This window comes from Aquarana catesbeiana, linkage group LG02 (assembly GCF_042186555.1).
Source record: "Aquarana catesbeiana isolate 2022-GZ linkage group LG02, ASM4218655v1, whole genome shotgun sequence".
NCBI lineage: Eukaryota > Metazoa > Chordata > Amphibia > Anura > Ranidae > Aquarana > Aquarana catesbeiana.
The window spans coordinates 130322140-130610497 of record NC_133325.1 but is presented as its reverse complement, the minus strand read 5'-3'; the positions used below and the strand labels follow the sequence as shown (position 1 = coordinate 130610497).

Here is a 288358-nt window from a genome sequence, read left to right as displayed (position 1 = left end):
CTGTTCATTTTGCATAGGGTTTATAGAACTCCAGTACAACTACACCACTGGGGAAGTAGAAACATGACCACATGCCCTAAGTGTCAGATACATCAAGGAGACCTTATACATATGCTGTGGAAATGTCCCAAACTTGTAAGGTATTGGAACAAGGTTATAACAATTATCAATGTAATTTATCAGGTTCAGCTGACTGTGGATCCACTGGTGTGCTTGTTGGGGTGCTTGGAGGAGGAATTATACTCACCTCCGGTACACATTGCTCTCATTAGACTGCTTTATTTAGCAAGAAAGCTCATTGCTAGGTATTGGTTGTCGAATAGAATTCCGAGTAAACAGTGAATCCAGGAGGTTAATAATATTCTTATAAGGGAAAAAAACACCTATTACCATAGGAAATCACCACAAAAGTTTGAAAAAATATGGCAATGTTGGCTGGGTGCCCCGGAAGTAGTTCCTCCAAGATTAATCCTCAATAGACTGCTACAATGCTGACAGTTCAAAGAAGGGGAGCAGGTAGATTACTGATGCAAACCAAAATGGCACACTGGGCAGGGAGACACAACAAATCAAAGATTTTTAGTGATAACAGGCACATACCTAAAAATAAAAAGTCATGTATTGGGGAAAAGGTAAAATTGCTTTTAATGGTTGAAAAGTTATACACTTAAGTTTTGTTTGTTTCCTTGGTTTTATTATAGTTGATCTACAAAGCTGTAATGAAGCTGAAAAGACATTCATAAAAGTTGCATTACAAAGAAAGTACACAATTCTATGTTAAAATATGAATATGTATCTCCTATAAATGGCAAGCATACATGCATACTTGTATTGAATGCAACTTTTACTTTTTGACACAATAAAAAATTCCGAAATACCTCACTTAGGCAGACGCCTTCTCCAACGCTCCTCTCTTGACCAACAGAAGACTCAAAAGTACATTTTCCATGACACTGTAACCTACTGCCAACCAGTAATCATCCTTCTCCTTTATGCCACATATTCTTGGGTCCTTTCGCAGGCTTTGAAGCATGAGGTTGCCCATGCGCCTCAAATTTGCCGAGGCTTGAGAAGCAGACTCCTCGGGGTCACTCAGGATGACAGCACCTGGAAATTCCTCCTTCCAGCCACGTACTACTCCCAAGGGTCCTGGGGTTGGAAAGCCATTGCTTACAGATTAACATAGGGCTCAAAATTTCAAGTCCTGAGCTAATAGCCAGGCCTCAAGGGTTACTCGCCACCAGTTGCCCTGCCCAACCCCTACATGCCCCGCCCCTAAACACGCCCTCTTAAATTATCTCATGAAATGACACCTAAATATTTTATGCAGAATTAAGTTATAAAAATAAATATTAACAACAACTTTATCAGTGCCCAAAAATGCAGCCTGCCCATGTCCACCAATGCAGCCTGCCTGTGTCCACCAGTGCAGCCTGTGTCCCCAATGCAGCTATGTGTCCCCATTGCAGCCTGTGTCCCCATTGCAGCCATGTGTCCCCAATGCAGCCATGTGTCCCCACTGCAGCTATGTGTCCCCATTGCAGCTATTAAGATGCTCATCTATTATATCATTATTTATTTAAGGTACCCACATAGTGCTGCCAATTTACGCAGCACTCCACACATACATTGCTCCCTACCCTCAAGGAGCCCACAATCCAAGGTCCCAAACTCACATTCTTATTCTATGGCCAATTTTGGACAGAAGCCAATTAACCTACCAGCATGTCTTTGGAGTGTGGGAGGAAACCGGAGTACCCGGAGGAAACCCATGCAGGCACAGAGAGAACATGCAAACTCCAGGCAGGTAGTGTCATGGTTGGGATACGAACCAGCGACCCTTTTTACTGCTAGGCGAGAGTGCTACCCACTACACCATTGTGCCGCCCTGAGCTATGTGTCCCCAATGCAGCCTACCTGTATAAGGGAAGAGAGAGGAGAGCCGCTACCTGGTTGATCAGAGGGCGGGGAACATAACAGCTTTCATTTCAATAGCTGTGTGTTTCCCGCCACGCGCCATCATATACAGCCCCTCCCCCTTTTCTGGGCACATTGATAGACAGATCACCCGTCCAATCCTGGGATGGTGATCTGTCTATCAAAGTTCCCTGGGCAAGGGGGAGGGGCTGTATATGACGGTGTGCAGCGGGAAACACACAGCTATTGAAATGAAAGCTGTTATGTTCCCGGTGCTCTTCTTCGAAGCCTATGAAAGTGCCAGAATCCTCTTCCTCATCCTCCTCCCCTCTCTCCTTCTGTTCTCCTCCTGTATGTTCTGTGACATAGGAATGATGGTGTCTGGATAAAGTGGGCCTTGAGAGGAAATTAAGTCCTCCTCTTCCTCCTGCTGCTCTGCCTCCAGTTCCCTGTCCATGATGCCATGCGGAGTCTGCTCCAGCAGGAACGCAACAGGGATTGTGTCACTGATGCATGCACTGTCACGGCTCACCATCCTTGTGGCCTCCTTAAATGGTGACAATACAGTGCATGCATCCTTAATGATCAGCCATTGGAGATGGCTTGGACAAATCGACCATTGTCAATAATTGGCATGGGGAAAAAAAGCCGAGGCGGCTTGAGCCTGTCGTAGTGTCCTGCTCACATAGGTACTCGTTGATGGCCCTCTGCTGCAAGTATAGCCGCTGCAGCATTGCCAAAATTGAGTTCCACCTGGTGGGCATGTCACAAATCAGGCGGTTTACGGGCAGGTGGAATTCCCGCTGAATTTCAGCCAACCGAGCACTGGGTATGTTTGACCACCTGAAATGGCTACAGACTCTTCTTGCCAGCTTTAGCACATCTTGCAACCCTGGGTATGTATTTAGGAAACGCTGCACCACCAAATTGAGGACATGTGCCAGGCATGGCACATGTGTCAATTTTCCCTGTCTAAGGGCGGACAGGAGGTTTGGGCCATTATCGCACACCACCATTTCTGGCTCCAGCTGGCATGGTGTGGGCCTGTCCCTGCAGAGCTGCAAGAATCTCTGCTCCGGTGTGTGGTTCCTGTCCCCAAAACACACCAGCTGAAGCACTGCATGGCACCTTTTAGCCTGACTCATGGAATAGCCCTTTGAAGGCTTAGGGGGTACCTGATGTTTATAGGACAATTCTGCAGAGGAGGGCATGGAGGTGGCGGAGGAGGAGGGGGTAGAGCTCACAGGTCTGGCATCATCACCACCAGCTGTATAGAGACGTGGGGGCACAACAAGCTGCAGCACCGAGCCCTGTCCTACATCCTTTCAAGTTGCAAGCAGCGTTACCCAGTGTGCTATGAACTAAGTATATCCTCCCTGCCCATGCTTGCTGGACCACGTATCAGCAGTAAGGTGGATTTTACGGCTGACTGCCTTGCCCAACGATGCCAGAACGTTCCCTTCCACGTGATGGTAGAGAGATGGAACGGCCTTACGTGAAAAGTAGTAGCGACTGGGAACCTGCCATTGTGGTACAGCACATTGTGCGAATTCACGGAAGGGGGCAGAATTTACCAGGCTGAAAGGCAGAAGTTGGAGAGCCAACATCTTTGACAAGCTTGCATTTAGACACTGGGCATGTAGGTGTCAGGGACTGTATTTTTTTTCCGCTGCAACAGATGGGGCAGAGAAATTTGCCGGCTAGTCTACAGCTGGTGGTGTGCTGCTGGCAGATGTGCTGCTAGGACCTGGGACACCCTGTGCTATACCATCATCCCTGTCAGTGGAGGTTGCTGAGGGGTAATGACTTGGTATAGCAGGGGCAGACTGAAGTGGGTAAGAAGGAGGAGGAGGGACAGATTTGTGCCCCTTTTTTGTCCCTTTTAGATGATCTTGCCAACCGGCTGAGTGGTTGGACATTAAATGCCTTGTTAAGCACGTGGTACCCAAATGGCTGGTGTTTTTGTCACGTTTGATGTGCCTGAGACACAGTTTGCAGATAGCAACAGTGCGATTTGCTGCAGATGTGCTGAAAAAGGCCCAGACAGCTGAGCTTTGGGGAGTGGGTCGAGAGATAACAGCTGCAGAATGTGATGGAATAGGGTGGCTGCTCTCTACTCTTTCTTGATGTCGGCCTCCTTGGGGTTGTGCCGCCTTACCTTCAGTTTCCTCCTCTGCTCTATCTGGCATCAGTGACCTCATCATCATCATGATTACTACTGGAGACAACTTGGCAATACTCTGCGGCTGGGGGAACATGAATGCCAATTTGTCTACCAGTGTTCTCCCCTCTCTCTAGACTCATGTTCCTGTCATCCTCAACCTCAGAACCAACATCTGAATCCAGTAATGGCTGGGAATCATCAAGGAGCAAGTGGCTGACACTGTGTTCAAATAACTCAGCTGACTCCTCCATGGCTGATGTTGGGGCTATGGCAGGAAGGAATAGATGTAGACAAGGAGGCAGGTTTTCCAATCTGGCAACTGCAGGGGACTGCACACTTGTCTCTGCTTGCATGACAGAGGATGAGGAGGATGAGGAAGGTTTAGTAAGCCAGTCCACCACCTTCTCTGCATGCTGTAGCTGGATAGCACGGGCAAACTCACTAAACAGAGGAAATAATGCCCTGCCTGAGGACTGAGCACCACATCCACCTTTGCCTGTGGACACATTTGTTGCTGGTCCCCTTACAGTGCCAAGGGAACATCTACCTCTCCTTGTTGTCCTCCCAGACATTATTGGGAGGGAGGGGGCGGTGCTTATAAGCAAATGTAAAGAAGAAGTGGAAATCTGTACGTAGAAGCAATGTAAAGTGGTGTTTGGTGCACTTTAATTTGAGTACTCACACTACACAGACACACTCCATGGATACACTATAATATACTGCAGTATAATGCACCAAACGTACAGTGACGCACTATATGGCATTAAACTTGCAGTAACGCATACAGAAGTAAATGGCGTTAAACTTGCAGTAACGCACAAAACTATATGGCGTTAAACTGGCAGTAACGCACACACAGAAGTAAAGTTTAACGCCATATAGTTTTGTGCATTACTGCCAGTTTAACGCCATATAGTTTTGTGTACGTTACTGCCAGTTTAACACCATATAGTTTTGTGCATTACTGCAACTTTAACGGCATTTACTTCTGTGTGAGTTACTGCCAGTTTAACGCCATTTACTTCTGTGTGCGTTACTGCAAGTTTAACGCCATATAGTTTTGTGCGTTACTGCCAGTTTAACACCATATAGTTTTTTGTGCGTTACTGTCAGTTTAACTCCATATAGTTCTGTGTGTGTTACTGCCAGTTTAACGCCATATAGTTTTTTGTGCGTTACAGCCAGTTTAACGCCATATAGTTCTGTGTGCGTTACTGCCAGTTTAACGCCATATATCTTTTGTGTGCGTTACTGCCACTTTAACGCCATATAGTTTTGTGGGTTACTGCAAGTTTAACACCATTTACTTCTGTGTGCGTTACTGTCAGTTTAACGCCATATAGTTTTGTGCGTTACTGCGACAGTAACGCACATGGAACTATATGTCGTTAAACTGGAAGTAACACACACAGAACTATATGGCGTTAAACTGAAAGTAACGCACACAGAACTATATGGCGTTAAAAACTGGCAGTAATGCACACAAAACTATATGGCGTTAAACTGGCAGTAACGCACACAGAACATATAGTTTTGTGCATTACTGTCAGTTTAACGCCATATAGTTTTTTATGCGTTACTGTCAGTTTAACTCCATATAGTTCTGTGTGTGTTACTGCCAGTTTAACGCCATATAGTTTTTTGTGCATTACAGCCAGTTTAACGCCATATAGTTCTGTGTGCGTTACTGCCAGTTTAACGCCATATATCTTTTGTGTGCGTTACTGCCACTTTAACGCCATATAGTTTTGTGGGTTACTGCAAGTTTAACACCATTTACTTCTGTGTGCGTTACTGTCAGTTTAACGCCATATAGTTTTGTGCGTTACTGCGACAGTAACGCACATGGAACTATATGTCGTTAAACTGGAAGTAATACACACAGAACTATATGGCGTTAAACTGAAAGTAACGCACACAGAACTATATGGCGTTAAAAACTGGCAGTAATGCACACAAAACTATATGGCGTTAAACTGGCAGTAACGCACACAGAACATATAGTTTTGTGCATTACTGTCAGTTTAACGCCATATAGTTGTGTGCATTACTGCAAGTTTAACACCATTTAATTCTGTGTGCGTTACTGCCAGTTTAATGCCATTTCCTTCTGTGTGCGTTACTGTTAGTTTATGCCTTATAGTTTTGTGAGTTACTGTGACAGTAACGCACACAGAAGTAAATGGCGTTAAACTGGCAGTAACACACACAGAAGTAAATGGCGTTAAACTTGCAGTAACGCACAAAACTATATGGTGTTAAACTGGCAGTAACACACAAAACTATATGGAGTTAAACTGGCAGTAACGCACACAGAACTATATGGCGTTAAACTGGCAGTAACACACACAGAACTATATTGCGTTAAACTGGCAGTAACACACACAGAACTATATGGCGTTAAACTGGCAGTAATGCACAAAAAACTATATGGTGTTAAACTGGCAGTAACGCACAGAACTATATGGCGTTAAACTTGCAGTAACACATACAGAAGTAAATGGCGTTAAACTGGCAGTAACTCACACAGAAGTAAATGGCGTTAAAGTTGCAGTAACGCTCAAAACTATATGGCGTTAAACTGGCAGTAACATACACAAAACTATATGGCGTTAAACTGGCAGTAACGTACAAAAAACTATATGGCGTTAAACTGGCAGTAACGCACACAGAACTATATGGCGTTAAACTGGCAGTATTGCACACAAAACTATATGGCGTTAAACTGGCAGTAACGCACACAGAACTATATGGCATTAAACTGGCAGTAACGCACACAGAACTATATGGCGTTAAACTGGCAATAACGCACACAAAACGTTATGGCGTTAAACTAGCAGTAACGCACGGTCTCACTACACTACACTGAAACTATCTGAGCTGTCCCTACTCTACACTAATGTATGTATGAATTAAACAGTCTCACTACACTACAGTAAAACTATCTGAGCTGTCCCTACTCTAGCTGCACGTTATGCAAAGCTGAATGATGGTCCTCCTCACTACACTCACACTATCCCTAGACTGACACTAAACTAATATTCTACACTGACAATTGAAGCAAAATAGCACAGTATAGCACACTAACTAACTAATAGCACTGAACAGAGCCCTGTTCTACCGCTCTCTACACCAAAATCACACTGCAAATGGCTGCCATTGAAAGAATACCTTTATACTGTGGGGCGGGAATGAGCCATGATTGAATAAAGTCATGATGACAGTGTCCAATCATGACTCTTACAGTGCTCTGTGCCCTGATTGGCTGAAGCTTTCACTGCTTCAGCCAATCAGGGCTTGCAATGCACTGTTCAGTGCCACAATGCATTGTGGTCGGTTCGGGGGGCCGAATAAGCGGTCGAACAGTCAAACAACCTGTTTGTTCAGATGTTGGCCAAACGTCCGAACAACGAAAGTTTGACCCAAACTTATGCTTGGGCCGAACCGTTCGCCCATGCCTACCACTGAGAGCCTGAGACGGCCACTCCCCGCCCCGCCACGCCACGCCACAGCTCAGCGCTCCAGTGGGCACGGGGGGGAAGGGCGGAGAACTGCTGACTGACAGTCAGCAGCTCTCTGCTAGGGGAGCTGAGAGAACCAAGCCATCTGCGATGTTCCATCGCTCGGTTCTAAGTGCAGAGGCGCCGAGGGACAGATGCAGCATCGAACCAATGCTGCATCCACCTAGGTAAGTATGAATATGAAAAAAATAAAAACCATACTTCTCTTTTAAAACTCCATTTCCAGGCTTGACTCCAATCCAGGAGGCGCCAGTCTCTGCTTCAGCCCTGGAACTGATGAGAGCCTCTTCTGAGGCAGTTCTATTTGCCTAGTTCCACTTTAGACCTCTGCTATTCAATACCTTTTGGAGCAAAGGATTGCCGGAGGAGTACCATCTTCTAATCGACAAGAGAGAAAAAGTCTTGCGAGCCACAATAACCCTATGCCCTACTGCAGAAATAAATCAAATATAAAAAATACCCAGCTGCAAACGCAGGTCACGTATTCATAGCCGTGCGTTAAGTGTAAATAAAAGGAATGCGCTGCGCTCAGGTATGAATCTATATATGCATTCACCTTATCAGCATAAAGGTGCCCAATGCCTGTGCTTCGAATCCCAAACCAATCCGTATAACCAGAAAATAGTGCTACTATATACCACATCCAAGAGCACACTGTGCCGAATATTAAATAGTTCTGTATAATTAAATACACTGTGTTACTGGATATCACACTTCAAATGTATTGTGCTTAGTGGTAAGTGATCTTATTCATACACAAAAAATAAATAAATTGTTCACATACAAAAAATAAATAAATTGTTCACATACTAATCAAAAAAATAAGAAACTAATAAATGTGCCTAAAAATTGTATCAAAGTGCCATGCATGTATTCAATCCAAAGTGCAGTGTGCAAATAAAACCTTCTTATAAACAATAATAGTAAGTGAAAAAACATGCACTATAAATATGCACTACAAATATAGTAACTATTACATACAGACTGCAATAAATCATACAGGTGATGAGCGGTAAAAAAGCATATATAAATAATATGTAATCCTTAAGGTAATAATAGTCCTTTAAACGTGAAAAAAATCTTCCAAAACCGTATCACACAGCGATGTGTAGTGGAGAAAGATTCCAAAGGTGAACTACAGTGCATAGAGGTGCTTCACATGAAAACCAAATCGTAGAACCACAGTGCCCAGATGTGCCTTGGTGACCAACAAAGTAGTTGCGCTCACCTCAGAGCGTGTGACACAGGGTTTAGCTGTGTCCAAACACGCTTTGGAGCCACCCCTGGGCTCAATATTAGGACACCAGATGATCTCCCACCAGGCTCTTTAAGACTCCATAGGCATCAAACCAAAAAAGAGAAGGGACTGCATAGTGTAATATCACCAAAACTTTTAATCATAACTATGTATAAAACAATCCCCACACTGGGGTACTCACATTGCATAGGTGCTTAATGTGCACCAAACAGTATAAGCAGGATATAAACCGAGTGATACTATCCGACGTGCTGTGGGGTGTTAGAGGTTCCCAGCCCAGCTCAGTGCTACTCGCTCCGTCCTGGCCCCTCCCCCCCCTGATCTTCTAATCAACACTTTGGATCCCCAGGGGATCTGATTTTCCCAAATCTCTGCATCCTGTTTCCCTCAATAAATGACAAAAGAAAACTGAAAATTTGTACTTGCTGTAAAATCCATTACTCGGGGCTTATTAAGAAACAAAGGTCCTGCCCCTCTGTCTCTATGATTTTGCTTCTAGTATTGCTATTCTTCAAAACTGAGGCATGCTGAGACTGGGGATATAACACAATTATCTGAATCCCGTGTCGCTATATGAAGAAACCAATTGTACAAAAATCTGATTTTTGTAACACTTTCTTTACACTGCATTACACATTGCATCAGCAGTAACTGTCTAGTTGTCAAAGAAGATTGCTGCAGGAGTCAGAAGCATTATCAGAGATGAAAGAGGACGAAGAGGTGACAGGATCATGGACCTGTCGTTGCTGTAGGACAGCACAGTGGGAGGTATCTGCACCATATTGTGCATTCTTGCACTTTATGGCAGGAGCTCTCCCACACCAATAAGGCTGGCTTCACACTGAAGCAGTTTGCAGGCATTTTAGCTCTAGAAATGGCCTCTAAATAACGCCTGAAAACCGCCTCCCATTCATTTCAGTGTGACTTTTCACACTGGGGTGGTGCGCTTGTGGGATGTTCTTAAAATTGCTGCAGGCAGCATCTTTGGGGCGGTTTGGGAGCGCTGTATACAATGCTCCCAAAATGCCCTGCCCATTGAAATGAATGGGCAGCGCTTCCAAAGCGCCTGAAGAGCGATTAAGAAGAGCCGCAACACGGGCAGTTTTAACCCCTTCTTCGGCCACTAGCTGAAACGAGCGGCGCTTTAGCGCTGACGCTCGGCGGCCCCAGTGTGAAAGTAGCCTAAGAGTTTACTATTACTATATATAAAAAAAAAAAAATACTTCTTCATGGCTTTGTTAACCACTTCCCGCCCGGCCCATAGCAGATGACGGCCGGGCGGTGGTTGTGTTATCCTGACTGGGCGTCATATGACGTCCAGCAGGATAACCCCCTAGAGCGCGCCCGCAGGGGCACGCAGCGCAGCGATCGGGGATGGTATGTGTCCCTCGGACACAGCGCTTCCCCGATCACGGTAAACAGCCAGTGATTTTGGCCGTTTACCACGTGATCGGCTGTATCAATGTCACAGCCGATCACATGTCATAACAAACTCGGCGGCGCGCACTGTGTGCGCCGCCGGAGGAGTGCAGGGCAGGGATTGAGGAAGGCGGGTGTCCCTTGGACACAGCGCTTTCCTGATCAAGGTAAACAGCCAATGAAATTGGCTGTTTACCATGTGACCGGCTGTGTCCAATCACAGCCGGTCACAAATGTAAACAGAGGAGCAGTTACCATCTGATCTCTGCTCTCTCCTCACACACCGATCGTGTGAGGAGAGAGCAGGGATCAGTAAGTGAGATATCAGTGTAGTGTTCTGTCTATATATATACTGTATACTGTGCACAACACGACCCCCTCAATAAAGAGGACCTGTCACACAGCCCAGCCCATCTGTCAATCAGCCCATCTGTCAGTCAGCCCATCTGTCAATCAGCCCATCTGTCAGTCAGCCCATCTGTCAATCAGCCCATCTGATCAATCAGTCCAGCCAATCAGCCCATTTGTCAGTCACCCAATCAATCAGCCCATCTGTCAATCATCTGTCACAGGCCCACTGCTATCAGTACCGCCATTGGTACCGCCACACAGGCTACCAGTACCGGCATCGGTACCACAGCCAGTCCTGCCATCAGGCCCACTATCGGTACCGCCATCAGGCCCACCGCCATCAGTACCGCCACACAGGCTACCAGTACCGCCATCGGTACCACCGCCAGTTCCGCCATCAGGCCCACCATCTATACCACCACACAGGCCCGCTACACAGGCCTGCTACCAGTACTGCCACCCGTACCGCCATCGGTACCACCACCACCACATGTACCGCTACCTGTACCACGATCGGTACCACCACCACCCGTACCGCCACCTGTACCGCAATCGGTACCGCCACACAGGCCCGCCACTAATACCACATCGGTACCACCACTACCGCCAGCAGTACCATTACATAGGCTGGCCAAAAAGCACTACCAATAGAGGGTTTGCAGAGGGTTTACACACCTGAGGAGGCATATGCCCTTCTTACCATGTTGGATGATGAGAGCAGCGGGGAGCTCACATCATCCGATTCTGGTTCAGAATACGAGCCAGTGGAGGATAGTGGATCAGAGTCCGAGTCCTCGGAGGAAACCGTCCCTCCCAAAAGAATGAGATCAGGACCGAGATCAGGACCAAGATCAGGACCAAGATCAGGAGATCTGCCCACCACCAGCAGCGCCAGACCCCAGGAAGAGGAGCCCAGTACAAGCACTGGAATCACACACCCAACCCGAAGAACCCAGTCCCAGTCCTACCTTCCCGATGCCCTGGCAAATCCCTTATGGTTGCTTGCCAACTCAGGATCCGCTATCATCCCTCCTTTCACTGCACAGCCAGGTGTGCAGCCCGACACTACAAATTTTTCTTTATTTTTCCCACAAGATTTGCTGCAGAATATGGTGGATCAAACTAACCTGTATGCATCCCAAATTATTGCTGCCAACCCCAATTCTTCCTATGCCCGCATGTTCCAGTGGCGACGTCTAACACTGGACGAATTTAAATTATTTTTGGGCCTTACGTTCAATATGGGGCTTACAAAAAAGAACGAAGTCCATGCATATTGGTCCACCAACCCCATCCAACACATGCCCATATATTCCGCTGTCATGTCCAGGACAAGATACGACATGATTATGCGTTTTCTCCACTTCAATGACAATTCACAGTGCCCTCCCCGAGATCATCCCAACCACGACAAATTGTACAAGATACGCCCCCTAATCAATTCCTTTTCCCAGCGATTTAGAGATGTTTTTATCCCAGACCAAAAAATTTGTGTGGACGAGTCCCTCATACATTTCACTGGCCGACTGCACCTCAAGCAATATATACCAAGCAAGAGATCCAGGTATGGGAAGAAATTAAATAAATTATGTGATCGAGCCACTGGATATGTCTTCACATTCCGGATCTACGAAGGCAAAGACTCCCAGCTCCAGCCCCATGATTGCCCCACATATATTGGAACCAGTGGTAAAATTGTCTGGGAGCTGGCATACCCCCTGTTCGACAAAGGATACCATTTATATGTCGACAACTATTATATCAGCCTGCCCCTTTTTCGTCACCTTTATAGTAAAAAAAAACCCCGGCCTGTGGTACTTTAAAAAAAAACGGAAGGGATTCCCACAAAATTTGTTGACCAAAAAATTGCAAAACGGAGAATCGGCATTCATGAGGAACGAGGAGGTATTGGCCATGAAGTGGAGGGACAAGAAAGATGTCCACATCCTCTCTACCATCCACAATGACACCATGGTGGAGACCCAAAGAAGAGGCGGCCCCATTGTAAAGCCCGAATGTGTCCACGATTATAATATGTACATGGGGCGGGGGGTTTAAACGATCAGATGCTGCAGCCCTATTTATCAACCAGAAAGTCCCATTACTGGTATAAGAAAGTTGCGTTTCACCTGTTTCACATGGCCCTTTTTAATTTGTCTGCTACCAAAAAGCAACTCAAAACTAACAAATCACCTACCTCAAGTATATTGAAGATATCGTCACTGCCCTCATTTACCAACAAAGTCCCACCCCAGTAAGCATTCCTTCTGATAGCGTGAGTCGACTTCACGAGCAACACTTTCCCTATCACATTCCCCCCACAGAATCTGGAAGAAGACGCCAAAAGAAATGCTGTGTATGCAGCAGAGGAGGAGTAAGAAGAGATACCAGCTATTATTGTCCCCAATGTCCCTCCCAACCTGGCCTGTGCATCGGAGATTGCTTCAAAAATTATCATACATCCATCCAATATTAGTTCCCCTTATTATTAACAGACTGCCATTTCCCCATTTGCCTGCTACCATGTTAATTAACTGACCCTGGACTGTTTACCAACGATGTCTTTGCTTGCCGAATTAAACCACGTTTCTGACTTCCACGTGCGCCAACCTCATCCTGTTTACCGACGATGCCTCTGCCTGCCGATTTAAACCATGTTTATGACTTCCACGTGCACCGACCTTGGCATGTTAATCGACCATGTTTTTGCCTGCCACTTGGAGTGATCTTTTGGCCATCTACTTCAGTACACAGGGGTCTCACATATGTGAGGGGCTTCAGAATAGCGTTCTGAGTAGAGAAAAACAGTTTTCTGTGCTCCCAGAACAGGGTCTGGTTGCCCGGAGGCTTCAAAGCGATTTGGGTGGGAGAAGCCTCTACCCCTGTCCCTAAGCTTGATGGTCCTTCCTACTGCCTGGACCAATACTTTGGCTGTGCTGACCATATTGCTGCCTGTAATGACCCATGACATTATGGACCATGTTTCTTCCTGCTGCTTGGACCAATACTTTGGCTGTGTTGACCATATATCTGCCTGCTGCCTCTACTGACTTTGGACAGTATTTCTGCCAGGTCACCTCTGCCTGCTACCTGGACCTGTACTTTGGCTGTGCTTTGGCTGTGCTCTGGCTGTGCTGACAGTATCTACTGAACTATGGACAGTATTCCTGCCTGCTGCCTGGATGATTGCTTTTGCTGTCGCTGACCTCCTTCCTGCCTGCTGCCTGGACCGATGCTCTCCTCTGTGGACTGCTGCACTTCTAAAACCACAGGTAATCTTTTGTTATTTGGTATGTACCTGCTATGTGTTAGAAATATGAAGGGCCTTCAAAAATGTGATCGGTAGTCAGAAAATTATATGTGTAATTAATGCTGCTAGAATGCCTGGAGGTGCTACTTCACTGTTGGGCCTCTGTATGTGGCCAGGCTGTGTAAAAGTCTCAAACATGTGGTATTGCCATACTCAGAAGGAGTAGCAGAATGTATTTTGGGGTGTCATTTTTGCTATGTACATGCTATGTGTTAGAAATATCTTATAAAGTGACAACTTTGTGTAAAAAAAATGCATTTTCATTTTTTTTACACATTTTCCAAAAACTTCTGGAAAAAAATGAACCATTCAAAAGATTCATTATGCCTCATAGATTATACGTTGGGGTGTTTGCTTTCCAAAATGGGGTCATTTTGTGGACAATTCCATTGTCCTGGTACTCCAGGGCCTTCAAAAGTGTAATAGGTGGTTGAGAAAAGATATGTGCAATTTATGCTTGTAGAACGCCTGAAAGTGCTACTTCAATGTTGGACCTTTGTATATGGCCAGGCTGTGTAAAAGTCTCACACATGTGGTATATCGTCATACTCAGGAGGAGTAGCGGAATGCATTTTGGGGTGTCATTTTTGCTATGTACATGCTATGTGTTAGAAATATCTTATAAATGGACAACTTTGTGTAAAAAAAATGCATTTTCATTTTTTTTCCACATTTTCCAAAAACTTCTGGAAAAAAATGAAAAGTTCAAAAGACTCATTATGCTTCATAGATTATACGTTGGGGTGTTTGCTTTCCAAAATGGGGTCATTTTGTGGACAATTCCATTGTCCTGGTGCTCCAGGGCCTTCAAAAGTGTAATAGGTGGTTGAGAAAGGATATGTGCAATTTATGCTTGTAGAACGCCTGAAAGTGCTACTTCACTGTTGGGTCTTTGTATGTGGCCAGGCTGTGTAAAAGTCTCACACATATGGTATCACCATACTCAGGAGGAGTAGCGGAATGCATTTTGGGGTGTCATTTTTGCTATGTACATGCTATGTGTTAGAAATATCTTATAAATGGACAACTTTGTGTAAAAAAAATGCATTTTCATTTTTTTCCACATTTTTCAAAACCTTCTGGAAAAAAATGAACCGTTCAAAAGACTCATTATGCCTCATAGATTATACGTTGGTGTGTGTGCTTTCCAAAATGGGGTTATTTTGTGGACAATTCCATTGCCCTGGTGCTCCAGGGCCTTCAGAAGTGTAATAGGTGGTTGAGAAAGGATATGTGCAATTTACGTTTGTAGAACGCCTGAAAGTACTACTTCAATGTTGGGCCTTTGTATATGGCCAGGCTGTGTAAAAGTCTCACACATGTGGTATCGCCATACTCGGGAGGAGTAGCAGAATGTATTTTGGGGTGCAGTTGCAATTATGCATATGCTGTGTGAGAGAAATAACCTGTTAATATGACCAGTTTGTGCAAAAAAAAAAAAAAAAATCTTAATTTTCCCAAGAATTGTGTGAAAAAATTACAACTTCAAAAAACTCACCATGCCTCTTAGTAAATACCTTGGACTGTCTACTTTCCAAAAAGGGGTAATTTGGGGGGTATTTGTACTTTCCTGGCTTCTTAGTGTCTCAAGAAATGAGGTAGGCCTTCAGTACATCAGGTGTGATCAGATGTGATCAATTTTCAGTGATTGGCACCATAGTTTGTAGACTCTATAACTTTCACAAAGACCAAATAATATACATAAATTTTGCCACAAATTTATTAAGAAAAATAGAAACTAAAAAAAAGTGTGTTTTTTTCAAAATTTTTGCTTTTTTTTCGCTTATATCGCAAAAAATAAAAAACCCAGCGGTGATTAAATACCACCAAAAGAAAGCTCTATTTGTGGGAAGAAAATGATAAAAATTTTGTTTGGATACAGTTTAGTATGACTGAGTAATTGTCATTCAAAGTGTGAGAGCGCTGAAAGCTAAAAATTGGTCTGGGCGGGAAGGTGCATAAGAGCCTGGTATTGAAGTGGTTAATAGATATGTGCTTTTTTGGGGGGAAATAGAACTTTCTTCCAGTGTGTTTAACAGTGCAGCAGCAGTGTTCAAGATCAATTCTGCTTGAATGTCGTTCCATGCCAAATTCAGATAGTACATATTTCTTCCTCATGATTTTTACAGTTGTAAGAAAATGGGTTTTGGCACCATCATTGCAATTTTGAGGGAGACCCAGAAATTTAAGCACGTTTCTGTATTTTCTCCTTGCAAGACAAGTTAGGTAATTTGCCTATCCAAATAAATACCGTTCTCAGAATTGTTTATAGGCTTACAAATGAACAAAAAAAAGTTTACTGATTAGATTACCTGTGCAAAAGGATGATTATAAAGCGGGTAGCTGCTATTAATAAGCCATTTATAGCGTACATACACAGTATAAAATCAGTGTACCAAATAGAAGGGCTGCGCTTACCCTATATGCGTGAATGATAATACTAATAAATGCTTATGACTGTTATTTAGAGCAGACATTTTCCTTGTCAAAAGAAGTTTATTGAGTATACAATGTTATAAAGATACATAAAGTAAGTTTACAAGGATCTATAAAGTAAGCTCATTGTTTTACAGTAGGGTTTATATAGGTAAATATCATGAAATTTCAAATATTAAACATTGGGTTCACGTAAACCTAAATTAAAGATATATATCATTTCCTTAGTTACTTTTGTAGGTATTTAAATGATTTATACCTACTATACATATTGTTTACAAGTAGAGTGTATATAGGTCAAATAAATTCTGATAATGAGCTTTAATCGTAAGGTGGAGAAAAGGAAAGAGAAAGAAGAAAAAGGGTTGAAAGGTAGAGGTATCGTCCACAAGGTTGTCCCGCTCGTCAGTTTATTATTCTTTTTAGTTCTCTTTGAAGCCTTAGAATGGGTGTCTCTGTAAGTCATTTAATCTGTTACCATGGCAACAGGACAGAGTCATTGAAGTTTGACAGGAACTGTTGTTTTATCCAAGTATGCCAAAGTTTTTCAAATTTTGGAATTTGATTTTGATCGATGGCTACCATCTTAGCATGGGACATTGTATTATTCATTCTGTGAATTGTTTCTGCTAGTACCAATGTAGGAGATTTCCATGCCTTGGCCACTGTTTGTTTTGCAGCCGTTATTAGTTGGATCATAAGTTTGAATTGAGAGAGTGTTAACTATTCCGGTTTTAGATTAAGTAAAGTTAAATATGGATCTGGTTGTATTATTTTTTAAAATATTTTAGATGCAATCACGAAGACTTCCTTCCAGAAGGTTTGGATTACTGGGCACGTCCACCATATGTGTAAATATGTGCCTATTTCTGGGCATCCTCAAAAACAAAGAGCTGAGGTATTAGGTGAATATTTTGCCACTCTAGCGGGTACAAGGTACCAGCGAGTTAGGACTTTATAATTTGTCTCCAGTGCTAAGATGTTGGGTGAAGATGACTTAGATGTGAGCCATATGTTAGACCAGTCCGTGTCTTCTAAAGTTCGTCCCAGGTCCTCCTCCCACCTCTGAACGTAAGAGGGTCTATTAAGATTTGCTACTCCATATAGTTGATTATAAAGTGATGAAATTGTACCTTTAGCAAATGGATCTTTTGTACAGATTGATTCAAAAATGGATAATTGGGATAATGGTGTATCCCCCTTTAGGAATGGTGTATAGAAATTTTTGATTTGGAGAGCAGACATTTTCAACCATGGTGTCTTGAGGTTTCTTTAGGGGTGCCTTGACAAAATGCCCAAAAATTGTATACAAAGCAGCATGTGGATGAAGCCTGCCTTTTAGTTACACAGTCACAGGTTTTTTATTGTGCACCACTACAACCTTTTAATTGCCAGAATCCAAACAATCATTGGCATAATCAATTGATAAGGAGGATGTCAGTTGTCTGCATAGCACCCTTGTTTGACCCCTCCCTGCCCCTCTCCATCAGCGTTAGGGGTCACATTAGCTGAGTGATGGAAAAAGACTGAGGAAGAAGAGAAACATTGGAATACTAGTCAGTACCAGTTTGCAAAAGTGTATTTGCTTTGGAAGATTATTATTGCTAATCGCTTCTCGGCCTTTTGGCTAAGATCAAGTGTAGTATCTGTTCTTATCAGTTTCCAGGAGGTGGCGCTTGCTTCCGTCCCTGATCTATGGCGAAATAGAGACGGGATTGCGGTTGCTATGCAAAGCCTGCTGGAGTGAAGGTGACCTGGAGCGGTTTGTAGCCGAAAGGGAAGCCTTCTGATGGGGATGGAGAACCACGGGGTCTGAACCGGAGGGTCGGGACCCTGGCCTTCTGGCCTGGATTGGGGCAGATCTAGCTCCGGACAGTTATTCGGGAGAGAACGCTTACTTCCCTCTTACAGGGGGAGGGGAGTGGTTAGTACTTCCCGAATGTAATTAGGAGGGAGTGATGGGAGCGACGGTAGAGCCTGATAAAGGACTCTTTCTGGCTTCCTGATCTCCATATCCTTTCTGCCTGTGGTGGGCTCTGCTGTGGTCTGGGCTGGGGGGTTGGGGCTTTTTCGAAAAGCCAGTGGTGAATGTGCCCCTGAAGTGGCAGTTCAGGGGTTTCGTATAGTCACGGTGTGAAAGCACTTGATTTTATGGCACCATGGTCACTTCACCACAACACACGTTTTTCGCACCTGCCTCTTGGGCCGGGCCTTTTGGCCAGGACCAGGGGAAATTTTTATGCCTGGCCGGAGGGCCGGCCATTGTATAGCACAATGGCCACTTTCACTCTCCCATCTCACTATCTTCCCCACTCTTTCTTTTACCCCTGTTTGTCACCTTTTTGTCTTTTTTTGGTTGTCTTTGTATACACGTTTTGTCACTGTGTGGCGAGTAGGGTGTGGGTCCTCGGGCCTACTCTGAAAGTCTTGGGAGGGGGTGGACATAGGCCTTTTGGCTTGGTTCGCCCTCTCCTTTGAGGGGTCTCTCTTCGGGAGAGCCCCACTGTACTTGGGTTGGTCTGCTTCGGCAGTCCTTCCAGTTGTGGGGGTCCGCCTGGTTTCGGCCGGATGGACCCTTTGTCTAAATACCTCAGTCCCTGTCTGGAGCCTAACGCCCCGGGGGATCAGGGTAAGGTCCTTCCCTAGTGGAGGACTCTGTACACCCGTTGCACGTTTTTGTGTTTCACTCTCTATGTGTGGGCACTTTTTTTTGGCACCGGGTGGAAGTTTTTGAGGTGTGTTTTGCACGCCACTGGCTTTTCGAGTAAAAAAAAAAAAAAATTTGCTTTGGAAGAATAAATCCCCTGTAATGTTGGGCATCCTATGTATGTGGATGTGGCTGCATTATGTAAAACTATTAGAATAGTTTTTACATTTTAGAATGGACAAGACAGTCCATAATTTTTAAGGGGGGCCTTCACTGAAAAAAGGTTGAGAAACACTGGTTTAGAATATAATATAAACCAAATACATGTAAACCAATATATACAGCCAAATTAAAGTGCCCAGTGTTTATCAATAAAAAGTGCAAAGTTGATGCAAAAAGTGCTTCAGTAAACAGCAATTGATCTTCAGAATCAGAGTGACTGTGCTGTGTAGGAAAGAGGAAAGCAAACTCCATGGGAATGTCCCCACAATGCTCCCTCCAATCACTGCCAGTGTCCTCACCTGGGATTGTACTCCGCAGAATATGTTGACCACCTAAGCCTATACTCAGGGAGGTCCCGTGAGCCTTTCCAATAATCAGCGTTATCTTCTCCGTAAACCCATATGCTCCGTGAAAAAGTATTTGACCCCTTCCTGATTTTATTATTTTTATTTTTCACATTTGTTAAATTTAAATGATTCAGGCCATCAAACAAAATTTTATATTACACAAAAATAATCAAAGTAAATACAAAATGCTATTTTTAAATTATGATTTCATTAAGGGGAAAAAGCTGTCCAAACCTGCCTGGCCATATATGAAAAAGTAAGTACCCCCTTGCTAAATCATGAATGTACCTTTCACATTTTTTTGAAAGCAGAGTTTAATGTCACTTGCCACACCCAGGTCTGATTACTGCCAAGACCCGTTGAATCAAGAATTCAGTTAAATAGAAGCTATCTGACAAAGTGAAGTATGCTAAAAGATCTCAAAAAGCAATCATGCCGTGATCTAAAGAAATTCAAGAACAGATGAGAAACAGTAATTGACATGTATCAGTCTGGATAGGGTTACAAAGCCATTTATAAGGCTTTGGGATCCCAGCAAACCATGGTGAGAGCCATGAACCTTCCCCAAGATTGGCCAGCCTACCAGAATTACTCCAAGAGCACAATGACAAGTAATCCAGGAGGTCATAAAAGAACCCAGAATAACATCTAATGGACTGCAGGCCTTACTTGCCTCAGTTAAAGGTTAAGTTCACCTTTTTTTTTCTTTTCTAAATTCTAGCTCCCCTATGTACCAATATAGCATTTGTGTACTTGTTTTGCAAAAATATCAAAGTATGGCCATGTTTATACACCTAAAATTACTAGTTGCCCTTTCAGTGCCATTATTTGTTAATGGCACACCAAACACAGAAGCAAACACACATTTTGCCATGTGAAAAAACGAGTGGCAAATGCTGCAAAAGTAAAAAACACACAACCCACAAAACGCCAACATGTCCCATAAGCCACATATAACAGCCCATTTAAATCAACAGGTTTCCCTATGCGTGTCACAGGAAAAACGAGCCGCAAAACATGCGCTCCCACTATGCTAGATGTGAATGGGGCCTGAAAGTGAAATTGGTGCGATAACACAACAACAATGAGGCTCCATTCACCTCTGTGCGTTTCTTTGCATTTTGCATTTGCTGTGTATAGGGCAACACATTCAGGTGTATGGCCCCCCCCTCGCTAAAAAAAAGAAAAACGCTTTTGGGAATGCGAGTTCCCGCTATGCAGAGATGTGAACAGGGCTTGACAGCTGAGTGTTTCTGTCCGATCCCTTCTATGTACTTGTTTAAAGATGACCATACACTAATCAATCTGATTGTTTATTTAGTGAGAAGGGTGATGTGATCACTGACTGATTGCATTGCATTTAAAAAACATGCACCTGGGAGTGGGAGGGTTGATGATGCAGGGTGTGTGCTAATGAGGTCAGCTGGTCAACTCCTTCCTGTGTCATAACCCATAGTCTGTAAGGAAGTTAGACCGAAGCAATAGATACGTTTGGAAACATGGATGGAGGACAGTAAGGTACGTGTCTGTAGATTTTATGGAAAGCTTTGATATTTTTGTAAAAAAATGTACATGAATGCTATATTGGTACATAGGGGAGCTGGAATTTAGAAAACAAAAGGTGAACTTATCCTTTAAGGTCAGTGTTCATGATTCAACAATAAGAAAGAGACTGGGCAAAGACTGACTTTTGGGCAAATATTCTGTGGACTGGTGAGACAAAAGTTGAACTTTTTGGAAGGTGTGCGTCCAATTACATCTGGCGTAAAACTCACACAGCATTTCATAAAAAGAATATCATACCAACAGTCAAAGTTGGTGGTGGTAGTGTGATGGTCTGGGGCTGCTTGCCATAATTTTGCCATAATTTATGAAACCATGAATTCTGTGCTCTACCAGAAAATCCTGAGGGAGAATGACCGGCAATCAGCTATTTTAACTCCATCACCACATCTAACCCCTTGTTCTTGGAAGCTCTATTAGCCCATGTGATGGTCTTGCCTAAACCGGGGAAAGACCCCCCAGAGCTGTGCCAATGTCAGGAAAGGGTCCGTCCGCTGGTAAAATATATCATTTGGCATGCAGTACTGGGGTCTACCAGCAGGTGTCTCCTGGCAGTTTGGAACTGTCAGGGGAATCTTTCCCTGCTGGTGTTATTTCATCTTTTGGCCGCAGTACTGACGTCCACCAGCGGATGGATCCTGGCAGTATGGAGCAGACAACACTCCCTGCACTCAGGTGTTACATGAAGACAATTATTGTCAGTCCCATAAATACCCGGCAAGCCCTCACATGCTTGCCTTGGTATCTATCTCCTTGAGCCCTGACCCTGTTACCTGATCCTGAGCCTGCATCTGACCCTGTTCCGTGCTTATCCTGACCCGGTCCCTCCTGTGTTCCTGTACCCTTTCCTTACTCTTCAGCCCGATCCATCCACTCCCTGTCCTGTTGGTTCCCAGTCCCTCATCTACTGATCTCCCGTGTATGACCTTGGCCTGGCTAAATGTTTATGTTTCTGGAACATTCCTTGTCTTTCTGTTGATCTGCTGTGTACGACCATGGCCTGGCTGACATCTGTGATTTTGGTACTGCCCCTTGCTGTATATACTGTTGTTGTTGGTGGGTTTGTTGGGTTGGTTGTGTACTGTTTGTATGTTCTTAATTATCACCTATCTTAAATAAATATCATTACTATTCACTTTTCATGCGTTTTTGGTTATCTCTGTGCATTCCACAGTCTGGTCTACTAACTCTCCTGACAGCCAACTACCGACCCATTTCCCTTTTAATCTCCAATACCAAGCTTTTGGCCAAAATCCTGGCTCTTTGCCTCCAAGAGCATATCGTGTCCATAGTCCATCCTGATCAAATGGGTTTTATGAAGGGACGCGAGGCCAGGGACAACACAATACAGGCCTAACTGTGGAAGGAGGGGACTGACTGGGGGAGGTGAGCGATCAGTGTTCCTTTGTACTGGTAACACACAATCGGTCTCCTCTCCCCTGAGAGGACGTGGATCTGTGTGTGTTTACACACACAGATCCACATTCCTTCTCTGTGACCAGCAATCGCGGGTGCCTGGCGGACATCGCGGCCGCCAGGCACACGCATCGGCCCCTGAGTGCCCCCTAGTGGCCGGGAAGCCGAGGAAGTCATATGACGGCCGCCCAGAATGAGAGAGCCACCTTGCAGCCGTCATTTGACTATACGCGGGATGGGAAGAGGTTAAAGAGAATGTGGGATTAAAATAGTTTTTCAGCCATGCCATAGCTCCTCTCTCTTTCCCTACCATGGCAGGGGCACCATCTGGGGTGACTGAGACCACTTTTTTCAGATCTATCATCCTCTTTCTCAGAATCTCCTTAATGGCCTCACATACAGTATCTCACAAAAGTGAGTACACCCCTCACATTTTTGTAAATATTTTATTATATCTTTTCATGTGACACTAAGAAATTACTCTGCTACAATGTAAAGTTGTGAGTGTACAGCTTGTATAACAGTGTAAATTTGCTCTCCGCATAAAATAACTCAACACACACACAGCCATTAATGTCTAAACTGCTGGACACAAAAGTGAGTACAACAATAAGTGAAAATGTCCAAATTGGGCCCAATTAGCCATTTTCCCTCCCCGGTGTCATGTGACTTGTTAGTGTGAATGGGGAGCAGGAGTGTTAAATTTTGTGTTATTCCTCTCACTCTCTCATACTGGTCACTGGAAGTTCAACATGGCACCTCATGGCAAAAAAAAACTCTCTGAGGACCCTGAAACAAAAACAATTGTTGCTCCACATAAAGATGGCCTAGGCTATAAGAAGATTGCCAAGACCCTGAAACTGAGCTGCAGCATGGTGGCCAAGACCATACTGCAGTTTACCAGGACAGGTTCCACTCAGAACAGGCCTCACCATGTTAAACCAAAGAAGTTGAGTGCACATGCTTAGCGTCATATCCAGAGGTGTCTTTGGGAAATAGAGCTATAAGTGCTGCCAGCAATGCTGCAGAGGTTGAAGGGGTGGGGGATCAGCCTGTCAGTGCTCAGACCATACGCAGCACACTGCATCAAATTGGTCTGCATGGCTGTCGTCCCAGAAGGAAGCCTCTTCTAAAGATGATGCACAAGAAAGCCCGCAGTTTGTTGAGCACAAGTAGACTTGGATGGATGGATTACTGGAACCATGTCCTGTGGTCTGATGAGACCAAGATAAACTTATTTAGTTCAGATGGTGTCAAGCGTGTGTGGTGGCAACCAGGGGAGAAGTACAAAGACAAGTGTGTCTTGCCTACAATCAAGCATGGTGGTGGGAGTGTCATGGTCTGGGGCTGCATGAGTGCTGCGGGCACTGGGGAGCTACAGTTCATTGAGGGAATAATGAATGCCAACATGTACTGTGACATACTGAAGTAGAGCATTATACCCTCCCTTCAAAGACTGGGCCACAGGGCAGTATTCCAACATGATAATGACCCCAAACACACTTCCAAGACGACCACTGCCTTGCTAAAAAAGCTGAGGGTAATGGTGGTGGACTGGCCAAGCATTTCTCCAGACCTAAACCCTATTGAGCATCTGTGGGGCATCCTCAAACGGAAGGTGGAGGAGCACAAGGTCTCTAACATCCACCAGCTCCGTGATGTTGTCATGGAGGAAAGGAAGAGGACTCCAGTGGCAACCTGTGAAGCTCTGGTGAACTTTATGCCCAAGAGGGTTAGGGCAGTGCTGGAAAATAATGGTGGGCACACAAAATATTGACAAATTGGGCCCATTTTGGACATTTTCACTTAGGGGTGTACTCACTTTTGTTGCCAGCGGTTTACACATTAATGGCTGTGTGTTGAGTTATTTTGAGGGGACAGCACATTTACACTGTTATACAAGCTGTACACTCACTTCTTTACATTGTAGCAAAGTGTAATTTCTTCAGTGTTATCACATGAAAAGATATAATAAAATATTTACAAAAACGTGAGGGGTGTACTCACTTTTATGAGATACTGTATGTCTTGTCCTCATATATGTGTCTCAAGTGGTGTTACACTGAACAGGTCCTCACAGAGTTCTTCTGTTTCTTTGTGAAAAAAATCTTACATACATCAAAAGCTGAGCAATATCAGTTATAGCTGTTGATTCTTCTTTTTTTTTTTAAATCATAAAAGGTTTTATTGCTCATAAGAAAGAACATACATTACAGTTATATATGCACCATAATCAACATTTCTTTTTCCCAAATAGTAGTATAGCCATCAAGAAGGTGTTATAATTTGCATCTTAGAACTGTCAACATTCGGACTATATGTCCCATCTAATTAAACCGGTACCATATTCTCCATTGTCCACACACCTTCCTCCTCCATCCTCCAATACACACTCTCGGCATCCACCTGTCATATCTTTAAACACTTCTTAGCAGCCTCATCTGTACCAATTCCATGGGGCTTATTCCAGGCACATCCAACCAAGGGTCCCACAATCTGTCAAATTTTCCAGGGCTGCCCCTGTGCTGGTAAATATATTTTTCCATTATGAGCATTTTTCCCATATTTAGTATCCATGTTTTGCTATTAGGTGGCGTAGAAGACTTCCATCCCATCAATATTACCTTTCTAGCCTGGAACAGCGCACGTGCAAAAGCAACTCTCGTCACCTCCTCCGCGATCACCCCCTCCAGAACTCCCAGTGAGCAACACATTGGATCTAGTGGGACATTGACCTGGAACACCAGATTTAGCGTAGCCAGGACCTCTGTCCAATACCTATGGAGTTTGGGGCAACGCCAGAGGAGGTGAATCAAGTCCCCAGACGCCACCCTGCATCTGCCACACAATGAGTCAGGAGCCTTGCCCATATAGCTTTACAGGGGTATAATGTACTCTCAGCAAAATATAAAGTTGGGATACCTTCTGTGCCATGTTTAGTGAGCAGGTGTTAACTGCTTGCAGAGCTTCGTCCCATACCTCCCCAGACAAGGGGCCCAAATCCGCCTCCCACTGAGCAGCCGCCCTTGTGGGGTACCCCTCTAACAATGACGCTAATAACATGTTATAGCATTGTGAAATTATACCCTTAGTCTCCGACGCCTCCTGCATTATATGAAAAACCGGTGTGGGGGATTGGGACCAATCTGTTGCATCCCCTTGTGCTTTAATTGCATGCTTCAATTGTAGATAGTAAAACAGCATACTGGTAGGCAAGGAATATTTATCTTGTAAATCCTTAAACGATAACAATGTTCCATTACTGAAAATCTGGTACATGTGTGTGATACCCCTGCATCGCCATCTTTGCCCCTGTTGGAGCTTAGGAAGCTCACCATATGTTTTATTTTCCCACATCGGGCTATACTTAGTAAAGCCCAAAACGTTTTGTAGTTGTTTAGCTTTGTTCCATACCTTCTGCAAAAGTGTATATGTGGGCATTTGTTTATTGGGTCTTTGGAAAAGGTGAGCCTCCAATCCCTCGGGTATTGACTCCGCCCCTGTGCCCACCAGCATAAGCTTAGCCGACGAGCCCAGTGGCAGAGGGGCCATGGCACCTATCAGATGCTGCAGTTGCACCGCTAGATAGTATATCCAAGGGTTGGGTAGGGCAAGGCCCCCCCCCTCCTTTGAGCGCTGCAGCTGTTCTAACTTAATTCTGGGGGGTTTGGTATGCCACAGCAACAGCCGGAATAAGGAGCTAACCACTCTGAATATCTTCAGCGTAATAACTACCGGCGTGTTATGTAGCATGTATAGAAATTGTGGCATCAGAATCATTTTTATGAGATTCACTTTTCCTGCCAGGGACATCTTAAGTTTATTCCAAACATTTATTCTATCTCTAAACCGCGACATCAGAGGGTAGACATTTAGGCTACAAAAGTCCATAAGTTTAGGTGAGATGTGGATACCTAAATATTTAAAGGTAGAAACTACAGGTATCTGAGTCGGAGGTTTCACATTGGTCATCGGGGAACCGTCTATAAACATTAAGGCAGATTTAGTCCAGTTGATAGTGAGGCCTGAAAAGTGTCCAAATTCGGTTATAAGTGACATTGCCTGTTCCAGGGATCCCTCTGCGTCTTCTAAAAACAAAAGCATATCATCAGCGTAGAGCATGATTTTTTCATGCAATTCACCATATCGGAAACCTCGAATCTGTGGGCAACCTCTCACCCGCGCCGCCAGGGGCTCTATAGCCAGTGCGAAGAGCAGGGGGGACAGAGGGCACCCCTGTCTGGTCCCCCTGCTCAACCCAAAGGCATGAGACATTCAATCCGCCACACGTATAGCCGCCCGTGGTGTGTCATACAGCAGCCTAACCCACGCGATGAACCTGGGCCCAAACCCAAACTTGGCCAGAACCGCCCACAGATATCTCCAGCATACGCTGTCAAATGCCTTATTGGCATCAAGAGACAGCAAGGCTCTACGGCCCACCGATTCCGAGGGGGTCTGCATGTTTAGGTATAGATGTCTAAGGTTGGTCGCCGTAGATGTTTGAGGCATAAATCCTGCTTGATCTGAGTGAACTATTGTTCTAACAATCCTATTAACCCGCATGGCCAGTACTTTCGCTAGTAATTTAATGTCGCTCTGAAGGAGCGATATAGGCCTATAGGAGCCCGGATCTAAGGGGTCTTTACCCATTTTCAACAATAATATAATGTTAGCTTTAGTCATAGTGGTTGGTAGCCTTCCCAATTTAAAGGATGCATTTAATACTTCAAGCAGTTTAGGTAGGATTATTTCACCATATTGGGTGTAGACCTCCATGGGAAGCCCGTCGTCCCTGGGGGCCTTACATGTAGGAAAAGAGGCAGCCGCCTCCCTCAGTTCGTCTAGCGAAAATTGGCGCCTCCAGCTCCCCCCTCGCCTGGTGGGTCAGAGCTGGAAGCGTTATAGTACCCATGTATGTCTGCAGCTCCTCGTCTGTATAACTGTCACACGGCTTATATAACTCTGCGTAAAAAGAGGCTAGCTCCTCTATAATTTTCTCCGGATCATTCACCAGGCGTCCCGAGGAGCTACGTATCGCTCCTATAGCAGGGGACGACTGTTGAGATCTGGCAATTCTAGCCAACAATCTACCAGTTTTTTCACCCTCTTCGTAAAACGCTTGTTTAGTAAAGAACCTTTTGCGTTCCGCGGCGGAGGCCCTCAAAAGGTCCAGGGACTCCTGAGCCGATATCCATGCCTCCCTCGCGGACTCTGATGGGTCTAAAATAAAAGCAAGCTCCAATTGCTTCACCCGGTCTTCCACCTGTATCAGTACGGCTGCGGAATTGTGTTTTACGTCAGCAATTTCAGCTATAAATGTACCTCTTAGGCAAGCCTTAAAGGCATCCCATCTTAATAATAAATCAGTTTGTCTCCGGTTGTCAAAAAAGTATTGTTCTATCTGTTTCGCTACTCTATCGTGAGAGGTGAAAAGCTTTAGCCAAAAAGCATTCAGTTTCCACGGTGCTCTCGGCAGTGTGGTCGCCGGTCTAGTGATAAGATAAGCAACCAGAGGGGAGTGATCCGAAACCCCCCGGGGTAAATATTCTACCTTGTGCATAACACTCAAGAGTTGAGGGGACCCCACACACAGGTCAATCCGGGAGAGTGACCCATGGGTTTTGGAGAAGCAGGAAAATTGTTTGGTATTAGGGTATTTAGCTCTCCACAAGTCTATCCAACCCACCTCTATCAGTAGTCTGCTCAGAATAGTGCCCCTGTTTCCCGAGGGTGGCTGTGTCGGGGGATGCCTGTCTAGTCTGGGATCTAAGTAACCATTAAAGTTACCCATGATCATTATTGGGACATCAGGTTTGTCAACCAGGTAAGTCAAGAGGAGCTGCAGGATTTCCCTGGAGAACGGAGGAGGTATGTACACAAACACCAATATCAACGTCAATGTATACAACCTGCAGTGTAAAAACACAAATTTACCCATGGAATCAATAACAGCGTCTAATTCCTGGTAGGCCAAGGACTTATGTACCAGAACACTCACCCCGCGAGAGTACGCAGTGTGAGTGGAATGATAGGCCCTGCCCACCCAGGAATACTGCAGAAAACTGACTGTATCTTTTGTTAGATGAGTCTCCTGGAGGCCCACTATTGCTGGGTGAAATTTTCTCAGACATGTGCTTATCATGGTACGTTTCAAGGGATCATGGACACCTCGGACGTTCCATGTCACAACTGGGGTGTTTGCCATAATTGGTACTGTAAAGTGACAAGTCCTGGGTGAACCTTTTTCTTCGCCTCGTCTTCTGGCCGTAAAGTATCAGTGCCTGTCCCGATGACCCAGACTGTCCCGGTATAGCATTCAGCATTGTTTTGCAATGACGACCCAAGGCATCTGTGGACGAATGTGCGTGGTGTCTCCATATTCAGAAGTGTCCTTCCTAACTGAAACAGTGTGCTCCGTAGTTTAGAATCTGTTCCTTGGATATGAGCAGCTTTCCCACAGTGGTCAGGGGGGGATTCCCCCGTTCCGTCTATGCACCTTAAGTTGTGCTTTAAACTGGTGCCAACCGGGCACATTGTAACCAGCCCCTTCAACTGGGCCAAAACTTGAGTGTTCAAAAAAGTTCCTGTGGGTACAACTATCCCACCTTGGTGTTTGACGTTTCTTGATATATCTCTTGTGAACAAAGCTCTTGTCGCGCGTTAACTTTGTAAAATAGTAACATTGTCCCGCAAAATGTGTTGTAGACTATAAAACGTCTAGTAATGACTGACCGACTTCCCAGCTCCGCTTAGTGTTGTTCACTCTCCCATATCAGCCTCTCTCCTCCTCCTTAGATCTTGCTCATTGCGGTCCAACCAGGCGGACGCTTCGGCAGCAGACTCAAAGAATGTGGACTGACCTCTTGCCGTAATGCGTAATTTAGCCGGGTATAACATGGCATACGTGACTTGGATCTTCTGCAATCTTTTCTTTACCTCTGCAAACTTGGCCCTTTTGCGCTGTACCTCGGCCGAGAAGTCAGGATAAAAGGAAATTTTTGTTCCGTTATAGTGCACTGCACCCTTTTCCCTGGCCAATCGAAGTATTATTTCTCTGTCCTTGTAGTTCAGGAGTCTGGCCAGCATTGATCTAGTTGGATTGCCTGGGGGGAGGGGTCTCAGTGGTGTACGGTGTGCTCGCTCCACTGCAAAAAGCGCGGTAAAAGCATCTTTGCCGAATATGTCCTGCAACCACATTTCTGTAAATGCTGTGGGGTCTCTTCCCTCCACCTTCTCTGGGAGCCCCACTATGCGTACATTATTCCTCCTGAGACGGTTCTCGATGTCGTCATTTTTGGCGTTGGCCTGAGCTGCTTGCTGTAATGCACTACTAGTATCCCAAGTGAGGGGGGGTAGTATATCCTCCACCTCACTGATCCTTCCCTCCACCGCTGTGGTTCTCTCCCTGATCTTCTGAATGTCATGACGCAGGAGAGATACAGTCTCAGTGAGGCTCCCAAATTGCACTTTCAGTCCATTTACAGACGTGCAACTCTGTACCGCCCGCAGAATGTCACTTAGTGTAGGCTGCTGTATCTCTTCCTGCATGGGGTCAGAACCATCTGCATTAAGGACCAGGGAGCCTTCTAATGGCAGCGTGTCATCTAGTGTCATGGCGCCTTCTTGTCCCTCAGTGTCCTTTGCCAGTGCCTGCTGATTCAGGGGGGAGGTATCGCTCTGTCCCTGCATCTTTTGGGCATAGTATACCATGTCCCTGGGCTGCTCTTTCCCCCATTGTTTGCCAGATTTCGCTGCCTTACCGCTCGGTTCCTGTGCCTTGTCTGTGCTGCGAGCCGCACGCTGTGGTGAAGGAGAACCGGCGCCATCTTGGCCATCCATGGCCGCCGCTACTGCTGCTCCCTTCTCCCCCTTTCTGGTCATTCTGGGCCTCCGGAACCGTTCGGCGGTGTTGTGAGGTGTCCTGTGGGGTTGCGGTATGCTGGTGGGTCGGTTTTGGGTTCGGATCGGTGGCGGGTTCAGGATGTTAGAAGGATCAGTGGCGGGAGCTCCGTGTAATGCGTCCGCTCACATGCCTGTCCAGGCCACGCCCCCCAGCTGTTGATTCTTCAATGACTAAAGAGATGCATACTGCACTCTGAATAGCTGCATCAAGTTGTGCCAATACATCCTCTGTTAATATTTCAGCCTTTTTTTTATTGTTGTTGACACCGACAGTGGGATTTGGTTGATTTTGTTCACACAGCTCAACTTTTTGTTTACCCTCAAGTAAAGTTTCAGCAACAGCATTTGAGCACTCCTTTACAAATAATGTACCATCGTTTAAATGCTACCTTGAGTGAACATTCATCTGCACGCTACTGGGCTGTAAATGAATGTGGGAGGACTTTAGTGGATCTGTCGTACTGGGCTCTCAGTTCAGTCATTTTATGTGCCCTCACCTGGGAATGCTGTGGATGTTTGCTCAAACCATGTTTTGTTTCGTAGTGTCGCTTCACATTGCTACTTTTTATTGTCACCAGTTTCGCAACAAAACTGGTTTTAAACTTCCTATAGGAAGAATGAACACACAGTGCCTTGAAAAAGTTTTCATACCCCTTGGAATGTTCCACATCTTGTTATGTTACAACCAAAAACGGAAATGTATTTTATTGGGATTTTATGTGATAGACCAACACAAAGTGGCACATAATTGTGAAGTGAAAGGAAAACGATAAAAGGTTTTCAACATTTTTTACAAATAAATATCTGAAAAGTGTGGCATGCATTTGTATTCAGCCCCAGTCAATACTTTGTAGAACCACCTTTTGCTGCAATTACACCTGCAAGTCGTTTTGGGCAAGTCTCTACCAGCTTTGCACATCTTGAGTGACATTTTTGCCCTTTCTTCTTTGCAAAATAGCTCAAGTTCTATCAGATTGGACGGAGAGCATTTGTGAACAGCAATTTTCAAGTCTTGCCACAGATTCTCAATTGGATTTAGGTCTGGACTTTGACTGGGCCATTCTAACACATGAATATGCTTTGGTCTAAACCATTTCATTGTAGCTCTGGCTGTATGTTTAAGGTCATCCTGCTGGAAGGTGAACCTCCACACCAGTCTCAAGTCTTTTGCAGACTCTAATGCCGCGTACACACGGTCGGACTTTCTGGGAAGCTAGGTCCGACGTACTTGCCGCCAGACTTCCAGCGGACTACCGCTGGACTTTCTGAAGGGACGGACTTGCCTACACACGACCGGACTTTCCGGAATTCGGTCTTCCCGACGGACTTTCAGAATGAACGGACTTTCCCACACACGGACAAGTCCGTTCATTTTGAACGTGACTCGGGTATGACGGGACTAGAAAAGGAAGTCAATCTTCTATCGGCGAGATTGAAACCTTGCGAGCCCCGTCGCGGGCATCCCAGGCCCTTAGGTCTGGTATGGAACTGTAAGGGGAACCCGATATGCCGAAAAAACCGCCTCCCCACCACAAAGCACCTTGTCCCCATGTTGATGAGGACAAGGGCCTCTTCCCGACAACCCTGGCCATTAGTTGTCGGGGTCTGCGGGCGGGGGGCTTATCGGAATCCGGGAGCCCCCTTTAATAAGAGGGCCCCCAGATCCCGGCCCCCCACCCTATGTGAATGAATATGGGGTACATGGTACCCCTACCCATTCACCTAGGGAAAAAGTGTCAATAACAAAACACACTACACAGGTTTTTAAAGTAATTTATTAGACAGCTGCGGGGGGTCTTCTTCCAGCTTTATGGGTCCCTCTGGTTCCTCTTCTCCCGGCGTCCGGTTGGTTCTTCTCCGCTCTCTCCGGCCTCTGTTCCCGGTGTCCCAGTTCTTCTGCTGGCTCCTCCGCTGTCTTCATGCTGCTCTTTTTGCCAGCGGAGGCCCGGACTTCTGGCTTCTTCTCTTCTTCCAATGTTGACACGACGGTCTCTCCGGTTGGAATGCTTCTCTGGGCGCTCCGCTCTGACTTATATAGGCGGAGACCCCGCCCCCTTATGCCGTCACAGTCTTTGGGCATGCTGGGACTGTGACGTTTTAGGGGGCGTGGTCACTGGGTGAAGTTGACCATGCCCCTAAAACGTCACAAAACGTTTGCCAGCGGACCTCCGCTGGCAAAAGAGCGGCATGAAGACAGCGGAGGAGCCGGCAGAAGAACTGGGACACCGGGAACAGAGGCCAGAGAGAGTGGAGAAGAACCAACCGGACGCCGGGAGAAGAGGAACCGGAGGGACACCCGAAGTCGGAAGACCCCCGAAGCCGGAAGAAGACCCCCCGGAGCTGTCTAATAAATTACTTTAAAAACCTGTGTAGTGTGTTTTTTTATTGACACATAGGGTAGGGGCCGGTATCTGGGGGGCCCTCTTATTCCGATAAGTCCCCCGCCCACAGACCCCGACAACCAATGGCCAGGGTTGTCAGGAAGAGGCCCTTGTCCTCATCAACATGGGGACAAGGTGCTTTGTGGTGGGGGGGCCCCGCAGGTTGCCCACTCCCTCAAAGCACCCCCCCATGTTGAGGGCATGCGGCCTGGTACTGTTCAGGAGGGGGGCGCTTGCTCGTCCCCACCCCCTTTCCTGACCAGCCGGGCTGCGTGCTTGGATCGGGGTCTGGTATGGATTTTGGGGGGACCCCCACGCCGGTTTTTCGGCGTAGGGGGTTCCCCTTACAGTTCCATACCAGACCTAAGGGTCTGGGATGCCCCCCCGCGCTCGCCGCAATAGGAAAATTTGTTTTTCCTATTGCAGCGAGCGCAAGATGCAGTACCCTGATCCTCTGTCGTATCTGATCCGTCGGACCAGGATACAGACGAACAGGCTTTCTGTCAGGAACTGAGTCCGGCGGAGTTACGACGTAAAGATTTGAAGCAAGTTTCAAATCTAAAGTACGTTGGATTTCCGACCGAAACGGTCCGTCGGAAGTCCGATGGAGACCACACACGGTCGGATTGCCAAATCCGGCGGCATCCGACGGACTTTTGTAGCCGAAAAGTCTGACCGTGTGTACACGGCATAACAGGTTTTCTTCTAAGATTGCCCTGTATTTGGCTCCATCCATCTTCCCATCAACCCTGATCAGCTTCCCTGTCCCTTCTGAAGAAAAGCATGCCTACAACAGCTGCTGCCACCATCATGTTTCATGGTAGGGATGGTGTGTTCAGGGTGACGTGCAGCATTAGTTTTCCACCACACATAGCATTTTGCTTTTAGGCCAAAAAGTTCAATTTTGGTCTCATCTGACCAGAGCACCTTCTTCCACGTTTGCTGTGTCCCCCACTTGGCTTCTCGCAAACTGCAAATGGGACTTCTTATGGCTTTCTTTCAACAATGGCTTTCTTCTTCCAACTCTTCCATAAAGGCCAGATTTGTGGAGTGCACGACTAATAGTTGTCCTGTGGACAGATTCTCCTACCTGAGCTGTGGATCTCTGCAGATACTCCAGAGTTACCATGGCTGCTTCTCATGGCAGGCTCTTCTTGCCCGGCCTGTCAGTTTAGGTGGATGGCTGTGTTATGGTAGGTTTGCAGTTATGCCATACTCTTTCAATTTTTGGATAATGGATTGAACAGTGCCCTGTGAGATGTTCAAAGCTTTGGATATTTTTTTCTTTTATAACCTAACCCTGCTTTAAACTTTTCCACAACTTTATCCCTGAACTGTCTGGTTTGTTCCTTGGACTCTATTTACTAATTAGGTGACTTCTAAAGGCAATTAGTTCCACTAGAGTTTAGTTAGGGGTATCACAGTAAAGGGGGCTGAATACAAATGCACGCCTCACTTTTCAAAGATTTGTAAAAAAATTTTGAAAACCATTTATCATTTTCCTTCCACTTCACGCTGGTTTATCACATAAAATACATTTACGTTTTTAGTTGTAACATGCCAAAATGTGGAAAATTTCAACGGGAATAATAATGTTTCCAGGCACTATAGATCGGTGTGTCCATTTGTCGTTAAAAGGGTCGGTTTTCAGCATCCTTCCTTTTCTTGGCACAAGCTATGCTCTCTGGTGCTTTTGTTATGGTTTCCTCCAAACACTGGTAAAAGTCTGTAAATGTAAATGTCCCCATTAGTGTTCCCCCTTACAGCAGGTGCCACTATCAGAGTAATTCATTACATTGGGTGCCCCTATCATTCTACCCCAATAAATCAGATGTCCCCTTCAGAGGGTCCCTTAACATAAAATGTACCCATCAGCGTTCCCCTTAGCATAAAATGTGCCCATCTGCGTGACCCTTAAAACAGAAGTATGGGATTTTTTTAAATCCCATATTCATACTTACCTAGGTGGATGCAGCATTGCTGCATCTGTCCCCTGCCGACTCTTCACTGAGAACCGAGCCACCAAACACTGCCGATGCCTCGATTCTCTCACCTCCCTGAGCTGAGAGCTACTGTCTGTCAGTCAGCATCTTTCCTGCTCCACCATGCTCATAGGAGCGCTGAGCTGTGTAGGGGCAGGGAGCAGCCATCTCAGCGGCTCACTAAAACTGCCATCAGTCCAGGCACCTGGCGGATCCAGACTTCCGAAGTCGAGTTGACGCAGTGCCTGGACTGATCCCGGTGACGTCTGCAGAGAGCGGACTTCAGACCGCTCTCTGCTGAAAATGGGTCACAGGAGCGCAAAACGAATTGCACTCCTGTGACCCATAGGAGAAGCCCAGCCCTATGAGCACAGGCTGGACTTCTTCTTTAACATTAGTGGAATGCTGATGGACACATTTTATGTTAAGGGGGAATCTGATGAGCACAACAAAATGTGCCCATCACAGTGCTCCCTACCATCAGGTGCCCCCATCACAGTGCCACCTTTCATCAGGCATACCCACCAGAGCGCACTCTTATATATTATGTTAAAATATGCCCATCAGCATGACCCTTATGTTATCTGCTGTAAGGAGCCACTCTGACAGGAATGCCTGATGAAAGGTGGCATTGTGATGGGGACACCCAATGTAAAGGAGCTCTGTGATGGGCACATTTTATGTTAAGGGGTACTCTGATGCCCAAAACAAAACGTGCCCATCAGTGTATCCCTTAGCATAAAAAAGGGGCATGCTAATGGGCACATTTTTTGTTAGGGGGCACTCTCATGGGCACATTTTGTTTTGCCCATCAGAATGGCCCTTAGCATAAAATATGCCCATCAGCATGGCCCTTAACATAAAATAAGGGGCATGTTGAGGGGAACAACAAAATTTCCCTATCCCAGTGTCACCTTACATCAGATGTCCCGATCAGTGTGCCCCTTAACATAAATTGTGCCCATCAGTGTCCCTTAACATAAAATGTTCCCATCAGCATGTCCCTTAACATAAAATATATAAGGTTGTCACGCTGATGGGCACAATTTATGTTAAGGGGGCACACTGATGTAGGGAGCACTGACAGGAATGCCTGATGTAAACATTTTATTTTGCCCATCAGCATGCCCTTAACAAAATGTGCCCATCAGTATTCCCCTTAACATAAAATAAGCTGCGAGCAGTGTGTGTGTGTGTGGGGGGCAGGGCGTACATGTGACATCACACCTAAACTCGAGGCCCAGCAGGAAGTGTGAGAGCCGGGAGCTTCAGTCAGCTGGTTGCTGGGACGCCTGCAGTCCCAGCAACCAATTTCCTCAGAGCTGTGGCACTGCACTGGTGGCCTGGACAGGAGCTTCGCTGTGTCCGTGTTCGGATCGCGGGGCCGTCGTTTAATGATACAATTTTCGGTCATTTGTTATTTATAGTGCAAAAAATAAAAAACCCAGTGGTGATTAAATACCACCAAAAGAAAGCTATATTTGTTTGAAAAAAGGACAACATTTTTATATGGGTACAGCGTTGCATGACTGAGTAATTGTCATTCAAAGTGTGAGAGCGCCGAAAGCTGAAAAACGGCATGGGCAGGAAGGGGGTGTAAGTGCCCTGTAGGCAAGTGGTGAATAAAATAGTTTTTTAGTGGTTTGCGGGCTGTACTATCTTGCCTTTGGATTGGCCCTGGATGCAAGTTGTCTTTATACTAAAAAGCAAGTTTGACCTTCTGTTAGTGAGGGCCATCAAACCAGATGAGAGAATACCCAGAAAGAAGCTTTGGTGATGGGCACATTGGTGCAATTTTCATTGGGGGATAGTGTCAATTCCTTATGCACATGGAAGAACGTTGTTGCACTTTCTGAAGATTGTCATCAGATTAAGATTGCCAAGTGTACAGCACAGGTGTAAAACTGGTGGCCCTTCAGCTGTTGCGGAAACAACAGAGGCATGGTGGGACTTATAGTTCCACAACAGCTAAAGGGCCACCAGTATGAGACCCCTGGTGTACAGGAATGTTATCTTTTTGGGCACTGTGCATGCTTTTTTTCCTTTGGGATATACACTTACTGGCCACTTTATTAGGTACACCTTGCTAGTACCGAGTTGGACCCTCCTTTTGCCTTCAGAACTGCCTTAATTCTTTGTGGCATAGATTTAACACGGTGTTGGAAACATTCCTCAGATTTTGGTCCATATTGACATGGTAGCATCACACAGTTGCTGCAAATTTGTCCGCTGCACATACATGAGAATCTCCCGTTTCACCACATCTCAAAGGTGTTCTATTGGATTGAGATCTGGGGAATGTGGAGGCTATTTAAGTACAGTGACCTCATTGTCATGTTCCCGAAACCAGTCTGAGATGATCTGAGCTTTGTGACAGGGTGCATTATCCTGCTGGAAGTAGCCATCAGAAGATGGGTACACTGTAGTCAAAGTGATGAACATGGTCAGCAACAATACTCAGGTAGGTCGTGGCATTTAACCAATGCTCAGTTGCTACTAAGGGGCCCAAAGCGTGCAAAGAAAATATCCCCCACACCACCACCAGCCCAAACCAATGATAAAAAAAAAGCAGGATAGATCCATGCTTTCATGTTATTTATGCCAAATTGTGACCCTACCATGTGAATGTCGCAGCTGAAATTGAGACTCATCAGACCAGGCAAAGTTTTTCCAATCTTATATTGTTCAATTTTGGTGAGCCTGTGTTGAAGCCCCAGTTTCCTATTCTTAACTGACAGGATTGACACCGCGTGTGGTCTTCTGCTGCTGTAGCCCATCTGCTTTGAGGTTAGAGGTATCGCGCTTTCAGAGATAGTATTCTGCATACCTTGGTTGTAACGAGTGGTTGAGTTACTGTTGCCTTTCTATCATCTATAACGAGTGTGCCCATTCTCCTCTGACAACAAGGCATTTTCGTCCACCCAACTTCTGCTCACTGGGTATTTTCCTTCAGACCACTCTCTGCAAACCCTAGAGATGGTTGCGCATGAAAAACCCAGTAGAGCAGCAGTTTCTGAAATACTCAGACCAGCCCGTCTGCACCAACAACCATGCCACATTCAAAGTCACTTAAATACCCTTTCTTCCCTGATCTGATGCTCGGTTTGAACTTCAGCAAGTCATCTTCACCAAGCCTTAATGCATTGAGTTGCAGCCATGTGATTGGCTGATTAGCAATTTGTGTTACCAAGCAATTTAACCGGTGTACCTAAAAAAGTGGCCAGGTGAGTGTATATTTCAAGGACTATACAGTATATGCTATATTATACTGATTCACATTTGTTTATTTTCTGATATTTTTGTTGTATTACACAATTTTTGAAGATTGAATTTTTAAGCTACACATCGTTTTGCCTAGATTGTATAATTTAGGGAGAAGATTTAATTACATTTCACTTATTATAGGCATATGCCTGTCACAGTGGGCATACCCTTGAAAAGTTCTTCAGGGTCTGGGCGCCATAGGAATAGACCATAGCTCAGTACCAGTATAGCACCCTGCCACTAATTCACTCGTACCGCATATCAAGGCGAGTGCCAAAAACAGGATCCATTACAGGATTACATGACGACCGTGTTGATTGGTCGATACAGTTCCTAAGTTGTAATTGATCCAGTAAATCGCTGGTGGGCCATAAGGCGAAAAGTCACATTTTGATAGACTTGCAATTTAGATTAGGAAGAGAAAAGCAATGAAAAACATTCGCACAGGAGAAGAGGTCAATCACCTAAGGACACTTACAGAAAACTGGAGCTTCATGGAGTGAGTGGGGTTATGTGGATACACTAAAGGGTCATACACATGGCCTAATTTCAGGTGATATCGGCCAGTTCAACAGAAACCGTCCAGTTTGTACGGCAGACTGGACGGCTTCTGTCAGATTGGCATGACAGAAAAAGGTCTGCCCATCGGCATCTGATCAAGGCACTCAGCCAATGCCCGATAGCCAATCTGAGACTTTTCATATACAGTGGATATAAAAAGTCTACGCACCCCTGTTAAAATGTCAGGCTTCTGTGATTTAAAACAATGGGACAAAGAAATAAATTAGAACTTTATCCACCTTTAACCACTTCAGCCCCGGAAGGATTTACCCCCTTCCTGACCAGAGCGTTTTTTGCGATTCGGCACTGCGTCGCTTTAACTGACAATTGCGCGGTCATGCGACATGGCTCCCAAACAACATTGACGTCCTTTTTTTCCCACAAATAGAGCTTTCTTTTGGTGGTATTTGATCGCCTCTGCGATTTTTATTTTTTGCGCTATAAACAAAATAAGAGCGACAATTTTGAAAAAAATGCATTATTTTTTACATTTTGCTATAATAAATATCCCCCAAAAATATATAAAAAAAACATTTTTTTTCTTCAGTTTAGGCCGATCGTATTCTTCTACATATTTTTGGTAAAAGAAATCGCAATAAGCGTTTATTAATTGGTTTGCGCAAACGTTATAGTGTTTACTAAATAGGGGATAGTTTTATGGCATTTTTATTAATAAATTTTTTTTTACTAGTAATGGCGGCGATCAGCGATTTTTATTGTGACTGCGACGTTATGGCGGACATTTCTGACACATTTTTGGGACCATTGTCATTTATACAGCGATCAGTGCGATTAAAAATGCACTGATTACTGTGTAAATGACACTGGCAGTGAAGGGGTTAACCACTAGGGGGCGGGGAGGGGTTAAGTGTGTCCTAGGGAGTGATTACTAACTGTAGGGGGATGGGCTGTGTGGGTGACGTCACTGATCTCTGCTCCGATGACAGGGAGCAGAGATCGAGTGACACTTGTCACAGGGCAGAACGGGGAGATGCTGTTTACAACGGCATCTCCCCGTTCATTCGCTCCGTGAGGCGATCGCGGGTATCCCCGCGGCGATCGAGTCCGCGGGACCCGTGACCCGATTGACTGAGCTCCCGGCCGGCGCGCACGCACGGGCACGGCTGGAAATTCAAATGGACGTACAGGTACGCCCATTTGCCCAGCCGTGCCGCTCTGCCGACGTACATCGGCGTGCGCCGGTCGGCAAGCGGTTAATGTGGCCTATAAACTGTACAACTCAGTTGAACAACAAACTGAAATATTTTAGGGGAGGAAAGTAAAAATACAAAACTGAAATAATGTGGTTGCATAAGTGTGCACACCCTCTTATAACTGGGGATGTAGCCATGTTCAGAATTAAGCAAGCACATTCAAACTCGTGTTAAATAGGAATCAGTACACACCTGCCATCATTTAAAGTGCCTCTGATTAACCCCAAATAAAGTTCAGCTGTTCTAGTAGGTCTTTCCTGACATTTTCTTAGTCACATCCTACAGCAAAAGCCATGGTCCACAGAGAGCTTCCAAAGCATCAGAGGAATCTCATTGTTAAATGGCATCAGTCAGGAGAAGGGTACAAAAGAATTTCCAAGGCATTAGAGATACCATGAAACACAGTGAAGACAGTCATCATCAAGTGGAGAAAATATGGCACAACAGTGACATTACCAAGAACTGGATGCCCCTCCAAAATTGATGAAAAGACAAGAAGAAAACTGGTCAGGGAGGCTGCCAAGAGGCCTACAGCAACATTAAATGAGCTGCAGGAATATCTTACAAATATGGGCTGTGTGGTACACATGACAACAATCTCCCGTATTCTTCATATGTCTGAGCTATGGGGTAAAGTGTCAAGACGGAAGTCTTTCTTACGAAAGAAAACATCCAAGCTAAATTTTGCAAAAACACATCTGAAGTTTCCCAAAAGCATGTGGGAAAATGTGTTCTGGTCTGATGAAACCAAGGTTGAAATTTTTGGCCATAATTCCAAAATGTGTCTGTGCAAAAAAACACTGCACATCACCAAAAGAACACCATACCCACAGTGAAGCATGGTGGTGGCAGGATCATGCTTTTAGGCTGTTTATCTTTAACAGGAACAGGGGCCTTAGTCAAGGTAGAGGGAATTATGAACAGTACCAAATACCAGTCAATATTGGCACAAAACCTTCAGGCTTCTGCTAGAAAGCTGAACACGTAGAGGAACTTCTTTCAGCATGACAATAACCCAAAGCATACATCTAAAATCAACAAAGGAATGACTTCACCAGAAGAAGACTAAAGTTTTGGAATAGCCCAGACCTGAATCTTATTGAAATTCTGTGGGGTGATCTGAAGAGGGCCGTGCACAGGAGATGCCCTCGCAATCTGACAGATTTGGAGTGTTTTTGCAAAGAGTGGGCAAATATTGCCAAGTCATGCTCATACCCAAAAAGACTGAGTGCTATAATGAAATCTAAAACCATATTTTATTTTTTTTAGTTTTACTTCCCTCCACCTAAAAGGTTTCAGTTTGTTGTTCAACTGAGTTGTACAGTTTATAGGTCGCATTAAAAGGTGGAAAAAGTTCTTAAATTATTTATCTTTGTCTCATTTTTTTACATCACAGAAACCTGACATTTTAAACGGGGTGTGTATCGTTTTTACACATAGGAGTCAGTACACACCAGCCATCATTTAAAGCGGACCTTCAGTCATTTTTTTCATCTTTCCCTTTATTAAATCTCCTGCCCTTGTTTTAACTTTGGATAGTAAAACATTTTTTTTCTTTTTTTCAAATTCTTTATTTGTGAAATACAAGTTATAATGAAAATCATACAAATATAGTCATGCTAATGTAATAAGCCAGAGGACACAACATTGTATTAGTTCCAACCTGGAACATCTCAGTTTGTCTGAACATTTCCCTCCAACCTTGAAAGCATTTATTGACAATGTAACCCAACCAACTTTGCTTGTAAAGACAATTTCAAGGTTAGGGAGCTCTCTGATTCCCATGTGTAAATAGGCTCCTATATGTATGAAACCGATAAACTATAAGGTGTGACCATAGGGTCATTATTTTTATTATAGATAACAAGAACCTAGCGGTTCTATAAGTAATTGGAAAATTAAAGAAGATACAACAGACGAGAATAAAAAAGAAACAGAAGGAATGAAAGTGTAATAGTAACTGGAAATTCAGTAAAATAAGGAGGGACGGGGGGGAGGGGAAAGGACATGAGGGAGATTGAGGAAGGGGGATGGAAAGCGTAAGGGACCGACAAGATCTCTCACCTTGTCCCTCAGCCCACCCACATTGTCCAGAAAGAGAGCCATGTTGACCCTTTTTACCCCCTGATATCATTACCTCTAGTGTTTTCTCCGTGTTTAAGCTAACAGTCTTGCATGCTCCTCTGAGTAGAAAAATTCACGCCAATAGTACCATTTAAGGAATTTTTCACTGTTCCCTTTTTCTGTTGCTATTAAGTCCTCCATTTTGTAAATGTCGGCTATTTTCTTTAGCCACAACGCCACAGCCGGGGTTTCCGTTTGCTTCCAGAGCAGAGGGATACAGCTTTTCGCTGCTGTGCTCAACAGGGGGAGGATCGACTTCCTGTACGCTCTACTCTGGATTTCATGGTGATGCAATAAAAAGAATTCTGGACTCTTGGGTAGCTCCCTGTCTGTGAACTTTTGTGTAATTCTATGGACCTCAGACCAAAAGGGAGACAGATGCTTACATGACCAAAAGATATGGAGCAGGGTGCCCGCCTCCTCTCCACATCTCTAACAAAGATCTGAGCTTTGATGAAACATCTGGTGCAACCTAGCTGGGGTGTAATACCATTGAGACAGTATTTTAAAATCCTGCTTCCTGTTGGGTGGCGCAAATTGAGGTTTTGAAAGTGAAGAGAATTACTCTTTTCACTTGTTTCTCGGTAAGCTGTATGCCCAGGTCTCGTTCCCATTTACTTATATATGGGGGTTTATAGCCTTTAGGGGACGCGAGCAGAAGTTGGTATGTTAATGAGATGGTGTGTCGCATAGGTTCTTGCTCCAGGCTTAGTTGCTCGAATGGTGTCAGGGATCTTAAATATGGTGTCAGTGAAGTTTGTGCTTTAATAAAGTGAGCTAATTGTAGTTTTTGCCAGAAGGAAAGGCATTCCAACAGTGGGTCATTCATGATAGCGTTCCTGGACATCCACTGTCCATTTAGTATGAAGTGTCGAAGTTGACTCCTTTCACTGCCCTTCAACTCCTGAAAACTAGTGTCTTGCCACCCCGGCCTAAAATCTGGGTTCCCAATTACTGGTGTGAGTGGGGAAGGTGCCGGTGCGATCGAGTATTCTTTATTGATTTTTTGTGTTATTCGCCAAGTCTCTCCTATCGTTGGGTGTTTTACTATGTTAGCTGGTAGGTTCTTCTGACACCAGGGAATTCCCTTTAACTGTAATCCCGAAAGAAGTTGCTCTATTTGGATCCATTGCTTTAGCTTTTCATGTTTACACCAATCTATAATTCTTGTCAAGTGGCACGCGGCGTGGTACAGACTTACATCTGGAAGGCCAATGCCTCCCGACGTTTTAGGTAGTCTTAAAATGGCCTGTGCCAACCTCGGTTTCTGGGCCCAGATGAACCTGCCTATAGTACGGTTTGTAGCCCGCAAAAAGGCCTTCGGAACCTTGACGGGGAGGGTTTGGAGGTAGTATAGTAGACGGGGCATGATGTTCATTTTTATAATACTGCACCGTCCGAACCAAGAGAACTTGCCCGATTGCCATTTTAGTAGGTCCTTTTTGATGTCTGAAAGAAGGGGGGGGGAAATTAATTGAGAAGATATCCTCCACCCTGCCCGGTAGGCGGATGCCCAAGTATGTAATATACGACTCCGACCATTTAAAGGGAAAGTCTAGTTTTAGAAGGTTAAGCATGGAGTCTGACATGGATATATTTAACGCTTCTGATTTTTGGAAGTTTACTTTGAAAGCAGATAGGGTGCCATAGGTCCGCAGTTCTGACTTTAAATTAGGTATAGAGACTAAGGGGTTTGTTATGAAAAAGAGTAAGTCGTCCGCGAATGCTGCCGTTTTAGGAGCAAGTGACTCACTGAGTTGAATTCCCGTTATGTTGGGGTTGTCTCTTACTGTGCGAAGGAAGGGTTCTAGGGATAATATAAATATAAGGGGGGACAGGGGGCAACACTGCCTAGTCCCATTGGAGATACCAAAGGGGGAGGAGAGCTGGCCATTAACTTTTACTCTTGCTGTGGGCTTGGAATAAATGGCATGTATCCGTGTTCCAAAACCTATTTGGTGTAATGTCTCGATTAGAAAGGGCCAGCTCACTCTATCGAACGCCTTTTCGGCGTCGGTAGAGAGAAGTAGCAGCGGGGTTTGTCGTAATCTGGCTGCGTGAATAAGATTAATTGCCTTTATGGCGTTATCCCTCGCCTCTCTGGAAGGTACGAAGCCTACCTGGTCTAAATGGACCAGCAAGGGAATTGATTCTGACAGCCTCATGGAAAAGTACCTTAGTAAAGATCTTCAGGTCAATGTTGAGGAGCGAAATTGGTCTGTAGTTTTGACATAATAAAGGGTCCTTGCCCTCCTTGGGGATTACTGAGATGAAAGCACGTAGGGAATCCTCTGGGGGTAGTGCCCCCTCTCCGGCATCGTTGAAGGCCGCTAAGAAATGTGGTGTCAGAATGTTGCTAAACGTCTTAAAATACGTCAGCGTGTAGCCATCGGGGCCTGGTGCTTTGCCCGTATGCATACGTGCAATGGCCATCAATACCTCTTCTCCCGACAACGGCTCTTCCAAGGTCTTTATGACCTCTTCAGGTAACCGGGGAAGGCCCGATTTCTGAATGTAAGCCCTTATCACTTCCTGTTCGCGGGATTGCTCGAATCCCGAGTACGGACGTTTAATATTGTATAGTGCAGTGTAGTATTTGCGGAACTGGTCCAGTATTCCCTCTGTAGTATGTACTTTAGAGCCAACTTCTCCCTTTAATTCGGGAATAAACGCTTGTGCCCTCTGGGCTTTCAAGGCCCTAGCTAACAGCCTGCCACACTTGTTACTGTGTTCATAAAAATTCAAGTTAGACTTACCGGTAACTTGTTTTCCAAGAGTCTTTCAGGACAGCACATGAGAGAGAGGCTCCACCCACTAGGAAACAGGAAACACAAACTCCACCACATTTTAAAAGGAGGCTCCTCTCCACAGCTCGTCAGTTGTAGTAGAGTACCTCCGGCCCAAGCTGGAACACATAAGCATAATACGGTTAATTCACAGCATATATATATACACACACACTTCCATATACGTATAAATATGTATATATAAACATGAAGGGCGGGTAGTTTGCTGTCCTGAAAGACTCTTGGAAAACAAGTTACCGGTAAGTCTAACTTGAATTTTCCCTTATCGTCTTTCAGGACAGCACATGAGAGGATAATCGAGACTTACCAACTAGGGAGGGACAACAGCCTGCAGGACCTTTCTGCCAAATGCCTGATCATCAGCTGACAGAAGATCCAATCTGTAGTGACGGACAAACGTAAGATAACTTGACCACGTAGCCGCCTTACAAATTTGGTATGGGGTGGCACCAGCTTTTTCTGCCCATGTAGTGGCTAGAGCTCTGGTAGAATGTGCTCGTACTCCCTGAGGAGGAGACAACCCCGACTGGACATAAGCTTCTGAAATGGCCATTCTTAACCATCTGGCAATTGATCCCTTTGAAGCTTGCCTTCCTTTTCTGTTGCCAGAAAACAAAACAAATAAAGAGTCCGAAGACCTGAAGTCCCTTGTTTTCTCTAAGTAATGTAATAAAGTTCTTCTTACATCTAACTTATGAAATAATTCTTCCTTACTTCCTGAAGGATCTGAACAAAAAGTTGGCAGGATGATTTCCTGCGACCTATTATGGACTGATGCCACTTTTGGTAAAAACGCAGGATCTGTTCTGAGCACAACCCTGTCTGGGTAAATTGACATAAAGGGCTCTTTAACTGAAAGAGCATGAAGTTCTCCAATTCTTCTCGCAGTCGTAACTGCCACTAAGAATATCGTCTTTAGAGTTAAATTCTTTAACGAGATTGACTGTAATGGTTCAAAAGGATCTTTTGTGAGAACTTGTAAGACCACTGTCAAGTCCCATTTTGGAAAGTGTCTATTGGGAACTGGTCTGGATCTAGTAAGTGACCTAAAGAACCTCTTGACCAACGGAACTGAGGAAATAGGTTGATCCAGGTATACTCCTAGGGCAGCCACTTGCACTTTAAGAGTGCTAATTGCCAGCCCTTTGTCCACCCCCGTCTGCAGAAATTCCAGAACCGACACAATGTCTTCTGAATTTTGGTTTGCCGAGCGACACCAGGAGTTGTAGACTTTCCAAACCTTCGCGTAGATATCTCTAGTCACCTTCTTCCTACTAGCTAGTAAAGTAGATACTAGAGGCTCTGACAAACCCTTGTTTTTTTAACAGCTGTTCCTCAGATACCAAGCTGTGAGACTTAGTCTTGCTATATCCGGATGATACACTGGACCTTGAAGTAATAAGTCCTGTCTGAGGGGAAGCTGCCAGAATGGTTTGACTGACATTAGTAGAATGGAGGAAAACCAGGCCCTTTTTGGCCAGTACGGGGTGATCAAGATTACCGACACCTTCTCCTTCTGCATCTTCCTCAATACTAAAGGAATCAGCTGAAAAGGGGGGAAGGCATAACCCAGCTGGAAATTCCAAGGATGTGCCAGGGCATCTATCCCTATCGATCCGTTGTCTCGGTGCAGGGAGAAGAACTGAGGGAGCTGAGCATTTTCTCTTGATGCGAATAGATCCACCTGCGGGCATCCCCACTTCTGGGTTATTAGAGTGAATATTTCTGGATTCAAACTCCACTCTGCCTCCTGAATCCCTTGTCTGCTCAAGAAGTCTGCTACTCCATTCAGCGTGCCCTTGAGATGTACTGCTGACAGGGAAAGTAGATGACTCTCTGCCCATCCTAGGATCTCTGAAGATAGCAATAGAAGAGTCCCGCTCCTTGTGCCCCCTTGTTTGTTCAGGTATGCCACTGTGGTGGCGTTGTCTGACAATATCTGCACATGGGACCCCTGAAGGCTTGGAGAGAAGGCAACCAAGGCTAAGGCGACTGCCTTTAACTCCCTCCAATTTGATGACCTTTCTGCTTCCACTGGGGACCAAACTCCCTGAGCTATGTCTTGACCCAAGTGTGCTCCCCATCCCCAACTGCTGGCGTCTGTGGTCATCCTTCTCTCTGTTGGGAAGGACCAGAGTAAACCCCTTGACAGCACTGCCTGATTTCTCCACCACCAAAGGGTCTTTTTTACCCTGGTGGGAAGCTTTACCTTTGAGTCTAAAGCTTCTGGACTGTGATCCCAGATCTTTAAGAGAAAACTCTGAAGGGGTCTGAAATGGAGTCTGGCCCATCGAATGGCCGGCATGGTTGAGGTCAAGGTTCCCAGTACTGACATAATCCTTCTGACTGATACCTCCAGGTTCGTCTGAAGGCTGGATACTGCCTGCAATACCTTCACTTTCTTCTCTACTGGAAGAAAGATCTTTTGATCCACTGAGTCTATCAGATACCCCAGAAATTGGACTCTTTGTGCTGGATTGAAATTTGATTTTTGGATGTTTATAATCCAACCTAAGGTCTCCAGATGACTGCGAGCCTTGATCAGATCCTCCTGTAATCTTTCCCTGGAAGGGGCAAAGAAAAGGAGGTCGTCCAGGTAAGGGATAACCGCAATCCCTTGTAGCCGGAGGGGAGCTAGGGCTTCCGCCATAATTTTGGTAAATATCCGAGGGGCGGAAGATAGACCAAACGGGAGGGCCCTGAATTGAAGGTGCAGAACCTCCCTCCCCATATTCACTGCCAGCCTCAGATATCTCTGGGACTGAACAGCTATAGGTACATGCAGGTACGCATCCCTTAAGTCGATTGATGCCATAAAGCATCCTCTGACTAAGAGATTTCTTATCGAAAAGATGGAGTCCATGCGGAATCGCTTGTATTGGACTGACCTGTTTAACGGTTTTAAATTGAGGATGAGCCGAAAGCTTCCTGATGATTTCTTTATCAGAAAGATATGGGAGTAGAACCCTTGGCAATCTTCCTCCGGAGGCACCGGAACCACAACACCCTGTTTTATCAGATCCCCTAACAGGTTCTTCATGGCTAGGGCTTTTGTTGTGTCCTTTGGCAGGTTTGTTATGCAGTACCTCTCTGGAGGAAGGTTCAACAGCTCTATCCTGTAACCCTGGGCTATTAAATCCAAAACAAAAGGGTTTCTTGTTATGTTTGCCCAGAGAGGAAGGAATTTTTGAAGCCTTCCTCCCACAGGCACCACCAAGTCATTGTGTTTTATTGGCCTGCGTAGGAGGATTGAAAAGGACATTCCCTTTGCCTTTTCCTCTCTGCGCCGCCCAATTCCTTCTTTTTTCTTGGGGCCTGTTACTCTTTTCCTGATTTTTTTGAGGTCGAAAAAACCGCCTAACTGGCTGCTTTTTCTTTTTAACAGGAAAGGATTTCTTCTTATCAGCTGTTCTATCCAAAATAGATTCTAGATCGGGACCAAAAAGCTGATCTCCCAAAAATGGCACTCCGCATAACTTATTTTTGGAAGCTGCGTCCCCAGGCCATGTCTTCAACCATAACGCTCTCCTGGCTGCAATGGTCAGGGCCCCTGACCTAGCTGACATTCTTATAGAATCTGCAGAGGCATCAGAGATATATGCTACAGCTGCTATAAGGGTTGGGAAGGAATCTAGAATCTCCTGTTTGGGTGAATCAGCTATAATATGTGCTTTTAGCTGATTCAGCCAGAACTCCATATTTCTGGAGACACAGGTCATAGCCATAGCAGGCTTGAGATTCCCTACAATGGACTGCCAGGCTTTCTTAAGCTGTTGGTCCGCCTTCTTATCCATAGGATCCTTCAAAGTACCCATGTCCTCGAATGCCAGATCCGTTGATCTAGATACTTGGGAAAAAGCTGCATCCAACTTCGGGACTTTATTCCAAAGTGACTCAGGATTATCATTAAATGGGAAACGCCTCTTGTGAGCTCTTGGGAAAAAGGGTTTTCTCTCTGGGTCAGCCCATTCTTTCTTAATGGTCTCCGAGATTACCGAATGTACAGGGAAAGTGCGACCTGTTGCTTCACCAAGCCCTTCATACATTCTATCGTGCAGCGATAATTCTCTTTTTTCTTCCTCCATTCCCAATGTTGCATAAATTGCTTTCAACAGACTGTCTACTTGTTCCAAGGACAGTTTGTATCTAGAAGGTGCATCTGCCTCTTCCTCTTCCTCCTCCTCCTCTTCCCCAGAGTATGAGGGGGAATGCCCCTTTTGGGTAGTCGGGCCAGCCTCAGCCTCTACCGTTGGGGTTAAGCGTGAGTCCTGAGAGGGGTCTGAGGTAGTTGCCTGACTTAATGCTGGTGTTACAAGAGAAGAGCGAAAAGCCTGTATAGTAGCATCTAGCTCTTTCTTAACTGATGCGATTATGTCGCTGCACGCAGAAGAAGCCTCTTCCTTGACTAAGGAGTCAATGCAAATTTGGCATAAAGTCTTCTTCCAACCCTCCAGTAACTTTGCTTTACATGAGGGGCATCTCTTTTTAATGGCTGGTTCAGAGCTCTTAGCCTGCCAGAAAAAAATGACAAAAGAGAAAAAAACACCAGCATTCATTAAGCCAAGGCTTCCTCCTAACGGACTCACCACAGGTGCACAGGAGGAACAACAGTTAACCCCATGTGCCCAGACAGGCCCCAGCCACCAAGGGGGAAAAAAACATTTGTGAGAGGGGCACCAAAGTAATCAGGATATTCACTATAGCCTCTTACCTGGGCCTTGCTGGTGCCTGTGCCTGTCCCACATGCAGCTGCCACAGAATCCATAGTGGTGCTGCACCGATCGGTGGCTCTTACGAACGTCGGTTCCGGAGTCAAAAAACGCCGTTGCGCCCGACCGGAACCGGAATATAGGCACCAGGACCGCTCCTCCCTTCTTCCTCTGCGCCACTTCCGATCGGAAATGATGCGCCCGTTCCTAGTGCCTTCCCCTCGTCGGATACCTCACTTCCGACCGGTCGAGTCTGTACTCTTCCAATATGGCGGCGGCCAGTAACGCCGACATGCGGTTTAAAAAAAAGGCCCGCGAACGGCTGCCGCCGCCTAAGGAGCGGCTCCAGGAACGGTTCAGCTCATCATGAGCAAAGAAAGAGAAAAAAGGAGCCCACTTACCAGCAACCCTGTGGCGCGGTGTGGGAGGATCGGACTCTCTTGGAGGAAAAAATAGGTATGGTGGGGTAGGCAGCCTGGCCTCTCAGGATAGCACCATAAGAGACCCTGGCCCCTACTAGGTGTTCCCTTGCCGGAGGAAACACAAAAACTGACGAGCTGTGGAGAGGAGCCTCCTTTTAAAATGTGGTGGAGTTTGTGTTTCCTGTTTCCTAGTGGGTGGAGCCTCTCTCTCATGTGCTGTCCTGAAAGACGATAAGGGAAAAGTGTGTTTGCACTTAGCTATGACTGCCTTAGCCCTATCCAATGCCAGGGATTTCAATTGACCCCTAAGGGTCGTAAGCTCCCGCAGTGTTTGAATGGCTCTTGTTTGTTTATGGGTAGATTCCAGGTCTCTGATTTTCCCTAGGAGGTCAAGAGTTTGCTGAGCTCTTTCCTTCTTAAGTCGTGTACCGATTTTTATCAAGATCCCCCTAATGGTGCATTTGTGGGCCTCCCACACCAGCAAGGGAGCGCATTCACCTTCTGCGTTTGATGAGAAGAAATTCCTCAACTCTCTCGCCACCTCCTCAATCACCTCTGGAGACTGGATCAGTGAGTCATTGAGCTTCCATTGCCATTGTTTGGGTCTATGGGGTAGTATATCTATGTCTACAAACACCGGGGCATGGTCCGAAAAGGTGATAGAACCTATTGATGCGGACCGAACTCTAGACAGGAGAGATTGGGGCACCAGAAACATATAGATTCTGGTATATGAGTCATGTGGATGTGAATAAAAGGTAAAATCCTTCTGGGTCGGATGCATTATCCTCCAGACGTCTACTAGATGGAAGGCATAAAAGTTCTTTTTTAGGCGTTTGAGTGCCGCATAGGAGAGTTGTGAGGATTGCCTGGAGGTATCTAAGGCGGGGTCCATGGCAAAATTGAGATCTCCTCCCAAAATCACCTCACCTTCAGCGAAGTCAACTAGATTGGTCAGAATGGGTTCCAAGAACCCAATCTGACCAGTTTTGGGGAGATACAGGTTCACCAAGGTTACCAGGGAGCCACCCAATACCCCTTTCACAAATAGAGCCCGTCCTTCCTTATCATTCCAAGTGTCGCGAAGCGTCCACGGTGTCGTGGATCGTATCAGTATGCTGACTCCCCTGGACTTAGAATCAACGGAACACCCGTGATAGACAGTTGGGAAATATCGGTCTTTTAATCTCGGGATACTATTGGCACGAAAATGAGTCTCCTGGAGGAAGCATATGTGGGCTTTCGCATGTCTTATGTTGGATAGTACCACGGATCTTTTTTCAGGGGTGTTAAGCCCCTTCGTGTTAATGGACATCAACCTGATAGACTCCATTGAGCTCACGGATCTAACTGGACTGGGGTAAGGAAAGGGTGAGCTAGAGGGGCGAGGAAAGGGGAAAAAAGGGAAAAGAAAAAAAAAAAAAAGGGGGGGGGGGGGGTGGTAAGCGGGAAAGTAGCAGAGAAGGAGAAAAGGTGCAGATATAAGAGGAAGAAAGGCGAAAAAGCAGAAAAAAGAAAAAAGAAAGGACGAGCTACGTAGATATCAGTAGACTCGAATATCTAATGCGCTCACGAGACGGAGTCTCAATACACCCGTGGAGCTACCACTGGGAGCTCCAGAGGGGTGATAACCTACGTGGGGTTGTGACTGCACACGTCGGAATTGAGAGCTCCCTCTTCCGACCCACCACTAAAATAGTGTACTTCATAAAAATATTAAACAAAGGCAGCATATAAAATAAAAAAAAATAATAGTCAACACGTCTTAATCTACAAAACTCAACTGCATGTAAGAGGGGTATACTCCTATCAGGATCTACCACCCCTATCAAACATCCCACCCACTGCATGGATGGACACAGCCCCGTGGGTCTCTTATAACGACCCTAATCGTTGTCAAAGGGGCGGGTGTGCATCGTCAGAGGCCTTACATACATAGAACAACAAAATACCAAACCTATCTCTAAACCATTGGCTTAACAGATCGTGTGGTTTGGCGCCCGGAACTCAGAATCTTATCAGTGTCACCTTAATCCCTCCCGAACATACCTCCTCTCCGCAGGCAGGGTGCCACCTCCCTGAGCGTCAGTGGGGGCCACGGTCCCAACCCAGAACTGTTTGGGCCGTACGTGACCCTCCCCCTGCTACTCAGGTGGCAAAAAAAAAAAAAAAAAAGCCGAGATAGACCGCTACTCTTCCAGATTCCTATGTGCCACCCCCCAAAAACATGGTCCACCTCCTCTATAGCTCCCACCCTCCTCCTCCCCGCCATCCCTCCCCTTAAAACGTTAGGCCCTAGTGTGTTCTGTAAACCAGATCTTGTAGCAATAACCGGTCTGTATCTACTCGTGTAACCAAGAGAGAAACCTAGAAACACAGTTAAGTAAAAAAGAAAAAAAAAAAGTACATAATGTAAAGGGATTGAGGTTGTTTGATTGGAGATCTCGGGTAGTTCACCCAAACTATGCATTATTAGACTCCTTATATTTCTTTGTATAAGAACAGTTACTGCACCTCTATCCCTTGGAAGTGGTAGGTTAGTCTCTCCTGAAAATAATTCCTCAGCATTTTGGCAGTAAATGTAAGCCCCAGTGTGTCCTCCCGCTCAAGTGCACAAAACAACTATACATTAGTGTCCGGGAGCGCAGGTAGATACACATGGGTTCTGCAAAATAATGGCTAAGCACCGGGAGGGAGGCGAGGGGGAAGAGCAGACAAACAAAAGGGACCATCCGGAGGGCGGCCAGTAGTACTCAACAAACAGAAAAAAAAAAGGGGGCTGGGGGGGGGGGTGGCTCCTTAATTAGATCCATAGCCATCCGACTGGTTTAGCATAAAATCAGTTTCCTGATGCCGAGAGATCAATCATCCTGTCACTTACTTGAGTAGTGTGGGGTCTTATGGTTCCGGATCTCCCCCTCCCAGGGGAGTGGGTTCTCTCTGGCGACGCCTTGCTGACCGACGGGGGAGCCCCACCTGGGCGATCTGGGAGGTAGGCCGAGGATCACTTTTTGGCAGGGGCCCCAGCCAATTCCTCAGCGGGAACGGCTCCATGTGTAAAAAAGCAAAGAGGTCAGGGAGCTCTGCATGGCGCCTGAGGGTAAAATAATCCGCGCCTTTACAAATAGTCAGTTGCACTGGGAAACCCCACCGATATGTTAGATCCGCTCTGTTTAATCGCTCCAGCAGGGGTTTTAGCATAGATCTTCTCCACAAAGTGGCCCTGGATATATCTGGGAAAATTGCTATTTGTGCCCCATCGAAATCCACGGAGCCTTTGAGACGTGCTGCCCGCATGATCTGCTCCTTGTGACTGTAGCGGTGTAGACGGCACAGCACATCGCGTGGTCTGTCTGCATCCGCCATTCTGGGACCGAGCGCCCTATGTACTCTATCAAATTCCAGGGACGCTGGTATGTCCCCGTCCAGTATCGTGTGAATAATAGCTCTCACCGTTGCTGACAGGTTCTCCTGGCCGGTTGCTTCTGGAATCCCTCGGAACCTCAGGTTCTGCCTGCGGCTTCGGTTCTCCAAGTCTTCGGCATACAGTTGCACTTCTGCCAGTTGTTCTTGGCGTTTCTGCTGGGCTCTCTCCAGCTGTGTAACGCGGAGCTCCAGAGATCCCATCGAGGCCTCCTCTCTAGTCAGTCTGTCATCGATCTCTTGTACCTCCGTACGGATCTCCTGTAGGTCTCTGCGGTGCTGTTCCTCCACTCTCCCTACCAAAGCTGACATGGAGGCGCTGGTATTGAGGGCCTCCATGTCTGCTTTGGTCGGGAGAGCCTTCAACAGGGCTCGTATGTCTGCGTCATCCCCTGGGAACCCTGAAGCTGGGCTGGTTCCTGGCTGACTGCACATAGAGAGGTTTAATAAAGCTGGGATCCCCGTCAGGGTCTGTTGTATCGACTGCTGTGAGGCTGCCATACCGCCCGCGGAGGAAGCCGGTCGGGTCGCGCCACGTGTTGAGTCCGTGTAGGCCTCCGGTCTTTCTTTGAGCTTTTCTCTGAGAAAGCGATCTGTGAGGCCGGATTTGTCCTAGCAGATCCCCTGTGCTTGCCTCTTTTCCGGAAGCTCATGGCCGAGAAAAAACGTGTTGAAATGATAGCATAACTGCCGTGTTAGTGGGTCTGGAGCTCAAGCACACAGCGACCTCACTCTGCCATGCCCAGGCCACGCCCCCCATTTTTTTTTCTATACAGCCCACTTCCTGTTTGTCTGGTCATTAGCCTAGGCTTGTGACATCATGCACAGCTCCCACTCTCAAGAGTTTCCAGGAAGGGAGGGGGGATGAGTTATAAGAGAGCCAATGAGAGCTGAAGGGCTATAGAGCTGGAGGTGTGCCTCAGTGTATCTGTGTAAATCCAGAAAGTGAACAGGTAGCAGCTTCAGCTGCCCACAGTTAAAATGGATGCAGCCAGACATAGTGGAGGGAGATTTCTGCAGCATATTTGGCAAGTACAGAATCACAGTATACAGTGGGGACGGAAAGTATTCAGACCCCCTTAAATTTTTCACTCTTTGTTAAATGATTTTAGCAAATGGCTGCAATATAAGTTCATTTTTTTCCTCATTAATGTACACACAGCACCCCATATTGACAGAAAAACACAGAATTGTTGATATTTTTGCAGATTTATTAAAAAAGAAAAACTGAAATATCACATGGTCCTAAGTATTCAGACCCTTTGCTCAGTATTTAGTTGAAGTACCCTTTTGATCTAATACAGCCATGAGTCTTTTTGGGAAAGATGCAACAAGTTTTTCCACACCTGGATTTGGGCATCCTCTGCCATTCCTCCTTGCAGATCCTCTCCAGTTCTGTCAGGTTGGATGGTAAACGTTGGTGGACAGCCATTTTTAGGTCTCTCCAGAGATGCTCAACTGGGTTTAAGTCAGGGCTCTGGCTGGGCCATTCAAGAACAGTCATGGAGTTGTTGTGAAGCCACTCCTTCGTTATTTTAGCTGTGTGCTTAGGGTCATTGTCTTGTTGGAAGGTAAACTTTCGCCCCCTTCTGAGGTCCTGAGCACTCTGGAGATAGTTTTCGTCCAGGATATCCCTGTACTTGTCCGCATTCATCTTTCCCTTAATTGCAACCAGTCGTCCTGTCCCTGCAGCTAAAAAACACCCCCACAGCGTGATGCTGCCACCACTATGAGTCACTGTTGGGACTGTATTGGACAGGTGATGAGTAGTGCCTGGTTTTCTTCACACATACCGCTTAGAATTAAGGCCAAAAAGTTCTATCTTGGTCTCATCAGACTGGAGAATCTTATTTCTCACGATCTTGGAGTCCTTCAGGTGTTTTTTTTTTTTTTAGCAAACTCCATGCGGGCTTTCATGCGTCTTGCAGAGGAGAGGAGAGGCTTCCGTCGGGCCAATCTGCCATAAAGCCCCGACTGGTGGAGGGCTACAGTGATGGTTGACTTTCTACAACTTTCTCCCATCTCCTGCCTGCAGCTCTGGAGCTCAGCCACAGTGATCTTTGGGTTCTTCTTTACCTCTCTCACCAAGGCTCTTCTCCCCCGATAGCTCAGTTTGGCCGGACGGCCAGCTCTAGGAAGGGTTCTGGTCGTCCCAAGCGCCTTCCATTTAAGGATTATGGAGGCCACTGTGCTCTTAGGAACCTTAAGTGCAGCAGAATTTTTTTTATACCTTGGCCAGATCTGTGCCTTGCCACAATTCTGTCTCTGAGCTCTTCAGGCAGTTCCTTTGACCTCATGCTTCTCATTTTCTCTGACATGCACTGTAAGGCCTTATATAGACAGGGGTGTGGCTTTCCTAATCAAGTCCAATCAGTATAATCAAACACACCTGGACTCAAATGAAGGTGTAGAACCATCTCAAGGATGATCAGAAGAAATTGATAGCACCTGAATTAAATATATGAGAGTCACAGCAAAGGGTCTGAATACTTAGGACCATGTGATATTTCAGTTTTTCTTTTTTAATAAATCTACAAAAAATGGCAACAATTTTGTGTTTTTCTGTCAATATGGGGTGCTGTGTGTACATTAATGAGGAAAAAAAAATGAACTTAAACAACTTTAGCAAATGGCTGCAATATAAGAGTGAAAAATTTAAGGAGGTCTTAATACTTTCCATCCCCACTGTATATAAAATATGCAAAGTGGTTGGAGGGAAGCTTCAGAATGGCAAAGATGTTTTTATTACAAATTATGTGAGCAGACTGCGGTTCCTCTCTAAAGTGCCTCTGATTAACCCCAAATAAAAGTTCAGCTGTTCTAGTAGGTCTTTCCTGACATTTTCTAAGTCGCATAAGCCATGGCCCACAGAGTGCTTCCAAAGCAGCAGAGGGATCCTTATTGTTAAAGGTATCAGTCAGAAAAAGGGTACAAAAGAGTTTCCAAGGCATTAGATATATCATGGAACACAGTAAAGACAGTCATGAAGTAGAGAAAACATGGCACATCTGACAGAAAAGACAAGAAACCTGGTCAGGGAGGCTGCCAAGAGGCCTACAGCAACATATAAGGAGCTGCAGGAATATCTGGCAAGTACTGGCTGTGTGGTACATGTGACAACAATCTCCTGTATTCATATGTCTGGGCTATGGGGTAGAGTGGCAAGACAGAAGCCTTTTCTTACGAAGAAAAACATCCAAGCCCGGCTAAATTTTGCAAAAACACATCTGAAGTAATGTGTTATGGTCTGATATGGCTGAACTTCTTGGCCATAATTCCAAAGATATGTTTGGTGCAAAAACAACACTGCACATCACCATACCCACAGTGAAGCATGGAGGTGGACAGCATCATGCTTTGGGGCTGTTTTTCTTCAGCTGGAACAGGGGCCTTAGTCAAGGTAGAGGGAATTTGGAGCAGTTCCAAATACCAGTCAATATTGGCACAAAACCTTCAGGCTTCTGCTAGAAAGCTTAACATGAAGAGCAACTTCATCTTTCAGCATGACGACACAAAGCATACATTCAAATCAGCAAAGGAATGGCTTCACCAACAGAAGTTTAAAGTGGATGTAAACCCAATCTCATCATAGTGCTCGTCTCTAAAGGATGCCTCCTGCATGTATCCTTACCTGTCAAATATCTCCCTCTTCTGTTATTAGCCCTGCAAAACTCTGGTTTGGTGGGCAGTTCTGTTGTCTGGAGCTCGGTGGGCGGAGTCGTGATGTAAGTAGACTCCCCACCCACCTCTACACTCCCCTTGGCAACATATTTTCTCCTGTGTATTTTACACTGAACTTCTGCTATGATCACTAACATCCAATCAAAACCTAGGAGTCACGTGACTTCAGAATGCTGGAGAAGGAGGGGGGGATGTGAGGTACACAGAATGCCTCTCTCACACTCCCTGCATGAGATGAAGAAATCACCTGTCTTGTCACAGCAAGGGGGAAGAACCAACTCCTATTTCTCTGTGTGTCAGTTTTTATCTCACTGAAAAAAGATAAGAGGATTGCTTAAAGCTGGATTAACTCTTCGTGGCAAGACTGGGCACAGATGACATGAAATCCTATAGTCTACAAGGTACAAGCCCTGACTAAAAATTTTTTTCCGGGTTTACATCCACTTCAAAGAATGGCCCAGACCTGATCCGATTTAAAATAGGTGGGGTGATCTGAAGATTTCCTCGCAATCTAAACGATCTGGAGTGTTTTTGCAAAGAATGGGCAAATATTGTTAAGTCAAGATGTGCAATGCTGATAGACTCATACCCAAAAAGACTGAGTGGTGTAATAAAATGAAAAGATGCTTCAACAAAGTATTAGTGTAAGGGTGTGCACACTTATGCAACCATATTTTTTAATTTTTACTTCCCTCCACCTAAAAGATTTCAGTTTATTCAATTGAGGTTTACAGTTTATAGATCACATTAACAGCCCTTTCACACTGGGGTGCAGGCCGCGTTAGCAATAAAGCGCCACTAGTTTTAGCGGTGCTTTTCGGCCGCTAGCTGGGCGCTATTAACCCCCCTCTGCCGAAGTGCTTTGCAGGTGCTTCGGCATCACTGCCCATTGATTTCAATGCTGCTTTCAGGACTTTTTTTTTTTTTTTCGGTCCTGCAAGCACACCGCTCCAGTGTGAAAGCATTCGGGCTTTCACACTGGTGAGGCTTGAAAGGCGCTTTCAGGTGCTATTTTAGCGCTAAAATGCCTGAAAAGCACCTTCAGTGTGAAAGGGGTCTAAAAGGTGGAAATTTATCCGTCTCATTTTTTTACATCACAGAAACTTGACATTTTAACAGGGGTGTGTAGACTTTTTATATCCACTGTATGGAACCTTGGAAACTGCTAAACAATGATGCTTTTATGTCACATTGACCTATTTGCATTGATGAACATTTATACTTAACGGGCATTGCAGTTTTCTTCAACCTTCAATGCTTTCAGATTTGCTTAACCCAACAACTGACATCACTACAGATTATGCTAGACTTTACAGGCAGAGGCCAGTAGCCATGTTAAAGCCAGGGGTAAATGAACCAGCTAGGAACTCTCAGGTTGAGAAAGTATGACACTCAGAAGTTCTAGAGATTTAAGAAAACTGCAGTGTCCAGGAGCCAGGAAATTCGGGAACTTCAGTAAATGCCAATTTCAAACATTTTTATGTTTTGCCAACAAAGTGTAAATTTAGATTTGCAGCGTAAGAATGGGATTCCTGGAATCAGTGCCAGTGGAGGGTTTCATCCCAATAAATTGGTAGATAGTAGGATTTTAATGACCCCTCCAGTGGACATAAATACTTCACATAATATTAAAAGTCAATACAAATCTTTATTTCATACAAAAGACTCAGATAAAAACCATCTGTGAAGAACATTCATACTACCAATCACCACCCATTGAAGGGATGGAGATTATTTAATTGGAGGGGTAGTTAAAAGCATACGATTTATTTGTTTACTATTTACAAAGTGTAAAGTGGTAGCAAACAAAACAAAAAAACTCAAACTCACTTTAAACTCACAAATGGTACCACCTTGGAAATCTAAAGCCCGTTCAAATACAAATTCCGAATATATATATATATATTTATATATATATCCCAATACATAAATTTATAATATTCCCAATATATGTCTAGACATGCTAAGTTTTTAAGAACTTACATTTGTCCACCTACCAGGTTTAACGAGATCTGTTCATTGGGAACATCCAAAAAAGCTTTGATGTTAGATTCATATAAACTCAGCAAAGCACATCTTAACCACATTTGGGAACTTAACCCCAAACTTCTCCTTTATGCACTGTTGAGAGTCGGCCTGGGGCAGGGTTAATGGAAGAGGGCAGGTACTTCCCCTTCAGACCTGCTTATTGCCAGCTGAGTTGAAAATGTCAGAGAAGTGTGTTTGGAGAGAGATGTCTGTTGAGCTATCAAAGCTGAGGGGAGCTTGAAGCTGGAGCCCTATTACCTATGACTTGATCCTGCTGGGTGAGCTTGCCTGAACTGGGACTTTGCTATTTTATATGCTGTGGCTGGGATGCTGAGCATTATTCAAAAGGACCGTCTTATACTGCTAAGAAGAGTTTTTGTGTTGTTTGAACTGCCTATAAAAGACAAAGCTTGTCTGAATAAAGCCTTTTAAGTTGACTGAACTGTCTGAGCCGGCTTGTCACCCCCTGATCCTTTACAAATTGGTGGAGCTATGCATTGGGCAGTTTGAGGGGTACAGGCCAATCCCATGTCCTGGGTGAAAGCTGCACAGGCTGTGAAGTCTTCAGAACAAGCCATGGAGGAGCTAATTAAACAATTAGCAATGGCTAATGCCCAGGCAGTCGCTGTGCAACAGGAAACAAACCGCTTACTGGTTGAACAGCTAGCAGGACTGCAAAAGGCGGTGACCTAGCAGGCTGAAATAATGAAAGGTGACCTCGCTGTAAAGAGTGACCCCCGGAAGGCAGTGCAGCGGACTATGCAAAAGATGACAGCCACAGATAACATGGAAGCTTATATGGCAATGTTTGAAAGGATTGCAACAAGGGAAGGTCTCCCTGAGAAAGACTGGGCGGATGTGCTGGCTCCTTTCCTGACTGCAGATCCTCAACAGGCCTATTGTAATTTGGCATCTGAATAAGCACGGAACTATAAACTGCTTAAGGCAGAAATCCTAGCCAGGCTGGGAGTGACTGTGGCTCTAAGGGCAAACCACGTTCATGAATGGCGCTTTGACAGAGTTAAGCCTGCCCCTGCGCAACTGTATCATCTACTGCACCTGTGCCAGGATTGGCTGAAACCAGAGGAGAAGCCCACCACTCAGATTGTAGAGTGAGTTGCACTGGATCGCCTTTTGCCTGGTCTTCCTAAGGAGCTGCACCGATGGGTGGATGAGATGGCTGCTGCTGTCGAGCTTTACAGTTGTGCAGAAAGTGTCCAGGAGAGTCCCTCTATTACCAGAGAGCTGGCCCGTTCTAAGGAAGTGCGTTCCAGAGCAAAGATGGCACCGGTTGAATGCATGGTGTCTGCTCGAGTGCCCAACACTCCCGCTAGGAGCACCCAAACGTCAAACCCTCCTGATAGTCGGCAGGGAGAAGGGAAACCTGTGAGGTTCACTGTTGGTCCTGCCAACAACTGGGTCATATGACGGCCCAGTGTCCAAGGCGGGAGGGGCCAATGGAATGTGACATGGCTCTATGTTTGCTTTTACCACTGGTCCCATGAACAATCTAAGCCCACTTGAGAGTGTGGTGCGGGTTAATGGGCAGGAGGTTGTAGCACTTCTTGACTCTAGGAGTGGGGTTACCCCAGGCACTGATCTAGCCGCTACACGCCAGAGTGCTACACCTCGTTTATCCGTTGTGGGACAGCTGGATATTGATCCCTTGGTTACTCAGCTAATACTTCAGGCTCCAGTAACTGTTTGTCCCTCATACCCTGATGTGAACTACATTGGCATATATCACAGGATGGATATTGCGGATATTATGCACCTAAAGAATTTGCCCAATATTTACAGTCTGAGAGTTATGTAACATTAGTACAGACCTTTCCGTCCTCAGTGCCTGTCTATACATGGAATCACACTGGAATCAATATGTATGTAAAAAAACTTTTTGAACCCTCGGCCCCTGTGGAAGGTATTTGAACACTTCATACCGGAAACGTGTCGGGCATCTGTATTGTATGATGTTCATGTGTACAGTATTTGTTCTATTTTCCATGTAATACAGTGTGTGCATTTTTGTCATATGTAGATTTTATGTTTTTTATTCCATATTATTAAAGATGATATTTTATCTATTTCTGAGTGGGTGGTCTGTCAAAGTCCCATTTGAGGGGGGTTACCTTCTTTGTTCCTATTGATAGGGATGGGACCACCATGCTCTATGTGATATGATGGGAGCCTCTCTTTTTTCTTTTCCCTGCTCCGATCGGACAGGTTTCAGGGAAATCTGATACCCAGGAAAAAGATTGGAGTGGTCTCTGTACATGGGGTTTTAAAGGACTATCCAATGGCCCATGTAACCCTGTCCACAACCGCAGGGACTGCTAGAATTGGGATGATCCCGGGGTTACCCCATGATTTGCTAATTGGGCAAGACTGTCCCCTATTTTAGGACTTGTGTGAACAAAAGTTCAAAGGTTCAGGGGCCTCCCATAAAAAGGAGAAACCATGTGAAGTGTTAAATACTGTGTTGCAGGAGGTAAACAGTAAAGAAATCCGTCAGATGTGTGAACCTACAGGAGCGGACCTAGATCCTCTGGAGGTGTTCGTAGGATTCGAGGCAGAGTTCTCCCTCTGGCCTGACTTGTCATATCTTGGGGGTTTCCAAAGTGATTTGTTTGATGCTCAGAGGAAGGCCTCCCCTTTGATCCCTGCCAGGGAACAGGTCACATCGTTGTGGTGAGCCACAATATCCTGCAGAAGATATGCGCTCTCCCCAAGTTGCTGTGCATCATAACTCTATTCTACATGGTAGCCAAAAATCGCAAAGTGCTTAAACATGGGCATAAACCATTAGCGAGGACCCGGAGGGGGGTTGCCAATCGGTCTGCCAGGGTCAGAGTCTAAACCTGGGTATCAAGTGCTAGTGGTTGAGCCTACTGTGGAGAGGAGGTGTCTTACGGAGGGACAGGACCCATCTGAGATAGTAGAAAAGGTTGGCGCTGCTCTCGCGAAGGTAGAACCTGTGCTGGTGACTTTTACACCCGATACTACCAGACTACCACATTGAGGAACTGCCTGGCTGAATTTGAAAACATAGCATAGTTTAAAAGGTGGCCCAGAAGCCGCTGGGCTGAATTGGTGCAACCTCTCCTCACAGAGAAGTACCAAATTGTCCAGCCCTGGGCCTGGACCGGGGGGGGGGGGGATTAGATATGTGGAGTCAGCCTAGGGCAGGGTTAAGAAGGGGATAATTGAAGAGGGCAGGTACTTCCCCTTCAGACCTGTTTATTGCCAGCCAAGTTGAAAATGTCAGAGAGGAGAAATGTGTTTGGAAAGAGAAGGCTGTTGAGCTATCAAAGCTGAGAGGAGCTCGAAGCTGGAAGGAGATCTGTTACCTATGACTTGATCCTGCTGGGTGAGCTTGCTTGAACTGGGACTTTGCTGTTATATGCTGTGGCTGGGATGCTGAGCATTATTTATTTAAAAGGACTGTCTTATACTGCCAAGAAGAGTTTTTGTGTTTGAACTGCCTATAAAGATAAAGCTTGTCAATTTTCTGTTGCTTTTTGCTGAATAAAGTCTTTTAAGTTGACTGAACCGGCTTGTTTCACCCTCAAAATACTTAGAGTTCTCACTTAATCCAGTGATGTGCCTGTCTGCAGCGGCTCTCGCCTGTCTCTCACAGGATTGAGGCAGCAGCAGAAGCCATTGGCTCCTGCTGCTGTCAATCGAATCCTGCGAGCAGAGGAACCGGGGCCAAGGCACACTGTCTATGTATTCACAGAGTCTAGGAGCGAGCCTGCATATGCTTCCCCATAGGAAGCGGCTTCCTATGGTGGTGCATGACGAGAAGGAGCCAACTGTTCCTGCAGGGAACCCCAGAGGAGGAACAGGGACCCCAGAGAGGGAGGATCAATACCATTGCACAGAGCAAGTATAAATTATTAATAATATAAAAAAACAAAAACACACACCCCCCTTTAACTTTTGCTTCCTATTGGGTGCTAAAGGGCCTATATTATTGTTTGAAGGATCCACACACAAAAAAAAAAAATGGAAAAATATTTATTAAAGAGCTGTGTGTTATATACAATTTTATTACTGGCATATCAACACATTGAGAGAAAAAAATCAAGGTAGTGTCATCTTTCTTCCGCAGTAGGTTCCATCTAGGAGAGAAAAGAAAATTTACAATTCCACAATAGATTTTTTTTTTTTGCCGGTTTAAAATCAAATACCAATTATCTGATTTCTGGCAGCAAATGGTAACTATGCTTACTATCTGACTGAAGCAAAAGGGAAAAAGGTTAAAAAAGGAAAAAAAAAAAAAAAAAAACAAAAGAAGAAAAAAAAAGGAGTCTACAGGCTTGGAAATATCAGTTTGTAAATGGATAGAAAACTGGTTAAAAGACAGAATTTAGAGAGTAGTGGTTAATGATTCTTACTCTGAATGGTCTAAGGTTATCAGTGGTGTACCCCAAGGTTCAGTGCTGGGACCCTTACTTTTTAATACCTTTATAAATGATATCGGGTCTGGGATTAAAAGTAACATTTCTGTCTTTGCAGATGACACCAAGCTATGCAGTGGAATAACATCCTTACAGGATGTCTCCAATTTACAAGCCAACCTCAATGCACTGTCTAATTGGACGACTATGTGGCAGATGAGGTTTAATGTTGATAAATGTAAAGTTATGCACTTGGGGGCTAAGAATATGCATGCATCACACATACTAGGGGGAGCACAACTGGGGGGATCCATAGTGGAGAAGGATCTGGGGGTTTTGGTATATCATAAGCTCAATAATAGCATGTAATGCCAAGCTGCGGTTTCCAAAGCGAACAAAGTCCTTTCTTGTATTAAAAGAGGTATGGACTCCAGAGAGAGAGAGAGATATAATTTTGAAAGATTAGAGGAACTGAATTTGTTCACTCTTGAGAAGAGGAGATTAAGGGGGGATATGATCAACATGTATAAATACATGTATAAATATATAAGGGGTCCATATAGTGAACTTTGTGTTGTTATTCACTTTACGGTCAACACTGAGGAAAAGGGGGCACTCTTTACGTCTAGATGAAAAGAGATTTCATCTCCAAATACGGAAAGGTTTCTTCACAGTAAGAACTGTGAAAATGTGCAATAGACTTCCTCCAGCCTGGATTCTTTCCTAAATGTACATAATATAACTGGGTACTAAAATTTATAGGTAAAGTTGATCCAGGGAAAATCCGATTGCCTCTCTGGGATCAGGAAGGAATTTTTTCCCCTGCTATAGCAAATTGGATCCGGCTATTCTGGGGGTTTTTTCACCTTTCTCTGGATCAACTGTGGGTATAGGATTAGGTATATGGGAGTGTGATATTTTTTATGTAGTTATTTTTTTAATGGTTGAACTAGATGGACTTGTGTCTTTTTTTCAACTTAACTATGTAACTATGAAGAGGATATACCTGCAAACTTATCTCTGCTTAAGTGGCTGTATAAATCTAGATGATGCCTTAAAATTACTGGATCAGCGCTGGTAAGAAGCAATGAGTATAATCCAATAATACCTGCAACAATAAAGACATAGGTATGCATCAATATGGCTTTAAACATGTTATTTACTCTTTTCTGTTTACAGTAAAACAAAATTACACTGCTCATATACAAGGTGAGAACATAGAAACTTAAATTGAGACAGATCTGGTACACATGAATAGTGAAAGCTATGGTGGACAATATAAGGTCTTGCATGAAGGTTGGTAAAGCAAGTTAGAAATAATAAAATATTTATCAAGCAGCAGAAAAAAAGGTGTTGCATGTAGGGATGAGAGCTCCAATGTACTCAATTCTGCAAACCCTGTAGTGGTACAGAGGTAAAATTGTTTAAAGACTGTCAAATTGAGTTTAAAGTAGAAGTCCACCTTTGGGCCCATTACATATTCCGTTTTTAGGGTGTAACATGATCCCAATGCTGTAGCCAATGCCCGATCCCCACACTCCCTGTGACAGTAGTACAGTGAGAAGTCCCCCGTACTAGCTGTCAGCTGTGGAGTGTCGTGGTAGTTCACTGATTCTTCCTTTTAGATTGTATCTGCTTGCCCATACAGAATGTATGGTACACAGATACTCTGACAGATCAGGAGACCTGCATGGTACTAGCGATCTGCTGATCGCTGGTGCGAAGCTTTACAGGTGCCAGAAAAATAAAGGCACATTTTTTTTAACTGCAAAAAATATTTTATTATTTTTTTCTAAAACTTGAACTTATCCTTTTAAGTGTACAAGAAGTGGAAAAAAGGGAAAGGGAGAGGATAATGAAAAACTGAAAACACAATGCATCACCTCCAAAACACCTATAATGTCCCACAATATCGTCCAGAGAATGTGGGCACACCCTCCGCTATAGTTGTCTTGTGCGTCAGGTAGAGAAGAGGACTATCTGGTATTCTGATCCGGGGGCATGGGGGACCCAGAGGGTGTGGAAGGGAGAGCTAACAACTGATAATGATGGGGAATGAAAGAGCAAAATGGATAAAGATGTTCAGAAAATAGGAGTCACAGACATTGTGTTTCCTTTCAAAATTAATCAACCCAAGTTTAATTCAGTCCTTTGATGACTTTATAGGTTTCAGAGGATTGGAAGTCTGTCATTGCCCGCCATGTGTTATTGAGTTAGTCTGTTTAGTTTGTAGTACATTATGGATTTCATGTCATGAATATGGTCTACATGTTCTACCCACTCCTTCAAAAAAGGAACTGTGGGAGATCTCCAAGTCTAGGGATCAAAACTCATACTGCATTTAAGTCAAATATGACTTGCCTAATCAGTGAATGGATTTTTACCCAGATGTTTTGTAGTTGCACTCACCTAAATCACATACAACAGATACAGCTTCTGACTATACCCTACTCTTGTTTCAAGCAGATAAACAGGCCAAAAATAAGGCCCTCCCCAAATCACCACCAAAATGTTTGGCTACACATACAGTGGGGAAAGTTGTTTGATCCCTCGCAGATTTTGTAAATTTGCCCACTTATACCTATGATAACAATTATAGACCCTTCATTTCTTTGTATTTTTAAAAGACAGATTATCAACCAAAAATCCATGATACAAATGATATAAATCGAGTTGCAGTTCAGGGAGTAAAATAAGTATTTAATCCCCAAGCAAAACATGACTTCGAACTTGGAGAAACCCTTGTTGGCAAGCACAGAGCTAAGACGTTTCTTGTAGATGGTTACCAGAGCTGCACACATCTCAGGAGGGAATTTGGTCCACTTTTCTTTACAGATATTCTCTAAATCTGTAAGGTTTCTTGGCTGTCACTTGGCAACTAGAAGTTTCAGCTTCCACCATAAATTTTCTATAGGATTAAGGGCTAGAGACTGGCTAGGCAACTCCATGACCTTAAAGTGCTTCTTCTTGAGCCACTTCTATGTTGCCTTGGTGATATGTTTTGGGTCATTGTTATGCTGGAAGACCCATCTTCAGTGTTCTGGCTGAGGGAAGATGGTTCTCATCCAAGATTTTACAATACATGACCCCATCCATTGGCCCCCTCAATGCGGCAAAGTCAGCCTATACATTTATCAGAGCAAAAGCCCCAAAACATGTTTCCACCTCTGTGCTTGACTGTTGGGATGGTGTTCTTAGAGTCAGTCAGCATTTTTCTTCCTCCAAAACACAGCAGGTCTAGTTAATGCCAAAGAGGTCAATTTTGGTCTCATCTGACCACAGCACTTTCTCCCAATCCTTCTCAGAATCATTTAGATACTCATTGGCAAACTTCAGATGGGGCTTCCGAAAGAGGGGGACCTTGCAGGCGCTGCAAGATTTCAATTCATGGCAGCATATTGTGTTATAAATGGTTTGTTTGGTGACTGTGGTCCTAACTGCCTTGAGATCATTCACAAGCTCCTCCCGTGTAGTTCTGGGCTGATCCCTCACTTTTCTCATGATCATCCTTACCCCATGAGGCGAAATCTTGCATGAAGCTGCAGACCAAGGGCGATTGATGGTTATTTTGTATTTCTTCCATTTGCAAAAAATCTCAGTTGTCTCCTCACCAAGCTTGTTGCTGATGGTCTTGTAACCCATTCCAGCCTTTTGCAGGTCTACAACCTTGTCCCTGATGTCCTTTAACAGCTCTTAGGTCTTGCCCATGATAGTGGGTTTGAATAGAAGAAAGATTCTGTGGACAAGTGTCTTTTAGACACATAACGAGTTGTCGTAAGGAGCACCTTCTTAAATTGACATTACTAATCAGTGGACAACATAAGCACATACTGTAGCCAGTCTGTGGGAGCCAGAATAATTGTTGGTTGTAGGGGATCAAATACTTTTTTTACTCACTGAACTGCAATTCAATTCATAACATTTGTATTAGGTGTTTTTTCAGAATTTTAGTTGATATTCTGTCGGTCTATCGTTTAACATACACCTAAGATTAAATGGGATTTTTGTACTCAACGTAAAATCCATTTCTCCGTTTTCAATGGACACAGCACCTCCTTAATTTTGACCATTGCGTTATATTGCCTCTGCAGGGAGTAGGACTAGACAGAACATAAAACTTGGCTACGCCCCATGGGCCATCCTCAGTCAGTATATAACCTCCTCCCTTCTCTAGGTATTCAGTTCAGTAGCAAGCAGTAATAGAAATATCAAACTCCATAGAGGGGTGGGTGCTGTGTCCATCGAACTCGGAGAAATGGATTTTACGTTGAGTACGAAAATCCCATTTTCTCTTTAGTTCGACGGACACAGCGCCTCCTTAATCTTGACCATTGGGATGTCCAAAAGCAGTGCCAAAAAAATGAGGGGTGTGGAAAATAACCCAAGGCTAAACACAAGAGCCCTGAGCAGGACACAGGAGCCCCATCTGAAAAATAAAAATAGTTGAAGAAAAACAACCCTCAAGAGGGAACCCCTATCAAACAGCAGCCTGCAAAATCTTGTGGCCAAAAGATGGACCTTCAGATGCGAAAATGTCTACTTTATAGAATTTGGTGAAAGTATGCACTGACGACCAAGTGGCCGTCTTGCACACCTGTTATATTGACGCTTGAGGACGGAAGGCCCAAGAAGTACTAAGTGCCCGAGTAGAATGCGCCATGACAGGGAAAGGAGGAACCCAACTTAATAGAATAAGCCCGAGTCAGTCTGTCTGATCTATTGATCTATCTGGAGATGGTAGCCGAAGAAGCAGCCAGCCCTTTCCTTGGTCCTTGTGTAACCAAAAAGCGAGTCTGACCTCCTAAATGACTCCCTGGCTGCCAGATACACCCGAATCACACAAACCACATCCAAGGCACGCAAAGCAAATTCCTTGAGATGAGCCGGCTTGGGACACAAGGAAGGCAACACGATATCCTCATTTAAATGGAAGTCCTAGACCACTTTAGGTAGGAACGATGGGCAGGGACGAAGAACCACCTTATTCTTTGTGGATCACCAAATAAGGAGTGCGACAGGATAATGCCGCCAACTCCGACACCCTATGGGCCGATTTAATAGCCCTCAAGAATAGGTAAGGGAGTCTCCCAAATATTCGACTGGAGATTACTGAAGAACTGAGGGTACTAAGTTCAAATCCCATGGCGGCAAAATAGACTGTACAGGCGAAGCCATTTGCCAGACTCCTTGAATGAAGGTACGAACTAAAGACTGAATGGCTAGGGGTCGCTGAAAGAAGATTGCTAAGGCAGACACCTGGCCCTTGATGGTACTCAAGGCCAACCCCTGCTCAACATCCAATTGAAGGAAGGACAAGATTCGAGCTATAGAAAAGGAGTGAGGCTGAGCGCCAATCGACTCACACCAAGAAATGTACGCTTTCCAAGTTCGATGGTATATCTTGCTAGAAGTCGACTTGTTCGCCTTCAACATAGTAGGGATCACTGATCCAGACTAACTTGTGTCCCTCAGTACCTGGCTTTCAAAAGCCAAGCTATCAAAACCAGCAACTGTAAAGCTTGGTACAGGTTTTGCTCAAGAATATCCCTGCATTTAGCACCATCCATCTTTCCCTCAGCTCTGACCAGCTTCCCAGTCCCGACTGCTGATAAACATCTCCCACAGCATGATGCTGCCACCACCATGTCCCACTGTGGGGATGGTGTTCTTTGGGTGATGTGATGGGTTTGCGCCAGACATAGCGTTTTCTTTGATGGTCAAAAAGTTCAATTTTAGTCTCATCAGACCAGAGCACTTTCCTCCATATATTTTGGGAGTCTCCCACATGCCTTTTCGCAAACTCAAAACATGCCATTTTGTTTTTTGCTGAAAGTAATGGCTTTCTTCTGGCCACTCTGCCATAAAGCCCAACTCTATGGAGCGTATGGCTTATTGTCATCCTATGTACAGATACTCCAGTCTCTGCTGTGGAACTGTGCAGCTCCTCCAGGGTTACCTTAGGTCTCTGTGCTGCCTCTCTGATTAATGCCCTTCTTGCCCGGTCTGTGAGTATTGGTGTGCGGCCGTCTCTTGGCATGTTTGCCGTGTTGCCATGTTATTTTTATTTGGTTATGATAGATTTGTTGGTGCTCCTACGGATCAAAGATTTTGATTTTTTTTTTATAACCTAACCCTGACTTGTACTTCTCAACAACATTGTCCATTACTTGTTTGGAGAGTTCCTTCATCTTCATGGCAGTGTTTGGTTAGTGGTGCCTCTTGCTTAGCTGTTGCAGCCTCTGGGGCCTTTCAAAAAGGTGTGTATATGTAATGACAGATCATGTGACACTTAGATTGCACACAGGTGGACATCATGTCACTATTTATGTGACTTCTGAAGGTAATCGGTTGCACCAGAGCTTTTTATGGGCTTCATAACCAAGGGGGTGAATACATACGCACATGCCAATGATCAGTTTTTTATTTCTGAAAAATAGTTTTATGTATATATTTTTCTAATTTTACTTCACCAACTTAGACTATTGTGTTCTGATCCATCACATATAATTCAGATTAAAAAAACCATTGAAGTAAAGGCTGTAATGTAACAAAATAGGTAAAAAGCAAAGGGGGGCAATACTTTTGCAAGGCACTGTATCAAGTGTTCAATGATGTGAAAAACAAAAAAAGTATATATGAATAGTGAACACATAAGTGATTGGGTAATACAAATAATGACAGTCCGTGACACACTGTTCACCTGCATTATCCAGTTCCCGAACGCCCACTGCGGCAGGGCAGCTTGGCTGCGCGAAACAACTTACTTGTATTGTCCGCGCTCCCTGGTTTGAGGCGCACGCCACTGGTGACCTACTCCCGCTGTGATTGGACACAGCAGGAGCCAGTCAGCGGGGCCGCCGGCCACCCGCGATTGTTCTCGGGAATGACAGAATGGCGATCTATGTAAACAAGGCAGACTGTCATTCTGTCAAACAGAGATCTGTGATTCCTTCCTAATCAGGAACACAGATCTCTCTCTGTCTAGTGTCAGCATCCCCCAACACAGTTAGAAAGCACTCCCAGGGAACACATTTAACCCTTTGATTGCCCCTGATAATCCCTTCCCTGCCAGTGTCATTTATACTGTGACAGTGCATTTTTTTTTTTTAGCACGGATCACTGTATTGGTGTCATCGGTCAAAAAGTGTCACTCAGTGTTCAATTTGTCCACCGCAATGTCATAGTCCAGCTAAAAATCACTGATCGCCATTACCAGTAAAAAAAAAAAAAGTCCCTAAATCTATCCCATAGTTTGTAGATGCAATAACTTTTGCGCAAACCAATCAATATACGCTTATTGGGATCTTTTACCAAAAATATGTATTATACAAAATTGGCTTAAACTGATGAAGGAATTTGTTTTTTTACATATTTTTATTGGATTTTTGAAAATTGCTGTGTTTTTTTCCCAAAATTGTTGCTCTTTTTTTGTTTATAGCTGCAGAGGTGATCAAATACCACCAAAGAAAGCCATCTGTGGGGAAAAAAAAAAAAAAGGATGAATTTTGTTTGGGTACAATGTTGCACAACTGCGCAATTGTCAGTTAAAATAACGCAGTGCCGTATCGCAAAAAATGGCCTGGTCATATAAAGGGGTAAAATCCTTCCAGGGCTGATTTTCATGGCACCAACTTTACAAATAATGTTCCTGTTTACTCTGTTTAGTCCATTGCATCCAAACATTTCTAGATTCTAAAATGTGTATTTCTTAAGGGAATCTGGTTTTGAGAGTGCAACATATCTGCTAGGTTTAGCTTAACTAAACTTATTCAAAAATGTTAATTTCGCTTTGATCTTGGAACTTAGTGTGATGAAGAAAATGAATTTTTCCTTACCTGAAGTAGACCTTGTGCAGCTTCATATGGTAATTCTAGTATCATACCACCATGTCTGCTTGCCATGTCTGAAAATATAAACAAAAATTATATAGTTTCAGCCATTTCAAAATTACAAAGTCTGAGAGAGATTCATGGAAGGCTTTAGAAGTACTTAAACTAGGATTGAAGGGGGAGGAGAATTAGAATATAATGGAGCAAACAAGTTGGTCAGGGGCCAGACACTTAATAAAAGGGTTGAATAAGGGAAGATGGTCAATGGCAGATAAGTAATTTCCTATGTTACAAGCAACCATTGGCAATTACAGTATTGTTTCAACTACTAAAAACAATATGCAAACACAAGTGCAAAATGCAACAATGAATTAAAGTGTTTGTTCACCGATGCCAGTAGTTAGCCAAGCAAAATAGAGTTGAAAGCTTTGGGGCAAGAAGAGAACTATGATTTAATTGGTATTGCTGAATCTTGGCTTTATTCTTCACGACTGAGCTAATATTCCCGGTTATGCTGTTCGCTACTCTTTTGTTTCACCCTGTCTCTCCGATGTGTCTCTTTGTAAGACGTGATCTCAAAGAGTGCGAAAGAAGACCTAGTTGATGGAGAGAGTGATGGAACTGAAGCATTATGGGTGGAGCTGCATAGAGTTGTGCGTACTTCAAAGTTAATCATTGGAATTTGTTAAAGGTCACCCAACGTTCACAAAGAGGTGTGGATTCAGCTCCTTGCACAGATAAAAGGGCTGCAGGGCCTGGGATAGTGATAGGGGTTTTTAACGTCCCTGAAATTATCTGGAGTAATAGCACTACAGGAACAGTTACAGGGTTAACATTTATAAACCTATAAAAAGACAATGTTATGGTATGGCTTATAGAAGACCCAACTAGAAATGATGCTTTGCTGGACATTGCACAGCTTCTTGCTAATGTTCATATAAAACATCTAGAAAGGACCATAACATTTCATTTCATTTTAGTGGTAAACAAGCACATCCTGAAAAGATAAACACTTGAGAGCTAATTTTCCCAGGCTGAAGGCTGCTTGCCAAGATTTAGACTGGAAGGGAATGTGGTCATTGACAGAACAGGACATGTAAAACACACTGCAAAATATAATCCCATGGGCAATAAGTTTATATGACTAAAAACAGTGGGTATAAGAAAAAAATTGCCCCCATTAAAATAATCACATTTTGTTTCTTTGTAGCCTGAAATGAAGACAGACACAGTTTTGTTTCATCCAGCTGTATTTACTCAGTGCAACTTATAACATCCAAGTGAAAGATATAACACCAACATGTCAGAATTAAAAAAATCCTAAAACAGAATCACCGAGTTGGAAAAAGGATCACCCCCTTATGCCAGTATTTTGTTGAACAACCTTTTGTTTTAATTACAGCCTTTAGTCTGCCGGGATGGGTCTCTACTAACTTAGCAATATTTGCCCACTCTTCTTTGCAGAACTGCTCAAGTTCATTTAAATTTGATGGTGACCGTTTGTGGACTGCAGTCATTCCACAGATTTTTAATGGGGTTTAAATCTGGGCTCTGACTAGGCCATGAAAAATAAATTCACCTCTCCAACTACTCTGTGTTTATTTTTGTTACATGCTTTGGGTCATTGTCATGTTGGAAGGTAAACCACCTTCCCACATTCTGGCAGAGGGAAACAGATTTTTTTCTCAACAATTTGACGGTATTTTGCCCCATCCATTTTTCCTTCTATCCTGACAAGTGCTCCAGTCCCTATAGCGCAGAAACACCCCCATAACAGGATATTACCACCTCCATTCTTTACTATGGGAATGGTGTTATTTGGACGGTGAGCTGTATTTTATTTCTGCCAGACATACCGTTTGGTGTTGAGGCCAAATAATTCAACTTAAGTGTCATCTGATCAGAACACCTTTTTCCATGTGGCCTCAGATTCTTATAGGTGCATTTTGGCAAAGCTCAATCACGACTGCATGTGGCCTTTCTTGAGGAGTGGCTTTTTTCTTGCAACCCTCCCATACAAGCCACATTTGTGGGGAATTTATTATATTGTCACAAGCACATAATGACCACTCTGTCATAAATACCTGCAACTGCTTCAGAGTTGCTGTAGGCCTCTTGGTAGCCTCTCTCACTAGTTTCCTCCTGACACCTTCATCCAGTTTGTAGCGTCGCCTGATCCGAGAGGGTCTGAGCTGTACCACATACCTTCCACTTCTTAATAATAGACTTCACTGTGCTTGTAAGCATTGATAAAGCCTTTTTTTTTGTATCAATCTCCTGACTTGTGCCTGTCCCCAACGTTATCCCAGAGATCTTATGACAGTGCCTTGCCACCCATTTCAGGCTGCAAAGCAACAAAATGTAATTTTAACCATTTGCCCACCAGGCCAATTCTGACATTTCTCTCCTACATGTAAAAATCATCATTTTTTTGCTAGAAGATTACATAAAACCCCCAAACATTATATATGTTTTTTTTAGCAGAGACCCTAGAGAATACAATGGCAGCCATTGCATCTTTTTATCTCGCACAGTATTTGCACAGCAATTTTTCAAACGCTTTTTTTTTTTTGGAAAAAAAAAAAAAAAAAAAAAATGTTTCATGCTTTAAAAAAAAAAAAAAAAAAAAAACAGTAAAGTTAGCCCAATTTTTTTGCATAATGTGAAAGATGAAGTTGCGCTGAGTAAATAGATACTTAACATGTCACGCTTCAAAATTGCACATGCTCGTGGAATGGTAGAGGGAAATGACTGGTCTGCCTAGGTTAAAAAGGAAAGGGGGCCGTGCCACATCCAAAAAACTTATATAGGAAAAGGAAAGGGTTCCCCTGAGTGGATTTTTCCGGCACTTGCAAAAGTAATATATGTAAAATAGGAAAATACGCGTATATATGTATATTAGATAAAATGCTCGTGGAATGGCGCCAAACTTCGGTACTTCAAAATCCCCATAGGCGCCGCTTTAACATTTTTTACTGGTTACATGTTTTGAGTTACAGACTAGGTCTAGGGCTGGAATTATTGCTCTTGCTCTAACGTTCGCAGGGACACCTCACATGTGTGGTTTCAACACCGTTTTCATATGTGGGCAGGAATTACGTATGCATTCGCTTCTGTGTGCGAGCACACGGGGACAGAGGCACTTTAAAAATTAGTTTTTTTTTTTATTGTTAATTTTACTTAAAATTTTCTAATGTGATACTTTAAAAAAAAATGTTTTCATCACTTTTATTCCTATTACAAGGAATTACATCTCTTGTAATAGGAATATGGCATGACAGGACTTCCTTACAGTGAGATATGGGGTCAATAAGACTCCACATCTCACCTCTAGGCTGGGAAGCCTAAAATAATAATAAAAAAACACAAAAAAACCCCCAAAAAACAACGATCACGGCTTCCCAGCCGAGGTAGCGTAGTCTTTTGAAATGCAGAGGCTGGGCGTCATAACATCGCCCCGGACTCAGACAATCATAGAGACTCCGGCGACCATCTGGTCTGCCGGATATCTCTATGGTGGACATCCGGGGCCGGCGGATCCGTTCTCCGACTCACCGATCGCAGAGCTGAGTCGGTAGAAACGGATGGCGATGGGGGACACACGCCCCCGTAAGAACAATTTGGTGGCTATCTAGCCGCTATGATCGTTCTTATGGTGTAGGAAATCGCCAGCATCATTCAAATATACCCACCCAAAGCCCAGGACGTCCATGGATGCCCAGCAGTTGGCAGGTGGTTAAAGGGGATGATTCTTTTTTATACCCATTGTATAAAACCCATGTAGTTCCTACCCAAAGTTAAAATAGCTATACATATTAAGAAAGCATTCATAATATAAAAAAAAAAGAAAGAACACGCATTTAAAACTTACAAAGAACATGACAATGCAAAAAGAAAAACAGATTCACAGAAATTCAAAATGAACATGTTGCAAAAGAGTAGGACACACCACAAAAAAATTCTTCAGATATATTAATAATGTCAGGTCTGAGCATGTAGTCTGAGCATTTAGGTCTTTTACAATATAATTTTTAGTTGACTAGTAACAAAGTAAACACACAGTTTCCGGTTCTCTGACGGGAGAACAGACAGATCGTCTGTGCATACAGAGCATGCACAGACAATCTGTTATGTTCCCTGCACAGTCCCACCCCCCCCTTCAGTTAGAACACAAACTGACACACTTAACCCCTTCACAGCCCTAGTGTTAACCCCTTCACCGCCAGTGACATTTTAACAGTAATCAATGCATTTTTAATCGCACTGATCGCTGTATTAATGCCAATGGTCCCAAAAATGTGTCAAAAATGTGTCAAAATTGTCTGACGCGTCCGCTATGTCGCAGTCACGATAAAAATCGCAGATCGCCACCATTACTAGTAAAAAGAAAATTAAAAATGCTATCTTTTGCGCAAACCAATCAATATACGCTTGTTGCGATTTTTTTTTTACCAAAAATATGTAGAAGAATACACATCGGCCTAAACTGAAGAAAAAAATAATGTGTTTTTTTCAAAATTACTGCTTTTTTTGTTTTTAGCGCAAAAAATAAAAAACCGCAGTGGTGATCAAATACCACCAAAAGAAAGCTATATTTATGGGGAAGAAAAAGGACGCCAATTTTGTTTGGGTGCAACGTCGCACAACCGCGCAAATGTCAGTTAAAACGACAGTTCCAAATTGCAGAAAGTACTCTGGTCAGGAAGGACAGTTAGAAGTGGTAGGGCAGTTAGGGTTAGCCCCCTTTAGGTCTAGGGTATCCCCCTACCCCCCCCAATAAAGTTTTAACCCCTTGATCACCCCCTGTCGCCAGTGTCACTAAGCGATCGTTTTTCCTGATCGCTGTATTAGTGACACAGGTGACGCTAGTTAGGGAGGTAAGTATATAGGTTCGCTGTCAGCGTTTTATGGCGGCAGGGACCCCCATATACTACCTAATAAAGGTTTTAACTCCCTGATTGCCCCCTAGTTAACCCTTTCACCAGTGATCACCGTATAACTGTTACGGGTGACGCTGGTTAGTTAATTATAGTTTATCATAGTTTCAGGGCACCCGCCGTTTATTATATTATAAAGGTTTAACCTCCTAATCGCCCGGTGGTGATATAAGTTAAGTTTTTAGGGTCAGATAAGGTCTGCGTTAGGTTAGTGCCAGTACCGCTAACACCCACGCACGCAGCATACACCTCCCTTAGTGGTATAGTATCTTAACGGATCGATATCTGATCCGATCTATACTAGCGACCCCAGCAGTTTAGGGTTCCCAAAAACGCAGTGTTAGCGGGATCAGCCCAGATACCTGCTAGCACCTGCGTTTTGCCCCTCGGCCCAGCCCACCCAAGTGCAGTATCGATCGATCACTGACACTTACAAAACACTAAACACACATAACTGCAGCGTTCGCAGAGTCAGGCCTGATCCCTGCAATCGCTAACAGTTTTGATACAGTCGCTAACAGTCAGGAGCTTTTTTGCCTGTGAGTCTCACTAGTATACCACTAAATTTAGAGCCCAAAATGGCAAATCAAAGGTACACTAGTGAAGAGGCCTACACGTTTCTGAGCATGACAGATAGTGAAGAGGAAGGCCCTCATCTGTCAGATTCAGGCTCAGAATACGATCCTGTAGACGACAGCGGCTCCATGACAGATATCTCTGACGACGGAGTTGTGGTCCCTGCCAAAGTCAGGTGTACCAGCCCCCGAACTACTTCTTCTGTCCTTGAAGTGCAAGAATCGCAGGGTCCTGATATGGAGCAGAGAAGTACTAGCGCCGCTATTCCTTCTGGTGAACTGGCAACACCCTGGTTGTATATCCAGCACTGCAGTAACACTTGGTGACGTGGCGAGTCCCACAAGTGCAGTTCAAGCTGGCGAGGTGGCAAGCACAAGTAGTGTCCCACTGCCACCAAGAAGACGGACACAGGCCCGTCGCGCCCATAGTGCCCTTCCTGCTGCATTCGCCAATCCGAATTGGGAACCCACCACTTCTGCAGCACCCGTACTTCCCCCATTCACTGGCCCACCCGGCATTCAGGTGGAAACAGTTGATTTTACGTCACTGGATTTTTATTCGCCGTTTTTCACCGAAGATCTCTATAGATCTATTGTGGACCAAAGCAATTTGTACGCTGGTCAACACATCGCCACTATTCCCCAGTCCTCCCTTACCAGAGATTGGAAACCAATTACGGTTTCCGAATTTAAGCTCTTTCTGGGCCTTTCCCTCAACATGGGCATAAATAAAAAGAGTGAGTTGCGGTCATATTGGTCCACTGACCCAATTTACCATATGCCCGTGTTCTCTGCCTCCATGGCCAGGGCACGATACGAGCAGATTTTGCGGTTCATGCACTTTAACAACAATGAACTCTGTCGTCCTCGTGGAGACCCTGAATACGATCGGCTCTACAAAATTCGGCCCCTCGTAAACCACTTCAACCAACATTTTGCAGACTTGTTTACTCCCCCATCAAGTTGTCTGTGTTGATGAGTCCCTGATTAAGTTTTCTGGCCACTTGTCATTCAAACAGTACCTTCCCAGCAAGCGTGCCAGATACGGGGTCAAGATGTATAAGCTCTGTGACAGGGCCACAGGCCATACATGTAGTTTTATGGTTTACGAGGGCAAAGATAGTCACGTAGAGCCGACAAACTGCCCTGACTACACAGGAAGCGCTGGCAAGATTGTGTGGGACTTGGTGTCACCCTTATTCGGAAAGGGATACTACTTGTACGTGGACAATTATTACACGAGCGTGCCACTTTTTAGTCACCTTTTTGATCATCAGATTGGAGCATGTGGCACCGTGCGACCTAATCACCGGGGCTTTCCCCAGCGGCTTGTAGATTCCAGTCTTAGGCTGGGGGAGAGAGCCTGCTTGCAGTGTAATAATTTGCTCGCTATGAAGTGGAGGGATAATAAGAATGTTTTCGTTCTTACCTCCCTTCATGCAGACACAACAGTCCAAATTGCTACTGCGACTGGTGTTGTGGAGAAACCCCTCTGTCCACGAATATAACCAAAATATGGGAGGGGTGGACCTCAACGACCAGTTGTTGGCGCCGTACCTAGTTGCCCGTAAGGCCAGACGCTGGTACAAAAAAGTGTCTATTTCAATTGGCTTTGCTGAACGCTTATGTGCTATACAGAGCTTCAGGACGGACTGGATCCTTCCTTAAATTCCAGGAAGAGATCGTCAGAGCCCTTCTGTTTCCAGACGGTGCTCCACCTCACCTTTTCCAACCAAATGCAGTAAGCCGGCTGCATGAGAGGCATTTTCTTTATGTCCTCCCGAGTACCCCTACCCAACGAGCCCCCCCAAAAAAATGTTGCGTCTGCAGAAAGCGCGGATATAGGCGTGACACGCGGTATTATTGTCCCTCCTGTCCTGACAATCCTGGTCTTTGCATTGGTGAATGTTTTGAATGCTACCATACACTAGTTGAGTATTAGCGTAGGGTACAGCACTGCACAGACTAGAGCACACTTTCACAGGGTCTCCCAAGATGCCATTGCATTTTGAGAGACCCAAACCTGGTACCAGTTACAAAAGTTAAAGTTACCAAAAAAAAATTATTGTCGTTTTACTGTTCTCTCTATTGTTCTGCTCTTTTTTACTGTATTCTATTCTGCAATGTTTTATTGTTATGTTTTTATCATGTTTGCTTTATAAGTATGCAATTTTTTTTTATACTTTACTGTTTACTGTGTTTTATTGGTAACCATTTTTTTGTTTTCAGGTACACCATTCAGCTGCAGAGCGGATTTATTTATCTTGACAGCAACAGCATTTGCTCCCACGATACATAAAACCGTGACTCCAGCGCTGTTGGAGGTGATTTCACCACCACAGTTACATACTTCAGCATATATGCCGAAGCATGGGGGCAGCAGTGGGTGGAGGAGCGATTTGCTCCTGCCTTTTGCGGGAGGATGCCCCCATGCTTCGGCATATATATATTTTAGGCACAGGTTGCGTTTAAATGTTTTATTTTTTACTATTTTTTTTTTTTTTTGTATTTGCTTTGCAGGTATGGTAAGTCTTACTGTTATACTGTAATGTTACTTTGTTTTTTTGTTAACCATCATTTGCTTAGCAGGTACGCCATTCAGTTGCAGTGCGTATTTATTTATCTTGACAGCAACAGAGTTTGCTCCCACGATACATAAAGCCGTGACTCCAGCGCTGTCGGAGGAGATATCACCACCACAGTTACATACTTCAGCATATATGCCGAAGCGTGGGGGCAGCAGTGCGTGGAGGAGCGATTTTCTCCTACCTTTTGCGAGAGGATGCCCCCATGCTTCGGCATATATATACGGTGCATGCATGCCCATCATTAGAAGTGGGTGGATAAAGGGAGGTATTCTAATGGTGGGCATACCCACCGATCAATATCTTTATTTTGTTCAGCCCACAGGCCGCATGAAAAAAAAGTTTACAATATATGCCCAACAAGGACCAGCAACGTACTGGTATGTTGCTGGACTTTGAGTGGTTATACCAGAATGATGCCTGCAGATTTAGGTATCATTCCTTTCAGCCAGCGGTCAGCTTTCATGTAAAAGCAATCCTAGCGGCTAATTAGCCTCTAGACTGCTTTTACAAGCAGTGGGAGGGAATGCCCCCCCCACCGTCTTCCATGATTTTCTCTGGCTCTCCTGTCCCAACAGGGAACCCGAGAATGCAGCCGGTGATTCGGCCAGCTGACCATAGAGCTGATCAGAGACCAGAATGGCTCCAATAATCTCTATGGCCTAAGAAACTGGAAGCTACGAGCATTTCATGACTTCGCTGGATGTAAACAGCGCCATTGGGAAATTGGGAAAGCATTTTATCACACCGATCTTGGTGTGGTCAGATGCTTTGAGGGCAGAGAAGAGATCTGGGTTCTAATAGACCCCAATTTAAAAAAAAAAAAATAAATAAATTACCTGTCACTACCTATTGCCATCATAGGGGATATTTACATTCCCTGAGATAATAAAAATGATTAAAATCAGTAGCAGTAGACCTCCTCTGTAAATCTAAAGTGGTAACCTGTAAAGGCTTTTAAAAATGTATTTATTTTGTCGCCACTGCACGTTTGTGCGCAATTTTAAAGCACGTCATGTTTGGTATCCATGTACTCGGCCTAAGATCATCTTTTTTATTTCATCAAACATTTGGGCAATATAGTGTGTTTTAGTGCATTAAAATTTTAAAAAGTGTGTTTTTTTCCCCAAAAAATCGCTGCGCAAATACTGCAAATAAAGCATTTGCTTTAAAAAAATATATATAATGTTTGGGGGTTCAAAGTAATTTTCTTGCAAAAATTTTTTTTTTTCATGTAAACAAAAAGTGTCAGAAAGGGCTTTGTCTTCAAGTGGTTAGAAGAGTGGGTGATGTGTGACATAAGCTTCTAAATGTTGTGCATAAAATGCCAGGACAGTCAAACCCCCCCCCCAAATTACCCCATTTTGGAAAGTAGACTCCCCAAGCTATTTGCTGAGAGGCATGTTGAGTCCATGGAATATTTTATATTGTGCACAAAGCTGTCACTAAATGATATATTGCTCAAACATGCCATGGGAATATGTGAAATTACACCCCAAAATACATTCTGTTGCTTCTCCTGAGTACGGGGATACCACATGTGTGAGACTTTTTGGGAGCCTAGCCGCGTACGGGACCCCGAAAACCAAGCACTGCCTTCAGGCTTGCTAAGGGCATACATTTTTGATTTCACTCTTCACTGCCTATCATAGTTTCGGAGGCCATGGAATGCCCAGGTGGCACAACCCCCCCCCCCAAATGACCCTATTTTGGAAAGTAGACACCCCAAGCTATTTGCTGAGAGGTATAGTGAGTATTTTGCAGACCTCACTTTTTTTCACAAAGTTTTGAAAAAAAAAATGTTTTTCTTCTTGTCTTTCTTCATTTTCAAAAACAAATGAGAGCTGCATAATACTCACCATGCCTCTCAGCAAATAGCTTGGGGTGTCCACTTTCCAAAATGGGGTCATTTGGGGGGTTTCGTGCCATCTGGGCATTTTATGGCCTTCAAAACTGTGATAGGTAGTGAGGAGTGAAATCAAAACTTTACGCCCTTAGAAATCTTGAAGGCGGTGCTTGGATTTCGGTGCCCCGTACGCAGTTAGGCTCCCAAAAAGTCCCACACGTCTTTTTCCGTTTATAGCGCAAAAAATAAAAACTGCAGAGGTGATCAAATACCATCAAAAGAAAGCTATTTGTGGGAACAAAAGGATGCAAATTTTGTTTGGGTACAGCATTGCATGAACGCGCAATTAGCAGTTAAAGCGACGCAGTGCCAAATTGTAAAAAGTGCTCTGGTCAGGAAGGGGGTAAATCCTTCTGGGGCTGAAGTGGTTAATTCAGCTAAAAAAAAATTGCATTGATTACAGTAAAAATGTCACTGGCAGTGCAGGGGTTAACCCCTAGGTGGCGTTGTAAGGGTTGAATCCTAGGGAGTGATTCTAAATGTGGGGGGGGGGGAGTGGCTGTGTTTGACACTACACTGATCACCTCTCCCGATTACAGGGAGCGGTGATCAGTGACAATATGTAGGCAGAATGGGGAGATACTTGTTTACATTAGCATCTCACTGTGAGACGATTGCGGGTATCCCCGTGGACATCGGGCCCGCGATCACGGAGATCGCAGCAGCTGCGCGAGCCGCCTCTTAAAGGGCAACTTACAGGTACGTTTTATCTGCCTGTACGTGCCCTTCTGCGCATTTGCGTGAGGCGGTGGGGAAGCGGTTAATAACGACATGCAAGCCCAACCTGCAGTTTCTGAAGCTAGCAAAATACTTTCTAGTATCATAAGAGGTATAGACTCCACTCCCTCCTCTACCCAGCATGCCTAAAATTTGCAGCAACCAGTACCGAGAGCTTAAACAGAGCTGGTGGACCTAGAGCCCCACAATGGATATGACAACTGTTCATCCGTGACCACTTCTATGTTTATCTTCCTTTTTCCCACAGGAAAAGGCCGGCCATAACCGTTAATGGGCAGGCTGAATGTACCAAGTTGACTGATCAGCTTGGGTACAACCAACATGCCAGATTCTCTTGCGATTGCTATCAGCTGAGATGGGCGCTAGCTATAATCACCGTCTTCTCCCGGTGGAGATGGCTTCCCCCGCCCGCCCCAACCGGGAGAAGACAATTGCCGATTGCCTTGTCAGCACGGTCTGTGCTGATGTGGGAATTGTGCGAATTTCTCCTGCAACCCAAAATTTGCATTGTGTATGGCCTGCCTTTTTGGGCATTCATGGTTATTGTTACTGGCAGAATAGTGCCATAAATAGTGGAAATGAGACCTTTAATAGATAATGGCCTAAGCCAGCATCTCATCCAGCAGGGCTGTGTGATACTGCACAGGGTAGGTCTTAAGCCTAGTACACATTTTTTTTTTTTTTTTGTTCAACCCAGCGGGCTAAACGGAAAACAAAAAACTGACAGCTCAGTAGGAGCTGCTGTACTAATGCGATGTCCGTACAGTGATCTCTCCCGCTAAGTTATTGTGTTCTGACAAGGGGAACGGCCAATAGCTGAGAGCGCTGATCAGATGCAGATGGGCAGACTTTTGGTCATGCCCATTTGACAGAAGCATAACAGCCAGCTTCTGTCGGACCAACGGCTGCACACACGGGCCGAATGTCGGCCGGTTTCTACTGAACCAGCTGATGGCACCCGATATTTAGCCCGCATGTGAAGCCCTTTAGCCTGTGCTGATTCATGCCTGATCTGAAGGGCACTGATAAAACCTTTAGCGTGGTAGTTTAAATTCCTTCCTTAGAAAAATCTAACTTTTTCAGAGGGGTCTCGGAATACAGTATATTTGAGGTACATACTGAACACCCTGGGATTTCCACAAATCTTTCAATCCAGGCAGATTATGGTTATCCCAGAAGGAAGTGTGAATGGTGAATCCCTTGTACTTTAGCTGGGTTCTTAGCTATAACCATAATTTACAGTGGGGATGGAAAGTATTCAGACCCCCTTAAATTTTTCACTCTGTTATATTGCAGCCATTTGCTAAAATCATTTAAGTTCATTTTTTTTCTTCATTAATGTACACAGAGCACCCCATATTGACAGAAAAACACAGAACTGACAAAATTTTTGCAGATTTACTAAAAAATAAAAACTGAAATATCACATGGTCCTAAGTAGGGTCGTCCCGATACCACTTTTTTTAGGACCGAGTACAAGTACCGATACTTTTTTTCCCAAGTACTCGCCGATACCGATTACCGATACTTTTTTTTTTAATGTCACGTGACAGTGTTTTTTTTTTTTTTTTTTTTAACAGTGCTTTTTTTGGGGGGTGAATGTTGTGTGTGTGTGTGTGTGTTTTTTTTTATTTACAACTTTTCTTTTTTACAATCTTTTTTTTTATTCTTTATTGCAATATGTGTTTTTTTTTAATCAGCCCTGTTGGGGGGCTTTGGTGAGATATCAGGGGTCTTAACAGACCTCTGATATCTCCCCCTTGAGACAGAGAAAGAGACAGAGGATAGAGATTCCCCAGTCCCTTTCTCTGCAGCCTCAGCTGCACTGAGAATGAATGGAGAGAAGACAGCGGCTCCTCTCCATTCATAAACTGACACATCGTAATCACAGGAGATTACAATGTTTCAGTTATGTGAATAGACAGAGTCAGCTGACTCTGTCTATTCACAAAAGAAGGAGGAGGGGGACGGTGGAACGGAGGGGGAGAGAGAAGGAGAGGGGAACGGAGGGGACAATGGAGGGGACAGCGGAGAGGCACAGCAGAAAGGAGGGGACAGCGGAGGGGGACAGAAAAGGAGAGAGGAACGGAGGGGGACAGCGGAGAGGCACAGATAATGAAAGAGGAACGGAGGGGACAGCGGAGAGGTACAGAGAATGAAAGAGGAACGGAGGGGACAGCGAGGAGACACAGGGAAGGAGAGGGGAACGGAGGGGACAGCGGAGAGACACAGGGAAGGAGAGGGGAACGGAGGGGACAGCGGAGGGACACAGAGAATGAAAGAGGAACGGAGGGGACAGCGGAGGGGGACAGAAGAGGAGAGAGAAACGGAGGGGGCACAGAGGAGGATGCAGTGACATACAGCGGTGAGCTATTACCGCTGTATGTCACTGAAGCAGCTGAAAGCCGCTGGGGGAGAATCTTGTAACTCCCCCACGCGCCGATCACAGCTGTCTTCCAGGTATCGGGGGAAGCATCGGGAGCATTTGTCCGAGTACAAGTACTTGGGCAAATGCTCGGTATCGGTGCCGATACCGATACTAGTATCGGTATCGGGACAACCCTAGTCCTAAGTATTCAGACCCTTTGCTGTGACACTCATATTTAACTTAATTTAATAAGGTGCTGTCCATTTCTTTTGATCATCCATGAGATGGTTCTACACCTTGAGTCCAGCTGTGTTTGATTATACTGACTGGACCTGATTAGGAAAGCCACACACCTGTCTATATAAGACCTTACAGCTCACAGTGTATGCCAGAGCAAATGAGAATCATGAGGTCAAAGGAACTGCCTGAAGAGCTCAGAGACAGAATTGTGGCAAGGCACAAGACGTCCATTTAAGATGTCCGAAACGTCTTAAAATGGAAGACGTTTGGGACGACCAGAACCCTTCCTAGAGCTGGCCGTCAGGCCAAACTGAGCTATCGGGGGGAGAAGAGCCTTGGTGAGAGAGGTAAAGAACAACCCAAAGATCACTGTGGCTGAGCTCCAGAGATTCAGTCGGGAGATGGGAGAAATTTGTAGAGAGTCAACCATCACTGTAGCCCTCCACCATTCGGGGCTTTATTGCAGAGTGGCCGGACGGAAGCCTCTCCTCAGTGTAAGACACATGAAAGCCCGCATGGAGTTTGTTAAACAACACCTGAAGGACTCCAAGATGGTGAGAAATAAGATTCTCTGGTCTGATGAGACCAAGATAGAACTTTTTGGCCCTAATTCTAAGCGGTATGTGTGGAGAAAACCAGGCACTGCTCATCACTTGTCCAATACAGTCCCAACAGTGAAGCATGGTGGTGGCAGCATCATGCTGTGGGGGTGTTTTTCAGCTGCAGGGACAGGACGACTGGTTGCAATCAAGGGAAAGATGAATGCGGCCAAGTACAGGGATATCCTGGATGAAAACCTTCTCCAAAGTGCTCAGGACCTCAGACTGGGCCGAAGGTTATCCTTCCAACAAGACAATGACCCTAAGCACACAGCTAAAATAACGAAGGAGTGGCTTCACAACAACTCCGTGACTATTCTTGAATGGCCCAGCCAGAGCCCTGACTTAAACCCAATTGAGCTTCTCTGGAGAGACCTAAAAATGGCTGTCCACCAACGTTTACCATCCAACCTGACAGAACTGGAGAGAATCTGCAAGGAGGAATCCAGGTGTGAAAAACTTGTTGCATCTTTCCCAAAAAGACTCATGGCTGTATTAGATCAAAAGGGTGCTCCTACTAAATATCGAGCAAAGGGTCTGAATGACCCATGTGATATTTCAGTTTTTCTTTTTTAATAAATCTGCAAAAATGTCATCAATTCTGTGTTTTTCTGTCAATATGGGATGCTGTGTGTACAATAATGAGGAAAAAAAATGAACTTAAATGATTTTAGCAAATGGCTGTAATATAAAAAAAGAGTGAAAATTTTAAGGGGATCTGAATACTTTCTGTCCCCACTGTACATACAAAAAGCAGAAGAGCTGTGATCAAAGGCTAAGGAACCCACTTCCACATCTCCAAAAGGGGAGTTATGCTTGGAGCCCATAACAAGCATAGCAGGATTGGGTTTAGCTAGCAAGGATGAGGCACAGCCCAACAGGTGCTGGAGTTGAGGTCTGGAAATAGGCCTTGGAGACTGCCAGTTCAACATCTTTAGGGAGATGTAGCGTTCCAAATAAAACATGGCAGGCCCTTTTACCAAAGCAGGTCTCAGGAAAAGTGCATCAATCTTTTTGACCCAAACGTCTAGTACCCAAACTGTGGATTTGTGTATGATAGAAAATTTGGGGCATTCATATTTTAATTGGATTACACTGCCCTACCACTGTAAAAGGAAAGTGACACCAAGTCTTTCAATTCTGCTGGAAGTGCATCCAAAGTGGTGCAAGATTAAGGTCTAAGAAACAGTTAGGGTCTGTCATCTGAATACCCAAGCATTTAAATTGGTGCAGTACTTTTATGTCCCAAGTTCTCTCCGACACTGGCTGAGTCAGTGAGGCCCAAAAAGGAGCCAAACTTTTCAGTTAAAGATATGAGGGTAGACAGAGTTTTGAGTAGGTCTCAAAAAACAGGTTGGCATTATCAGCACACAATGCTATTTTGTCCTCTGTCTCCCTTTTTGAACCAAAGTGAATCTATGGGTTTTCTGACTACAGCTGCTAAAGGTCCAATGGCAAGAGCAAAGAGCAGTGGTAATTATTCTGAAGACTCAATTAACACAAATACACGCAGAGAAAGATGCATTAGCAGTTGCATTCATTTTAAAAATTGGCACCCACACCATATGCATTTAGGACCCTCCAGAGATAGGTCCCTCTCGACCCTGTTAAAGTGGTTGTAAACCCTTACACACCACTTTTACCTACAGGTAAGCCTATAATAAGGTTTACCTATAGGTACTGGAAATACCTCCTAAACCTGCACGGAATAGGAGATATTTGCCATATACGCTTGCGCTGACATCATTGGCGCATGCGCACTGAAGAAAGGGCATGATCGTGCCATTTCTTAAGGGCCCGTGCCGTCGGCTCCCGCGCACATGTGTGGGAAAGACGTCACGCTGCTCTGGCCAGTCACAGAGCCCGAGTCCACGACCCCGGAAAAAAGAGTTAAGATGGACGAGGCCACCAGCGGGGACATCACGGGCTTTGTTTGCAGGTAAGTGGCACATAAGGGGCTAGTATGCTTTTACTTTGCAGGGAACAATAGAGGAAGTAAAACCCATCAAGGTTTTACTTCCTCTTTAAAAGCCTAAACAGTATCAAGAGAAAGGATTGCCCCCCTCTCACCTCTATTTGTTGGGACCAATATACTGATATAGGTACTTGTGGATCTATTGGATATGAATCCTGATTGGTCTGAGTAGAAAATTCTGGTAATCAGATTATAATGTGGTCAACCAGTACACGAGTGAGCAGTTTAATGTCTGAACACAGTAGGCAAATTGGCTTATATGGATGGGGCAGGTTGGGATCCCTGCCTTCTTTAGGGATAACAATCATCATTGTGGACCTCGTGCATAGAGGGTGGTAGTGCGCCTGCCTCAAAGGCTATCTCCAGTACCCATAGCAGCTGAGAAGCCACCAATACTAGCCTTACGGTTAGAGAAGCAGGAAACTGCTGCATTTCTTCAGCAATTACTCTAGTTTGATGGGGGCATTTAGGAGGGCTTTATCCTGAGGCATAAAACTCAGAAGGGTGGTTGAGGAACAAAAATGTGATCATTATAGTATAAAGGACTTTGACAATTTAGAACTATACAAATCTTCATATGACGATGACTTAAAACTAGTTCAGTAGCTTGGGGGGGTTCGTAACTGTTCTCCTGTTCAGTGTGTAAATGGAAGCAATACATTAGGCTTTCTAAATGCAAGAAGTAAATGAAATTGTGGGACCCAGCACCTAAACCAAGTATGCTCCAAGATTACTAGATTAATAAAAAGGGGTGGGGTGGACTGGCACAGTATTGCTATGAATGAACCACTGAAGCAGGTAGGTTGTGCTCATTAAGCAACTGGGTTTTTCTGGAAGCAGACACAAGCTCTGCCCATAGCAGTCTGATTTAAAAAGGTCACTGAAATCAATGAGCTGGAAGACTTGGCCACGGAGAGGGGCCTTCGGGAAAAATACCTCAAAAAGTGGTTCTACTGGCACGAATTGTGCACTCTGAGGAGTACAAGGTCTTGCTGTGCTAAACCGTCTAAATTGGAGGTCGTCCAAGTAGTTCTGGTCCTGGAGGGATTGCGGCGTGATTGGAACCCTTCTCTTTACCTCCCACATTCCTTTATTATCTCTAGTCTTCCTGCAGCTGATTATTTTCCCCATTACAGATTTACTATGCCTTGTTCTACACTGTGTGGGGGTGGCCATCTTGCCTTCTCATGTCAGAGCCTCTAGGCTAGCAGCACAGTAGTAACATTACCAAACCTCACTCAAAATCTGAGACTAGCAGTAAGAGGCAGCAGTGCTTTAGATCTCACATTGAAAATGTGTACCCACTATTGATGAAAAAGGAGTGTCTAGGCAGCCTCACATACCATGATCTTTTATTTTCAGGAAGAATTCTGGGCAAAATGTACATTTTACAGGTTACTTGCTTAGGCATAATTAAAATTTCTAGATGCTCCTCATAACACAACAAACCATTTAAATCACTTTTAATCTAAGTAAAATTAAAAGTTTTTCCTTGTTTAAAGCTAGGCTAAAAACACAAAAATATGGTTTTGTTACAAAGCAGAGCAAAAAAATAAAAAATACATACAGAAAAATGTGTGTCAGAAAGGTAAAGGATTCATTATGAAGTTAATGTTAACTAGGTGTTAATCAGTGGTTAATACTGAAGTTAACTTAAATACCTGAAAGATCACAAGCCCTTATTCATACAATTTTCTCAGCCACCATCAATTCCTTTGCGACTATCCTGAAAGCAGAAAATTTAAAAGTAATTATATTCAAGATGAACACATAGAACCACAGAAAAACCAAAATGTATGACAAATAAAACTAAATTATTCACACAGATGCCTAGATAAGGTATATACAGTTGTGCTCATAAGTTTACATACCCTGGCAGAATTTAGGATTTCTTAATTTTTTAGAGAATATGAATGAGAACACAAACTTTTCTTTCACTCATGGTTAGTGTTTGACTGAAGCCATTTATTATCAATCAACTGTGTTTACGCTTTCAAAATCATAACAGAAACTACCCAAATGACCCTGATCAAAAGTTCACATACCCTGGTGATTTTGGCCTGATAGCATACACACAAATTGACACAAAGGGGTTTGAATGGCTATTAAAAACGTAACCAACCTCACCTGTGATCTGTTTGCTTGTAATTAGTGTGTGTGTGTATAAAAGGTCAATGAGTTTCTGGACTCCTGACAGACCCTTGCATTATTCATCCAGTGCTGCACTGACGTTTCTGGATTCTGAGTCATGGGGAAAGCAAAAGAATTGTCAAAGGATCTGCGGGAAAAGGTAGTTGAACTGTATAAAACAGGAAAGGGATAAAAAAGGATATCCAAGGAATTGAGAAAGTCAATCAGCAGTGTTCAAACTCTAATCAAGAAGTGGAAAATGAGGGGTTCTGTTGAAACCAAAGTACAGTCAGGTAGACCAACTAAAATTTCAGCCACAACTGCCAGGAAAATTGTTCGGGATGCAAAGAAAAACCCACAAATAACTTCAGTTGAAATACAGAACTCACTGAAAACGTGTGGTGTGGCTGTCTCAAGATGCACAATAAGGAGGCACTTAAAGCAAGATGGGCTGCATGGTCGGGTTGCCAGAAGAAAGCCATTACTACGCAAATGCCACAAAGTATCACACTTACAATATGCCAAACAGCAGAGACACAAGCCTCAAACCTTATGGCACAAAGTAATTTGGAGTTTTAAGACCAAAATTTAGCTTTTTGGCCACAAACATAAATGCTACATTTGGAGAGAAGTCAACAAGGCCTAGGATGAAACGTACACCATTTCTACTGTGAAACACGGAGGTGGATCGCTAATGTTGTGAGGATGTGTGAGCTACAAAGGCACAGAAAATTTGGTCAAAATTGATGGCAAGATGAATGCAGTATGTTATCAAAAAATACTGGAGGAACATTTGCATTCATCAGTCAGGATGCTGCGCATGGGACGTACTTGGACATTCCAACATGACAATGATCCAAAGCACAAGGCCAAGTCGACCTGTCATTGGCTACAGCAGAATAAAGTGAAGGTTCTGGAGCAGCCCGCTCAGTTTCCTGACCTCAATATAATTGAGCCACTTCTGGGGAGATCTCAAATATGCAGTTCATGCAAGACAGCCCAAGAAAAAATTTACAGGAACTGGAGGATTTTTTCCAAGAGGAATGGGCAGCTTTACCATCTGAGAAGATAAAGAGCCTCATCCACAAATACCACAAAAGACTTCAAGCGGTCATTGATGTTAAAGGGGACAATATATGGTATTAAGAACTGGGGTATGTAAACTTTTGATCATGGTCATTTGGGTAATTTCTGTTGTCATTACGATAAAAAAAAAAAAAAAAAAAAGAGAGTAAAAACAGTTGATTGATAATAAATGGCTTCAGTCAAACACTAACCATGATAGAAAGAAAAGTTTTCGTGTTTTCATATTCTCTGTAAAATGGCCAAGAAATCAAATTCTACCAGGGTATGTAAACGTATGAGCACAAAAGGTACATATAAGCAATAATATTTTAGACACATGGCACTTACAATTTAAAGACATTAACCAGCAACACCATTTTCCAGTAAACTTTAAATACAAATACTTAATATGAGTTGGTGTAATACTGAGGAATTGCCCTGTATAAAAACTCTTTAAAAATTATCCATTACCAATTTGTTTTTACAAGTATTAATAATTCCTAAATTTTAAATCACTGATCTAACAAATAATTCAAGTACCGCTTCTACCAAAAAAAAAAAAAACCCCACTATGATATGGGTATTCTGACTGGCAAAATCAGACGTTTTACCCGTTAATATTTTTTATAAACACAACAGAATGCTAAAATGATGAGCATCAGTAGCCTGCAAGCGGTAGAAGAAAACAGATCTTGAGGTGCCTTTCACAAAACCTAGGTGGATATTAAAGTGTTACTAAACCAAGGTCCCTGCATTCACTATATCTGGTCTCCCACAGTACACATATGGAAATGAAATTATTTTAGTAAATATAAACTGCTAAATACCTTTTCTCAGCAGTGTATAACAGTCTTGTGACTTCTAACAGTGTCGGGTTGAAGCTTGGAGGAGTTTTCATTCTCCCATGAATGTCCTATAACAGGGATATGCAATTGGCGGACCTCCAGCTGTTGCAAAACTACAAGTCCCATCATGCCTCTGGGTGTCATGCTTGTGGTTGTCAAAATCTTGCTTTGCCTCATGGGACTTGTAGTTCTGCAACAGCTGGAGGTCCGCTAATTGCATATCCCTGTCCTATAAGGATGCAGGACCCCTAATCCTCTGTCTGGACAGTGCCAATTAACCCTGTGCTGATTTCACTCTCCCAAGAAAAAAAAACCCACTAGTAACACATCAAGCTGAGCATGTGCAGACTGACGCCACTAACTGTCTTATCCAGAGATGTTTTGGAGACAATGCAAGAAGGAGAGGATCAGAGAAGACAAGATCAAATAGCCTTTTTACACAATGCAGAGGATTAACCCCCCTTAGGTTCCACATTGAGTATAACAGCATGCTCTACTGCATATACACACCGATTTTACTCTTGTGGGTTTAGTAACACTTTAACAGATTGAAAAAAACTCAGTAGGCTCATCTTAATCTTATATATGCTTTTATAGCAAGATATGACTGTGTAGGAAAAAGAAACTATTAGGGGCCTTCCCGTAGTTTACAGACTTTGCACACAACAAAGCAATGGAAAAGAGAAGAGATGTATTTTACGAGACAGATTTACGCAAGATCACAGCAAGATTCATAAAACCCTCAAACAAGTCTTCTACTGGCCAGATAACGTTCCACTTCAGTAGAATACATGTCCCTAGACACTTAAAAGTTTATCTAATAAAAAACAAACAAAAAAATGCCTAATGACTTTATGCAGTACTGATGTTTGTAGAACTCTTAAGTTGAATATACAGGATTTGCAGATACAAGGGATGCAAACGCAAAGGTACAAGTGCATATCCCTAAATACCTGGGTACGGCTTTGCTTTTAATCTTGTATTTTTATCTTCAAGGTTTCTGGTGTTGTATGCTCCAAATGTTAAAATAGATTTGAAATGAAGTTGAATTTTTTAAAATTTGAAAGGAAGTGGATATTGGATAGGCGTCTGATTCTGTGTTCTTGCTTGGTAAATTCTCTCCTTTATCTCTTCTTCCTAACTACATTGCAATATATCTTCTAGATTACAAGACTACGCCTTTAAAGATAAACTATATATCAGTTTACTGTAAAGTTTTTTTGTTTTGTTTATAAGTTGACAGAGAAACCATCAAAAATCCTGTACACTTACACAAATCAGTGCCTGAGCAACCAATCATCAGACATTAGGACTGTCATGTAGGAAGGCAAAGGTGATTGTAGCCATGTTATTGTGCTTGTTACAAAAACTACTGAGTACTGTCTGATACTTTATTTGCACCAACATCCAAATTTTCAGGAAAAGCTTTCCCCCTTCAAGGTCCAAGTATTACCAAGGAGGCAGACAAATCCTTAGAAATAGACCTTTGGATAGTTCTCAATATCATGGGGCTTTTGAGGGGCTGATGAATCAGAAAAGTCATGAAGGTAAAGACACAGACCTTATGGCACTACACTCCTACTTTGAAATGTTCCTCCTGAAAACATTTTACTATAAGGCTGGATCGCAACCAAAATATCAAATTCTTAGATTATGGTGTTACAGCATAGCTCTTAATGATCAATACACAAGTCAATTTATTAACATCAAAATGGTATTCTAGAACTTTTGATTACTGAAAACAGCAAACTATAAAAGTTGGAAGGTTATCTATGCTTAAAGAAGTTAATACTCCAAAGACCTGCTTTTTGTTTGCACACAGCAATCAACAAATTCAAAACTATTACAAATGTGAAATAGATGAATATCTCAGACAGATGTTCAATACATGACAGCAATTCTTTGATGGTATACCACCGAGCCCCAACATAAGCCCATGAATATAGCCTATCCAACTGCCTCTACCACAAAGATATTTATAATCTAATAGAATGCCTATCCAATTATAATGTTACTCTCATTTGCAGTTTGCAACTGACATTAGAATGACAGGAAGTAAAGAATTGGAGAGAAAATTACCAGAATAACGTCAGTATAAACATTCATGGAATGGAAAGTTGTTCATTACGTTTAAAATTCCAAGGTTTTTACATATAAATATATATAAGTATATGTATAAATATATACATGCAATTTATGATCTGCTTATTTCATGTTGTAGTTAACAATTGACAGAAAAGGGAATCGGTTAATGAAAAAGATCTACAAACATCATTAACTAGTTGACGCCCGCCCACCGTCACATGGGGGGTGGTGCAACTCTCGTTCTGGGACAACATCATATGACGGCGTCCCAGAACGGGCACTCTCGCGGGGGCACGCAGTGCTGCGATCGTGGCCACGCAGTGTTGCTAGGACACGGCACAACCCAGATCTCTGTAAAGCCGCATCCACGGCTCTTTAACCATGTGATCGGCTGTGTCGAATCACAGCCGGTCACATGTAAACAGATGCTGGTAAGACGACGATCAGCGGCATCTCCACGCAGGGGGCCATCTAGGCATGTAATCAGGGCACTGATCATCAGTGCCCTGATTACAATATAGATCCAACAGTGTCACCAATCAGTGCCCACCATTGCCAGCAATCAGTGCCCACCAGTGCTAGTCAGTACTGGCTATCAGTGCCGCCTATCAATGCTGCCCATCAATGCTGTCGATCTATGCCCATCAGTGCCCACCAGTGCGGCATATTGGTGCCTCCTCAGTACCACCTAATCAGTTCCCATAAATGCCACCTCAATGCCCACCAGTTCACCCTATCAGTGCCGCCTCATCAGCGCACATCAGTGGAGAAAAATTACATAGTTTGTCAGTAAATTTTGTAACTAAGTAAAACATTTTTTTTATTTGTGTGAAGAAAATAAAACATTTGTTTGGGTACAGTGTAGCATGACCGCGCAATTGTCAAAGTGCAACAGTGCTGAAAGCTGAAAAATGGTTTGGGCAGGAAGGGGGTGTAAGTGCCCTGTAGTCAAGTGGTTAAAGAAGCCCTATTCAGAGAGGCATATGATCCAAATATTAGGTTTTAATAGAGATACACATGATCTAAATATTAACTATAGATATTGTACAAAATGTTGGAGAATGGAGCAGCATTAGCAATGCAAGTTAATGATGAGTAACGAGTAGGCATTATTCTAGCATTAACATGGAGGTTACAGTGTCACAAATAAGACATTCTAAATCTGTTACAGCATATTTTTATAATGGAGTTAACAAAATGAATTGAAAGAGGAAACATGATAGAAATCACAAGCCTTACAGAACAATTCTGCTATTTAAAAAACTATTTAAAACTGTTCTAAACATTACTGGTAACCAATTACATTAGAGAAAAGCTAACAGACATGGAAAGGGTGGTATAAAAAGTTAATCCTTATCAACCAAGTATTTTTTAGTAATAAAAAAACGATAAAGTGCTGTAAAAGTTTCTAATGAAGGCACCCGGTGGGGTTGATTTACCAAAATTGGAGAATACAAAATATGGTGCACATCTGCATATAAACCAATCAGCTTCCAGTTTTTTTTGTCAAAGCTTAATTATACAAGCTGACGTTAAAAGTGGACTGGCTACCATGCAAAGCTACACCAGATTTTGCACTCTCCAGTTTTATTATCAGAAGTCTTTGAGCTTTATCATTTTTATCATTATCCATGCTATTAAGATGAGTTTAACATGCAACCTGTGCAGATTTTAGCCATCACCAGCAGAAACACTGGAAAAAGTGAAAAATACAGCTCTATAAAGTGATAGTCTAAAGGTTGCCCAGACCAAATCTTAGTATTCTCTATTGTTTATGACAGACAATTAGATTCTCCCCTTCATTTTAAAAGCAAGAGGAGCGATAAATAAAAAAAATAAACTGACCACTTGATATGGGCAACAAGATAGACCAGGTTCATTGTGAAAACAAATACATTACATGTAGCATGCCATTCCTACTTAACCCCTTCACGCTGACCATACTAAACTTTGCGTTCATGGCATTAAGGGGTTATATCGGAGTGATGCCTGCAAGTGTAGGCATCACCCTGGTGCTGTTACCGGTACTCATTAGTGATAACGACCGATGTGGCTAAAAGCCGCTCGGCTGTTATCCTAAAGCAGGGGGAGGTGAGCCCCCCCTCCCGCCGCTCTGACTGGGCCTCCTGTCCCACTGTGAGACCCGAGCCACCAGCCAGAATCGGCTTCGATTGGGTCTCTGAAGTAAAATCCTGGAAGCGACGTCATTTCCTGTTTACACGGCTGCCAACGGCACCGACTTTAAAAACTTTGGCAATCTGAATACTTTTAAGTGCAAAGGAGGGATCGGGGGTCTTTTAGACCCCTAATCCCTCCATAAAGAGTACCTGTCACCACCTTACTGTCACAAGGAATGTTTACATTCCTTGTGACAGCAATAAAAGTGATCAGTTTTTATTTTTATTTTTTTTTAAAAAAGGACAATATAAAAAAAAAACAAAAAAGAAAAAAAAAAAAACCAAACAATTTTTTTTAAAAGCGTCCCCGCGCAACAAAGAAAACGCATACATAAGTCACGTCTGCAAATGTAAACGGTTTTCAAATCACTCATGTGAGGTATTGCCGCAATCAATAGAGCGAGAGCAATAATTCTAACACCAAACCTCCTCTAACTCTAAACAGGTAAGCGTTAAATTTTTTTAAAAGACGTCGCCTATGGCGATTTTTAGGTACCGTAGTTTGTCCCCATTCCACGAGCGTGCCCAATTTTAAAGCATGACATGTTAGGTATCAATTTACTCAGCATAACATCTTTCACATTATAAAATTGGGCTAACTTTACGGTTTACGTTTTTAAGCCAAGAAAGTATTTTTTCCCCCCAAAAAAAATGTGTTTGAAAGACTGCTGCGCAAATACCGTGTGACAACAAATTGCTCATAAACTCACAGATGTGTGATGTTCAGTAGTTTAATGTCACTAAAACACTGGGTTATAATTCGAGTTATTCTCATCAAGGTTCAGGTTTACTTCATATGCAATATTGAGGCCACTCAGATAAAGCAAATTTGTCGCAGGTATTGCTTTAAAATACAATGACCATGCTACTAGGTCTAGATATTTATTTCATCAACCATCAAAGTGCCAAGAAATATTTTCATATTTAACTTGTTGTATAGGATAGTGAATTTTGATATATATCTTACCTTTTCTTTGCATGCCACATCTGCTTTGAAAAACATTAGATGTTGCTCACTGCAAGCTTTCATACTTCTGTCCAGCCCACAGTCCTAGTCACTGACTTGGATCAATAAACAGCCCTGTTAGTTGCAATGCATATCACATTTCACAACTAGAAACCAGAGGCAAGTAATTCTGTTATAGAACACAGGTGATCTAAAAAATACCTCATCATATATGCTATTAAAGACATAATCCCTTCTACACATGTGAATGGAGGATTATGGTGTAGACATGGAAGGGCTTCGTGTCTGACTACATTGTTCATTTTTCAGTAAGGTATATTTGTTACAGTAGGTTAAAGAGATGCTATAATTGCTGTGTTAAATGGAACCTACAGAATAAAATAAATATATATATATTTTTTTTGTACACAACTGACAGACATTTACATGACAAAGCATTCCCAGAGCACTATAGTACAAAAACTCCCTGCATTTTGGCTTGCTTTGACGGAAATTTAGGATGGAGCCATCCGGTCAGGGACAAATCCCTGCAATTGTGTATAAATTTCAGCACAGGTTTTAAGAAAAATGTTTTTGCAAGTCTTGACCAAAAGGGAAACGCATACAAAACTATAAGTTCTCTAACATATAAATACATGATGAAAAGTGAACATTTATACTTTCACCTGTAAAGATAATCAGCTCTAGTCTTAAAAAATGTATGTAAACCCTAAAAAATAACTTAATTTGACCCCTTTTGGTCTGTATAAATCTAGTATTGGAAGTATGTTATGTGTGTTTGATATGCGCAAAGTTGATAAAGTTGTTCCTGTCAAAAATTCTAAGCTTTCCTGGGTCTTTTGCACGCTTTAGGTTTTCAAATTGTCTATTCAGCCCTCAATTCTCATCTTGGACTAGAACGATTAACCTTTATGTTGGAGAGATCTGAGAGGTAGAGTGGTTGAGTAGTTTAGCAAAAGACGTGGGTAGGGCTAACAAACACGGGGTGTGTGGAGACATGTATGTTTTTTAGTCAGTTATGGTGAACTGCAATTGTACACAAGTGTTAATGGGCCCTCAATGTGTCATTTGAACACAAAAGGTAATATAGGGAAGCTTTCCAGCCATTAGCTTTTGGTTTTCGTGCTTTTTTCTCCTTTTTAACATGACAACTCTGGTTTAAAGCGGAGTTCCACTTAAAAAAACAAAACACAAAAAACAAAATTAAAAGTCAGCAGCTACAAACACTGCAGCTGCTGACTTTATAAATCGGACACTTACCTGAACCAGGGTCCAACGATGCAGGGGAACGAAGCCCCGCTTGTCTTCCCCTCCTCTCTGCGGTGCCGGCATTGTCACTGTGGGCGCTCGGCTGTGGCTTCACAGCTGGGAACACACTGCGCAAGCATGGGCTGCGCCGTGACTGGCCAAGCAATCTGTGACGTGTCCCAGATGATTGACAAGAGGGAGGGGGAGCTGGAACCCTCTAAAAAAAGAGGGTATCCACCCCCCCCCCTCCAAAAAAAAGCCAAATGTGGCATGTCAGGGGGTCACCTTCACTTAAAGCGGAAGTTCCATTTTTGGATGGAACTCCGCTTTATTATACCTGGGTGGCTAAACTCACTTCTCCACGGTGTCTAAGGAGCCAATGCTGACATCTGGCTTCCCTGATTCGAACAAACTGGTCTTCCTCTAACCATCTCCATTACATGGAGTTCAGAAAATAGTTTACAGACGAAAGCATGGAAGACTAATAAAAATTTTGCTTTCAGTTTTGCTTACAGGGACATCGTATTTCTGGCAAATGCAGCAGGTATTTTTTGGACTTGCTGAAAACATCTGAAGCCTGAAAAATGAAAATTAATGCAGGCATCACATCCATAGGTTAGTAAGCTGCAACATATTTTTGTTCTTATGTTTATACAGTGCCTTGAAAAAGTATTCATACCCCTCTAAATTTTCCACACTGTCATGTTACAACCAAAAAAGGTAAATGTATTTTATTGGGATTTATGTGATAGACCAACACAAAGTGGCACAAAATTCTTTAGTGGAAGGAAAATGATAAATGGTTTTTAATTTTTTTTTACAAATAAATATCGGAAAAGTGTGGCGTGCATTTGTATTCAGCCCCCCGAGTCAATACTTTGTAGAACCACCTATCATAATTACAGCTGCAAGTCTTTTTGGGTATGTCTCTACCAGCTTTGCACATCTAGGAGAGTGACATTTTTGCCCATTCTTCTTTGCAAAAAATCTCAAGCTCTGTCAGATTGGATGGAAAGCGTCTGAAAAGCAATTTTCAAGTCTTGCCACAGATTCTCAATTGGATTTAGGTCTGGACTTTGACTGGGCCATTCTAACACATGAATATGCTTTGATCTAAAACATTCCATTGTAGCTCTGGCTGAATGTTTAGGGTCGTTGTCCTGCTGGAAGGTGAACCCCCGCCCCAGTCTCAAGTCTTTTGCAAATTCTAACAGGTTTTCTTCTAAGATTGCTCTGTGTTTGGCTCCATCCATCTTCCCATCAAATCTGACCAGTATCCCTCCCTGCTGAAGAAAGGCATTCTCGCAACATGATGCTGCCACCATGTTTCACTGCAGGAATGGTGTGTTCAGGGTGATGTGCAGCGTTCGTTTTCCGCCACACATAGCGTTTTGCTTTTGGACCAAAAAGTTCAATTTTGGTCTTATCTGACCAGAGCACCTTTTTCCACATGTTTGCTGTGTCCCCCACATGGCTTCTCACAAACTGCAAATGGGACTTCTGATGGCTTTCTTTCAACAATGGCTTTCTTCTTGCCACTCTTCCATAAAGGCCAGATTTATGGAGTGCACGACTAATCGTTATCCTGTGAACAGATTCTTACACCTGATCTGTGGATCTCCACAGCTCCTCCAGAGATACCATGGGCCTCTTGGATGCTTCTCTGATTAATGCTTTCCTTGACTGGCCTGTCAGTTTAGGTGGACGGCCATGTCTTGGTAGGTTTGCAGTTGTGCCATACTTTTTCTATTTTCAGATGATGGATTAAACAGTACTCCGAGAGATGTTCAAAACTTGGGATATTTTCTTATAACCTAACCCTGCTTTAAACTGCTCCACAACTTTATCCCTGACCTGTCTGGTGTGTTCCTTGGCCTTTGATGCGGTTTGTTCACTAAGGTTCTCTAACAAACCTCTGAGGGCTTCACAGAACAGCTGTATTTATACAGAGGTTAAATTACACACAGGTGGACTCTATTTACCAATTAGGTGACTTCTCAAGGCAATTGGTTCCACTAGATCTTAGTTAGGGCTGAATACAAATGCACGTTACACTTTCAGATATTTATTTTGAAAAAAAAAAATGTGAAAACCATTATTTTGCTTTTTACTTCATAATTATGTGCCACTTTGTGTTGGTATCACATTAAATACCAATAAAATACATTTACGCTTTTGGTTGTAACATGACAAAATCTGGAAAATTTCAAGGGGTGTGAATATTTTTTCACGGCACTGTGTATCCTTTAAGATATGCATTTCTTTTTGAAAGGTTATCAGATATCTAAAGTGTTGTATACCAACTTCAAGTCAGCGATGCAAGGTTCAAATTTGAAAATATAAAATTAAAAAACATTTAAAAACAATTAAAATACATTATGGGGAAAATTGGACACTGTATATTAGGTTCTAATCACATCAAATCATTCATACACAAGTTATGAATAAAGAGGGAATTTAACCACTTGCTGACTGTCTTCCGTACCTTGGTCCGTGCATGAGATAGTGTGGGCACTCGCTGCATGCTGGGGAAGCGCACGCGGGGTCTGGTGGACTCTGTCCGCTGGCCACCCCCGATCACGGTACATAGGCAGAACGGGGATCTGCCTTTGTAAACAAGGCAGATCCCCATTCTGACAGGGGGCAACTCCGTACCTTGGTCCGTGCATGAGATAGTGTGGGCACTCCCTGCATGCTGGGGAAGCGCACGCGGGGTCTGGTGGACTCTGTCCGCTGGCCACCCCCGATCACGGTACATAGGCAGAACGCGGATCTGCCTTTGTAAACAAGGCGGATCCCCGTTCTGACAGGAGACAACTCAGATGGGCTGTTCCTAGTAATCAGGAACAGCGATCTTTGTTGCCCCAGTGAACCTATCCCCCCCCCCACACAGAACACACTTAACCCTTTGATCACCCGTGTTAACACCTTCCCTGCTAGTGTCATTTATACATTGATCAGTGCATTTTTATAGCACTGATCACTGTATTGGTGTCACTGGTCCCCAAAAAGTGTCACTTAGGGTCAAATTTGTCAGCCACAAGCCTACTAAAAATCACAGATCGCCACCATTACCAGTAAAAACAATAAAAAAAAAGTTAAAGTCCCCAAATCTATCCCCTATTTTGTAGACGCTATAACTTTTGCGCAAACCAGTCGATATACGCATACTGGGATTTTTTTTACCAAAAATATGTATCAGAATACATATTGGCCTCCTACACTGATGAATAAATTTGATATTTTTACTTTTTTTGAATGTGTATTATAGCAGAAAGTAAAAAAATGTATTTTTTTTCAAAAAAATTGTCGCTTTGTTTATAGCGCAAAAAAAACAACAAAAAACGCAGAGGAAATCAAATACCACCAAAAGAAAGCTCTATTTGTGGGAAAAAGGACATCAATTTTATTTGGGTGTAACGTCGCATGCCCACGCAATTGTCAGTTAAAGCGATGCAGTACTGTATCGCAAAAAACAACCTGGTCATTAAGGGGGTAAATTCTACCGGGGCTGAATTAGTTAAGGAAATGTTACCGAACTGTACAAGTTAACATTTATCATAAATAGAAAATATTGTTTCCTAGGCCAAGTATGATTTGCTAAACTATAAATGGATGTTGGACGCAAAAAAACAAATGGCCATTATCTAATATATAGAGAAGCTACAACATATCCAAACAGTATGTACTTCAGTGCACGGGTTTCTGTCGTACTACAATAGTCAAGTGCTGGAAGAAACATTTGGACCGGAGCTGAAGAACCTTATATGAGCGGCTAGGCTAGATAGGAGGAAGGATAATTCTGCATATTTTAGTTACAAGTTTTAGGTTAGGATTCAGATATCTAAAAGATTTGACAGACTGTAGATCCCCAAGTACCTACAATGTTACAATGTATGAAATAATATAATTGTCACCCATTTAAACATTTCAAAATGTTACACTTAAAAGATATTAAACAAATTGCGCTTACTTTTTTTTTTGTAGAAAAAAGTGTTTTGCAAGACTTACATATGTGGATTTATTCCTTTTGAGAAGCGTTTAAATTAAAACCAATCGTCTCACGTACACCAGTATGCCTTTCATATGTCAGAGTAAAACAAAGAAATTATGAAGAGAGACAAATCATTGCTTACTTGGCAGAGATATTTTAAAATGATCCGATTTGTTGGTACTCCTAGAAAAGACAAGGAATTGGATCTTAGTAATATTTCAAAGTAACTGTTCTCTGTAATTAGGATTAAGGTTGCATTTGCAAATGCACCAGTACCTAAAACCGATACTTTCAGCCTGTCGGCAGGATTCCCCCACTGACCGCTAAAACAAAATAAAAGCTGGCAATTATCGGTTGTTAAGAAGCAGGGCCACCGCGTCCTTAAATTGCAACTAAACCCACAACAGTAAAATCAGTCTGTATATGCAGCATAGCATGCTGGTTATACTCACTGTGGAACTTAAAGGGTTAACCCTCTGCATTGTGTAAAAAGGCTGTTTTATCCTGTATGTACAGATCCTTCCCTTCTGCGCCGTCTATCTGGGGAAGGCCAGCTAACACAGGCAGAGTAGCTGACCTGCACATGCTCAGTTGTGTCTTTTATGCGGGAGAGAATTACTTGTTCTCAGAGATAGCCAGGTCACTTAAAGTGGATGTAAACCCAATATCATCCTTTCTAAACTTCTGCCATAGGGGTTATCTATAAGGATATACATGCCTCCTGCATGTATCTTTACCTGTCAAAATGTCTCCCCTCTGTCTGTTATGAGAGCTGAAAAACTGCAGATTCTGTGGGTGGGTCTGTTGTCTGGAGCACGGTGGGTGGAGTCGCGATGTCAGTAGACTCCCCGCCCACCTCTACACTCCCCTTGTCAATATGCATTTTCTTCTGTGTATTTCTAACTGAACTTCTGCTATGATCTCTAACATCCAGTGAAAACACAGGAAAGTAACCACATGACTTCAGCATGCCAAATCATGCTGAGGGGTGGAACAGCCAATCCTTGCAGAGCTGCTGAAGAAAGGAGTAGGGGAGGTAATTAAAAAATAATGCCTGTGTCTTAGGCTGTCACTCACAGCAAAGGGGAGTATTTGACAAAGTTTTTGTCAGTTTGTCAAGGATTTCTCTCACTGAACAATAAAAGGGGATTGCTCAGATATGGATTAACTCTGCGTGGCAAGACTGGGCTCAAATGATAGGAAATCTTATACTCTACAGTATGATATATATATAAAAAAAAAAAATTTGGGGTTTACATCCACTTTAATATTGACATCACACATGTGGGCGTGTGTACAGGCTGTACTGGTAATCTCCTCCTACCTGATCTCTCAGCACTGGAGAAACGGTGCAGTTTATCATGTAATTGTGGTATACAGATCCAAAAAGATATATAGTGGCAGTATTTTAATGTAAAAAGAGAATTATAAGCTGTGGGCACTGTGTCCTATTCTCATAATACTGGGATCAGTAACAATAACAACCGATGACTCGTTCGGCTGTCAGTGTGGTTCTCCGGTTGACAGCTAAAGTGTTAAAGAAGTCCAGCAATTGGAGCTGTCAAAAAAAACAGCTGGGCAATGTTTATCAACAACACTGCTCAGTCACTGAAACAGAGAAAAAAAAACAAAAAAAAAAAACACGTTTTTTTTTTTGATCTGTTTCTTCATCGACAGATCAAAGGGATGAACTTGGATCTGCAGATGAAGTCAGTTTAAAGCAACCTGTCAAGTAAAAAAATAAGTGTTTTCTGATAAAGGTTCCTTTGTTTAACCCCTTATTAGCCTTAATTAACTCCCTATTCCGCTCCATTTATTTTACTGATTTTATTTTTGTTCAATTATATTATATAAACTACTAAGTAAAACATTTGCTTTGTTTGTTAAATCTTTTTTTTACATCTTTACACGTTTCACATTGAAAAAAAGCGCAAAATATTTACAAATGAAAGTAAAAAAAATTTGTTTACAACTTTTCAAAGTTTTGTATTATTACGGACAGCTGAAGTGTAAACAAAACAGTTGCGATAGGTATCGGTAATTGGTATCAGCAAGTACTAAAAAAAGAAGAAGTATCGGTGCTCGTATTTGTAGTAACAAAAATAATATCAGTGCATACCTAATTAAAATCACACATCTTCAGTCTATGCAAATAAAGTAGTCTCTGCTTTTTCCTATCATCGTGTGCACCACACTAATAATGAATCAGACAAAGAAAGATTCTTGGCTAAGGAGATGAGAAAGAATATAATAGACCAGCATATCAAAAGGTAAAGGGCATAAGACCATCTCTAGTCAGAAGTTTTTGTGACTATGGCTGAAAAAATTATGGTCCACAAGAGTCCATGGAAGACCTCCATGGAAGTGGCCACAAAAGAGTTAAATCAATCCCAGATTGAACATTAGAATAGTGCCAATAGTAGACAAAAAGTGAAGGAAAATGTCCAACACAATACTAGCTGAACTTCAGGGTCACTACATCAGTGTCTGATTGTAACATCCCTTTGTTTTGTTTTTTTTAGCCACAGTAGATTCAAAAGGAAGAAGAACCAGGACGACACCACTGTTGAAAGACAAATAAGAAAAACGCCAGACCAAAAGTTGCTATATAGCATATTGACAAGCAACAGTTGTTTCGGGGCTGCTTGGCACATGGTGCCTTGAGGCTGTGCAGGGCACAATTCTCAAGACCATTTCATTTTCGAGAAAAACAAACATACAGCCCAGTGTTAGAAAGCAGTTTCAGTTGCAGGTCATGAGTTCTCTAATGAGATTATGACCCAAGACACAGTTATAAGCACCCAAGAATGGCCAAGTAAAAAACACTGCATTTGTCTGAAATGGCATATGAGCCCTAATCTGAATCCTATGAAACAATTGAAAATCCTATGGAAAGGACAGAAACATGCAGTCTGGAGAAGGCAGCCTCCAAACCTGAGACAGCTGTAGCAGTTTTCGTAAGAGGGGACCAGACTAATTTTTGGCATTGAGAGCTACAGAAAATGCTTGTTTGCAGTGATTGCCTCCAAAAGGTTGAGCAACAAAATATTAGGTTAAGAGTACAATTTTTTTCCTTGCCATTTTCATTTGATTTTAAATATTGTTATACCAAAATTTGTAATCGTGTACAAACAACGATGGCTACCAACTATTTCAGATTATTAAAGGATAACTCAAGCTTTAGCAACATGTTACACCGGTATTTAGGATGTAGCACGTGGCTAAGCACTGTAGGTGCAATACTTCGTAGGCTCCTGTGAAAAAAACAAATGCACATTTTCCTGCAGTGAACTTGGCCTTTAAAACAAAATTGTGGATTAATTTTCATAGAAAGGTACCAACAAATTTGTCCATGGCTGTAAAAGGATATAGGAAACCCACTGCAAGTGAATGTTTGTAACTAAAGTCTCAAAAAGGAAATCTTCAAGCAGGCAAGCTCTTTACTGCATAAGAGAGATACAATGGGATTTACTAAAAGTGCATGGTGCAAAATCTGGTGCAGCTCTGCATAGAAACCAGTTAACTTCCAGGTTTTATTATCAAAGCTCAGCTGAACAAGCTGAAGTTAGAAGCTGGCTACCATGCACAGCTGCACCAGATTCTGAGAAAACCACTTTTAGTAAATGTCCACCAATGTCTCTGCTGCAATAAAATAAACCTTCCTATTGGAAGTTACCTGTAGAATGTACACTGAGCTGCACATGCATGGGAGTTATGTCATTCCACACCAGCCAATCAGGACAGCCGAAAACTGCCACCAGGAAGACAATAAAATTCCCCAAGAACGACCTAGACCATTGCAGCAAAAGTATTGCGGACTTTAGTTCCACTTTAATTAATTCAAATACACTTCTCATCTGGAATGTATGCAATTAGGCTTTACAAAATTCAACATAGGTTCAGGAATGCCCATATCTTGATAGACCTATAAACTCTGGACCACTCATACCTATAGTAACAAACGAGATTATGTTACATAAAAGCAGCACTGGGAACACACAAACCCCACTGCCGACTGTAATAGTTAAGGCTTTGGGAAGAGGAGAGCCTATAGTGAACATATGTTACAACACCATTCTTTCCTCATAAAAAAAAGTTTGAGTTAAGCACCAAATACAGTTTACAGTGACAACAAAGTTTACACAAAAATGTATAAACTTTTTTTGTGGTGTTTCTTCACATCGAGTAGGGGCTGGTTCCTATTTGGAGACAAGCAAATGGGAATCTGTCAGATGCCCAATACCTGTATCAGCCAAGTTTCCTCCTATCCAGTACAGCTACAGCCAGACTTGCAGAATATTTCTGCTTCGTACATAATGTGGCATACCTACCCCAAAAGCAGTACAGCTCCTAGTAGACAGATTGAACCTGCTGTCTAGGGGGCTTCAGATGAGTAAGTTAAAAAGTGATTTGGGAGGTTCTCTAATTATGTAATCACGCTCAACTGTGTTTGTGGTCTTCTAGAACTCTATGGGAAAAATTCTGAAATGGGTGGACAAAATAAAAACACTGCATGAACAAATTCCAAAATCACCCAGATAAATTATATAATGTTCCTGGTAAATTGTAATTTTGCACTGTTTACAGAATTATAAACTTTTAAGGTTACTGATGCTATTCATCGTAAAAAATCTTGATTTTACAAAACCAAGGGGAGAGGTAGAAATGTTTATTACCTGTAAGTTCTTGGCGTACAGGACCTCAGTCTTAGACCAAGGGTAAAGCAGCTGCTTAGAGAATCAAACACTGGCAACGCAAAGCTGTAAGGACACAGCTTTATAATCCCTCCTACTTCCAAGCAAAGCCTCAGTTTTCTATCAAGCAAGAATGAGGTTGATCAAACTACACAGATGGGAGTAACTTCTGTCCTGTAACAAATGCTCGTTAAATGGATTTTACAGTTAAAAAAAAAAACAAAAAAAAAAACATTTTCCCTATTGTACAATACAGGGGGTCCCCGGGTTACGAACAGGATAGGGACTGTAGGTTTGTTCTTAAGTCGAATTTGTTTGTAAGTCAGAACAGTACCTTTTTTAAGTGCAAATCTAGTCTCAGAGACAGGATGTAAACCCAAATCAACAGAGAAAGGCAACCGGATGGCAGGGGCGACATGGTTAGTTCAAATATGTTTTGTTTCTTTTATTTTTTTACTTTTTAATCACTTTTTTTATTTGTATTTATTTGTAGCTTGTCGTTTACTTTTTATTTTTGTATAATTCTTATTTTTAATATTATTTTTCTTATTCTTTACCTTTTTTTTATTTTATTAATTTAATTATTACTGTATTTCTTATTTTTATATCAATTTTTTTTTCACTTAACTTTATTGCTATCACACAGGAGGAAACAATTCCCTGTGTGATAGCAATTGGAGGTGACAGGTTCTCTTTATTGACCCTGTCACCTCCAAAACAGGAGTCCAGGAGGGCAGCTGAGCACAGCTCTCCCCTCTCACTATTTTCATGACGGCAGCGACAGGAGACAGCAGAGAGAGGTACACTGTATGGCACAGCAGGGAGATGGATGGTGAAAGCAGCCAACAGAGGCCAGGTAGGCCGGCCGGCCGCGGTGCACCCTCGCGGGGCAGCGGCGTAGGAAAGACCGGGGATTCTGGAGGCTTCGTAGGCCGCACAAGGCCTCGGCCACGACGGGCAGTTTTAGCGGCCTGGCAGGCCACCGGACCATACCAGGCCTGTGGATAGGCAGGCAGGAGGACGAAGGGGACCCGCAGCCAAGCCAGGAATGGAGGAAAGGCTCAGGAGAGGAAGATTCGGCCAGCAGTGACGTCATTCGGGCCCCGTTCGTAAGTAGGGGTTGTTCGCAACTCGGATGTTCGTAAGTCGGGGACCCCCTGTAGAAGGTATGATCAAACCAGTCCAACAGAAGGGTGGGCAACAAATGCTAACTGGTCCATAAAACAAACAAGTCAAAAGAAGGGCTAAATAAAATTCAGGGTAGCTTACAGCAACTTACTACTGGAAAAGGGCATCAGATGAGGCCTGAACAACCACCAATTATACCTTAAATGTGTGAACACAAGACCAGGTGGCAGCCCTGCTGGGAAGATGCTAATGCCAAAAAGCCCATGAAGCATTAACAGATCTGGATGAGTGTGCTTTTACAGGGTAGGGTGAAACCTTGTTCTTTAGATTATAGGCTTGAATTATTTGTCTAATGCACCTGGAAATAGTGGAATGGGAGGCAGGGTGTCCCCTGCGAGACCCTCAGGAATGGCAAAGTATCTGACTTTGTAAAACAAGCCGTAGCTGAGGTGTAAACTCAGCACAGCACATATCAATTGAGAGAAATATCCTGAAATGTTTTGGAGCAGGACCCTGAGAGGGAAGAACATCCTGATTAAGGTGGAGTAGAACAATGGTTCTCAACCTTGGTCCTCAAGTACCCCCCCCCCCCCAACAGGCCATGTTTTGGGAATTTATCTTCGATAAAAATAGCTGTCCAAAATACCAAGCCATTGACTGATTTAAAGAACCTGTGCAAGATAAAGGGAAATATGAAAACATGGCCCGTTGGGGGTAATGAGACTGAGGACTGAGTTTGTGAACCACTGGAGTAGAAAACAACCTTGGGAAGAAAAGGGTATTGAGCCGCAAGACAAAAAAAAAAAAAAAAAAAAAAAAAACTTACAACAAGAGAGAATCCAGGCTACAGGCTGGCATCAATCGTGAGAACCTTCCTGGTCACAGGGAAAAAATATTTTCCACTTTCTGGTGCCAAATTTGAAATCCATTATACGAGTTTTGCTTGTCAGGCACATGGGGTGATCTAAAGGCTGATTCTGCTTATCCCATGCTGCCAGAATGTTGCGCTGCAATGGTCAAAAAATATGCATACGGTACTGTTTCAAAGGAGGCTACCATTGGTTCCTAGAACCCATATGCAGAAGCGAATGGTTGGATGGCTCTTGGACCATAGGGTCTAAACATGGGTGTGGAGAATCAGGAGTATAAGAGAAAAGACAACCCAGAAATGGGCTGTATGAAAGCCCAGGCCCAAATACTCCAAGCAATTACTTTAAGCTATCGCCAAATCCTGGAGATTTAGGATCCATCCGAATCACTGCAAGGTTCCCACTGTCTATTAGACATTGGCAAATAATGTCTTTACTGGCTGTTTATTGAGACAGTATCCTATGATGTAGATTTCATAAGGGCCAAGCAGAGCTAGAACAGATGTTAGCACCTTGTTGAAGACCCAAGGTGCTGTGAACAGGCCCAAAAGGAATTACAAATTGGCATGGCAGGAAAATGGGTAGGAGGAAGTAGGCATGGGATGCATTAAGGTGAAAAAACACAAAGGTTTACAACCCCTTTAAGGGAGGGCCTATATTTGAGAATGATATTATCAACATCCACGTAGGTTTCTCTGTTCTTTTCTTCACTCCTGGTATTTGTATTGTATGAACCATATGAAGCCTGTGAGAATAACCAGAAAAAAAACAAATTGACAATACCAAAGAATGTCACAGGAAATTAAATACAATAAACACAGCAGCATAGACCAGTTTGGCAACAGGTTACTTGTTGAAATGGCAGTTGCATAATACACAGAACCTAAAAAGATTACAGGACAATAAGCATGTTTATCAATGTTGAAAAGTCCACACTGCTACAGATTTGCAGAAACTCTTAAGATTATGTACCCAAGACAATTGTTCGGATCCTTGCAGAATGACTGGTTTGATTAAAAAAAAAAAAAAAAAAAAAAAGTTATAATCCATGTATGCACAATTTTATGCAGTCTGAGCATTAAAACTGGAACAGCAAAAACATTTATGTAGCACTATTACACTGTATAAATACATAGCAAATAAATACGAATATGTAACATTTTTTAGCATTTACCAAATATCTTTTCACATTAACAGATTTCCAACGTGAAACACAAAAGAGCACAAAGTAATAAAAAGAGTGGAGGTTGATACATTTGGTGCTATTAACGAAAAAGTTTTAAATGCTTTTTATGAGCTTTGTATTTATCGATGCCCATGATATCTGCCCTTTTCTGGATTCAGTCTCTGCTATCCTCCAAATGAAATAGTTGCTGCAAAGGGCAGCTCGAAAGTATAACTGCCAGCACTAAATACCATTACAAAATGGCAATGGACTAATAGAACCTGCATAGCACTGAGCTAACTGTACACCTGTGATGCAGGTACAACATGAAGGGAGTTATACATTGGTATAACTTCACTGTCCTTTGCAAAGAATTTCACCATAAAAGCAGATATTTATAGGTTACCAATTACAAAAAAAAGATGGACAAAAGCCTTACAAATCCCAAAGCAAGCAGAAAGCTTCCAGGTTACAATAGCAGGATAGTTCAAATGGACAGTTTTATTTTATCATTTTACCCATTGGGCTGATGCATAACTTCAACCAGCAGCATATTTTGTAGGTTTTAAAATAGTATGATTCCTTATATATATATATATATATATATATATATATATATATATATATATATATATATATATATATATATATATTTAAAAAAAAAAAAAAAAAAAAAAAATCTACTCTGTCATATTAACACAAACTTACTACTACTTCCATTAGATGTCTATTTTCAGCAAGCAGAAGCAGGCCAGAAACTTCAGCAAGCTTATATTGAGCAATGTATATTTATTTATATATTTTAGCTTTTCAAAACTATACTGTTTTAACATGGTAACGAAAATAAATGATACGTCTTTAGTAATGTAGCAAAATCAGGAAAAAAAGTGGCCATTTCCCTATATATATATATATATATATATTTTTAAGCAATTTGCCATTAAACTCCAAAATGGTTTTAATCATACAAATGTGCCCAAAACTCAATCATAAAAAAGAGCAATGCAATTACTAGTTTTATGGATGCAAAATAGTTTATATATAGTATGCAGCCTAACAATTTGTTATTATTCCAGGTATGTAGTTGAATAAATATGAATTTGCATGCATTATAAAGAACGTGGTGTCCTGGAGGACACATCATAATAAATAAATAATAATAAATAAGGTACACATAGTTTCAGCAAGAAGCATCCATCATATATTCTAGCAAGGGTCATGGATTTAAGAACACATACGAGCAAATAACACTGAAAATGTTTTTATGTAAATATGCATAAGGTAAAAGGAATACTTCCTGTTCAAAAGCATTTTGTTTTGTTAGGACTACCAAAACACCAAATTATAATTACTTACCTGGACATATAAAGCTTAATAAATCTAATGTGATTCTTTAACCACATTAATCGTCCAAAAATATAAGACTTCACTGCTAAGAGGATTTTCTTCTCAGGTAGCCTGGAAAGTAAAATGCAATTCAAAATGTAATGAGACAAAAATTGAATACAGTTGGATAAAGACCACCACGAGTAGTATAGTGCATTATGTGAACAATCAACTATCCATTTTAAAAAACACAAATGGCTAAAAAAAACAAAAAAAAAAAAAAAAAACAGAAAAAAGTTAAAAACACAAAATGCCTTCCTGTTAGTTTGTAGCAGTTATCAATAACTAGTAAAGGGGTGGAAAACTGAATGCAAAATCAGGCTACAGTTGTTTCCAACCTCTCCTTGCCAATACACTGCATTAAAAGGAGAAGCACAGTCAAAGCTCATTTAACTGTACTTCTCCTGTGGATCGCAAGAGTGCAGTTCATTCTGCGCTCCTGTGACCAGCCTTCAGCAGACAGCGGGCTGAAGCCCGCTGCCTTCACACAGCTGGTCTAGGCTCGGGCAAGATTGCGACAATTAAGTCGGGATCTGCCCACATGCCTAGACTGGCACCCAGCTCCCTCAGCATGCCACAGAGCCTGAGCCAGTCGCTCCCAACCCCTCCACAGCCCAGCGCGGGAGGCAGAGCGCTCTGCCCACGAAGCCCTGAGAACAAAGCGAACAAGGAGTTACATTTTTTCCAGAATTATACTTGCCTTGGTTGGGACAGCATTGGTCTGATGCTGCATCCACCTAGGTAAGTATGATTCTGGAAAAAAAAAAAAAAAAAAAAAACCTCCATACTTCTTTTAAGGGCCTGTGGAGGAAAAAAGGTTAATATACTTAAACCTTACCCCTGTCTTCTCCCCACAGTGTCTAGGTGAGACAGTTAACATCTCTTTTTGGAGACTTTATGGAATGCATTGTACCCCAAATCTCACCAATACATTCTTGCAATGTGCAGGAATGTCTTCCTGTGAAACATGTGGTACTCAGCAATGCCCAGATTTCAACGGAAAGTAGAATGTTTTCCCCTACATACCATGCTTTGTACTGCAAGGTCCACTTTAAACACTTAATACTCTGCTGTGGAGAGAGTACATATTCCAAGCACAAATAATACCTGGAATGTAATGATGCTTATGCCGCATACACACGACCAGACTTTGCGGCATACTTTGCCCGGCGGACTTTCCGAATGAACGGACTTGCCTACACACGATTAACCAAAGTCCGACGGATTCGTATGTGATGACGTACGACCGGACTAAAACAAGGAAGTTCATAGCCAGTAGCCAACAGCTGCCCTAGCGTCGGTTTTTGTCCATCTGACTAGCATACAGACGAGTGGACTTTTCGACCAGACTCGAGTCAGTCGGATAAATTTGAAACATGTTTCAAATCTAAGTCCGTCAAACTTTTGAGAAAAAAAAAATCTGCTGGAGCCCACACACGATCGAATTGTCCGACGAAATCCGGTATGCCGGACCAAGTATGCCGTAAAGTCCGATCGTGTGTACGCGGCAATACACACACTTGCTCTTTCAGCACACTGAAAAGTAGGATTAAAAAGGTCCATCTTATTGTGCATTTCATGTCCAAGTCAATCAATGCTTTCAAACTACAGTGCAATGTACAACAGGTTTCAGAGTCTTTATTTACCGTTCAAGGCACAATAAAATATTAACATGCCACAGTTTATTTATACAGCCTGCATAGGCTACAGAAAAGTATTAACGAGTAACAAGAGCATGGTAAACATTATATCAGAGTCCTGAGTTTAAAGTGTATAGTCTGACTTAATCCTGCAGCCTCAAATAAATCTGAATTATATTGATTTTTTAGGTCATAACTGAGTTGGTAAAGAAGAGGGCAGAATTAGACAGATTGACTGCCAATGTAGGAGATAGAGGGTTCTTTAAGTTGAGCAGGATCAACTTTTTAGCATATGTTACTTCACAAGGTCTTGGCATGTTTGGAGAGAAGTAAACCGTCCAAGATGGAGAAGACAGATTATATACAGTACTAGTAATGGAAATGCAGTACCTGCTTTCTGGTGTGGTAGACAAAGCGCAGCCAACAAGATTCTAGGGGTTCCTCCTTGCTATTGAAATGAGTAATCGTATATACCCTTGAACTTTTTAAAGGGGTACATTTTAGAGGGTGCAATAGGCCGGACATATTAAAGCCATTGGCTATGCCAATCAGGTCCTGAGGCAAGGTCTTCCTGTTATGGTCTGAAGTTCACTCATGACAGGGTAGGATGATTATATAGTTCCGAAAAGTAATTGGATCATCACACACACACAGGCACTAAAGAAAGTCAACTACCTGTAAATGAGAAGCCGCATGGACATGCTGAGTCATGCCCTCATCCAGGGAAAAGTACAGATTTGTTACAGTTGACTGAGAAATCCGAGCAGGTGCCACATTCCCTCACTACGTTAAGCAAACTGATGGCGAAACATTGGAGTCTGCAAAGTACACCAAAGTGTTGTCCGTGTACATAAAGAAACGTTTCTCCGAGTTAATTTGGGAGCCTCAGATGAAGGTAGAGGAGCGAAGCAGGGCTACCAATGGGCTCAAAAGTCAAACACTAACACTAGCTTGCATTCCTTGCTCACTTTTCTTACATTTTAACACATCTAAGATATTAAAGCAGAAGCTTACCAATAACAATGTTCTTTAGCAAGGAACACACATACCACAATAATAATGCTACCAAAATAAGTGTATTCCATAAATTGCCTCCAGCATTGCTCCCGTTTCTTCTTGCTGAAGGCTGCCAATTTGCTGAAGCTCAGAGCCCAAGCAGCAGTAAATCTTTAGGCTGTCAGCAGATCAGCCTCTATGGGCTCTGAATTTCAGCAGTGTTATTAAAAAAAAATAAAAAAAAAAAAAAAAGTGGGGGGGGAGCAACTGAACATGTGCAGAGCATGATGAGACAATGCATTACTGGATTTTAAACAGTAATAGGCAATTAATGTGAATGTTTTATATATAGCTATACCTGCAAAAGTGGCCAGCCTGAAGTGATCTAGCAGGACTTATTTTCAGATTGAAATTCCACTTTAAGATGTCTATACCTGAGGACCAGCAAAATAGCACTTTTCAGGTGACCGCACTTTATTTTGTTGCATGATTTTCGTAGTTTTATGGTTGCATGGTATTTGAGGACGAGTTTCCTGAAATTAAACAAGAAGCCATGCCTGTTGCACTGATACAGCCACTTGTAGCCTCCAACAGGTGTGTGAGACAGGTAACCTCACAGGGGAACAGGGAGACAGTGTCTTCACTCTAACAAGACATGCCTGAAAAAACATCTTCAAGGCAGCATTACAAGATATTGTAATGACAACTTAATATTTTTAAAAATATTGAAATTACATTCATTGCTTACATCACTATAGCTTATATGAGATTTTAGCTATTGAATTTATCTACACTTACCGTTAAAGGGAAAAAAAATGGTGCAATGCTGAAATGCAAGGATAACCTACAGAATATGTTACAAACTGCTCTAGAATAGCTCTCATAACATAACCCACAATATTACATTGTATATTCTATGACATCAGAGGAAAACAAAGATTTAAAATCACTCCAATACAAAAAATAGGATTTTTCCTTACTTTAAATCGCTCTTGAAGTCCATTGAGGGACACAAATTCTAAAACATTCAGGTTATATTGTGCCTACAGGAAGTTTTTGGGCACTGGAAAACAAAAACAATTAAACAAACCCTGTAAAACCTTGCCTCAAACTATCAAGGCTTAGTTTTATGAGCCAGCAGTAAATACGGTTAACACACCCCTGTGTCCCCAAATGGAATCCAAGAAAGAGAAACGTATTTTCTTCATCATCCATTCAGGTACACTGGGATTCTGAAACAAGACATCAAAAAGCAGTCCAATTGAGGGATGAGTAACAGCCACTGGTATATTTAAGAGAAGCAGACAATCAGAAAGACCAAAGCTTGAATCCGCACCAGAAAAGAAGAAATACTCTGCTGGACAGTGGAACAGCTAACAACCCAGGAAAGATCGAGATGATCAACCTGATGCTGAGTCCAGGATAAAAAAAAAAAAAAAAAAAATCACTGCCAAATGGAAAGACTACCTCAAAAAGACACCAATTGTGCAACAGCAGAAGCTGTAAATCCCTGTACACACGATCCGAAAATCGTACGAAAAATGCTGCATTCAAATCGATCGTATGATAATCGGATCGTTAGTACAGAGCTTTCGAGAGCCGATCAGGACAGTTCATCCGATATTATTCGATCGGACATGCACGGAAATTTTCGATTCATCCGTACACCTATCGTTCGAAAATGCAATACAAATGCATTACAACACATGACATCACTTCCAAATTTTTATGCTGTCGTACGGGAATTTTCGTGACTTTAGTAAACTCATCAGATTCGACGTGAGATCAGCATGCAAAAAACCCCAAAAAACGGACGATCATTCGTCCGATAATCGGATTGTGTGTACCGGGCATAAGGCATAGCATCCAACAGTAGAAGCTACTACCTAAGAGATAACAAGAATTGTCACAAAAATTGGAAAAACTAAGGGTTCTGAAACTGAAGACAGATCCCCAAGGAAAAAAAAAATGGACAAAAGGTCCACTAGGTAAGACCAGCCAGTCTGAGGAAGACAAAGGCCCAAGCCTTAAACTTACAACCCCAGGTTTTAAGAGATAGAGAACATATATAACACCCCAAATAGAATCATGGACCTTGGGATTTGGAGACAAAACCCAAGGAAATTACAGTTTGTCAGAGATGGAGAAAGGAGAAATGGGTGCAAGTCCCACCTCAAAAAAAAAAAAAAAAAATTATATTATAATATATATATATATATATATATATACACATATATATATATATATATATACACACACACACACACACACACACACACACACACATTCTAGGAAATACAGCAATGTATGTACATCCCCAAGACCTAACAAGGAAAACCCCCTACTACAGGGCATGCCTATCTGATTCAGGATATGGGATTACAAAGCCCCTGACCCCCCCCCAATCCAGAGTTCACAGCCGCTCCCCGGCTGCTCAAATAACACTAGCCTGTATACACCATCAGCACTGCCTCCTATTGCAGTGTCCCCCTCTGCGTTTGATTTATATAAAAAAAAAAAAATTGCTGCAAATACCCAATTTCACCGTCGAGATTGTGATCACATGACTGGCCAGCTTTCTCCTTTCCTCCGAGAGATGCAATGGGCAGGGCTGAGATTCCCCTGCTGTCAGTCTGGAGGGGAGGAGGAGAGAGCTGGCCATGTGATCGCAATCTGGCTTTTAAATGAGGTATTTGCAAAATTTATATTTATAAATCATTCACAGAGGGGGACACTGCAATAGGAGGCAGTGCTGATGGTGTATACAGGTTAGTGTTATTTGAGCAGCCGGGGAGCGGCACACACACACACACACACACACACACACACACACACACACACACACACAGAGGGGAGGACACAGGAGCAGAGAGGAGAGCAGATAGGCTGTTGATGACAGAGGCACGTGAACTGACCACAGTGTCAGGGTTTAGCAGTCATGATACGCCGTGATCAGTTTACAGGGGGGTGGGGAGAAATGGACAGGATAAGCCAAGTTTTTTTTAGGTGTTACAGGGGGCCAAATGACACAGGGCGAGAAATGTGTCATATAAAATGCTTTAATGGAGCAGGATCCATTCTTATTCTTGTGGGTTAACAAACGCTTTAACACTTTTAGAAACCTTGTTTAAAATAAGAAAGGACAAAAACGGTGCAAATTTTTTTTCATGCAAAGGGTAATAAAATTAAGACAATAATGACACAAAAATTAAGTGTGAAAATACCCCAGGTCCTGGTTCTGTATGCTCAACAGGGTCCACTCAAACATAAGATGGATCAGTGGCTCTCATAGATCATAGCTGATGTTCCTGTTTTGATGGTAAAAGGAGAGCTCCACACTGCTGACGCAGTCTCTATTTTTAGCTCCATGAGGAGGGTGTGGACAGAAATGATTTGTCCAATCAAGAGGTCTGAGGATGGGATGTCACAAGTTTATAACCATGTAGATGCCCTTCCATAGATAGTTTCCTATAGGTATCAATATCTTGACATACCTACAGGTTACAGTCTGGTGAATTCTTTTGCATGAAATTAACTTTGGCATAAACGGAGGGCCCACGTCCGGGCACTTCCACAACCAGTGATTAACGAGCTATTGCCACCCTTATCGCTTTTCCTAATTTTTTTAGACGGAATCCCCTCTCCATCATTGGCATTTCAGTCAGGGCTCTGGGCCTAACGGACGCGCTGCTGTTACATTCTACCTCCTCCTGCGAGGCATCTCACAGTAGGCCCTTTGCACTACCTTTCTACTACAAGAACCGCTAGGCACCATGATGGACTAGGGGGTCCGTGGTCCAGCTCCTAGCCTGGCCGCCTTGTCCTCCCCTCTTCTTTTTTTTTGTTTCTGCACTTTTGGGGAATCCGGGTTCCACAATCTCCTCTGTCCTTTAGTTGAGATGTACTGTTTACCCCCCCCCCCTTTTTGTTTTGAACATTTTGTTTTGCACATTTTTTTTCCACCCTGTTTATGTGTCGGAATGGACTGGACGGAAGGATGGGCCAATCGTCTCCTTGGTGGTCTCCCACGTACCCCACCTAGGCCTCACCTTACTAGGTGACAGTCCCTTGTGGGACTCCGAGTCTTCACCCGGGTGGTTTTTGGGTTGATACCCCCCTCCCGGGCGAGCTCTGTAGACTATTGTTGTTTTGTTTTCTTTTCCTTATCCCTATCCCCGTCCCGCCTTTTTCCTCCCTATCCCTTCCACTTCCCCTCCTAACCCTCTCCAAGCCCCCCTTCCTCCCACCTCCCATCCTTCCCTAGCCTCTCCCTCCCCCCCTCCCCACTTCCCCCTTGATATTATTTTGTGTCTTAGATCACTTTCTAAAGCTAACCATTTATTGCTTTGATCTGTAGGTTGCCTTTTGGCCGACTGAGCCATGCATGGGGGACCTAGAGGAGGTGTGAACGATCAGCTATCATCCACGTCAGGTGCGCCGTCACTAAAGGTACTGTCCTACAATGTCAGGGGGCTCTGCTCTCCACATAAGCGCAACAGGCTATGGCTGGAACTTAAGAGACTGGGGGCCCAGGTGGTTTTCCTGCAGGAGACTCACTTCAGGGAGCAGTCCCTTCCAAAGATACCCACACACCTATACACCCAATGGTTTTTTAGCAACTCCCCGGTAGCCAAATCACGAGGTACAGCCATCGCATTCCATAAGTCATGCCCATTCCAACTTTCAGAGACTCAGGTCGACTCACAGGGCAGATACGTCTTTGTGAAGGGGGTCTTGGCCAACACAAAATTTACATTTGCGACTCTACGCACCCAATGCCCAACAACTCTCCTTTATTGATTCTGTGCTAGATAAATTGAATGAATTCAGGGAGGGTCACCTAATTCTTGGAGGGGATTTTAACGTGAGCCCGGACCCGCTCGTTGACACATCCCATGGCCGCCCCACGCACTCCCAAGCCTTCCTCAAGCATTTTCGCAAGTCTCTGCAGAATAGCCTCCTTATAGATACGTGGAGAGCTCTTCATGCATCAGAAAGGGACTACAGCTACTACTCGGGGGTACATGACGTTTATACACGCATAGACCTTATGTGTGTGGACCATGGCACCCTTGAATTGCTGCAGTCAGCTAAAATAGGCAACATCACTCTTTCAGATCATGCTCCAGTATAGGCCTTGTTACGGGTTCCAGACGAAACACAGAGGGCCTGGTCCTGGAGGCTCAACGAAAACCTCCTGGACGACGCCTCAGTGGTAGCTAAGGTCTCTGAGACCATCGCACACTATTTTGCGGAGAATGTGTCCGAGGAAATGGCAGACGGAGTGGTATGGGAGAGCCATAAGGCGGTACTCAGGGGTGAATTGATCTCCCTGGGTTCCAAACTCAAAAAGGGAAAGACAGATAGACTTCAAGAGGGTGCTGACAGCTTTGCAGGAAGAGGAACTTAAACACAAACGTCAGGGGGATGCTAACGCCCGCGAACGGCTGACTGAACTGAGGGAGCTGTTTTCCCGCCTCGACCGTCACGTGCGCAGACAACTACGCCACCTTTCACATAAATACTACGAACAGGGAAACAAATGTGGCAGAATGCTAGCTAGAGCGCTTCGGAAGAGAAGAATGACAGCCCACGTACACTCGCTCCGGTCCCCTGACGGTACAGCTACATTACACTCCTCTGGGATCGCCTCAATCTTTAGAGATTATTATGCAGAATTATATCACCTAGATAAGGATATCTCACACACAGGACAGTCAGCAAAACTAAAAGCGATTGGCGAATACCTCGCCACAGCTGGACTCCCCTCCCTGAGGCCAGAGCAGCAGTTAGACCTTGATTCCCCCATTTCCCCTCAAGAGATTATTTCAACAGTGAAGGCCCTACCTAATGGGAAGAGCCCTGGCCCGGATGGATACTCCAAAGCGTATTATGCAAAGTTTCTCCCCCTGCTACAAAATCATATGTGCAGGTATTTTAACTCTTTGGCCACAAACCACCAGATTCCCCCTGAGGCTTTACTGGCCCACATCACAGTGCTGCCGAAAGAGGGCAAGGACCCCACTCTCCCACAAAGCTATCGACCAATATCGCTACTTAACGTCGATATAAAAATTTTTGCTAAAATTATGGCAAATCGACTTAAACACGTCCTGCCCTCCTTTATTCACCCCGATCAAACGGGATTTATTTCAGGTAGAGAAGCTAGGGACAATTCCATCCGGGCCATACAGCTCATACAATGGGCATGTTCCCATAAGAATTCCACCCCCTACCTTATTCTGTCCACAGATGCCGAAAAGGCTTTTGACAGGATTGATTGGTCATACCTTAAGGCGGTTCTGGAGGCCTGGGGACTGGGCCCTCATATGCTGAGATGGATCATGGCGCTTTACTCGACCCCCAGTGCGAAGGTCAAAGTGAACGGCCATCTATCCTTGGGATTCCCCATACGGAATGGCACGAGGCAGGGGTGTCCCCTCTCCCCCCTACTGTTCGCTCTGGCTTTGGAGCCTCTGCTTCGAACAATACGGGCAAACACTGATATTAGAGGGGTAACAGTAGGGTCTACGGAACACAAACTATCGGCCTATGCCGACGACGTGCTCTTTCATTTGACCCAGCCCTTAGTGTCACTGCCAAACCTTATGAGGGAACTAAAAATTTTCGGTCATGTGTCAAACTTTAAAATAAACTTTTCAAAATCCGAAATTCTGCCCATTACCATCCCTATAAAAATGGCTACTGACTTGCAACAAGCTTTCCCATTTAGTTGGGCTAAAACGTCAATTAAGTACTTGGGTATCCAACTTACAAATCGATTTGACACTATTTACTCGGCTAATTTTCCCACCCACCCTTTTGAGCATGGTGCGTAGAGACTTACAGAACTGGACCAAGACCTCCTTCACATGGCTAGGCAAAACTTAGCATACTCAAGATGAACATCCTTCCCTAGGGTGCTCTTTTTATTTACAGATGCTGCCAGTTACCCCATCCCAGGAGCTTCTTTGCTCAGCTGCAAAGCCTAATGATTAATTTCATTTGGCATGGTAAAAAACCAAGACTGGCGGTGTCTTTACTACAGAAGGCCAAAGAAATGGGTGGCTTGGGCCTCCCGGATATACGACGATACTATAGAGCCATTGCGATCCAACATATCCTTAACTGGCGTCATCACGGGGGTTCAAAAATGTGGGTCTCCTTGGAGAAGAGCTTAGCAGGCCGGGACTTGTCTTACGCACCCTGGCTGCCCCGTGAACACAGAGGACTCTCACAGACGGACCTCACCGCTAACCATTCACATCCTGCGGGTCTGGGACCGCCACAAATGCCCTGTGTGCTTTGGTGCCCCCGGGCTCTCCATTGGCACCTCTGGGGGGATATAAGTGGTTCCCTCCTGGGGAGCATAGAACCTTTTTCGAGTACGTGGGTGTCAGACGGTAATTATAGTTACAGTAAATTTTGTGGATAAGGGCAAGTTGATACCCCTAGACGCCTTTGCGAATAGCCACGGCAGATTCCCTATGGACTGGTGGAGGCACCAGCAACTCCAACACTTTATTTGCAACAGAGGGGACCCCGATGAGAGGGGCTAGACACCATCACCACACTAGAAAGTCTTTTCATAGAAGAAGAGCCAACTCCCCATTTGATTTCTGAGCTATACAGGCTACTGGGCTCGGTTTCCCACCGCTGGTAAGCCCAGCTTTCATAAGGGAATGGGAACGAGACCTAGGGGTGGAGTTCACGCCAGAACAACGTCTACACATGTATAAACTAGCACACTCTAGCTCTATAGAGTCTAGAACGCAGGAAACTAACTACAAGCTTCTAACTCGCTGGTACCGAGTACCAGCTGTCATAGCACGTATCTACCCCTTGGTTTCTGACCGATGCTGGCGAGGTTGCGGTCAGAAAGGTACTCTTCTTCATGTATGGTGGGAATGCCCTAGTAATTAGGTCTTTCTGGATGGAAGTACAGACTACCATTAAAAATGCCCTGCAGATTGAGATCCCGTTCTCCCCTGAGCATTTCCTCTTGCACCTTCCCACCCTCCCTCTAAGCCACTACAAAAAAAGCGCCCTTCCTCACCTAAATGCCGCTAAAAGGCTTGTACCTCTCTATTGGAGGCGTCCACAGGTCCCTACCTTAAGAGAATGGCTACAGAAGGTGGATGATATCAAAGAGGCGGAGGAGTGGGTGGCGAGGTGCAAAGATAGGAGTGAGCGCTTTGATGGTATCTGGGCTCAAGTGGCGGAGATTCACCATCGACACCTAATCCGGTGTCCTCTAGCCTGGATGTCGCGCTGTTGGAGTTAGCGGAGCCCTCCTTGAAGCTAAGGAGGCCTGTTCGTGGTGACGTGCGTACCTGAGTGGAATGTTTCAGCGCCCTATTGATTGCACAGGGTGTTGACCTTTTCTTTCCTAATGCATGGTTCACAAGGTATATAGCTGAAGGCTCATATGAGACACTATGCGTCGCCAGTGACTACAGACAAGTTTTGTATCTCCTTTAATAAATATTAGAGTTGTTACTTGTTTAGATGTATTGTCAGGGGCTCTGCCTGGTAACAGACACCTTTGTGTCCCGCAATGGCCCAATGGATGCCCAGGGGGCGCTCCCCTTAGGCGAAGGTTAGTTGGAGGCCTACGGCCCCCCTTCCGGGGAATCCGCCCAGTGGGCATCCTAGGGCATTGAATAAAAAAAAAAAAAAAGAGGCCCCTCCCTCCTGTACTAAAATGGAGGGCTAAGGGGGATGGGTCCGGCCAAGGTGATACGGCGGGACCCCCTCTTAGGACTCAATAGGACTGTTTAGCAGTGTAATAAAATTCGGAGATGATTTAATCCCTCTCCCCCTTCTCCTTCCCTCCCTTACCCCTACGTATTACAATTTGTTATACATCTTGTTTTTGTATCAACATATTAGTCTGCACTGGAAAAAATGCAATGTTCTGTGGTAAGAATGACCATAGACTAAATGTATGTATGTTCTTTTTCTTATTATATAAAATAAAAATAAAGATTACAAAAAAAAAAAAAAATTAACTTTGGCATGAATACAAATATGATGGGTTTTGGATGGCTATTTCACTTAGAAGAGGTAACGTGTCCCATTTGCCCTCCATTACCTGCTAATATAGTGGTGTTTGGGCTTAAAATGCTGCTTATTAATGGATACAGATAAATATGCCTATGTTCTGGTTATACTAGTATCAGTGTAGGATATATGAAATACCTGGACATTTGGCTTCTTTGCCAATAAAAAAACAGCTGGAAATGTGTATTTGGAGGTTTTACCAGATGAGCTATTTATGACAGGTAATAAATCTGATATTACTAGCAAAGAGATAGGTCTGCTAAGCTTCTAGTTACTCAAGCCAGAAAGCTTTAAAAAGTTATGATGGCCACGAGACTGAGGTGTGTATTGTGTTAGATTCTTATAATCCTATCAAAGTACTGATAAGGGTGTTTGGAATGCAGCTGAGAGTTTAATTGTACAAGATACCTTTCTGGGATTACGTAAAGGTAATCATTGCCACGTGTCTCCTAAGGTTACAAAATGGTATGTCTCCTCCCCAGAATGTCATGACTGACTGAGGCATTTTGAACAACATGGCCTTCTGTGTGGTTTTAAACAGGTTTTGGTGTGCTTCGTATGCATTATCAAATTTCCTAAACTACAGAAGTGAATGAGGGTGTGTTTTAATATGCATTTACTGGTTGCTCATTATAAATACTTACTGTAGTCTAAGCAAAGATTCACTAACAATTTAGTCTTCACAGAGACGACGGCAAAAACAACTGGTAATGTACAGTACTGTGCAAACGTACATAGATATATAGGTATGAAGAAATGCTGTAGAGTAATAATGCTTTCAAAAATATATTTATTTTTTATCAATTTAAATGAGCAGACGAAAAATTCAATGAAAATGAATATTTGGTATGACAACCCTTCGGCTTCAAACCAGCATCAGTTCTTACACTTGCAGATTCAGGGATTTTATAGGATTACAAGTTAGGTGTATGATTACTCAAATATAACAAACAGGTGGGAATGATCAAATTTTATATGTAGGTTAACAGTCATTAACTAAAACAAACAGCTGCGCAGGAGGCCTAAAACTGGGTGAAGAACAGCCAAACTCTGCTACTAAGGCAAGGTTGTTGAAGACCGTTTAATGTCACAGGTCATAAACCAAGGCAAGACTGAACACAGCAACAACACAGATATACTGCATCAGCAAGGTCTCTCCCAGCAAAAGATTTCAAAGCACACTGGGAGTTTCAAGATGAGCTGTTCAAGCTCTTTTGAAACACAAAGAAACAGGCAATGTTGAGGATCGCAGACACAGTGGTTGGCCAAGGAAACCTAACCACCTCAACTTCTGAAAGTTTTACTCCTTTCATGACCAGTGCATTTTTTTTTTGCTATTCTGCACTGCGCTACTTTACCTGGCAGTCATGCAATACTGTACCACAAATGAAATTAAAATTTCACACAAATAGAGCTTTCCTTTGGTGGCATTTGATCAACACTGGGTGTTTTTTTTTTGCGATAAACTAAAAAAGACCAAAAATTTGATATGTAAATGCTAGGACAGTACAAATGACCCCTTTTTGGAAAGTAGACAGTCTAATGCCCCGTACACACGATCCAAAAATCAGATGGCAGATAGTCTTTTTTTGCATGCTAGTCGCATATCGAACATGAACTAAAGTTACGAAAATTCTCGTATGACAGAATAAAAAAAAAAGTCGGAAGTGATGTCATGTGTTGTAGTGTATTTTCGGATGACAACTGTACTGTTTAAACTAAAATTGTACGATCTGGTAAGGTACGAGAATAATTTTCATGCTTGTCCGATCAGATAATATTGGATGAACTGTCGTGATTGGCTCTCGAAAGCTCTGTATCAATGATCTGATCATAGGATCACTTCGAAAGCGGTATCTTTCATAAGATTTTTGGATCGCGTGTACAGGCCTTAAAGAGGAAGTAAACCCTGATAAGTTTTACCTGCGCTTCATTCCTCTGCAAAGTAAAAGCATAATGGGCTAGTATGCATCGTATACTAGCCCATTATGTGGCACTTACCTGCAAATGAAGCCTGCGATATCCCCGCTGATGGAAGCATCCATTTTCACCCCGCTTCCTTCCAGGGCCACGGACTCCGGCTCTGTGACTGGCCAGAGCCATGTGACGTCACACGCTGGGAAAGAAACGGCACAGAGGGCCATTTCTTAACTGCACATGCACCGATGACCTCTAAATCTCTCCTAAACGGCGCACGTTTTCAGTACATATAGGTAAGCCCGATTATAGGCTTACCTATATGTAAAAATGTCTCGGGGGTTTACAACCACTTTAAGGCATTTAGTAAGAGGCATGGCAAGTTTTTTGCAGTTGTAATTTTTTAGCACAATTATTTTATGAAGGAATTGAAAGGTTTTTTTACACATTCTGTCACCAGTTCAATAAAACGTCATATGACTGATGTGGCGGTGATCAGGGACACTGGTAACAATGTACAAGTAAAAAGAAACTACATTTATTCAATTTTTTCAACTTGATTTTTACATACTTTCTTTTACACCGAAGATCATTGTAACAGCAAATTTTTCAACTGTCATGAATGGGTTACATTCATGACAGCTGTGATCACTAGTGATCTGTGATTGTCTACAGCTAATCAGATGGTACAGGGTGCAGTGATTTGCCCAGGTACCATGTGCTAGCTGTGGGCCAATCACAGCATAGGAAGAACTGTTATGAATGAACAGCTTTGTTGACATTGTGATCATGTGACCGCATAGCGATCACATGATCACCAGGCCCCAAGCTCTGCAATCTGCTTTGTCCGGAACATGCCCCTAAACCAGAGTGGGTAAATGACGTTGATGCACGTGCAGAGTTTCTTCAAAAACAGTGTCCAGTTGTACCTAGAAGAATTAATGCAGTTTTAAAAGCAAAGGGCGGTTACGCCAAACATTGATCTGATTTGGATTTTTCTTCTGTTCATTTACTTTCCATTTTGTTAACTGATAACACTTCTGAAAGCATTCCTAATTTACAGCAGTTTTTACACATACCTAAAACTTTTGCACAGTAGTGGAATAATTTAAGTGTGAGCTCTGATTTTGCGCCGAACAGTTACTGTGATGTCTTCTGTGTCTCAGTTTTTAAAAAATGCCATCTCCTGTCATATACAGCAACACTAATATGTGCTTAGGATTCTTTGTCTTCTGTATCCCCTGAAAGTGTATAGCATGTATTTGTAAATTTAAGCTTTTTTGTCAATATATTAAACCAAGCAAACTGAATTTATACCTGTGAAGAAATGTTTCCCATAGAAAATCGTTCTATTTTACTTCTACTGTAACCACTTACGGACCCACCCACGTTGATATAAGTCACTACTCTGACGTTAAATATCATTGTTATGGCAGCACAGAGCTGCCATAACCCTGGTATTTTTTTCAACAGCGGGTGGTCTGCTTTGGGATAAAAGTGGTCCCTGCGGCGAATCACTTAAAAATCAGCGACAGGAGAGGTGCCCCCCCTCCCGCCGCATCCTGGTTGTCTCCGCTGCTTACCGGAGCCGTCGGTAGCGGCGGAGAAGATCCGATCCTTTCCCCTGATGGACAGGAAGTCGAGTGAAGGAATGATGGCCCCCACTCCACTCTGTGCCATTGGATGACGGGAGCAACGTCAAACGTCACTTCCGTCTAATGACTTTAAAAGGGACTTTATTATTATTGCTTTTAAGTGTAAAAGATCTGAGGTCTTTTTGACCCCAGATCTCACTTTAACCCCTTCCCGCCGACCGAACGCATATATGCGTACTCGGCTTTCCGAGGTTATACCGGGATGAAGCCCGCAGCTGCAGGCATCATCCCGGTACCGTTGTTTTCAGCGGGCGATCGGCTACCCGAGTATAACAACCGATGCGGCTAAAAGCCGCTCGGTTGTTATACCGGAGGAGCGGGAGGGGACATCCCCCCCTCCCGCCGCTGTTACCGGGCCTCCCGTGCGATCGGGAGGCCCGGTGTCCGTTCGGCTGCCTTCGGCGGCTGGGGGCGGACTGGAACGAAGCTGCGAGCGGCTTCGTTCCAGCCTTCTTCTTGTAAATTCGGAAGCGACGTCATGACGTCACTTCCCGTTTACTCGGCTGCCAATAGCGCCGAATTTAAAAAAGTACACAGTATTCAGAATCGCCGTTTTCGGCGATCTGAATACTTTGAAGTATAAAGGAGGGATGGGGGGTCTTTTAGACCCCCCATCCCTCCATAAAGAGTACCTGTCACCACATATTACTGTCACAAGGGATGTTTACATTGCTTGTGACAGCAATAAAAGTAAAAAAAAAAAAAAAAAAATTTTAAACACAATTTATAAAGTACAAAAATAAATAAATTAAATAAAAAAAAAAAAAATTTTAAAGTGCCCCTGTCCCCGCGAGCTCGCGCAGCGAAGAAAACGCATATGGCAGTCGCGCCCGCATATGTAAACGGTGTTCAAACCACACATGTGAGGTATCGCCGCGATCGTCAGAGCGAGAGCAATAATTCTAGCCCTAGACCTCCTCTGTAGCTCAAACCTGGTAACCGTAAAAAAATTTTAAATCGTTGCCTATGGAAATTCAAAGGTACCGTAGTTCGTCGCCATTCCACGAGTGCGTGCAATTATAAAGGGTGACATGTTTGGTATCTATTTACTCGGCGTAACATCATCTTTCACATTATACAAAAAAATTGGGGTAACTTTACGGTTTGGATTTTTTAAAATACATGAAAGTGTCACTTTTCCAAAAATTTGCGTTTAAAACACCGCTGCACAAATACCGTGTGATAAAAAATATTGCAACAATCACCATTTTATTCTCTAGATTCTCTGCTAAAAAAATATATATAATGTTTGGGGGTTCTAAGTCATTTTCTAGCAAAAAATACGGATTTTAACTTGTAAACACCAAATTTCAAAAAGAGGCTTAGTCATGAAAGGGTTAAAAAGGTCCTGTCATGCTTTTTTTCTATTATAAGGGATGTTTACATTTCTTGCAATAGGAATAAAAGTAATCCAAAAAGATTTTTTTTTTTTTTTTTTAAAAAGGAGTGTAAAAATAACAAGTAAAAATAACAAGTAAAAATAAATAAAAAATGTTTTAAAGTGCCCCATCCCTCTGTGCAGAAGCGAACGCATGTGCAAGTCGCGCCCGCATATGTAAACTGTGTTCAAACCACACATGCGAGGTATCGCCGCAATCATTAGAGCGAGAGCAATAATTCTAGCAAAAGACCTGCTCAAACTCAAAACTGGTAACCTGTAAAAATATTTAAACGTTGCCTATGGAGTTTTTAAGGGTCAAAGTTTGTTGCGATTCCAAATAGCAGGTGCAATTTTCCTTACCTTGGGAAAAAAAACAAAAAAACACAATTCTGCATTGTGGTTTTAAATGACTGCATTCTTTTTGCAGTCAAAAGAATTTCAGGGGAAAGTGGGATGCAAGTGAAAGACATTTGCAGTTCTGTTTTACATAAGGACTACTTTATGGGATTGTTGGCATGATCTCCCATTACTAAAGCAACTGCACTTCCCACAATGGGAGAATAAACTTCAGTTAGGAGCTTTAGAGAGCATACAGGGTCAAAGGTCTCAATGACGGTCAGTTGTTGGAAAGTTCAATAAAAACCAGGACAAAATTCAAATTTTTCTATGTTGCAGTAGCAACACATGCTAGCCATGTAAAGCTCCATTTTCACTTTCCCGCCCTTGGATTGAGAGAGAACATGACGAAGCAGGCCATTTCTCTCAAGTATGATCATCCAAAGCTGGAGATGGTGAGTAACTAAAATGAATATTAGCTGCAGAATAAAAGTGAAATAATTTTATCTTATTTTGAAACTAAACTCCCAGCAGGAAACTACTTTTTAGTACAGTTGTGTATTGCTTTACAAATTAATGAATTCAATACAAATTAGCAACACTGGGAGCTAATCAGGACATGCTGTATGCACCTGTGAAGGATGAGAAAGCACTGAGCAAATTCATTTGTTGATGGCTCCTTGATCATACAATTAGGGCCCATTCACATTTGAGTATTGTGGGAGCATGACTTTTTTTGCAAATTAGCTCCTGTACCCTTTTTTTAAAGCAGACTTTGGCATTTTTTTGGATAGCATATTTCTTGCAAATTTTGGGGGCATTTTGTAAGGCAAAGTTTCCTTAGCGCATTTGAGGTGCCATTAACAATGAATGGCACCAAAATGTGCAAAAAAAAAAAAAAAAAAAAAAAGGATGGGAGGAGGGCCCAGTAGCATGTCAAAGCTGTTTGACCAGTTCTCAACTGCAGAAATGCAGAGCTCTCCGATTTAAGCAAAGAAAACATTGAGAAGCACAAGGCTCCACATAGTGACCTGCACTATTCGTGGGGGAAAATTTGTGCTTCAGTGTCCAACACTGTGGCGTACAACAGAGGGGGCCAACGATAACCACTGTTATATTAAGCCCAAAAGTGTGACCCTAAAATCAAAACCTGCTCACCAACTTAAGTGGTATTAAACCTAAAAAAGCGGGGGGGGGGGGGGGGGGGGGAGTAATATATTGTAGCTTACTACCAATCCTTAAAATGTGATGGCTGCATTTTTTTTTTTTCCCTTGGGCTATTTTCACCTGGTGATCTGCCCAGTAACAAACCTCCTATCTTAGGGCGTCTCCACTCTGGATGGAGGAGCACTGGAGACACCTATGGACAGCAACACTGTCTGTGGAGAGGGTAGTGTTAGATGCACTAGCAAATTTAGATGGACTTGAACAACAAATTAAGAAACTACAACTGACGCTTTTTAAGAAGTTACAGCAACGGTTTTCCTTTTGGGATCAAGGTTTTACATAACTGAATAAAAGATGACCCTTGTAAGCACCCATGTCTGTGTTAAATTGTATTAACACTCTACGGCCTGTTTCACACAAGCTTCAGCTTGTATAAGAGCAGTGTGAACAGCAAACTTTGACAAAGCATTTGCAGAGCTTTCAGCACACTTTCTTAAAGCTTTTAAAAAAGGTACCATTCAATTTAGTTCAGTTTGTTAATGCTGAACACATCCAAACGGGAGTGCCGATGGCCACTATAAACAAGCTACTACTAGCAGGCTTTCAAAAAGCTTGCTAGAAGCTTTCTTAAAGTGACAACCAACACTTCCATAAGAACCTGTGTTCAACATTTACACACTGGTGTTGATTGCTACTTTAAAAGCTTCGACAAAGCTTGCTGAAATCCCTGCAAATGCTTTGTCAAAGCTTGCTGTTCACACTGCTCTTATACAATCTGAAGCCTGTGTGAGACAGGCCTAACTGACACTTTTTCTGGACAGTTTTTGGTCTGATAGTGCGATAGGCTTCCTGCATGAAATTCAGTATTTACCTTGAGTCGTCGTGCTTTTCCTCCATAAAATTTATTCTAGGAGAAAATATTACACAGAAAACCTGCAAGGAGGGGCTTTGATTTCACCAATAATCATAAAACATTAAGGAAATGATACAATAGGTATCTTAAGGGATTGTTTAAGAGTAGCATCTCATGTATATGTTGACTTTTGAACTTGAAGGTCACACAAGCTGGCAACGATTTACCAAGCCTGCTGACATGCATCCTTTTGGCTTCAGGTATCACAAGACTTGGAATAAGAAGAAAAATCTCTCTGAAGTCTCCACACAAATAATGAAGCTCCAGAACACAGTCCTAGAGAAAGAATGCATACAAAAAATGGCATAAAACTGTGGTACGATTTTACATTTAAATAAACAAAATCAGAAAAAAAGTAAATTTAGACAAAAGTCAAACACTGTGGCTGTTGACAGAAAAAGCTCCAAGTTGAAACCTAGCTATCAACTTTCGGGATCCATGCAGACTTCTGCAGCGCGATACAACATTACTTCAATGCACAATTTAGGGTGCCATTAATTTAGAACTGCACCTAAAATTACAACTAAAGTAGTGCAACACACCTTAAACGCACTTAACCTGCACGTTGTAGTTCATGGTGTTAGGAAAAAAGTCATATTGGTGTTATTCTGGTTTTAAAGGTGTGCTACTACCCCAGTCAATGAATGTGCTTCCTTAATGTAGCATGACTTAATGTGTATTAAAGTAGAACTAAATACTTTTTTTTTTTTTTTTAAATTCTGGATAGCGTAAGGGAGGTTTAAAAAAATAAACAGTCTTTATTCCTACTGTGTCCCACTGGAGATATTTCCATTCACTTCCTGTCCCAAAACAGGAAGTGATAAGAAATTCCTCCAAAGTAAGGGAATCCCGGGTGGCACCAGAACAAAAGTATCCCCATCAAAAGTTTTCCCCCTCTAGTGTTCTGGTGTCAACCCACAATTTGGGATTTTCTCATACTTTCACAGGGGCACAGACAATAAAAACTGACAGGTGTTCTAATCCCTCTCTACTCTAACCAAAACAAAAGTTTTACCTTTAGTTATACTTTTAACACCACATATTGTGAACAGGTCCTTAGACATTATACTTCAAGGAAAAAAAAAAATACAAATCAAGAAAATCAGAAATATATGCAGGTTGCCGGTAATCCAATAATGCCAGTTTCCTGCCTGTTAAACTGATTCAATGGGTTCAGTATTTGCCTAGTCACTGACCAGAAACAAGCATAAGGATCAGAAGTTATGACTTTACTTTCAGTTCTTTTCTTTAATGCTTGTTCAGGGTCTGCAACTTGGCACCAGATACAGCCAAGCAACTAGCATTTTAAGAATGAGGTCAGCAGATTAAACGTTTCTCTCAGTTCACGTGTCCTTTACAAGGCTCAAGGTACTTTTCCATCATGGAAAAAGGGATTAAAGCCTCACTCCAGGCATAATCCATATTTTGCTCGGTTGTTAGGCAGATATATACCACGTAATGGTGGCTCAGTTTACCTCTTCGCAGCAGCATACTCTAATATTCCACAAAAGTCATCCTTCAGAGGCTCTCCCTCAAAAGATTTCTTGTACAGTGGGCCAGACATTTTTTGCCTGATATACAAGCAGCCCCTCAACACCCCCCTGTAGTATTTCCTTGTGTCTGATGTAAATATGAACCCAAGCTTTGGTCAGGTTTATTAAAAGGAGTCCTGCTTCTGTCTGCCCAGTCACACCCACCTGACCTGGTCTACTTTCTATAGCTTTGCTTCACTGCTTCAACACACTCTCAGCTACGCCTCCCTCCAGTGCTGAGCATCCTTCGTGCTTCATGTTGCAGAGCAGCAAAGCACACTGGCAGGTGTAATCAGGGTATCAGATTCCTACTTACTGTACACATTTGCCTGACTCGCAGTTCTTGTGTACAGAATATGTTGCACTCACTGTGCTATTACCCACTAGACATGAATAAGCAGCTGCTGAATAGTTTCCTGCAGATACTAGTTTCTGTTTAGTGGAGAACAGCGCAACACGGTTTATATTGCTTAGTGGGTAATGCACAGTGGCTGGTTGAGAGCACAGGCAGAGAGAGGCAATACATAAACAGAATGGCAGTTATACCAGCAACAGAACATTCAAACAGTGAAAGTGGTGGCGGTATTTTACAGGGGCGGTAACAGAGTACAGGATTAGTCCTGTCACCAACAGACCTCACCCAAGTAATGGCCAACCAGGTACATTCCAATGCATGATGGAATATTTAATACTGATGATCAAGGAGATTTGAGGGAAGGAACGCATGTCACTACTGTGTGTGCATCCACATTGCATGGAAAGATAAAGAAGAGAAAAAGCAAAGTGATGACAACACAGGTAACCATATTTTACTTTTTTTGGTTTCATGTGAGGCTTAGTTACAAAGCAAATGATCGTTGCTAGAATGAGGGGTGTAATAGGATAAATTGGTAGTTTTGTTACAAGTAATCCCGGAGTGAGGCTTTAAATGAAAAAAAAAAAAAAAAATGACAACATTTATGATAAAGTTCATACAGAATAAACAGTGCATAAAATATCTGTATTTACAACATAAAGTTCAACCAAGAAATTACTTCAAGTATAGAAACCTACTCCATAGAAATCATCAATTATGTACACGTACTGTAGAAACATGTTTCAGGCTGTATGGTAGTTAAACTTCCTAAAATATTTAATAAAAACATGCTAAAATGGAGATGTATAAAAACACAAGAAATCATTACACTTAAGAGTTTTCTTATTTTGCCTAATCGAAACAATCAAGAAACTCAGGTACTCTTATAAACATCAAATACAGGTAAAAATGTAGAATCAAGGCGTAATACAGAATTTATCAATATTCTTAATGGAAACTGGTCACTATAGGTATACACGGGAGCAGTTATTGTCGACTTGTTTTTGAAGGTACAAGCACTGGAGCAGTTACATGTGTTCTTGTGTCATTACATTCTTACCTCCAAATATGGTTAACCCAAACCTTCATGAGCTATTGTCTCTCAAATAATGAACATGGGGTAAACAAGCTTGCTTGTTGGATAGGAAGCCTTCTACAGACATCTCAAACAGCAGCCTTTTCTGGGTAAAAACGAGACACTCTTCCCATTGAGGCAAATGTATCCAGATCAGATAGGTGGATTAATCATGCAGTCAGTGAGATTTCAGGACACCTGAACCAGCATTCCAATTTCAGGCCAGGGAATCACTATGAGAGGCAAGGCTAAGAATAGCAAGCTGGGTGCACACTTGATAAAGCATGAATTTGGCTTGAGAAACGGCATACATACAACTTTATCATAACAAAAAAATTCAGGTGCTGTATACATTTCATCTTTGGTTATATTTTCTTTGTACACTCAGTTGTAACTGTATACTCTGAAAAGCCTTTGCACTTTCTAAGCCACCTTTGTAAAACTCGATTCTTTAAAAAGCCAGCATTTAAAAAGGCATACATTAAAATTCTAGGTAAAAAACAGCACATGACCCATTTACCAAAAGAAATGTGATTCAGTATAAGTGGAATTTCAGTTTTAAAATCTAAAAGTTAAAGCTAATCTATGGTCATTTTAATAATGTATTAATTTTTCCCCATTGTATGTATGGCAATTATTTCTAGTCTATTACTAATCTGAAGGACCTTGAAGTTTGCAAACCCACTTTGTAATGATCTCCCATGTTTACTTCCTTGAATAATGTGACATTCACTATGACCTGTGAATAGGCACTTCTGTGTCATGGAATTCACACCTGCTTGCCTTCTGAACTACAGAGGTGTTGAGAGGGAGTTTCAGAAGGCAAAGTGAAGGCTGGTACATCGGCGGGTTCCACAGAAACTGCCCAAAATACAGCCAGTGTGTACAGCAGTTAGCCTGGCTTCTGCTGAACAGCCATGCTGGAAACCCAGCAGCAGACCGGCCTCCCATAAGTGCTCGCAGCCAATGGCTGAAAGTGCTGATTGTTGTCTCCTGGCAGGGACCGTCAGAACACAATAGCACAGTGGGGGAGATCACTTTGCTAATACAAGCGATGTTAGTACAGCAATCTGTTTTTTTTTTTTTTTTTGCTGGGCAGAACAAAAAAAACAAAAAAACTCTAATAATTTGTACCCTGCATAAAAATCCCTGCTTGCAGGCAATAAGGAACAATGGGATATATAATCATTAGACACTGAAAGCAAATAGCAGTCGAGAAGTTGCGAACCATGAAGTAAGGGGATCCAGGAAGTTGTGGAAAGAGGGCAAGCAAACAGGCAGCACTCAACAGAGGTTCATTTTTTCAAGTTTATATTGAATTGTCAAAAAGAACTATTGTTTGTATTATTACAATGCTGATATTATAAAATGAAAGCGTATGCTGTGACCATAGAATCAGTTATCTTGTTTTATTAATGCTGATCATAGTTTTTGCACCTTAGATTTAAGTTTTGGATAGAATAGTCAGAAAGCCCTATAAGGTTGTTATTGCTGTGCAACTGCTGTGAAAATTCACACTGTCCTGGAGGGCATTTTCTATTACCTTGGAGGGATTTCTACTCGCTTCCTTTTTTCTCCCCAAAATTGTGGTGAACTCTCTCTAAAGGGACAACCAACTCAGCCTAAATAACCCAAGTATTCGAAAAATAATTTTTTTAATCAAACATAAGTGTGACAGGTGAAATGGAGTTGACTTTTTATTAACTGTCTTATAGATGTGTTTTTCCCAAGCACATTTAAATCTGCTTACTGTTGACAATCCCTACTTCCGCTGGCGATCTATTAAAGCAGTAACTGTTCTTTAGGTAAACTACCATCTAAGTTTAGATTTGAACTTTCCAACTGCTAGTTTGGAGGTCAAATCTCCTTGTTATTGATCTTAAAATGGTTGTAAAGGCAGAAGATTTTTTTTATCTTAATGCATTCTATCTGGGACTCTCCCTCCTGATTGGCTGAGACAGCAGCAACACCATGGACTCCCGCTGCTGTCAAAGTCAGGTAGCCAAACAGGAGAGAGAGGGGGTGTCGAACCACTGAATGGACACACGGAGCTACAGCTCTTGCAGCTTCTTGCTGGGGGGGGCATGCGACAGGAGGGAGGGGGCAGGAGCAGCGAAGAGGGACCTGAGTAGAAGAGGATCTGGGCTGCTCTGTACAAATCCACTGCACAGAGCAGGTAAGTATAACTTTTTTTTTTTTTTTTTTTTTTTTTTTTTTAAGTGAACATGAGACTTTACAAATCACTTTAACTCCATATTGAAAATGCTGCCCTCAGTTACATAGTAGGTAAGGTTGAAGGCAATAGTCCATCCAGTTCAACATGTGTAGGCGCACATGTGTCATTGTCTAATTATTTGCCATATCCCTGTATATAGTGCTCTTTAAGATGCACATCCAAGAGCCTCTTAAAAATATCCATACTGCCCGCTGCCATCACAAATTGTGGAAGAGTTCCACATCCTTATTGCCCTGACAGTGAAAAACCCCCATGCGCAGTTTAAGATTAAACCGCTTCTCCTCCAATCTCATTGTGTCCCCCCGTGTCCTATAACACTAATTGAGACTGAATAGTTTTTCTCCTATGCTGGGACTAGGATAGCCATTGAGGTATTTCTAAATCGCGATTATATCCCCTCTCAAGCATCGTTTCTCCAGCGAGAATAGATTTCGTGTTTGCAGCCGTTCAAGGTCCTCCAGTTCCCTTATTAGTTTTGTTGCCCTTCTTTGGACTCTCTCCAGTTCCAACACATCCCTTCTGAGGACTGGTGACCAGAACTGGACAGAATACTCCAAATGTGGCCCAACCAGAGTTTTATAAAGTGGCAGGATTACAGTTTTATCCCCCTTGTTATGCATGCTAATACTCTGCCGGCTTTGGTAGCTGCAGCTTGACATTGCACGCTATTACTCAATCTGTCATGTATTAGGACCCCCAGATCTTTCTCCATCCTTGATTACCCCAGGGGTTCTCCCCTAGTGAGTGGCTTGCATTTATGTTTTTTTGCCCCAAGTGCATTACTTTACATTTTAGCACATTAAACGTCATTTGCCATGTATTTGCCCACCATTATTTTGTTCAGGTCTTTCTGTAAAATTTCTATATCCTGATGAGAAGTTATTGCCCTGCTTATTTGTGTCATTCGCAAAAACTGAGATTGAGCCATTTATCCCATCCTTGATATCATTTATGAATAAATTTAATCCCAAGACAGAACCTTGGGGCACCCTGCTTACCACTTCAGATCAGTCTGAGTACATGTCATTTATCACCACATTTGGACACGCCCCTGTAACCAATTTTTACCCAAGAACAGACCTCATGGTCCACGCCTGCAGACCTCAACTTGTAGATTAAGTGTTTATGGGGGACTATATCGAATGCCTGTGCAAAATCCAGGTACACCAAGTCCACAGGCCTCCCCCTATCTAGAGGTCGTTCCTGCCAGACCTTTTGTAAACCCATGCTGATTACTAATGGTGTTTTTTTCCTCTGTAAATTATTAGAGGGCATAAAGGGACTACATCCAAAAATTTACTAACGATTGATGTTAGGCTGACTGGTCTGTAGTTTCAAGGGATTTGTCTCTCCCTCCTGAACCTTATTCACACCCTTGGTCAAGTTGTATTTTTACACACTTTAAATAAAGTAACACTATTAGCTACCAGCACATAAGCTTGTTAAAAGATGCAAATCATTTATCCAAGTGGTTGATATTACAAAAGAAGGCCAGCCATACACTGAACCTCGCTTGGTTCAGCAGGAGCCAACCAAGATTCGAACCATTAATGGGCAGGCAGAATGTACCAAGTTGATCGATCAACTTGGTTACAAACCAGCCTACCAGATTTTCTTGCGATTGTCGCTAGCAGCTGTTATAGCAGTTAACAACAATCACCATCTTCTCCTGGCGGGGACGGCTTCCCCCGTCAGGAGAAGGCAATGGCCCGGCATTTAGGATTCCCGCATCAACACTGTATTGATGGGGGAATTGTGCGAATTTAATTTTCTCTGTTCATCCGGCTCCCCTGAATATATTTAAGTAACCCTATCGCTATACAAGAAAAAAAAAAAGCCCCAACGACAGTCTGCAAAAGGTGGTTTAATTTTAAGGCAAGTGGCAACACCAATATTAACTCTCTTACAGAGCAACAGTGTCCAAGTACACAATGATGTAGTGGCTGGCAGGTGGAACATCTGTGCATAAGAGAAGACAACATTCAGAAGTGTCAAATACATAGAACCTAGCTCTGAAAGAAAGCAAAGACCGGCGAACCCATCAGACAGGAAAGTGGTATTCTTTTACAGACTGGCTCTGGATCAATTTGAGTTGCAGCAGGTTTGCTTCAAAAGCGGAAAAAACAAAACAAAAAAAATACCTTCACTGCATAAACTGCTGTCCAGAGCCCCTCTGACACCAGATACAATGCAAATGCCACAGTTACATTACCTCTGCTAAAAACATCATCCTTTCTGCTCAATAGAAATCGTGGGATGAATACACCAATCTGTTGAATTACAGTGCATCATTTTCTGAAAGTTTGAATACCAGATTTTTTTTTCTTCTTAAAATGTAATAATTTTTAAGGAGCAGGACAGTTGCAGGGTTTTTTTTCCCCACCATTAGTACTTTGAGACTTACAATCAAGAACCCAACTAAAGTTAGAATAAAACTTAATGAGAGCTGATAAGTTTTCAGTTTTTGTTCTGACACCTTAAGCGTTAAAAGAAAACAGTGCTTGTTTTGCATTGGTAGATATGCATATTATCCTTTGTGATCCAATGCATGTGAGTTTTTTTAAACCGCTACAATACAAATGGTTAATCTTCATTACCAGGTAGCATAGTTAAAGTTATTGCATCTATCTTCACAAAGAACGAGGATTTCACAAACCCTTGGCACTTCAGATTCAGGCCGAGATGCTGCCCTTTTCCTTTGATGTATATTTCAGAGTTCCTCTGAAAAAGATTTTTCTAAAACACAATTACCAAATGCATTACATTACTAACATGCAAAATGTCAGTTGCCAAAATGGGATGATACAACTCTATAGCTCAAAATTTTCATATCGGTATGAAGAAGCACCTGGAAGGGCCACAAGAAAGGAAAAGTAATTAAATTATAAGCATGGCTTTGGAGATTCGAGGAGATAAGTCACTGGCAGGCACGTCATTTGAAGTATGGTATAATGCCATGCTTTAAAGTCTATTTCCACTTTTGTATCCAATTTGGGATAACAAATGCTTTATCATGTTCCCATTAACACAGCATAACTTGCTAAAACCTTCTGGTTACCTTTTTAAGTGCTGGTTTATTTGCCTAGAAATCCTTAAACTCTCTCCCTGCTTTGTAAGGTTTAGAGTGGAACTATGGAATATGTTTAACCTAATTAAACCTTTACTGTATTCACAGTTCATTTTCAGGCGTAAACTACATTTGAACACTGTCTGTCCTAACAAAAGTTTAAAAAAGTAGAAACCATCCTGCATGGCATGTCAGTAAGGTACAACTCCTTCTGTATGGGACACAGACTCTAGTCATGCCCATAAGGCATTTAGACAAATGTGTATGTATAAATAATTTTCTGGATGAATGGGACATCCACACAGTTAAAACAAAATTTGCTATATTCTGTGCAATATAATTATTTCCTAGGATTGTAAAGCTGGGTACACATGGGACAAAAACAGGTGGTTCGGCAGGAACCGGCCGTCTTTCGGTCCGTGTGTACAGCTCCCAACGACTGACAGCATACCAATGGCTGTGAGCACTGATCACTGTGTTCTGGCGGGGGTTGGGGTTGGCAGTCCCCACTGTCAGAATACAAATAGCACAGTGGGGAGATCGCCACACCAACATTGGATCTGTACGTTTTTTTTTTCATTAAGCCTGCTGGGTTGAATCAAAAACTCCCCACGTGTAACCAGCATAATTGCCATGTGGGGTATTTAAATACCTCAAAAAGGGGGCAATAAGGCATTATGATCACAAGATGCAGCTTAGGTTCATACAAGATAAATAGATATCACAGAATACAGCAAGTTTTGTTGGAGCTGTGCAGATGTATTTTATCCCTTTGAAAGCCTGTACAAAAAACAAAAACAAAAAAAACATAGCTTGATGACAAAGCAACCTCGGGTTACACTGCAATTCACAGGTTGGACACTAGGCACCAAACTGGCACCCCCCTTGAAGCTATATCCCTTCCTCTTCACACCTGCTCAGCCGTAACAAACAGTCCCAAGATAAAAATACAATAGTATATGAGGGGAGGGAGCTGTGTTCAATGGACTTATAGAAAAACCTTTTTCGGTTAGTTTAAAATAACTATTTTTTCCTGTGAGGGACACAGTTTGAGGATTACCAAGCAACCTGACACCACCCAGAAAGAGTCCAAAAAGTGGAGCAGGCGCACCAAAAGCAAACCCAGGCAAATAGCCCAACAAGAAAAAAAAAAAAAAAATCAAGACAGAAGGGAGATAAGGGGCATTAAAACTGCTTGCAGAACCCTTCAACCAAAACTATCAACTACCGAGGAAGACATATTGACCTTATAAAACATTGAAAAAGTAAAGAAGTTCAGCTGAAGCCATATAGATCTGAGACAGACATCAGATGACAAAAAAGTTAATGAAGCACTCAGTGAAGTGAAGTGGGCTTAAACAGGGGAAAAAGAAACTTACCCCACAATGCATAGGTTTACACAAATTACTCACAAAAGCGGTTCAGGGAGCCAGAAAGCCTCTTTTAGCTCATTCAGGAAAAGGGAAATCCATAAGTCACATCCAGCTAATATAGAGATCTCCACAGGGTGAACCAGGGTCAGATACAGGGAGGTAAATGGATTTTTGTGAAGGTGAAGAGACCTCTGAATAAAAAAAAGGTTCTTGGTCTTAAAACAACCTGGTCTTCTGTAGGGTCAAATGGGGCACCTTGCAGGAAAATGCTGCTAACTCAGAACCTTTTGAGCATGAGCAGGATTAAATTAATCTGCAAACTTGCTGCCTCTCGAAACCTGGGTTTCAACAACCAGGCCATCAACCAAAAAGCAGGGTGAAAGATTCATCTTTGAGATGACAGATCTGGTCACAGAGCATTGGCTAACAAACAAGGCAAGTAACCACACTCGACAACACCATGTGTTGAGAATGACAGATATGCCCTCAGCCTTGATCCTTTGAAACAGATGCGTAACAAACTTCAGTGAAGGAAATATACAGATCAGGGCATACTGATCTGGCAATGCAACAAGGGCATCAGCTGTATCTGCTGTCAGGTCCCACATCCTGGAAACAATTCTTCCCAGTTTGTTGAACCTAGAAATTAGCAGATCCATATCTGGCATTCTGCAACACACACATCCCTGAAACACTTCCAGGTGGAGAGACCAAACCCCCCGGGGTCCAAATGCAGTCCACTAAGAAAATATGCCTGCCAGTTTTTCGCACTGGGATACTGCACTGCCACAACACTTCTGGTGACCCCTAAAGATTGATGTAAGCCATAACCGGGCTTTGTCTAACAGAATGAAGGCCAGATAGAAGGGGGAACAATAAATTAATGACAAGCAAAAGCCTTGTAACCCCAGGACTGCTGTGGTGAAGGAAAATGAGGCTGTTGGGCTCTTAGGCTGAGGCAACACCACAGAAAGAAGAGGCTGGTAGACTCACACTAATTTTATGCGTCAAGTTGCAGCTGGCAAGTAAATGGCAAAATGTTTGTACACGGAAAAGGAACCGTAAAAGGGAACCATTTAACTGGTCACAGCATGACTAATATCTGTAACAAAGGAATCCAAACACACCATGCAAAGCCTGTAAACCTAGATTATCACGATTCTGAGAACCTGACAAGGACTTCCTAGATGCACTTACCAGATCCAAATAGAAGAGTTCTGTGGTAAATTAACACAGACAGGTTGTCACTTATTTGCATAAAAAACCTATAAACCATGCGCTTACTCCAAAAAAGTCATAGATGTAAGCAGCTAACACAACAAATAGAAAATTTGTAATAAATCATATATAACCAAGTGTAGCGCTAAAAAATGAGAAAGAAAATATTGCTATACCACATATAATAGCAAAATGAATTGTGAAAAGATAGTGTTTTGTATACTTTGTGAACATTCATACATATAGAACACTTATGTTATAAAGCCTTAGGGTCACCAAAAGTGATAACAGGATGTAAAAATGGCAATAAAGTCCAAAACTGAATGTGCAGATACGGTGAACATAAATTTTGCAATGGTGATAAATTCCAAAACATATACTCGTGAGAGATTTCTGTATGTAATCCAACATGTGCTGACAGACCCTTGTGCGAAACCGCCACCTAGGATGACTGGAGGCTTACCAGAAAGTTGGGACCCACCTAGCATACGCTATATGGGTCAAACAGGCTTGGATTGCTCACTGGCAATGAAGGTAGGGAACCAAGGGTTGGTGAATGGTGAAGTTGTAACGTTGCTATCCCAAAGAGGTCTTCTTCATATGGAAGCTCGGACACCAACGGACATTACCCACATGTAATGAAGAAGGGGCTCATAGCGTAATTCCGTAAACCATAAAAAAATTTCTGCCGCCATTTTACTTGCAAGCGCTTTTTATTCTGAAATGTAAGTGTTTTTCCTTTTAATAAATTTTTTATGGTTTACGGAATTACGCTATGAGCCCCTTCTTCATTACATGTGGGTAATGTCCGTTGGTGTCCGAGCTTCCATATGAAGAAGACCTCTTTGGGATAGCAACGTTACAACTTCACCATTCACCAACCCTTGGTTCCCTACCTTCATTGCCAGTGAGCAATCCAAGCCTGTTTGACCCATATAGCGTATGCTAGGTGGGTCCCAACTTTCTGGTAAGCCTCCAGTCATCCTAGGTGGCGGTTTCGCACAAGGGTCTGTCAGCACATGTTGGATTACATACAGAAATCTCTCACGAGTATATGTTTTGGAATTTATCACCATTGCAAAATTTATGTTCACCGTATCTGCACATTCAGTTTTGGACTTTATTGCCATTTTTACATCCTGTTATCACTTTTGGTGACCCTAAGGCTTTATAACATAAGTGTTCTATATGTATGAATGTTCACAAAGTATACAAAACACTATCTTTTCACAATTCATTTTGCTATTATATGTGGTATAGCAATATTTTCTCTCTCATTTTTTAGCGCTACACTTGGTTATATAGGTTGTCACTTATTTGCAGAAAAGGCAGTATAAACTGGGAAAAGCTGTGCTCTTTGGTCAACTGGAGTTACTTCCAGGATTTAAAACATTCGGCATAAATCTACCAGTAACTAATAGAAAAATCGTACAATTTGGTTAAAAAATAAAAGCAGAAGGGCAGGCACATCTATACTCCTAAAGACACGAAGCAAAACTGAGCAAGTGCGAGGAGGGAGGGGGTAACAGATTTAATAAGGCTGGCATCCAATTGTCTTGTGCCTAGAGTTGACTTCCCCTAAGTGGCAACATAACCCTAGGTTTCTTCATTATCAAGCTATGTACCCACTTCTCTGCTAGAAATGCAGGTGGTTTTAATTTCCTTTTAAAATGTAACAATGTATCTGCAGTACTGAAATTCTAAACCGTACCAAATTCTCCCTTCTGGACAACTGTGCATCTCCCCCTGCCACACTCCACCCTCTTCATCGCTATAGTATAAGGGGGATGTGCCCTGTAGACCATAAGGGAGAACATGGACTGGGCTGAAAACGTGCTGGATTTCAGTACAGCCGAGGCAGAATTGTCAGCTCAGACAGAAAGCTAGGGCTCACTGGATGTCTGGCAGAATCCAGAAGTATTTTTTAGCACTTGCGGCATTTTAAGAGAATTTTTTTTTTTTTTTTTACATATACTGCAGAGATTTACAGATTCATTTTCTTTCACCCAGGCATACAAAAAGGTCTGTATTGACAGCCTCTGTATTTTCTTGGTACAGTTTTTCATTAAAGCTGAATTCTAGGCAGATATAAAGACAAAGTTAGAAATAATAAAAAGCATAAACAGAAATCTGGACAGCAGTAGTCACCCTGGGATGGCGAAGTGTTATCAAATTACAAACAGTTTGAACATGCTCTCAGGACAAGAGTGAAAAACTGAGTGTGCTGCATTTCCATTGCTCAATAACAAGCTAAGGCAGGTTTTGTGACCAACGTATATTGCTCAACTGCAGTACAGAAAGGACATTGACCTGTCTGAACTGACTGGCAGGAGTGCCTAAATCACAAATGGGCAAATCTTCTCCCATTCACATATTCTTTTCAGCTGTATATTTAGCCATCTCCTGGAGGTGTGTAGTCCGCATGATGAGGTCATCGACACGGAAGCTTGAAAAGGGCTAAATCGCACACCTCTGGGAGAGCGGTGAGCTGTTAACCTGAGGCACTGGAGGATTGTTTTTTCTTCTTGATGCACTGTACTTTGTCAGTGATTTTAACGATTATCGATGCTAATAAAAGAAATAGTGAGGACTATGTTAGACGTGTCTTTCATATGTACACTATATGGCTTATACCCGTACCTAAGAGTTGGCTATCAGGAGATTACTGAGGCGGCGGGATAATGTCTCAATTTCTTTTCTTGGAGGGATATGAGCCTGTTCGACCTCTTTAAACATGTGAGGTCTGTTTACAAGATGAGCAGCAGGATTTACTACATTATTATACAGGTTATATATAGCGCCAACAGTTTGCGCAGCGCTTTACAACATGAGGGCAGACATTACGGTTACATTACAATTTGGTACAAGAGGAATCAGATGGGTGAACGAACACACAGGGTCTACGCATGAAGGAGGAGGTTCACAAGTTAATGCACCTATTTTGTGTGACTGTATTAATCAAACTATTAAGATACTTCTGGGACTGCATTATTGAATACATTAATTTTCATATGATGTTTTTTGTATGATTGATATCTATGACATTTGCTGTTGTGTCTCACTCTATGTTTTGGTTAGGACAAAAAAACCTTTAAAGTTTTTGCCCAAAAAATTAGGATGGCCATACAAATTTTTTTTTCCTCCGATTCCGCCATCCATGATACACAGGTGAATCTCATGCTGCAGCATTATATTATGTTACCTGAACAGCAGCTGTATCTGTTATCAGTGTAAGCACATGCTACCAAACGGTAGCTATTAAAAAAAAAAAAAAAAAAAATTTAGGATAGCTGTGACCCAACATTTTTATGTGCCCACCAACATCGCTTACTAAAACTGCTTTAATGCCATCAGCAGTAGGTAATTTGCAGTACTAAAGGATGTGTGAAGAAACTACCATTACAACTTTTCTACACTTTTGCTACATATGAACAAGAAAAAAATAAAATCCTTAACAGTTTAAGTAAATAGAAACCAAAACAATTGGCATTTACAACATTGCTGATTATTGCTAATCTTAAAGAAGACGTTACTGAATATAAAGATTTATTGAACTAAAGTTTGTGTGGCGTTCAACAAATTTGACAGGTTTACCTTAAGAAGATATTGGTGAGAAAAGTAACAATTTTACATATTTGCAGAAAAATGCCAGTGAATCCAGGCCAGGAAATTTTCAAACTTGACATGCCAACTTTGTCATATAGAACACCACAAAAACAAACATTTAAATATGAAAAATACATTGGATCATATATATTGTTCTTTAGCAAACTTACATATTTGATTTGAAACATGTACAAATGGATATTTGCAAAATGAGCACAATACAAAAAAAGTATTCAAATACTCAACTTACATTTTAAATTGAATCACATATGGAAAAAAAAAAAGCTGCAATGCATGTGAGCAAAAACTTCACAAGCATGTCAAACCTAAAAGAAACTGAAAAAGTGTTAAAGGGTACTCACTGTGCCAGGATCTAGCCACTCTTGCCATCTACTTGTTGCACTGGTTAAGTCAGCAGTACTTGCTGCATGGTCACACTTTACTTCAAATCATCTGTGCAGCAGTATCTCCCCCCCAACTATTATACTCCCATTTCTTTTTATACCAGATTAATTTTTCAGTGCCTTACTCCATCCACATCTCCTGCTTTCTTCGACCAAATTCCTTTATATGTCCATCCTTATAGTTGGTAAGGCTGAATAAAGAGGCCAGGTCTATCCAGTTTTACCTGAGTACGTGTATGTTTGTCACTGCCCCTGTGCATTATGTTCACTAAGAAAAACACCTAAAAGATTTGTTGTTCAACAGTCCCAGCTGATACCACCAACTGTAGAAGGGAGTTCCAAATCCTTAATGCTCCAACAGTAAAGAACCCCTTTTTCATTTTAAGACTTAATTGCTGCGCTTCACACTTCATTCTATGGCCACATTTTTTTTTTTTAGGGACCTTATATTAATTTTCGTTCCAGTGCTAGAGTTACCATTTAAAGATTTGTTTATTGAGATCATACCCCCCCCCCCTTTAACCACTAAGCCACCGCCCACCGTCATATGACAGCGGGACGAGGCTTCTCTTATTCTGGGTGGACGTCATATGACGTGATCGCCCTCCCGAGCCACTAGGGGGCGCACGCGCCTGCTGCGTCGCTTGGGACCCGGTGCGCATGCCCGGCGGCCGCGATGTCCGCCGGGCACCCGCGATTGCCGGGTAACAGAGCAGGACCGTGGATCTGTGCATGTAAACACAGATCCACGTCCTGTCAGAGAGGAGAGGAGACCGATGGCGTGTCCCTTGTACATAGGGACACCGATCGGTCACTTCCCCCAGTCAGTCCCCTCCCCCGAAAGTTAGAATCACCTCCATAGGTCATACATTAACCCCTCGATCGCCCCCTAGTGGTTAACCCCTTCCCTGCCAGTCACATTTACACAGTAATCAATGCAATTTTATAGCATGGATCGCTGTATAAATGTGAATGGTCCCAAAAATGTGTCAAAAGTGTCCGATATGTCCGCCGCAATATCGCAGTCACAATAAAAATCGCAGATCGCTGCCATTACTAGTAAAAAATAAATAAATAAAAATGCTATAAAATCTATCCCCTATTTTGTAGACGCTATAACTTTTGCGCAAACCAATCAATATACGCTTATCGCGATTTTTTTTAACCAAAAATATGTAGAAGAATACGTATCGGCCTAAACTGAGGAAAAAATTTGTTAAAAAAAAAAAAAAAATTGGATATTTATTATAGCAAAAAGTAAAAAATAGTGTTTTTTCAAAATTGTCCCTCTTTTGTTTATAGCGCAATAAATAAAAACCGCAGAAGTGATCAAATACCACCAAAAGAAAGCTCTATTTGTGGGGAAAAAATGATAAAAATTTCATTAGTGTAGCATGACCGCGCAATTGTCATTCAAAGTGCGACAGCGATGAAAACTGAAAAATGGCTTGGGCAGGAAGGGGGTGAAAGTGCCCTGTATTGAGGTGGTTAAGTGCCTCTTCTCCAGGGAGAAAAAAAAATAAAAAAACAAACGTAGTGTGCAGTCCATCCTTATAATTGAAGTCATCCAGCCCCCTTATTAGCTTTGATGCCCTTCTCTGGACTCTCTCCACCTCAAGCACATTCTTTCCTGAGCATCGGTGACCAGAAATGGAAGGCATACTTAAAGGGGTTGTATACACTCAACGCTTTTCATCTTAATGCATTCCATGCATTAACCACTTGCTTATTGGGCACTTAAACCCCCCTCCTGTCCAGACCAATTTTCAGCGCTGATGCACTTTGAATGACAATTGCACGGTCACATAACACTGCACCAAAATGTCATTTATCATTTTTTTCCCCACAAATAGAGCTTTCTTTTGGTGGTATTTGATCACCTCTGCGGTTTTTATTCTTTGTTAACCACTTAAGGACCAGCCTCGTTTTGATTTTACGTGTTTACATGTTTAAAACAGTTTTTTTTTCTAGAAAATTACTTAGAACCCCCAAACATTATATATTGTTTTTTTTCTAACACCCTAGAGAATAAAATGGCGGTCATTGCAATACTTTTTTTTGCACCGTATTTGCGCAGCGGTCTTATAAGCGCACTTTTGGAAAAAATTCACTTTTTTGAAAAAAAAATAAGACAACAGTAAAGTTAGCCCAATTTTTTAATATTGTGAAATATAATGTTACGCCAAGTAAATTGATACCCAACATGTCACGCTTCAAAATTGCGCCCGCTCGTGGAATGGCGTCAAACTTTTACCCTTAAAAATCTCCATAGGCGACGTTTAAAAAATTCTACAAGTTGCATGTTTTGCGTTACAGAGGAGGTCTAGGGCTAGAATTATTGCTCTCACTCTATCGGTCGCGGCGATACCTCACATGTGTGGTTTGACCACCGTTTTCATATGCGGGCGCTACTCACATATGCGTTCGCTTCTGCGCGCAAGCTCGTCGGGACAGGGCGCTTTAAAAAAAAATTTTTTTTTTATTATTTATTTTACTTTATTTTATTTATTTTTTCACTGTTTAAAAAAAAAAAAAATTTGGATTACTTTTATTCCTATTATAAGGAATGTAAACATCCCTTGTAATAGAAAAAAGCATGACAGGTCCTCAAATATGAGATCTGGGGTAAAAAGTCCTCAGATCTCATATTTACAGTAAAATGCGGAAAAAAAAAAAAAAGTTGTTTAAAAAAAAAAAAGACAAAAATTGTGCCTTTAAGAGAAGTGGGCGGAGCCGACGTAATGACGTCGCTCCGGCCGTCCTATGGTATAGAGACGGGTGGGCGCCATCTTGGCCTCACTCGTCTCTATACCCAGGCACAGGAAGGACCAGATCGCCTCCGCCGCTACCGACGGCTCCGGTAAGCGGCGGAGGGCGCGGGAGAGGGGGTGGCACCTCTCCCGCCAACGGTGATCTCGCGGCAAACCCGCCGCAGAGACCACCGTTATAGTGTACAGAAACGCCGGCCCTAAAGATGGATACCTCGGTTGTGGCAGCAGCTGCTGCCGTTACTGAGATATCCATCTTTAAAAAAAATGACGTAAATATACAGTGGCCGGTCGTTAAGTGGTTAAAAAATTTAAAAAGACCGAATTGAAAAAAAAAAAAAAATTATATTTTTTAATAAAAATTTTAAAACTGGTAATTTTTTTCCTTCATTGATGTACGCTGATAAGGCGGCAATGATAGGTGGCAGCGATGGGCGGCAATAATGGGCACTGATCGGTTACAGTGATAGGCAGCACTGATTGGCACCACTGGTGGACATTGATAGGTGGCACTGGTGGGCAATGGCAGGTGGCACAGATGAGGCATAATTGCCTCTTCCGGCCGATGTCCCTTGCAGATAAGCCGTGAACGGCTTTTTTTGTGAGGAGAAAAAAAAAAAAAAAAAACAGATTACCGAGCTTTTGTTTACATCATGTGATCAGCTGTCATTGGCTGACAGCTGATTACGTGGTAAGGGGCCGGGACTGGCCCCTTACTCGGATCGGTGATCACCCAAGTCTCAGTGACTCGGTGAAAACAGGGCACTCCACGCGCGCCCTGCAGGGCATGCGCAGGGAGCGTGCACAGGAAATTCAGGTCCGCGCTGTGGCCGTCGGCTATAGCGCGGACGTAAAGCGGTTAAGGTGAAAAACCTGCAGCCCCCCAGTGCCCTCGTTTTACTTACCTGAACCCTGCCTTTCCCGCATAGGGAACAAGCAACACCAGCTCCAGCCAGTGCCGTGTCCTGATTGGATAGATTGATAGCAGCGAAGCCATTGGCTCCCGCTGCTGTCAATCAAATCCAATGACGTGGGAGCTGGGGCAGGGCCGAGTCCTGCATCAATAGGCGCAGCAGCAGCAGGACACGGGAGCGCACCCGCAGGGGTGCAGAGGGCGAGCGCTTCCGACGAGGCACTCGAGAAGGAGGAACCAGGAGCGCCGCTGAGGGACCCCAGAAGGGGAGGATTGGGGCCACTCTGTGTAAAACCAACTGCACAGAGGTGGTATGATGACATGCTTGTTTAAAAAAAAAAAAAAAAAAATCTTACCTTTAGATATCCTTTAACCACTTGCCGACCAGCCGCCGCAGTTGTACTACGGCAGAATGGCACGGCTGGACGAAACAACGTTAAGTAACATCGATTCGCCCTGTGGCCACTAGGGGTGGGCACGAACCCCCCGTGGCCGATGTGAGTGCCCAGCAGTCACGATCACCGCTGGGCTCCCGTGATCGCCACTGACACATGGAGAACCGGGATGTGTGTGTAAACAGAGTTTCTGGTTCTTTGAGGGGAGAACAGACAGATCGGCTATTCATACAGAGTATGAACAGCGATCTGTCAGCTCCCCTGCACAATCCCCTCCCCCTTCAGTTAGAACACACACTGGGGAACACATTAACTCCTTGATCGCCCCCTAGTGGTTAACCCCTTAACTGTCAGTGACATTTTTACAGCAATCAATGCATTTTTACAGCACTGATCGCTGTATAAATGCCAGTGGTCCCAAAAATGTGTCAAAATTGTCCGACGTGTCTGCCATGTCGCAGTCCCGATAAAAATCGCAGATCGCCGCCATTACTAGTAAAAAGATAAATAATAAAAAAGCCACAAAACTATCTATTTTGAAGACACTATAAGTTTTGCACAAACCAATCAATATACGCTTACTGCGATTTTTTAACCAAAAATATGTAGAAGAATATACATCGGCCTAAACTGAGGAAAAAAATAGTTTTTCTATATATTTTTGGGGGATATTTTTTATAGCAAAAAGTAAAAAATAATGCGTTTTTTTCAAAATTATCGCTTTTTTTTGTTTATAGCGCAAAAAATAAAAACCGCAGGTGTGATCAAATACCACAAAAAGAAAGCTCTATTTGTGGAAAAAAGGATGTCAATTTTGTTTGGGTGCAAAGTCGCACAACCGCGAAATTGTCAGTTAAAGCGACGCAGTGCCGAATCACAAAAAGTGCTCTCTCAGGAAGGGGGTAAAAGCGGGTAAGATGTGGCCAAACAAGAGCTTTGTAAAGTACTAGAATTATAGCTTTATCTCGAGTAAATACACTTAATGCACCTTGCTTGGTGCAGCTTGGCTTTGCATGCTATTGCTGAGCCTGTTATTTACTAGAACCCCCCCCCAATCTTTTTCAATCCCCCCCCCCCCGTAACTTGCATATTTTTAGCTCCCAAGTGACTACTTTACATTTTTAAATATAAAACCTCATCTACCATATAGCTGGCCACCCCTCTATTGTAACTAGGTCTGTTTGTTTCTATATCTTGTTGTGAAGTTATTGCCCTGATTAGCTTTGTATCATGAGCAAATGCTGAGATGGAACTACTTTTTCAAACTATCGATTATGAACAAGTTAAACAGAATTGGTCCCAAGACAGAGGCCTGGAATACCCTGTTCACAACTTCAGGCCATTCACCCTCTGGGCACACTCCCACAACCAGTTATTTATCCAGGTACATAAGATTCCACCAATGGCAAAAGATCTTAAATTTGTAAAATTTGAATGGAATGTATTAGCATAATCTAGATACAGAATATTCACAGGCCTTCATCTATCCAAACTATAGCTCACCTCTTAGAATGTTAAGAGGTTGGCCTGGCAAGAATGGTCCTTCATATATCCATGCTGGTTACCAATACTATACTCATCAGCAAATTCTTGGATATGGTCCCTTATCACACCTTCCAATTAGTTTACATACTATTGATGTTAAGCTGTTTTTTTTTTTTAATATTGAATATTTCTTTTCTCCAAGCTGCTGGGACCATCACCAATCTGCATCTTCAATGGCATCTTCTCTGTGCTAGTATATCAAACTCCTAAAAGTTGTTCACCAAATATCTGACCTCTCAACTCCAGTATCAAACTCAGCACAGTTTTCCAGGAGAGGCACCCTACTGGATGGAGAAGCACGTCACACACAGGTAACTGGCACTTGAAACTCCAGGTATAAGCGGGCTATACAATAGTAGGTTTTTGTTCAAACATTGTTGTATAAATAGCATTCATTCGACATTCTAATCATTATGGGGTCAAATTAACAATAGGAATTTCTCAAATTAAGGCTGCTTTGACAATGCTCCGTTGAAAAAAATGCAGCAAAAAATGCATATTCAGTTTTTATACATATCCTGTGGATTTTCTGGTTGCCTGACTTCCAGCCATCATCTATGAAACAGACTGTGAATCAAAGCACACCAAAAATGCAACAGCAGTGTTTATGTGCTTTATATTCACCTCAATGGGGAGGTGTGTTTGAGGAGCTGTTCTTTTTAACATGCACTAAAAATGCAGCAAGGACATAAAAAAAACTGACCGGTGTGAAGCGTTCCATAGGATTTAAGAGGGATGCATTTTTCATGAATTTCTCTTTGGCTTGCTTTTTTTTTTTGTTAATGGAAAAACTGATCAGGCCCTAACATATTCCTATTAGTTAATGTGGTTTTTGTTCTGGAAAGTCCATTGGCTCCAATAACAAATGTTACTAAAAGCAAACATGTTTTGACATTATTTCAAATGATATTTGTCCAGCTATTGCATGCACTGATGAGAATTTTCATATGAATGTTCTCAAAAATCTACTAGCGTATGTATGGCCAGCTTTACTCCGTAGAGAAGTGTTAAGCAGTCCTCTCTGTAGGCTTCAGCCTTGTGAAATTTAGGCACCACTGTACCAACAGCACCCTTAATCTCGCTATACACTGATCAAAATTTGGCTGGTCCAACAGGGTCAATGTGTGGGTGGGCTGCTCTGGTTGAAAGAAACTAACCATGTATAGTCAAGCTTTACAATCAGAACAGCTGGTTCTTGATAAGTCTTTATTTAAAAATATATTTACATCCAAGTACAACAAATTTTGTTTCTGATGAGATCATGGAGCTCAGAAAATTAAATGAACTGAAAGACAAGGGACAAAAAACACCAGATTTCAAATATAGTGCAAACAAATCAACAGCATAATAATTCATAGTTTTCATGGAAGGCATCTAGCAAACTTAACCTAGTCTGCCTGTTGGCACATTTAGGTGGTGCTAAAAAGGCTCACTGGGCAACCACAAATACTTGTACAGTAAAACCTTGGATTGCAAGCATAATTTGTTCCGGAAACATGCTTGTAATCCAAAGCACTCTAATGGGGAAATTCGCTTTGATATATAATGGTAACTCAGATGATTCGTTCCACAACCATTTATTCATAAGTCCTTCAGTTTATAGTCCATATAAAAAGATTATAGAAATGTGAGGTTGTGTAACCATAAAATGTCCATTTACAAATGGCAGCCTTCACAAGGGGATTAGAAGCAAAATCCAGCAGGAGCTTCAGAGTATAAGAGAGAGAAGAGAGGTGCCTCCAAGTGTGGCAATATGGTTACATTTAGTGCCGGTTCACACAGGGGCTGCTTCAAAGTCGTCCGACTCTGAAGCTGTCCCATACAGTGCGACTTCAGCATGGTTTGCAAAAAGACTTCTGTAAAGAAGTTAATGGAAGCCACTCCGAAGTTGACCCAAATTAGTACAGGAACCCTTTTCTAAGTCGGAGCGACTTGAGTCACTCCTATTAGAACGGTTCCATTGCAATGCATGGAGCGCGACTTGTCAGGCGAACCGGCACTTAATGAACATTTAGCAACTCACATGGTTTATGATTAAAACAGGCACATGCAAGTATGCAGGCATCTGGGGTAAAGCTGTCCACATAGACTATCCTCCGCACCGCCGGCTCTCGCCGCTGTCAATCTGCATTCGTGACCAGGAAGAACACCCTGCAGTAGAATGATCTGAAAGTGAGGCTTGAAGCGCAGCATGGAAGGGACAACGTTGATGGTGGTGCGAAGGACAATCTATGTGGACAGCTTTACCCCGGATACCTGCATACATAGATGTGCCTGTTTTAATCATCAACCATGTGAGTTGCTAAATGTTGTACCTTCATTAAATGTAACTGTATTGCTACACTTAGAAACGCCTCTCTTCTCTTTTATGCTCAGTTGTGACATGACACTACTTGAAAAACAAGACATCGGTTGTATATCAAGTCAAAATGTAAAAATTTTGCTTGTCTTGCAAAACGCGCTCAAACCAAGGTTTTACTGTATTTAGTAAATTTGCTATACTAAGTAAATAATTACCTGGGAGCATTATGGAATTAAGAAGCCAAGCAAACAGATTACCACCATTCTCTCTCCCTCTGGTGAGTACCTGATGAGCTTTAATGTTCTAAAGAGTATAAATACTTCACTTAACGTGTTGCTAAACCCAGGAACCTGCATTCACTATATCTGGTCTTCCACAGTACACAGAACATGGAAATACAACGGTTTTAGTAAATATAAACGGCTAAACACCTTTTCTCATCAGCAGTTAGAGCAGTCTTGTGACTTCTATTAGTGTCTCGTAGAAGAAGTTTTTTATTCTACTCTGACCATCCTGTGAGGCTGCAGGACCCTTGACCCTCTGTCTAGACCAGTAGTTCTCAACCTTCCTAGTGCCATGACCCCTTGATAAAATTTCCCAAGTTGTGGGGACCCCCAACAGTAAAATTATTTTTGTTGCTCTTTTATTGCTGTAATTTTTTTACGACTGTTATTAATATAACATAAATATCTGATATGCAGGAGCCATCATTGCGCAATATTCCAAAAAAGATAATTTATTTAGCTTAAAACATGAACAGATGTACACTCACGTGATAGGGTGTAGTTAGACCGGCACTAAGTCTATCCAGCAATTCGACTTAGTTTGTATACGGCACTCAGTGCTTAGAAGCCGGCGTGCGTTCCAAGCCTCATTTTCAGTGTGGGTCAGGGGCCGGATGTGACATCAGCATTGCTCCACTAGCCTCATCGCTTCCTGATGATGCATATCTCATGCAAAAACACGTTGAGGCTAGTGGAGCGATGCTGACAACACCCTATCATGTGCGTGTACATCTGTTCAGATTTTAAGCTAAATAAATTATCTTTTTTGGAATATTGCGCAATGATAGCTCTTTATCTTGCATGAGTATATGGGTGGAGAATACATACCGCTGGACCTGCTGAGGCATCTTTGGAGTAACCAGTACAAATGATTGAAAGACCCATGTTCTGATCAGGCCCTTATAACATATTCTGGTGAGTGCACAATTCAGAAGGTGGTGGCGCACCACGGGTGTTTAGGTGCTATACAATCTATTGATTGGGCCGGTGACACAGTACTAATGTTTTTATTAATTTGTCTCCAACTTACCAGTTACTCAGGTGTTCCATCAGAATTAGCAACCCGTCTAATGTGGAAAGGGAAGTGACGTTCAGTCGCTGCCATCTGGATACATTCGTCCGCAGTAAAGCTACAGTTAGATGTCGCAAGTGGACATTTTTTTACACCCACCAAAGTCTTGCATTTTACACTTATTTTTACCAGTAAACTGAGCTTATATACTATATAAGGCTTATATAGTATATAAGCTCAGTTTACTGGTAAAAATAAGTGTAAAATGCAAGACTTTGGTGGGTGTAAAAAGATGTCCGCTTGCCGACATCTAACTGTAGCCTTACTGCGGACAAGTGTACCAAGATGGCGGTGATGGAACGTCACTTCCGCGTGGTCTCCCCTCTTCCAAACGTGATGTCTCGCTGGCCAAGACAAACCCAATATTACTAGGTGTACGGAGTCGGGTCTGTCCTAATTGGAACAGGGTTCGCGACCCCCTGGTAAATCAGCAATCGACCCCCCCAGGATGTCGCGACCCATGGGTTGAGAACCGCTAGTCTAGACAGTGCTGGTTGGCCCTGTGCCGATCACATGCACCCTCCCAAGAAAAAGAAAAAAAAAAAAAAAAAAAACACTAGCAATACACACCAAACTGAGCATAATGGCTCTAAAGGCTCTGTCTTATAAGGAAATGGATTGGGGACAGTGGAAGGAGAGGATCAGAGAAGAGGATCAAACAGCCTTTTTACACAATGCAGAGGATTAAGCCCTTAGGTTCCACAGTAAGTATAACAAGCATGCTTTACTGCATATACAGCCCGATTTTACTGTTGTGGGTTTAGTAACACTTTAAGACTACAGTTTCAGTTTCTCCATTGAACAGTCTTACCAGTATCACAGTGTGTGGCCACCTTGAAAATGTGTAATACCTACTTTTCACTTACCATTATAAAAAAGAAAGCATCTCAAGAGAAAAAACTACCCAACATTAATAACTGGGAGGGAAAAAAAAGCATGTAGACCAAAAAGTTCATTTTCGCAGGTTACAAGACACTGCCAGGGAATTCTGGCAATATTTGCTCCCATCTTATAGAGAAGTCGAATGCCACCAATTTCCTTAGGCTACATTCAAATTTGGCCATTTTCAGGCACAGCCATTGAAATCAACAGAAATGTGGTAAAATGTGTTTAGAGCAATGTTACCATTGCACGGCAAAGCATATAAAAACCCACATTTACCTGTGTCTGCGCTGATTTTAATGGTGACAAATATGCAAATAATGGACAAGTGTAAATGAAGTGGCTTTTCTTCAAAGAGCTGAACTTCAAATTTAAGAATGAGCCTCCAAAAACATTTCTTTAAAAGCTGTAGAACAAATTGGTCAATATAGATCCCATTCTCCAAATTAATGGCCAAATTTACACACAAGACAAGTCTTTTTTAAAGATGTAGGCATATTATTCTACTTACCCTTGGCTTCCCAAACCATTTTACATTACCTCAACTATGTCCTGATACTTCCTTGTTAAAAAGACCCTGTCACCAAGGAACATTTGATTTGTGGCTTACAGTTTTCACTTTTCCTTAAGTTGATATTTTCGGTCTGGCACAGTGTGGCTTTTAATTTACTAAGGAATTCGACCACTCTAGAACTGGTTGACTTTCTAGCTCATCCATGCTCCCCTGTGATGGTATTGTTCTTTAGCTGCGGCTCTCAGCATGGTCTTGCAAGATCTGGACTGCATGTCCTGAGGCATAGTGCAGGGACGCACATAGACACGGCAAACTTAGGAAAAATCCTAAGAGATTCCACATGGCAAACTGCTTAGGGGAGCTACTTTTGTCAATTCATCTGCCAGCTCCAGGACACCTCTAACTACCAGCTGCTACTGATTTGGTAGCTGGGTGCTATGCTGTTACCATTCTTCAGTCACTGGTGATCTTTTTTTCTTATTTTTAGCTTTTCAAGCAGACATTTACCCCCACTCCCAAAACCAATGATATAAAGGAAATGGTCAAATTATTACAGTTTACATAGAGATTTTAATGTAGGAAATCAGACAAGATGTATAAATACTAGAAAGCCAATTGCAATGTGGACACAAATGTATCCTAGCCAAAAACATTTCTAAGGCAACAGTGCTTAAGTGCACACACCAGCAGATGACTTTTAGTTCTCAATTTACTGCAAGAGCCCTGGTGAGGGCCCTCATAGCTCAGTGATCTTCAGGCTCTCCAGTAACTGACTGCCCATACGTGAGGTATGGGCAGAAAGCTATACTGGGTTCTCCCAAGAGCATTCCACTGCACCTGTGATCTGCTGATTGCAGGTACAATGCTTCACAGGCTCAAGAAAAAAAAATTGGATCGTTTCAAAAAAGTTGCATGTATCAGAAAGGAATGGCCAGGCACCACAGGAAGGGGAGAGCTTTGTAGTCCCCCAAATGGCACAGTGCCCCCACAGGATATAGCTCTAGCACTTGATCCTAAAACACATGTACGGGACACACATGTACAGGGTACAGGTAGGCTGCACAGGACACAGGGAGGCAGGCAGCTGCAGATGGGCATTGTTGACCCTCTGCATTTCTCACCCTCGTCTTACTCAGGTCAATACATTTTTCCCAGTTTTTTGTGGTAAATTAGGGGCCTCGACTTATACTCGGAATGACTTATACTCGAGTATATACGGTAAGTCTTTTAAAAAGCAAAACGCAAACTATTATAAAAAAAAGACAAAATATTCAAATAGGTGTGTCTAATTGTGGTTGTACATCTACTTTTTTGCCACTGACAAATCATGGGAATGATATCCTATACTTGATGCTGATTGCTAAATATTGGTTAAACTAAACTTGCCTCAGAAACTAACCACAGGTTACAGTATGACTACACAGATCTCCTATAGATCTGCCAAAACTTCGTACTGCCTGACTGGATACAAATTGATTGTTTAGGTGCTTAACTTGCATAGTTTTGATAATCTAAACTTGATTTTACAAAGATCGTATAAACAGATTCTATTGTGCAAGGTAACCTTGACCTCTTGGATATGCAGCCTCTGGGCAGTCAGGCCTTGGAGCTGAGTGGCCACACATTTGCATGCATTAGCGCCGACAGTGCTGTGCCTAGAGTTTGCGCTCCTGCCACAGTGACAGCTTTCCTTCGATGTGATGACCAATCACAGCGGTCACGTGGCCATAAGCCCCGCCTCCGGGTATAACAAACTGCTTAAAGTGCCGGCAGCAGCCGGCACCAAGGGGTTAAAAGCTTCATATGCACATGGCTGGTTTGAGGTTTCCAAACAGCTACACCATACAGCAGCCCTTAATAATGGATTTCTGTATGCTAGCTGTGCACAGGCATAAATCCTGGAATGAGGCTTTTACACTTTCCATGATTACACCGCTGCAAAATAATCCACAAGCATGACATATACCCATGTACAGCCATTTATTACAATGGGCAGTGGAATGCTGCAGTTGTCTCTCCCAGGCGCAGAAATATGTTCATAATTTACAACAGAAGCCTCAAACTTCCTAAGTGCATAAGGGCTAAAGCAACAGAATCCGTGTGTCATGAAAATTTGCCTAAGCCATGTGTACATTTTTTAAATATGGCTTGTTGTACACCCAACACAAAATAGATAAAAGTTAAACGTATGCAATCATTCTTTGGAGTGACATACTAGAAATATGATAAGAACATAGTGCTTCAAACATTTTAACACTTTAACATTTAACACTTTAACACTGACTTGATACCTGCGAATGGTGGAAACATTTTAGACTTTAAAGCAAAATTCCTGCCATAAAGTTTTTTTTTTTCCACCGGGTCCACACCACCAATTTAGTATAAAAGCTGAATTTATATAGTAAGTTTCAAAACCATACCCATATTCCAAAATAAATGAACAAAAGTCCTGTAATTTTTAATAATCTACAATCAAATATTTCCATTTAGTCCAACTGCTTTTCAACAAAAAGCCTAAAGCATGGTTTTAAAAGAATGTGGCTATAATAAGAATAAGGAAATTATCAAATGATTAGGTACCCATTCTGGCCTAAGGCATAAAGCACACCAGAACTTCGTTGTGTGCCCTGCAGTTCAGGCACACGTCTCAATGCATACGATCCTAAAATTCAAGTACCAATAGGGTAACTTGATAAGCTGCTGGCAGCAGGGCTGGACGCTGCACCTCCAGAGCACACACAAAAATTTTTTTTTTAAATGTGACGTGTATGGGCCTAGTGTGCATGAGGCCTAAGGCCAAAAGGTTTATAAAAATAGATGCACATGAATACATTTTTTTAGGTAAAAATTAAAAGGGTAAGTTCACCTTTACAGAAAAACCTGTAAGGTGAACTTTCAAAGGACCCCCCCACCCCCCCCCAATCCCACTGACCTGGAGCGTGGTGATCACCCGCACTGACACACCAGGTCACCACCTCACAGCTTAGAAATGTCCTCGGCTTAATCTCTAAAATGTACCTCGTCAGGAGAAACGTTTAGTACCATTCTAATAGGTCGGCGCCGACCAATCAACCCACGCAGCCCATCCTATCACTGCAGGCGAAAAGGGGATTAAGAACATGTGTATTTCAAATCCCTGGACCGGTACAGTGTTGATACGAGCTGTCAGTGCGGGGGATCGCCATACTCCAGGTTAGCGGGATCGGGTCCAGTGTAAGTTTACCTTACAGATTTTCTGTAAAAGGTGAACATAAACTAAACCTAAAAGAGAAAAAAGCAAGCGCTGGGACATTTGAACCTTTGATCTTCACATCCAGAGAAATTCGCCATTGCAGCATAGATCAAGGCGTTCTGTTGCCACTTTTGCCAGCTTTTAAAATTAAATAATTCAAGAGAAAGAAATAAAGTCCCAAATTAGAAAAATCATGTCATTTGATAGACTAAAAAATATATGGCCATGAAATCAAGTCCTTCAAGACATTGAAAAGCAAAAGAACCCCAGCACACAAGGTAGTTAAATGACCGACAAAACATATTTCATACAGCATTGAAAATTTTTATTTTGTAAATTTAGGGGTAAACATTTAGACAAGTAATCTATATGCTTACAATATCAGAAAACATGCCTTTGTTTTAAATAAGGTCTGACAATTTTATGCTCAGACTGAGCATCTATAATGTTTGCATCACACATAACGAGGCCACCAGATCTCACTCAATACTAATTTTTCAGGAAACAATGTCATTACATCAAACACCAAATGGTGATTTGAGACTCAGGCATTACTGTAGGAGACAAAAAAACAAAACAAAAAAAAAAAACAAAAACAAACCAATTGTACTTTAATTAAGCACTGTATAAGTATTAAATGCAGATCTAATGCTTTGTTTCACGAGAACCCAGAAGTTTTATTTAATTCTGTAAATGCCAAATTTGCATTTTTTCCCCCCTAAAGGTTTTGCTTGAAATTTCAACTATGGGACAATTAAATGAGATATCATGCAATCTACCACTAGCATTATGACATTTTGTTTTGAGTCCTCCTGTAATAGTTTTATTAATACTAGTTCATCTTGCCAGTAGCTGTTCATTTCCCCACTTCCTGTAATAGGGGGACAACGCAGTATGTTACCCAGTGTAAATCACACAACAGCTTTGACACTCTGATCAGGGTAGTTTTAGATGGACAAGCAGTTTTAACACTAGTGCAATTTCATGATGAGACTTGTTACACAGAATCACATGACAGTGGAAATCACATTGGTTTTGTGTCTATTTACAACAATGCAACCCAGCACAGTGAGATTTTGTAAAATGTTCTTGTACTACTCTGGTGTGATTCCAGTGTGATTTTGATCCCATAGAATATGCACTCCACATAATTGCACAAGTTGTACCACAATCTCACTGAGAATCAGATCAAAATCAGGGTTTCAAAAGTGTGAAACTAGTCTTGATGGACTTTAACCAAGACGAATAAAAATTAGTCCAACTCCAGCTAAAGCTTTTTTCTTTTTAGAAAATAGGTTTAAGTGTAAAGAGAAGAGAATAAAACAAAAACAAAATACAAGGATAACCACTGTAAGCAAACAACCCCCCCCCCCCCCAGCAACAATGAAAAGGAAAAATCTTTGACTTGACTAAAAAAAAGTTACTTGGAGTACAGTACAGGCAAAGACGGAAATGGCAAACAAAACTGTTAGGCCTCATGCACACTGGACGTTTATTACAGCAGCTGTTTTTGGCTGTAGACGTTTTTTTCTACAGTCATTAAACTCTCCATCATGTTATCCTATGTGTCCATGCACACATAGGCTGTTAGCAGTTTTGGGCAGTGGCGTTTTTGAGCAGTAAAAAAAAAAAAAAAATCCCAAAAACTAGTGGGTTCTGAGAGATGTTTTTCAGCTGTAAAAAACGCTCCAACGCTGATAAACGCTCAAAAACGTCACTCACCAGCGTTTTTGATCCATTGAAAAAAAATAAATAAAAAATTTTTCTTCAATAAAACACCACTAGTACGGAAAAACGCTAACAAACACTATTGCAAAAATGTTGAAAAACTCACTGTAAAGCTACTAGCGTTTTTATAACGTCCAGTGTGCATGAGGCCTTAGGACTCCAATATAACCCCTCCCAATGACCATTATCCTCAGTTTATTAGGAATAAATACTACCAGACAGAGGGGAGGATCTTGTATTGTACCCCAAGAAATTGATTTTACATGCAAGTCAAAGAGTCCTTTTTCCCTAATCGCACAGTACAGGCATAATCTTGGACGACTTGGACGTCAAAAAGCAATACAGTTAAAGAATGGTGGGCCACAGAGCTAACACTGGCAGACCCACATAAAAAAAACAAAAAGGTTATAAACATCCTAACTAGACAGATACTTGTGGCACCTTACAGCTGAAGCCGGCATCAGCAGAGGCTTGAACATCCTCCTGGTAAAAATGAGCAGCCTTTCGAATCAGCGAAACAGATGCTTCACGTTAAAAAGCCCCAAAACACCCACAGACTTAGTGGAGCGGATCACAATAGGAAACAGAGGAACCATATTCTGACACCTAGTGATGGCTTGCTGTGAGGATGACAACAAGATTTCTTACATCTGAAGGAGGTTGTAGCTGACAGGTAAACACTTACAACACAAACTACCAAACAGTGAGGAGATGTATCTAGGGTGCTTAGGAGCAGGACAGAAAGATGGTATAAAAACGTTCTGATTAAAAGGCAAAAGGAGATTACCTTGGGCAGAAGCCTTTGGATACCCTCACCTGTAGTAAATGCTCAAGGGACCATGGGGACTTGATCCATCTGACCTGGCAATGTCCCAAGCTACACACTTATTGGGTGGGAGTAATGCAAATGTTAAACGTGATATTTCAGATTTCTAAACCGCTTGACCCCAAGCCTTGTCTTTTGGGCATTTTAGACGATTTCCAACTTACTGTCCATATTGGAGAACCTGTGGCTAGAGCTCCCTTCCAAGCCAGAAGGGTCTTATTTAGATACTGGAAGACTGAAAGAGTCTACTCAGACTGGAAAACAAATGTACCAGCACAGGGGTTGCCCCCGCAAATTTGAAAATCTTTGGGCCCTCTGGCTGGATACTTGGGGCCTGAGTCTATTAGAATTGGCAATGGATAGGTTACCCACTGGTTGAGCCGTGTTCCCTTGATAGGATAACTTAATCATGCATGTAGTGGTAGCAAAATGTGGTTATCCACTCATATAAGATAATGTTACATGCAATACTCACCTAGGAGAAGTGATGGTGATAAAAAAATAAATAAATACATCACCAAGGGAATATCCCAGTAAGGTTTAAAGGGAGGCTTTTGAAGAGCAGCAGTACCAGATTAGGATCCCACAATAGTGTCATCTCTGTGTGACTAGAGTGACTCTAGGAAGAGCTAAATGAGAAACTCCATGAACAAAAGCTTTTACCATGGAAAGAGGGCAAAGAATGCTGGTAAAGTAGTGTTCTCCAAACTGCAGCACAGAGGCCATGCAGCCCTTCGATTGCCTCCATCAGGCCCTTGGGACACTATTCCTCCAACTGACACCAATGACGAGGCACCATTCCTCCTACTGACACCATCGATGGGGCACTATTCCTCCCACTGACATCGCCGATGGGCACAATGCCTCCCATTGATATCAACCATAGGGCACTATTCCTCCTGCTAAAACCAATGATGGGGCAGCATTTACTCCCACAAACACAGGACATTTTTGACTCACACTGACCATAATGTGGTACCCCTAAAGCCTGAAGATAGTAAACCGGCCCTTGCTTGAAAAAGTTTCGAGACCCGTGTGGCAGAGGATAGCCAAGGCAGAATTTGTACTCAAGGCCAGATATTGATCAAGAACAGACTGGAGAAAGGCCAGGAAAAGTCCCACGGATTATAGGCTAAAATGGGGTGGGCAACTCATCGATCGCAATGATCAGACGTGTCCTAACACCTCCCGCCCCCTTTTTACTGGGGAGCTCAGTGCGCAGCTGCTTCTCCTACCCCCAGCTCTTATGCAGCTGAGAACAGAGGGAATGTGATAACTTATAAAAAAAAAAAAAAAAAATTAAACCCTTTTTTTAATATCTATACACAAATGTTTTGCCTTTCATTTATATTATAAACTGAATGGGTTGTTTTACAAGGTGAGAGCTTACATACACATTAACCACTTCCCGACCAGCCTCCGCAGTTATACTGCGGCAGGTTGGCTCCCCTTGGCGAGGCGTCGTAGCTATACGTCGGCTCTTTAAGACGCTGCGGCAGGCCCGGAGTTAATGCGCGTGCCCAGCGGGCACGATGACTGCCGACCACCCGTAATCGCTCGTGACAGAATGAGAACACACAAATCCTGGTTCTGTCAAGACAGAGGAGACAGATCGTGCATTCCTACCAAGTAGGAACAACGATCTCTCCTCTAGTCAGCGCCCCCCCCCCCCCCCAGAAACAGTTAACCCCTTCCTTGCCAGTGACATTTATACAGTAATCAGTGGCTATTTTTAGCTCTGATCGCTGTATAAATGTTACTGGTCCCAAAAAAGTGTCCGATGTGTCTGTTGCAATGTTGCAGTCCCGATAAAAATCCCAGATCATCGCCATTACTAGTAAAAAAAAAATGCCATAAATCTATCCCCTATTTTGTAGATGCTATAACTTTTGCACAAACCAATCAATAAACGCTTATTTCGATTTTTTTTTTTACCAAAAATATGTAGAATACATATCATCCTAAACTGATAAAGAAATTAGTTTGTTTAAAAAAAAAAAAAAAATGGGGCTATTATAGCAAAAAGTCCAATACATTGTTTTTTTCAAAATTGTCACTCTTTGTTTATAGCGCAAAACTTAAAAACCGCAGAGGTGATCAAATACCACCAAAAGTAAGTTTGTGGGGGAAAAAGGGACATAAATTGGGAAAAACGTTGCATGACCGTGCCGTTGTCAGTTAAAGCGACGCAGTGCTGTATTGCAAAAAATGGCCTGGTCAGGAAGGGGATAAATTCTTCCAGGGCTGAAGTGGTTAAGTATGCCCTGTGGCTAACTCCATGCGTTGCAGTGTGTTCTCAAGGAGAAGCGCCTAACGCATCGACTTTACACGCCAGCCTGCATCTTAATCGGGGTTCAGGTACGGTATCAATGGCTTGCCAATCTGGAAATTGTGCTATTGGCTGAAGCAGGAAGCGCACAATCAATAAAATATTCCAAAAAAAAATTTCACTCAGGAGAAAGAAAAAAAAATTAACTACACTAAAAAAAAGCTATTACCATCAGTGGAAGAGGTTAATTGGGGGCCCTAACAGTTCTGCTTGCTAGTGTCCGATCACTTGAAGGTAGCAACATATGAACCAGTCATCTAAGACTATGCCTGTGTCTGGTACTGTACGATCAAGAAAAAACGATTTACTGGCAGGATCCACAGATAAAACGGTTACAGGGGTGGGCTTCGAAACTCATGTTAAAGCTAGTGAAAGACTGCATACTACATAACATTTTTTTATTTTATACAGTTGCAATTTAAAGGGTAATTTAAACAAGCTTTTTATTCTCTCCCAAAAATTTATATTTTCTATACATTTCTCTAAGGTTACAATACCTTGACACTTTTCTGCAAGATTCTCTACGAACAATTCAAGAGGTGCAGCCTTTTACAATTCTTCTGTATAGCACAGCAGCTCGAGTCCATTAAGTTAATCGATTCCTTACCGTTAGCTCCCGCAGACCCTTTCATGGATTTTTAATGCCAGAGGCGTTTCATGAACTTCCCAATTATGTAAGCAGTGTGTCTGGGTGTCACAGCAATCACACGATCAAGAGACTTGTTACTGGCTCTCAATTGTAAACCATGACTGGGAGCTGTCTGACAGTGAGGTCTCATTGCTGGAGGCACAGAGTGAGCACACCCCTAGCAAAAGACATCAGCACTGGCTGTACACATTTTGTACTTGCAACACAACATTAAAGCCCACTGTCGCGGTCACATATGCATACGGCTGGAAAAATAGAGAAACACATGTGTGAGAGTACCTGGGGCTGCACAACCCAAAAAAAGTTCAAAAAATGGAAAGTTCCCCCAGGGGGTTTTTTAAGCAGCAAAACATTTAAAATATTGATATAAGAATATGGAGTATTTCAGAAATTCAAGATAGATTCAAATATGCAATAGGTTTATTATAAAATACAAACTCTGGTTCACGTTAAACATAAATCACCACTCATGGCAAAGAGGCCCCCAGGAGAACATAATTTGCCGATTGCGTTTACAACATTAATATCCACATGAATACCCCTTATTATTCACGTGAACCAGAGTTTGTATTTTATAATAATCGATTCCTATTGCATATTTGAATCCATCTTGAATTTCTGATCTACTCCATATTCTTATATCAATATTTAAATGTTTTGCTGCTTAAAAAACCCCCTGGGGAAACTTTCCATCTTTTGAACATATGCACATGGCTGGAAGCAACTGGTTAAAGTACAAGTAAAGGCAATTTTTTTTTTAGAACAAAGTGGAGATGGATTAGAACACCTGTGAACGTTCGGGAGATTCACCCCCTCGATTTGTTTTGTTTACCATCATCTTTAAGAGTGAAAAAAAACAACCCCAAATTTTGGTTTGTCCCCAAAAAAAGTAACAGAGGGGAAATCTACCAATGGAGACACTTCTGGTGACCTGTGGGGCCCAATGGATTCTCTTAATTTACAGAAATTTTAAAATCAGAAACATCAGAAATTTACTCTCACTTCCTGTTTTACCCAAGTGAATGTAAACCTCCCCAAAGGGACACAGATGGCAAAAAAAACTGACAGGCGTTATAACCTTCCCTTACTTTATCGAAAATGAAAAACTGTCTTTAGTTCTAAAAGAACAATTAATGCTTTTTTCCCCCGTTATTCTAAAATTTAGGACTTTCATATGTATAACAAAATTGAACTTTACTGGGCTTTCAACATAATGTTGGAATAATTCATTTTTAAAAGGTTAAGCAACGTTTCAGCTCGTAACAAGGAACAGAGAACAACTCGCAGTTTAAAAGCAGGGTAGAATTCACAATCGACAAGAACTATAGTTTTAAAAATGTATACAGTTGGGAGCTACAAATGTCAAAACACAGGAAACTTATTTGCAATGAGATAAACACAATCTTTTTCAAAAGGTCCAAAGTCATAGGTATTTAAATTTAGCATATGATAAACCATTAAGCAGGATACCTTCAGTGAAATCTTTGGACAAAAAGTTAAAGTAGATCCAGAGATTCTGGTAAAGATTTTGCAAATTATAAAACTTTTCCTAATGTCACTTAGTCGCCCTCTGCCTCGATGTTCTGTGTTAGTAATTGAGGCTGCCCGCTAGATTAAAGGTCTAATACGATGGTTCAGAAGGTAGTGGTGGTCAAGCCTCAGTTTTACAGGAAAAGCAGAGCTCTGCCTTATAATTTCAGGAGTCCGAGTTTAGTACACTCACCTGTTTGACATGATAATTTTATGAAGATAATCATTGCTTATACTGATATTTCATCATATGCTCAACTTGAACTGCCCATGTTTGTGACAGGTACACATTAAAAACACCTTGTATGAAAGGTTAAAGTGGTAGTCTATGCGAAAACTAAATTCCCTGCATCTTTAGCCACCAACATTCTAACACTATCCTCTCTAGCCCCATAAAGAAAAACGAGTATACATACCTTTTCTGCAGGCGATCCGACCCAATCTCCAGCGGTGGAAGCTCTGCTGAGTACACGTCCGACAACAGCTGTGAAATGAATAGGAAGTAACGTCACCCATAGGATTACTATGGGAACAGACAAGTGGTAACCCCCTCAATTGGGACTTTGAATAGAACACCCACTCAGCAAATCCATAAAAATGTAAACTTTAATGATGAAAAACCGTCTAAAAATCACAAATGACAAAAAATGCACAACATCAATTACATGGAATATGATAAAAATGTTACACATATGGTAGTATCAAATATGAATGCCCAGATGCCCGACGCGTTTCCGGTATGAGATGTTGAAATACCTTCATCAGGGGTCAGGGGTTCAAACAATTTATAGCATTCAAATATATTCCAGTGTGATGAGATCCATGTGAGCAGGCACTGAGGACCGAAAAGTACATATGGATAGTATATCATACGCGGGTTAAAAATATTATGTATGTAGAGCACAATCATAGGGTGCAAAATACCAACGACATCTATTGTGTGAAAAATGCCCGTATACTTCACATCCGAAAAGGTGGGACACCCAGTTTGCTGAAACCAGTAATATAGGCCAAGTAGCCCAGGAATGAATGTCCAAATGTCCCACCATGGACGGGTCCTGTGGCTAAAGTTGTACACCGTGTGCTGTGTAATGCCTGGACCAAAGTCAAGGCACTTATCCACCTTGCTCTGTGTGGCATGATGGGAGCCTCTTATTTTTCTAATAGGGTTACTATGGGGCTGCTGTCAACGGACGTGTCCTCTACACCCGCCTCCACAGCGAGGGAGGCGGGTGCAGAGGACACATGGGATCAGAGCTTCCGCCGCTGGAGATCAGGTTGGATCGCCTGTAGAAAAGGAATGTATACTCGTTTTTTCTTTTCAAGGGTAGAGAGGTTAGTGTTAGAATGTTGGTGGATATAAATGCAGGGATTTTAGTTTTTGCATGGACTTCCACTTTAAACTTTGAAAGACAACTTGAGAAACTTTCAGAAAATGTCAACATGTTACATTGCATAAGGTAATGGAAACCCATACTATGAGAATTCTGTAGGCTGCCATTTCAGACATCCTATAAAACGCTAGTATTCTGATCCACTCTGGCTTCAGTACTCATGGATAAAAAAAAAAAATGTAAATATATATATATATATATATATATATATATATATATATATATATATATATATATATATATATATATATATATATATATATATATACACATATACACACACACATACACATATATACATATATATACACACACATATACACACACACATACACACACATACACACCTGTACACAGCAGGTAATAACATGTAATTCACAATTGATCTGCCTTCTTATTTCAGGTGAGCAAAAGTAAAACCCTCCAAAAAAAATTGCAAGGAGCTTTTTTTTTTTAAGCAAAGAATAAACATGCCCAGAAAAGGACTAGGACAACATAACTGCACAGTAAATTACATCAGTTGCTGTCCAATGGCCAAAGAGGAATGCTGCAAAACCGAAATAGACGTAAAGAGATGAAGGCATCAGCTGGAGCAGCAATCAATTGGAGCTCTGACCTGTTACTGCTGGAGGAGTGATACATGCCTGAAAGGGAAGTGTGCCATAATGTGTAAGTATCCTATGCATACCTGCACATTATTGACAAGAATCCACCAACCATGAAGCAGACTTTATGTTTGAAAGTACAGAAGCCACTGGATTAGCATAGGAGCTAGACTAGTATTTATTTTTAATGTTAACTAAAAACTTTGTTGTGCATTTTACAGGTTGAAAGCTTAAGAAAAAGAGCAAAAAAAAGCCCCCCCCCCCCCCCCCCAGTTATCAGCACCATCTGAATTCTTAAAAATGCCAATTTAATTGTAATATATACTACTGAACAGAAGGCAACTAGCATCCCACATACATCTCTCAGCACAGGTTTCCATTAATTCAGAACATGTAATATGGGTAACTAAACCTTTACATGACTGTATATGTAAAACTTGGAAAGAAAAGACTAATTGTTTACTTCATAATGAAACGTTAAGACATCTCAAACGCTCTGTCACCAATCTAACACAGAAAATTGGTTTGTTGTCTTCTGGAAAATAGACAGGTAGGTGCTCCTCCATAAAGTGGTGTCCTTTAGTAAGAGTGAGATTATTACACAAAAAGATGCAGCAAAACCCCACCTTTCAGATATTTTTTTTGCAGACCACTGCAAAGTTGTATTCATATATATATATTTTGACCATACTTAAATATTTTAAAACAATGAACATCAAGAATTCATAAATGTGAATGTTGTCTTGCAATGTAAAACATTGCAAAAAGTATAAAGTAATAAAAATGTGCACAAAAACACAACCGCCTGTTTTAAAAATGCAATGGAAACAAAGGATCAGCATCATAATACTAATTTTGAGACTAATCCTTGCATGGTTATTTTAAATTTGGAGAAAATCTTAAAACCCAAATTTGAAAAACTATAAAGCTGAGTATACACTAGTAGATTTCAGTTTTAAATTTTTCATTTTAAGAACATTCAATTGAATATCTGTTAGTGGGATCAAATGGGACTTATTTTTCATTCACGGGGATGAGAGAAAATTTGAAGGAGCAGTACGTAAAATTTTGAACAAATTTCTAACATTGTATGTGTTTTTTGTCGATTGAAAATTCTCAGTACATTCGACAGCTTCAAACGAATACTGTGCAAATGTTTCATTGAAAATCTACTAGTATATAGAGTTAAAGCGTAAATGAAAAAACTGATGTATGTCAAAATAAAGGTGTCTTCGATAACTTCAGCAGTGTAAATGTCTTCTTGAATACTGGCAGTGTGTATAAATCGCGTAACCACATTTCAAATAACTCAACTACATGAAGCGAATTTAAACCTAAAAATCAAACGTAGTATACTGGAGTTTACAAGTCCTTAGATGTGCTGGCTGCATTTGTTTTCTCGTTCGTGTATTTTCTCTTTACCTGGTGGTCCCTCAAATAAAAAAATGTATCTATTGAGAAAGCCATGATGTGACTCAGGCTGGACTTAGTAATCTCCATTCACTCATGAATTGAGGGGACTAGTAGTTTACATAATAAAAATTGATGCTAGTGCTCTCAATTCAGCTCACAGGAACTGAGAGGGACACTGCAATTCAAACAGGATCAATGGTATTTTCTGTACTGGCTGAATACGTTCTAAGTTTGAAAAATGAAAAACTATTGTAGTCACAACATCTGATATACTGCAATAAAATAATTGGTCTTCAAGGTTTGGATCTGCTTTAAATGGCACAAAAAAGCAACTACTTAAAAGCGGTATTAAACTCGATATCAAAATGTAATATTGCAGCTTGCCAATAATTAAGATGTGGTAGCCGCATTAGTTTTTTTCTAGGCTTTTTCTTTGGGTTCACATGGTGATCTGCCAGTAATGCAACTGGATGAAGAAGCAGAGACCTTTGGACAGCAGCGTTGTCAGCATTGGGTGGGTGGTTGTGTTAGGTGCACTAGCAGATTTAGATACACTAACAATTAAAGCCAAAACTTTTACAGTTACAGAAAACTGTTTTGTTCTTTTTGGATAAAAGGTTTTACATAATTAAAAGCTGACCATTTTAAGCACCCAGCAGTGGTAACTAGTTTGTCTCAACCCTCTAAATGGCACATCTGCATGACTGCTTGTTCTTTTTAAAAACACTTACTGATTAAATCACCAGGTGAAAAGAAAGAAAGCCTAAAATGGAAACCAATGCAGTCATAATAAATGTTTGCAAATGTAAATCTAAACCGAGTTATTGAAATGTTTTGACGTCATGAGTGCTGGTGATTAGGATGATTTAGGCTTGACACCGTAATCATTTCTCCTAGACACCTTTCTTCTTGGCAGGGGTGTTTTGGCAGGAAAATGCTTGATGCTTGTAAATGCATGCAACACCCACACATCAAGCGCTTGCTTGGGTGTTAATTCATTTTGATGACCAGAATAAAACTTTATTCTGGCCACTGAAATGAATGCAAGCGCTAAACATGCCTAGCACGTTTACACCTGTCCTTTTCTGACAAAACGATGTGCTGGCAGTGGGTTTTATCTGACACCCCTATTAAAAAGTATTAAAAACGTTTAGCATGCGTGAGGTCTTAAACAGTCTGTTGAAAGTGGTAGAGAGATATTTAGCATATCTACGGGGGTCTAATCATAAAAGGGTTAAGAACCCCTGCCTTAGACAAAACCTCAGCACTAAACTCAGAAGTGGCCTGCATTTAGTCACTCATGAAATTGTACAGGTGAAGCAACAGGAAAGTTTTAAACGGTGCACAGAAAACACAATTTTCATATTGTACCACCTTTAGGAAAATCAAAGCTTAGATTTCAGATTCAAAAGCGCTTTTCAAGATAGTCTAAAAAAGGAAACCCCAATCCTTGGCAACCAGATGAAAAAAAACACTGGACAGCAACAATTTAGCTTCCTGAACACTAGTTTTTCTGATAGATTTTTGGCAGCTAATCGTAAAAAAAAAATCTATCATTTACAGGCATCTTCTGTTTTTGTAATATATATATATATATATATATATATATATATATATATTTTAAAGTGGTTGTAGACCTCTGAAAACATACAAATGAACAAAGATCTGTCTGCTCTCCTTCCACTGCTACTTGCATGAGTCACTTCTGAGAGTTTTGGAGATATCCACTCCCCCACCCCACCCATTCTAGCACACAGCAAGGGATTGACAGCCCCAGATGTGCATGTTTACCAATGAGACTGTGTCCTTTCCCTCCATTCAGGTCTCCAATTACACTCTGCTCTGTAGCTCTGTGCAGTGTGATATCAGATCCTGCCTCCTGTCAGCTGAGAAATACCATCTAAACTATGTATTTTGGAAAGCTGTGGAGAGAAGGCTGTAGATAAACAGGTACAGCTTACGTAGGATTTAATTAATCATTGGGTGGGCTTAAGGGTTTATCACTTTACAATTGCAAATTTTTGCTTGCGTTAAACGCTTTGACAGTTTGGGCATGCCTAGGCTGGATAGATGCTGCATGAAAAGGCTACAAAAGAATCTTGCATACACAACTGCTCACCATTTTGATGAGATCAATTCCCATATATTTTGATGTGATTGTTTCAATGCATAGCATTGTCTATGTACATCCAATTCACATAAGTAAACTAGTTATAGGAAAGCTAGCAGACAATTTGTGACAGCAGACATTTTTCACCAATATCAGAACAGCTGTGATACATTCTACTATATTTGTGGCAGTACACATTTAAGCCTCAGATGCACCATGACTGGGTTTGTTGAGAAAGCGTATGAACTGTATTTGGTTGTAAGATTGGTGATCAAAACAAGGTCTGGGCTCCTCACATTTGTTGTGCAAGATGTGCTGTCAATCTTAGATCTTGGCTCAAAGGAACTCGATAGACAGTGTCTGCTGTCCCCTTGATATGGTGAGAACAGAATAATCACCAATATACCATTACTTCAGCAGTTGGCAGTTTGCCTGCCAACTGCTCTGCGTCTATACAGGCTGCTCCCAGCTTGGCTTTTCTTCTGTCAGTTTACCAATTACCAGACGAGAACAGGCAGAGAAGCACACAGATTATTAAAAATATCTGTGTAAACTAACCTGCAGGTAAAAAACTTATGAAGATATTTAAAATATATAAGATTTACAGTTAAAAAACCTTGCACTGACTTGTACTGTTTTACATAGCACACACCCAGCTATTGATTGGCAGATGGGTACATGTTATGTAAAATAGACTGAGCATGATAGAAGGCATGAGGACTCATGGGAACTGTAGTTCCCTGTAGGAGATGCAGATTCTAGTACAGTGGAAGTAAATTACATGCTAGCTCTGCTGAACTCCTCCCACTATCACACTAGCATTATACAGCAGAGGAGGGCTGGTGGATGGGATTAGAGACCCCAATTGCAGCAATATGGTAGGAAAAGCAATTCAGTAATGTTTATTACCATGATTAACTTTCAGGTATTTGTATGAGGATTTACTAAAAATGTGTAGGTTGCCTTTAGTTGTACTTTAACTATTTTTGTTGGTCCACAGGTCAGATATATCCTCAATGGCAAGCAGATTGAAGATCTGATTTAAAGATGTCATTGGGACTTTTCTTGGCAACTACAGAGCACCAAACTACATTCAACTGGTTGACAAACATCTCATAGCATAGAAGACCATGAAGCGTCACATATAAATGAAGATTCATTTTCTGCATTCACACTTGGACTTTTCTGAAAGGCTAGGTACAGTCAGTAATGAACATGAAAGGTTTCACTGGGGCATTGCAATGGAAAAACAGTATCAAGGCAACTGGAATCCATCAATGCTGGCTGACATTTGCTGGACGCTGCAGGGAAATGCACTGGGCACAAAGTACAAACGAAAATCAGCTGCAAAACACATAGCTCTGTTGAATAAAATACACTATAGTCACTAAAAGTTCATATTTCTCAAGATTCCTACGTGATACAGTAATTGTGAAATTCTGTGTATTTAGTTTTAAGGGGTCTCATAGCCACCAAAAGTGTTTCAGGAAGCAAAAAACTGGAGAAAAATTGCTGTCCAATACCAGGATGTTCTTACCAGTGCATTATCATAGGCTGGCTAAAATTAAAACCAGAATAGAAATTACTGTAGAAATAAATGTTTCTTCGATACTTAAAAAAAAAACACCACGTAGACCGCTCTTGGTCAATAAATGTTCTGCACTGGTGGATGCAAAGTAAAGCTACATAGCTACTGCATAGCTTCTGGTTCAACGCAATGTAACTATATTGATCAGAATTTTCGATTCTAAACACTGCTCAAACTATTTTATTTAACCATCTAGCTATGTATGGAGTGCATAATTTGTAAAACTGTGTAACCATGAACTGAATTCTATGTTTCTCTGTTTTATCCTTTATTTTAATATTTTCTTAATAAACTAGAATTTTAATCATATATCTAGTAATTACTGTGCCTATAAAGTCTTGAGCCCATATCTGTCCATTTTCCTCTAAAGCTACATTCATACCATGTGATAATACGTGTTGCCCTAATGTGCATGATGAATGTCAATTTATTTGAAAGGTAAATTCTGGTCAATGGGCCCAAAATGCAGCATGCAGAACTTTATGAGAACACATTGCATGCAGCGATATCTACTGCTGTGAAAAGGTGCTATTGAAAAAAATACATTTTTCTTATTCATGCATTTCACTGCTTTGAAAAAGTATTTATAAAATGTCCTAACTGGAATAATGCACTCATCCATGTACATCACAAAGTGGCATTCGAGGTTTATTAACAGGAAAATTACTGGTTTATCTTTAAATCATTTTCCAAGTTCAGCACAGAAAACACAAGTTTGCTCAAAAAAGGTAGTTGAAACGCAGCAGACACATTTTTACTACAAGAACTTATTTTATCAAGTTTAGACACCAAATTCCTACCTTTAAAACTGCTTTATTTCACAGTAAAACAAGATTTTCCTTTATTGTGATTTAACGGCACATTTTACAGCACTGTTACAAATAGATTAAATCACAATAATATTCAACATTCACAATGAGGCATGGCGAATTTTACTACTGAACAAAACACAATGTAGAGTTACATAACAAAAAGTTCTACAAATGCTATAAGTGACAAAACAAATGTTTCAAATTAAAAATGAATAAAAAATAAAGGCATTCCACTGGAATTTATACTAAATGTATTCTGAGAAGGAATGGTGCACTAATAACGGTGACGCTTGTTAGATCCATCAAAGTTTGCCCCTTGGCTTCCTCTACCATAGCCACCAGGTCCACCACCAACTGCATTTACACCACCCATTGCTGGCTGAGCAGCTTCAGTCCCTGCTCTGTTAACCATGGGAGATCCCATCTGTGATGGAGATGGCTGGGAGAATCTATCATTGCGCTATAAACACATTGGTTCAACACGCAGTCCCGCAAGATTAATATTGGTCAATATAAATTGGAAAAATTCACAAAAGTGCGTAGTGACGTTCAGTAGACAGTCCGGTAGAGTCGTACATAAAGGGAAGAAAGGAGCAGTTAAATTAGTAACTGTATTATGATAATAAAAAAAAATAAAACAATAAAAAAAAAAAGGGACTTAAGTGCTACAATTTTAATAAATACAAAAAAGTAGTGGATTTCAAATGCACTGATTGAGCAAATCTGAATACAACTGGTTTTACATTTTAATGTTCTAATTCCTACTGGTATCAAACAGCACTACTATAATTATCCAAATGAATGAGTCTCCATCACCATTTGTCTTACCAGTTGTTCCAACTATACAAATAAAATAAAGCAGTTAATGAACCAAGCATTTAAATACAGATAGAAATGATGGCACAAAAGAAAAAAAAAAAAATAGCCATCTGGTATGTATATAAATTGATTTTTTTTCCTCCTTTTTAACAGTACCTATTTTCCATGCACACGCACACAAGTGTTTGAAACTACAGCTATAATGCAAAACATTTTTAAATGATCTCAAATGGTATGTTGTAGATCTCAAATTACGACAGTTCTGCTGCTAGTCAAAAAATATATACTACTGAAAATTTGTTAAACATCAATAAACCAAGTTTGTGCATTTACAGACTTATGTTTATATTAAAAAAAAATTAAAAACCACTACGGTTTTTCTCAAAAAGCGTATAAAGTGCTCATAAAAAGCTGAAATGAATATAGCCATATATTTAAAATTATAAAGAGATTTCAAATGTGACAAAATGCACAGTTACCAGAAATATTACAAGTTTAAAAACTGCTACAAAAAAAAAAAAAAATAAAATAAAAAAAAGTCTATATTTAAGTTGAACTGTAACCAAAAAGTTATCTATACAGCGTACTTATATTAATTTATGAGGCAACACAAAAGTAGGCAACTCAACTGCTGTCAATAAAGCATTGTAAAACAGCAGGCACAAAAAGGATATATGGCCTCAATACAAATACTGATCGGCATGTTTAGAATGGCCTTAGCACTTAAAACTAAAGTGTATATAAAGTTTTAAATGGTGAACAATTTGTGCAATACTGGTGGCCTTGTAATGAGGATTATTACAAGCCAACACACTAATTTCACTAATCTAGAAAAATACAAAATTGCCCCTTACTTATTCAACAGTATACAGATATTACGCGAATGTATGGCCAATATAGGGGGGGGGGGCGCCTTATGGATGTTATTGTAGAGAAAAAAATAAGGAGTTTACTGAATATTCCAAAAGATTAATCATTTTACATAGCACAAATGGAAATGCAATATAAAAGAAAAACTAGAGATACATTACCACTGCTCCATTATCTGGCATCATTGCAGCTCCCAGGCTTGCCGTTCCTTCAGAACCCATTGAAGCACCCGGACCCATTGAAGGGCTCGAAACAGTTGCTCGGTTGTTCATGCTCATGCCCATCATGGGAGGTGGACCTTGGGTACCAGCAGGTGCTGGATTGTATGCATCTATGTGAAACAATCTATACTTAGAAATGTCCTATGTCTATTGTAAATAATTACACAATGAAGTAATCCTTGAGCAAAAAAAAAAAACACAAACAGCTGTTCTGGTATTCACAGGCAATGCATTAAGCAGTTATCAGTAGTTAACCCGTAGCACAAAGTTTTATTCTAACAGGAAATGTATATCCAGTAGAAAAAAAAAAAAAATAAATGCAAAATGTATCTGTATATATAATTTGCTAGATTGCTCTACAAGCAATAAAAAAAAAAAAAAAAAAACTACAATAATGTCTTTCAATACTTTTACGAAGTGGTTCATTTTCAAAGATAATATGCTTTATTCTGCAGTGTCATGTTTTGGTAAAAGTTTTAATGCACAAAAGCGCCGAGAGCACATTAAAGTGCATTCTTGGTAAATAAACTTGTTTTAGAGCCAATACACAGTAAATTCACAAACATTTTTAAGGCCTTAATGTGGAAGAAACACTTTCAAAAATGCTTTGGGAAATGTTGTTGCATACAAACTACTTCTAAAAAACACAATATAGATGTACATGTTGAAAGTTATTTGAACTGTGCAGAACTGAAAAGGTTTTATTTTTAAATTTGAAAAAGTAGCAGACCATGCTTGGCAATTGAAAATTCCACTCAAAATATGCTTTAGAGAATTGACTAAAATTAGATTTAAGTCCTAAACCTATGACCCACAGGGATCCTCACTGCATATGTTTTCTAAAAAAAACGCTTTACAAATATATCATTTAAAAAAAAAATAAATAAAAAATAGGCTAATGCCTAGGTATGGCTTTTTATTGTATAGTAGGCATGGACCAATGTAAGCAATCATGTAGCATACCTGGCTGATTTCTATGGCAGATGGAAATTACTGTAGTAGGAACCGCTAACTTCCAAGTCACATGCCAAGCAGTTGTCCACTACATAGTGAACACAGAGTTAATTGCTTGGTGAAGGCACCATTCAGAGAAAAAAAAAAAAAAGAAGAACAGCCCCGATGTATTCTTAGCTATAGCTGCAGGCACTCCAAATCACCTAAAGCTGTAAGAACGTGTATAAATGTGCTGCGCTGAAAACGACAAATATCTATACAAATGTCAAAGCACTGCAACAAAAATTTCCATTACGAAAGTAAAGTGTGTATAAAAGTAACAATGATCTATCCACAAAAAAAAAAAAAAAAATCTTCAATCTGCTCCAGCTTGTATATGCAATCAGAGCTAAAAAAGGAAGAAAAGCAAACCATACTGCTCACAAAAAAACAAAAAAAAAACAAAACTACTATAAAAATGTACTCAACGTGCAAGATGAAACCAAGCAAGTGCGTCTAAATGGCCTCATCCAATGAGATTAAAGCTGTCTGGGAGAGGTATGAACAAAAACCCCTGTGCTAAAGCAGTGATCCCTGCAGTCAGCTCAATCCAGGATCACTGTAGCTTGAGAGATGCATAAACCTTGGAGGTCAATTTCATCAAGTAATGTGGTTGTGAAGCTGAGTCTTACGATTCCCTGATTTATTACATATACAAGCTGGAGCAGATCGAAGATGCTCTCTGGGTGCTGGTGCCTGCCAACCTGCTAAATTGATCTTTGTGGTGAGCGTCAATTTCTGGAGTATTGAAGAGTGATTTTTGCATTACAGGAATTTAGATTTTTGGTCACTTGAGACTATTTATACTTTTGTATTTTATTAGAATATTTGTTCAACAACTTTTTTTATTATTATTTGCAAGCAACATATAAGCAATTTTGGGTAACAAGTTGTTTTTGGATAAATCATTGTTGTCACTGTCACACACACACAGTGTACAGTCTTATTGGAGATATTTATAGCAAAAGCTTTATGACATTTGTATAGATTTTATGTCGTTTTCAAAAGAAGAATTTTTAAACAATTCAGAAAACACTTGGCATTTTCTCAATGAATACCAAAGCAGTATCTGATTGGAGCAGGTGGAAAGGCGGGGGCAGTGACACGATCAGACAACACCTTGCATTCATTGAGAGAAGGAGCTCTGTGAATGGTATCTATGCCAAAATCACTAGGAAGATTCACCTGCACTCACTAGATCAAGCAGAAAAATCCATCCAAAATAAAACTAGAATGTTCGGTTTACTTGTAAAATCCTTTTCTTGAAAGTCAGATGACAGAGTTTCTTTGCATCCATGGTTATGCTGCCACCTACAGGTGAACTAACAGCTTAAAAAAAAAAAAAAAAAAAAAAAAAAAAAAAAACACAGGCTTCCCTGCCCAGGCATTAACCCTTTCAGCAAATAGCCATCATTTTGCATCAAGCAAAGATAAATGCACAAAGAGGGAAGGGATCCATGTGTCCTCTTATGTACTCCAAGAAAATACTTTTAGAGAATTCAAAAAATCCTAAAATTTCTTAATCTTGCATAACAGGACACAGGGTTCCTTCACATCTACGTCCAGTGGGATGCCCCAAAGCACTGAACATGAAGGGTAGTCAACCGCTACAAGCCCAAAAACAGAACAGGATAAAGCTTCACTATAGAGCCACCTGCATGACCTTCCTCCCAAAACTGGCATCCACAAAAGGTGAGAATATCTACTCCTAACCAACTTTGTAAACAAGTGAACAGAAGACCAAGTAGCAAGCTCACAACCTTGTACATTTGAACTTGATGTTGTTTCACACAGGAAGCACTGGCATTCCTGGTAGAATGGGCCTGGACTAGAAAAGATGAAACCCTTTCCTTAATACCACACCTTAGAATGAGTTGACAAAGCACAGAGAAAACAGTGGAAATAGGATGCAGCCTGTACCTTATGAGGACCCTCCGGCAGAAAAAAAAAAAAAAAAAAAAAAACACCACACAAATAAAAATAATGAATCAGACTGTCCAAAAGTAGCTGTATGCCTGCACAGCACAGATCATTTTCCTTAGGGTGTTTAGGATTTTGACAAAAGATGATAAACACAATGTCCTGGGGTCAGGTAGAAGGAAAAAAACCTTCCCTTGGCCAAAAAGAGGGCGAAGGCTTTACCACAATCTTATCCCAAAGGAGGACCAGAAAGGCTCTTTACCAGCGAAAGAAGCCAGCTCCAAGACTACAAGTGAAAGTAATGGCTACCAAAGGACAAACTGCCATGAAGTGTCAAGTTAATATCCCCGATGGGTTCAAAAAGATAGCATTTTGCAAACCACCACCAATAAAGGTCCCACAAAGGGCTACAGGGCAGTTACAAAGCCGATCTTCACTCATCATGGTGGACTTGCCTCAGAAGAGAATTCTGGGGCACGATTTCGATTCTGCCTCAGGGGATCACCACACTGGACCTGTAGAGCATCCCGCCAGCAAAATTTCCAGATACCTAGGCCCATGTAGCCAGCAGGGTCCGGGTATTGTCTTTGGCCCCAGGGTTTTAGACAACCTATCCTGGATAGCACCCTTCCTTTCCCCAATATGGGTGTATATAGAATAGGTTGTGGAAATCCATAGGGTAAAACTCACCCACAGAAATAACTCTTTAAAGACTGCACAGGTGCCTCCATCACCCAAGAATGCTAGCTACTGAGGTTGTACTGGGGCTTTGTCTGGGCAAGGAAGCCTGCATGTTTTTGGCCAGTGTCTATTCACCTGTAGGTTGCAGCATAGTATGTTGTTCAAGGATATACTGTAAAGAAACCAAGTCGTGCGATATACAAGTGCTTAATATACTAGTCACTTTTTAAAACCTGAACCAAGGCCTGCACATTTACAGAAAACCTTTGCTTTCAACATTCACCATTGTGAAGTGGTGAAACGGCATTTAAAACCAGTTTTAAAGCTCTAGAAGCCGTTATATTTTCACCTCTTCTATTGGTTTGTCTCTTCTACCTAAACCCTTAATTACAGTGAAGCAGATGCTTGTGACCCCTGCACAGGCATCTGATTCCTGGATGTGTCGAATACCAAAGACATGGATATAGATTACAGCACTGAAAAGGAGCAGAGGTAGGTGACGCCCAACAGAAAGGCAAGTAGAATGGCTCCTCTCATGCATGGTACTACAGTTACCTTTAAGAACAACAGTCTCCTTAATATTGAAAGTCTCTATTACTTATGAATAGGTATTTTATCACCATCTCAAATGCTTCATTTCCAAAAGACATCTCATAGAAGCTCCAATTTGCAAATAAAACTGGTTAGGCTGCTTTCACACTGAGGAGCTTTACAGGCGCTATAGTGCTAAAAACAGCGCCTGCATAGCGCCAGTAAAGAGCTTCTGCTTTCACTCCAGTGTGAAAGCCAGAGTGCTTTCATACTGGAGAAGGATGCAGGATGGTAAAAAAAAGTCCTGCAAGCAGCATCTTTGCAGCGCTGCAGGAGCGGTGTGTACACCACTCCTAAAGCGCCCCTGCCCATTGAAATCAATGGGCAGTGGCACTTTGCGGGCGGTTTTAACAATTTTTCACCCGCTAGCGGCTGAATAGCGCCGCTAAATGCCCCCAATGCTCCAGTGTGAAAGTAACTTTATTGCAAACAGTTTCTTTGTAAAACTGAGGTAACGCATTTGGTGAATTAGCCGATGCATTTTTTTTTCTACAAAAGATGAAAACAAATGGTAACACACAGCACCTATGAATCAATACCACTATATTCTGTGCAATGTATACAGATTCATGACACATTCAATACAAAAGAGGTATTATACCAAGCCAAAAAATTTTATATTTTGCAGCTTACCATTTTTAAATGTGGTAGCTGCAAAAGTTTCCATTTAGGCTGCTTTTCCTTAATTTTACCTGGTGATCCAGCCAGTAACACAACACTGTCTTTTAGGTATCTCCAAACCAGTGGATGAGCAATAGACACACCTTTGGACAGCAGTATTGTAAATCTGGGGCGTGGGTAGTGTTAGATGCGTTAGCAGATGTACGCAGACTTAACCCACAAATTAAACCCACATTACAGCTAATACTTTTTAAGCAGTTACAGCAAGGTATTTTTTTTTTGTGGCAAACGTTTTACGTAAATGAATAAAAAGCAGATGACCCCCATCAGTTAGCACCCCTTGTTCATGTTAAATAGTTTGCCTCAACACTGCTAGTTTAGCTGACAAATAACAGGTTTACTGGCCAGATCAACAGCTGAAAATAAATGTAAAAAAAATAAATAAAATTAAAAAAAGCCTAAAGAAAATTATGCAGTAACCACATCTAAGAATTGGTAAGAAGTAATATATTGATTTTTATTTTTTTTTGTCCTTGGGCATAAAGCCGCTTTCATCTACACATCAAACCTTTACCATTTTCTAACAATGGTAGATATGCCATTAATGTACTCTTAGGTGGGTCTATTTAAAAACCTATGATTAATTGCGCAAAATGTCAGAAGTATCGAAATGTAACTATATCGTACATTGTAATTCCTGTTTCATCTCCATCTAGTTGCTAAAATGCATTCTAGTTTTCTCCAGGGTATTTCAAAAAACTATACCACTTTGACCACTGGATGGAACAGATGGACATTAAAAAGGAGAAGCATGGCCAGAACTTAGTTCTGCACTTCTGTGATCCAGACTCAGCAGGCTAAAGCCAGCTGTTGGCTGGCATAATAGAGCTAGTCTAGGATATGCCCAGATGCCTGACCAGCAGCTGGCTCAGTTTCCCATTGAGAGCCTGAGTCAGCCACTCCTGCCCTCTCCAACGTTCCAGTAAGCTGTAGGGACAGAGCGGTGACTGACAGTCCATGCTCTGTGTTTAGAGCAGACCCGAGAACTGAGCAATCTGCAGTCTTTGATCACTCAGTTCTTGGTGTAGGGCCAGCAGGGAAGATTCAGCATCGGATCCATGCTGCACCTAGCCGAGTATGATGGTTTGTTATTTTTACTTCACACACTTCTCCATTTGTTAAGAGATTTTCAGCTTGCACAAATGCATCTAACATTGGTGCAGTGCAATGTATTAGAAATAGACCCCTTAATGTCTGTACATTCACTGGGGAATTTTATAATATAATATAATATATATATATATATATATATATATATATATATATATATATATATATATATATATATATATACACACATATACACACACATCACAGAGGTAGGCGCATTTGCAAAACCATTTGCAATAAGAATGGCAGTAAACATAGCACAATACAATAGATTATACTGTTTGGTCACTTACATATCAAAATATTCAAAGAGATTATAAAAGAGTAAACAAAACTCGTAGTCCAGTACAAACCACCCCCAATAACCATTTTCATACTAATACAGTATTACACAGCCCATATTCTACAAAGAATTTGGTTTTTCCAAGGATGCACATTTCACCACCATTTTTAGGGATGAATCAAAAATGACTGAACAGTATTCAAGAACTTTATTCTACGGTCACTTAATCTAGGTGAATGAATACAATCCATTTTCATTAGGTCACAAGTCAAGATTATACAGCTATAAAACAAGTATCAGAAATAAATTAAATCATATGGTAAAATATTCTGGGAATTAAACAAAAAAAAATAATTAAAAAAAAAAAAAAAAATCTTAAAAATTTTCTATTTTAGTTTTCCATAGACTGAGAAATGGTCAGAATGTCAGTTTTTTACTGCTCTGTAGTCCTGATAGGGAGATTTTATGAAGGCGACACGTCACTTGCAATGGAAATGAAGCAAATGCTCCAAGAAAAAGACCGCAGTAAAAAAATAAATAAAAAACGCTATAGCAAGTGCTAGAACCCCAATTAGTTTTATCGCTGTGCCCCCAATGGAGATTTCCCCTTATTTCCTATCAAGAGTAATTATGTTAGAGCAGAACTCCAGGCAAACAGCCAAAATGGTTGCACTACATACCGTATATAGTATGTGAATTTTTTAAATGTCTTGTATCCCTGTTTAGCCTGTTTTACTGACACCTCTGATATACTGCATAGTCAGAAAGATAAATTTCACCATTTAGTTACTCTATTGTATATCGAGCATCCTGTCTAGTTTGCAGACAATGAACCTAGAGTGATAAGTCAACATCCACTGACAACAGACTGAAGGGTAAAGAATAAAAAAAATCCAACTGAAAAAATGTACACTCCATCTAAGACTTTAGTTGACTGCCTGGAATTACTCAAAAGTGTACATTATCAAAGCATTTCATATCGCTGACATGTGGCTGTTGTAGCATGTACTGGTGTTAGTATCCTGTTCTCCCTGTATTCCTTCCTTTGTGTGAAGTACCGGTTGACCCTGCCAGTCCCCTTGCTTTCCTATTTCAAACTAGAAGCTCATCCATCCCAGTGTGGTCAGTTTTAGGCTGTGCTGGGAGCACAGCCAGCCTGTCCTCCGATGGTCAGACTTGTGCCAGAACAAACCCCTTCACACCTAATCACTGGAAGGATCCGTGTATACCTCTTGCCAAAACACCCCCCCCCACCCCTCCACCCCCACTTCTCCAAATCTCTTTTGCAGCCGAGAATGGAGGTTATGGGATTGATTCACAAATGGTTTCCCTTTCATTAGATTTGACCCCCTACCACTTAAGCTTCATGACAAGGCCATTTTGTGCTATTTAGTCATAAAATGCTGTACCCAAAGCAAAACTGTATATTTATTTCACACAAATATTGCTTACTTTTGGTGGTATTTGATAACCACTGGGTTTCATTTTTTTCAACAATATTAACAAAAAAGATTTTTTGGGGAAAAAAAATATATGTTTATTTTCGGTTATAAAAAACAAAAACATATCCAGAAAAAAACACACAAAAAAAAAAAAAACAAAAAAAAAAAAAAACACAAAATTAGTATGTGCTGCTTTTACTGAGCAATGTGCCTGCTTTTACTCCCTACTTTTACTGTAGAGAGTCCTGTGTCATCAAACAGCACAGAGCTCTCTTCTGTCATTCCCTCCTCTGATCAGCGGGTACCGGACACAAATCATTGGTCAGGACCCGCTGATCGGCTTGTGCTGTAGCAAATGACAGCACAGCCAGGGTGGCGGGCGCGCACGCTCCCCTTACCCACAAAGGAGGCCATTGGTCCCCTATATAAGGGAAATGTTAAAAAATAAATAAAATAGTTTAAAGCCCTCCATCCCCATGTACATACGTAAACCCCTACCATAAGGCATGGTGACCTATGAAAACGATAGCTCTGCTACATATCGCCACACATGTCAGAGTTAAAGCATAGATTCTAGGGCAATCATTCACAGCCAGCTCTAAAGTGATGACCTGTAAAGGCTTTTAAAGCATTGCCTATGAAAAATGTTTACTATAGAAACTGAAGTTTGTGGTCATGAGCACACTCAATATGATGGTAATAGACCACTTCATTTTACCAAAATAACTTTAGTGTATTTTTTACGGAAAAAAAAAAGTTTAACAGTTTTGCTAATAACTACCACAATTTTATTGTCCAGAGTGCATGCTTTCCGAAAATTTATTTTTGATGGTTTGATCTAATCTTTTAGCTTAAACCATACACTGCATGCAAAAAATGCAAACAGGCATGGCAGCAAAAGGGTTAACAGCCAAGTGCATTCCTGGCAGATCAAATAGGATCTGTGCTTGCCGGGTCTTTAAAAGGATAAAACAAAAAAAAAAAAATGCATGCATTGCAGGTATGTACCGCATTTTTTTTTCTTTTTATATAAAATTTAGTTGTATGACAAGGCAAAAAAAACAAATCCTGAAGGTCAAAAAATAAAGGTTGGAGTTCATTTTAACCTAGCTTGCTAGCACCTCCATGTTTCAGACAATAAATATTCACAGAACTAAAATTTCTGTTGTAATTCCCAGAATACATGATGGGTTGCATAACTTTAGTACAGTTCACCTTTTAGCATTTTTTCGAAAACATACTTGAGTACAGTTTTCCAATTACGGTGTTTAATGAAAAGAATAAAAAAAGCACTTGTTTTCAGTAAATATCCCTACCTCCCATGTTTATTGCTCCACGGACGCCCATATCACCCATTCTCATATCCTGTTCTCTCTGAAAATAAACATAGTTTTCACAGTCAACCTAAAACATTTGATTAAAGGATTTTAAGCATTACAAAAAAAATAAAAATTAGTAATGATAAAGAACCAGAAAAGGTGGTTGTTACGAGCCTGTAAAGTACAAAGGATAACAGAGTTGTGTACTTCGGCAAAGCAGGACTAGTCTTATGTCCCCACTCTGCTAGGAGAGGTACTGTAAATTTCCAACACACAAATGGAAGTCAACAGCAGAAAAGCATGATTGGGCTTCACATGACTACACAAACTAGAAGTCCTACCTAGTTCTCTTTCTTAAAAAAAACATGAAAAGTAGTAACATTTTGCCACTAGAAAATTAAGCACAAGCAAAATGTGAATCCAACAAGTTTAAATACACAAACAAGGACATTAAATACTTAAAAAAAAAAAAAAAAAAAAAAAGAAAAGAAAAGAAATTTGTTCTACTCAGTTGAGCTTACAATCTAAGTTTTGGATATCAGAAACATACATCCCATTCCCTAACAATTCTTACAATGCAACATTTGTGGCAGACAAAGCATTTATATTTTTCATTTTATTGAAGCAAATTTTACATTAAGAAAACCATACAAATTTTCCCAGGACATTCTTCTTAGACTGGTGCATTATTAACCACAAATGCACGTCATACATGTGATAAAGCTTTTGGAGAGGGGGAAAGAAAAAACAAATTTGTTCCTGGATAAAATGTCCCTCTGAATTGATACAGAAGTCATCTAACAGATTTAGCATTTAATGTCAACTAATTTCAAATAGAGCAAAATTATAATCATGAGTGCAGATACTACTGAGTGACTGATTCTGAACAAAAATATATCTTTAGTGGTATGAACTACATTAAACAATTAGGAAAGAACTCATTTTAAACAGCGTGCTGTTCATTTATTTATATCAGTACTTATAAAGCAAAGAACCACTATAGAAGCCATTTTAAGAGAGTCAAGATACAAAAATGTTTCTCTTTGGTTCTGTGAAAGATGGACATTTTTAAACAAATATTTTACCATTTATATTTGTAACAAAACAGTCTAACTTGTCTAATCCTTGTATCCCCAGGAGTCAAAGAGCATTGCTTGGAAGATCTTGGAATACAACCATAAGGACGACGGCAATCATAGGTTGCAACATTACAATAAACACTTTTTTTTAAGTCAGCAGCATTCAGTTATAAACATGGCTTGTTTTTTCTTCCATATTGGCCAAACGCATACAAAAAATCCAGTTTTATTTCAAAGGAAAAGACTGCCAATAACCGACAAGTCTGTTTACATGTGACCAGCTGTGATTGGGACACAGCTGATCAGATGGTAAAGGGCTGCTGTGATTGTCCCTTTACCGCAATCAAAAGAGTGTGCACAGTGCGCCCAATGTGTGCTTCTGGAAGGACGTCCATGGATGCCCTCGGAGAACTGGTGGGTAAGAGTGGAAAAAAAAAAATAGACAATTGTGAAATTGATGGCATCAACATGTGTGAAAAAAGTTGGGCCATGTTTAGCATCCCCTCTAACATGCTGAATGTCTGGAAACTGAGGTGACCATTTGCTGCAGTTTTGGGAGAGGAGAGTTGGCCCATCCTTGCTTGATATAGGATTCTAACTGCTCAACAGTTCTGGGTCTTATTTGTTGTTTCAAGATATGCCAAATATTTTAAATTGGTGAAAGGTCTGGGATTAGAGGCAGGCCAGTCAAGTACCTGGACTTTGCTACTATAAAGCCATGCTGTTGTCAGATGCAGTATGCGGTTTAGCATTGTCCTGCTGAAATATGCAAGGCCTTCCTCGAAAAAGTGTTGCTTGGATGGGAACATATGCTACTCTGAAATGTGGATTTATTGTGTCTTTCCAGATGTCCAAGCTGCCCATTCCACATGCACCAATGCACCCCATACCATCAGAGATGAAGGCTTTTGAAATAAGCACCAATAAGCAAGAATGTCCCACTCCTCTTTAGTATGCAGGATGTGGCGACCATAGTTGCCTAAAAGAAGGGTCCACAAATCCCTATAAGTAGAAAACGTATGGGGAATACTACACAAGTACTCTACAGGACTATGAATGGACATGTGTATACTCTGATAGGGGTAGACATGCATTAAAGGATGCATGCCAGACACAATATACATTAGAATATGGAGTTAACCCTGGGTAAGGAGCATAGAAAACTAATGGATATAGGGAAAGATCTTCACAACCTGCAAGATTGCCAAAAAAAAAATCACATTTTGATTAGTCTGATCACAGAACGGTTTTCTAGAAATATGTACTGTAGATGATATAGTTTAAGTCTTTGCAATTTTATGTTGAGGAAAATGTTTAAATGGTTCCACAATTTCACAAATTGGTGTACCTCTGCCCATTTTTACTTCTGACACTGACTCTCCAAGATGCTCATAACTATAACCAATCATGTTACCAACCTGTTGCCAATAAACCTAATTAGTAGTAAAATGTTCTTCGGATAGGACCACTAACTTTACTTAGCTTTTTTTTGTTGCCCTGCCCCAACTTTGAGACATGTAGCTGCCATAAATTTCAAAATTACCTTTTTTTTCTTATAATGGTACATTATCTCAGTTTAAAAACATTTGCTACATTTTCTATTGTGAGATTTGCTAATCCTTGCATTTTTTTTTTTTTTTACAGACTTTACAGTGTCCCAACTTTTTGGAATTGGGGGTTGTATCCGGAACATTCGGATCTTGAGCCCAGGAGGTCGTTTACTTTGTTTGTATATGACCTCTAACACTGCTCCACTGCTTAAGTTTCTTAAAACTATGGGCATCCCAGGCCTAGAAAACACATGACATTTATCTACTTTGCCTACTCCAGGCAAGGTAAAGGTTTACTATAATTATCTTGCCTGTCAGAAAACAGAAAAATTCACATTTAGGAATTTGAGGAATTGAGTGACCAGACAAAAAAAAAAAAAAAAAAAAAGATTCACTGTAGTGAATCATGGGTTTTACTTCCGCTTTTGTTCCCTGCAAAGTAAGAGCATAATGGGCTAATATGCATCGCATACTAGCCCATTATGTGCCACTTACCTGCAAACAAAGCCTGCGCTGTCCCCACTGGAGACCGCATCCATCTTCACCCCTCTTCCTTCCGGGGCCATAGACTCGGGCTGACTGGCTGGAGTTACGCAACGTCACTCCCACACCAGTTACAGCTCGTGCCCTTTCTTCAGTGCGCATGCGCCAATGCGTTGGTGCAAGGACATATGGTAGATATCTCCTAAACCGTGCACGTTTAGTAAATATTTCCAGTACCTACAGGTAAGCCTTATTATAGGCTTACCTGTAGGTAAACGTGGTGTAACTAGGTTTACAGCCACTTTAAATCTTCAATGGGTCTTCCCATACATTAAACTTCTAGTTTGGCAAATAACCATTTACTATGTACACAAAGTTAAATCAATTTATTTTACAATATGCACATGGAAATTTACAAAATAAATAGTTAATATACACACCTTATTCAAACACAAATCATGCAGACACCTACACTGATGAGGATACTCAGTACAGTTCATATATTAATACTACTTTGTGGATAAGAGTAAAGAAAAGTCCATAAAAATCCTGTGGCACGGTTTTTCACACATCTCATTTAAGGAATGTTCTTGTTCTCCTGCAGTGCTGCCAGTAGCTTTGCTTTCTTTTTTGTATTTTTTTTTTCCTGCTCGCCTTGTTGGCTTCCTCTTCACCACAAGCCCCAGAGTTAAGGCAATCTTAAATTATAATTAGATCGATTTACCATATAAAAACGACATCTATTGTCACATAAAATGACATTTTGTGGCAAGCCATCCAGTCTTGCTCTTTGGCTACTTTCACACGAAGACATTTTTCAGGCGCTAAAGGGCTAAAAATAGCGACTGTAAAGCGCCTGAAAAACGCCTCCCCTGCCACCCCAGTGTGAAAGCATGAGTGCCTTCAGGATGGGAAAAAAGGTCCTGCAAGCAGCATCTTTGGGGTGTTGTGGGAGCGGTGAAAATCTCATAATATATATATATATATATATATATACACGAAGCGCTTTGCACACTTTTCAGCCGCTAGCAGGGGTTACCGCCGAAGCCCCCCCTAGTGTGAAAGTGCCCTTAGTAGTAGCATGAAAAGGTTTGAGAATATATATTATACACACACACATACACACACATATATATACATATACACACACACACATACATATACACACCTATACATCTCAGGGAAAACAACTATTCCCAACATATGCACGCATGCTCACACCATAATTTACTTCTTCCAATAAGTAATTTGCGGTTATGGAGCATTTAAAATGATGCTACATATTTATCAACCATAACATGGCAATATGAATAAATTAAATTCATATCCTATTAGTTTCAATTAAAATCATTTAAACCCTGTACAGGTTCTGCACACATCTAACAAACAAAATTTTATCTGTGCACCCTTGGAACATCGGAGAAGGTTAGCGCTCTAGCATTCCACAATGCACTTGTGTGTGGGCCATTAGCATGAATGCAATGTGGCACTGAGGAAAAGGATCAAACTCTAGTCAAGAATAATGTACAGAATACTTGTATTCAGGACCTCTACAGCAGTGTTTCTCAACCTTTTATGGTGAAGTACCGCTGCAGATCAAAAAATTTCCTAGTACCCCTGTCGCAAGAAAGTAATTTCTATTGTTTGGGTGTCATGGTTTTTGTGTGTATATATATATTATATATATATATATATATATATATATATATATATATATATATATATATATATATATATATATATATATATATATATATATATATATGCGCATTTGTTTGGGATGATTTCTGCGCCTTTTCGAGATGGTTTTTGTTTGTGTGCAAAATCAAATGCAGCCTCACCAGTGCCCATAGAATGCATGAAGGTGAAAAACCTTCAGCCTTTAAAACCACTTTAACTGTTTGGGGGAGCTTAACCTAGAGTATAATGTCCAGTTCAGGGCACCAGTCCTCAGGAAGGATGTACTGGAAATGGAGCGAGTACAAAGAAAGGGCAACAAAGCTAATAAAGGGTCTGGAGGACATTAGTTATGATGAAAGGTTGCGAGCACTGAACTTATTCTCTCTGGAGAAGAGACACTTGAGAGGGGATATGATTTCAATTTACAAATACCATACTGGTGACCCCACAATAGGGATAAAACTTTCGCGGAAGGGAGTTCAACAAGAAACATGGCCACTCAAAATTAGAAGAAAAGAGGTTTAACCATAAACTACGTAGAGGGTTCTTTACTGTAAGAGCGGCCAGGATGTGGAATTCCCTTCCACAGGCGGTGGTCTCAGCTGGGGGCATCGCTAGTTTCAAGCAGCTATTACAGTGCCTTGCAAAAGTATTCACCCCCTTGGCATTTTTCATATTTTGTTGCCTCACAACCTGGAACACACACGGATTGTTTGAGGATTTGCATCATTTAATTTACAGAACATGCCCACAACTTTTTTTTTTTTTTTTTTTTTTATTGTGAAGCAAACAACAAATTGGACAAAATAACAGAAAGTCAACGTGCATAACTATTCAGCCCACTAAAAGTAAATACTTTGCAGAGCCACCTTTTGCGGCCATCACAGCTCCTAGTCGCTTTGGATAAGTCTCGCCACATCCTACCACAGGATTTTTGCCCATTCCTCCTTGCGAAACTGCTCCAGCTCCTTCAAGTTGGATGGTTTGCGCTTGTGAACAGCAATCTTTAAATCTGACCACAGATTTTCTATTGGATTGAGGTCTGGGCTTTGACTAGGCCATTCCAACACAATTACATGTTTCCCCTTAAACCACTCAAGTGTTGCTTTAGCAGTGTGTTTGGGGTCGTTGTCATGCTGGAAGATGAACCTCCGTCCTAGCCTCAAATCACACAGAGCGGTACAGGTTTTGCTCAAGAATAAACCTGTATTTAGCACCATCCATCTTTCCCTCAACTCTGACCAGTTTCCCAGTCCCGACTGCTAATGGTGTTCTTTGAGTGATGTGATGGGTTTGCGCCATAGTGTTTTCTTTGATGGCCAAAAGGTTCAATTTTGGTCTCAGACCAGAGCACCTTCCTCCATACATTTTGGGAGTCTACCACATGCCTTTTCGCAAACTCAAAACATGCCATTTTGTTTTTTGCTGAAAGTAATGGCTTTCTTCTGGCCACTCTGCCATAAAGCCCAACTCTATGGAGCGTATGGCTTATTGTCGTCCTATGTACAGATACTCCAGTCTCTGCTGTGGAACCCTGAAGCTCCTCCAGGGTTACCTTTGGTCTCTGTGCTGCCTCTACGATAAATGCCCTCCTTGCCCAATCCGTGAGTTTTGGTGTGCCGTCTCTTGGCAGGTTTGCGGTTGTGCCATGTTCTTTCCATTTGGTTATGATAGATTTGATGGTGCTCCTAGGGATCAAATCCTAGGGGATCAATATATTTTTTGTAACCTAACCCCGACTTGTACTTCTCAGCTACATTGTCCCTTACTTGTTTGGAGAGTTCCTTGGCAGTGTTTGGTTAGTGATGCGTCTTGCTTAGGTGTTGCAGCCTGTGGGGCCTTTCAAAAAGGGGTGTATATGTAATGACAGATCACGTGACACTTAGATTGCACACAGGTGGACATATAAAGTAATAAAACTAAAGCGCTTCATGGATTCTGACAGTGAATAATTTGTGATTGTGAGAAATTGTGTTTCTATGCGTCTGTTCAAGAATTCTTAAAAATAAATGTGCTAAATCATGGTGATTCAAAAAATTCCTTGCGTGCCAATAATACACTCGGATGTATTCCGTATACAAAACCACTATAAATTAATCTGCATAAAGCTGCACCTTTACTTAGTGCTCTGATGCCACTATTAAAACTTAAAACATATAATCAAATTACCGTATTTAATCGGCGTATAACACGCACTTTCCCCTTAAAATCAGGGGAAAATCGTGGGTGCGTGTTATACGCCCATCCCCGCTAATTGTGAGCTATCGGCGGCGATCGCCGACATTCACATAGCGAGTAGTTTTAAATATGGCGCTGCGGAGTTCGGAGGGACTCGGCGGAGCTGAACGAGCGCCGCCGAGTCCCTCCGAACTCCGCGGTGCCATATTTAAAACTACTCGCTATGTGAAATCACAGAGCCGAGATACACATAGTCGAGTGTATTCGTCTCTTTCCGGCGCCGCTCACAGTCACGCCCAGTCCCGCCATTGGACCTGTTTTATGTCCATCATAGGGCGGGACTGTGAGCGGCGCCGGAAAGCGCCGAATACACTCAACTATGTGTATCTCGGCGGCGTTCTTTCAGTTCCACCGGCGCAGAGTCCCTCCGAACTCCGCGGCGCCATATTTAAAACTACATGCAGCTATGTGTATGGCGGCGGCGGTAGGCATGGACACTGGGGGCAAGGCTGCACTGACCACTGGGGCAAGGCTGCACTGACAAGGCTGCACTGGAGCAAAGCTGCACTGTCAAGGCTGCACTGGAGCAAAGCTGCACTGTCAAGGCTGCACTGGAGCAAAGCTGCACTGTCAAGGTTGCACTGAGGCAAAGCTGCACTGACAAGGCTGCAATGGACACTGGGTCAAGGCTGCACTGACACTGAAAAGGCTGCAATGACATTGACAAGGCTGCAGATGAACACTGATGAGGCTGCATTGATGGGCATTTTAATGTAAGTTTCTTTTCCTTAAACTTCCCTCCTAAAAGTTTTTTTCCTTAAAATTCTCTCCTAAACTTGGGGTGCGTGTCATACGCTGGCGCGTGTTATACGCCGATAAATACGGTAAATTAAAAAGTGTGCTAAATACTCTGCTTCATTTGTGCTAAAAAATATGCTAAACAAATGTATAATTAAATTAGTGATGTGCTCTAAAAACTTAATAAATTGTAACCAATAGCTTGCAGCAATCTAATGGAAATCACAAGTCCACCTACTGCATTATAAATATTAAAACAAATGTGGATTAGGACGCAGATAAATCAGAGGACACTCAGGTTGAATAAATGTCTCCTTTAAGGCATATGTTAAAATTGCAATCTCTGTCAGCTCACTGTTTAGGCTGGTGATCCGCTGTTAATCATCTGTTTATACCGGTAATCTGCTGTTACTCATCTCCAGTAATGTATTCCAATCATGCAATTAGAAATAGAAAGACATTCATTGCGCAATATGCTGTTAACTATGCTCTTGGGAATAAAGCAGATGCACTCACTTGTAACAATCTATTGTAAAAGCGCATAGAGCAGTCAGCCGTCCACCAATATCCTCCTCGCGCTGAGCCACAAGTAACACTACAGCACTATGGATGACGTCACTAGGCTCCTCCCGACGTGTTGCGTCACATGTCACGTGACTATCAGGTGGACATCATGTCACCAATTATGTGACTTCTGAAGGTAATTGATTGCACCAGAGCTTTTTATGGGCTTCATAACAAAGGGGGTAAATACATACGCACATGCCAATTATCAGTTTTTATTTCTGAAAAATAGTTTTATGTATACATTTTTCTAAATTTTACTTCACCAACTTAGACTAGACTATTGTGTTCTGATCCATCACATATAATTCAGATTAAAAAACAGATTTAACTAAAGTCTGTAATGTAACAAAATAGGTAATAGGCCAAGGGGGTTAATACTTTTGCAAGGCACTGTAGATAAGCACCTGAATGACCAAAATATACAGGGACAGACAATGTAATACTGACTTATAAAATCACACACATAGGTTAGGGCGTTTCATTTTCTAATGGAAAAAAATAAACTGTAAAATTTTTGCAGACTTTGCTTATGCCCCGAGTGAGTGATGTAAAAAGTAATACATGCTAAATTTCAAGAAGATTGGATAATATTTAAAGGTTGCACACTTTGATCCGTTTTGTAAAAGTAGGCAAAAAATATGATTTTTCAATGTTAATTACTTTTATTGGGAAAACTAGAAATCAAACTTAAAATACTATTAAAACTATACACCAAGATTGATAGGCAATATGATAGGCAAAACATGTGTTATATTAATCAACTTTGAACAATGTAATCCCTTGTTTTGTTCGCTTGGTGACGACTTTTCTGTGATGCTCTACTAAAGTCAAGAATTGTTTTTGTTGTTCATCCCTGGCCGATTCGTTATACTTTTTTATCAGAGCAATTCCTCTTTCTGTGGCATCATTGGACCTTAAGAGCGTTCACATGGCTTCTTAGAGAATCACTGCAGTACTCTGTCGCGTCGTGGATCCCAAACAATTCAAAGAACGTCTTTGTTTTATTAGTAACTAAATGACTCAGGTCTTCCTTAAAAAAAAAAAAAAAAAAAAAAAAAAAAAAAAAACACCACACACACATGTTTTTACCCTCTAATCGTTTCACTTCTTTTCTTTGCAGGTTTGGTTTCTAAATTTTTAGTCATATTTTCCTGAGTAATACGTTCATCCAAAAAAGCCAATCCTACCTTTGTTTCTGTTAGATACCAAAAGGGGTCTCTTAGCAACTGTGAGAGCACATTTTTTGACGTCTGCATCTGGGTAAGTGCTCAAAAGCTGTAGCATATCCAAATCATTCTTTGGAGCCCATCGACTTCCAATTGCCTCATGCCAAAAGCGAACATATATGAGGCTGTCAAAACGTGCAACCAGTTTCATTCCAATTGTCATTGAGGAATATTTAACGGTTTAGTGAAGGACAATTTTAAGTGCATATATTGCCTTTGCCATCCACCTTGCTTGATGCAGTGCCCATGGGATCCTGAAACTGAAGTCATTTTTAGACCACCCTCCTAGGTACAGGAGAGAGTTGTAATAACTCTTTGTAGTTTTCTCTTGAATGACTTCCGTCTTTTAGGACATTTTGGATGTAGTTAACCATTTTCACTCGTTCTTCTAGAAAGCCTTGAACGGGACTTTCTTCATCCAGCATTGTTGTATATGACTGCTTATCATGTGAAGCCCACCGACTTTGCTTTGATAAAAGTGATCAATGTGTGCAACCCCTAAAACATTATCCAATCTTCTTGAAATTTGATATCTCTCTCTTTTACATCACTGGGACTCAGGGCGTAAGCAAAGTCATATGAAAATCACATCTTTAGAATAATGAAACACCCTAACTTAGGTTGGACTTGACAGACTTGTGTCTTTTCAAACTCACCTACTTATGTAACTATATTAATCAACAATGCTATTTGTAATATACAACATGGAAGGGGTTAATGTATTGCCATTGGTCACTGATGCATTAGTGACCAGTGGCAATTAATGGCACCAGTGTCAGTGTTTATTAACCCCTTTGTCATGCAGCATGAAGGGGTTAACACTTCCACAGTACAAAGGCAGGTCTGCAAATAAAAAAATACAACAAGCCGCCCCTACATTAATGCAGACTCTTTACCCGGCATCAGAGCGATGATTGCCACCCTGACCCCCCCGCTCTTGCTGCACATACGCGTATCACAGGTTAAGAAACCCTGCTCTACAGCATATATTATTTTTTGTTAAAAGATAGCATGTGCAAGCACTTAGTGATAATAAACCTCCATGTCAACATTTTTCGAAATGCTTAACATCTATAAGTAAAAAGTATAGGCTTATCCCATATCCCTGATTGTCACTGCCAGTGTCAGTGCCAGACACGAACAATACAAAAAGATTGTCACAAAAACTGGTCACAATACCGCTTGACTTTAACAGTACTGATATCAGGTTAATTTGAATAAATCTATTTGATATCCTAAGTAAATTAAAGGAAATTTAGACCAGGGGGTCTCCAAACTTTGTAAACAAAAGGACCATTTTATTATCCTTCAGACTTTAGGGGGCCGAATTGTGGCCAGTGGGAATGGAAATTTTCCTGGCATTGGGAAGAATAGTGCCCCACCACTGACGGCATTGGGAAGAATAGTGCCCCATTGTTGGTGTCAGTTAGCATTATAGTGTCTCATATCAGTGGGAGGAATAGTGCCCTAAGGGCTGGATAAAGGCAAGCAAAGGGCCGCATCTGGCCCCCAGGCTGCAGTTGAGACCACTGCTTTAAACATTTAAAACCTGGGTGTGGGGATGGACCTGCACACATCTATACTTGTCAGCAAAAGGTCATCTGTGTACCCTAGACAAGAGTGCCAACTCTGTCAGCAGTGCAAAAAAAGCTTCATATGGATGTGCTGCATTTAAAAAAAACAAAAAAAAAAAAAAACAAAAACAAAAAACTAACTCCTGACCACTGTTTTAAAAAGAAAAAACAGTTTAGAGAACCAAATATAATAAAGAAGCAACACTATGAAGGTCATTGTGCTGATATTTTATTGCATGTAACAAAAAACAGGTAGTGGAAATAAATCATGCAAAATTGCAAAGCCAAATTTTTCTTCAAAACCATTATTAGTTCCTTAATCCTTTTCCTCTCTACCTGCTTGTAGATGGCCATTAAATGCTTTGCAAAAGAAGTTATTTCTGAAGCTTAAACTAGGCCTTTTTTGATACCAACGGCAATGTTGATAAACTTCGTAAATATAGGGGCCTCAAAAGTGCAGTCTCAGAAAAGCCAGAACTTGCAACAAAAAGCTTTACTGAGGCATAGTGTGAAAACGAAGGTTTTTCTTCATAAGTTTACTGGTGTGCTGGCTTCTAATTTTGTCTGAAACTAGGTTGCCTCTGCTGCCATGCACATGCTGTATGCCAGGGGCTCTTATGTGGGAAGGAATGCGACTCAAGTGTGGCCCCTGACACACCCAAAGGGCCACACAATAGCCTAAAATAGTTGTAAACCTTTCAAATGAAAACTGAACAAAGCAAGTCCTCATTGTACATGTCAAAATCAATATCCCCTATTGTAGGACCTCTCTCCTTCCCCTGCAATCTGCATGTGTCCCTTCTGACAATTTTCAATGACACCATGCAATCCAAGATGAAATTCATTCAGTAAAGTTAATGACATACAGCGCATTTAATACATATGCCAGGACACAAACGACTTGTCTGTTCATTACTATTTGGCCACCATCCTCGGGTAGATAGACTGGCTAAAAAAAAGGCAGGAATCCTGCACAAGCATAAACCCACCCAAACTCAGCTATGCCTTTGTTTTTGGAGCAAACAGACAAGAGGAGGGGTCTTAGTGTCCTTGCCTTCTCCCCTTAATATCCACTCCTCCACATTGCTTGTAGACTTCTTATGGTCTCCCAGGGGGGATCTGCATGGGAAGGGTAACCCAGTTCAAGGGCCTTCTGGGTTATGTTTGTATGTTTTATGGTAATTGTATACACCAAGCAGAGGTAAGAGCGGCAAGGATGTGGAATTCCCTTCCACAGGAGGTGGTCTCAGCAGGGGGGAATTGATAGTTTCAAGAAACTATTAGATAAGCACCTCATACAGGGATATACAATGTAATACTGACATATAATCACCCACATAGGTTGGACTTGATGAACTTGTGTCTTTCTTCAACCTCACCTACTATGTAACTATGTATGTTCTACCCTTCGCATTATAAGTGCATTGTATTCTTTAAAAGGGACCTCTGCCAGGCCCATGGAAGGGTCGTACGGTTGGTTCACATTTCTGTATTAGTCTCAATACCATTGGTTTGATGAAGTAATGGGCAGAACACTTCTTGCCAATTGATCATTACCTATATGTCAATGTCTGACAAATAAAAAAAATACATTTAATTGTATATCCCAGGGCACAGAGGACTTAGATATTCATGACTACTTGGGATGTGTTCCACAGCTTTGAACATGAAGGGTTGGGCAACAAGGCAAACATGCCTAAACCCAAACATAGAACAAAAAGGGAAATCTGACTACAAAGCCACCTGCAAGATCTTTCGCCCAAAACTGGTGAGAGAAATAAAAATCTACCAGGTACAATTTTGTAAACATGTGAAGACAAGACCAAGTAGCAGCCCTCCTGGGTCACTTGATGAAGGGCACAGATCAGATAAAAACTGATTCCAAGGGGTTACACCAGGGCATCTACTGCAAATGCCTCAGGGCCCCTGGTTCAGGACACAAACGCGTCCAGTTTTTAGAGATCAGGAGCAGACAAATCTCTGCAAACACCTCCGGGTGAAGAGTGCATTCCCTTGGATTCAGCTGACAGATGAGAAATTCTGCCTGCCAACTTTCCATGCCATCAATGTGTGCAGTGGAAAGGGCCAAACATGAAGTCAGTCCAGTCTACCAGAGTCAGCTGAATCAATTGAAGACAAATGTCGATCGGCACTTCCACTCATGATGAACCCCAGAACCCCCCTCCAGCCCCCCAAGCTGGTGTCTAACTTCCAGACCTTTGTATTGGAAAGAAAATATTATCCAGTATCTGTGTGGATATTCACTATTGCAGAGCCTACCTGGTCTTGGGAGTCAGATGCACTGGGTCAACCTAAGGACTCCTGGTGTGTGTCATACCAACAGGACATTGAGCTGCAGAGTAAAACTGGGCATAGAAGACCACTCTGAATGCAGCTACCAACTCAGGACTTTCATGCATGCTAGGATCGAGTGACTTTCCAATGACTTCAAGGACTCTGCCTCAGCTTAGAAGCAGGCATTTCTCTTACATGTTGAATACTAAGCCTAAATACTTTAGGAGATTTTTCCGAATCAAGGCCAGCTTCTAAAGTTTTAGCACCTAGCTGAATCCCCTCTAGGATTCGTACTGTCTTGCTGGACACTTGATGTCAGCTTATGAACTGACCGATTCCTGTGAAGGGCATACAGCTACTCAATGATGGGGATAGCCCTGATCCTCAACCCCAGAACTGGAGCCAACACCTCGGTAAACACCCTGGGGACATTAGACAGTTTAAAGGCAGCTCCACATACGAATAGTGGCATACCTCAACTGGGAATAGCAGAAACTGCTGGCGAGGCCAAAAAATGAGGATGCAAGTAGGTACCCTTGATATCCACTGAGGCCAGGAAGTACCTTGGTTGAGAAGAAGCAGCCACCAACCAAGTGGACCCCAACATGAATTTGTCTACTTGCAGGAACTTATGGAAAAAACTGAAGTGAAGACGAATAGGCTTATTGACTGAAGCAATTAATCCATATTCGTCCCACCTCTGCACCATCAGGAGTGTAGCAAACAGGCAAGGAGTAATGGAACAGAGCACGGCAAAAAAATATCAAAGTTACCACTTTGATCTTTGGACTCACTTTTTTTTTTACCCATTTTTCCTTAAAAGGGATCAGGAATTAGGAGACCGAATTCCACCGCATCCCCAACCACCCTAAAGAATGCCATTATATCAGAGTGCACTATAAGAATGTTAGGATCACCAAAGTAACTCTGCAGAAAGGGGGAGCAGATTTTACCCTTGCAGTTGGTACCCCTCAATCTTTAAATACTCAAAAAAGAATACTGCACTATTACAAGAAAAATAAGAAAAAGATGGTAATGATTAAGCAGCTACATACGAATGTGACTAAAATTCATAAACAAGTTGTAAGTGAAAATGTAGCGCTAATGGAAACTGTGTGAAACAGCTGAGTGGACCAAAATATGATAAAACATGTAAATGCACATATACAAAATGTGATCAATAAACCAACAAGTCCCAATGAGTGATAAATCACGAAAGAGTCAATAGAAGGAAGGGTGGTGTATACACCGCAAATGAAAAAAGGTGTACATCAAGTTGAAGGCATCCTCAAGTAGACAGTCAGGAACACCAGGTATGTTGTTAACAGCAGGTATCACAGAAGAGAAATAATGAATAGGTACTCTTACCGGAACCAATGGATCTGGATGTCAGCGACACCAGATCAAACAGGCATGGACAGGAACAGCTTGTAGTATCCTGAGATGGTCAGCAAGAAGGTTGGAACAGGCACAGGTATCATTGAGAGTCAGCTCTTCTCCAATCGAATCGCCACAGGGGAATCAGCCCTTGGGCCAATGATGACCGGATGGGTGGAATAAGCATGTTTATGGTGAAGGAATAAAGAGAAAAAATGCTCCAGATGGTGCAGATCAAAAGTAAATCGGGTATTTATTTTCATAAAACCAGCGTATAATGACAAAGTTGTGATAACAGTTAAAAAAGCAATGTGGAGAGCCAAAAGGCAAATCCCTACGCGTTCCGTCCTAATAGGTCTTCTACAGGGGCATCAAATAACTCCCCCACATTGCTAACTTTATGCATTTATATTTATATAACTGTGATCACAATTTTATGTCATACGCTGGTTTGATGAAAATAAATACCTGATTTACTTTTGATCTGCACCATCTGGAGCATTTTTTCTCATTATTCCTTCACCATGAACATTCTTATTCCACCCATCCGATCATCACTGGCCCAAGGGCTGATTCCCCTGTGGTGATTCGATTGAAGAGCTGACTCTCGATGATACCGGTGCCTGTTCCAACCTTCTTGCTGACCATCTCAGGATACTACAAGCTGTTTCTGTCCATGCCTGTTTGATCTGGTGTCGCTGACATCCAGATCCATTGGTTCCGGTAAGAGTACCCATTCATTATTTCTCTTCTGTGATACTTGCTGTTATCATACCTGGTGTTCCTGTCTACATGAGGAAGCCTTCAACTTGATATACACCTTTTTTTATTTGCGGTGCATACACCACCCTTCCTTCTATTGACTCTTCTGAGATTTATCACTCATTGGGACTTGTTGGTTTATTGATCACATTTTTTTTATGTGTATTTACATGTTTTCTCATATTTTCTCATATTTTGGTCCACTCAGCTGTTTCACACAGTTTCCATTAGCGCTACATTTACACTCACCCCTCAAACTTTCCCTTAGAATTTAGAGTTTATATGATTATCCTAAATATAACATTTATACAGCGTCAGTTTACAAAATAAGCATAGTTAAAAGTACAGTTACAATAAAATAGGTTAGGAGGGCCCTGCTCGAGAGCTTACAGTCTAATAAGGAGGCAGGATAGACTTCCCTGAAAAGATGAGCTATCAGGCATCATGAAAATGAACAGAGTAAGATAGCCAGACAGCTTGGGATAGGGAGTTCCAGAGGAAAGGATAGGCTCTGGGGAAGTCCTGGATGCAAGTGGGCTAAAGGAGAGGACCTTTTGGGTGATATTTTGGAACAATACTGGTATGTAGCTCGGGGCAGATTTGTGAATGGCTTTGCATGATGTTGGCATTTTGAATTGGTTGGTAAAGTAGACGAGTCAGGCAGCAGCATTCAGAATAGACTAAAGGGGGATAGCCTGTGTAAAAGTAAGCCAATGAGGTAGGAATTGCAATCCGCAGGATGAGAGAAAACAAGGGAGTGAATGAGCAGGTTGGTGAGAACATCATTGGAGAAGAGAAGGGGAGGGGAGGGACTGATCGTTGTATTATTGATGCTGATAAAGTATAGGAAAGAGGCTGCAGGAGAAATGAGGGCTGAATACTAGGAGCTCAGATTTAGTTTTGGAAGTGGTGAGATAACTATACTGATATGCCAGTTCGGAATACAAAGAGGTGACTGAAGGAGTGAGGTTAAGTGTATAGACAATTGGGTGTCGTCAGCATAGAGCTGGTATTGGAAGCTGTGTGGGAAGTTATCTAGCGAGCAAGGGAGGAGATGTAGATAGAGAATACAGAGAAGAGAAAGGAGAAGAGCCGAACACTTTGATAAGTATGAGGAGAACCAGAAAAGGGCAGAGTGTCTTAGAGGTCAAGGGTAACGTTTTTTTGGGGGGGAAAATGAGGTGGTGGTCAACTATATCAAAAGGAAGAAGAAAGTGAAGGCCGTTTTGGATGCATGGGTATTAATTTTTTTTTACGGTTATATTCTACAAATGGATTTGAAGGGGTTGTAAAACTATGCACTAAGGTGAAAAAACACCTGGCAGTGACCGGTGACTGGCCCCCTGCCCCCCCGCTTTACTTACCTGAGCCCTGGAATTTCACCCGGCGGGGACACGCTGTCCCTCTGTCCGGGGTTCTCGGCTCTTGATTGGATTGAAAGCAGCGCTGCCGCCAATCAAATCCGACGCGGGCGCCGGTGCCAAGCCATACATGCGGCAGCTATAGATGCCGAATGATGGACTCAGGAACGCACCCACAAGGTAAACCCCACCCCCCCCCCCCCCCGCCCAGGGGGTGTGCTTCTCCTAGGGGGGTTATTTGATGCGGTTATTTTTTTAAATAACCAAAGCTTTACAATCACGTTTTGTTATCCCTCTCACATTCATAAGAGACAGTAACAACATTTCTACACATAGCTAATATTTCAACAAACATTTTATTACTAGCAAACTAAAAAAGTTTACATTAAAACAGATTGTCAGCAGCAACTAGGCAAGAAAACTCAAATGTTTTTTAAGTGCTAAGGCTGCACAGGAAACAAATCTCTAGGTACTAAGATTTTGCTTCTTAATAGTAACTTCTTTTAGCAGAAAACCAAAGTCAATGCCAACACTAAATATATTGTCAAAAAAAGATTTCAGGATTTTTTCCAGGAAATGGTTATCAGTTAATGCTTAAATTTCATAATGTAATAAAGGACACTTCAAACTATTTACCAACGCCAATATTATGAATAGACATGATCTAAATGTATACATACACATTTTATACAGACATTGCAAAATTAAAAAGCATTTTTTAAGAAGCATGTATGGAAAATGTGATCATTTAGACAAAGACCATGTTAAGATCATGTTCCTTTAACAGCCATTTCAATATACATATCTAGCATAGCATGGATGTGAACTATTACCATTGTAAAATTCAAATCATTTTCTTTGTGAATAGTGTTCATAACTGCATAATGAAAATGTGAGATGCCTTGTAGCAAAATACAAATATTAGACCAACCAATTTCTCTTAACATGCACAGGGAATAGGAACATATACATACATTAGAATCATTTCAACAAATAACAGATCTTTAATATGAAAGTGGACTGTATTTGCCAAATTTGCAAACATTTCATTTACACAACAACAGAATTAAAATTAGAAAGTATAAAAAAAAAAAAATATATATCACAATAGCACTCAGACAGACTTTGTACAGATTTCCTGTAAGTTCCTGGATCGCTCTGAGTATGGCATGCCCACAGGAATGAATGGGGCTGCGGCTTCCATGTACAGTACGAAGGTACAACACAGTTGACTTTAAAGACTTAATTTATTGGCACAATAATCAACATTTTTCACTTTCAATTAAACTTTTTTTTTTTTACATTTAGTTGAAACTGCACAGCAACTTTTTGTAGGGTCTGAAATGTAGTTTAAAAGTGAAATTCTAGCCAAAACTTTTTTTGCTTTGAATAAGTGCGACTAGAGTAAAAAACTATCCTGTTACACTAAGTGTTTATTGTTGCCCCTGAACCTGTTAGATTTTAACGCTCTCTCTCCCAGTAACAGTAAGAAGAGAAGTTGGGGAAAGGGGGGGCAGTTAACACTAAGACAGCAAACAAGACCCAAACAATAATACAACGATTCCTAACCCTTCCCCGAATTTTACAGCAAAAACTGATTTGGCCCCACAGCCATCACTTCCTGTCCCAACTCTTAGTAATTGGCTCACAGACCAAAGTAAGAAGCAGATAGTTCAAATGCAAAAAAAAGTTGGCTGAAATTGGGCCTTGATACAGAGGTCTTTTATAGGGATGATGATCAATGACCAGTGATTCAAAGAACAGAATTTATCATGGCTTATAGCTTGGCATTTTTCTTGAAGTTCCTCGAGAGATATATATTTTTTAGAAACCTTTCCACACGCACACTTGTTCTGCCTATTTAGAGTTCTAGCACTGTACACAAACTTACATATAAAAATTAGCCCAATTTCGACAGTATCCCATATCAGATACAAAAAGGAACAAATACCACGGCAAGTTAACATAGTAAAAAAAATATAACCAAAAAAAAAACAATTTCACCAAGTGGAGCACTTCATAAAGATGTATTTGGTGGTGTTTCAGCCAAGCCCCAATAGCTAAACAGATCCTTAAAGTGTTACTAAACCCAGGACCCTGCACTATAGTTTTTGTCTCCTACAGTACACAGAACATGGAAATGCAATTTTTTTAGTAAATATAAACTGCTAAATACATTTTCTCATCAGCAGTATATAGCAGTCTTGTGACTTCTATCAGCTGCTGGTAAAGCTTGTGGGAGGAGGTTTCCATACTGCACTGAGCTGTCCTATCAGGATCCAAGACCCCTGACCTTGTCTGGACAGTGCTGATTGGCCCTGTGCTGATCACATGCACTCTCCCAAGAAAAAAAAAAAAAAAAAACTTCTCTAGCAATACACACCAAACTGAGCATGTGCAGTCTGGCTCCAAAGGCTCTGTCTTATCCAGACATGTTCTGAAGTCAGTGGAAGGAGGATCTGTGCATACAGGATCAAACAGTCTTTTTACACAATGCAGAGGATTAACCCCTTAGGTTCCACAGTGAGTAACACTGCAGATAGACTGATTTTACTGTGGGTTTAGTAACACTTTAAATCACTAAACTTTTTTTGGAAGGGATTGCTACTATATTTTAACACAACACTAACAGAGACTCTTGGGATGCATGTGAACATAAGGTAATTTTTTTCAAAAAACAAGCAGACTTAATTTAAAGGACAAATGTATTCATTAAATGCAGTTATTTCTATTCAGTCCCACTGGCCCTTCCCAGAACCCCCCCCCCCCAGCCTGTTCGCATCCAACCATAATCATGGTAACCCAGCAATCTGGAGGCGTACAGACCTAGCCAGCCAAATGAAGGTAGTGAGCGGTGGGCATTAGCAGTAGGATGCTGCTGAAGCTAGGAGTTTGTGTACAGGTTGTGTGGCACTGGACAGAGGTGTACAATGCCAAGGTCAGACCGAAGGGACCCATTTAGGAATGAAGCTTCTCCAGAAGGCGGATGGTAAGTTGTCCTTTAAGGCGATCAAACTGATAACAGCTAGATCTAACATCTTCTCGTTTCCCCAAAGTTGTCAAAGGATTACTGGCACAAATGTCAATGCAAATATATTTAGTGCAACTCTCATAACATAATGAGCATAAGGATGCCATGGATAAATTATATCCATCTAGAACACTCAGACTAGACTATTACCTCTATGAAATTCTGTTCTTTAGTGGCTTGTGCTGGTACCCACAGGTAGGTTCATGGCCATTTGATCCATTCATCTAGTCTCAATTTTGTCTCTACTTTCTCTCTCTGTGGCCATCTTCCTTGCATCCACAACCAGCTGGTATATTCAGAATATTGTCTTCATTTTGACTTTAAACTGCCTTTTAGTCATATCACAGCAGTTTCTAAGGTGTCCTTTCATAAAACCTTGTGCTAAGAACATGGATGCAACACCGTACTAACAGGTTTTTAGCAAAATCTGACAACTGAAACGCAAAGGTGAAGCGTTTCTACTGCAGTGTTCTCATGACATTATTGGCTGTTAAAGTCTGCACTGAATGCCCTAACCTATCTGTAGTTCTAAACTAGCAAAACAAAAATTTAGTAGATAAAACTCAGTTACTTACAGTGTCCATGTAAGCTGCCTTAAAACCTTCCTGCCGCCGAAGATCCTCCTGCTCACGCTGTCGAATCATTTCTTCCTCGCGTCGTCTCTGCTCCTCTTCGTGCCTGAAGGTTTATATTAGATAAGACTTTTGTCTAAACACAGAAAAAAAAACTAGTTTACATTTTTCCAATTACTGAATAGATTACCTCATATGAAACTGTTTCCGCTTCTGAAGCTCCTGATTTCTCAGTTCTTCCAGACGCCTAAGTTCTTCTTGGCGCCGCATAAGATCTAAAAAGGAGGAAAAAAAAAAATTCTCTATTAAAGAAAACTGTTAAAACTGATGCATTTTGCAATACTTTATACAGACATCATGCAGTTGCAACAAGTGAACCATGTCTATTAGTAAGGATTCTGTTCTCACCTTGTCTCATTAGCATAAGCTGATGTTCATGACGAGCGGCTTCCATCTCAGTCTCGAGTTTTTCTTTAGCTTCTCTGATATTTCTGTCCACCTGCTCTCTTTGCTGCTTTTCCATTTCATACAACGCTTTCCATCTGGAAGCATATTCAAATTCAAATGTTCCAGGCTGAGCAAATCGTGGGGGTTCCTCCCTTTCCCTGAAAAAATAAATAAATGATTTATGACTGGACAAATGTATTTTAAACCAAGTTAAAAACTACTGAAGATTGTCTAAGCGGCATGCAGAGTGGATAAAAATCTTTTTTTTTTTTTAATTAAGATATCAGATATTTTTTATTTCACTCGATTTTTTTGATTTTTATCAAAATTTTAATAAAATGCTTTGAGTAAAAATCTAAAGATACTTTTCAAGATACATTATTAATTTAGTTTATGCAGCATAAAATGGAACTTAGTTATAGAACTTCGTTATGTAGCATGAGGATATATATTCTGCAATATTTACATTTTTGGAAAACTCAATGTATCCAAGCTCTGCAAGCGGAGATGACATGCACTGCATTGATGCATTCGCACAATTTCACAGTAACCATGACATAAAAAAATAATTCAGGAATATTCCGTAATTTCCATTGTTTTGCAAATCTATGTACACTACAAACTATGATTGAATCGGTTCTGATATCACTGTTTTACTAACCTGACAGCTTATGCTTCTAAATCGGAAACCTTAATTTTGTTTGCAAATATTAAAGATTCTAACTACCGGCAAGAATAAGTCCTCACATTTAAAGAGCACCTGTCATTCCAGAACCATCATGGCAGCGCCTGTTGGCAGGCATCTACTCACCTGCTGTCGTCACAACCCCTCACCTTGTTGTGTCACTGCCGCATCACCAGCCGTCCCAGTAAAATGAATGGGACCGGTGAGTCAACAGCAGGTAAGAGGAGGAGCCGCTGTGGGACAGAGATAACAGTTGCTCTTTAACCACTTCAATACCAGGCACTTAGACACCTTCCCGCCAAGGCTAATTTTCAGCTTTCAGCGCTGTCGCAATTTGAATGACAATTGCGCAGTCATGCTACACTGTACTCAAATTTTTTTATCCTTTTGTTCCCACAAATAGAGCTTTCTTTTGGTGGTATTTGATCACCTCTGCGGTTTTTATTTTTTGCGCAACAAATAAAAAAAGACCGAAAATTTTGAAAAAAAAAAAAAAACAAGTTTTTCTTTGTTTCTGTTAAAAATTTTTGGAAATAAGTACGTTTTCTTCTTCAATGACGGGCACTGATATGGCTGCACTGACAGCCACTGACACGGCGGCACCGATGGGCACTCATAGGCGGCACTGATGGGCATTCGTAGATGGCATTGATGGGTACTTATGGGTGGCACGGATGGGCACTGATAGGTGGGCACTGACAGGTGGCACCGATTGACACTGATGGGTGGCACTGATGCCCCTAAGGGTGGCATTGCTGGGCATCAGTGCTATATAATGGTGCCAATCAGTGCCCATTTGTGGGCAGATTGGGCACTGACTGGGCACATACCTGGCCATCCACATGTTGCCCCCTTCCCTAGTGGCGATCCCTGGTGGTCCAGTGTGGTGATCTGAGGGGGGGGCTGTGCTGAATCAGTGCAGGACCCCCCTCCCGTCAGAAGAACCGCCGATCGGCTCTCCTCTACTCGCGTCTGTCAGACGCGAGTGAGGAAAAGCCGATCAACAGCTCTTCCTATTGACATCGTGATCAGCCGTGATTGGACACGGCAGATCACGTGGTAAAAAAGCCTCCCCTGGAGGCTCTTTACCGAGATCGGTGGAGCGGTGTGTCAGACCACACCACTCCACCAATCGCCGCGATGCGCGCCCCCGCGGTGGCATGTTATCCTGCTGGACGTCATATGACGCCCAGTCAGGATAACTGAACCACCACTCGGCCATCATCTGCTATGGGCCGGGCGGGAAGTGGTTAAAAATGATTTAAAATCAAGCCTTTTTACTAGCGATTCATAGTGGATGTAAACCCTCACATATACCCAGTGAAGTAAACAGCCTCAAATGATTTGTAGGGAGATTTGTTTCATCCCTGTGTAAGTTTTACATGTATATCTGCTGTCTTCAGCTTTATATATTCTTTAGAAAGTGCAGATCTGTTAGATTTTCTCTTCCTGTTGAGCACTGGGAGTGAAGTCTTCGCATACAGCAAAGACAGCTGATTGGAGGAAAGGCACACACCCCCCTCCACATAGACAGAGACTTGCAGAGCTGTTTCCCGTTTAGTTCAGCTCTCTGCTGATCCATTTATAGCACCCATCACACAAAACTCAGCCTGGTTTTAGCACAGTTGAGGGAGAAGTTGTCAGAAGTTATCAGGCTAACAGAAGAACAGAACAGGAGAAAGCCACGGGACTTCGTGCTTTGAAAAAAAAAAAAAAAAAAAAAAAAAAAAAACACTGCATGCGCGGTGGGGGCTCGACGGCGCTCACTCCACCCAGGGGGCCATTATAAGTGCGTCCGTCCCTCCTCCACCACCCACAATCAGCTGTTGGCTATTACACCAACAGCTGATTGGTGGGGAGGGCTGTAAATACTCAAGCACAGCTCACACCAGACGTCCTTTGCTGCGGGCAGGACGCTGTCGGTGTGAGCTGTTACAACACAAAGTGAGTTATCCTGACACTATGCCTATACTTACATGTATTCACCTATCTTAACCTGATTGCTGTGACTAGAAGATTTCAAGTCCCCAATACATCTGAACTCCTGTGCCCTGTTTTTTCTTTCTCCTTCTCCATTTTTCCCCTTCCCTTTCTCCTCCCCCCCCCCCCCCTCTTTCTCCACCCTCCCCTAATTCCCTCTCCCTTCCCTCTTTTTTTTCCCCCCCTCCTCCTTCCCCTCTTTTCCCTTCCCTCCTCCCTTTCTTAGTGATTGAATATAGGAGCACCTAATTAATTTCGATACTACCTTCCAGGGACAACCTGGTTATACCTGTGCCACTATATATAAAAAAAAATAAATAAAAAAAAATTTGAAACACATTCCTATATATACACTTTAAATTGTCAAGACAAACTACATATCCACCTAAATGAGATTCCTATATGTTCCCTTTCCCCTGTGTCGATTTTTTTCAGTTATCCGAGACCTTTTCAGTTCACATCTATTACCCTTTGTAGTTTCCCGTTTGAACTCTCTACAGTAGGCTCATCAGGTATGATACATCTGCACTAAAGAATTCTCTATTATTGAGTACACCTATATGGCTGGTCACTATATATTCCTATACCTTCGCACTTTACAGGACCCGCATTGGGCCTCAGTGGGACTCCAGATCCAAACACCTATACGCCCTAGACCGATGGGCCTCTTCCTTTTATAAAGGAAGGAAAACTCTCTTATATATCCATACCCAGCTACTTTCGTTTCTACATACAAAATATTAACTCCCTGGGCATGCCAAACTACTCTTATATATCACAATTGGGAAACATGATGGATGGCAGACAGTTTTGTTTTTAAACTTCTGTGGAATGCGTAGCAAATCTACACACATACTAATGTAAGTGTAAACGAAACCAATTTAATTATGTATCTATATCATTATGATCTGAGATGTATATATACTTACCATGTCTATGTCAAATACACTATTTCTAATATAGAAACCATTGCTAACATTTACAACCACCCCTGAAGAAGGAGGCTAACAACTCCGAAACGCGTCGGGTGCAAGTACATTGGTATCATTAGTTACATGTGTTTACATGCATGAATCGCACTCCCTTTATTTTGTATTATATCTTGATGCTTTTTATGATGCTTTTGTAATGAATAAACTACTATTTACTTATTATACATTTTCCTATATGTCCTCTCATATGTGCCTTTAAAGTCCACTAGGGGAATTTTCTCTGTTTAAATTCTTGTTTCAGGATGTGGCACAACTCGCAGACTAATTAGCCGGCCAACAACCCCGGTTTTTATGAATCGGGCTTACATCCACTTTAAATCAGTTTGGTTTTTTTTTGCTAGAAAAATTACTTAGAACCCCCAAACTTTTTTTTTTTTTCAAACACCCTAGAGGAAAAAAAATGTCAGTTGTTGCAATACTTTGTCACACCGCATTTGCGCAGAGGTCTTACAAGCACAATTTTTTTTTGGAAGGAATACTCTTTTTAAATTCAAAAAACACCCCACACAGTACAGTTAGCCCAATTTTTATGAAAGATAATGTTACACCAAGTAAATTGATACCAAACATGTTGCGCTTCAAAACTGCATCCGCTCGTGGAATGGGGACAAACTTTTACCCTTAAAAATCTCCAAAGGCAACGTTTAAAATTTTCTATAGGTTACCAGTTTTGAGTTACCGAGGAGGTCTAATGCTAGAATTATTGCTCTCACTCTAACAATCGTGGCAATACCTCACATGTGTGTTCTAATTTTTTTTTCTCTCATTTTTTTCATTGTCCAAAAAAAAAACACGACAGGACCTCTTAAATGTGAGATGTGGAGTCAAAAATACCTCAGATCTAACATACACTAAAGTGCAATAATAAAAAAATAAACAAACTATAAAAAATTGATTTTTAGGACTATTGGGCGGAAGGGATGTTTGACAACGCTTCCGCCGTCCAATGGTGTGGAGTCGAGTGGGGGCCATCAGATGCTTCCCTCACTCGGCTCCATGCCTGTCGGGGAAGAGGACCCAATCGTCTCCACCGCTACCGATGGCTCCGGTAAGCAGCGAAGACCACCGGAGCGCGGCGGGAGGGGGGGCCTCTCCTGCACGCGATAAAAGTGATCTTGCAGCGAATCCACCGCAGAGACCACATTTACCTGAAAGAGGACCGCCCACTGATGGAGGATACCGGGGTTATGGCAGCTAGCTGCTGCCATAACAGTATTCCTCTTCAAAACGACGGCGGGAAGTTCTTAAGTGGTTAAATCAAGATTTAGATTGCGATTTAAAATCGACTTGATTTAAATCAAATCCACCCTGGGGGCATCTCTAACTAGAATACTACTTTTATTTGCATAATTTTGCCTCATCAACATACAGCACCCATGGAATTGGTGACCGACCCCTCCATCCTATCGTTATTGCTGCTTTGCAAGGACCAGTTGTACAATTGCGCTAGGGATGCTGCAATATGCAGTTTGGTAGGCAATGTTACACAGGGGATTTTTAACGTGCATCCGCAGCTCAAGCATGGGTGCACCAGAAAGGAAATACAAGGACATAGAACACTTGAGAAGTCAGGTTTTAGGTTTGCCATACAATTTTTTACAGAAATTATTAAGCACAAGTACACACACTATAATTTTTTATATTATTGTTTAATTGCAGAACAAAAAATGTAATATATTGCAGATTACCAGTCCTTACATATGGTGGCTACAAATTTTAATTTTTCAGGCTTTTTAATCCATCTTATTATCATGCTGGTAAAACTTCCTGTCCTAAGAGGATGTTTACACACATATATATATATATATATATATATATATATAGAGAAGCAGTATTGACAACCTAGAACAGGACTGCAGAAAAACTACCCCTCGCCTCCCTAACAGAGGAAGGTGTTCTAAAGTCCATATAGACAGCTGGGAAAGTTGCTGATAAATGTCAGAGGCAGAGAGCACAGGAATTTATCAGCTGACAAGGTTTCTGTAAGGAACAGGTATTTTTTTTTTAGACTATTGAAAAAAAAAAAAAAAAAAGAAAAATTCTTAATCGTATAGCAGGGAGATTTTCAGATATTCGCCTTTGTTAAACTTACTTCAGATACTGTTGAGTCTTCTGCATGAATTTTTCTTGCAGGCCATCTTCATCATCAAACTGTTCCATTGGTTCAACAATAACTGGCCGCGGAGTTCTGGTAAAATAAATATACTCAGTTAATCAAACCACATATGTACAGTCTCACCTTGTGACTGGAGAGAATATTTATGTCTGTAGGGACACCAAGCAGGTGTCATTCACTCTTGGTAGAAAGGAGTCAAGACATCACACAGACATGATTCATGTTAGAGTTTGCATGCTCTCAGAGACTTAGAACTTCATTTGGACCCCCCCAAAAAAACTGAATAGAGAGATAGATAAGCAGTGAGCTTGTCTATTCACACTACAGCTCTGCAAGTTTCTTCATTCCTCTGCCTATGTGTAGTGGGGTGTGCGCCTTTCCTCCAATCAGCTCTCACACAGTGTATGCCCAGAAATCAAACAAACACACTCCTGAATGAAGAAATGTGCACTTTTTAACCGCTTCCGGACCAGCCGCCGCAGTTATACTGCGGCAGGTTGGCTCCAAAGCGCAAGCCGTCGTAGCATCATTAGTGCGTGGTAGTTTTGTGGATATTCAGCCCGACGCGTTTCAGGACACTTGAACGCCCCTGATGAAAGGACTCCTCAAGTGTCCTGAAACGCGTCACAATGAATATCCACAAAACTACCACGCACTAATGATTTATTGTTGAAACTTGTTGTTTTTATTCAATATACTCTTTGGTGATATTTGCACCTGAATAATTTTATATCTTCTTTAAAATAAATATATAATTTATACATCTTTTGATTTTTCTTTTCGTTGCCTATAAAGTCTCTTAATACTTACCTGGGGGGTATTCATTTATTCAAACGGGGACATAGGCAGCAATAAAAGCCTTGGGAAATGTTCTAATCCTTAACCCATTCTATCCACAACTACAAATAGTTTGGGCATTACACATACTTTGTAATTTACACCCGTTTTGATTGTTTTATTGTATAGAATGCATTAAGGTAAAAAAACCCTCAAGCTTTAGAACCACTTGAAGCAATATTAAAATGATCTTTTCAGTCTTTAGAAGGCTATATATTCCACCCAATAAAGCAAAGCCATCTCAGGTATAGGATTGGCCAAGAAGATGAAAATTTGCTTTAAACCACTTGCCGACCACCCACCGTCATACTGCAGCAGGTCGGCGTGGCTGCGCGAATCGCCGTAGGTGGGCAGGATGCTGCAGCCAATGCGTGAGGCCGCCGACCATCCACGATCACTCCAGAGCGCCAGAACAGGGATCTGTGTATGTAAACAAGCAGATCCCCATTCTAAGAGAGATCAGCTGTTCATAGTGATCAGGAACAGTGATCTCTCTCCTCCTCCACTCCCCCGTTAGAAGCACCTCCCTAGGGAACACTTAACCTCTTCCATGCCAGTGACATTTATACATCACTGGCTATTTTTAGCTTTGATCACTGTATAAATGTCACCGGTCCCAAAAAGTCAAGTGACCGATCTGTCCACCATAATGTTGCAGTACCGCTAAAAATCTCAGATCGCCGCTATTACTAGTAAAAAAATAAATAAAAACGCCATAAATCTATCCCCTATTTTGTAGACACCAACTTTTTTTCTACCAAAAATATGTAGGAATACATATTGGCATACACTGATGAAGACATTTGTATTTTTAGATATTTAATTAAAAGCAAAAAAAAATTTTTTTTCCCCAAAATTGTTGCTCTTTTTTGATTATAGCGCAAAAAATAAAAACCGCTGAGGTGATCAATTACCACCAAAAGACAGCTCTATTTGTGGGGGAAAATAAAAAAAAAGGAGACATACATTTTATTTGGGTACACGCAATTGTCAAAGCGTCGCAGTGCCGTATCGCAAAAAATGGCCTGGTCATTAAGGGGGCAAATCCTTCTGGTCCTTAACCACTTCAGCCCCGGAAGATTTGGCTGCTCAATGACCAGGACATTTTTTGTGATATGGCACTACGTCGTTTTAACGGACAATTGCGTGGTCGTGCGACATTGTACCCAAACAAATTTGACGTCTTTTTTTCCCCACAAATAGAGCTTTCTTTTGGTGGTATTTGATCAACTGCAGTTTTTATTTTTTTGCGCTATAAACAAAAAAGAGTGTCAAATTAAAAAAATAAAAAAAAATAAAATTTTTGCTATAAAATCTTTTTTTTTTTTTTTAAAAGCAATTTTTTCTTCAGTTTAGGCCGATATGTATTCTTCTAGATATTTTTGATGAAAAATTGCAATAAGAGCATATTGATTGGTTTGTGCAAAAGGTATAGCGTCTACAAAAATGGGGATTTATGCATTATTATTATTATTATTTTTTACTAGTAATGGCGGCAATCTGGGATTTTTATAGGGACTGCTATATTGCGGCAGACAAATTGGACATTTGACACATTTTTGGGACCATTATAAATGTCACTGGCAGGGAAGGGGTTAACACTAGGGGGCGATCAAGGGGTTAACTGTGTTCCCACTGTAGGGGAATGGGACTGTCCAGGGGGATAAAGAGATCAGTGTTCATACTTAGTATGAACATACGATCTGTCTCCTCCCCAGAAAGGGGATCACAGATCCCAGTTCTCACTCTGTCACGAGCGATCGCGGGTGCCCGGGGGGTCATCGCGCCCGCCGGGCATGCTCTCATCTAGTGGCAAAAAAGGCGAAGCGACACAAGGCAACGTCGTTTCACCCAGCCGTGCCATTCTGCCACAGTAAAACTGCGGTGGCTGGTCGGCAAGCAGTTAAGTGGTTAACCGCTTGCAGAACAGACGCCGCAGTTTTAATGCGGCAGAATGGCACAGCTGGGCGAAACGACGTTATCCTACATCACTTTGCCTTTTGGCCACTAGGGGCGCGCCGCCAGAGGCACATGGCGTTTACCCGAAGCTGATGCGAGTGCCTGGCGGTGCAATAACCGCTGGGATTCCTGCGATTGCTTGTGACAGAGCAAGAACCGGGATCTGTGTGTGTAAACACGCAGATCCTGGTTCTTTCAGGGGAGAGGAGACAGAACGTGTGCTCATACTATGTATGAACACTGATCGATCTCTCCTCCTAGACAGTCCCATCCCCCCACAATTAGAAACACAGGTAACCCCTTGATCGCCCTAGTGTCAAACCCTTCCCTGCCAGTGACATTTATACAGTAATCAGTGCATTTTTATAGCACTGATAGCTGTATAATTATCACTGGTTTCAAAAATGTGTCCGATGTGTCCGCCATAACGTCGCAGTCCCGAAAAAAAAAAAAAAAAAAAAAAAGAAAAAATTATTGCAGATCGCCACCATAAAAAAAATAAAAAAAAAAATAAAAAAAAAAAAATATATGCCATAAAACTATACCCCATTTTATAGACACTATAACTTTTGCTCAAACCAAACAATATACGCTTATTGCGTTATTTTTATTTTTTTTACCAAAAATATGCAGAATACATATCGGCCTAAATAAAAATAGAAAAGAAAAACCGCGCTATAGAGCTAAAAAAAAAAGACAAGAATGTAGCTGCACAAAAAAACACCAATATCTGTGTAAGTGCGCTTACAGTCTATATGCAAATGTGATTAAAATGAATTAAATATACATAATTCTAAGTACGATGGATTGAATATCCTGAAAATAAGTGCACACTAATGTGCAAAAAGAAAAAAAACGCATATTAAAATTTAAATGCATCAAGTACTGAATTTGTGATCACATCGATATATCACCAAACAAAGCAAAAATAGTCAACAGTGAAAACATATAAAAATACTGAGCGAAGTCCATATAATAAACGGCAGAGAAAAATTCCATGAGCGTATTTCAAATCCATGAAAACAGGAGAACAAGTCCACAGTCCATCAAACCGTAACCCATATAGGTGAAGGAAGAGAAGAATATATAAATGTGACTCCTAAATATAGTGAATCCAAGAAATATTGAAGGTGGACCCTTACCCGAAATGGTGGACCTCCCTATTGGCAAGGTCTTGTACGCAAGCAGATTTAGCCCTCTGCGGGGACCGTGAGGTGATAGCGTCCAACACCGCCGATGGATCGAGCGTCTCCAACCTGGCGTGGTCCAAATCGTTTGCCTGAAGGGGGGGGGGGAGACACACCCACATGCCTCTTTCTAAATACCTTTGAATGTCTACTTTGAAGGGTCCACCTTCAATATTTCTTGGATTCACTATATTTAGGAGTCACATTTATATATTCTTCTCCTCTTCCTTCACCTATATGGGTTACGGTTTGATGGACTGTGGACTTGTTCTCCTATTTTCATGGATTTGAAATACGCTCATGGAATTTTTCTCTGCCGTTTATTATATGGACTTCGCTCAGTATTTTTATATGTTTTCACTGTTGACTATTTTTGCTTGTTTGGTGATATATCGATGTGATCACAAATTCAGTACTTGATGCATTTAAATTTTAATATGCGTTTTTTTCTTTTTGCACATTAGTGTGCACTTATTTTCAGGATATTCAATCCATCGTACTTAGATTTATGTATATTTAATTCATTTAATCACATTTGCATATAGACTGTAAGCGCACTTATTTATTTTTACATATCGGCCCAAACTGAGGAAAAATGTGTTTTTTTTATAGAAAATGTGGGATTCTTATTAAAGCAAAAAGATGAATTTTTTTTTTTTTTTTCAAAATTGTCGCTCTTTTGTTTATAGTGCAAAAAATAAAAATCGCAGAGGCGATAAAAGAACACCAAAAGAATGCTCTATTTGTGGGGAAAACAAAAAAAAAAACAAAAAAAAGCGTCAATTTTGTTTGGGTACAGCATTGCACGACCGCGCAATTGTCAGTTAAAATGACGCAGTGCCGAATCGCAAAAAATGGCCTGGTCAGGCAGCCAAATCTTACAGGGCTGAAGTGGTTAATTTAAACAGAACCGAAACTCAAACATCCCTCATCTAGGGATTTGGGCGACACCTTGTATTAGGTATTATAGCCGATTTAATATATCCCCGCGTTTGAGATTTCAAGAACACATACAAAAAAAAAAAATATATAGGATTTTTTAAAACAGCTTACCTATAAAGTCCTTTTCTTTCGAAGGACATCACGGGACACAGAGCCACAGTAATTACTGATGGGTTATATAGGTATCACTGGTGATTGGACACTGGCACACCCTATCAGGAAGTTCAACCCCCTATATAATCCCTCCCCCTTGCAGGGATACCTCTGTTTTGTAGCCAAGCAATATAGTGTATTAGAAGAGGGGCGGGACCTCTGTGTCCCGTGATGTCCTTCGAAAGAAAAGGATTTTACAGGTAAGCGGTTTTAAAAAATCCTATTTTCTTTCTCGAACATCACGGGACACAGAGCCACAGTAATTACTGATGGGATGTCCCAGAGCAATGCTACCTGAGGGGGGGGAACCACGACCAAGAAGGGTGCAATCAGACCTGAGGACCCTGTACCGCTGCCTGCAGCACACTATGCCCAAAGGCGATATCCTCATGCCTTCTCACATCCACCTGATAGAATCTGGTGAATGTATGAACTGAAGACCAGGTTGCGGCCTTGCAGATATGAGCCATAGAGGCCCGGTGATGCACTGCCCAAGAAGCACCAATAGCCCTTGTGGAATGTGCCCTGATCTGAAACGGAGGAATCTTCTGTTTCAAACCGTAAGCTTGAATGATCAACTGTCGAATCCATTTAGAAATGGTAGCTTTTGACGCTGCCTGTCCTCTATTGGGACCCTCTGGCAGCACAAACAAAACATCCGTCTTGCGGATCCGAGTAGTTGCCCCTAGATAGGCCTTAACTGCTCTTACTACATCCAACGAATGTAGAGATCTCTCTTCCGGAGAACAGGGATCTGGAAAAAAGGAAGGTAGAACAATGTCTTGGTTTAAATGAAAATCAGAAACCACCTTCGGTAAAAAACTAGGATGAGGGCGTAGTACCACTCTATCCTTGTGTATAATCAAATAAGGCTCCTTACAGGAAAGAGCTGCTAATTCTGATACTCTTCTAGCAGAAGAGATGGCCACCAGAAAAATTAATTTCCTTGTCAACAAGACCAAAGGAATCTGACTTATTGGTTCAAAAGGCTGTTTCTGTAACACAGCCAGGACCAAATTCAAGTCCCAGGGGTTTAGGGGCGCTTTTACCGGAGGATTAAGACGCATTACCCCCTGCATAAAGTTTCGGACCAAAGAATGCGAAGCAAGTGGCCGCTGAAATAATACTGATAAGGCAGAAACCTGGCCCTTGATGGTACTCAAGGCCAGCTTCATCTCTAATCCCATCTGTAGAAAATCAAGGATTCTACCTATGACATATTTCCTGGGATGCCAACCTCTGGATTCACACCAGGTTATATAAGCCTTCCAGACTCTATGATAAATCATCCTGGAAGCTGGCTTCCTTGCATTAATCAAGGTAGATATGACAGGACCTGAGAGCCCACGACTCTTCAGAACGTGGGTCTCAATAGCCAAACCGTCAAATTTAGCGTTTGTAAGGCAGGATGGAACACTGGACCTTGAGATAACAGGTCTGGGCGTACCGGTAGGGTCCACGGGGAACCCACCGTCATCCTTACTATTTCTGCCTACCAAGTCCTTCTGGGCCAAGCGGGGGCCACCAGAAGTACCGACTTCCTTTCCTGCCTGATCCTGCGAAGGAGTCGTGGTAGTAGCAGAATAGGCGGGAATGCGTAAATCAGTGAGAACCGATGCCACGGAATCACCAACGCATCCGTCCCGTATGCAAGAGGATCTTTTGTCCTTGCCACAAATCTGTCTATCTTTTTGTTGAATCGGGATGCAAAGAGATCTACATCTGGAACCCCCCATCTTTGGCATATGGCCCAAAAGACGTCGGGATGCAGAGACCATTCCCCTGGAAGTAACTGCTGGCGACTTAGATAGTCCGCCTGCCAATTCTCTATTCCCGGGATGAAAACTGCCGATATGCATGGCACATACATCTCTGCCCAGACTAAGATCTGGTTCACCTCTTTTTGAGCAGCTCGGCTCCGGGAGCCTCCCTGATGATTGACATAAGCCACTGCTGTGGCATTGTCGGACTGGATCCTGACCGGACAACCCTGTAGCCTGATAGTCCAGGCTTTTAGAGATAGATGAATCGCCCGGATCTTCAGAATGTTGATGGGTAAGGTCCTCTCTGTCTTGGACCATACCTCTTGGACCGCAGCCTGTTCCAGAACTGCTCCCCAACCTGACAGACTGGCATCTGTTGTTACCACCGTCCAGGTAACCGGTAGAAAGGATTTCCCCTTCTGCAGGTTTTCGGGTATGAGCCACCAATTGAGGCTCTGACGCACCGCATGCGACAGGTGCATCGGAAAGTCTAATGCCTGAACCTTCTTGTTCCAGGTCGACAGAATACTGTGTTGCAGCATTCTTGAGTGAAACTGAGCATAGGGAACTGCTTCGAATGAAGACACCATCTTCCCTAGTAGCCTCATACAAAGGCGGACTGAGGGACCCTTCTTGGTCCTTACTGTCAGAATCAGCTCTCTCAAAGCAGTGATCTTTGCCTGGGGTAGAAATATTTTCTCCTGGCTTGTATCTATAATCAGACCTAAATACTCCAGTCTTCTTACTGGTTTTAGGAAAGACTTTTCTAAGTTGAGGATCCAACCCAGGTGTTCTAGATACCTGACCGTGGTCCTCAAGTTTCCATTCAAAGAGGCTACCGACCGGTCTATCAAGAGCAGGTCGTCTAGGTATGCTATGACAGCTATACCCTGAGCCCTTAATCTGGCCAGAGGAGGAGCCAAGATCTTTGTGAACACTCGAGGTGCAGTGGCTATCCCGAAAGGCAGAGCCACAAACTGGAAATGGCGCCCTCCTACCTCGAAGCGCAGAAACTTCTGATGAGCAGGAAAAATGGGCACATGCAGATATGCATCTCTGATGTCCATTGATGCCAGAAATTCTCCTCCCTGCAGGGTGGGAACTACTGTTCGAATTGATTCCATGCGGAAGGATTGAATCCTTAGCAATCGGTTCAGATCCCTTAAGTCCAAAATGGGCCTGACATCCCCATTTGGCTTTTGGACCGTAAAAAGGTTGGAATAGAAGCCCAACCCCTGGTCCTTTGCGGGAACTATCATAATGACCTCCTGCGACAAAAGTCGCTCTAACGCTAGAAGGAGCGACTGCTTCTTCTCTGGGTCTCTGGGAACATTTGATCTGAGGAACCGAGGAGAAGGGAATTCCTGAAACTCCAGCTTGTACCCTAAGGTTACCGTGGAGACTACCCATCTGTCCTGGAAGTCCTCGTGCCAGAGCTCTGAGAACTGTCGCAGTCTTCCCCCCACTCGAGTGAGCGGGGGCGCCCCCTCATGCAGAGGTCTTAGTGTTTTGCCTAGTAGGCTTCTTTCCCCAGGACTTCTTTTGTCCCTGGGGTTGACTCTTGTCTCTGGACCCCGATGGAGGCGGCCGTCGAGACTGCCTGGAGGCTGAAGCCCCCGGCGCTGGGGAAAGAGTCCGTTTGAAAGAGGGACGCTTACTCTTCTTGACAGGTAAGAGAGTGCTTTTCCCACAAGAGATTCTCTTGATATAGTTATCCAAGTCCTCTCCAAACAACCTTGCACCACGAAATGGAAACCCAGCCAGTAGCTTCTTACATGGTGCTTCGGCTGACCAATTTTTCAACCATAGGATTCTACGTATATGCACCAACCCCAGTGAAAGACGGGAGGTTTGCACGATAGAATCTCTAATGGCGTCAACCACAAAGCATAAGGCCGCTGGAAGGTTAGCAAACCCCTGGGCCTGCTGTTCAGGTAATACTTTGATGACCTGCTTAACATGGTCTCTTAAGTATTGACAGACTCCAATCGCTGCTACTGCAGGTTGGGTCACTGATCCTGCTAAGGAGAAAACATCCTTAAATAAACTTTTCTTCCATCGGATAAAGTGTTGAAAACTTTCTCGGCGGAAAAAAACGTCTGTCTGGGTGATCCCACTCAGAATAAATAAGCTTTTCAAGTAAAGTATGAACAGGAAAAGCATGTGCTGCTTGGAAAGGTTTCAGTGACCCCAAAGCAGAAGAGGATTCTTTAGCAGTTTCAGGTATGGGCAACTTAAATGTGGAGCGGACCAATCCAGTGAGGATCTGCACTAAGACTTTCTCCTCTTGGGAAGTCGCAGAGGGTCCCTCTCCACCCGAATCCTCCGAAGAGGAATCATCCATCATCGATCCTCTGAAAGGGATTCATCTCCTTTATCCCAGAGCTCCTCTGTCTGAGGGTCTTGGGGAACAGAGGAAAGCCTAGTGCGTTTTCTTCCACTGAGTGAAGACGTAATCACGGCCATTAATCTTTCCTCTAGACCATTAATGGTTGAGGAAAAAACCTCTTGTGTAATATATACAGGGGCTGAAGTGCCAGAAGCAGGTGTAGCCCCTGACCCCGATGGCTCCCCCTGGCTAGCCGTCCCTGGCCCATCTTTAGGGGGGGGGAGGATGCTGCCGACAGGGGGCCCTCAGAACCTGAACGAGATCCCCTAGTGTCTCTGGTTCCTGGGGTGCTTGAACCTCTTCTACCCATAGTGCAAAGCAACAAGGTGTGAGGTATACAAATGAACACTGCCCGCTGAGCGATGTAGTCTGGCTAAAAGCCTTGCCACCCAATGCTCAGTCTGGTGTTACTTCAGTAAATGCTGCCTAGGAGAATGCCTGTGTCCCACCTTACATGCGACCGTCAGCTCTGTGTCTCTCAGAAGGCTGAGTGCACCTGTACAGAGTGCCTCTAATAGCCTGCAGCTGGCCTGAGTGGGAGTCTAAGCACCTGTGCTGACATCCCGCCCCCTCCTCTACCGCCCCCCCCTCGAGTTTTGAAAAAAACGAGCGCTTCCCGCACTGCCGACTCTCCTGTCATGCTTCTGGAGAAAAGGCTGGGGATGGGGGGGGGAGAAGGAGGGAGACTGGTAACAAGATTTGCCTGAACGGCTATCTTCAGAGATGGTGGCCATTAGGCCGCAGAGCCCGGGTGGTATAACCACTTTCTAGACCCCTGTGGCCCCTCTCTAGCCTGGGGGGGAACATTCAAACACGAGAAATCCCCCTTTCCACCTTACCTGCTTGCAGCCTGCTTTGAGATGCTGGGAATAATCAGCACTGAACACCTGAGACAGTCAGTCAGCATGTGTAGGTTTGTGCTCTTGGCAGCCCCCGGTGGTCACAATAGGCATAGCATGCATTTACCTTAAAGGAGAAAAACCACTAGAACTCAAAAATTCTGTGGAATCTCCTCTTACCTTATCCAGCCGCAGGGTGCTGTTTACACAGACCCAATCTTCACCTCTCACGGTGGGCTCCGTTTGAAAAAACCGTCAGAGACTGGGGCCCCCAACAGTAGGGGGATCCAACAGTTCTGGGACCGTAAAGCACCTCGCCAGAAATTAGGAAGTTTAAAGCCATTTTCTGATCTGCGGGGTCCAGCTCTCTAAAAAGAGAAGCATTACGGGTAAAACCTCGTTTCTTCGGACACGAGGCCCGGGTACCATTCAATTCGGCCATGAAAAGACACTTTGAATGGATCCGGTTCGCCTGGCTTGCCCCAGTATAGGATCTTAGGATATTCCCTTTGGAGCTCAGCACAGGACATCTTTACACGTCCATCACCTAAGACACTGGCGTAAAAACTGAGGTATCCCTGCAAGGGGGAGGGATTATATAGGGGGTTGAACTTCCTGATAGGGTGTGCCAGTGTCCAATCACCAGTGATACCTATATAACCCATCAGTAATTACTGTGGCTCTGTGTCCCGTGATGTTCGAGAAAGAAAAAACACACCACTGTACATGTTGGTGGTTGGTAAGGTGAATCTTATTAAAATGATTCTTATGTCCCAATTGCTATACTTCCTTCATAATTCCCCAGTGATAGTCCCTTTAAAGACTTGATAGGCAATACCATATTTTGCATATTAATCTCCAAAAATAGCCCCCTAAAATAAAACTTGAACACCTGCATAGCCCCAAAGATGACAGTGGTCTTGCATTGCTGAATCCGTGGCTATACTACTTGGCCTCGCAACTGCAAAACCTGATAGGCACTATGCGCGTATTGGCGCTGAGCAGGGGAAAAGGGATAGTAGCTCTTCTGTGAATGTTATGGTCCATACGGTGGGGGGGTGGCTGCATTCTGACAGCCCTTGAAGCACAGGCTTTTGGGAAACCACAAAATTATTCCAATGTATAATTTAAATCAGAAATAGGGACGAGTCCGACGTACGATTCGAACGCAAGTTCGACTTGAACATCGGGTGTTCGCCGAATACCAAACATTATGGGGCGTTTGTGGGAAATTCGAGTCGCCATAATGAACGGCGAGATCGCAGTGCATTGACGGCTGCTGATTGGCCAAAGCATGCACCTGATCTGCATGCTTTGGACAACCACAGCGCGCTCTGCTGTGAGCCATGATTGGCCAAAGGCAGGGTGCCACACACTATGTAAGGCTGCTTACACAGCAGCCATACATAGTTTTATGAATGGGAGCAGCAAAATGACATTTGCAAAAGGAAAAGAATGCCATTTAAAACTTCTCACGGCTATAATATATTGCCAAATTCCCAGCAATATAGATAAAAACAGCATGGGTTCCTCCCCCCCACACCCAGTCCATTACATAGGATGCATCAAGGGGAAAAGACACAAGAGTTTACAACCCCTAAGAGTAACCCCACGCTTAAAAAAAAAAAAAAAAAAAAAAAAAAAAAAGTGTAGGGGTCCCCCCAAAATCCATAGCAGACGCGTATCCGAACACGCAACCTGGCAGGCCGCAGGAAAATAGGGCGGGGGGGGGCATGGGGAGGGTGCTTTGGTGTCCCATGAGACAAGGGCCTCATGCCCACAAACCTTGCCTGGTGGTTGTGGGGGTCTGCGGGCGGGGCTTATCGGAATCAGGAAGCCCCCTTTAACAAGGGGACCGCCAGATCGCCCCCTCCCCCCCATTGTGAACGAGTAAAGGCTACATTGTACCTCTACATTCACCAAAAAAAGTGTCAAAATGGTAAAAATTACAGACAATTAGGGACAAGTCTTTTTTTTTTTCTTTATAAATAAAAGTGTCCCACGATGTCCATTCATCTTCGATCACAGCGTCCGACGACCCAAGGGGGGTTTTCCCGGCTTGTCGAACGCTGTGATCGAAGATGAACATCGCTGGACACTTTTTTTAATAAAAAGTGTCCAGCGATGTTAATTCATCTTCAATCACAGCGTCTGTCGACCCGAGAAAAAAAAAACGTAAAGAACTGCAGCTCCATGGAAGGCTCCCACCGAATGCAGGCTTTTTGCAATGACAGCTGTTATATAGCTGAGGGCGGGGCCACCATAGGACCTAAACAGGTGACCATGCCCCCTCTGACGTGACGTCACATGATGTCAGAGGGGGCGGGGTCACCCAATTGCATCACTGGGTGGCCCTGCCCTCAGCTATATCACAGCTGTCAATACAGAGAGCCTGCAATGAATGGACATCGCGAGACACTTTTTTTTTTAAATAAAAAAAGGACTTGTCCCAAATGGTCTGTCATTTTTACCATTTTATTTATTTCAGGTACTTATATAGCGCCGTCAATTTACGCAGCGCTTTACATATACATTATACATTCACATCAGTCCCTACACCCTCAGGGAGCTTACAATCTAAGCTCACATTCATACTAGGGCCAATTTAGACAGGATCCAATTAACCTACCAGCATGTCTTTGGAGTGTGGGAGGAAACCGGAGTACCAGGAGGAAACCCACGCAGACACAGGGAGAACATGCAAACTCCAGGCAGGTAGTGTCGTGGTCGGGATTCGAACCAGCGAACCTTCTTACTGCTAAGCGAGAGTGCTACCCACTACACCACTGTGTCGCCCCATTTTGACACTTTTTTGGTGAAAGTAGTAGAGGTACAATGTACCCGATAACCATTCACATAGGAGGAGGGGGATCCCCTTGTTAAAAGGGGCTTCCAAATTCCAATAAGCCCCCCTCGCCTGCAAACCCCGACAATCGGCTCATCCCTACTCAAAGTATGGAATAAAGTCAAATACCTTCAGGGAGTGACAGGTATTACATAGTTTAGCCCCATTTGGTCAAATAACCATCTTGAGTTAGCCAAAATTACAGCACGGGGACCTATGGAAGAAGCAAGGCATTGCGTATTTGAGGTAAAACTTTCATAATGGCAAGCTGCTCACTTTTAACGCTTTACGGGAGGCATTTGATCTTCCACCCCCTATGCACTTCTACTTCATGCAACTACAGCATGCTAGAGTGGCCCAGAGAAGAACCTCTGAATGGTCCAAGTCTTTGGTACCCCCAATTACCTTGATTGCAGCAACCTCCAAGGGTTTTATATCCCAAGGCTATGCTATGTTGTGTCAGCTGTTTTTGCACAAACATCCCCCAAGAATAAGGGCTAGATGGTAGGACGACGTTGGTCCACAAGATGGGGAACAATGGCAGACTGCTCTGCAGGCTGTGACCACTTGCTCCTTGAATGTAACCCAGAGAATGACACAGCGCTATATTCTTTTGAGAATGTACACATCATGGGACTGCTGCCTACACCGATGTGCACTAGGTGTGGCAGGACCATGGTAATCTAATCTATCTATTGTGGAGATGCTCCAAAATGCACCTCTGTTGGAGGGGAGTGGTGGACACCCTGAACAGAGTATTTAAAGTGTCGCCTCCTTTGGACCCCAAATCTTGTTTGCTTAATCTCTTAGACAAATTTGAATGGGAAAATCATACTAGAGAGGACGTTACTAGGACCTTATTACTAGCTTGTAAAATGATGATACACTGGAAATCAGAGACTCCTCCTACGGTCAGAGAGTGGGTGGTTGCTGTGGGAAACACCATGCATATAGAAAAACGTATCTACCAGCATAAGGGGTGTTCACAAAAATATGAGAAACTTTGGGACCTGTGGTTAGATGTACCTGGTCTTGCCCCAATTGATAGGCTCCAGGGTCTTAAAGTGAATGTAAACCCGATTCATGAAATCTGAGCACATATCTGTAGTGTTTTCTTATCTTTCTCCAAAGCAAGAGTCCAGTGCATTTGTGCTGTTTGGTAGCTCTGTTAACTTCTGACAAGTTCAGGCTGCTTTTATCTCCCAGAAGTTTGTATTGTGGGAGGTCGCTATAAAATAGATTAGCACAACCCTGGTCTATTCAGAGCCGAGCTCTGCAAGCCTTTGCCTATGTGAAAGGGGGGGGGGGGTGCCATTCCTCCAATCAGCTGTCTCCCAGTAAAATCTAACACTACACTGACAGAGCAGAATGAGGAAAAATCTTAACACAATGTTCACTTTCTAAAGAAAATAGGAAGGGGAAGACGGCAGATATATATGTAAAACGTATGTAGGGAGATTTGTTTCATCCCCATGTAACATCTGAGGCTGTTCACTTCACTGGTTATATGAGAGGGTTTATATCCACTTTAATTTGAGCTGAATATATCATTTGAACTTAACCACTTCCGCCCAGGCCATTTTTTTGCGATATAGCACTGCGTCACTTTAACTGGCAATTGTGGGAAGCTGTACCCAAATAAAAAAAGATGTCCTTCTCCTCCCCCCCCACAAATAGGTGGTATTTAATCACCTCTGCGGTTTTTATTTTTTGCGCTATAAAACAAAAAGCCTGACGATTTTGAAAAAAATAAAAAACCTAAAAAATTTCTCCAATATGTATTCTGCTACATATTTTTGGTAAAAGAAAAAAAAAAATCCCAATAAGCGCATATTGATTGGTTTGCACAAAAGTTATAGCGTCTACAAAATAGGGGATAGATTTATGGCATTTTTATTGTATTTATCGGCGTATAACACGCACTTTTTCCCCCTGAAAATGGGGGGGGGGGGGGGAGATCACGGGTGCGCATTATACCTCGACAGCCTACCTTGGAGGGGAACGGGTGCCGCCAGAATTCACCGAGCCGTCATCTTCTCTCCACTCAGCTCTCACATCACACACAGTTCCGGCTCCTTCACCGGCATTGGACCAGTGTTTTGTCTATGACAGGAGCAGGTCCAATGCCAATGGCGGAGGCAGGACTCTGTATGTGACTGCCGACTGAGAGCCAAGTAAATGGGAGATGACGGCTCGGTGATTTCCTGCGAGAGATGGTGAGCTGCATTGATGGAGGAGATGGGCACAGATCAGGCTGTATTGAGGCTGCAGATGGGCACTTATCAGGCTGAATTGATGCTCACTGACCATCCAGTGGATTCGCTGGAGGAAAAAGTATTGATAAGGCCGTGTATTGTTAGGTCCGGTGCACTGTATATATTTGTATTGATTGATTTTCGACGTCTACATTTGGCAGGCACGGTCGGCGCAATTCTGCTTTGTTTTTATATTATGTATGGTACATGTGGCTGGCTATGTTCTTCTGGGCTGTATAGGGGCGCGACGACGCCCCTTACAATAGAGTTTTCCTGTCCCAAGTAAATACAAAGTAAAGCTGCTAGCATCAAAATAAATCAGACTTGCTCACATTAAATAAAAATGGCCTGTGCTGCGCTTTTGGAAAATGTGCAATAATACTAGGGTTGCACCGATACTAGTATTGGTGCCGATACCGAGTATTTGCCCGAGTACTTGTACTTGAGCAAATGCTGCGATGCTTTATCCAATACCTGGACAGTCAGGGGGGAAATCAGTGCGGCAGTGGGGTTTCGTACTGTATGAAGCATGCCGCGCTTTGTGAGTGGCCCAGTGGCGGGGGACCGAACTTCCAGGGGACCTCGCCACAGCCAGGCACCTGTCAAAACCAGATACTCATCCCCCCCCGAAAGGTGCAAAGTGTGGTACTGGATGGGAGGAAGTAGATAAGCGGAGCTTCCACTTTTAAGTGGAGCTCCGCTTTAAGCCATTCCTTTGCACTTCCTGTTTGCCAGATTATTGTGCTCTCTCTCTAGCCAACATCTTGCTTTTGTCACTCCTGCTGCTGTCCGTATCTCTGCTAGCACACGTTACAAACTTTTGGCTTGTTAGACTACGCCTTTGCTTTATCCCAACCTGCAACTTGTTACTAACCTTTGGCTTGTTTACGGACTACACTTGATCACTACCTGTTATATCTTCTACTGGACCCTGGCTTGCTCACCTCCTGGAGCAACAAGCCTGAAAACTGTGACCTGGAACTAACATGCAGCAAAACCCATGTCCACCATCAAAAGCTCTGGCAAACACCAGTTAGTGCTTAGACTCTGCACCTCGGGTGAGCCCGTGTCATCCGCCAAGATGGCATGCTGCTGCACTTAACCAGCTGGTCAGTGGAAGCCGCTTTACTGCCTCTGACAGTGAGAGTCCACATAGGTGGTATAGCATGGAACACTGCAATCTTTTTCCATTTACCTGATTGAAGCATCTCTGTGGACATTATTTTTGGCAATGAAGATTTATACATGTACAGTTTTGCATGGTTTCCAAGCACAGAATTTCTTGCTATGTTACTGAACATATTTGATTTTTAGGTTTTTGTATAACTAAAATTAAAATTTTAGGTAACACTCTTGATTTATAATTGTTCATGTTTATTAAATACTGATGCATAGACTATGGGATTTATATATATTATATTGAATTGTGCTATAAAAAACAAAAACACTTACGTTGTCAATAAGAAAGCGCCGTCTGAACATCTCTCCAAAGCTTTTCTTGCTGGAGGTTTCGCCGCAAACTCCACAAATCCTTTGCCAGTAGCTCTGCCACGATCATCAACAATAACCACAGCTCTCTCGACCGGACCGAACATTGAGAATGCTTCCTCCAGTAGCTCATTTGAAATAACATGCGATAGATTCTTAACCGTTAAAGCTGCACCATGAGTAGCAAAACGGATGCGGAGGGGTCTGCTTTTCATGACCATGCCATCAAGTTCTGCTTTTGCAATTTCTGCAAGTGTCCTGGATTCCTAGGGAAGAAAAGTTTAGAAACATTTATTTTGAGCCTCGAATGCTGATTCTTCAAGCTGCAATAGCACTTTTACACTTGCTTCGACTTCACACATTAAAGCACCTACCGCTTCAAAAAAATTTTTGGATGTGTTTTTGAAGCTTTAATGAAGCTTGGCAGATGCCGTGTGTGTGTTGATTTCTCATACCTTCAATATCTCCAAAACAAAGTGAAGCTAAAGCTGAATTAAAGCCTCTCAAAAGCTACAGGTGCCTCAAGTGAGCTTTGTGAGACATCTATGGAGGCTTTAAAGATGCTTTGAAGCACCACTAAAGCGAAATGGGGTATAATTTTTAAAGCAAACGCAAGGTGTAAACAAGACTGTAAGTCAACCATTTTATTTAGTGACTGGAGCTTTGACTGGCATTCAAAGAGCTAAAAAAAAAAAAAAAAAAAAAAAAATGAATGAGTGCCTGAAGCCATGTTTAAAGCAAGAGTAAACGAGCCCTTATAGCTGCTGCCACTGTAAAAAGTTATATCATTGAAATAATTGCCTGTTAGTCGCTACATGCTTTCTGCAGGTTCCACTGGCTGTTGTCCTTGCTAAAACTATGTTACAGGTTGGCAGCAAATCTGTCTCTGCCTTACACATCCAAGACAAAGTGTGACATTGAAAACAGCGGCTAGGAGGTCCCAGGGGAAGCCTCCAAGGCTGACTGGTCAGCATTTCAATGCTAGAAACCAAGGTGCTTGTCTTTTCTTAACAGATGCAGCATTGCTAGGTAGACCTAACGTCAATACTTGACTGTGAATTAGCTTTCAGTCATACCAAAAGTCCTGGCTAAAAACTTGCAAAAATAAAAAGCAGATTAAAAAAGGAGAACTATGGCCAAAGCTCTTTTGGCTATACTTCTACTATGGGTCACAGGAGTGCACTTTGTTCTGTATTCCTGTGACCAAGATTCAGCCAACAGTGGGCAACAAACAAAACACAGGTAAAGAAATAATCAAAATTCCTCACTGCATGCTTTTTCTGAGTCAGCGACTCAAAGCACTAAAGAAAGACGGTCAGCATTACAGCTAAGCATTTTCAAAGACTTAGTAATAGAAGCCTAAAAGTGCCATTCTAAAACCATTACTATTAAATTTATTGTAGCTTTCAGCATTAGAGCGGGAGAGAGCATTGAGTCAACTTTGAAAGAAGAACAGAGGCAGAAGACAGCAGGCGGAGGCAGAAGAGCCAGAGAGGGGAGAAGAGAACAGAAGAGATGCCGTAGTTGCCTTAATAAAATTACTTTAAAAACGAGTGTACTTTGGAGTGTGGGGCGGAGGGCCCTCCCTGCTTAAAAGCACCCCTTACGTGAAACAAGATAACTGGCTGGTCAGATCAAACGCCAGTGTGGGCCACATAGTCAGTGCCCCACGATAGAGTAAAATTAAAGCGGGAGTCCGGCAAACAATTTTTTTTTTGTAGGTCATTGAGACACTTTGCTAACCCCAAAATAATACTCACAGTTTGGGTGTAATATTTCCACCTCTGTCTGTTTTCGTACTGAAGAATTACTTAAAAAATGTGATGCTGGCTGTTTCCATCTTGCTTGTGGGCATGTGAAGCCCACACGCATTGATTTCCTTGATTTCCTGGATGCGGTGAATGCTGTTCATTCACAGCTCGTTCACCCGCATGATCATTGTTTCCACACTGAATCTTGGGAAGCCTGACACTAAGCTCCCAGGAGACAGTGCGGCCCCGGGGAAAGGTAATAAACACTCCTACTCCCATGGGAGGAGAGACAGGAAGTGCCACCATAAAGTACAATATAAAAGGTAATTACAGCGATTAAAAAAAAAAAATTGTGCGGCATTTGAACATCTATGCAATTAACTGAAGGGGGTAAGATTAAGTTAAAAATTTGAGTGGAACCCCGCTTTAAGCAAAGTGACGATGTGAAAAAAAAAATCTCACGGCCTGCTAAATGGCAGATTTCAAACTAAAAACTGAAAAGCTCAACGATTAATAATTCCCCTCTTGTGACCATAGTCAATTACACAGATGGTACAATAAGCTCAAAGCAATAAAACCACTGATGCAGAATTAGATTCTAGCAGGACAGTATTTGCGGGAGAGGAAAGCAATGGCAGCCTATTTCCCTGTATAGGTTTCCTAACTAAACTAAAACACCCATTTAAAACTGAGAACTTATATAATCTGTAGACATCACATTTTAATACATAACATGCAAACTGTGATATGGATGCACTATAAAATGTTAGATATCCCTGTACACAGCGGTTTGCAATTGGCCTTGTACCACATGATTGCTGTAAAACAAGGCTGCATCCTGCTTGTAGCTAGCTCTAGGCAGTGAGAAGAAACGTTTCCAATTGTGATTTCAGCAGCATGTTTTGAAGTACCACCAGAGCTGGCCACAGTGTGCCCAATCTCTAGCCACGATAGTAGCTTCAACAAACCAGTTTAAGTCAGCAGTCTTCCTGTCCACTACTCAAACAAGTCCCAGTATCACTAGACCAGTGTAAAGCTGGCCATAGACTTTTCCCTTTATTAGCTAGGGTACACTAAAAGGTGGATAGAGGAATCCCACCCGGTACCATTGTGTTCAAACAACTGGACCGGGGCCATCTCTCCTGATTGGCTGAGACACAGCAGCGTTGCTATTGGCTCCTGCTGCTGTCACACTCAGCCAATCAGGAGAGAGGGGTGGGGCGAAATAGCAGCTCCGTGTCTGAATAACTACACGGAGCTGCAGCTTAGCTCGAGTGTCCCCATAGCAAGCTGCTTGCTGTGGGGGCACTCAACAGGAGGGAGGGGCCAGGAACTCCATCCAGGGACCCAAGAAGAGGAGGATCTGAGCTACCTTGTACAAAACCATTACACAGAGCAGGTAGGTTTGTTATTTTAATAGAAAAAAATATGAGACTTGACAATCACTTTAAGACCGCATAAGCATTTTCCAGGCGTGTCTCCTGTGCTAGCACACCAGGGCCTGCGAAAATTTAATAGTCGGGTAAATAGATAAGTAATTTTTGCCCCTTAAAGTCTGAGGGTGCTCCTGGTATTCTAAGCTCTTCTATGCAGAATAAAAAACTTTTTTTGAAAAATGAAAATGACAACTCCATACCTTTTACTAATACTATGCATTGTCTATTTTCAAAATATGGGGTCATTGTAGGTCAGGACAGTTTTGATCAATTTCAGATATATACAGTATTACATAGTTTGTAGACACTAACTTGCACACTGACTTTTTTTGACCAGAAGAAAAAAAGTAGAAGCCATTTTGGCCTAAATTTATGAAGATTTAGCATCAAAGTTTTATACCACAAACTAAGGGAAACATTTTTTTTTGTTCCAAAATTTGTCTATTTCCTTTGAAGTGGAAGTAAACATTTTTTCACTTGCACCTACAGGTAAGCCTATTATAAGGTTTACCTGTAGGTACAGTAAATATCTCCTAAATCTGCACTGTCTAGGCGATAATCACACTGGATGTAACGGGTGATATTCATTCATAATGTGCTAGTATGTGATGCATACTAGAACATTTCGCCCTTACCCTGCAGGGTTTAAAAATAAAATGTTAGTGCGGTTTACTACCACTTCAAAAAGTAAAAAATAAAAAAAACCCAGTGGTGAATAAACACCAAACAAGATCTGTCAGTCTCAAAAATGATTTAAATTAAATTGTGTACAATGCTGCATAACTAAGGGCTTGTTTAGACTAGCTTCAAAACATGGCACTGGACACCACTTGAAGACAATGCCTTTTTTGACACTTGTTTACAAGTTTAAATAATTTTTAGCTAGAAAATTACTTAGCAACTCCAAAGTGTTATTTTTTTAAGCAGAGACCCTAGAGAATAAAATGGTGGTCGTTGCAATTTTTTATGTTACATGGTATTTGCACAGCGGTTTTTCAAATGCAAATTTTAAGAAAACACACTTTAACCACTTACCCACTGGGCACTTAAACCCTCTTCCTAAGCAGACCAATTTTCAGCTTTCAGTGCTCTCACATTTTGAATGACAATTCCCTCTTTATTTTAAGCTCTACGGAGCAGGGCCCTCTGATTCCTACTGTATTAAAGTGTATTGTATTTGTACTGTCTACCCTCAAGTTGTAAAGCGCTACGTAAACTGTTGGTGCTATATAAATCCTGAATAATAATTCAAAAAAAAAAAAAAGAAAGAAAAATTCTGTAAAAAAAATGCATTTTTCTTTTAGTAATTTTTCTTCATAAATTTTGGCCAAAATTTATACTGCTACATATCTTTGATAAAAATAACCCAAATCAGTGTATATTTTGTCTTTGTGCGAGTTAGAGAGATTCCACAAGCTATGGTGCCAATCTCTGAAAATTGATCACACCTGATGTACTGACAGCCTCATTTCTTGAGACCCCAAGAAGCCAGGAAAGTACAAATACCTCCCAAATGACCCCTTTTTGGAAAGTAGACATTCCAAGGTATTCAGTAAGAGGCATTGTGAGTTTTTTGAAGTTGTAATTTTTTCCCACAATTCTTTGCAAAATCAAGATCCCCCAAATTGTTATATTAGCAGGTTCAGTACCTGCTAGTATTACCGATTAGTACAGAGAGGGGAGAGCGGAAGCTGACATGAAGCCGGCTTGTTTACAAGTGATCGCTCTGTCATTTGACGGAGCAATCACGAGGTAGACGGCCGCTATCAGCGGATATTCCCAGGGGCGTGCAGGAGCGCGATTCTGGGAGAATGTCAATGTACGCCCTCCCAGAGTTATCGAGCCGCGCTGTAGCTGTCATTCGGCTATGGCGCTGTCGTATTAAAAAAAAAAAAAAAAAAAAAAAAAAAAAAAAACACCCCACAAAGATCTCAGGCCTTCCAGCCGAACACATGGCAGTATTTACAACTGCCAGGGCAGAACGTGACATCATAACCGGCCTCCAAGTCAGAGATTACCAGGGACCAGCTTGTCCTCGGTCAGCTCTATGGTAAACTTCCACCGCCGGATTCCTTCTCTGCACGCCGCCTGTAAAAACAATCAAGCGGCTGAACTGCCGCTATGATTGTTTTTACTGTGCAGGGAATCGCCAGCAGAAAAAGATATATTTCTGAATGATACCTGCAAAAAGCCCAGGACCTCATATGACGTTAAGCAGTATGGATGTGATTAAAGTGAACCCGCAGCGAAATTGCAGTGGAGATCACTTTTATCTGAAAGTCTGGCATCTGAGGGAAAAGAAAATACTGGGATTATGGCATCTAGCTGCAACCATAACCCCAGTTTTTAGTGTTAAACAAAATGACGTGTACCCAATAAAGGCAGTCAGCAAGTGGTTAAAGCACTGAACGCCAATCAAAGCATGTGTCACTAAATAAAAAGGTTACCTTTCAGTCCTGTTAAGACATTGTATTTGCTTTGTTAAAAAAAAAAAAAAAAAAATTATACCTCGTCGCTTTAGTCGTGCTTCAAAGTAGAGCTGCACGATTCTGGCTAAAATGAGAATTGCGATTTTTTTTTTTGCTTAGAATAAAGATCATGATTGCCACGGAGTAACATCTTTCACATAATACAAAAAAATTAGGCTAACTTTACTGTTTAGTATTTTTTTTAATTCATGAAAGTGTATTTTTTTTCCCCCAAAAAGAACTGCGTTTGAAAAACTGCTGCGCAAATACTATGTGACATAAAATATTGTAACAACCACCATTTTATTCTCTAAGATCTCAGATAAAAAATAAATAAATATGTTTGGGGGTTCTAAGTAACTGTTCACTTCCTGGATTTAAACAGTCACACCTCCAGCTCTGATTGGCTCCATTATGACTCATTGCCTCTCACAAAAGAGATCGAACTGTGCATGATGTCAAACGCCTAGGCATTTTTCCAGACAAGAAACAGGAGAAACAGGAGGAGGGCTGTATATGGTATTTACTGGTAGAAAAAAAAAAATGTTTTACTATCCAAAGTTAAAGTGGGGTTCCACCCAAAAAAAAAAAAAAAAAAAAACTACATGAAAAATCTTAAAACAATAAAAAAATGCCTGTTGCTAGGGGGTCCCTCGTAGTCTGCCTCTTCCAGTGCCTGGGCTAGTGACATCACTTCCCCCTCGGCACTGGAAGGGCTCAGCTCTGCTCCCTCCCTCCTGTCAATCATCTGGGACCCATTACAGGTCCCAGGTGACTGAGCGGCCAATCACGGCGCGCGGCGCCGCTCGCGCATGCGCAGTGGGTGCCAGGCTGTGGAGCCACAGCCCGGCGCCCACAGTTGCAATGCCGGCGCCGCTGAACGGAGTGGGAGACGAGTGGGGCTTCGATCCCCCGCATCGCTGGACCCTGGGACAGGTAAGTGTCCAATTTTTTTTTTGACTGGACCTCGGGTGGAACTCCTCTTTAAAGCAATAGGAGCAGAAGATGTAATAGAGGGAAAGTTAAAAAAAGTATAACTTAAGTTCAGCTTTAAGTGGTTAAACTGACTTTATTTACAAACCGAAGTTCATTCCTTTGATCTAAGAACCAAAATGTTACTTTGTTTATAGTTATCTCCAATGTTGAGATAACTTGGCAGGCTGCCTGGATTTTTTTATTTCTTTTGTCAGCTGTCAGAAGTGAGCAGAGAATTCTGCACTTTATAGCATTGGGGAAATGCTGTTTTAGGATCAGCAGGGGAGTAGAATTGCGAAGTCGATACTTTAATGATTAATTGTGCAGCTCTACTTTAAAGCCTCCACAGAAGTCCACGATAAAGCTTACTTAAAGCACCTGCAGCTTTTGAGAGGCTTAAAATTCAGCTTTGCTTTGGAGGTATTTCAGGTATGAGATATATGCACACACACAGGCCATCTTCCAAGCTTCATTAAAGGACCATTGAAATATTGCAGAAGCATCAAATACACATCAAAACAGTATGTTGAAGTGGTAGGCACTTTAATGTGTGTTGAAGTGTAAATGAGCCTCTAAAAAGCATCACAGAAACATAAAAAAAAAGCAAGTGGGGGAGGGAGAGAGGGGGAGAGAGATTTTATAACATTAAAAACATACAAAATACCCTGTATAGACACAGTTACCCAATTATGCAGTTATAGAGGACTGGACCTAAGTTACAAAGATTAATTTAATACTGTATCAAGGTAAAAGAAAAAATTCTGATCCAGTAATGCCTCCAAGAACTTGCTCGCCGACGCTTTTTACTAAAATATTAGCTTCCTCAGGACAGATACTGGGTAGGTGCTGGTATATTTAAAAACAACAAGTATAAGTATTAGTATATATGTGGGTTTTTATTTATTTTTTTTTTACATATTTGTATGTCTATCTTGTCGTGAGCTTGCTTTTTCTAGTGAAAAAGACGTTGGGAAAGTTCAGGTTAATACTGAATTTAAAGATCTTAAACAGGTCCATTTGATACAAAAAAAAGTTTTGTATGGACACAATTTATTCGGTGAGAAAGCTTCTTCACGCAGGGCGCTTTCCATCCTCCATAGATCTCAGGGACGCATACTTGCATGTTCCCATAACGCCAACGTCACAGAGATATCTGAATCTGTTAATCAGAGCAGGGGGAGTGGTGTCGCACTTTCAGTTCAGGGCTTAACCGTTCGGTCTTTCCGCTTCCCCAAGGATCTTTACAAAGATCATGGCAGAAGCATTGGCACCGCTCAGGCTGGAGGGGGTATCTGTAGTACCATATCTGGACGACCTCCTTTTGTTCGCCAGCTCAAAAGACCTATTATGCAGGGATTTGAAAAGGGCGCAGAGCCATTCAGAAAATTTGGATTGGATTCTGAAAAAAAAAAAACCCAAATCCCTCTCAAGTGATCATTTTCCTAGGCTATGTCATTGACTCGGTACAGGAAAAGATTGATTTTCCTCCCAGAGGAAAAGATGATAAACGTTCAGGTGGCAGTAAAGAGTGCAGACAAATCTTACAGTTTGGGCAGCCATGTCCAAGCTGGGGCTTCTCGCAGCCTCAATCCCACCTCCATGCGAGAGACCTCCAACAGATTCTACAGAGTTGGGCCTATGGAGAGTCTTTGGAGAAACAGATCAGGATCCCATCTCCAGTAAAAAGAAAGTTATGGTGGTGGGAGGCAAACGAATTTGAGCAAGTGTTTGTTCTGGACCTTTCCCGCAGCAAAAATCTTAACAGATGCGAGCTCCTGGGGGTGGGGTGTATATCTCGAAAACCAGGTGGCCCAGGGGGTCCTGGTCAGTAGAGGAATCCAGGAGATCCTCCAACTGTTGGGAACTAAGGGCCATTTTCCTGGCCTTCAGACAGATCAGGGCCCACTATATCCAGGTTTTGTAGGCCACTGCCATGGCATTGTCTGACATCAAGACAGGGGGGCACCAGAAGCAGGTGTCTTCTAAACTTGGCCCTACAGACTCTGACTTGGGCAGAGGACAACATGGCATCTGATGGGCAACCTAAACAAGATAGCGGACTTTTTAAGCAGAAGGGTGCTAGAGTCCAAATGCAGCCTAAGTCCGGAGGTTTTTCAGAGGATGGTAGACAGATGGGGAGCTCCCAAGGTAGACCTTTTTGCATCACAACCAAATGCAAAAGGTACCGATCTACATTTCTCTGAAAAGGCAGGACCAAGCGGAGGGTCTGGACGCACTGGCTCAGCGCTGGACCTTCCGATTGTGTTAAGCTTTTCCCCCTGTGCAAATGATCCCTTAAGTCAGTGGTTCTCAACCTAGGGGTCATATGACATTTTGCCAGGGGTCACCGAATCTTGGGCTGTTCCTGAAGCCCGCACCGCTCTCCCAGCCTTTTTACGGCAGCCCAGCAGGGCTGTCCCTGGAGCCTGTGGCCGCCCAGCTGGGCTATTCCTGGAGCCCGCGGCCACCCATTCAGCCTCTTTGCAGCCGCCCATTCAGTTCATGGCATGGCTGGGGGGCAGAGACTAGAGGTCAGCTGACTGGTGAGGAATGTTAAGTGGGAGGGGCTGGAGGAGACCCTATCTCCTGATTTCGGCATAGGTGTCACTGCTACGAGACACCACACACTCGGAGACACAGTGAGTAACAATACCTGTGATTAGAGCTGCCATTAACAGTCCCCACTATAGTTATCAGATCAGCAAATGACCTTGATCAAGAGCACCTAAGTTGGCTGACCAGAACTCCCCGCCAGCACTGCCACTCATCCCATTCCCCCCACCAAGGAGTAAGAGAAGGAAAAAAAATAGAGACTACATGGAAGGGAGAGGAAAAGAGGGGGAGGAACAAAAAAAAAGGGAGAGAAAGAATAAGAGAAAGAACAAGAAAGTCGGCTAGAGAGAGGGATAGGGGAAAAAAAAAAAAAAAAAAAAAAAAACAAGAAATTAGGATAGAGAGAGATAAAAAGGGAAAGAAAGGAGAGCATAAAGAAAGAGTGGTACATCCTAAAATGTACCATAAGGGGTTTTAAAATTGTACGAGTGGAAGGGACTCAGAGCGCTAGATTTCCGTGGGTTAGGGGCGCGAATTACTTGTCTTGCCTTGGGTGCTGACAACCCATGCTACGAAAATATTTTTACTGTTAGGGGTCCCCACAACTTGGGAAATTTTATCAAGGGGTCACGGCACTAGGGAGGTTGAGAACCACTGCCTTAAGTGCTCAGAAAGCTACATGGAGAAAAGACAACCCTAATTCTAGTGGCTCCATATTGGCCCAAGAGGCCTTGGTTTTCAGGCCTACTTAAGTTAGCGGTAGAGTCCCATTGGTTGCTTCCGGTCCAAAGGCCCCTGCTGACTCAGGGTCCCCTTCTGCATACCAACGTAGGTCATCTCAAGCTGGCAGCTTGGTTACTGAGGAGCAAATCCTGAGGAATAAGGGTTTGTCCGATAGTTTAATTTGTATCCTGCTAAATAGCAGGAAGGTGGTCACAAGGGACATTTATTTTAAAACCTGGAAATGCTTCAATTCCTGTTTTTTTTCAAAAAGTTACTATTCACAGGAGAACCTTTCTGTTCTGGAATTTCTTCATGACGGAATGGAGAGGGGTTTGGCAGCAAGCACCTTGAAAGTTTAGGTAGCTGCACTATCAGTTTTTCTAGAGAAGGTCATCTCTAGACCCTTGGATCATCAGGTTTTTCAAGGCACTAGCTAGGGGTAGACCGGTTCCATTTAAAGCGGAGTTCCATCCAAAAATGGAACTTCCGCTTTTCGGATTCTTCCCCCCTCCAGTGTCACATTTGGCACCTTTCAGGGGGGAGGGGGGAGCAGATACCTGTCTAATACAGGTATTTTGCTCCCACTTCCGGGCATAGATACCAGAGCCACGTGCGGGTATCTACGCCACTTCTGGTACCTTTTCCGTCCCCCCCGTCATCGTCTGGGAGACACACAGGTCCCAGAAGACAGCAGGGACCAGTGGGAATGCGCAGCGCGAGTCGGGAACCCGCAAGGCTTCACTTCCTAATTCCCTTACCGAAGATGGCAGCGGGAGAGTCGAGGGACAGATCAGCTTCGGGTGCTGACCTCGCGGATGCCCTGGACAGGTAAGTGTCCTTATTTTAAGTCAGCAGCTGCAGTATTTGTAGTTGCTGACTTAAAAAAAAAAGAAAAAAAAGTTGGCGGAGCTCCACTTTAAGTGTTTTCCCAAATGGGATTTATCAGTTGTTTTGCAGGGTCTGAATAGAAGACCTTTTGAACCACCAGAAGCAGCCACAATTAAATTTTGGTTGTTAAAACTAACACTGCTGATAGCAGTCATCTCGGCTAGGGTCAGTGAACTTCAACCGTTATCCATCATTCAGCCTTTCCTGACAGTTTTCCCAGATTGGGTAGTTCTGAGGACAGACCCGGGGTTTTTGCCGAAGTTTACTTCCGTTTTTCACAGATCCCAAGAGATAATTCTACCAACATTCTGTCCGGTTCCAACATACCCTAAAGAAAAATTTTCATAGTCTAGACGTAAAGAGATGCGTTTTACGCTATCTGGAGGTAACAAAACAGTTTAGAAAGTCCAATTCTCCATTAGTTTTTTTTTCTGGGACTCGTAGGGGTTACGGAGCTTCTAAAAGCACAATTGGTAGGTGACTTCAGATGGCTATCCACGAAGCTTATAGGGCTGCAGAAATAGAACCTCCCGCAGGGGTAGTGGCTTATTCAACTTGGGCTGTAGCAACGTCCTGGGCGGAATGAGCTGGGGCTTCGCCAGGGCGAATCTGCAAGGCGGCCACATGGACGAGTTATTCCACCTTTACCCGTCACTATAAGATGGACCTGCTCTCGGTAGCACAGCAATCGCTTGGCAGGAAGGTCATGCAGGCGGTGGTCCCACCCTAAAAGTACTCGTTTTTCATCTCCAGGTGCTGTCCTGAATGACGAGGTGAGGAAACCTCAGTTAGACTTACCGGTAACGGTATTTCTACAAGTCTTTCAGGACAGCGCTGATGACCCTCCCTTGTTTATAAATGTTAATGTGTGTTGTGGTTGCAATATTCTGCTTATATAATTTAAGCATGGCTGGAGGTACTCGCTAACAACTGAGGCCATGGTAGAAGTGTCCAGGCTTTAAAGGAATGACTGCAGTGTTTCCTGGAAAGTGGGTGGAGCTGCGCTCTCTCCAGGTGCTGTCCTGAAAGACTCGTAGAAATACTGTTACCGGTAAGTCTAACTAACGTTTTTCCCTACAAAGCTTTCTTTTGGTGGTATTTGATCACCTCTTTTTTGCGCTATAAACAAAAAAAACCTGACAATTTTGAAATAAGGAAAAAAAAAACAAATTTCTTCATCAGTTAGGCCAATATGTATTCTTCTACATAAAAAAAATAAATAAATAATTTTTTACTAGTAATGGCGGTGATAAGCGATTTTTATCGGGATTGCGACGGACAGATCGGACACTTTTTTTAGGACCAGTGACATTTAGACAGCGATTAGTGCTATAAAAATGCACCGATTACTGTATAAATGACACTGGCAGGGAAGGGGTAAATGTGTTCCCTGGGAGGTGTTTCTAACTGTGGGGGGAGTGGACTGACAGTACAGAGAGATTGCTGTTCCTAATCACTGGGAACAGACGATCACTCTATACTCCCCTGACAGAACGGGGATCTGTTTGTTTACATTGACAGATCCCCGTTCTGGCTCTCTGTGGAGCGATCGCAGGCGGCTAATGGACATCGCGGCCGCATGCATCTGGTGCCATGCACACGCCTACTGTTATCTATTGCACGAATCGATGCACACCTACGGCGATTCAAGCAATAGAGCCGACCTGCCACAGTATAACTGCGGCGGCTGGTCAGCAAGTGGTTAAAAGTTAATAAGTATTTTTTGCTAGAAAATTACTTCGAACCCCCAAATATATTTTATTAGCAGAGACCCTAGAGAATAAAATGGTGATTATTGCAATATTTTATGTTACAAGTGCGCAGCGGTCTTTCAAACGCAATTTTTTTGGGAAAAAAAAAATCACTTTAATGAAAAAAATTAAAAATGTACTATTTACCCCATTTCTTGTAGACTATAAAAGATGTTATGCCAAATAAATAGATACCCCAGGTCATGCTATAAAACTGTGCATGCTTGTGAAATGGCGACAAACTACAGTAAATTTCTAAAAAGGCAACACTTTTAACCACTTAAAGACTGGGCCTCTTTTTCAGAGTCGGTGTTTAAAAGTTAAAAACAAGTTTTTTTACTAGAAAGTTACTTAGAACCCCCAAACATTATACATTTTTTTCTCTAACACCCTAGAGAATAAAATGGTGGTCAATGCAATACTTTGTCACACCGTATTTGCGCAGCAGTCTTACAAGCGCACATTTTGGAAAAAATTCACTTTTTTGAATAAAAAAAAAAAAAAATAAGACAACAGTAAAGTTAGCCCAATTTTTTTTTATATTGTGAAAGATAATGTTACGCCGAGTAAATTGATACCCAACATGTCACGCTTCAAGATTGCGCCTGCTTGTGGAATGGCGACAAAATTTTACCCTTAAAAATCTAAATAGGCGACATTTAAAAAATTCTACAGCTTACATATTTTGAGTTACAGAGTTGGTCTAGAGCTAGAATTATTGCTCTCGCTCTCCCGATCGTGGCGATACCTCACATATGTGGTTTGAACACTGTTTTCATATGCGGGCGCTACCCACGTGTGCGTTCTCTTCTGCACGCGAGCTCGACGGGGCGCGTTTAAAATTTTTAAATTTTTTTCTTATTTATTTTACTTTTTATTTTTACACTGTTCTTTTAAAAAAAAATTGTGTCACTAATTCCTATTACAAGGAATGTAAACATCCCTTGTAGTAGGGAAAAAAAAAAGCATGACAGGACCTCTTAAATATGAGATCTGTGGTGAAAGACCTCAGATCTCATATTTACACAAAAAAATAAATTTTGTCATTTGAAAAAAATAAAAAAAAAAAAAAAAGTCCCTTTAAGAGCTATGGGCAGAAGTGACGTTTTGACGTCGCTTCCGCCCTGCAGTGGAATGGAGACGGGCCATCTTCCCTTCACTCGTCTCCATACCCAGCAAGGACAAGGAACCGATCGCCTCCGCCAAGCGGCGGAGGGAACCAGAGCGCGGCAGGAACGAATGTGGCCTTTCCCCTGGCTGCAGAGTGAGAGGGAAGATGGCCCCCACAGCATTGACTTGCGGAACCGATGTCAAACATCACTTCCGCCCAATGCTCTTAAAAAGGAGTTTTTTTTTTTTTTTTTTTATTACTGCATTTTAGGCTCCATGCACACTGGAGCTGATAAACTGCAGTTTATTGGAGTTTGGGCGTTTTTTTAAAAGCCCATAAACTCCACTCTATGTTAGCCTATGTGTCCATGCACACATGGACATTTTTTAGCTTTAATGAGCAGTGGATTTTATGGGCTTTTTTCTGAACGCCAGAAATTCGCGTTCAAGAGCAGTACTGGAAAGGCCAGACACAGGTAAAAGGTGTTAAACGAGGGTTAACGCTGTAAAAAGAGCGTTAAGCCTCGTTCGGCATTTCTCTGCCTCTATTCAAAATTAATGGTTCCCTATGGGAGCCCATTGATTTGAATAGAAGTCGCACCAAAAGTCGGATCATCACGATCCGACTTGCGGTGTGACTTGTGTGCTGAGGATGAAGGGTAACCCTCGCCATAACGAAAAAAAAAAAAAAAAAAAAATGGCGTGGGGTTCCCCCCCTCAGACAATACCAGGCCCTTCGGTCTGGTACGGATTTTAAAGGGAACTCCCTTCTCCGAAAAAACGGCGTGGGGGCCCCCCCCCCCCCCAAAATCCCCCCTTATCCAAGCACGCAACCTGGCCGGTCAGAAAAGGGGATGGGGACGAGCGAGCGCCCCCCCCCCGAACCGTGCCAGGCCGCATGCCCTCAACATGGGGGAGGGTGCCTCGGGGCGGCGCCCCCCCACCCCAAAGCACCTTGTCCCCATGTTGATGATGACGAGGGCCTCTTCTCGACAACCCTGGCCGTTGGTTGTCGGGGTCTGCGGGCGGGGGGCTTATCGGAATCTGGAAGCCCCCTGATCCCCGCCCCCCACCCTGTGAATGAGTATGGGGTACATTGTACCCCCACCCATTCAACTGGGGGAAAAAAAAAAAGTGTCAAAAATAAAAACACACTACACAGATTTTTAAAGTAGTTTATTAGTCAGCTCCGGGGGTCTCTTCTTTCTTCTTCTCTAGCGGTGGCCCGGTCTTCTCTGTCTTTTTCCGATGTTGACACCACGCTCTCTCCTGCTGTAATGCAGGGTGAGCGGTGCGCAACGACTTATATTGGCATGGGGCGTGGTCACCGGGTGATCCCTCCCCATGCCAATATAAGTCAGTGCGCACCGCTCACCCGGCATTACAGCGGAAGAGAGCGTCATGTCAACATCAGAAGAAGACCAGAGGGAATCAGACAACGGAGAACTGGCCACTGCTAGCAAAAGAGCGGCAAAAAGAGCAGAAGATAGCGGAGGAGCCCGGCAGAAGAACCGGAGATCGGCAGAAGAACCGGAGACCAGGAGAAGAGGCCGGAGAGCACGGAGAAGAGACCCCCAAAGTCGGAAAAAACCCCGGAGCTGACTAATTACTTTAAAAACCTGTGTAGTGTGTTTTATTTTTGACACTTTTTTCCGCAGGTGAATGGGTAGGGGTACGATGTACCCCATACTCATTCACATAGGGTGGGGGGCAGGGATCTGGGGGCCCCCCTTATTAAAGGGGGCTCCCAGATTCCAATAAGCCTCCCGCCCACAGACCCCCGACAACCAACGGCCAGGGTTGTCGGGAAGTGGCCCTTGTCCTCATCAACATGGGGACAAGGTGCTTTGGGGTGGGGGGGCGCAGCGACCCCCCCCTGCCCCGAAGCACCTACCCCCACGTTGAGGGCATGCGGCCTGGTACGGTTCAGGTGGGGGGAGGCTCGCTCGTCCCCATCTCCTTTCCTGACTGGCCGGGCTGCGTGCTCGGATAAGGGTTTGGTATGGATTTTGGGGGGCACCCACGCCGTTTATTCGGCAAAGGGGGTTCCCCTTAAAATCCATACCAGACCGAAGGGCCTGGTATTTTCTGAGGGGGGAAGCCCGCGCCATTTTTTTTTTTTTTTTTTTTCGGCGAGGGTTCCCCTTCATCCTCAGCACAGAAGTCACACTGCAAGTCGGGTCATGGTGATCCGACTTGCAGTATGACTTCTATTCAAATCAATGGGCTCCCACAGGGAACCATTGATTTTGAATAGAGGCAAACGCGGTTAAAAGCTAGCGCCTCTAAACGTGCATTGACGGCAATGCAAAACGCTGATTAAATTACGTTTTTAACCACCTCAATACAGGACCTATTCTGGCACTTCTCATGTAAAAATCATCTTTTTTTGCTAGAAAATTACTCAGAACCCCCAAACATATATTTTTTTTAGCAGACACCCTAGGGAATAAAATGGCGCTCATTGCAACGTTTTATCTCGCACGGTATTTGCGCAATGATTTTTCAAGCGCCTTTTTTTGGAAGAAAAACGGTTTCATGAATTAAAAAAAACAACAAAACAGTAAAGTTAGCCCAATTTTTTTGTATAATGTGAAAGATGATGTTACGCTGAGTAAATAGATACCTAACATGTCACGCTTTAAAATTGCGCCAAACTTCATAACTTAAAAATCTCCAAAGGCAACGCTTTCAAATTTTTTACAGGTTACCAGTTTAGGGTTAGAGGAGGTCTAGGGCTAGAATTGTTGCACACGCTCTACCGCACGCGGCGATACCTCACATGTGTGGTTCGAGCGGCATTTACATATGTGGGCGGGGCTTACGTGTGTGTGTGTGTGTTCTCTTCTGATCGGGAGCTACCGGGGACAGGGGCGTTTTAAAAAAAATTTTATTTTTTATTTTACTTAATTTTTTTATTTTTACACTTGTTTTTACATTCTTTTTTTATCACTTTTATTCCTATTACAATAGGAATCTATTGCCTCATTTCCACTGAGCGGATCGATTCGGGTCGGTACAGTTTGGAAGGCCTAGAATGGTCCGGCCTATTCAGGTGAGCGTTTCCATTGCAAGTCTGACCGACAGGGGCCATACGTGGGTTTAGAAAAACGCCTAGCATGGCGTCACACGTCCACCAATCAGTGGAATGTATCGTAGCTCCGCCCTAACCGAACCGTACCATTTTTTATGGCCCCACATCTGAAGCAGAACCCTGAATGGTGCGGTTCGGTTCGGTTGTATGGGCCGCTTTCATAATGGAAACACTCAAAATAGCGTACCGTACCGCTCAGTGGAAACGAGGCATATGTGACAGGTCCTCTTTATGGAGAGATGCGGGGTCAATAAGACCCCACATCTCCCCTCCAGGCTGGAAAGCATAACATCGCGCCCGGGCCTCCGACGGTCATAGAGATGACTGGTGACCATTTGGTCACCAGTCATCTCTATCGTCCTCATCTGGCGCCGGACGATTTGTTCTCAGGGCACCCGATGGCACGGGAGAGTCCGGAGAAGCAACGGATGGCGGCGGGAGGGGGGGGACACGTCGCCTATAAGAACGATCAAGCGGCGGAACATCCGCTATGATTGTTCTTATCATGCACAGAATCGCCGGCTGAAAAGAATGATGATATCTGAATGATGTCTGTAGCTACAGGCATTATTCAGATATTCCCCTCCCCCCAAAGTCCAGGACGTTTATATACAGTGGCCGGTTTTGAAGTGGTTAAAGCAGCGTTTTCCTGCCAGCAATCCGAGGTTCAGAACGGCCGTTTATGAGCTCCAGTGTGCATGGAGCCTTAGTGTAAATATCTTTTTGGCCCCAGATCTCACATTAAAGAGGTCCTGTCATGCTTTTATTCTATTACAAGGCATGTTTACATGCCTTGTAATAGGAATAAAAGTGACCCAAAGATTTGTTTTAAAAAGGACAGTGTCAAAATAAAAAGTAAAATAAGAAAAAAAATTAAGTTTGTGCGCAGAAGCGAACGCATACGCGAGTAGTGCCCACATATGAAAACTGTGTTCAAACCACACGTTAGGTATGACCACAATCGTTAGAGCGAGAGCAATAATCCTAGACCCCCCCTAAGTCTAAACTGGTAATCTGTAGAAATTTTTAAACATCGCCTTTGTAGATTTTTAAGGGTAAAAGTTTGTAAAGTTTGTCGCCATTCCACGAGCAGGTGCAATTTTGAAGCATACCATGTTGGGTATCAATTTACTCGGCATAACATTATCTTACACAATATAAAAAAAAAATTAAAGAAAAAAAAAAAAATAAAAAATGGGCTTACTTTACTGTTGTCTTATTTAACCGCTTCAGCCCTGGAAAATTTTACCCTCTTCCTGACCAGAGCACTTTTTGCGATTCAGCACTGCGTCGCTTTAACTGACAATTGCGTGGTCATGTGACGTTGTACCCAAACAAAATCAACGTCTTTTTTTCCCCACAAATAGAGCTTTCTTTTGGTGGTATTTGATCACCTCTGCAGTTTTTATTTTTTGCGCTATAAACAAAAAAAGGAGCGACAATTTTGAAAAAAAAAAAAAAAAAAAAAACTTTTTTTTTTACTATAATATCCCCCAAAAATATATATTAAAAAAAAAAATTCCTCAGTTTAGGCCGATATGTATTCTAAATATTTTTGGTGAAAAAAAAAATTTCCAATAAGCGTAGATTGATTGGCTTGCCCACTAGCGCCGCCAATTAAAGGGGACAAAGGGGACGTACAGGTACGCCCACTGCTGCCATTGTGCTGACGTATATCGGCGTGAGGCGGTCGGCAAGTGATTAAAAAGTATTTTTTCCTAAAAAAAAAAAAAAGTGCGCTTGTAAGACCGCTGCGCAAATATGGTGTGACAAAGTATTGCAACAACCGCCATTTTATTCTCTAGGGTGTTAGAACTTTAAAATAAAAAAAAAAAAATGAGAATATATATATACACACACACACACATACACATACACACACACACACACATATACACACGAGTTTAGCAACAGGAAAGAAAAAAAGACAACCAGTGCAGCCTGGAGCCCCAAAAATAAATAATAAACGCCTGATGCATCTAAACGCGTGTAAATGCATCACGCATTTAGCTTTTGAGCATTCACTTATTTCAATAGCCGGATTATTATAGCCAATGAAAGACATTAGCGTTTGATGCGTTGCACACGTTTCCAAGCGTTGATGGTTTCTCCTGGCACACCACCCAGGAGGAGGAGGAAGGCCTGTGGTCGGAGAATGGCCGATCCTCCATGTACACGAGGCCTTGCAATGAATGAATGAAGAGCGCCCCCTCCTGGCCGCTCACACACAACGCTCTTACCAGGCGGATGAAGCCGAAGCCCCGGTCCCGGTTGATGAACACCTCGCTCGGCTCCCCGTACTTGTCGAACAGTTTCTTGAACTCGTTCTCGGTGATGTCGGTCGGCAGGTTGCCCACGAACAGGCGGCAGCGCTGGGTGTAGCTCTTCTCTCCGGGCTTCAGGAAGCTCTTGATATCGATGGTGACTCCGCGCTCCTCTTCCCGCTCTTCCATCTTGGGAGGCATGAGGGACGGGTCCCCCTCCGACACCTCCAGGCTGCGCTTCATGCCCTTCCCCGGGGTCATCATCTGCTGCTGCGGAGGGGACACCATGTCGGCGCCGCTCTTAGGGGTGAACGTCCTCTCGATGCGGACTTGTTTCAGGTTCCTGTTCGCCATGACTATCCTTACCGCGAGAGACAACGAGCAGCGAGCGAAAAACCGACAGCAACGACCGCTCTAAAATGGCGCCGAGAAAATTCTCCAACCACCAGTGACGTCACACCTCCCTCAAATCCCCTTCCGGAAAGTTGTGTGCGGAGGAGGCCAAACTGCCCCCCCCGTATCGTGTCTCCGCCCCTCCAATGGCTGGGGGGCTATGGAGTCTACTGGCTGCTCCGTGTCCAATCACATGTAGGGACACATAGACAATGCTAGGAGGTCGCCATTCGTCGTGAGGGAGAAAAGCTGCTATGAGCCCTTTGTTACTATGAGAGATGTACAGCGTGGGATCTGTTCAGTCCTTAGTCCAGCCCTTCTCAATCTATTTTCAGTGGCGAGATCTTTTAAAACTATGTATGGTCTCATGACACACCAGTCTAATGTGATCTGTGGGAGCCTGACACAATCCACACAACTGTTCTGATGACCTTTTCACATATCATATCAGGGGTCCTCCCAACATATCAGAGTCCCCCTTTACATCAGTGGTCCTCTTGTGGCACACCCCACCTTCACATCAGAGCCCCCCCTTCACATCAGAGCCCCTCTTTATATCAGAGTCCCCCTTTATATCGGAGTCCCTAATCACATCAGAGCCCCCCCCCCACCTTTATATCCGAGTCCCCCTTCACATCAGTGGTTCTCTTGTAGCATCAGACATCCCCCATCACTTCAGAGTCTCCTTTACATCAGTGGTCCTCTTGTGGCACCCCCCCCCCCCCACCACCACCTTTATATAAGAGTCCCCATCACATCAGAGCCCCCCTTTATATCCGAGTCCCCCTTCACATCAGTTGTTCTCTTGTAGCATCAGACATCCCCCATCACTTCAGAGTCCCCCTTTACATCAGTGGTCCCCTTGTGGCACCCCCCTTATATCAGAGTCCCTCTTCACATCAGAGGGTCCCCTTTATATCAGAGCCCCCCTTCACATCAGTGGTTCTCTTGTAGCATCAGATGTACCCCATCACATCAGAAGTCCCCCTTTACATCAGAACCCCCCTTTACATCAAAGGCCCCCCTTCACATCAGAGCCCCCCTCCTTTTCTCATCAGAGGTCCCCCATCACATCAGAGGTCTTAATATACAAGTATAGGCACAATAAACTGAAAAAAGCAGCAAAACAACCCTTGATCCACAAAAATAAATAAAAAGGAACAAGTGGGATACTGTGAACATAAAAACCATCTCAGGTAATAAAATACATTCAGGGACAAATGCGTGAAAAGGTCATGATGGTAAATGTATATATATGTATAATAAAACCATGTATATACAGGAAAGTCCAAACCAGGACAGAGAGTCCATATTTTTATTTTATTTATTTCAGGTACTTATGTAGCGCTGTCAATTTACGCAGCGCTTTACATATACATTGTACATTCACATCAGTCCCTACCCTCAAGGAGCTTACAATCTAAGGTCCCTAACTCACATTCATACATACTAGGGGCAATTTAGACAGGATCCAATTAACCTACCAGCATGTCTTTGGAGTGTGAGAGGAAACCGGAGTACCCGGAGGAAACCCACGCAGGCACAGGGAGAACATGCAAACTCCAGGCAGGTAGTTTCAAGGTTGGGATTCGAACCAGCGACCCTTCTTACTGCTAGGTGAAAGTGCAACCCACTACACCACTGTGCCACCCACATGTAGGGCTGCCTTCAATGGGAACTGAAACCGGGTTCCAAATCCTGAGGAGAAACACAAAGAGAGAGAGGCGCCTCTGGGTGTAGACTTTAAAAACAGTTTATTCATTAATCTTGTGTCAATCACACTCACGTTTGGAAGATCATAAAAAGGCATGTAAATGTGGCGTATTCATCAAGGGGGGTGTCATCAGGTCGGTCATAAAACCTCGTCTGCTAGCTGCTCTGCCTGCGTGTGGAAGGATACTGCTGTGATGTTAAAGCCGGCTGCAATACCAACAGAGAACCAAAACGAGGCTCGGAGCGCAGGTGGATGACGGGCAAGGAAAAATGATGTCACTGGCAAGCTTGACGTCATCTTCCAAACGTGAGTGTGATTGACACAAGATTAATGAATAAACTGTTTTAAAAGTCTACACCCAGAGGCACCTCTGTCTCTTTGTGTTTCACATCAGAGGTCTTCTTCTGGCATCAGAGGCCCCCTTCACTTCAGAGCCCCCCCTTTACACCAAAGGTCCCCCCATCACATCAGAGGTCCCCCACACATCAGTGGTTCTTTTGTGGCATTGGAGGTCTACCCATCACATCAGAGGCCCCCCCATCGCATCAGAGGTCTTCTTATGGTATCAGAGGTCCCCCTTCACATCAGAGCCCCCCTTTACATCAGATGTCCCCCTTTACATCAGAGGTCCCCTATCCACATCACACACCCCTTCACATCAATGGTCTTCTTGTGGCATCAGAGGTCCCCTTCACATCAGTGTTTTTCTTGCAGCATCAGAGGTGTCCCCCCCCATCACATCAGAAGGACCCTATTCACATCAAACCCCCCCCACCACATCAGAGGTCCCCCCTTCACATCAGAGGTCCCCCTTCACTTCAGAGCCCCCCCCTTTACATCACAAGTCCTCCATCACATCAGAGGTCCTCTGATCACATCAGTGTCCTCCCTACACGTCATGATCCCCCTTCACTTCAGAGCCCCCCCTTTACATCACAAGTCCTCCATCACATCAGAGGTCCTCTGATCACATCAGTGTCTTCCCTACACGTCATGATCCTCCTGTGACATCAGAGGTCCCCCCATCACATCAAAGGTCCACCTTCACATCAGTGGTCCTTTTGTGGCATCAGAGGTCTACCCATCACATCAAAGGTCCACCTTCACATCAGTGGTCCTTTTGTGGCATCAGAGGTCCCCCCATCACATCAAAGGTCCACCTTCACATCAGTGATCCTTTTGTGGCATCAGAGGTCTACCCATCACATTAGAGGTCCCACTTCACTTTAGAGCCCCCCCCCCTTTACATCAGAGGTCCCCTATCACATCAGAGCCCCTCTCCACTTTACATCACAGGTCCCCCATCACATCAGAGGTCCTCCCATCACATCAGAGGTCCTCCCATAACATCAGAGGTCGTTCTATAGCATCAAAGGTTTTCAGATTACATTATTATTATTATACAGGATTTATATAGCGCCAACAGTTTACGCAGCACTTTCCAATATAAAAAGGAGACAATACAGTTATAATACAATAAAATACAAGAGGATTAAGAGGGCCCTGCTCAGAAGAGCTTACAATCTAATAGGGTGGGGCAGGTGGTACAAAAGGTTGTAACTGTGGAGAATGAGCTGATGGAAGTGGTAGAAGATTAGTTGGAGAAGAGATAGGCTTTCCTGAAGAGATGAGTTTTCAGGGATCACCTGAAGGTAGCAAGAGTAGGGGATAGCCGGACAGGTGGAGGTCCGGCTATCCCCTACTCCGGTATCACATCAGTCTTCCCTTCACATCAATGATCCTCCTGTGACATCAGAGGTCTCCCACTGCATCAGAACACTCCTTCACATCAGAGGCCCCTTATTACATCAGAACCCCCTTCACATCAAAACCCCTCTTAACATCAAAGCCCCCTTCATAGCATCAGAGATCCCTCCCTTCACATCAAAGCCCCCTTCACATCAGAGCCCCTCCCATCACAGAGACCCCCAATCACACAGTCCCCCCACCACATGCCCCAATCCAGGACAGACTGGGTTCAGTGCTCGCGGCACCACAGGGAAAACCAAATGGCACCGTGGTTGACAAAAAGACTACAGTAGCAGTTAATTTTCTTATAGAAACAGAAATTGTTCTTATAGTGTGTGAAAGTGGTTCTAAAGTCGGAAGGTTTTTTATCTTAATGCAGTCTATGCATTAAGATAAAAAACCTTCTGTCTGCAGCAGCCCCCTTAATACTTACCTGAGCCCCATCTCAATCCAGCAATGTTGTACGAGAGTCTCAGCTGTCTGGGACTCTCCCTCTTCATTGGCTGAGACAGCAGCAGGGTGCCATTGGCGCCCGCTGCTGTCAATCAATGTCAGTGAGCCAATGATGAAAGAGATGGTGTGGGGCCGGGCTGGTGTGGCTCCGTGTCTGAATGGGCACACAGAGCAGCAGTTCAGCTCAGGTGCCCCAAGAGCAAGCTGCTTGCTGTGGGGCCAGGAGGGAGGAGCCAGAAGCGCCGGCGAGGGAAGAGAGGAGGAGGACCTGGGTTGCTGTGTGCAAAACCATTATAAAAACTATTAACCAGTATAACATGTTTGTTATTTTTAACTACTTCCTGCCCGCCAAATAGTAAAATGATGGCGGGCGGGATCCCATCTTGTTCTGGAGCGACGTCATATGACGTTACCCCAGTGTCACTGCTCTCATGGGGACGTGCAGCGCGGTGGTTGCACTCTGTTTCTAGGACACATAGCAACCCTAATCTGGGTAAAGAGCTGATGACTCCAATCACAGCCAGTCACATGTAAACACGGAAGTGTCGTTTTTCGGCTCTTCTCGCTTCACACTGTCAGTGTGAGGCAAGGAGAACCGATAAGCGGTATCTCCTCACAGCAGAGAGTGTAGCGGTAATCAGGGCACAGATCATCTATGCCCTGCAATGTAGCCCCAGCAGTGCCCATTAGTGCCACCAATCAGTGCCCAGCAGTGACACCAATCAGTGTTCATCAGTGATGCCACTCAGTGTTGCCTATTAGTGCCAATCAGTGCCTGCTCATCAGTGCTACCCTTTAGTGCCCACCAGTGCCGCTCATCAAGTCCACCTATCAGTGTGGCATATTCGTTCATCCTCATCAGTGCCCTTCAGTGCAGCCTTATAAATGCACATCAGTGAAGGAGAAAAATTACTAATTTAGAAATTTAATGACAGAAACTAATGCCGTGCACACACGGGCGGACTTTTCGGCATCAAAGGTCCGATGGTCTTTCCAACAGACTTTCGACGGACTTCCAACGGACTTTCGAACGAACAGACTTGCCTACACACGATCACACCAAAGTCCGATGGATTCGTACGTGATGACATACGACCGGACTAAAATAAGGAAGTTGATAGCCAGTAGCCAATAGCTGCCCTAGCGTCGGTTTTCATCCGTCGGACTAGCATACAGACGAGCGGATTTTTCGACCAGACTCGAGTCCGTTGGAAAGATTTGAAACATGTTCCAAAACTAAAGTCCGTCTGATTTTCGACCGAAAAGGTCCGCTGCAGGTCTGATGAAGCCCACACACGGTCGGATTGTCTGACGGATTCGTCCCGTCGGACCAGTCCGGTCGAAAAGTCCGCCTGTGTGTACACGGCATAAGAAAACCCTTTTTCTCAAAATTTTCAGTCGTATTTCGTTTTTTTTTTTTTTTTTTTTTTTTTTTTTTTTTTTTTTTAGCAACAAATAAAAAAACCTAGCAGTGATTAAATACCACCAAAAGAAGGCTCTATTTGTGGGAAGAAAATGATAAAAATTAAATTTGGGTACAGTGTTGCATGATTGTGCAATTGTCATTTAAAGTGTGACAGACAGCTCTGAAAGCTGAAAATTGGATTGGGCAGGAAGGAAGTGAACGTGCCTAGTATTGAAATGGTTAAACAAAAAACAAAAAAAGACTTTAATATCACTTAAATCAACAGTAAGTGAATTTAAACATGTTTGAGACAAATAGAGATCTATAGTCAGACACAAACATTTTTAAAAAGATTGAAAAGGGCAGACTTGATGGGCCACTTGTTCTTTTTCTACCTTCACTGTTCGGTGTTTTTATGTTAACTTTGCAAAGTGAATGTTCCCCAAAACCAACAGGAACCTGTCACGTGACAGCAGACTGTCATCCCAATCAGCTGCAGTCATGGAATTCCTCGCTCTGCACAAAGGGGTGGGGATACTGGCGACATCATTGACCTAGTTTGGCTTTATTTGGACAATGGAACCCTAACCCATCCTCATTAGTAATATGATGACACCGTATTCACATCAATCAACCAATTATGTGGTCGAAAAAATCTATTCTTATAAGTTAAAATGGTATTAAACCCAAAAATTGAATACATTGCAGCTTACCAATCATTAGATGCAGCGACTGCATCAGTGTTCTTTTTCTCAGGTTTTTTCCTTTCTGTTTTTACCTGGTGATCTGGTCGGCAATACACTTCTTGTATTGGACTGCCCCCACTCTTGATGAAGGAGCATAGAGGGCACCTTTGGAGGGCAGCGTTGTTAACCTGGGGGGACAGGAGTTTTAGATGTATTAGCAGATTTACATACACTAACAAATTGAAGCTCAACTCCAGCTTACACATTATAAGCAGTTACAGCAAACAGTTCTCTTTCTTTTTGGGATAATGTTTTACATCATTCTAAGCATCCCTGCCAGTTCCCATGTACTTGATACATCTGCAAGACAGCTTGTTCTTTTAAAAAATAAAAGACTGGTCAAATCCCCAGATGAAAATAGAAGAAAGAAAGCGTAAAATGAAAACTAATGCAGCCACCACATCTAAGAATTGGTAATCTGCAATATAATACCACCTAAATCTAAAGCCCATATATTTTTTCCTTTTGGATAGTTTATGAAATTGTACCCATCTGTATTTCCAGTCACCTTCTGTTCCTATGACAAATGAAAAATATTTAATATTCCATTACTTTTTGTATGAGTTATAGTAACCACCGGGACAGATCGGTATAGTGACCACCGGGACAAATCGGTATAGTGACCACCGGGACAAATCGGTATAGTGACCACCGGGACAAATCTGTATAGTGACCACCGGGACAAATCGGTATAGTGACTACCAGGTCAAATCAGTATAGTGACCACCGGGACAAATCGGTATAGTGACCACCGGGACAAATCGGTATAGTGACCACTGGGTCAAATCGGTATAGTGACCACCAGGTCAAATCGGTATAGTGACCACCGGGACAAATCGGTATAGTGACCACCAGGTCAAATCAGTATAGTGACCACCGGGACAAATCGGTATAGTGACCACCGGGACAAATCGGTATAGTGACCACTGGGTCAAATCGGTATAGTGACCACCGGGACAAATCGGTATAGTGACCACCGGGACAAATCGGTATAGTGACCACCGGGACAAATCTGTATAGTGACCACCGGGACAAATCGGTATAGTGACTACCAGGTCAAATCAGTATAGTGACCACCGGGACAAATCGGTATAGTGACCACCGGGACAAATCGGTATAGTGACCACTGGGTCAAATCGGTATAGTGACCACCAGGTCAAATCGGTATAGTGACCACCGGGACAAATCGGTATAGTGACCACCGGGACAAATCGGTATAGTGACCACCAGGACAAATCACGGCACTGGGGATGATTTACTAAAGGCAAGTAGACTGTGGGATGCACTGGCAAGGCTGCATCTGCCGGGCACTTGTTGTTCACTTTGCAAAAAAATGTGCCTCAGAACTTAGTAAGTGGGGTGAAGTCACACTTTGCAAAGAATACCCAGTCACATGTAAGGAAATTTAAAAAATACATTTTTTCCTTGCACATGTTTGAGTGATGGAAGTCAGAAGAACTTCACTACATTCACTAAGCTCCAGGGGCAAATTTCCTTACGTAGTTACATAGTATCATAGTGGAGCTCCACCCAAAAGGGGGAACTCCGCTTGTTTACCCCCCCGTCCACTGCCACATTTGGCACCTTGGGGGGGGGGGGGGGGAGTGCGTACCTGGTGTTGACGGGTGCCTGCTCCCACTTCCGGCAGATCTTCCCGTGGCAAAGTCATGCAGAAGTTCAGCCCCCCTCCTCCTTCCCCTACCACTGGGCCATTCACAAAGCGCAGCGCGCTTTGTGCATGCGCAGTGGTGAACCGGCTGTGAAGCCGCAAGGCTTCGCTGCCAGTTTCCCTTACAAGAAATGGCGACGGCAGCACCCGAGAGCCAATTAAAAAATCAGCTGGGGTGAAGACATCGCTGAATCCAGGGACAGGTAAGTGCAGCCTGACATGCACTGGTAGGCTGCATTTGATGGACACTGGTGAGGCTGCATTGATCTCTTGTATCATGTCTGCAGTGTACAGGATTTGATAATTTTATGCATTTTTTTTTTTTTTGATACTTGATTTGTATTCTATCGGACACTATATCTCTGAGGCTCTATATGTGGCATCTTTCTCTATACCCGTCTCTCCTTGATATAGTGCTGTGTTTTTCTCTATATGCTGCAAGCCACTGAGCCCCACCACTTATTGGGGTGAGTGGAAGAGTGTCTGGCGGTAATACCATATTATATGTCAGGTTTGGTTTCCATGTCTTTTTTTTATATTTTTATCATGTCTGCAGTCTCTGACCATCTCCTGTATCATGTCTGCTAGAGATGGTTAGAGACTGAGGACATGATACACGAGATGGTTAAAGACTGAGGACATGATACAACAGATGATTAGAGATTGAGAACATGATACAAGAGATGGTTAGAGTCTGTGGACATGATACAAGAGATGTTAGAGACTGCAGACTACATTTTTCTTGCACTAAAGGTGCCAATAATGGCCAACAATAAATTCATATTAATTTAAATTGATGATATTAATTAAAAAGTCAAAAAGAATACAATTATATATAAAAATATAAATATTTTTTAAAAACTGTCATTTTCGGCAAAGTGAATCCTGCATTTACGGTTTCAGCACCAAAATTTCCATTTGGTGCACCCCTAATAAGTATTTCTTTTTTAGCATAGTACAGAAAGTATGAGATCAGCAGTTTGGTATACATAGGTGTCTGCTCATCAACATGTATACCCAGCAGTGCCAATTCAAGTGTATAACACATGGACCCCTTAACCCCTTCATTGCCAGGTCCATAAGGTGCATGGAGCTACAGCACTGCTTCCAGATGGCCAAGTCCTTACACAGTACGGACCTGACATTACTCCTTCTGCTATAAGCTTATGGTCACTGAAGTGACCATGAACTTATAGCAGAACTGTTCAGCAGGCACTGCTGAACAAACTGATGGCCCTTATCAGTGGGCGATAAGCTACTGATCAGAGCTATTTACCTAAAATGTAAATATGTGTTTACCAGCCCCCTTCCTTTCCTGAATGAATATAGTCATCAATCGGTACTGATCGCTTCTGTATTCATTAATCACTGAACCATAGTATCCAGTTTGTGAATGAAGCATAGTAAAAAGTGTCAACCCAAACTGCAAGTCTAAACAAAGCCTAAGGCCCCGTTCACCCTGGGCCTACTACAGCAAGTCTCTGTTTAGCTGCACAGGGATGCATGGGTGTTCTGTGCATCCCCATGTAGGCAGTCCCATTGATGTCAATTGGGACACAGCGGCTGCACGGGAATGCACAGGTGTTACGTGCATTCTTGTGCAGGCAGTCCCATCCATATCAATTGATATGCAGCGGCTGCATGGATACAGCCACTGCTCCCAACTTGACATCCATGTGGATGTACGGTATCTCACAAAAGTGAGTACTCCCCTCACATTTTTGTAAATATCTTATTATATCTTTTCATGTGACAACACTGAAGAAATTAGACTTTGCTACAATGTAAAGTACTGAGTGTACAGCTTGTGTAACAGTGTAAATTTGCTGTTCCCTCAAAATAACTCTACACACACCCATTAAAGTCTAAACCGCTGGCAACCAAAGTGAGTACACTTAAGTGAAAATGTCCAAATTGGGCCCAAAGTGTCAATATTTTGTGTGGCCACCATTATTTTCCAGCACTGCCTTAACCCCCTTGGGCACGGAGTTCACCAGAGCTTCACAGGTTGCCACTGGAGTCCTCTTCCACTCCTCCATGATGACATCACCAAGCTGGTGGATGTTAGAGACCTTGTGCTCCCCCACCTTCCTTTTGAGGATGCCCCACAGATGCTCAATAGGGTTTAGGTCTGGAGACATGCTTGGCCAGTCTAATACCTTTACCCTCAGCTTCTTTAGCAAGGCAGAGGTCATCTTGGAGGTGTCTTTGGGTCGTTATCATGTTGGAATACTGCCCTGCGGCCCAGTCTCCAAAGGGAGGGATCATGCTCCGCTTCAGTATGTCACAGTCCATGTTGGCATTCATGGTTCCCTCAATGAATTGTTGCTGCTCAATGCCTGCAGCACTCGTGCAACCCTAGACGTAGGTAAGACACACTTGTCTTTGTACTCCTCACCTGGTTGCCACCACACATGCTTGACACCATCTGAACCAAATAAGTTTATCTTGGTCTCATCAGACCACAGGACATGGTTCCAGTAATCCATGTCCTTAGTCTGCTTGTTTTGATTAAACTGTTTGCAGGCTTTCTTGTGCATCATCTTTAGAAGAGGCTTCCTTCTGGGACGACAGCCATGCAGACCAATTTGATGCAGTGTATGGTCTGAGCACTGACAGGCTGACCCCCCACCCCTTCAATCTCTGCAGCAATGCTGGCAGCACTCATACGTCTATTTCCCAAAGACAACCTCTGGATATGACTCTGAGCACGTGCACTCAACTTCTTTGGTCGACCATGGCGAGGCCTTTTCTGAGTGGAAACTGTCCTGTTAAACCACTGTATGGTCTTGGCCACTGTGCTGCAGCTCAGTTTCAGGGTGTAGGCAATCTTCTTATAACCTAGGCCATCTTTATGTAGAGCAACATTTTTTTTTTTAGATCCTCAGAGAGTTCTTTGCCATGGGGTGCCATGTTGAACTTCCAGTAACCAGTATGAGAGAGTGAAAGAGATAACACCAAATTTAACACACCTGCTCCCTATTTATACCTGAGACCTTGTAACACTAACGAGTCACATGACATCGGGGAGGGAAAATTGCTATTTGGGCCTAATTTGCACATTTCCACTTAGGGGTGTACTCACTTTTGTTGCCAGCGGTTTAGACATTAATGGCTGTGTGTTGAGTTATTTTGAGGGGACAGCAAATTTGCACTGTTATACAAGCTGTACACTCATTACTTTACATTGTAGCAAAGTGTCATTTCTTCAATGTTGTCACATGAAAAGATATAATAAAATATTTACAAAGAAGTGAGGGGTGTACTCCCTTTTGTGAGATACTGTATGTCCCTGAACTCACACTGTCTGCGTTTGGGGCCATGCACCTACTCCCGCACAGATGTCAGATCTGTCCTTGCAGCTGCTGCATCCTAATCGACATGAATAGGACTGCCTGCACAGGGATGCGCACAACACTTGTGCATCCCCGGACGAGTAAACACGACTCTCTATGGGAGTATTCTTTGGCACACTCCATTGACCGAGGCCTTAGTAGGAAGTTAGCTGGAATTTTGTAAGTTAAAGAGGAACTACAGTCTGCTCACATAATTTGTAATAAAAACATCTTGACCATTCTGAAGCTTCCCTCCAACCATTTTGCATATTATTTTATATATACTGTGATTCTGTACTTGCCAAATATGCTGCAGAAATCTAATCTCCCTCCACTGATTCTGGCTAAAACCATTTTAACTGTGGGCAGCTGAAGCTGCTGCCTGTTCACTTCCTGGATTTACACAGACACACACCTCCAGCTCTGCAGCTCTCATTGGCCTTCTTATGACTCATCCCCCTCTCCCTTCGTGGCAAGCTCTCACAAGAGTGAGAGAAGCCTAGGCTTTTTACCAGACAAGAAACATGAAGTGGGCTGTATAAGTTATTTATTGGCAGAAAAAAGAAAGTTTTAATATCCAAAGTTAAAACAACAAGGGCAGAAAATGTAATAGATGAAAAAATTACTGAAGTTCCGCTTTAAGCTATGTTCATGTGTGCAAATAAGGATTTTAGTTACCAATTGATAAACATTTGCGCAGCTATTGTGGGGGTCTAAAACAATCAGTAGCACTCTTATTTTTATTCTACTGGTCAAGTGAAATGTATGGTTTGGGGGGTCATTTACGAACTCTGAAAGCTGGAAGTGAAAAAAGAAATTTGGTTATTTATGTTTTTGCATATGTTCAATTTCCACTATTTTGCAAAAAGGCAGAAGTTAAAATTTACAAATATTTGCTATTTATTCACTCAATACAGGTTAAGCTTTTATATTTAGTAGGAATTTAGCAGGAATTTTGTAAAATTTGCTTTGTTTGTATCTTCTAATAATGATTTTAGTGTATTTTTAGCATAAATATTGTTTTGATAAAAATCAGTACAGTAGCTTTCAGAAAATATATGGTTTGGTGGGGGGGGGTCTTTTACAAACTGAAAACTTTAAATGAAAAATGAAAATCTCGAGATTTTTTAGAGAAATCTTTGTGTGCGCTCGATTTTCACCATTTAGCACCAAAAAAAGCACAATTTATTCTATTCTCTATCTATTCTATTGCTTTCTATCCTATTTTATTCTGTAAAGCAGCCTAATTAGGAATCATTATCTTAATTTGTATACCTTACTGTATTTATTGCAATATGTTTCCATTTTGAATTTAAATTCATTTTCAAATTTAAATTAATTTTTTTAATCAAATTTATTTTCAAATTTAGATAACTCATTATTTCACTTTGTTAATTCGTTTTATTAAAATTTATTTCGGATTCCTTGAAATTTGTTATGATTGTGATTCGGAATCTCCAAATTAGGAAAATTTTATCCTAACTTTGATTCGTAACGAAACAAATTGCACAAGTTTCTGTCATGGTTATGCAATAGAGGTTGTTTGTCAGCTTACCTGTTTCCATGTGTTCATCTCCTAAGACCAGCTGTCTCTCACCTGACTGCTTTTATTAACTCTCCTCTACCATGGCTCCACCCCAGCTCCTATCAGAGAACTCTATATTAACCTCTGCACTGCAGGTCAGCCCTGCTGATCAACCTTTGTGTGTTTGGCTTCCTGTTCCTGCATGCCGTGTGCTCTATATTTATTTCTGTTACCGACCTTGGCGTGTTCTATACTATTTCTGTCTGCTCGTGACCCTGACCTTTTGGCGTGTCCCCGACTATCCCTGTTTGCCTGTGACCCTGAACCTTGGCGTGTACTCTGTTGTCCTTGTCTGCTTTTGGCCCTGACCTTGGCTTATTCCTTACTATCCTTATCCTTCTGTTGCCTACTGTGGGTGTGAGCTGGGGGACCCTGGGGGTCACGACCTGGAGCCAGTTGCAGCCCAGTCCATCCTCACTTTCAGAGGCTCTGGTGAAAACCTGCTGGCTCTTAGACTCCGCGCCCCAGGGAATCCTACGCTCTAACCACGGTGGGATCTGTGTTGGTGTTCCAGCGACCCTGCCTTCCTTATACCCGGACTCCCATCTGCAGCAGTCAGCTGTAGGGTCCACTGCCTTGCGGTGCACTCCTGATCCCAACGGTGTGCATCTGTCACCTAGCCTCAAGGTGACCTGACAGTTTGATCAGCCATGGACCCGGCTGATGTGTCGCTTCCTGCAGCCGATCCATTGCAGGGCATAGTTCGCAGACTCGAGGCCCAGGAATCTAATCAGACTCAGGTGATGCAATTCCTTAAGGATCTGGCTTCCCACTTCGAGCAGCTCCAGGCCTCTATGGGAAACCCGAACCTGCAGCCTCAAGTACAATCAGCAGCTGCACCTATCGCCCCAGTCGCAGCCACACATTCATATTCACTGCCAGCCCTGTCCCGTTTTTCTGGGGACTCCAAGGCCTGCAGGGGCTTCCTCAGCCAATGCACCATTCATTTTGAGCTCCAGCCTCAAAACTTTCTGTCTGATCAGGCTAAGGTAGCCTATATCATTTCCCTCCTCTCTGGTGAAGCTTTAGCTTGGGCTGCCCCCCTGTGGGAGAAGAATGACCCGGTGGTTTCCAGCCTGCCCGACTTCTTGAAGCTGTTTCGTAATATCTTCGAGGAGCCAGCTCGGGTTTCTTCAGCAGCTAGTGCCCTTTTACGCCTTTGCCAAGAATCTTGTTCAGTGGGACAATGTGCGCTTCAGTTCCGTATTTAAACAGCTGAATTGAGCTGGAACAATGAGGCCCTGGTCGCAGCCTTTTTACATGGCCTCTCTGACCGAGTGAAGGACGAATTAGCAGGAAGAGCCATCCCCGCCGGTCTGGACGATGTAATCTCCTTGCGCAATCAGATTGACATTTGTTTCCAGGAGAGGTCCCTAGAAAAAAGACGCCAGCACCCTCTAGGTCCTAGTCAGCCAAAACTCTTCCCCCGTCGCTCTGTGGAGCATCCTCTGCCTGCTGAGGAACCTATGCAGCTGGGCCGGACTAGACTAACCCCCGAAAAACGTGCTAGACGCAGAACTCTAGGCTTGTGTCTTTATTGTGGGGGCAAGGGTCATTTTCGTGACTCCTGCTCGCTTCGTCCGGGAAATGCTCAGGGTCTAATACGTTTGGAAGGTGGAGTATTGGACCCAGAAACATCACCTTCTTGTCTTCTTCTTCCGGTGTTCCTCCATGTAGGCTCTTCTCCCCAATCAGTCCTAGCATATCTGGACTCCAGGGCTGCCGGCAATTTTATGGACTGGAGAACTGCTTCTTCTATGAAGCTTACCCTTTCTCCCCTCGCTACACCACTGGTAGTTTCGGCAATTTATGGCACTGTGCTCCCAGGGGGTCCTATACGTGTCCAGACGCTACCTATTAGGATGTCAGTAGGGATACTCCACCAGGAGTGGATTTCCTTCCTCATTCTACCCAAGGCCTCTACCCGCATTGTATTGGGCCTTCCTTGGCTACAGCTCCACTCTCCACATGTGGACTGGGTCTCTTGGCAGATCCTGGCTTGGGGTCCTTCGTGTTTCTCGTCTTGTCTTCTCAGGGTGGTCCCCAAGGAGAGACTTTCCATTGCTACCACATCCGTATCTTCTGATCTTCCCGCGGCATACAGTGATTACCGGGATGTGTTCTGTAAGAAGTCTGCTGAGGTGCTTCCTCCCCACAGATCTTTCGACTGCGCCATTGACCTTGTCCCTGGAGCAACTCTGCCCAGGGGTCGTACCTACCCTCTGTCCATTCCAGAGACCCAGGCCATGTCTGAGTATGTCGCCAAGAATCTGGAGAGAGGTTTCATCCGGAAATCCTCGTCGCCTGCAGGAGCAGGGTTCTTTTTCGTTGCTAAAAAGGATGGTACCCTCAGACCCTGCATCGACTATCGAGGGTTAAACGCAGTGATCATCAAAAACCGATACCCCTTACCTCTAATATCTGAGCTATTCGACAGGTTAAAGGGGGCTTCCATTTTCACCAAGTTGGATCTCAGAGGTGCATACAATCTCATTAGAATATGGGAAGGTGATGAATGGAAGACTGCGTTTAACACTAGGGACAGGCATTACGAATACCTGGTTATGCCTTTTGGTTTGTGTAATTCTCCAGCTGTGTTCCAGAACTTTCTCAATGAAATCTTCAGGGATCTACTGTACCAGTTTGTTGTCATCTATCTGGATGACATTCTCATCTTTTCCGAAAATCTGCTTGCTCACAGAAACCATGTCCGCACCGTTCTTCAGCGCCTTAGAGAGTATAATCTCTATGCCAAACTGGAGAAATGTTCCTTTGAATGTCCTGAGGTCCTGTTTCTGGGATGTTTTGTTTCTAGTTTGGGTCTTCGCATGGATCCCGGAAAGGTCTCGGCCATTACCAACTGGCCCCTTCCTGCTAGCCTCAAGGCCACACAGCGCTTTCTTGGCTTCACAAATTATTATAGGCAGTTCATAAGGAATTACTCTTCCATTGTCGCGCCTATTATCGCTGTAACCAAGAAGGGTGCGAATGCCAAAGACTGGCCTCCCGAGGCTGTCTCTGCGTTTCACGATCTGAAACAGGCCTTTGTTTCTGGACCTCTCTTGAGGAGACCAAATCCTGGGGATCCATTTTTTATTGAAGTAGACGCTTCTTTGATGGGGGTGGGAGCTGTGCTTCTTCAGTTCTTTGAGAAGAGACGTCAACCATGTGCGTTCTTCTCCAAAAAATTTTCTCAGGCAGAGAGAAATTATGCCATTGGTGATCGGGAACTTCTCGCAATTAAATTGGCGTTGGAAGAGTGGCGTCATTTCTTGGAGGGTTCCCCTCACTCCATTACGATCTTTACTGATCACAAGAATCTACAATACCTACAGAATGCTAAACGTCTGAACCCCAGACAGGCCAGGTGGAGTCTCTTCTTTTCCCGTTTTAAGTTCACGATTACGTACAAACCTGGTTCCTGCAACGGTCGGGCTGATGCGCTCTCTAGGTCATTTGACACTTTGGACGAGGAGTCCACCCCTGATCCTGAGCCGATCATTCCGACCTCATGCATTGTTGCCCATTCCACCACCCTGCAATCAAAAATTCCTCCTGGCAAGACCTTTGTTCCCACGGAGCTAAGAGCTAAGATCCTTCGTTGGGGACATGATTCCAAGGTGGCAGGTCATGCTGGGTTCCTTCGATCCTTCCTGCTCATCAGTTGTCTCTACTGGTGGCCTAACCTCCGCTCGGATGTTAAAGAGTAGTTAAGGCTTGTCATGTTTGTGCTCAGTCTAAATCTTCCACACTAGCCCCTGCTGGTCTTCTCATGCCCTTGCCCATTCCTAAGGAGCCCTGGTCTCACATCACCATGGATTTTATCACCGATCTTCCACTGTCAGAGAATAATACAGCCATTTGGGTGATAATCGATCAGTTCTCCAAGATGGCTCATTTTGTTCCTCTTCCTGGTCTCCCTTCTGCCTCTACCTTGGTTCCCATTTTCGTACAAGAGATTTTCCGCCTTCATGGTGTTCCTTCCCATGTTGTTTCGGACAGGGGTGTTCAGTTTACGTCCCGATTTTGGAGAGCCTTTTGCAAATCCCTCAACATTACTTTGGATTTTACCTCTTCTTACCATCCACAATCCAATGGCCAGACTGAGAGGGTTAATCAGGAGTTGGAGGTCTTTCTCCGTACCTTGGTCTCGGCTCATCACGATAATTGGGCATCACTACTTCCGTGGGCAGAGTTCTCCCACAACAATCATGTCAACGTCAGTTCTCAGAAAACACCCTTTATCACTGTTTATGGAAGACATCCTCAACTTCCTCTTCCTATGACCTGTTCTTCCAACATTCCAGCCTTGGCTACTGTTCAGGAATCATTCAATTCCATGTGGGCTGATGTTCATGATTCCCTCCAGAAAGCTGCCAACAAATTCAAGAGTTTTGCTGACCGTCGCAGGCGTAAGCCGCCTTCTCTTCAGCCAGGAGACAAAGTCTGGCTCTCCACCAGGAACATCAACCTCCGGGTTCCTTCTCTCAAATTTGCCTCAAGATTCATTGGTCCGTACACCATAACTTCTAGACTGAATCCGGTTTGTTTCAAGCTCCAGATTCCCAAAAGCCTCAAAATCTCTAACTCCTTCCATGTTGCCCTTCTGAAGCCTTTAGTCCTCAATAAGTTCTCTCGTCCTCTCTCTACCGCAGCGCCGGTCTCTGAGGATAATCAGGAGTACAAGGTTATCCAAATTTTGGATTCCCGACTCTGTAGAGGCATTCTCCAGTACCTCGTGCATTGGAAGGGGTTTGGTACTGAGGAGAGGTCGTGGATCCAGGCTTCTGAGGTCTTTGCACCTTTGTTGAGGAAGTTTCATTTGAAGTTCCCCTCTAAACCTGGTCCCAGGCGGGGAAGGGGGAGGCCTCGTAAGAGGGGGGGTACTGTCATGGTTATGCAATAGAGGTTGTTTGTCAGCTCACCTGTTTCCATGTGTTCATCTCCTAAGACCAGCTGTCTCTCACCTGACTGCTTTTATTAACTCTCCTCTAGCATGGCTCCACCCCAGCTCCTATCAGAGAACTCTATATTAACCTCTGCACTGCAGGTCAGCCCTGCTGATCAACCTTTGTGTGTTTGGCTTCCTGTTCCTGCCTGCCGTGTGCTCTACATTTATTTCTGTTACCGACCTTGGCGTGTTCTATACTATTCCTGTCTGCTCGTGACCCTGACCTTTTGGCGTGTCCCTGACTATCCCTGTTTGCCTGTGACCCTGAACCTTGGCGTGTACTCTGTTGTCCTTGTCTGCTTGTGGCCCTGACCTTGGCTTATTCCTTACTATCCTTATCCTTCTGTTGCCTACTGTGGGTGTGAGCTGAGGGACCCTGGGGGTCGCGACCTGGAGCCAGTTGCAGCCCAGTCCATCCTCACCTTCAGAGGCTCTGGTGAAAACCTGCTGGCTCTTAGACTCCGCGCCCCAGGGAATCCTATGCTCTAACCCCAGTGGGATCCGTGTTGGTGTTCCAGCGACCCTGCCTTCCTTATACCCGGACTCCCATCCGCAGCAGTCAGCCGTAGGGTCCACTGCCTTGCCGTGCACTCCTGATCCCAACGGTGTGCATCTGTCACCTAGCCTCAAGGTGACCTGACAGTTTTCTTTCCATATGTTGAGGTTTAATCTCTTTTCCTCCAGATGTAAACATATCCTCCTTGTCCTCTGTAATGACCTGAATGTGAATAACTCAACACCAAGTTCTCTATATGGATCATATCCCCTCTTAAAGTGTTACTAAACCCAGTAATGTGAAAATGGTTCATCCGCCACCCCCACAGTGCCCACAGCTTATAAATCCTCTTTTTACATTAAAATACTGCCACTATATACCTTTTTGGATGATCTGTATACCACGCCTGCATGATAAACTGCACAGTTTCTTCAGTGCTGAGAGTTCAGGAAGAAGGAGATTTTCACTGCAGCCTCTATACACGCCTACATGTGTTGTGTCAATATCATGAGACCTTGCTAGCTCTGAGAACCATAAACTGTTCTCTCCAGCATAAAAGACACAACTGAGCATGTGCATGTCAGCTACTCTGCCTGTGTTAGCTGGCCTTCCCCAGATGGACAGTGCAGAAGGGGGAGGATCTGTGCATACAGAATAAAACAGCCTTTTTACACAATGCAGAGGATTAACCCCTTAAGTTTCACAGTGAGTATAACAAACATGCTATGCTGCATATACAGACTGTGGTACTGTTGTGGGTTTAATATCACTTTAATCACCTTTTCTCAAGAGAGAATAAATTCACTTCAGCTAATGTTTCCTCCATGCATCTTATCAGTTTGGTTGCCCTTCTCTGCTCTTTCTCTAGTTCTTCAATATCCTTTTGTGAACTGATGTACAAACTGAACTGCATATCCAGATGAGGTCTTACCAATGAGTCTCATTGAACAAGATCTTAGTATGAATTTAGCAGAAATTTTGTAAAATTTGCTGTTTTTGTATCTGTTATTAATGATTTTAGTGTATTTTTAGCGAACATATTGTTTTGATAAACATTTGCGCAAATATTGCAAGGCCTTCAAAAGCACCTTTTTTATGCTACTGGTCACGCGCTTTCAGAAAATATATGGTTTGGAGGGTCTTTTACAAACTCTGAAAGCTGTAAGTGAAAAAATAAAACCTCTAGATTTTTTGAGAAATTTTCACCATTTCACAATAAGGCACAATGTAAAATTAAAAAAAAAATGTTATTTATTAACTCAATACAAGTTAGGATTTTATATATTTTTTTTAACTCAGAAAATGTTTATTGAATAGTCTGTACATTACACTTGAGTTTGATAAACATATCATATTTACAGAAGCATATGCAGTTAGTTACCACTGCACGATGATACAAAATTCAAGATATATTTAGATCGATCAGGGCCTAGAGCGGTCTACTTATCCTATTTGTTAGTAGACTTTGCTGGAAATAAACAAACTAAGTCTCATTCTCATCTACTCTGAATTTGACATCAACCTTTTTTGCATTATATCGTCGCTAATATTAGGTCTATTCCCCGTAAAGTTCCATTTGTCCTAGGTATATTTCGTTAGAAAGAGGGGGGGGAGGCGGAAACCAGAGGGGGGAAAGTCAGGAAGACAAGAAAGAATTAAAGGGTTAAAGAAGATGTAGAGGATATCGTCTGCAGGGATAGAAGAGGGAGTGAGGAAAGAAAAGAGGGAACGAAAGGAATATGAGGTCAGGAGAGGTCTCCATGGAAGCACACTAGTGTCTTTAAAGAGTACCTGCGTCATAGAAGGAAAGGGGAGGGAGAGAGAGGGGGTGACGAGGATTTCCAGCCAGTCAGCCTCCCAGGGTCCAACCTACCAGTGAACTCACACCACCAGGTGCCGAGCTGCAACCCAAGCCGCCCAAATTTTTTTGAACTTCTTGGGACAGTTCCTGCCCATGTAAGTGAGCTTATATATTGGCAGCACTGTATTTATCTGTGTCCTCCACGCCCCAATAGTGGGGGGGTCCGACAACTTCCAGCGCAACAGAATCATTTTCCTGGCATAGTAAGCTGCATAAACAACAAATAGTTTGGTGTGTTTGGCTGCATTCAAATTATCTGTGATACCCAATAGGAACACCATCGGGTCAACTTTTAACAGTAGTCCTGCCACTCCATTTATATCTGTCACTATGTCGTGCCAATAAGTCTGGAGAACCGGGCACGACCATACTACATGAAAGAAGGTCCCCACCGACTGTCTGCATTTGGGACACCCATCATCAAGCCCTGGGTAGATTTTAGATAGTCTTTGTGGGGTATAGTATACCCTATGAAGGAACTTCAGTTGCACAAACCTGTCCCTTGCTGAAATCATAAAAGGGATGCATTGCTGTAGGCCTTCTGACCAGTCCTCCTCAGTCAGAGCCGGGATGTCTAACTGCCATTTATGAAAAAGGGGAAGCATTTTGGAGGTATCTATGCATGTAAGTCTGATGTATATAGAGGATAGTGTGCGATCTAGATGATCGGTCAGCAATAGGGATTCAACCAAGTGGGCGGACAGCTCTATCCCACGCGGGAACTGTGCTTGAACCGCATGCCTTAGTTGCATGAAGCGGAAAAACATCCACGGGGGTAAGTTGTATCTAGCTCTCAGTTCTGCAAAGGTGAGAAGCCGACCCTCTCTAAATATGTGTCGCAATTTTCGAACCTCGTGTCTGGCCCAGACCCGAGGGTCCGGAACAGATTGGAGGTGCAGCATTGTTGGTTTGCCCCAGAGTGGAGTATGTGGGGAGATAGTATTGCCACTAGTAAGATATGAGGAGACCTGCTGCCACACCCCCACCGTTGTTTTCATGGGCGTAGTAACTTGAGAGCTGCATCTCGGGCCTCTGTAGACCAAATTGCTAAGTTTAGAGTATGAGCCTAAAATCGCAGCCTCCAGATTAACCGCCGGATTAGTGTTGTCCTGAGCGAACCACCAACGTACGGTAACCAGTAGCGCCGCCCAATAGTATTTCTTAAAATTTGGCAGGGATAAGCCTCCCTCTGTAAGCGATAACTGCAGTGTTTGTTTGGCTACCCTGGGTGTTGTCCCAGCCCATACAAAGGAGGTGATGGCTTGATCTAATTTGAGGAAAAATGAGTTTGGAATCGGGACCGGGGTGTGACGGAAAACATATAGGAATTTTGGGAGGAAGGACATCTTGAGCAAGTTCACTCTCCCCACCGGGGTTAGTGGCAATGTTTTCCACACCGCACAACGTTGGATGAGTTGATTTAGGATGGGATAGACATTGTCAGCTAAGTAACATTTAAGATCAGATTGAATCTGAATGCCTAAATATTTAAATTTAGCAACTTTTTTGAGGGGAAGGGGGGGGTCTGCCACTATTAAGGTGTCCGTCAGGGGGAATAGGAGTGATTTCTCCCAGTTCACCCTGAACCTTGAGAAAGCACCAAATCTGTCAATAATGGACAGGGCTGCTCTAAGTGATTGCTTGGATTTACGAAGATACAATAACATATCATCCGCGTGGAGGGAAACCTTTTCCACTAGGGGCGGGAACGAAATGCCGCCCACCTCAGAAGATGTCCTAAGGAGTCCCGCTAGCGGCTCAATCGCAAGAGCAAAGAGAGCCGGCGATAGCGGACAGCCCTGCCTAGTGCCTCGGTGGAGGGGAATAGAGGTCGATAGAACCCCACCAGTGCGAACCCTAGCCGATGGACCAGAGTACAGCAGCCGGATCCACTGTATGAATTTGGGCCCTATCCCAAACTTGTGTAGGATTAGCCATAGATATTCCCACTCCATCAAGTCAAAGGCTTTCTCTGCATCCAGGGAAGCCACCACACCAGCCCCCCCCTCAGCAGTTGGATTTGCTAAGATAGTATAGAGTCTACGTAAGTTAATATCTGTTCCTTTGCCCGGCATGAAGCCAGTCTGGTCTCCATGTATTAGTGATAGGATAACCGTGTTGAGTCTGGTAGCCAATACTTTTGCAAGTATTTTTGCATCCACGTTTAACAGCGATATAGGCCTATACGAGGAGCAAAGCTCAGGGTCCTTACCAGTCTTGGGTATTACGACTATCACAGCTCTGGACATAGAGGGGGCAAAGAATTTAGTTCAAAGGAGGCAGTTAGGATCTCCAGTAGTCTAACAGCTATAGTCTCCATATGTGACTTATAGAATTCCACTGGAAGTCCATCATCCCCCCGGGGTTTTTCCAGATTGTAAGGAGCTAATGGCATTTTGGAGTTCTTTGAGGGTGAGCGGAGCATCTAGCCTCCCACGGGCCTCCTCTGACAGTGAGGGCAATGTAATAGTCTCCACATACGTTTGGAGATCTGCATTAGAGTATCTCACTTTGGATGTATATAAGTCCTCATAATATGAGGCAAAACAGGTATTTATGTCTCTGGGGTTAGACAACAATCGCCCTGACACATCTTTGATATTAGCCACTCTAGTTGTTACCGATTGCTCCCTGGAAAGCCACGCCAGAAGTCTCCCGGTCCGCTCACCCTGCTCAAAGATACGTTGTGACTGATGTAATAGGTGTGTTTTCGTGGCTGCTACCCTAAGAAGCGCCACCTCACGCACTGCACACTGCAAATCTGCTCTGAGTACCTCATCTCTAGTATTGGTGTATTGAGTTTCTAAGTCAGCCGCCCTTCGCTCAGCCTGGAGCAGAGCTGCCCCAGTCTGACGTCGGGTGCGAGCAATCGCTGTCCGATAATGGTTCTGAGCATGAAACTTAAAGGACTCCCAACTGGAGGCAGGTGTCGTAGCAGGAGGATTGTCAGCCCAGAAGTCCCTCATTGCAACCTCAGCATCCTGCTCTATACGGTCATCTGAAATCCAAAAACGTGATAGGCGCCAAAGACAGTCGGTGGGGACAGGATTCACATTCAAACTAAGTAAAAGAGGAGAGTGGTCCGATATGCCCCTGGGCAGGTGAGAAATTTCATGAACCAAGTTAAGAACACTGGTGGTGGCAAACACTAGATCAATGCGGGACATAGCCCTATAGGAGGCCGACTGGCAGGTGTAGGATCTCAGCAGGGGATTCTTCCAATGCCAAACGTCCATAAAGGCAAACGTAGAGGCCCATCTGGACAATGGGGATTCCATAGCCATATTGGGCGTCAGTCTATCTAGACTCGGGCATGGTGGCATGTTGAAATCCCCCACCAAGATCACATTGTCTGTGGAGTATCCTGCAATAAGGGTGGTAATCCTATGGAGAACCGCCAACGATGCCGGTGGGGGTATATAGAGTCCCACAATTATCATGCTTACATTGGCAATAACCGCGTGCAAAACTATGAATCTACCCTCGGGATCCAGGTGCAGGTCTAGCAATGTAAAAGATAAGGTCTTGCGTACCAGTATACTGACTCCCCTGGCATATGATGAGAATGTGGCATGATAATAATGGCCCACCCACGGCTTTTTAAGACTCAGAACCCGACCTCCAGTGAGGTGGGTCTCCTGTAATATACAAACATCCGGGGAATGTAATTTGAGGAAGTTAAAAATCAGTGAACGCTTTATTCGGGAATTCATACCCCAAACATTCCAAGAAATTAGCTTTACAGGGGCCATAGGGAGTCAGAATACATTGCGGTAGTGTTTAAATTGAGGGGCACACCTGAACCCCTAGAGGGAGGACCCAGGCCCACTTCCCATAGCACATCTTGAGACATGACATACATTGGCATCAAATAGCATAAGTCTGTGTAATATATTGTAAAACATTTCCCAAACACCCCCCTTCCCCAAACAAACAACCCCCCCACCCCGCACACCCCCCGAACTTGGGTATGCCTGTTCCCCGGAACCAAAAAAGGTCATTGACCTCATGGGGTCATGTACTAGATGAGAAGAAGTAGATAACGTCCACTTAATGAACAGAGTTTCCAGTCTAAGGAAGATGCCGCCATCAGCGGGAATAGACGTGTATTTCACCTGGCCAATGCATGCCAGGAGCTCAAACTTAACATAAACAAAATTATTAAGAATTTCCCCCCCTTACCCCCCCCCCCCCCCCCAGAAGCACATCCAACCAGAGCAAAATATTAGTCTCTACCCACGATCTCAAGGGAAGAGGGCGATCAGCCAAATAGTGGTAAAATCAACCAGTAACAGCCCATTTGCAAGTGTTCTCGCCGATCCAGTCTCGCCCCGCTATACCTAGGCAGAATGGGGGAAATATTCAGGCGTCCAGGAACTAGGGCAGTCTTTACCTTCCCATATTAAACATAGGGTAGCCACAACTCGGTTAGTGGATGTCCAACACATTTTGAAAATGTCAGTTTGTAATCAAGTTGAGGGGTGCAGTCCCTTCAAGGTTTCCATACCCAGCGTTAGACTTACCCCCTTTGCAGCGCCAGCAGGGCATAAGAGCAGCTCGTGGGATGTAAGCATGAATATTCCATAACAGCGAAAAGTTCCACATCACCATGCCGCCAGCTCAGTCAATAGGTTAGGGGTTAGGGTCAGCAGCAGCATGTACAAAGAAGGGATATCCACATACCTGATGTCTGGGCAGGGTGTTCAGCCAGCGCGAGGCCTCATCTGGGGATGTAAAAAAACCGGACACTCTCGCCATCTTGCACACGGAGTCAGGCAGGGAACAGCATGCTGTAGTGTATGCCCTGAGCTCTCAGGGCCTGCTTCACCTGGTCAAACGACTTTCTCTGCTTCTGGGTGTTCACGGAAAAATCCGGGAAAAACATCAGGCGGGCCGCCTCGTGGCGGATGTCAGCCAATTTCCGGGCCTCACGCAATATCAAGTCCCAGTCCCTGTAATTGAGCAGGCGGAATATAAATGTGCGAGGCGGGGTTCCAGGCGGGCCACGGTTCGGTGGCATACGATGAGCCCTCACAATTACAAATTGGGGTGAAAAGCTCGCCTGAGGGAACAGTGTGCGAAGGAGTTTCTCTGTGTAGGTAGTGGTATCAGAGCCCTCCGATCCCTCAGGGAGTCCTATGATCCTCAAGTTATTGCGACGATTACGATTTTCAGAATCCTCAGCTCTCGCTTCTAGGTGCTTAACCCTTACTTGCAGTGTGTGCAGAGAAGCCGAGTGATCTCTAATCGTATCCTCAGCTTCCCCCACCCGACATTCAACTTCAGTCACCCGCTGCCTCACCTTTTCAAAATCTTGTCTAATGCGCCCAATGTCCAGTTGCACAGTATCAATCTTTGTTGTAAGTGTGGACAGGGAGGATTGACATCCCATTATAGCTTGCATCAGAGCAGCGAAATTGCTCTGTTCAGTGAGAGCAGGGTCCAGGTCCTCCGTCTGAGTCGCCATATTGCTCGCTGCCTCCACGTGTGTGGCCGCTCCAGATGAACTATTCCGGCTATTATTCTGGCTGTGTTGTTCCAGGCGGTGCTGGTTCCGTGTCCGCATCAGCAGGGGGGGAGCGGGAAGCACCTCAGGAGAGTTTGGAAAAGTTCAGGATGGGTTAGAAGGATCAATTCCCCGCGATGGCTGCAGAGCTCCCTGACTAGACGTCCTGCACCATCGCCATCTTGGACACGCCCCCTAGGATTTTATATTTAGTAGTAATTTAGCGGGAATTTTGTATAATTTGCTGTGTTCGTATCTGCTAATAATGATTTTAGTGCATTTTTAGCAAGTTGATAAACATTTGCGCAAATATCGCAGGGCTCTAAAAATCAGTAGCATCTTCTTTTTATTCTACTGGTCATGTGCTTTTAGCTGTATGTATGATTGGGGGGGGGGTCTTTTACAAACTCTGAAAGCTGAGGGCGGTGAAACCAGAGGAAGAACAGCGACGATCGCAGCAATCGCATCAATATCACTTTTGCTGCAGGGAGATTAGAGCATCCACTCACCCTCCTTCCCTGCACTCTGGACCACTGGAATCATCTGTTTAATGACAACATCTTTTCTGCAGCATGAACTTTATATTTGCATCACAAGAGCTGTAAACCCAAAACATAAAATACTATCAATAAATGGTGTATTAATTGGTTAAACTAAACAGTGCTTGCCCCACCCCACCTCTATCTAATGAAAATTTTATACTTAATAAATAAGTTACACTGGTAAATATCAAAATGACAATCATGACTGAGTGACAAACTATAAATTAATAACTAATATTACATAAATAGGTGACTTGATTTACAATGTAAAGTGACTTGTCAGAAACCATGAATCAAACCGAGACAGAAGTACCGTTAATCTCACTAGTTTAATAATAATAAAAGGTAAACAGAGTAAGCGTAGTCTATACATAGCCAGAGTTCAGTAACCAGATCGGGTAGTCAGCCAATGCCAATGTCAGAGAGCCAGAGATCAACGTAGTAGTACAGCAAGCAGGATCAGGAGCCAGAAGGGACGTCAGCCGAGCAAGTCTTCAAAAGAAATGCAGGAGAAAGTCTCTGAGATATGACCAAAGGCAAAGGCAGAGATGAAGTGAGCTGGACGGCTTTAAGTAGGCAGGACTGACGAGCAGATCATCAACAGCTAAGTCACTGTGGAGAGAAAGGAGCTGGCAATTAGCCGACAGCTGAGCGACCAGCTCAGAGAAGGAAGGGCTGATCCCAGCCCTGACAGTACCCCCTCCTCAATGACCCCTCCCCCTCGGAAGACCACCGGGCTTGAGGGGAAAACGTCTATGGAAATCACGGAGGAGGACAGGCGCATGTATGTCCGAGGATGAGACCCAAGAGCGTTCCTCCGGACCGTACCCCTTCCAATACACCAGGTACTGTATGTGCCCACGGAACCTACGGGAGTCAACAATGGATTGTACAACATACTCCTCATGGTTCTCAACCTGTATAGGGTGAGGACATGGCACCGAGGTGTTAAAGCGGTTGCAGACCAAAGGTTTCAATAAGGAGACATGAAACACATTAGAGATGCGCATACTAGGAGGAAGGTCCAACGCGTAAGCCACTGGGTTAATCCTGCGAAGGATACGGAAAGGCCCAGTAAACCGAGGTGCGAACTTCAAAGAAGGAACACGAAGTCGGAGGTTGCGAGACAACAGCCAGACTCTGTCCCCAACCTGGTAGGAAGGTGCAGGCAGGCATCTGTACCTATCGTTAGCATGTCGCAAAGCCTCCTGGACTCGTGCCCAAGTGGAACGAAGACCACGGAGATGCTCCTCTAACACAGGAATACTCTGCGGAACAAACGAGGCAGGCAACACGGAAGGTTGGAAACCATAGTTCGCCATAAACGGGGACAAACGGGAAGTTGAATTCAAGGCACTATTGTGAGCAAACTCCGCCCATGGTAATAGGTCTGACCAGTTGTTATGATGGTCAGAAATTTAGCAACGTAGGAATTGCTCCAAGGACTGGTTGGCTCGTTCTGCAGCCCCATTAGACTGTGGGTGATACGCTGAGAAGAAAGCAAGCTGAATACCCAACTGTACACAAAAGGCATGCCGGGACACAAACTGACTACCCCTGTTTGAGACAATCACCTGGGGTAGCCCATGTAAGCGGAAGATCTCTCAAGCAAAAATAGAAGCCAGTTCCTTAGAAGTAGGCAACTTCTTGAGTGGAATACAATGCAACATTTTCGAGGACCGGTCAACCACCATAAGGATAACTGTGTTGCCCTGCGAGTTGGGTAACTCCACAATGAAATCCATAGACAGGTGGGTCCAGGGCCTCTCTCTATTGGGTATGGGTTGTAGGAGGCCCAGGTGTCGTGGCGTCTTACTCTGAGGACACACAAAACAGGCAGCTACGAAGGCAGTTACATCAGCACATAGACTAGGCCACCAGAATTGTTGGGAAATGGCCCAAAAGAAGAGTTGATTCTTCCCAGGGTGGCCAGCAGCCTTGGGAGAATGGTAAGTCTGGAGCACGGCAGTACGGAAACTCTCGGGAACAAAGCAGCGGTCACAAGGTTTCTCAGGAGGTGCATCGACCTGAGCAGCAAGAATTTTGTCACCCAAAGGAGAAGTAAGACCGTAGCCAGAATACGATCAGGAGGAATCACAGGAACCAGAACCGACTCCATCTTGGAAGTGGAGGAAAATTGTCGTGACAAGGCGTCAGCCCTTACATTCTTAGTACCAGGTAAGAATGAGACAATGTAATTGAAACTTGACAAGAAAAGAGCCCATCGCGCCCTTCTGGGAGAGAGGCGCTTAGCCTCAGACAAGAATGTGAGATTCTTATGGTCAGTAAGAATGAGAACCGGCACAGTGGTACCTTCAAGGAGATGGGAGATGTCTCCATTCTTTCAGGGCTAAAATGATCGCCAACAGCTCTCTGTCACCAATCTCGTAATTGCACTCTGCCGGTGACAATTTCTTGGAAAAGTAGCCACACGGATGCATAGCGCTCTCATAGGTAGGACATTGAGACAGAAGGGCACCAAATCCAGTCTAGGATAAAAGGCAACGTAGGATTAGGGTGTTCCAACACAGAAGCAGAAACAAAGGCAACCTCGAGACTCTCAAAGGCCTTAATGGACTCCGGAGACCAACTCTGTGGGTTGCCGTCTTTCCTGGTCATATCAGTCAGGGGCTTGACCAGAGACGAGAAGTTACAAATAAACTTCCGATAATAGTTGGCAAAGCCAAGAAAACACTGCAGAGGATGTAAACCCACGGGTCGAGGCCACTGTAGGACCGCTGTTTCTCTGGGTCCATTGAAAAACCAGCAGTGGAAATGACATAGCCCAGGAATTTCACCTGTTCACAATGGAATTCGCACTTTTCCAATTTACAATAGAGATTTTTCTCTCGTAGTCTCTGAAGCACATGACAGACATCTGTGTGGTGGCTCTCCAGGGACTTGGAAAATATGAAGATATCGTCGAGATAAACCACCACACATAACTGCAACAAATCTCGGAGGACATCGTTAATGAACTCCTGGAAAACTTACAAAGGCCAAAAGGCATTACAAGACACTCATAATGACCTGATCTGGTATTAAACACAGTTTTCCACTCGTCGCCCTCCTTAATCCTCACGAGATTGTATGCCCCTCTCAAATCAAGCTTCGTGAAAACTGTTGCTCCCTTGAGGCGGTCAAATAACTCCGTAATCAACAGAATGGGATAGGCATTCTTAATCGTGAATCGATTGAGACCCCTATAATCGATACAAGGTCTCAGTTCACCACTCTTCTTCTTCACAAAAAATAAACCAGCACTAGCAGGAGACGAGGATTTGCAGATGAAACCATGAGAAAGTGCGTCTGCAACATACTCCTCCATGGCCTTATACTCCAAGGCCGACAAAGGGTACACCCGGCCACGAGGGGGTAGGGCACCAGGTTGAAGGTAAATTGCGCAATCATATGACTGGTGTGTGCAAAGTACCAGCTTGACCTTTGTCAAAGACATCGCTAAAATCGCGGTACTCCTCTGGCAGGGAGGAGAGTGAAGAGGTGCACAGGAACTTGGCTACCTTCTGGAAGCATCTCTCACTGCACTGTGGCGACCAGGACAGAACCTCAGCATGGAGCCAATCAAAAGAAGGGTTGTGCCTCTGTAACCAAGCATAACCAATAACCAGCGGAAACTTAGGTGAGGAAATAACTTGGAATTGGATTATCTCATGGTGAAGGGCTCCTACAGCCATGGACAACGGAACAGTCTTATGAGTCACATGGGCAGGCTGTAGAGGTCTCCCGTCAAGAGCCTCAATGGCAAGTGGAGTGTCATGCAGCTGCAGCGGAATCGAGTGCTTCGATACAAAGGCTGCATCAATGAACAGGCCTGCAGCCCCAGAGTCAATTAGAGCCTGTATCTCGACGGATGACTCAGCCCAAGACAGGGTAACCGAAACCAGGGGCTTATCTTTCTGGCAAACTGGAGATGAAACAATGCCACCTAAGGTCTGTCCGTGACAGGACCTCAAGGTTCGGGCGTTCCCTGGACAGGTAGGACAAGACTTCAAAAAGTGACCAGCCTGGCCACAATAAAGGCACAATCTCTAAATATACAAAATGATTCTGCGCTACCCCAAAAAAGAAAAACAAAAGCAGCCAACACGACCAACAAAGTATACATGTGAAAAACAACAAAAAAGTGTAGCGCTAAACAATGTCACACATAAAGCGACTATGGACCAGTCAATGTGCAGTGAAAGGGATCAACTGTATCTGATATAAATAGGTAGTCCTCATGTAGACATTATGACTGAACCTTACAGATAAGTAGTCCTTATAAGGATATGTTGTAAACGAAATTATGAAAAATTATTTTGGCATCCCAAATGCGGACCAGCTCACTCCCACCGAGAGATGAAAAGGCTTACCGGATAAGGTGGACCCAATGGGGCATACGCCGAATTGGGTCAGATAAGGCTTAGGTGGTGAGTAGCTGTGTTGGGCTCAAAGAAGGATATTGTCTCGCGGATTACTGTATTCCTCCAAGTAGCACCCGGATCATGAAGGGTGTAGGCAATCTCATGGATATAGGTGGTCACGTAACTTCTAGGAGGGTGGGGACCCCATTGTCGCCACTTTTTCTCACAGTGCTGTTTTATGTTTTGGATCTACATGTGAGTGTACATCTTTTTATTTTAAATAAAAAATTTTTTGCTTTTCGGATTTACACTATGTGGCCCTTCTTTTCTTTCCTTATCCTACCACATCATTTCCTGGTCCGTGGAATGTTTCTTTGAGGGGTTTACCTACGGAACACCCCACCCTCCTAGAAGTTACGTGACCACCTATATCCGTGAGATTGCCTACACCCTTCATGATCCGGGTGCTACTTGGAGGAATACAGTAATCCGCGAGACAATATCCTTCTTTGAGCCCAACACAGCTACTCACCACCTAAGCCTTATCTGACCCAATTCGGCGTATGCCCCATTGGGTCCACCTTATACGGTAAGCCTTTTCCTCTCTCGGTGGGAGTGAGCTGGTCCGCATTTGGGATGCCAAAATAATTTTTCATAATTTCGTTTACAACATATCCTTATAAGGACTACTTACCTGTAAGGTTCAGTCATAATGTCTACATGAGGACTACCTATTTATATCAGATACAGTTGATCCCTTTCACTGCACATTGACTGGTCCATAGTCGCTTTATGTGTGACATTGTTTAGCGCTACACTTTTTTGTTGTTTTTCAAAAGGCACAATCTCTCCCTCCTCATAAGGGCTCTCTCATCCGCAGAGAGATGCGTGAAGCCCAAGTGCATGTGTTCATCTTCACAGACCGACTCGGTACCAAGAGGCATGGGAGGTGAGGGAGGCAAGGATGGGACTGCAAAGTTCGGAGACAAATTTACAGGAGGCTTGTGCCAGCGCTCCTTAAAAGAGATTCTTTCTCTAAGTCTGGAGTCAATGAGGATGGCAAATGTGATCAACCTCTCCAGCTGGGTGGGTATATCACGGGCTGCTATCTCATCCTTGATGTTATCCGAGAGACCATGAGAGAAGTCAGCCACGAGGGCCTCATTGTTCCAAGCAACCTCTGCTGCCAGAGTATGGAATTCAATGGCGTAATCGGCAACAGTTCTCGTACTCTGTTTGATGGACATGAGGCTCTTGGCAGCAGAAGCGGAGCGTGCGGGAACGTCAAATACCCTTTTGAAGGAAGCCTCAAATTCTGGGTAACTCAGGACCACGGGTTTTTGTGTCTCCCATAGAGGGTTTGCTCAGGCCAAGGCTCTCTCAAAAAGCAAAGATATCACGAAAACCTACTTTGCTTCTGTCTGTGGGAAACACCTGGGGCGGCATCTCAAAGTATTTCTCAACCTGGTTGAGAAACCCTCTGCATTGAACTGAATCGCCCCCAAATCTCTGGGGAAGTGGAGCAGAACCAGACATGCCTTTTATAGAGGTAATACTCAAGGTGGTTGCCTGCACAGAGACTGGAGCAGCAGCAGGGATGGCCTGAAACGCAGGTTGTACCGGAGCAGCCATAGTGGAAGATTCCAGGTGAGCCGTGCGACTCAGGAGCGTTTGTATCGCCAAGGCAAACTGATCCATGCGATCCTGGTCATCCAATCTGGAAAAAATATTACCAACAAGTGGACTGACTGCATCTTCTGAATTCATGGCCTTGGCCTACTGTCAAAAACCATGAATCAGACCGAGACAGAAGTACAGTTAATCACACTAGTTTAATAATAAAAAAAGGTAAACAGAGTAAGCGTAGTCAATACATAGCCAGAGTTCAGTAACCAGATCGGGTAGTCAGCCAATGCCAATGTCAGAGAGCCAGAGATCAACGTAGTAGTACAGCAAGCAGGATCAGGAGCCAGAAGGGACGTCAGCCGAACAAGTCTTCAACAGGAACACAGGTGAAAGTCTCTGAGATATGACCAAAGGCAAAGGCAGAGATGAAGTGAGCTGGACGGCTTTAAGTAGGCAGGACTGACGAGCAGATCATCAAAAGCTGAGTCACTGTGGAGAGAAAGGTGCTGGCATTTAGCCGACAGCTGAGCGGCCGGCTCAGAGAAGGAAGGGCTGAGCCCAGCCCTGACACTTGTGATGATATGTGCAAATACAGCAAAATAAAGTGCTAGGTGCTCCGTGCTCCAAAGGTAACTGTAATTCCACCACTGTGTGGTTCTGCACTCACCAGATGAGTTGGACTCCTCTGCCTTATGACAGGAAGAGTCAACTGTGCTTTAAGTCTCTTGAGGGGGGACATATCCCTCTACAGTTATCACCGGACACTTCCGCTGTATGGGTTAGCCTTCTACGGTGGTGCTCAAAATCTAGGGTTTGCAGGCATGGAGTATACAAACAGAGGTCTCCTCATAGTGTAAGATCCTTTATAAATCTTTATCCAGCATAGGTATCTTATGATAAAATTATTTTGAAAGGTATAAACAGCTTTAGTAAAATACTAGTAAAAAACGTCCTCGTGCAGTTGTCAGTGTCTATTGAATAACGCTGTCTGCAGACCAGCGTGTGTTCCAATGTCCATGCCGGATGTGACGTATTGGGACTTGACGCGTTTCGTCATCAAGGTGCGACATTATCAAAATGGTGTATTACATGCTGTTTATACTCACTCAGTCACTATGGGGTTGATTTACTAAACTAGAGAGTGCTAAATCTGATGTAGCTCTGCATAGAAACCAATCAGTTTGCAGGTTTTTTTTGTCAAAGCTTAATTGAACAAGCTTAAATTGGAAGGTAATTGGCCACAATGCACAACTGCACCAGATTTTGCACTCTCCAGTTTTAGTAAATCAATGCTTATGAAACTTGTTTTCTGTATTCTGCAAAAAAAAAAAATGGTTGATCCTACTGCTTTCTCCTCCTTCTGTTCATGTCCTCTATTCAGCTAGGAATTTTACAGCTGTGGTGGCAACTCTGCACATGCTCAGTTTTCAGTGAGTTTCTATTCTGAGCATTTCCTCCCTACCACATCTGAGCAGCCCATGTGACTATAGAGTCACACATGTGGGTGAATACACAGTGGTAAATGACAGCCCACTCCCTCCCCTCCACCTCCATGCCCACTAACCAGCTAAACACAATGGGGATGGGATATTACATGTAGATTAATAGTGGCTTCACCTCCCTCTTATTCTTATTCTAAAAGGCAGTACACAAAGGCCGAATGTCGAGCAGCATTGGCCGGTTCAATGTAAACAGTCGACATTTGGGCCATGTGTACAGCAGCTGTTCCAACATAAGCGGGGCGTTAGGCTGGTTTCTGTTGAAGGGGCATGACCAAAAAAGGTCTGCCAATGGTTGAGAGTGCTGAACATTGTGTTCTGGTGGGGGGAGGGGCAGCCCCCCTATCAGAACACAATAGCTCGATAAGGGAAATCACTGTATTAACATCACATAGTTAGTACAGTGACTCCTCCCTAGCGCTGCAAGGTTTTTTTTCGTTTAGTAGCCCGCATATTATTTCCACACAATAATAAAGATTTGATTTAAAAAAAAAAAAAAAAAAACATATATATATATATATATATATATATATATATATATATATATATATATATATGATTGACAATTTAAAACAGTTTATTGATATTTTTTTTTTTTACTCTATATTTCAAAGGCTGTTTTTTTTTGAACATGTGACCATCAACAGAGGATTAGAAGCTCATCCTGCTTATGTTTCCCTGCAGATAGGCTGGGAAAGAGCTGGGTCATGTGACAGCTGTTTATTGATTAAGAAGAAGGTACCTAGATTTTTTTTTTTTAATTAAAATAATTACAGTGCCATCATCCACATATAGAAAGAGAAGGGACAATGTAAACGAGGCAGCGTGTGTTCAGTATCACTTTTAGCAAACCTTCATTTTTATTGCTAGGTCTGCTTTAAGGCAGCCCAGCTGCTTTATAAAGACAGGTAGTGCACTTTAATGCACCAAAAAAAATGTGACCCTTTTTTTAATGCGGTTCACCACAACACATGCTATGTGTTTTGTAGTGTGATGTAGTGTGGGTGCATTGCCAAATACTGTTATAGTGTGTTACAGTACCATTAAAAACGCAAAGCGCCTAAATGTACTGCAATTGCACATTAGCATGTTTTGCCTCAACATTTTAGCTGAAAAATAAATACCTCACATTAGTCAAGTAATATATTCTCCAAGCGCAAACTGCCACCTAGTGGACAATTTATAAAGGAAAAAGACATCATCATTCAAGAACATGCGTGTACAGTAAATTAACAGTTTTTAATTAACTACTTGATTAAATTAACCAAACTGTTTAAATTAATTAATTAAAAACCTTTATTCTTTGGTAAAGGAAAAGGGCTAGACCCAGCACTAACATGAGGGTTATTAAAGGGACTGTCGCAACATTCGCACAAAAAAAAAAAAAGTCCTTTGCAGCTTAAAAAAAGTTCAGTTCTAACCACTGAGCAATAAATACAATTTTCTCTCTCTGGAAGCATTGTGGGAGTCCCTCCTAACTGACACTTCCATCTGTGTTGGATAGTGTGTGCCCTATTGGGTACTGTAGTGCCCCTCACCGGCCATTATATCACTACTGTGTCTTGTAGTCAGTGATATTCAACTGGCAGTTCTCCTATGTTCCCTTGCTGTATTTTTTTGTTGCTTTTTTTTTCTTTTACTCTTATTTCCAGTGTCAGTATTTTGAAAGATCATCATTCTGTTTGTGACCCTGGCTTGTCTTTTCACCTGCTTTCCTGTCTGACACGTGTCCTGACTTTGTGTCTGATTTGGCCTATGCATGTCTGCCACCTATATCAAGCCTTGGGCACAACGTGAGTATGGTGTTGTGTTGCATGTTAATGTGGATTGCATTAAATCAGTTATTCAGGGGCAGCCTTTAAAAAAATCAGCTGCATGGTAGAGCAGCCAGGGACACACCATGCAGTTGATTCCTGTTAGTGAGCAGTGCTGTGGCAGAGTCGATGTAGTTGTGCTTTAAAGTTTATGCATGTATTAGTGGCAGCTGCAGCTACACCGTGACCATCCGTGCATCATTTCTGCACTTGGCACTCACGCTGTGCTGTTACACTGCCGGGCGGGCTGTCCTGAGCTGTCGGGCTCGGCTTGGGCTAAGGGAGGCTGACACTGTCTCTTCTCACTGCTCTGCCTCTTTCCGTACTCCATAGAGATCTATTAACCAGTCCAGCCCCCAGGACAGGAGGTAGCACTGAGCAGAGTGGGAGCGGACGCTGCTCTATTCTCATTGGCTCCTTGCAGTGCCACTTCCTGCCTTTGGCTGCCACTTGGAAGTGGAGCTTTGCCTGGGCCTTCTAGAGAGCTGTGCCTGCCACTTGGATGAACTTCTGAAGGGCTGGCTGTTGCTCTCCATTCTAGTCCACTCCAGGTGTGTTCCTCTTGTGTTCTCCTCAGGCTAGGGTAAAACTGCTGTGGTGTTAAATTTCTTCCTGTCATTCATACTAGGTATTTAGTCTGAGAGATTATGGCAACTGAACTCTCCCCTCTCTCTCTCTTCCTTCCATGTGCCTTAGTAATTTCTCTTTCCTGCCTTCCATATGCCATAGTGATCCCTCCTTACTGCCTTCAATGTGCCATAGTGATCCTTCCTTCCTGCCTTCCATGTGCCATAGTGATCCCTCCTTTCTGCCTTCAATGTGCCATAGTGATCCTTCCTTCCTTCCATGTGCCATATTGATCCCTCCTTCCTGCCTTCCATGTGCCATAGTGCTCCTGCCTTCCATGTGCCATAGTGATCCTTCCTTCCTGCCTTCCATGTGCCATAGTTATCCTCAGGGCTTTTTTTCTCAGAAAATAGGTGCAGGAACTCCCCCCCTTCCAAGTCACCCCTTGTCCCCACCCCCTGCCCACCTCTGAGCACCGTCCCCTGGCTCCACCCCCTACCCAGCCCCAAGTACTATCTCTTTTAGAGAATACAGAACCAATTATCATTTTGTGGTGCTAAGCAATTTGCATGGAATTTGTTAATGATAGCAAGAAAAGCAATAATATCCCCCCCCAACAACAAGATATCCCCTCCCCCTCGCAGTCCCCCCCCATCCCCCCCCCACCCCGCAGCAAAACACTCTTTCAGCAACAACAGATCCACCCCAGCAGCCAGCATCAATTGACTCTCCAGCAGCCAGTAAGAATAGACCCCTCCCTTAACAGTAGATCTCCCCCAGCTAAAATTGACCGCACAGCAACAATAGATCCCCTCAGCAACCTCAGCAACAATAGACCCCTCCCCAGAAATAATAAATCCCCCAGCAACAATGGACCCCTGCAACAAAATATTCCCCAAGTAACAATAGATCAACCCCAGCAACATTAGACCCCACCAATAGCAATAAATCCCCCGCCAGCCAGCATCAATAGACCCCTTCTGCAGAAAGCAAGAATAGACCCCCTCCCTCAACAATAGATCTCTCTGAGCAACAATAGACCTCCCCTGCAGCAAACGATCCCCCCCCCCGCATTGATAGAACCTTCAGCACACCCCACCACCCCTTGCCATTACATACATTCAGTGTTGAAGGTGCCAGAACTGTGTTCCCCCGTGTTCCCACTGACAAAAAAGCCATGCTTAGGTGGATTTCAGTTTGGAGGGTTGGACATTCGTAAGGTGGTCTGCACTTGTACACAGACTGCCCAAGGTAATGCTCACATGTAATGAGAATGAGCCTCCATGACTGAAGGTACTGAAACTCAATGAAGGAATGGAGTGGGCCAGGGACAGAAAGACTTAGCAGAAAAGTGTGAGATGATGCTGGATGCCCTCCAGCCAGGAAATGAGGTAGGCTTGGTCTGACTTGGTGCAGTTTCCTATGCACATTGTGAGAAGCTCAGTGGGGCAGATTTACTAAAGCTGATGCACTCAGAATCTGGTGCAGCTGTGAACGGTAGCCAATAAGCTTTTAACCTAAGCTTTGGCTATAAAACCCGGAAGCTGATTGGTTTCTATGCAGAAGTGAGCCTGATTTTGCACTCTCCAGCTTTAGTAAATTAACTCCAAAGTGTGCAGTGAAATCAGAGTAAGCGTTATCAGTAAAGGAGAGGAGCCTGTTCACCTATGCAGGACAGAAGTCTGGAGTTCAGTTTTAGAAATGTATAATATGTGATTAAATTGAATCCCCTATATTGTTCTGTTTGATGATGTATCATTCGTTATTTTACCTAAATGTTGTATTTTTTATTTTAAAAAAAAATGTCTGCTATGGCCATTTGACTCCAAAAATAAACCATATCCAGTCATTTGTCTGGGTTTAAAACTGTTGTTCTTTGGGGTTTTGAAGGTAAAGGGAAAGCCTCAACATCAGCAATCCCTTAGTCATGGAAAATATTGCACATAAAGCACAGGAGAATATCACGGATTTATCTCATATTACGAAAAAATTCTGCCATGTTATAACTTGCATAAATAAAACAATCACAGGCAATGCTATATCCTTTATAAAAATAATTTAGAAATATTTAGGAAATGTATCATAAATATTTATTTTCTATTTTGAAGAGACCCTGTTTGACCTATTAAGGCTGGTCTAAAGCTGAAAAGATGAAGAGAGGAATTGATTGGTCACCTCGGTGGCACTGCCATGTAAAGTAAACTTTGCCACTTAACACCTTCCCGCCTGGTCTAAAACAGAATGACGACCAGGCGGTGGCTTCACCGTTCTGAATGGACATCATATGACTTCCTTCAGAACAGGCAACAGGCGGCTCGTACACGCCCCCGGGGGACACACACCGCATCTTCGGAGAGGAGAGCCAATAAGCAGCTTTTCTCAGTTGGGATATCTGCACTGATTATTCGTGCCCTGGTTATCAGTGCAGCTCCATCAGTGATGCCTGTCAGTGCCCACCAGTGATGCCCACCAGTGATGCCAATCAGTGCCAATCAGTGATGCCAATCAGTGCCCATCAGTGATGCCTTTCAGTCAGGGCTGGACTGGGACAAAAATGTGGCCCTGGACTTTATCCAGAATGGCCCAGGGCACAGCACATCAGGGCACAGTGCACATCAGGGTAAAAGCACATGAGGGCACAGCACATCAGGGTACATCGCACATCGGGGCACAGCGCACTTCGGGGCAACACAACACAGCACATCAGGGCACAGCACATCAGGGTACATTGCACATCGGGGCACAGCACACATCGGGGCAACACAACACAGCAAGATCAGGGTACAGCACATCAGGGTACATGGGGCACATGAGGGTACATGGGGCACATGAGGGTACATAGGGCACATGGGGCACATCAGGGCACATGCAGGGCACATCAGAGCAGATTCAGGGCATATTCGGGCACATGGGGCACATCAGGGCACATTCAGGGCACATCAGGGCACATCAGGCACATTCAGGGAACATCAGGGCACATGGGGCACATTCAGGGAATATCAGGGCACATGGGGCACATCAGGGCACATTCAGGGAACATCAGGGTACATTCAGGGCACATCAGGCACATGGGGTACATCAGGGAACATCAGGCACATAGGGTACATCAGGGCATATTCAGGGCACATCAGGGAACATCAGGGCACATGGGGTACATTCAGGGAACATCAAGGCACATGGGGCACATCAGGCACATGGGGTACATCAGGGCACATTCAGGGAACATCAGGGAACATCAGGGCACATGAGGGCACATTCAGGGCACATGGGGTACATTCAGGGCACATGAGGTACAATCAGGGCACATTCAGGGCACATTCAGGGAACATCAGGGCACATTCAGGGCACATGGGGTACATTCAGGGCACATGGGGTACAATCAGGGCACATCAGGGCACATGGGGTACAATCAGGGCACATCAGGGCACAGCGTTTACTTGTTGTTTTCTTCACATGCAGAGTAGCACAGGCAGCCTCTGTAGTAAGTTCTTTCTCATGTCACGCTGCTGCTGCTCCCCCCGGCGGCCCCTCCTCCTCCTCTTTTCTTGTCCATCTCCATTTGCTTGTGACATCGCCCTGGCTCCGCCTCCTCCTATGTCCCCGGGCCGCCTCCGCCCTCCGTCCGTGAGTGACGTCACGGTGCCGGGACAAAGAGGCCGCCCAAATGGCTATATTGATAGCTGTTAGGGGGAGTGCCTGGGGGAGTGTCAATGCCTGTTCTTTTGTGACGCCGGCGGCCGGCCCGCCCGCCGAGTGCTGGAGCGGAGCCGCCCGGCGCCCGGCGACGCTCGGACGGAGAGAGACAGTGACACAGTCACTGTCTGACACAGTCAGAGAGAGAGTCATTGGTGTAGTGGCCCGCTGCCAATCGGCCCACCGGGAATCTCCCGGTAGTCCCGATGGCCAGCACAGGCCTGCTTTCAGTGCCCATCAGTGCCTTCACACATGTGTGCCGTCTATCAGTGCCCATCAGTGCCCATTAGTTCAGCTTATCAGTGCTGCCTATCAGTGCCTATCATTGCCCATCAGTGCCGCCTATCTGTGCCCATAAGTGCTGCCTATCAGTGCCCAAGAGTGCTGCCTATCAGTGCCCATCAGTACCGCCTATCATTGCCCATCAGTGCTGCATATCAATGCCCCATATCAGTACTGCATATTAGTGCCGCCTCATCAGTGCCCATCAGTGTTGCCTCATCAGTGCCCAACAGTGCAGCCTCATCAGCGCGCATCAGTGAAAGATTGCTTATTTACAAAATGTTATAACAGAAACTAAGAAAAACTTTTTTTTTCTTCAAAAATGTTGTTTTTTCGTTTGTTTAGCAAAAAATAAAAAACCCAGTGGTGATCAAATACCACCAAAAGGAAGCACTATCTGTCTAAAAAAAAAATATAAAAAATCTTGCTTGGGTACAGCATTGTGTGACTGCCCAATTATCATTCAAAGTGTGACAGTGCTGAAAGCTGAAAATTGGCCTGGGCAGGAAGGGGGTGAAAGTGCCCGGTATTGAAGTGGTTAAATTGGCCATAAATTAGAAGAATTTCGTTTAATTTTCATTTTAAGAATTTATGATTTTATAATGGATAATGGGGATGAATTGGCATTCATTTTTGACTGCAGTGACAAGGAAACTCAAAGGAAAAGGATAGAAAATTTTTCTAAAATGAACAAATTTCTCACGGTGAATGTGGTTTTAGTCTGGGAAAATCCAATCACTCCAAAATTGAATGTTAGAATCAAGGATTTTTGAACAGCATTTGTCAAGTCATTGAATGTATTGGGGGGAATTTTGGTATCAATGTTCATATGAACATCTGTTCGAAAAGCTGCTTGTGTATGACCAGCTTTACAATACAAGCCCTATAGCAGACTCTGAGGCATATAGAACCCCAAGGGACATTTGTTACATGCCGGTGGGCAGTAGGGATAA

General features: G+C 42.8%; 1 protein-coding gene and 1 pseudogene across 4 annotated transcripts; one reads left to right on the top strand and one right to left on the bottom strand.

The window, feature by feature from the left end:
- The first annotated feature begins 17983 nt into the window (after positions 1-17983).
- Positions 17984-18115, top strand: LOC141130798 (U2 spliceosomal RNA; annotated as a pseudogene).
- A 44958-nt stretch (positions 18116-63073) lies between these two features.
- On the bottom strand, positions 63074-247657 carry PSPC1 (paraspeckle component 1). 4 transcript variants are annotated; one of them, XM_073613471.1, is made up of 12 exons: positions 247132-247656; positions 228107-228408; positions 211462-211557; positions 205674-205870; positions 205456-205540; positions 205269-205371; positions 184730-184787; positions 175653-175822; positions 88886-88950; positions 71308-71375; positions 64479-64580; positions 63074-63193 (listed from the first exon to the last, which is right to left on the bottom strand). In XM_073613471.1, the coding sequence occupies exons 1-9, from the start codon at positions 247507-247509 to the stop codon at positions 88921-88923; spliced, it is 1419 nt and encodes a 472-aa protein (XP_073469572.1). In that variant the 5' UTR covers positions 247510-247656; the 3' UTR covers positions 63074-63193; positions 64479-64580; positions 71308-71375; positions 88886-88920. The 4 variants fall into 4 exon arrangements, with proteins under 4 accessions (XP_073469572.1, XP_073469573.1, XP_073469574.1 ...); XM_073613472.1 differs by lacking the exon at positions 175653-175822 and having other exon boundaries at positions 247132-247655; XM_073613473.1 differs by lacking the exons at positions 175653-175822; positions 184730-184787 and having other exon boundaries at positions 247132-247655.
- Positions 247658-288358: the final 40701 nt, after the last annotated feature.

Coding starts and splice junctions, on each gene's coding strand:
- PSPC1 (XM_073613470.1), bottom strand. CDS start 247,509: ATGGCGAACAGGAACCTGAAACAAGTCCGCATCGAGAGGACGTTCACC. Junction 228,409..247,131: donor GCTTCGGCTTCATCCGCCTG/GTAAGAGCGTTG, acceptor TTTCTTCCCTAG/GAATCCAGGACACTTGCAGA. Junction 211,558..228,106: donor GGCGCTTTCTTATTGACAAC/GTAAGTGTTTTT, acceptor TTATTTTACCAG/AACTCCGCGGCCAGTTATTG.